The sequence below is a fragment of the Cololabis saira genome, chromosome 7 (assembly GCF_033807715.1).
Source record: "Cololabis saira isolate AMF1-May2022 chromosome 7, fColSai1.1, whole genome shotgun sequence".
In the NCBI taxonomy this organism is placed as follows: Eukaryota; Metazoa; Chordata; class Actinopteri; order Beloniformes; family Belonidae; genus Cololabis; species Cololabis saira.
The window spans coordinates 16943390-17147912 of NC_084593.1; the positions used below are offsets into that span (position 1 = coordinate 16943390).

A 204523-nucleotide genomic window follows, 5' to 3' on the forward strand; every position below is an offset into this window, starting at 1 on the left:
CACACACACACACACATACCTACATATATACACATAGCCACATAGACATATACACACTTACGTACACGTATACATATTCATACATTCATGCATGCACACATACACACACACACACACACACACACACACACACACACACACACACACACACACACACACACACACACACACACACATATAGCCACTCAGTCACACACGTATACATACACATACACACACATACACAGCCACACAAACATATACACACACACACACACATACACACACACACATAGCCACAAAGACATGTACACACACATGCACGCATACTCACACACACACACACACACACGCATGATCATATACATACACGCACACACACACATAGACATACATACTGGCTTGTTCACCTGCATGCTCGCTCTGTAGTTTTTGGGGTTAGTTAGCGGTAGCTTAGCTCAGACTGTGATTTGGGTTGATTGCTGCTTGTGTTTTGGTCGTCTCCGTATTGGTTTAGTTAGTTTTGTGTTTTGTCTGTGGTTTTTGTTGCAGATTTCCAGTGCTTGATGTGTGCCTCCATGTGTTCCTGCTTCCTGGATTGGCAGTGGATGTCTGTATGTTTGGCGCAATTTATGCCATTTTTTCGGCTGTTAATGCGGCCCGAACCGTAACATGCACCCAGGTGTGTTATACATCAAAATGTGCGTCTTGATCCTGCGACGACGCGCATTACTTTTCTCAGTAAAAAGCGTTACCGTGGCGACGATAGACGCCAAAAAGCGCACCCCCTTCATCTGATTGGTCCAAATGTGATTTTTTGCCATAACTTTTGAAATGTTTGACATAAAGAGTCATGGTGGTGTCATCAGACTCGGTTTTGAGTCCTTGACCTTTATTGGTGAAAATTACATGCGCGAGGGCCCATTCATCGCTGCTTGCAGCTTTAATGTTTTAATTATGTCTTGCCGCTTTTAATGTTGATGTAAAGCACTTTGAATTACCTTGTGTTGAATTGTGCTATACTAATAAACTTGCCTTACCTTGCCTTACTGTATGACACTATATTTAAAAAAAAAAACTCACCTGAGTGTTGTTTCTCTCTCTCTGTCTCTTATCTGGGGATCAATCTGTAAGTGTCAGAAAGAGACAGACACGGTTGCGGGTGTATAAATAGTTACACCTGGATGCAGTTCAGAATGTCCCTGGAGCCGCTGGTTGCCTGTCAGTCTCACGGCGATGACAAGACTTGATACCAAACAAAGCGTTCATTCATTCAGTCACTTCTACATCCGCTTCATCCTGTTCAGGGTCGCGGGGGAGCTGGAGTACAGCAAGCCGTTTTAACATTTAATGGCTAAGTTTGACTATCTGGAATTAACATTGCAGATATCTACAACTGCATTTCGACTATAGTCGTAATTACATTGTGACTAGTCAGAATTGTCATTCAAGATATCTATAACGTCATTTTGACTAGTCAAAACTCTAATTCAAGATATCTGTAATTACATTTTGACTAGGCAGAATTGAAGTTAAAGATATCTCCAATTTGAGATGTCTCTAATTAAAATCCATTACAAGATATCTATAACTTGATTACAGATATCTACAGTTAAATTATGACTATCCGTAATTCCAGTTTGAGATATCTACAACGTCATTTTGACTAGTCATAATTCCAGTTCAAGATATCTACAACTTTGTTCTGACTAGTCAAAACTTAATTTAAGATATCTAAAAAGGACGATTTAGATATCTTGAATTGAGGAGAATTAAATATATCTTGAACTGGAATTATGACTAGTCAGAATTAAATTGTAGATATCTGAAACTGGAATTACAGCTAGTCGTAATTCAGTTGCAGATATGCGTAATTCACATTGCGGATATCTGCAACTGAATTGTAGATATCTCTAATTAGAAACCCTATACACATGACTGGCAAAAGTGACGTCATTTGTCCAGAATGTATGGCAAGCCGTTTTAACATTTAACAGCTGGACTGGATATGTGTTGCAGATATCCGCAATTCAATTCTTCCTAGTCAAAAAGAGCATTTCAGATATCTACAATTACATTCTTCCTTTCCACAATTGTCATTTCAGATATCCACAACGTCATTCTGCTGAGGACAAATTACGTCACTTTTGCCATTCATGTGTACGGGGTTTCTAATTACAGATATCTACAGTTCAGTTGCAGATATCCGCAATGTGAATTATGGATATCTGTAACTGAATTACGACTAGCTGTAATTCTAGTTTCAGATATCTACAATTTAATTCTGACTAGTCATAATTCCAGTTCAAGATATCTTTAATTCTCCTCAATTCAAGATATTTACATCGTCCTTTTTAGATATCTTAAATTAAGTTTTGACTTGTCAGAACGAAGTTGTAGATATCTTGAACTGGAATTATGACTAGTCAAAATTACGTTGTAGATATCTCAAACTGGAATTACGGATAGTCTTAATTTAATATCTGTAATCAAGTTATAGATATCTTGTAGATATAGATATAGATATCTTGAGATATCTTTAACTTCGATACTGCCTGGTCAAAATTTAATTACAGATATCTTGAATTAGAGTTTTGACTAGTAAAAATGACGTTATACTGTAGATATCTTGAATGACAATTCTGACTAGCAATGTAATTACGACTAGTCAAAATGCAGTTGTAGATATTTGCAATGTTAATTCAAACTTAGCCATTAAATGTTAAAACCACTTGCCATAAACCCCACACAGATGAATGCAAAAGTGACGTCATTTGTCCTGGGCAGAATGACGTTGTGGATATCTGAAATGACAATTGTGGATAGGAAGAATATAATTGTTGATATCTGAAATGCTCTTTTTGACTAGGAATAATTGAATTGCGGATATCTGCAACACATATCCAGTCTAGCTTTTAAATATTAAAACGGCTTGCCATAGCTGGAGCCCATCCCATCACCAGGACAAGCAGGGACAAACAAACACAAATTCAAGTCTTTGTGATAATTATAACGTTATTTTTTGCTGTGCAGACATGACATAAACCTCAAACTTTGTAAATCTAAGGTTTGTCTTTAAGTAAGGTCCACTTCACACTTTACAAAATAACCTGTCTTCATTGAAATGGAAGGAAACTCAAGCAGCTTCTTTAATTCAGACACAAACACACGGAGGACAAGATCCACTCTAACATCCAGCTGCTCTTGTTTACTCCTTCTTGCTTTTCCTTGTAATGGGAATGTATTTATATAGCCTCTATTGGCCCCTAAAAACAACCAAAATAAATCATTCATTAGCATTGAAGCTTGACGTTAAGCTGGAGCTGGTGTGATCCGAGTGAACGCTCCACCTGATCATCCACCTCTGTGATCCCTCAGCACTTCCAGCCCACTAGGAAACAGGCGAAGGGGAGCAACGTTGTTGGATTGGATTCCATCCAGCAGTATCTTATATATTCATCCTATATGTCACAGATGGCAGGTTTTCTGCGTGGCTGATATAGGAAATCCACTGAGGAATATTGATCTCTTCAAGATCCGCTCACTCTGCCTGATCTCCCCAGAATCTGGACGTCCACAGAGACCTGGCGTGGAGAAGAGCTGAATACGGGATGCTTTAACTCAAAATTGAATTTGACGGTCACATAGGTTATCATTGTCATTCTTTGTTGTTGCATCATAATAATCAGAGGTGTATAATCCAGGTGCCACACTGATACAAATATTGTGCTTGATCTACTTAAAAAAATAGGTCAATTTTTTGCATGAGATTATTATGTAGATCAAGAAAGATAGTCTTTGTATAATCTACTTAATTTTTTGCATGTAAATAATACATTTTCCAAGTACAGTCAACTTAATTGTGTTAAGTTTACTTTATTTATCAAAATGAAGTTGACTTTACTTGCAAAAATTGCAAATGAATTTTGTACATAGTAAAAATGAAGTAGTTTATACAAAGACTAGTCTTTCTTGATCTACATAAGCAAGATATTTTTTACTGTGGTGTTCTACTTAAACAAATAAAGCATGTTTCATCTTAAACATTGGTCAATCTGCCCAATAGATTAAAATTGTTAAAGGAAAAGTAAATACAACAAGATCATTGCTTGTTGTTTGTGTGTAAATGAAAAGATTGCCTGGGATTACATAAATAATGCTGCTTGTTAAGGAAAAAATTAACAATGTCTTGTTTTTTGAACAAATGCAGATTAAATTCAAAACTAGATGTATTCATGTAAAGCAACAAACTTAATTTTTAATTGTTAATATCACAGATTTAAGTATGTTATATTTACAAAATCCTGTCCAGTTGTTCCAACCATCACTAAACCAGCTCCTCTGCAGGTAGATGGTAGGTCCTTATTGAAAACACCTGTTCTAAATGTACAGGCTGATCCAGAAACATGGCAGGGTTTTTACTTTATGGCATCTAGATTAAACACCTCTGCAGAAAACAATCAATTCCCATGTTGCAAACAGTAGAAATTGCTGTAGCATTGTCTTCACATGCTTCTTCAGAGGGTTGGAACAACTGCTGGACAGGATTTTTACTTAATGGCACCTGGATTATACACCTCTGATAATAATTGTTACTAACTATTAAACTGGTTTTTGGCAGCAGATCTGGGCGGGACAGGGCAGGATGAAAAGAAGTACGTCACTTAAAACGGTTCAAACTCAACAGAAAAACAGAGGAAAGTCATTGCTGACAGTTTGGGGTTTTTGCTGGCAGATCTCCAGGGAAGATTAAGTTCAAAACTACAGCAGTAATGATCAGTTTGCCTGTAAGATGTCTACGGAATGAAGAACAATAGCCCTTCAAATATGGAGTAAGACAGCTTTCAAAAAGATGTGTCCATGTTATAACTATTCGTAATGATAAACATTTGTATGTAAATAAAAAAGTTGTACCCAAAATTCCTAACCCTAATAATGAGACTCGTGTGTGACAGCAGAATTTTGGGTACAACTTTTTTATTTACATACACATGCTTATCATTACAAATACGAATAGTTATAGCATGGACACATCTTTTTGAAAGCTATCTCACTCCATATTCAAATTACTACCAAAGATAAACATCAACACATGATCTATTTGGGATTTCTTTGGCATGATATCTAATGCACAGTTTGAGGATGAACAAATCTAGGCCTATACAGCCTTAATCAATACCCTGCATTTCTGGCATTATTACTGTATTGTGTGGTCTAGTTCAGTTCTGGTTACAGGTTCACCTGCTATCTAAACGGTGCACAGAAGTAACTCATGAAAATAATCTACTTTCTCATTCTTCTCCTACTGATTTCCTGAAATGTTTGCATGTGATTCTGCCGTCAAACTGCATGAGCAGGTTGGAGAGATAAGTGCAGCAGCAGCCCCCTCTCCCCCTCCTCCCCTCTCCTCCCTTCTGTCAGACAGTTTTAATCTCCGCTGATGCAGTCACGTCCAGAGATGTCGTCTGCCATGCAAAACCGCCGTGCAGAGCGAACCTGCAGCCCGAGACCTGCAGCTCTGCGCGGCCCCGCTTCATTACTGCGCGCCGTGGGTGAGCCAGAGCGCACGGTGCGTAATCCCTGCTGGAATCACCGTCATTACTGACACGGATGCCTCCCTCACACACACATGCACACACGGGGTTTAGTTTTAGTCTAGTTTAGTTTATTTGCACATAAAAAATATACAACAGTTTTTAAAAGTACAGACGAACAGTAGTTTAGTTTAGTTTAGTTTATTTGCACATAAAACCGAACAGTAAAACAATGGTCAAATGAAGCATTGTGCAGGACAGGAGAGGTGGTAGCCAAAAAGGCTCATGAAAATGCCCCCCCTTTATAAAACAAACATAAACAACAATAACAACAGCAGTAACAGCAGCAGTTGTAGCAGCTGACTTCAAAGCAAAAACACAATATAGAAATACATAATATAAAACAGAAAAAGACAATTTAACATGAAAAAGAAAAACAATACTGAATTATTGAAAGATAGGAAAAATGAAGAAGATGTAGGATAATTGCATGAAAAAAAGTACAATTTAACAACTCCAGAAGTGAGTCTGATCTTAACTAAAGTATGTAGAAAAAAAGGAAATGGTTCCTCCTGTAGTGAAACAAATAATATCTACAGAAATATGTAAAACATAGGACAACTAAGGAAAACAAGCTAAATTGCTATAGAAAACAAAAACAGGAATCTAATGAGGGTGTGCAGAGAAGAACTGGAAATGAATGGTTAAGCGTTGCTAACTTGGGCTAGTAAAAATGTTGTGATTTGTTTTTTGAAAGTATTTGTACTCGAGTATTCTCTAATATGGTGTGGTAAGGTGTTCCAATAAAGAGGAACCTCTGAATCTAATTGAAAATTGGGAAAAAGTAGTCCTGAAAAAGGTGGGATGGAGATTGTTTGCAGACCTAGTATTGAAGTGATGAATTTGGGAATTGAATTGAAATAAAGAATGAAAACAGGTTGGAAGCTTGTGAATGGATTGATAGACAAAAATACAAATCTGAAAAACATTTACAGCAAAAATAGGGAGAATACTTAGGGATTGGAACAATGGGGTGGATCTAGTAAGTCTATTGGAAAATGTAATCATTTTGATAAAACGTTTTTGCAGGATAAAGATACAGTTGAGGTTGCTCATGAAGGTACTTGCCCAAATGACATTGCAGTATGAAATATAAGGATAAATCATAGTATAATATAAATGAATACAGATTTTTCTTGATTATAGATGCCGTATACGTCTGATTACTCCAATATTCTTTGCAATCTTGTTCGAGATGAGTGCAATATGATTTTTCCAAGTGAGATTGGGGGTTGTGGGATTGTAGTAGCTGCATCTTGTAGACTTCAGCTAAAGGTTTATATTTCTCTGCGGGAGATATTATGCTGCAGGTTTATCCCCGGTAGTGAGTGAAAGGCATGGACTTGGTCTTATTTGTTGTTGTTGATGTCTTATATTATAAGGCAGTATGTCACACTGCGGTGAGGTTTAATGCTGTTTGCTTAGTTCAATGCAATGCTGTGATCTGCTCAGCAGCTCAAAAAATAATTTAAATTCTGGCGTCCCTAGACAATTTAATGTGCAGTTAACTCCCTAAATATGCACATTTGCACATAGCATATACATGCTTCCCTAATCACACCTATCAGATATTCATATCTCTCAATTTTATGAGATATGACAATAAGTTAATATGTTATTTATGTACTCAGGAGCTTATAAGGTAAACCATTGTCCACAAGCAATAAATAAGTAAGAAAATAAATAAAATTATCCTTCAATTCTTTTAATTAAGTCACATATAACCAACAGAGGGCGTTAAAGATAATGAACCTCCTGAGACCCCAACAAAATTGAGCGATGCATTTTTGAATCCTACTTATTTGGGATTATTAGAACCTAAGAAGTGTAAAAAATAAGTATTATCAATATACCTGTTGTAGTTTTCCTAAAAAGTGATGTCCTCATATGAGGACGTTAGGAATTCATTTTACGAAAGTGGACAAAATATACACAATGACAAAACCACGGTGTGGCAACAAAGAACACTTTATTTATCAAACTAACTAGCTGCATCTTGTAGACGACAGCTAAAGGTTTATATTTCTCTGCGGGAGATATTATCCTGCAGGTTTATCCCCGGTAGTGAGTGAAAGGCATGGACTTGGTCTTATATGTTGTTGTTGATGTCATATATTATAAAGAGTATGTCACACTCCCGTGAGGTTTAATGCTGTTTGCTTAGTTCAATGTAATGCTGTGATCTGCATTTGAAAATTAAAATTCTGGCATCCTTAGACAATTTAATGTGCAGGTAACTCCCTAAATATGCACATTTGCTTCCCTAATCACACCTATCAGATATTCATATCTCTCAATTTTATGAGATATGACAATAAGTTCGTTATTTATGTACTCAGGAGCTTATAAGGTAAACCATTGTACACAAGCCATAAATAAGTAAGAACATAAATAAAATAAGCTCAATTCCTTTAATTAAGTCACAAATAACCAACAGAGGGCGTTAAAGATAAATGAATTGAATGAGAATATATTTTTGTATTTTACTAATAATAGGTTCAGTTTTAATAATATGTATATTTTTTGCTTGATCACAATAGTCACAATATATGTAATGGCAGCGGTATCAGTGCACATCAAGCTCGAATAAAACGTACTGAAGTTTATTTTACCGAGTTTCACATGGTTAAGGGGGACGGGGGATATGAAGAATTACAGAAAAAAATAAATAAGAGAAAGCTCTGAAGTGCCCTGTAACGTGTGACAGCACTGCATTCTTCCCGGTTTATGAGGTATCATGGCAGGTAATGGAGCGGAAAGGTCAGGGGGAATGTGTTTTCATCTGCACTAAACCAATAGGTCACATTTCCACTTTCCACGCCACAACTCTGTGACTGCAGCTGGGGCCCTTTTGGTTAAAACAATCCCTTCACCTGGGCCACTCATACATCATATCATCAATTTCCCATCTTATTGGCGGTGTCACGCGGGCGGCTGGGGCATATTACAGAATAGATTTACGGTGAGAGTTTGTCGGCAGCCTCAGATATGATATAAAAGGGGTGTAATGTAAGCCATACATTATGAATCCAATTTGTTTGAGTGAGTTCAGGTGCAAAGCAGGTCTGCAGAGAGGCCGCTAGATGGCAGTAAACTCGTGTAAATGGATTCTATTACCACACCGAAAGAAGGTTCACCTTTTTTTTTTTTTTTAGCTGATTAGCTAAATATTATAAGAGTTTGTAAGACCTAAAAAAAAACAGGTTTTGCAAGTGTAAAAATGAGTGGGTTGGTGGATTTGTCCCCTTTATGCCAGTGCTGAAAGGCCAGCAGCAATGAAGGTGATGCAAAACATTTGATTTGATTTGATTTGATTTTGTTTTGAAATTTTTTTTTGAACATGGCTTGATAAAAAAGCATACAAAAAAGTGAAAAAACAGAGTATAAACATGCTCGAAACGGAGTAGGAATAAAGTAACCACTTATCGAGTCCTACCCCTGAATCTTACATACATTCTTACATATAATAAGACGAGTTTCAATAACTGTTCAATACAGTGATATAATAATTATTCTTCAATTCTAAAATAATCAAATTTTTTGACATAGTGGAATTCCAAACAGCACAATTCATGTATAAAGCTAGAAACAACTTCTGGTGGTCTTTTACATGTACAAAATAAAGATAAAATCAAATCAAAGCATTGATCCATCCATCCATTTTCTCTACCCGTTTTATCCTTTGCAGGGTCTCGGGGGTCTGCTGGAGCCAATCCCAGCTCATTAGGTGAGAGGCCCCAGTCTATCGCAGGGTCACATATACAGACAGACATACACATCAACATATATCTCTCAATAAAGTTCAGTTATTTAGTTATGCTTTACAAAAACGTACAGAGAGTATTTGTGTATATATCTCTCTGTTAATATATATTGATTTATAGTTATATGTAGATATGTCGATATATAGATTTATAGTAATTTTTATGTATATAATTGGAGGTAAATATATGAACCAGTGTATATATAGCATATCTACTCTTATATAGTTATTCAAGTATATTGTTATAACATTGCTGTTTATTGTTCTCTATTATAAGTAATGATAATGTAATACTATGCATTATAATTACTTCTATTAGTACATACATACATAGTAGCACAACTAAATGATGGGCGTTTGTTTTGTTTTCTTTTGTTTACCTTTATTTGTTTGATTTTTACTATATTTATATATACATATAATTGAGTATTATATCACAGTATTGAACAGCTATTAAAGTAGGTATGGGTGTTATATAAGTAAGTTTATTGAAACTCGTCTTATTATATGTAAGAATGTATGTAAGATTCAGGGGTAGGACTTGATAAGTGTTTACCTCATTCCTACTCCGTTTCAAGCATGTTGGTGGATCCGTGAGGTCTGCCCAAGTGCTATACATTTATATATATTTGTATTCTGTTTTTTTACTTTTTTGTACACTTTTTGCATGTTCGAAATAAAATCAAAAATCAAAAATCAAATCAAAAAAGTCCTTTGGTTTTACTGGAAATATTATTTCATGTCTGCTGCGACAATTAAAGGCTTATTGGAAAAGCAACATCGCTCACATTTCTTTGCAAAAGCCTTCAAAGTCTTTTGGCAATAGCTCACTAAAGAAACATGTTATTATTGAAGATCTACGAGGTCTATATTATTCAAGTTACATCTATTAGAGCAAACAAAAAAGGTCAAAAGCTATCATTTGCGATCAAGTATTATATAACAGACCATGGTAGGTCATTTCCACATTCAGGAGATTGTTTTTGGTACCGTCAGTGATATTCAAGTATGTACACTTCAACTGTAATTCAAGCATTCGAGAACACTTGCATGATATAACACAGCGTGAGTGCTGCAGAGCATCCAGAGGGCCGTTGAAACTAATTAACTAACTCTTGTTTCAGGACATGTGTTTCCCTCAAAGACACATTGTGTTAAAAGCACACGCAGCAAAAATGGCAATGAGTCATGAAATGCTGAGTCTACAAAGGCACAGCGAGGTGATGCAGTTATGAGTCGTCATGTTGATGTATGCTATGGGATGTGTGAGCGTCATGGGAGAACGGTTCTGCCCCAGATGGGAGATAACTGTAAAAATGGAAAATCCAGGCGTCTATGTGCATCTCTACACAGATAAACATCAGCGCTGTGCAGCGCTGCAGTCAGACCTTTAAGAGAACGTTTCACGGTGGTGGGTTTATCCTGCTGAGGTCACTGCCACCAGCCTCTCTGGCAGCAGAAAACACAAGCTCGTGTTTTGTCATTTTTTTAATGCTGAAATCATACGGAAGAGTATCAGGGTCATGCAGGAGAAAAAATATTTGAGAGGGGAAGATTTTTTTTTATTGTGCACTTCGAGAAAAAAGTCGAAATGTCGAGATTAATGTTGAAATACAATTTTGAGAAAAAAGGTGAAATTTCGACTTTTTTCTCAACATTTCAACATTATACCCGACATTTTGACTTTTTTCTCGACATTTCAACTGTTTTTTCCACATCTGACTTTTTTCTCGACATTTCAACATTTTACTCGACATTTCGACTTTTTACTCGACATTTCGACTTTTCTCTCGACATTTCGACTTTTTACTCGACATTTCAACTTTTTTTCTCAACATTTCGACTTTTTTCTCGACATTTCGACTTTTTTCTCAACATTTCAACTTTTTTCTCGAAGTGCATAATGAAAAAAAAATCTTCCTCCTCTAAAATATTATTTTATTTTTCTCCTGCCTGGCCCTAATACTCCACTACTTTTTTATTATTTATTTATTACGGATCCCCATTAGTCCTCAGTACAGTGAAGACTATTCTTTCTGGGGTCCAACATTTGCACACATAAAACAATAAAATTAAAGCATAACTAAATCTAAGCAAAAATGATCTGCGACGTAATGGAATTCAACCCCTTAAATTGTTGAAACCAGCCAGAACCAAACAACAAAAAGTATTCCATTTTACACACTCAGAATTTCGGAATAGGCCATGGAGGAGGACTTTCGGTCGGCCTCGAGGAAATTCTGGAGGACCGTTCGGCGCCTCAGAAGGGGGAAGCAGTACTCTGCCGGCACCATTTATGGGGCTGGTGGGGAGCTGTTGACCTCGACTGGGGACATTGTCGGACGGTGGAAGGAATACTTTGAGGATCTCCTTAACCCGACTGACATGCCTTCCACTGAGGAAGCAGAGGGTTGGGGCTCGGAGGCGTGCTCATCCATCACCCAAGCCGAGGTCACCGAGGTGGTTCGTAAGCTCCTCGGTGGCCGGGCACCGGGGGTGGATGAGATTCGCCCTGAGTACCTCAAGTCTCTGGATGTCGTAGGGCTGTCTTGGCTGACACGCCTGTGCGACATTGCATGGAGGAAGGGGACAGTACCGCTGGGGTGGCAAACCGGGGTGGTGGTCCCTCTGTTTAAAAAGGGGGACCGGAGAGTGTGTTCCAACTACAGGGGGATCACACTTCTCAGCCTCCCGGGGAAAGTCTACGCCAGGGTACTGGAGAGGAGATTACGGCCGATAGTCGAACCTCGGATTCAGGAGGAACAATGCGGTTTTCGTCCCGGTCGTGGAACACTGGACCAGCTCTATACCCTCCGCAGGGTGCTCGAGGGTTCATGGGAATTTGCCCAACCAGTCTACATGTGCTTTGTGGATCTGGAGAAGGCATTTGACCGTGTCCCTCGTGCCATTCTGTGGGGGGTGCTGAGTGAGTATGGAGTCCGGGGCCCTCTACTAAGGGCTGTCCGGTCTCTGTATGATCGAAGCAGGAGTCTGGTTCGCATTGCCGGCAGTAAGTCAGACTTGTTCCCGGTGCATGTTGGACTCCGGCAGGGCTGCCCTTTGTCACCGGTCCTGTTCATAATTTTTATGGACAGGATTTCTAGGCGCAGCCAGGGGCCGGAGGGGATCCGGTTTGGGAACCTCAGGATTTCATCTCTGCTTTTTGCAGATGATGTTGTCCTGTTGGCTTCATCAGACCGGGACCTCCAGCATGTGCTGGGGCGGTTTGCGGCCGAGTGCGACGCGGCAGGGATGAGAATCAGCACCTCCAAGACCGAGGCCATGGTTCTCGACCGGAAAAGGGTGGCATGCCTTCTCCGGGTGGGTGGAGAAGTCCTGCCTCAGGTGGAGGAGTTCAAGTATCTCGGGATCTTGTTCACGAGTGAGGGAACAATGGAGCGTGAGATTGACAGGCGGATCGGTGCAGCGTCCGCAGTAATGCGGTCGATGTACTGGACCGTCGTGGTGAAGAGGGAGCTGAGTCGAAAGGCGAAGCTCTCGATTTACCGGTCAATCTACGCCCCTACCCTCACCTATGGTCATGAACTTTGGGTAGTGACCGAAAGGACAAGATCGCGGATACAAGCGGCCGAGATGAGTTTCCTCCGCAGGGTGGCTGGACGCTCCCTTAGAGATAGGGTGAGGAGTTCGGTCACCCGGGAGGAGCTCGGAGTCGAGCCGCTACTCCTCCACATTGAGAGGAGTCAGCTGAGGTGGCTTGGGCATCTGTACCGGATGCCTCCTGGACGCCTCCCTAGGGAGGTGTTCCAGGCATGTCCCACCGGGAGGAGACCCCGGGGAAGACCCAGGACACGCTGGAGAGACTATGTCTCTCGGCTGGCCTGGGAACGCCTCGGACTCCCCCCGGAAGAGCTGGAGGAAGTGTCTGGGGTGAGGGAAGTCTGGGCATCCCTGCTGAGGCTGCTGCCCCCGCGACCCGGTAACGGATAAAGCGGGAGAAGATGAGTGAGTGAGTGAGAATTTCAGAATAAACCAACTAACTAAAACTGACTTCCTTGCTAAGTACTGCTTTTCTTCATTTATTTTTGAATCTAGCTTCATTGTTTATCATAGTTAAATGTGGTGGAAGTTTATTCCACTATGTTACTGCTCTAAACATCGTAGCCTATTTAGTGCTTTGGTTCCTGGTAGAGGAAGAGGAAAGTGAAACCAGAAGCAGATCTGGTTGCAGAGCCATGTTGAGTATTGATGGGTTTTAGATGTGATGACAAATTGATAGGTTTACCAATATTCCAGATGTTGAAACATAATGTTACCAGGCTCCAGGCCAGCCTTTGGTCAACTTTTATCCAGGACAATGCAGGGTTCAGTTTCATTGAACGAATGGCTGGAATTACAAGCTCCCAACTGCATGCCTCAAGTAACCTACAAAGATCTGATTAGATACGAAACATAACTTCATTTGTTTCATCCTTTGAAATATTTACATGAAAGATCAGATCAGCATCAAAGAAATTATTTCAGGATTTTCCAGAACAGAGAAACACATTAAATGGGATGGAAAGCCAACAATGAGACAAATACAGTTCCTGCCCCGGGCCGTTGTAAGATTTGGGCCATGAAAAACAGTGGAATCCTTCATATTTGAAGTACTTGCTGGAAACGTTGCCACCGATTCACATCTTCAACCCAGCAGGACAAAAGATTATCTCAGATTCAAAGTGGGACTTCAACATTAGTCACCAAATCAACAAACACAACCTGAAACATGGTCTTTTCATGGCTCTCGTTACAAGCACTGAATAATTTCCACAAAAAGTGTTTTTGCAGAACATTACAATGTCACACCGAGGTTGACTTTTGACCTTTTCAGCTTCAAATGTCATGGCTTCATCATTTTTCATTTGCATGAAATTTTGTTAAAAAATTAGCACAATCCTTTCCAGCCCTGCGGCCGATGAAACGTTATGTTTGGTCACCGCCATCCTGACATTTGAGCTCAGGCCACCGAATTCGAATGACTTCATGTCTGAGTCTGAGCGAACATCTGGGAACAGAAGGCTCCCCCTTGAGGAATCCCGGAGGCTCGGTTTCCTCAAGAACGGACAGCTGTACGGCCCGCGGACACGCAATGTCTCACCACAAATGCTGTCACTGACGAGGCATTAAAATGATCATCGTTAGTAAAAGCACACTTTCATGTTTGTTAAAAAAGAGACAGCCTTGGCTCAGATATTTTGATTTGATTTGATTGTATTTTTATTTGTCTCAAACATGCACAAGCATAAAACAAACGGTATATGTAATAATATTTAAAAAAAGAGCACATTACGATGAAGTGCAAGTTCGAGAAGGAGCTGAAGGAAGCAAAGCTTATCAAGTTCAGCCCCCCCTTACATTGTCATATAGTAATACAATTATATATGAAATACAATTATAATTATATATATATATATATATATATATATATATATATATATATATATATATATATATATATATACACATACATACATACATACATACATACATACATACATACATACATACATACATACATACATACATACATACATACATACATACATACATATATATATATATATATATATATATAAAAACACATACATACACACACCTATACATATACAATACATTTACACACACACATATATTCACACATTCATACATACATACACGCAAACATTGAAATACAGACACACAAGCTGCGTCTGAAATTGCATACTTCCATCCTAATGAGTATGCAAGATTTTTTAGTGCGTCCGAAACATTAGAACATACTCAATAGTATGCGCTATCCATACTCATTCTGGAGAAATGTATTAGTGTGGATTGATGGACACTAGCCGAGCAGAAACTTCCCACAATGCAATGCAGCGGTGATACGTATGTCATAAGTATAATATTAAGTATAATAATATTATTATATAATATTATAATATTCGTATATAATAATATTAATGTCATGTTGTTTCGGCCAGAATAAATGGGAAAAAGCGGAGCGGAGCGCTGCTACTGCTGCTACTGCTGCTACTGCTGCTACTGCTGCTACTGCTGCTACTGCTGCTACTGCTGCTACTGCTGCTACTGCTGCTACTGCTGCTACTGCTGCTGCGACACGTCACCTCCTCCCAACGACAGGAAGTTACGTGTGCGCTCTTAATAGTACGTCCAAATGAATGCACACTACTGACATTTACTCAAAAGTGTGCCGAACTTAAGTATACTTTTTAGTATATACTGTTTAGTATGGCATTTCGGACGCACCGATTTTCATACAAAATTCAATTCCCGTAAGAATATTCATGATCCAATGCAATCTAAAAAAATCAGAACATTTAACTTTAATATGAATGCATATAAATAAAACCCACATTACAAACATGCTAAGTAAATAAAATCCTGTCTAAAAAAATAAAATAAAATTAGCTGTCCAGTCCTTTGAAGCTGGTGTTTATACTTATTTTTATAGATGAAACTTGTAATGCAGGATGAAGTTAACTGTGTAAGGTCAGTCGAGTTAAAACTCCTTTGTATTTCATGTCTTGTTCAATATGCTGAGATATTTTTATAAGCGAAACGTAAAGATGACTTTCAATGAAGTATAAGAATAAAACAAGAGACCTTCACAGCTATTTCAAACAAACCGTAGCACCACGTTTCTCCCAGTGCAGGAGTCTGCAGGTCTGCATTCGGCTTTGGTGTCCTAATTGTCTTTATTGGCTGCACCTGTGGGTGTGGATATAAAGACCTGCCTCCTCAGGAGACCGGAAAAACACAGTTGCTGTTTTGATAGCACAGAAGTGGGGGGGGGTTATGGCTGCCTGCTAAAACTTTTAACTCGACTGAACTTATTTCAACAAAACCTTCACCTTTACTTGACTTGCTCCTATCTGAAAGGACGTTGGCGTTCTCTGTTTCGCCAGATGTCCCCGGCAGTCACATCGACGTAATCGCAAAATAAACTGGTTTTGTTTTCCTTGGATTGCCACTTTATATTTATTGGCTTGGAACAATAATTTCCCAACCACGCTGAATGGGTTCAGGTTCTCAGCTGATACTGAACGTCAAAGGCAAAAAGCAGGATGGCTGCTGTCTTAATGGCATCATGCAGAGTTGCACATCAGTGCACAATATTATGATGAATATACCAACTTTTAAAATTAAAATCACAAGCCACGCCTCCACTTTCACAGTTATTGTAAGGTGGGAAGGACGCAAGCGCCGCTGAAATATTGAGCGTTTTTAAATTAGGCCCCTGGAGTCTGTCTGTATTGAAGAGGCAGGGAGTTTGACCTGAAACATAACTGCGGATATGGAAAACTCCTGCACTGAATACCATCAGAAACTCCGAAAGAGGGGCTGTGATCCTTTTCTTTTTTAATTCTTCTTCTTTTAATCACTCCCTCTGGAACACATAGAAACATTTCAGACCTTAAATGACCACATACGGAGGGAAAAGTTGAAAAGATTTACCCTCCTCTCTATGAAATTCCAGAAAGAGTGGACATGCAAAGTTCATTATTGCCCTAAAGGCAAGATTTCAATAATTCAAATAATAATGAATAATTTACCTCGTTTGTAAAAAGCCTAAATGTGTTGCAACAATTTAATTAGTCTAGCCATCAGTCACAAAATGAAAGTGTAGAAATTCACAGCTAGAATAACAAGTAGAGGAAAAGTGAGGATGGAGAAGACAAAGCCTAAAAATAAATACTTTTACACACTCTAAACAAGTTGTTTCAGGCAGGTAATCTCTGCAGGCCTACCTGCTCCGGTCTAACCCTCTGAATGCTTCATTCCAATTACTCCATTTGTTTTTTGACCTTTTATAAGGAACAGGAAGTGTGTGTTCTTAGATGCCTTTTGGATGCCTCACATACCAAGCTCGCCGTTCCTCTCAAGATGTCAGTCCCACCTCCACCTGTCGGCTTTGATTCTAATGGCATTTTTCCACTAGTACCTACTCAGCCCGACTCGCCCCGGTTTGGTTCTTCTCCACCAGGGGTCTAACGTGCCGAGTTGATACTTTTTCTGTATCTATTCTGCCGAGGTTCTAAGCGGCTGAGTCGGGAATCGGGATGTGATGTCATCACACTACAGGCCACCGATTGGTCGGGGGGTTGGAGTCAGACGTCTGAGTCAGGATGTGACATCAGAGAAAGAGCGACTATGACGGCTTCTTGTTCATTTTATTCAACAGGCAATGGCAGCGCAAAAGTCTGTTTGGTGATCCAACTCTGAGGTGCAGATGTTCATAAACCTGGTGCTGAGGAGAGAATTAAAAAGGGATCTAGACGGGCGATAAGGAACGACCAGATCTACCAGGAGCTCAGTCTCTTCATAGCTGCTTGTGGCTCTAGCTGACTTTTCAGCAGCCGAGACAAACAATTTTTTTTTTAAAAGTGTCGCCGCTTGAAGCTTCTTTCTCTCTCATTTTTTAACTTGATATCGAACATGAGCCACAGATCCAGCAGCACATTTATCATCTCCTCCAGGTTCTACATCTTCAGTGTTGTTGTCTACGTTTAGATCACACAATCAAATACGTCACAGCAGCTTCTCTCCAACCTTCTACTTCTGATCTGCGTGTCTAAAAACAAACGAGGGCGAGTCGAGTCGTGCTGAGTAGGTACTAGTGTAAAAGCGCAATTAGAACCTCGGCCGAGTAGTTACAGAAAAAGTATCTACTCGGCACGCCTCCACCCGCCTCCACCCCTAGTGGAAAAGTGCAAAACCGGGAGTCGCGCTGAGTAGGTACTAGTGGAAAAGCACCATGAGGGAGGTGGGTTCTACATCCCTGTATTACCATGCAAACCTGATGAATGATGCCTAAACGCCACAGCCATACATGTTTTACAGTTAGTGTCTGACTGACATAATGTTGAAGAGCCTTTTTTTACGTCTACAATTACCCAAACAACGTTTCCCCGCTTCCCCATCACATGGGATTGCTCTGGTGCCCGATGAGCGAGCGGATCTCAGCTCTGGCTGCACACAGACGCCGTCGGCAGCAGATGTTCTGCAGGAAGACTGGGAGATGACACGTTTAGGCAGACAGGTGAGAGGTCACACCTTCCTCTTCCACAGCAAAATTACACTCAAGAGGCTTGTGAGAAAAAATAATGATGAAATCTGCAACCTGGATATTTCAGGAAGTATAATTAGGTAATGGGGGAGAAAAAGAGTTCCAGTGAAAAGGCACTTCAGCCGGCCGGCTCAGGGGACTACATGTATTTATGTGGATGCAGCTAGATATCTGGCAGCCAGCCTTATCACTCCCCACAAGCCCGCAGATGGTATGTCAAACTTTGTACCGAAGAAGCAAGGTTATATACACACAGTCTGGTGCCAGCGGTGAGCAATCATGTCATTTTTTTTTGCGCTGATAGCATCGGCCATTCATCAAATAAGTCTCCCTAACCTTTGCAGAATGCACACAAACCTGGATTAATTCGTTCAAACTCCTCCATCTACAGAATACGCCTTCAGCAGGCAAGATGTGGCGGCAGTGGAGCAAATCATTTTTCATCTCACATAGCACAGGCATTTGTGTCTGTAGCAGGCAATTTGCAAAGTGCGGCTGGGATAATGAGCTGAGAATGGATGTAAGCTCCGGGGCAGATGTGAAGGCAGCCAGGTACAGATGCAGCAGGGATTACAATGACGTCATTTATTTAATGATAATGAATAGCTGGACATATAAGCCCATTACTGTTGAGTAATATTTATCTTTTGTCTGGGTATCTAATATGTGTGTGCAATATCTGGCTGGGGGGGGAACTGGAGCATACAGGACTGTCTCAGAAAATTAGAATATTGTGATAAAGTTCTTTATTTTCTGTAATGCAATTAAAAAAACAAAAATGTCATAAATTCTGGATTCATTACAAATCAACTGAAATATTGCAAGCCTTTTATTATTTTAATATTGCTGATTAGGGTTTACAGTTTAAGATTAAGATTCCCAGAATATTCAAATTTTTTGAGTTAGGATATTTGAGTTTTCTTAAGCTGTAAGCCATGATCAGCAATATTAAAATAATAAAAGGCTTGCAATATTTCAGTTGATTTGTAATGAATCCAGAATGTATGACATTTTTGTTTTTGTAATAGCATTACAGAAAATCATAACATTCTAATTTTCTGAGACAGTCCTGTAGATGGTGTAAGAAGAACTGGACCAACCCTCTTTGCTGTTTCTCAGGGAGAAAACCCCACCCAACTGCACTTAGTCCAAAAAGTGGGGAAGCCTTCCGATAGATTGGAGCATACCTTACTTACCACTAGGGGTGTAACAATATATCGTGCCACGAAATTTCGCGATACAAAAACGTCACGATACGTGCCGTGGAGGTGACAAATTGTAGCGCGATATTGGGTTATTAATATGAATATATTGTGTTTACTAGTAACATCCTATTGGTGCAGCGGGATCACGTGACGGCCGCGCCTCGACCCACGGACCAAAATCTGACTACGCTCAGAAGAAACTAGGACCGTTTTGCGGTCCCGATCACAGGACTCTTGGGGGGTTTTGAGGGTTTTTGCATGAATCAATCTGTTTTATGATGTAAAGATTGTGTCGTCGCCAAAGGAGGGAGGATGAAACGATAACGGGGTTCACCTTACGGCCTCAGGCTGGAGCATGTGAAGCTCTTAGCTCTGGCACAAGATAAATAACATCATGTTGCATTTTGAGTTTGGGACCTTTCATAGTTTATTTATAGTTTGTTTTCCTCACCTGGATCGTTAGTGCCAAGCCATGTCACCAGTCCACTTACTGTGTTTGTGTGTGTGTGTGGGCGTGTGTATGAGTGTGAGTGAGGGTGTGTGTACGCGTGGGGGGTGGGGGGTGGCGTCGTATGGGATGTTTTAAATTGTATTTTTGATTGTTATTTTATTTTGTATGTAAAGCACCATGTGTTGCATTTATATTGCATGATTTGGTGCTATATAAATAAATAAAGTTTAAAGTTTAAAGTATTTACTTTTATTTATTTATTTAATTTTAATTGTTAAATTTCTGGAAAAGAAAAAAGTCAAGTCATACATGAGTGAAACTATTCAGTTTGTGGGTAAATATTTTTACTTGTATGAAACTGAAGATGCATAATGCAAACCTGACATTTACTTTTAGTTCAGTTTGTGGAAAATGGTTGGCTTGGCTTTTCTCTTTAAAACTTAAACAGTTATAAAGCATTACAAACTGTAACAATAGGGCAAACGCACAGAATTGTTTTGTATTTTGTGTCTTTCAAATAAAAGATCATATTTTCCAGTCATATGTTCCTCATTCAATGTTGTTAAAAAAATACTGCTATAATATCGTATCGTAACGTGACCTTAATATCGTGTATTGTATCGTGAGATTAGTGTAAAGTTACACCCCTACTTACCAAGATAACAATAAGCTGGTTGTTTTAGATTGGCTTTGCTTTTGTTAACCTACAATGCTAACTAATGTTATGTTAGGTTTTTCCATCCATCGATCCTCATTTCAACCAAAATGAGAACTACAGGAGCTGAAATAAGGGCTGGGTTCCGTGGTGGCTCAGTCACCTCCCGGTCCCGGTCCGGACCAAACAGCAGAACGTAGTCAGCTATATATATATATATATTTGGATAGTGTCGGCTCAATCGGAGGATAACAGGTGGGAAAGCTTGGCTAAAATGCCTGAAGAAGTTGCTTGCGTTCTTTTTCTTCCACTGGAATGAGTGGACTGACTCCCCTCATCATGTAAATTGATCCAATATGATATTTTACAGTTAGAAATGAAAATATTTCTCTAAAGAACTGAAGATCTGCTATAATGACCCATGCAACCGTGACAAAGTTTACAGAGTTCAGTAATACAATCAAAAGGTATGGATCTTCCAGACTTGTGACAATTGCTCCTTTACAGTAAATCCATAAAAACAAATGCAATAATGTGATAAAAGCCATAAAATAGGCTGATAACATTCAGACCAAGTGGAATTACCTCACTGTAGTGTTGGCATTTGTATAACTGGGTGAGAGGTCAATCAGGTTTCTGAGAACTAAAGGTTTGTATGTGGCAGACTGATGAAACCATTAATGCAACACTCGTTTCAAAATGATGAAGCAACGATGAGAATCGTCATGTACTACATTTATGCTTCAATTACTGCAAAACTCAGTCTGCGATACTCCAATAATTTCATATGTTTTCAAAATTTTAAAGATGAGAATTTCATGTCAGTATTTCATTTTTTATTTTTGGCTCACAAGTCAATTTCACTGAAAGTGCCGAGTAGCTACGCCGCTCTTCATCTGCATGAAGGACCTCTGTACCGGCTCACGGAGAAAAGTGGCAAAATTATCTGTAGCCACAAAGCTGAGACCATATCAGGGTGGTCTGTTCATGCAATTAAAATCATAACGAGCAATATTATATTTAAAACAAGAGTAATTATGCTCTCTGAGCTCTTAAATCACAGTTCAGATATCATGTTCACAGAAAATGGCCAGCAAAAAAGCAGCTGTCGCTCAAAAAATCACATCTCTAATTGTGGATAAATGTTGGTTTGATATAGATTTACCTGGTGAGGTTCCTACAACTTCACCGCCAACGGCTGTGGTGAGATGTTATCTACGTTGATAATCCACAGCAGTGGACTGCAATAGTTCTGATTTTTTTTATAACTCTTCATTTCATCATAGAACAATTAACTGTCTCGTTTGGCAATTCATTATTTATAAGGTATTTTTTAAATCTTTTAATTACATTATATTAAACTACGGTACGTTAAATTAATAACTGTCTGCTCACACATTTCTTACTTATTAGTCATGCTGTTTTTCCTCTGACTCTGACATGTCCAGTCAGATATGAACCACATATTATCACCATTACAACACAACATATTATATCTACGTGAGACTGGATTGACAAAAATCACCATTTTTAAAGGTTAAGAACCAGTACTTACAAAAGTGAAAGAAAATGAGCAAATGTTCAGTAGTTGTAGCATTTAAAGTCACAGTAAAGTTGCTGTAAAATGAACTGAAGCATGTATTTTTTTTTTTATTTTAGTTTGTTTATTCATTCACAGAGTTGGCAGCTGGATCAATCTCCAGGATGCTGGACACCAGATTGCCCACATTTGTCAACCAATTGAAATAATACTTCGCTAATCTACAACTGCAGTATTCATTATATGATAAATTCAGCCATTGATTTAAATGAAAGAAAGTAAAGAAACTGCTGTATTTCCACTGAAATGAGTGGACTATGAAGGCAGGTCGGTTGACAGGAAGCATGTGGCAAAAGTGAAAGAAATGACTTCTAAGAGGCGTCTTGTTTCTGAACAGTATCTTTTATCCAGTTTATGATTTTTACTCAGTTATTCAGCTTCAAAAACCCAAGGTATGAGTTCAACATACCTGAACTCCAGGTATACTGTATGCTCCCCTCATCATGTAAATTGATCCAATATGATATTTTACAGTTAGAAACGAAAATATTTGTCTAAAGAACTGAAGATCTGCTGTAATGACCCATGCAACCATGACAACGTTTACAGAGTACAGTAATACAATCAAAAGGTATGGATCTTCCAGACTTGTGACAATCACTCCTTTATAATAAATCCATTAAAAAGAAATGCAATAATGTGATAAAAGCCATATAATAAGCTGATAAAACTCAGACCAGGTGGAATTACCTCACTGTAGTGTTGGTATATGTATAACTGGGTGAGAGGTCAATCAGGTTTCTGAGAACTAAAGGTTTGTATGTGGGCAGACTGATGAAACCATTAATGCAACAGTCGTTTCAAAATTATGACGCAACGATGAGAATCGTCATGTACTACATTTATGCTTCAATTACTGCAAAAGTCAGTCTCTGATATTCCAACAATTTCACATGTTTTCAAAATTTTAAGGATGAGAATTTCATGTCATTAGTGATGTGATATTGAACTTAAGACAAGGAGGAAAAACAAAAAGACATCAAAACATCCCAGTTGCAAGGTAGGGAAAGGTAGTTGCAAACGGTAAAGTCTCTAGTGATTAAATATGTTTCCTTAAATCCCAAATCAGGAAAAGGAGAGATGGTATGGAATTTTCTATCCTGTTCATTTTTCCGTAAAATCGTCATCTTTCTTGTATTGGTGAGATCACCGTGGCTATTTCCTGCCTTTGTCGTCTTTGACCTCTCAAAGTGCTTTAGCACTACAAGCCGCATTCATCCAACCACACAGACAGCCCTCTCTTTGTTCATACTATGAAGATTTGTTTCTGTACTTCTTTCAATTATGCATGCAATCACACACTGAAAAATAAGATCAAAGAAAATAGGCGTAATCTAGTCAAACTTAATTTATTTTAAGCAAAAGTATCTTTACTAATGGGGTAAGAAACTTTTTTTTTTATTAGAACTATTAAAAGTATCAAAACAGTATCCTATAGTCATAGTGGACCTCATCAGTCCTGGCTGACTGTAAAGTTCTGTTGCTGGTCTATAAAGCTCTGAATGGTCCAGGACCAGAACACGTCAATGACCTTCTGACCCATATGAACCTTCTGACCCATCAGCTCACCTGGATCTGGTTTTTTATCAGTTCCCAGAGTCAGAACCAGACATGGAGAAGCTTGATTCAGCTTCTATGCTCCACATGTCTGGAACAAAACACCCAGAAATCCTCAGATCAGCTGAAACACTCAGTTTATTTAAATCCAGGTTGAAGACTCACCTACTTTCAGCTGCCTTTGAATAAAGCTCCAAACCTGCACTGGTACTTTTAAGCTTCAGTTTGAAAATATTTTAACTCCTGGTTTTATCTATTGTTCTATTTTATATTTCTTTCTTTTTGTTTTCATTGTTTAAATCATGATTTTGCATTTATATGATGTTTGATATGATGTTTTAATGTCTTTGTAAACGACTTTGAATCATCTTGTTGATTGATTGTGCTGTACGAACAAACTTGCCTTGCCTCATTTTCTTGAAACAATGCATTTTTGAAATAATTTCGTCATAAATCAGTTTTTGTAGTGCAAACTGATGAACGCATGCAGAACAATGTGGGGTTCAGCGTCTTGTTTTTAAACACGTGGACTGCAAGCCCACAAATTGACCCTCTGACTTCCTGATAGTCAGGTCACTGCTCTCCTTTCTGAGCCAAAGCCACAGAAACTGTGCTGATAAATTAAAAAAAAGACTGCAAACTCCAGCTTGCACTGTAAAACAAGTATTCTTTAAGGCTCTGAAATCCTGACGAAGCAAAGATCCTGCCATTAACTTTCCTGTTTGCTAAGAGAAAATATGCAATTACGTCTCTTGTTTTGAAAGTGGTAAATCCTCTTGCATCACTCAGAGAAACCTAAAGACAGGTTTGTGCAGCTTAACTGCTATATGAACCTGTCAGTCCACATTACATGAATCTGCTCACTGCATTTGAATCTCAACCCTTTACAAGGTGAGTGACCATATTTGGTCACTTCGGTAGAACTACAGCCCACGGTTACTACAAGGTCAACACAGGTCCTTTAATCTCCAATAACCCTCTAGAGTTGAAATGTTGAAATATCAAGTATTTTATTGGTTGCTCTATAGAGAGTTAACAGAAAGCATTGCTTCAAAACCTGAGACACAAGTTCAGCCGAGGAAAAACTCAAAAACAGGCCCCTCTTAATCCACTGGGCTGGGAAGGAGATGCAGTTCTTCAAACAATTCGATTTTGCTCAGGGCAGTTGTACAACTTTAACTGGTTAGCAACCAAATGTAAAGTGGAGTTAAACTATAGAACAGAATGGATTCAGAATTAAAACAATTTCCAAACATTAACCAGTTTAAAAACAAATATAAAAACATGATTTTTACAAGTTACAAAGAGAAAGGGGTTTAGCGGCCTTTATAAACACTATTGGGTGAACGGGTACATTTGTTTATATTTATGTACAGAAATGGGCATCTAATTATATGTGTATGTATGCATGTGTATATATATACCGTATGTGTATGTAGTATGGGTGTGAATACGTGTGTAAGTAGGGTTAATATAGAGATAGTAAGGTGTAAATAAGTATATTTATATAAATATTTATATGGGCATGTGTGTACAAATATATAGAAATACCCAACTATGTGTATGTATGTATAGGTAAGTGTGTGAGTATAACTATAGTATAGTTAGTTATTATAAATACGTGTTAATAAATGATTAGTGAATGGGGGTAGGATTAAATAAGTTTACACTTCTTCCTACTCCTTTTTGCACATGTAATTAAGATATTAGGTTTTAAAGTATGACATTCTTTGTTTTGTTGTTTTTTTTGTTTGCTTTGTTTTGTTTTCTTATCTTGTCTTTAATTGTTGTCTGCTACATGTACAAAATAAAAAATCAAATCAAATCAAATGTAAAACAGACATGCCTTTTTTCTTTACTTCAACTTTTATCGCGGCTTCTTTTGCTTTAGTTTGGCCAGTAGCTCATACGGTGTCTTAATCCTCTCGCAAATGGATAAGAATCAAACAAAAATGCATGTTTTCTTTCTGAAGTCAACACAGAAAACTGATCATTTTACTTTTTTTGATTTCTGAAACAAGAACAAGAACAATCTATACCTGTCCACTGACTGCGACCACTCCCTTTCCCCCTCCCTTCAGGGGCACAGTCAGCTATGTAACCTAGGGCAGGCCCAGAGTGAATAAAAGCAAAGGAAGCAGCAGAGACAAGTTAGGTTTGAGATTTTACACGTCTCGACTGCTCTCCTTGCGCACGTTACTTAATTGTGTGTGTCTCTTTTGTCTCCAGAAAGTTTGATGATACAAATGTTAAGTGTGTGTGTGAACCTAACAACTGTGTCATCAGCACAAAAGTGGCATTAAAAATGTTACACATTTTGACTAAGATTGTCCAAAATGAATGATAGCGGTCATAAAACTGATCCCTCAATAACACTCTCAGTTACATAAAAGCACCGGCAGGAAGGGCCACTTTGCCATCGGCTCGTTTCAAAGAAAACCCCAGAAAAACAAATCTGTGGAAACATGATATCCACTTGTGCAGTAGCACTCCTATTATCTAAAAAAAATAAAATAAAAATGCATTGCATCCAGAAAAGCTGGTCTGCACTTTGCTTGATTTAAACTCATTTTGATGCCAACAAACCAAACTCAGTATGATCTCAAATGCAACATTTATGCTCTTAAATGTTCAACATCTCATCGCTATTTAGGGCTAAAAGATTGATTGTTATTGTTATCCCAACACAAATCCCCAGGAATACAAAATGGAGAATGTAATCTCCATCACATCTCATATTTGGCAACTGGTGAAAAAACAAACACAAAGTAAATTTTCTTTCTTTGAGAATCTAAATATGGGACATGTTACCAGCACTTTAATGTTTATCATGAGTGATGGTTATGTCACTAACATGCATGCAACACTGCAAGATAAGTTGGATACAGTCTATCATGAAGAACTGAGCTTAAGCACAAGGGGGCTGTGGAATCTAGGAATTCCCCAAGTTAAATGTGGCAGGAATTTGTTCTGTTGTGTTGGGGAAATCCAAATGACCCGTTTGCCTGGCTGACAGTACAGTACTTTCTTCCTCAACCATCTTTGCTCTCCACTCCAATCCCTCTCTTAGTATGTGTCACATCAGCGGCCAGTCACCAGTTAAGGTGATGCATCACCTGCCTGCACAGTCAAGCATCTTAGCCTATAAGATAAGGTAAAGGTTTAGATACATCCAAGTCTTTTTAAAGGATGAATTGGTTGTTGTTATTGAAAAAGTAAAATCATTTATGTTTGATTTTGATTTTTTTTTTATTTGAAGAATGTATTTCGAACATGCATGATAAAAAAGTGTACAAAAAAGTGAAAAAACAGAATATATATATATATATATATATATGCAAGAACATATATATATATATATATATATATATATATATATATATATATATATATATATATATATATATATATATATGTGTGTACAGCACTTCAAATAATAATAGTTCACGGATCCACCAACATGCTCGAAACGGAGTAGGAATGAAGTAACCACTTATCAAGTCCTACAGCTGAATCTTACATACATTCTTACATATAACAAGAAGAGTTTCAATAACTGTTCAATACAGTGATATAATACTCAAATATATGTATATATAAATATAGTCAAAATCAAAGAAAATCAAGGCAAACAAAAGAAAACAAACAACAAACGCCCATCATTAAGTTGTGCTACTATGTATGTATGTAATAATAGAAGTAATTATAATGCATAGTATTACATTATCATTACGTTACTATAATACTACAATATTATAGAGAACAATAGACAGTATTGATATGACAATGTACTTGAATAACTATATAAGAGTAGATATGCTATATATACACTGGTTCATATATTTACCTCCAATAATATACATAAAAATTACTATAAATCTATATATCGACATATGTACATATAACTATAAATCAGTATATATTAATAGAGATATAGATACACAAATACTGTACGTATAATACAACTCAATATATCCATATACATACCTACATATAATCAATACCACAAGAAAACTCTAAAAATGAAGTAATGATTTTGAGTAACTGAAGCAAAACAAGAAATATCATCAGGCAAAAATTGCATCCTTGTCAGGCCAAACAGAGCAACAGCGTTACTCATGACACCCCCTTTTTCCTGAATCCTGTGCTTGTAAATCTATATGAAAAACACAAAATGCTTTGACAGTTTGGTATAAGGAGGTGCAGTTCTAAAGTCGTTGCAAATTAGCAATGCTGTTTGTAATAGCCTATACTAGAAGCCTATACAATTTCCCTACACATTTAAACAAAAAATATTTCTCCTGACAAATAGCCTGCTATTACAGTAGTCAGTTTTCCAACGCTGGCTAGCACAGTGCATGGTCAATATGCACAGGGCAAAGTATGCTTTGAAAAAACACTGGAAGGAGAAATGTTGCAACTGGAAGAGTTCATGGTGGGTCCATTTGGACTGAATGGGTTTTAAGTGGCATCGCATGAGTGCTCAGGCTGAAATGGAAATGTGCTAATCAAAGCACGCAATGCAACGGCAAATATAACCTTCCAAACTCGTAGATCAGAGATTCAAGTCTTAAGTCCTGTGGTCTTAATTCACATTAGGTCTGTCTGGTTTGGGTTTAGGAAATTGAATAAAATAAATGTAATTCCCAATTCTCTTCAGTATTATAATTACACTAGGCATATTGTGTTAACATTTTGTCTTTTGTTTTTGTTTTTTGGCATAGATGGTATAAAACCATGACTTTGACTGGACAGATGGTCTATTATGTCATCCACAGTTTCTCAGACGAGTGGTTTTGAAACCTTTTTCCTGGTACTGCACGGTGCCATGTTGTGAATGGGTGGAATAATCAGGCCAGAAAAACAATCAAAGTTAGCCCTGGCTACCAATTCCTTCAGCTAATTCATGGAGACAACAACCCCTTTTCGAACCAGGCTATAAATATGTTTACTTCTGCCGTAAACTTGAACATTTTAACATTGGAGTCCGTGGAAATTGACTGGATTTTGAAGCCAGCCTCCTGTCGTCACTTGAGGAACTAAAGTGTTGTGTTTCTACCCTTTTAATGGAGTATGGCAGCGTCTTCATTCCTGGTCCTCAAGAGCCTCAGTGCTGCATGTTTTAGATGTTTCTCTGCATCAACACACCTGATTCAAATTAGTGGTGATCAGCAACTTGTCATCAAGGCCTACAGAACTCGTTTGTGGCAGGTGTGTTGAAGCAGGGAGACATCTAAAACATGCAGGACAGTGGCTCTCTGGGACCTGGAATGAACACCACTGGAGTATGGGATGTGGAAGTTAGATTTTAGTTGGTTAGTTGTCTAATTGACTATGGGTAAAAACCTCTCCTTGAACAGGTTTGAGCCACGCCTGTTGATCAGTTGCACAGGGATGTGAACGTGGACACATGCAGCCTTCAGCTCCACAGACAAACACTGGAAGAGCCTGAGCACTAATCTGTTCCATACAAGTGTCAACAATCTTACTTCCTTATTGACGCAAACCTGGAAATGGATGATTTGCTTTCTTGGACAAACTATTACTGAAATAATACACACATGGTTGGATAAACACTTTCTAACATATCAGAATATGCCATGATTAGAGTTCCCACTGTAATTGAACAGGATAAATGATTCATTATGAAAGTGCCATGAACTGTAACTGTTCTGCAGTAGTGGGTAAACTACTTAATTTCATATATATATATATATATATATATATATATATATATATATATATATATATATATATATATGCAGGACTGTCTCAGAAAATTAGAATATTGTGATAAAGTCCTTTATTTTCTGTAATGCAAAAATGTCATACATTCTGGATTCATTACAAATCAACTGAAATATTGCAAGCCTTTTATTATTTTAATATTGCTGATCATGGCTTACAGCTTAAGAAAACTCAAATATCCTATTTCAATTTTTTTTTTTTCAAAAATTAGAATATTCTGGGAATCTTAATCTTAAATTGTAAGCCATAATCAGCAATATTAAAATAATAAAAGGCTTGCAATATTTCAGTTGATTTGTAATGAATCCAGAATGTAAGACATTTTTGTTTTTTTAATTGCATTAGCCTACATAAAATAAAGAACTTTATCACTATATTCAAATTTTCTGAGACAGTCCTGTATACAGTATACACATATGTAGCCTATATGTGTATGTGTTTATATATACATATGTATATGTGTATATATATATGTCTATATATTTCTCATAATATATATTTTCACTTTATTCAGAAACAGTCAAACAAACCAAAACATAGACGCCATATTTCTATATCGGGAGAACTGAAGCTGTTGCCAGGCAGGAAGTAACCGGGCCGGGCGCTAGGACCCGGGGCTCCCCCGCTCAGGAAGAGGGGCGTAGGCTGCGCTGGCGGCGGCGGAGCATCAAAGCGCCGCGACGCCGAGCTGCTCGCGTACAGCCGCCCAGCCACCCGCGAGGTCCTATCACCCGCCGACCGATGCCAGTCCAGGGCTGAGAGGGATATAAAAAACACTCTCAAACCAAAAGCACCTCGTCCTCCTGGTACCGTCTTGTTTCAGCGGCGTGAGGCGGAAACACAGCGCAACGAGCATGTCGGTCTTAGCGCTGCAAGAATATGAATTTGAGAGACAGTTTAACGAGGAAGAAGCCATCCGGTGGATGCAGGAGAACTGGTAAGGCTGCAACTGTTTAATCCTCTCTTAAGATAAACCCGAGTTTCCCAGCGCGCATTCGTTTCTTTGTGTTTAAATGTGCACCGGAGGCTGTTACTGCGCACATGGGATTAAAGCTCGCTATATCCTGTTATATCAGGGAATCTGCCATCATCTGCTAATGACTGGATAAAACAATCACACGGGCCTTTTTGCGCCGCGTGAGAATAATGTGTGAGAATAATGTGTTTCTGCAGTCTAGACACGTTGCTGCTGCCGCCTCATCCTTCACGCAGGGGTTCGTCCTTGTTGTTTGTGATTTATTCTTATTTATACCTCGCTGATGGTGTAAAGGTCATCCATCCTCCAGAGGCTTCATCCACCCCGTCACTGGGCCAGTAGTCTGAATATTGACCATATGCTGACACATGCTCAATCATTGCATGCTTTCTTTAAAAAAATAAATAAAAAGACATTACCTCATCCTGATCAGTTGAAGTAGACTATGCATTTTGAAAAGTAGAGGTGTAAGTAAGTCATTTTACAGGAGATTGCATGTTATTTTAGGCAAGGCAAGTTTATTTGTATAGCACAATTCAACACAAGGTAATTCAAAGTGCTTTACATCAACATTAAAAGCGGCATTAAACAGTAAATAACAAATAAAATAAAATAAAATGATAAGAAAAGTATAAAACAGTATAAGAAAAGTATAAACATGACTTCAAATTCACAATAAACATTTCAGGTTTAGGCAAGGCAAGTTTATTTGTATAGCACAATTCAACACAAGGTAATTCAAAGTGCTTTACATCAACATTAAAAGCGGCATTAAACAGTAAATAACAAATAAAATGATAAGAAAAGAGGTAAAATAATCAAAAGCACAAGTTGCTGAAAAGTGAGGGCAGTAGAGTACAGCAGGTACATCTCATTCTTACAATGGCAAGAATTACATTTCTATACGGTCAAAACGTACAAAGACCGGGTCAAATAAAGTATTACAAAAGTAATCGGTAACAATTTGTATGGTGAATTAAACCAATTTGACAATTCTATGCCACAATGCCTGTTTCCAGGTCTTATTTCACACAACTGACGAGAATTATGTTTCTATACGGTCAAAACGTACAAAGAACGGGTCAAATACAGTATTAGAAAGTAATCTGTGCCGATTCGTGCGGTGAATCAAACCAATTTGACAATTCTACGTTACAATGCCTGCATTCAGGGCTTATCCGTAACTTTGCATGGTTTTCAAAAAGTATTTAATTTAAGAGTATGCTTAAATAACAAATAAAATGACGAGAAAAGAGGTAAAATAATACAAAGCACAAGTTGTTAAAAAGTAAGGGCAGTACAGTACAGCAGGTAAGTATTTAATTTATGGGTCAAAGACGTATAAGGCCTCATTTGGGGCGACCGTAATTTATCTCAAAATTAATAGATTTCCATAACAAAATGTATATTTTAATAAGTATCAGTAATTAAATTAACTTTTCAAGAAAGATAGACACATGTTTCCTTTCATTTTTTAAAAAACGTTTTTTTCTTTTTTTTTTTCTTCCTCATTTTTTTTATCCTGTTTTTTTTCCCCATTTTTACCACCCCGTGCTCCTACCTAAGTGACAGTCCTGGGCATTGCCATCCTCTACCAACCAGAAAAAACCATTAAAAACCATTTTTAAATACATTCTATCCATAATGGCAGTGTCACCCTCTTACTTACTCTAAAATTCATAAAACTGATTTAAAATGTGTACAAGGTGTATCCACTTATGCATGCTATACCAATAATTCATATTTGAACCAAAACTGATAGACATTCAATTTTGAATTTGATACAGAATTGCTATTTGTTGGTTACCCCACATGACAGGTGGTCACCCCACATGATGCTTTCAAGTTTAATCAAATATAACAGGCTAACAGTTAGCTATATGATCTAAGCTAGCTACTTCTCACCACATATCACTAACAAATGTACCTTCAAAATATAGATTTGCAAATAAAACTAATTATTTACAGTTTTAGGGTGGTTACCCCACATGATATCAAAATGTGACGTATACACTGCAGCAGTTAGAAAGAGGATTTATTTGTAAAGGAGAGAAAGACTACTGACCTGCAGGTTGTCTCTCTGGGACCCTCATAGAGTAACTGGCTGATGCAACATCCTCTTTGAGATGATTGTCAATATTAAAGTCCCTCAATTGTATTTTTTTCATGGTCACCCCAGATGATAATTCAGACAATGAACATATTCGGACAAGATTAGTTTGTGTATTATGATTGAAATGTGTGTACAAATGTTCCATAACTTTGTCAATAAATCTAAAACAAGTTTGAAAGTATGCCCAATAGGGCAAGCATTATTTTTAAATGGTTTTAATGTGATTTAAAACCAGTTGTCCAAACAGAAGTCAAGGCCGGACGGTCACCCCACATGATGTTTTCACACTTCAGATGGCAGAAAATGACCAATAACCAACATGTTTAAATAGAATAAGAGTGGGCACATGTCGAAGGAACGTATTAGACATACATGTTATATTTTTTATTCATTTTTATGTTTATTATTAGGTAAAAAGTTCCATCGGACAGAAAAAGTAAGCGTCACGTCTTTGACCCTTATGAGTACGCTTCAGTAAACAGTAATGTTTTTAGGCCTGATTTAAAGGAGCTGACAGTTGGAGCAGACCTCAGGTCTACAGGAAGTTTGTTCCACCGGTGAGGAGCAGAATAACTGAACGCTGCCTCACCTTGCTGGTTCTGGTTCTTGGGAACCACAACAAACCAGATCCAGATGAACCTCAGGGGTCTGGGAGCTTCATAGGAACTAACAGATCAGTAGGCTTCAGCTGATATACATTTTGAAAAGGTGTAAGTAAGTAATTTTACAGGAGATTGCATGTTATTTTAAAGATACTATTCATTTTTATCTAAATATTTTGCCACAGAAAATGACATGTTGGTTGATCAATCAATATATGCAAGTTTCTATGGTAAAATATCAAGATAATAAGGAATTAAAGGAATATTTCAAGTTATCATAAATCACCAGAGAATAAAGGGTCACTCCAGAGATTATCAACACAAACTGGTGTAAAACAAAACATGATTAAGCAAATATATTAAAGTTGTGACAGCATATAGTTTATAATGTCAGACTGTTTCATGCCTTGTTACTATAAAAAGGAGAATCCCCTCTCACATAAGCCCAAATGTATATCTAAAGCACATGTAAGACAGCTTAATTTGACTAAACTACATTCAAACAATACAGATATACACTCAATGGTCCCTAATGTTATCAATATGCAAAACTAGAGTAAAACAAGGAACAATGAATACATAGAAAGTTATTTATTATCATTTAGTAAACAACTCAGTGGACTAAATACCGTGACACCTGATTGAAATGACAGTTGGATGTTGACTTAAGATGGGAATGCAATTTTAAAGCGTTAGTGTTTGCCCAGGGCGGCGTCTGTCAGGCTCTGGACAACCTGGAATGTTGTCAGCTGACATTTCACTGTTAATACTGCGTTATGTAAATATTGCTTTGTAATTTTGTGCAGCGGGGCATTCCTTTTTTCGCAGGCCATGTGCTGGTCCATCCAAGCATGGCCTCACCGGAGGGTCAATGTTGTCAAGGTCCATTTCAGGTTGATCAAGAAACGGCGGTAGGCAAAATGAAATGAGTCATGCGTATAAAGTTGGCACGAGCTTCATTATGCATGCAGTGGATCTGGGTTTGTAAAAAAAAAAGCAGCAAACAGTGAGTAAAAAAACTGTTCATCTGACCTTTTCGTCACATTAATCTGGTGGAGAAAGCAGCCATATTTCTCATAAAACAATTTCCCCCTAAATGTAATTTATGGAGTCACTGACTCTTTTTAGTTTCATTCTCAGTCATTGAAATGAATGTGTGAGTGTGAGTGAGTGAGAGAGAGAGGCAGACAGCGTGGTTGCAGTGTGTAGGAGCTGTCCATACCCTGGTACTGACAACTAACCAATAACATGCATCTTCTGATGTCTGCTGACAGAGCATTAGCCAATCAGGTTGCAGCTGATCTGTGCCGATCCGTGCTGCTCCTGTAGTGTGTGTGTCACACAGGGCCGGCGCACATGGCCGTCGGAGGCAGTTACCACCGGGAGACGGGCTCTGATAGCTTGTTTATTACATTTATCGTGCACAGAGGAGAAGTAACAGTGGCATGTTTTTATCCCTCAGGGCTAAAGTCCGTGAGGGAAGTTTAAATGTACACGTAATATGAAATGCATTTAATAATAATTTAGTCCAACACTTAAAAAAACACTGGAATGTATTTCATTGCAGAAAGTGTCGCTTGGTAACAAATTATTAGTTAAAAATCTTAAACAGAAGCTAAAGATCAAGGCACTCGAGACGAGCTGGATAAAAAGATAAAAAAGCCTTTATTAGAACGAGGGCTGCCAACATGTTTCAGCCTATCAGGGCAAAAGCAATACAGAGGAAAGGAACCCATATAAATAACCACAGGTGTGGTAATGAGCACAGGTGAAAACAATCACTCATCAAGGCGAAAACACAGGTGATATGGTGGTATGGGGAGTTATACTCATCACAACCAATAAAAATTTGGAATAAAACATCCATATAGTACACAAAGAAAGCGCCGTACATATGAGCAAAACATGTCTACAACCTGTGTAAAGACAGGTCTGAAAAAGAAAAAAACACTACACAATATGAAACCAAAATCAAAAGGAAAGAACATGACAAGCCGACAAAGGACGGCATATAATTAAAATAGGCTACCGTAGCCATGACCACAAGGTGAAGGCTGCATAGCAAGCAAGACTATACCGATGACAGGGAAGCCGTAGGCTACATTATACAGTCAGATGTACCAATAGACATATAAACCTAAACGACCTATACACCAAGATTCATAGGAAACAAATGAAATCAATATCTTCGTTAAGGCCAGGCTCAAAGGCTGTAAAAATCTTACGTATTATCCTGGATTATTGTATCCACAACCTGGTTGGTTGTTGACTTCTTTTGTTGTTTGGCTAAAATGTTGGTCAAGATGGTCAATTCTGGTGAAAAAGGAAGGCAAGAAATAAAGGAAAAGGATAGTAAAGATAGATCTTGCATTGAATTTACCCCAGAAAGATTTGTTACCGTATTTTCCGTATTATAAGGCGCACGAAATATACGGTTAGATACCGTCCTATAGTGGCTGGGGTTGAGTTACCCATCTACCTGATGGAGCTGCACTACAGGAAATGCTACAGGAAATAAAAAAAAAACAAGAAGACAAGTACTATGAGTCAAAACTTTTAGAGATGCACCGATCGATTGGCAACTGATCGGTATCGGCCGAAATGCCCCTATCGGTTTTGATCGGCGTTCTCAAAATAATAGTTCAAAGCAGGCCGATCTGACGTTTACAACAAAACCCGCCGCCGGCACGTGTGTTCCCACATCTCAGACCTAAGGGGCGGGTGACCGGGGTCGCCGGCATGGGAGCTTTACAATGTCTGAATAGGACAACAAATATTCAGTTTGCAAGATGTGTGCAGAGGAAATACCGCGATGATGAATGTTACAAAAGAATTTCAACACAACAAAGCTGATAAGACATTTGAAAGTTTCTCACACGAAGGAGTATATTATTGAGTTTCCAAAGTTGCTGCCGCTAAGGCAGAGACAAAAGGAGCAATGCCGCTAACTCAGCTGAAACAGAGACCTATAAACAACAGCAAGAAAAATAAAGAACTACATCGTAAGGTAATGGATTCATAAGCCTTGATCATCAGCCGTTTGTCGTCAGGTTTAGCCACGTCGTTAGCTGCTTGGATCCGCGGTGCGCGCTGCTGCGTCGTAAATATTTCACTGATGAATGTCCGCCAGCGTTTTACTAAACTATATACATCCAAAGCCTCGCGCAGGACGACAGTCGTGTCAGTCGCTTCACGGGTGACATTTGGATTCTAGTGTGAAGAGTTTTCTCACACGCGGCGGATGCTATCGCTAAAGCTTTCACAAAGCTTAATAATACATAATTCATTTTTATTTTAAGATTCATTCCTCTTTCCACAGAAAAGCTAAGGTTTATAGTTAACAACTTTTATCATCTCTAAGGCCACGTCTACACATAGCTGTAGTATTTACAAAAATATAAATATTTATATAAATATATATAAATTTAAAATAAAGATATTTCCCCCTCTACGTTTTGAAAAATACCATCATTTACACGAACCCGCATAAATACGCTGTTAAGGTGCTATGAGCAGCCAAACCTACAGGGGGCAGTGTAACGAGAAGCATAAAGTCATGCTAGCTAATCAGAATCCTGGAAAAAAACAAGTGACACAAGTAGCTTCCAGTTTCTTCCAAGATGAACGAAAGTCTTTCGTTTGGAGTGACAGAGAAGTGGAGTTACTTTTAAGTGTGACGTTAGAATATAAAACAGGTAAAATACAAGAAAATATTGACGTGGCCAAACAAATTGTAAACACAGGTCGCACTCATGACGCTGGTGATGTTTCTGTTGCATAATGTGACGTTCTGAAGCCTAAATGTCCGTTTCCCTCTGTTTACAAGCAAACGTGAAGACAGAGTTTTTGCAAATCTCCACTTTGGCCGGAGTTTTCAGAAATTATCGTTTTTGGTGACTTTGAGCTTCGTTTTCGTGTAAACGAACGGCCAAAATGCATGAAAACACCACTGTTTTTGCTACGGGGAAAAAGGGCCTAAGAGAGTGAAATATCTACTGCTGTCTGTGTTGGTACACATGTTGTGTTGTACATAATTATTACCACAAGAAAGCTTAAACTAGTAAGCTACTGTACATTTATTCATTGTAAGCTGAGTCTAAGTCGTCTCTAAGAGTCTCTAGACTGAGGGTGAAATATTGCATATCAGGCTGAAATAAAACAGTGGTCAATTCATGATTCATACTTTCTCATCTCCCACTTTTTATACCTAATAATACAGTGTCAGTGATCTGTACATGAGATAACAATATTGACAAATTTATTTCACGCTGTGATCCGTGATCGGCAGATACTTCTTTTGGAGATCGGTGAACGGCCCTCAAAATCCTGATCGGTGCATCTCTAGTCAAGAAGGTCAATTCTGGTGGAAAAGGAAGGCAATAAATAAGGGAAAAGGATAGTAAAGATAGATCTTTCATTGAATTTACCCCAGAAAGATCTGTTAATTAATAATCTGATGCCCTGGGAAAAGAAAAAAAGGAAAAAGAAGAAAACTGCTTAGCAACAGCAGTGAACCTGGCCTGCAGATCTTCCCCCATCTCAGTCGGTCTGAGCATTCAGAGGATGTGAAGGATCAAACCTGAGTCATAGACATTACCGGGGAACACGCAGAACCCAAACAATCCACTGCAAATACCCAGGATGCCCCCGCTGGTCCTGTGTCTGTCCCTGGATGGAGCCAGGATGTTTTTGTGACACAAAAAGGCCAGTAGATTGAACGATGATGACCGTTAACAGCAATTTCTACAAATACGAAGCTGATTATGAGAAGAGGAGGATGATCCCTGATCAGGTAAAGCACATTTGATTAAGTTTGGATTTTACTACATGTAGTTGAAACCAATAGAAACTTAATGGTGTCTTTGTAGTACATGTTTTAATGACAATATGTTATTTAACACGTAGTAAGACACAGCAAATGACTGCTGATTTGAGTGGATTATTTATTTAATCAATAGAAATCATTAATACTTTGCCAGTAAAGTAGTGCACTATATAGAGTTGAAATAATGTAAGTTGTTGCTAAACTTTTTAATCTTATATCATAAGGACATACATTTCAGAATCAAAACAACATACTGATACCAAAGTGATCCCTTCCAATCATGTCTGAAGACAGTTGGGAGGGTGTTTTTTTGAATTTCAGCTCTCTATTAACATTTCCCTTGTTTCTCCTTATGTACAGGACATTTTGGGGCAGCGGGCTTTTAACAGACGGGATGAAAACACCAAGCATAACGGCAGGAATGAGGTTAAAAAACCATCCATCAGTTGAAATATCCGTCACGCACATAAATGAGTTATTTCAGCAAAAAATGTACTTTTTGTATACATTTCAGTAATTACTGCTTCCAGTGGGGCTGTGTGGACGTTTGTAGTTTGTATTAGGGGACCTAATCTCTGTGAAGAAATCTGTAAATTACATTTTTTTTTAAATTTCTGTGACTTCCTGCTTTGTTTGCTGACTGACTGTAATCTGGCCCTGGCTTCCTTAAAGCTCTGCTGTTGCTGTGCTGGGAACTTTGATGGTTTTTAATACTCTGCCTAATAAAAACCAAAGAATATGCCACAAAAAAATGTTGTTGTTTTTTTTGGTCTTTTTAAAAGTGGTTATAAATCCAGTGTTATTAAGAACAATGAGTGTGTTTACATGGGAAGTTGAATTCCTCTTTAATTCAGAATTAAAATTAAATCCGATTTTTAAAATGAGTAAAAATGACCGAATGAAAATGGCCATTCCGAATTAAACTTAATTCCGAAGTAAGTGGCTGGTTTATTCTGATTTAAAATCCGAATAAAATAATTCTGCGATCATATACACTCATTCCTCTTTAAATTAATTCCGGTCTTTCTGCGCTGCTCGTTCCCTCGCCCGTCTGTCGCCATGACGCTTATATTCCGCGCTGGGCTTGTTTTCCAAACAAAGTTTCAAGATGGCAGCACGCAGTAAACGGTGGTCAAGAGCAGAGACCATTTATTTAATAAATAGCTTGGAGGACCTGGAAATAATTAAAAGAACAGATGGTAGGAAACATAAAAATTGTGAGCTTTTCAAAGTTGTAGCGGCTAAGCAGCTAAGTTTGTTTTTCTTCCGGTAGACGTAACTTCCATCCGCCCCCCTATCCAATCAGAACCTTCCCAACCCCCAGACCTGAAGAGGAATTGGATAAAGCCAATCAAACGTGTTTTCCAAACCTCAATTCGGAATAACTATTTCCATTTAACTCGAAGGAAAATAGTTTAATTCTGAATTATTTAATTCGGAATAATTAATTCCGAATTTAAAAACTTCATTTAACCGTGGCCGATATCATACTCTCTTCCTACTGAGGCACAGCTATATGTTAATCTTCAAATTAACATTGGAGGGGGCTGTTTAAAAAATATCTCGTACAGTAGGTTATAGGGTAATAGGTGGAAATGTGTTTCCATGTCATGCAATATTTGAACACCAATCTTAGGTAATTGCATCTAGTGTTTGCAAGACAGTGATGGTAGTTTATTTAATTTCATACAGAGATCATAACCTTATTGGCGACTTGCCTGTCTTCACCAGACAGTAGCTCCAGCAGGCCACTTAACTCTAAAGGCGAGTCTTTAAGAACAGCATGACTTGCACAATACTGCTGGTGATATTTACTGTAGCATTATTTAGGTAGACTGTAACTCACAGTGGGGCATTTGGTGCTATCAGTATGACAATTAATTCATTATCAGACATGTATTAATCAATTATTATCAGTGCAAATGACATGCCGGTTCTTGGGCTTGGACGATGTTCACCAGTGAATTTGAGACATGTTTGCATTGCGACTTTACGAACCTTCGGTGTCACTGTCCCTCATTACTATGCAGGCTGCCTGCAATCTGTGTTTTCGGTTCATGAAAAGTCTCCGGTGTAGATCGGATTGTCCCTGGTCTTTGCTTCGCTTGTTATCAGTCTGCAGGGCTGCGCCAACAGGATTTCGTCCCAACTACAGAGTCCCTGCATGTCAGTGAGAATGAACAATAAGAGCTTTGTCGTGGGGTGAATCTTTTATTTCCACTATTTAGGATTCAGCTGCTCTGCTCATCGCAGCGTTGCACTTGATCTGAAATTGAAAGTAATGTGGAATTATGAATGGTGAAAGTTGTTTGTGCACGTTTCCTTTGTTTTCATTTGCATTATTTACCTGGACACGCTTGATCACAGCTCACTGACAAGGCTTGAGGGAGTCGGGTTACTGGGACCTGATAAGTCCAGGAGATAAATCTCTTTCCTCCTTGTATCATGTTACTTGTTCACTCCAAGAGTAGCTTCTCCTGCTCTTGAATACAGAAGTCCAATAGATATCATGGAGGCTTAATTAAACACATCTTTTTAAGTTTTTCCTTTTTTTTTTTTTTAATATATAAATATGTTTTGAAAATTATAAATTCATATTCACACATTTTCAGATCCCAGTATTAAAGTCAAGTAACTAGCAAAGGATGCATAATTTACAGCAGTGCAAAAGATGTGGGAGTGGAGGTTTAATACGTTCTTTGCTTATTAGCAAAATGAGTAAAAACACATATCAGTGCCCTTATTTGTTTCATATATTTGGGAATATACAGCTTGTGATAAAAGTGACATATTTGGTGGCTATTAAAATGTGAGAATTTTAAAACTAAATCAAATGAAAGGCGACAAAAATAACACTTAAAAGTGTTGAATTTGATTTTTCAGAAGAAGTCAGTACCTCATGCTCCACATTGCTCGCGTTGTACGTGTTTCCTCTTGATGGCTATAAAGTTAAATGTACAAAGTCTTGTTCTGGAGGCTGCTGCCATTTTAATAAGAGCAGCGCGCGGTGACGCTGATCAGCCCTGACCGCGTTAACCCAGAATCCACTTCAGGCTCGATGATGGCCTGTCTGTTCTCCTTCTCGTGACTGATGAGATGGAGATGTGGTCTCAGGAATTTATTTCTGCCTAAAGTGTCGCTGCGCTCGGGTGTCACTTTCATATTTCATCGGCCTGTCAAGAAAATGCTCAGAGTCAAATCAAGAAAATAGCAGTTCCTTCTACAGAGCCTTCAGTTATGTTGCTTGTCAGTGAAGAGAGATGAACGATGTCATTGAGGTTATTGGTTTGGAGCGTGCTACACCTGATTATAAGTCACATTTACCGCACTCACTACACTCCTCTTCTCTGGGTTATGAGCCAAAGATTTACTGAGATGCAGTCAAAATTGGGGTTAAGGTCAATATTCCGGTTACTGAAACATTGGGAATAATCTGTTTCCATGCGTGAGCAAACAGGGTTATCCCGGTATACATGGTGATTAATCATTTGAGATATCTGGATCAAACCAGCGACGCACGGAGAACGTCATGACGCAATTCCTGTCATTTCCGCTTCTTCTTCCTGTATCCAAATCCACAACAACAATAACAGCAGCACGGCGGATAATCGGACCCGCTGGTACCGTTTTGTTTCTCGGCCCTGTAGTTCGCCTTTTTCAGCGTCTTCCAGCAGAGCTTGATCTGGTCTGGCGTTCGTACAAATCCTGCTTCGCGCAGCTTTTCGCACACCTTTTTGTAAATCTGGCTATCCCGGTACTTTCTAGCGTCTACAAATGCAGAAATGTTCATATTTTTCATTACATTTATGAAGTGATTAGTCTCCTCATGGTCTTGCGTTTCTCCATGTTTATAAGAACTTCCTGGACCCAAAAGACCAAGATTTCTTACGAAAAGAACATGCGCAGAAAACAAATTCCTGTTCCTTTTGATGGGTTAGGCGTTAGGCGTTTACATGACCAAATATTCGGGTTAGAAAAGGAATAACCCAGGGGTCATATTCAGGTTTTTAAAAACCGGAATATGAGCAAATTCTGGTTATTCAAAGGGGTTATTGGTGTTTACATGGCTGTGCACAACTGAGTTATTGCTAATATTCCGGTTAGAAAAGGGTTATTGACTGCATGTAAACGTAGTCTATGTGTATGAAAGGAAAAAACATGTGGGTAATACCCTCTTATGGCTTCCATGGGATTTCTCAGGTTAACTTGTAGCCAGGTGCTGCTTATCATTAGCCTTCCATGAACGGGTCATCAGCATAAAAGCAGGTGTTTTTGGTTGTTTCCTGGTATGGAGCATTTGGGTTTGTGCTAACACAATGAATGCCAAGACCGAAGTACATTTTGCATGGAAGGGTTGCTAGGAAAAAGGGCATATTTACTGGAAAAGGTTTGCAAAACAGTAGACCGTCAACAAGATTTCAGACTTCTAGGACGATTTCCTGCTGACGGATGAGACCAAAGTGGCGTTATTTGGCCTTAAAGCCCAGACTGGCAAAATGAAAACACGACATTTCACTGGAAACGCCTCATATTAGTTATGAAACATGAGCTCTTTGATAATAAAGGATTGTTTTGACATCACCGAACTTACTTAGGCAGGTTGCAGTCATTGAGTTGATCTCATCTGTTCAACATGTAAGGCCTTGTCTGCATTAACTCATGCAACAGGACCGTGATTCAGCAAATCTACATAAGAATGATGTAGAGGGGGATAAAAGAAATAAAAGGACCAAGGTTTGAAGTCCAGACTTTAAGCCAGGTGAGATGCTGTGGCCCAACCTCGCGGAGCCTCAATGACCTGAAGCTATATCGTATAGAAAATACGATTTTCTATACGACGATGTTAGAGAACATGATAAAGTCATGCAGGACATTACTGCTATCAGTTCAGTTTCAGTTTATTTTCGGTCATGACATCACAAAAAAAGAATAAAAATAAGACAAACATCAAAATAGCTTTTACAAAATTAAAAATAAAATAAAAATGACAACAAGGAAACAAATACACTGTTCAAAGAAAACATCATAAAAAAAAAAATGTTTCCAATATACAAATAACATCCAGACTGAAAAAGGTGTAGGCTGAAGCAAAGCTTATTCATTGCCTACCCTCAAAAGGATTATTTAAAGTAATGAAATAAAAGCAAAAAGTAAGTGATACGTATGACTGGAAGTAAAACAAATTGCCTCCATGGGGATAACAAAGATTCCTTGAACCTCGAGAAATAAGAAAGTGGCTGAGAAATCAGTGGCTCTACAAGCTTTAGAATAATGGGGTCTTTGCAATTAATTTATTTATCAAGGATCCCCATTAGTTTGTGCCATAGCAGCCAGCTAGTCTCCCTGGGGTCCGCAACACATACACACATTTGCAATGTAAAGATTGTTTTCAAATGTTATCACACAATATACACACAAGGATTACCAGTAGCTACCAACTTCTGCATGAGTTCATAAGCTTCTTTTAGTTGTAGTTTTTTTTTTGTTGTTGTTGCTTTTTTGCTTCTTAGACTGAGCTCTTCTTTTCCCTGCTTGGATAAAATGTTATTTGAGGTGGTTTACTAAGCGGACAACTGCCTAAACAGACGTTTTATATAAGCATGACAGTTTAAAGTCCCATTATAACATGACTACAGTGACAGAGACTGATGGACACATCACTAACTGGACGATATGTGGACGCTTCCTTGGATAACAGGTTATTCCGTAACACCCAGGTATTATTTACAGCACCTCTTGGGGGAAGCTCTGTGGTGTTCTGCTCATCCCACACTTTGGCACAGTGGCTCTTATTTGGCTGCACTGCTTAAAATACAGGCAAATGCTCCCAGGGAAGTGAACTGAAGGAGCGTGTGTGCGTGTGTTCATTTGCATACTGATGGTGCATGCCGCTGCACGTCCATATGTGATACTGTAAATGCATACATTTGTTCCACTCCTGCACACCCACTCGCTGTCACTGGCATGCAAAGTTATCCCCCGACTCCAAACACAGGATTACGTAACAGGTGAAATCTCCCGGGCCAGCTAATGCAGATCCAAGTTCCTCAGCAGGTTAGCCAACAGCTCTTTATAAACGCTGTCACTGGGGGAGGGGAGCGTCGACAGGAATGTCTTCTCCTGCAGCTCGCTGTAAACACACTGACCATGAGAAAAGCGAGCATAAAGTATGCTTTTGTGTTGATATACATCCCTAAAGTACTTTATTCTGACGTCTATACTTGCTAGTTATTGTGGTGTCTCTAGTTTGCTGCCTTTTTCTCATCTCTTGTCTGACAGACTTGTTTAATATTCTAATCAATATTCATTATGCTGTAACAACACAGGACTGCACTAAAATTTTGGTTTAACTTCTTTATGCTCCGTAATCTGTCAAATATGATCACCTTTTTGATCACTTTATAACAATAACCCTGAATAGAAAAAACATGCCCTCCACAAAGCGACTCTTGCCTGTGATCATTGATCATAGCCTCCTAGGAAACACCTTTTCTAAAATACTACTATACTGTACTACATATTTGCCAAAGTTAGGAATATCTCATTTGTGACTATTTTAAGAACAGAGCGCACGATTCATGTTGCGGCTCTGAATTTTTCTGTAATAAACAGAAATGTGCAGTTTTAGTTTGTTCAAATATTTTCCCAGGTATGCTGCTTCTGTTTACTTTTCCAGCGAAGAGTTTCCCACATTGCAGCAAGCGAGACATCTCTGCTGATTCTGTTACTCCTCCATGCTGATGCCTTCCCAAAAGAGCTCTGACGCTGTAGTTTTTCATTTCTGCTTCACTTTGACAAATGGCTGATACAAGCGTGTTGCAGAGGTTAACAATCTGGGGTTTTCCCCACCAAGCATCGCGGGTTTCCTGCTCGGAGGTTTCACAATTGGACTTGCATATATACAATATCACAACACATCTACTGAGGACTAGAGAGAAAGAGAAGTCGTTAAATACTACTGTGACACACGTTGGTACATAGTCACGGGAAGAAATGTTTGTTTTTATTTCCTAAAATTCATTAAAACACACAAACATCTTTAAGGCCCATTTTCCACGTAGCACGTATGTTTTATATTCTAAAGTCACACTTAAAAGTAACTCCACTTCTCTGTCACTCCAAACGAAAGACTCTCGTTCATCTTGGAAGTAACTGGAAGTTATTTGTCATTTGTTGATGTTTTTTTCCAGGATTCTGATTGGCTAGGATGACTTTATGCTTCTCGTTACACTGCCCCCTGTAGGTTTGGCTGCTCATAGCACCTTAACAGCGTATTTATGCGGGTTTGTGTAAATTATGGTATTTTTCAAAACGTAGAGGGGGAAATATACGTTTTTGTAAATACCCGGGTATGTGTAAACGTGGCCTAAGAATGGCTCTGCAACTTGATACAAACAACCGACTGCATTTTGAGCACATCATGCAGTAACTTTCACTTTCCAACGACACCAGCAAGCAGATGCAGGGTCATGAATCAAACATCATGGAGTTCACAAGAAGGTCTTCATGTGTAACGATGCTCTTCATGCCCAATAGTTGGAAAAATGGCAAACAGAGCCACAGCAATGTTTCAGCTCGAGTGTTTATGCGTTTTATAAGCACTGGTTTGGACTTAAAACCACCGCTACATGACCACAAGCGTGGATGTAGAATTTCTCAGTTGTGAAAATGAGTAAGTTCATTTTCAATGCAATGCAGTTTCAAACAACAGGAGTAGCATACTAAAGGTTTTGTCAAAGTACTCTGTTGCACTAAAACTGGCCCAACCTGAAATGTTCTAAGATAATCCCATTCAGCCCGTTGTGGCTGTCAGACACCGAGACAGCACTCTCGTAAAAGTGAAAATATGCCTTGCTTATGTTATTTCCTTTAGTTGAAGGGAAAGTTCTGGAAAGGACTGCTGATAAAATGATATTTATGGTGTGTGTACTGTGTGTGCATGTGTGACGGTGGGGAGGACGGTGCAGCATCTTTGTCGATGCAGGTGACGGTGGTTTCTAAAGGAAATATTTGACCTGTGTTGTTCAGCTGCACAAACACTGTCCCATGTAGGCACAAGTCCAAATCAGAAGCTCTCATCCCATTGTCTGCTTTTATCTTCAATTCGTTTATGCATTTCATCAGCCTCTTCTGTTTTGGTCTTCATGAAAGGATCACTTTGTCTTGTTATCAGATATAACCCTTCACTCTTCCGTTTCTGATATTTGTAGTTACTTAATAGGAGTAAAAGAAAGTGTGAGTCTAATCATCTTAGCCTCTCTGCCAGGGGAAAATGAAACACTGGTGATAGAAATCTCTTCCCAGAATAAATCTCTAGCTAAACATCTACCCAGGTTTATCTCGTGAAGCAGATCTTTAAACAATTTTTCTTTAAACAATCTTTTTTTTCCGGTTCACTTTTGATAAAAATTAGGAGGCAAAGTACATCCTTGGCTTTTTACTTGTTTAAAAGTATAAATTTGACATTTTCTAGGCCTGGGTGGTGAATCAATTTCGGTCGATACATTTTGTGTTACAGTTTATAGTTAATGGTAATGTTTAAAAATGAAAATCGATTTTTAATTCAAGCAGCGTACTTATGGTACTGGACCGCCACTGCTTCTGCAAGCTTTCTTAGTTTCGTAACGCCCTCCCATAACAGTTCTTCAGATGCAGACAAATACACTTAGCCTGGTCTGCTGTTAAAATAATAATTAAAAAAACAAAGTTTTTAAAACTGTTCCCTCAGTGGGCTGGAAGTGGTTTGTGTTTGCGATGCCAGAGTGCTAACTGCTGGTGCGGTCTACTGTAAAGTTTGTCTATAGTGGTGCTTTTCCACCAGTACCTACTCGGCTCTACTCATCTCAGCTCGGCTCGACTTAACTCGGCTTGGTTTCTTTTCCATAACAATCCAGCACCTGGATCAGAAGTACGAGGTTGGAGCGAAGCTGCTGTGATGTATTTGATTGTGATCTAAACGAAGAAGACAACAACACTAAAGATGTAGAACCTGGAGGAGATGATAGATGTGCTGCTGGGTCTGTGACTTGCGTTCAATATCAAGTTAAAAAATGAGAGTGAGAGAAGCTTCAAGCGGAGACGCTTTTTTTTTGTTTGTTTGTTTGTCTCGGCGCTGCTGAAAAGTCAGCTGGAGCCGTGAGCAGCTATGAAGTGACAGAGCTCCTGGTAGATCTGGTCGTTCCTTATCGCCGTCTAGATCCCTTTTTAATTCTCAGCACCAGGTTTATGAACATCTGCACCTCAGAGTTGGATCACCAAACAGACTTCTGCTGCCGTTGCCTGTTGAATAAAATGAACAAGAAGCGGTCAGAGTCGCTCTTTCGCTGATTTCGACATCCTGACCCAGGCGTCTGACTCCAAACCCCCGACCAATCGATGGCCTGTAGTGTGATGACATCACAGCCGACTCAGCTGCTTAGAACCTCGGCAGAGTAGTTACAGAAAAAGTATTTACTCGACACGGTAGACCCCTAGTGGGAAAGTGCAAAGTCGAGTCTGGCTGAGTAGGTACTAGGGCTGGGCGATATATCGAGATCTTAATATATATCGATATATTTTCAAACGCGATATGGTACCAGACAATATCGATTTAAATTTTTTTTTTTTTTTTTTTATGATTTTGATAGAGCTTATTTTGTGTTAAATTGACTTGAATGTTTTATTTGAGATTTGCACAAATGTTTTGTTATTTGCACAACTGCCAACCTCAGTGGAAAAGTCTGCCTGTTACTGTCTACATTGTATTAAGTGCACAGTGTATTTTAATTTAATTGTTATGCAGGAAAGGGATATTTGTTTTATTTTATTCAAGAAGCATTTTTGCAGGCAGTTTATTTTTATTTCATTTGTTTTATACATTTTGATATTGTGCAGACCTCTGTTAATAAAGGTACCTGTGTGACATTTGGCACGAGGTTTTGTATTAAAACTGACTGTTTTTTTAAGGGTTTGCCTCAGAAAAAAATGAAGCTAACAGAGATGCTATGCTATAATGCTTTGGGGGAAACCCCAATTATATCACAGAAAAAATGTTGATATATATCGAGTATCGCCATTCAGCTAGAAAATATCGAGATGTGACTTTTGGTCCATATCGCCCAGCCCTAGTAGGTACTAGTGGAAAAGCGCCATAGCTGTCTGCAGACACTGGTAGCTGTAGCTGCATGACTTCTCCCGGCATATTAAACAGTCACACAGCTGAGCAGGAGGAGTGTGTGTTGTGCTAACTGCTAATTTTAATGTTTGTCTGTAATACCGTGGCAACTAATTGTAACAACTTGGCTAATTTATTAGACAGCTTAAAAAATACAGGTGTGCATTATACGAACTGTGGTGAGAGCACTGAGCCTGAAACGACGCAGGCAGCACTAGCATCATACTTCCTCACTGCATCCGTTTTATAGGAAGACCTGGTGGAAACACAGCTCTGAAAATATAGAACACACACAACTTTATTCATTCCAGTAATTAAAGTTATCATTAATTGTCTATTTTTATACGGTTGCTGCATGCAATTGCAGTGTGCAAATTCATATTCTTCATATCTTGAGAGAGGGTGTGAACACTGCCAACGACTGTCGAGGCACAGGAAACTGTGAGCTCACACTGGTCAGTCTGAGATGCTATTTTCAGGATAATGAACATTCAACATTGCCAATTAGGTCAGTCAGGCCTTCATCATGGGTTCATTCAGACGTCACAGAGCGTTTACCAGAAAAAACGCTGCATGCTGGTGTAATATTTGTCACCTGGCTTGTGACAAGGAGCTGAGAGAGGACAGAAGAGAGACGACCGCCTCGGTACACGACCTACAACTCTCAATATCCTGCAAAAAATATTTAATGAAAATGTGTGAAAATTCAGAGAAGTCAGCATTCTCAGCAACTTATTACATTTCATTTTTTTAAATCCATAGTAGGGAACATGGAGAGCAAGCTCTATTTCAGTGATCATCAACTGGCGGCGACTGGATTCCATAATTATGAGGATCAAAGAGAAAATATCATGTTGTCCACACTATTAAAGCAACTGAAAACAGCAACAACTGAGACTCTTAACTATCAGTAATCCCCACCATTTATGACTCTATACTACGAATGGGCGATATTTTACCGTTCACGATATACCGTCAAAAAAATTCCCCACGGTAAGAATTTGTCATCTCGCGGTAAAAACGATAAATTCCCGTTGATGTGTTTTTGTGTAAAGCCTGATTTACGGTTCTGCGTTAAATCGACGCGCAACGTACAGTGCGCGTTGCCGCGTAACCTACGCCGTAGGCTCTGCGTCGATTTAACGCAGAACCATAAATCAGCCTTAACAAACATGGCGGAAGGCGGATCTGAGACCCCGTCCACACGTAGCCGGGTATTTTTTTAAACCGAATATTTCCCCCCCTCCGTTTATAAAATGTATCCACATTACATCGTTTTAAAAAAAAAAACCCTTCCACACATAACCGAAGATCTGCGTTTTCGACCACATTCATAAGCATTCTAAACCTGTAGATCTGCGCCTGCCGGGGAAGCTGCGCCTCCGCGGCGCAGCTTCCCCGGCAGGCGCGTCTCCTTCTCGGTAACGAGCCCCCGTGTCCCGCCACGGAGCTGCCGCGTTATCGACGCAGCCCTACGGCGTAGGCTCTGCGTCGGTGTAACGCAGTAAACGGTAGTCAAGAGCAGAGACCATTTATTTAATAAATAGCTTGGAGAACAGATGCTGGATCATCTGTAGTTCTGTAGTAAACAAAGGTCGCACGTTAGACGTCAGAGCAGATTTGTTGTCCTTTTAGCGCATAATGTGACGTTCGAAAACGCAAAACTCCGGTTGTCTCTGTCTACACGCATCTACATAAACGGAGTTTTCAAAAATCTTCCCTTTGCCCGGAGTTTTTTTAAACATTCGTTTATTTGCATTTTCATGTGGATGACAGGTCCAAATGCAGGAAAATATCTTTGGTTTAGCAGATACCCGGCTACGTGTGGACGGGGTCTGAGAGCGAGGAGCTCGTTGTTAAACGAGGCTCCAGCTCCATTATCTGGAACTGGTTTGGATTTGGATATTTGGAGATTGATGTAGTTTGGTAGCATTTAATATTCTTTTAGAGCAGTGTTTTGGGGGCTCCAAAGACTGAATGTGGTGATAGATTTATAGTTAAAAAGATGGAGTTGAATTGGTATTTTTTTTATCGTCATTTTTATCGTTATCGGGATAAATGACAGAAATTATCGTGATAAATCTTTTAGTCCATACCGCCCATCCCTACTCTATACATTACGAAATGAGAACAGACTCGTTGCACTGTTTACCCTAACATTTATTGTTTCACACAGTTCTTAAAAACATAACTGTACCCTCATGCCCTTACTTAACATTTGGTTTTAATTTCAAAATCTCAACAACAAGCTTCAAACTAGTAGACTTATCAGGACAAAAAAAGGAGGAAAAACCAACTGGCATAACTTAAAATAGCATGGTAACAGGTCACAAATAATGTTCGCACATCAAATAAAAAGTAAAATCCCAAGGCTGAAAAGGGCGACTCACACAACGTAATGATTGAAGTTACATTTCCCCTCTGACACCAACTTCTTCACATCAGGCTGTCAGACTTATGCGCAAACAGTCCTCGAAAGAGTGGTTTGACAGTCGGTTCCTCTCGTGTGTTTTTATGAGTTCATCTTGGAGAATGCAGCCTTTCGGAAGGTTGGCATGATAAATGCGTACTTTTCAGTCCAGTCATCATTAAAGGATCTGTTTTCCACATCAACTTTTGGTTTCATTTGTTTTTCAAGTGCTCTATAAATAAAGTTGACTTAATTGAGTTGAGGCTAAATATCTCTATCACTCCTGGTGGATGACTGTGGTGTAGGTGATAGGAGACTGACTCATAAAGGCTAAAAATGCCTCCAGTTTTGTAATGAAATGGAAAAAAAATATAAACAATAAACATCAAATTATAATGTGCAAAAATGTGATTTTTATTTGAGGGTCCGGCCCCCAAGGTGACTGTCCGGTAAAATTCTGGCCCTCTGACAAATAAAGTTGGTGACCCCTGCCCTATTTCATTAAATCTGTACCGGAGAGGTGATATGGAAGTTCTGACAAAGTTATTTGGTGTGCTGGCTGGTATTTATCACTCTAACTGATCGTTCTAGCATAGGTTGTGTAAACAAAGGATGAAAAATCTCCCTCTGGACACCTTGGTATGGCATACAATCCATCAGTCATCTGGCAGGCTGTAAGGCGTAGTCATACAACCTGTCAGAGGACTGAAGCGTGTGCGGTATGCTGAACGACAGCCAGGTTAGTCTCAACAAAAGACAAAGTAGCAGTGAAATAGGAATTCTGGTGAATGGCTGTTATCGTTTTGCAGTAAGAACTTGTTGATCCAGGGTGTTGTTGGCAACGCTGCTGTCTCGGTTGTTTTGAGTAGTCTCTTTTGGATACTCCTGCGTGAGTCAGTGAAAGAAGCACACCTCGTACCAGTGGAAAAAGCTGTGAATGGCAGGGATCCATTTTAGGAGAGAGATTCTATCACATTTTAGGCAGGGGATTAGGTGTGTAGGAGTGTCGTAGTGTTTTAGATGGGATGTCGAAGCCAGAACCATCCGAGACTGACAGGTAATAGAGGGTATGCATTGACGTCACTTTCCCTTACTAGCACTGAGTGGCAAAAATGGCTGCAAATAGTGGAGAAGACGGGATAACAGCCAATTATGGGCTTAAATTAAAGGCAGTTGGACTTGACAGTGACCCGTACAGTTACCCCAAGAACCAGTGGTCCATGGACATTAATATTTGGCCACAAATCCAGTTTCCTGATATTTATATGTACTTAATTTCTACGCCGGGGAAATACACGAAGCAAAGCTTGAAGGCATACAAAAGTCTTGACGCTTGGTCCTACTTCAAGGCAGGATTTGTTAGCAGAATTAAAGTGATGAGGACACCAAACTTTATGATTTGACCGTTTAAAGTTAGCTACCCAAAAATCCAACATAACCTGATACAAAATGGGAGCCGCAAATCCATGTTTTGGTGCCTGGAATCCAGTTGTTTCTGTGAATTGCAGCGATCCATTTGTCTCTCTTAAGCTTATTTTTTGGCAGTATGTAAAACTATAACTCCGGTTTCTTGCTAAATTTATGAACAGTCGATCGCACAACAGCTCTTTCCCATTTTAGATGTTTTCGAGTTGCTCAAACTGAAAGTTTACGCTGCCACTCAGTCTTTCTGCCACTCAGTGGGCGAAACCCGCTGTGAAGTTGCATCTGTGAAGTCATACGCATTCCCTCTATACAGTGGATCTCTCTTTTTACACACCTGTCAGAGCCACTATGCCGAGAAAGAGTTGTATGCTATAGATTTCGTTTTAAATCCCATTTAACATTCCAGTATTAAGATGTTTATGTTTTTGTTAGACTTTAACAGATTAACAGTCTTTAGTTAATATCATTAACTCAGTTTTTCCACCGGCCCTTTCATGTCTCTGTTGATGTAATTTCTCCTAATCGTTGTTCTTTGACATCTATCCGTCTCATTATTAGCCTGGTCTTCTTCCTCCCAGATAGGTGTGGGTGTGTATTTATATGTCTGATCTCATCAGCATCAAAACTCCTGTGTGGATCCACGGTTCTATTGAGTTCATCACAGTTGGCTGTTCTCCCGTATAACTTATAAGCTCTTTTATGTTTTGTTTCTTAGATTTCTTTCTTTCTCTGTGCCAAGGTGTGCAAAGCGCTGTTACTAAAACAGCTTACTCCCTGGGGTTGTTAAGCTGAAGGTTGCTCCTTAAACCCTCTCTGTGTGTCTAGTTGAAGAGGTTAAGAGCTTAGGAGAGTTGAACTAAGGTCTTCTGGAGGAAAGGTTGGCATAGAAAGGGGGTGGTGGGGGGAATCCTTTGGGAGCACAGATTAGATTAGAACGACAGTGAACTAAAGGGTGCTGTAAATACATTTCAGAATAAAAGTTCAGTTAGTGGCTACGGGTTTAAGACCATTTTCACCCTCTACTCACTGTATAGTTAACTACACTGTGCGGCCACCACTATGTAGTACACTAATGGTGCTTTTACACTAGTACCTACTCAGCCCAACTCGACTTGCCACACCTCGTCTCGACTCACTCGACTCGTATTTGATTGTGTATCTAAACAAAGAAGACAACAACACTAAAGATGTAGAACCTGGAGGAGATGATATATGTGCTGCTGGGTCTGTGGGTTGTGTTCGATATCAAGTTAAAAAATTAGAGTGAGAGAAGCTTCAAGCGGCGACGCTTTTTGTTTTTTAGTTTGTCTCGGTGCTGCTGAAAAGTCCGTTGGGAGCCGCGAGCAGCTATGAAGAGACAAAGCTCCTGGTAGATCTGGTTGTTCTTTATCGCCCGTCTAGATCCCTTTTTAATTTTTTTTATCCCCGATTTTTTTTTTTCCCCTTATATCACCCAGTGCTCCTACCTAAGTGACAGTCCTGGGCATTGCTCTCCTCTACCAACCTCGGGAGGGCCCTGCACTGAGCTCAGGTCTCCTACATCCCTTTTTAATTTTCTCCTCAGCCACCAGGTTTATTTTGCGCTGCCATTGCTGGTGGAATAAAATTAACAAGAATTCGCCGTCAGAGTCGCTCTTTTGCTGATGTCACATCCTGACTCAGACGTCTGACTCCAACCCCCCGACCAATTGGTTGCCTGTAGTGTGATGACATCACAGCCCGACTCAGCCGCTTAGAACCTCGGCAGAATAGTTACAGAAAAAGTATCTACTCGGCACGTCAGACCCCTAGTGGGAAAGTGCAAAGGCAAGTCGAGTCGGGCTGAGTAGGTACTAGTGGAAAAGCGGTATAAGATGTAGTGAAAATAGTTATCTCCGATATAAATGTTACTCACAATGTGAGCACGACTGCATGAACATATTTGTATAACCAGTGTTCATGAGGGATGACACTATGCTGTCAAAGATGATGCTAGTCATGTCCGGTCTAGAAGTTAATTCTGGGCCTTAGCTGACTTCATGGTCCCCTGCAAGCTCCTCTCCAAAGTGACCAAAGTGACCTTGGGAACGTAGGAAAGAGTGAGTCGGAGATGATTTCGGACGCAGTCGTGATGAATCCCAGTTCATCCTTGTTCTGCTTTCAAGTCCCTTCCATATTGGAGAGAAAACATATGCATATCATACAGTTCCAAGTTGCTGATATTATATAACAAACAAAGCAAAAATAAGTTACAAAAAAATAATTAATTATTTTATTAAATCAGTTATTAGCATCAGTTAACAGATAGGTGATTTTTAGCTGAATTTATTAACATAGCTGAGTTTCTGGATTTTGTTGCACATTCATAAGAATGTTTATCTCTGCTGGGAGGGGGTGGGGGGGCTCCCACATTAAATAACCAAATAACCCTTACAATAGAAATTAGTAGCTTTACATATTATTTTATTTTAGTAGTTATATATTGCACAGGATGTTTAATAACAGCTCATGTGTCACTCTGGACATTTAATAACCTCTTCCTAAGAAGGGCTCTGCTACAAAGTAATCATTTAAGCAATTTTGGAAATATTGGGGAGGAGACATTTGTATTCCTGTGCAACATTTCATTTCATCGGGCACACAAGTATCAATGATAGGAAAAGTTAGCGTTTCCATGCTACAGCACTTGTGACATATTGTTAGTTGAAAATACATTTCATAGCCTCACTTTTAAATTCGAATAAAGAACAGCATTACTTTTTTTTATTGATTTAATGACAAAATTGCACTAAGGGTTACAATCTAAATTGGCTGTGTCATGCTTTGGCTGTGTCATGCTTTGTCCGTGCAGGGTCCCATTATATCCTGAAAGATACTCAGTTCAGACGCGAGTTAGAGCTCAGGGAACATAATCACCGTAACCTTTGGCCTTTGACCTTGGATGGTGGCACACTGAAGAGGAATACGGAGATTGTTCCTCCTCTGCAATCCCTCCAGCCACACTCCAGTATGTAGGCCACGGTATTGTGTGTTGCTCTGTTCTCCCTCCCTCCCCGCGGCTGAGGAACAGTGATGTCATTCTGCAGTCCAACCCTGTTGACATTCTGTGAAAGCAGCTCCCTCTGACTTTGACCGGACTGCTTTGTCCTTTGTTTCCACGGAGGTGGCTCAGTTCGTGGGTTTCCTAAAAGGACAGCGAGCTGGCATCCTTTATCCCCGGAACGCTCAAACACACAATGGTGTCTTTTATTTTACCAAACCTGCAGCAATAACATGTTTGTACATCTTTGACTGATTTCCCTTTGTAATTGTCTTTGTAGCTTCCTGTAAGACAAGGCAAGTTTATTTGTGTAGCACAATTCAACACAAGGTGATTCAAAGTGCTTTACATCTACATTAAAAGCGGCAAGACACAATTAAACAGTAAATAACAAATAAAATGATAAGAGGTCAAGTAATATAAAACGTACAAAGACCGGGTCAAATAAAGTATTACAAAAGTAATCTGTAACAATTCGTACGGTGACTTAAACCAATTTGACAATTCTATGCCACAATGCCTGTTTCCAGGTCTTATTTCACACAACTGATGAGAATTACATTTCTATACGGTCAAAACGTACTGGTGTTTGTAAGGACTCGTTCTGGATCAGCTGCAGCTGCCTGATAGATTCTTGCCTGTAAAGATACCATTACAATAATCTAACCTACTGAAAATGAATGAATGTATCATCACTATCATCCTTTAAATGTGAACGGTTGTGAGAAAAGGTCACGATTGATTTGTTTCTCTTTCTAGAATTGAGCTGGTTATTTCTGGATACATTTAAAAGGCAGGTGGAGAGTGAGTGATGCTGATAAGACACTTGTGGCACTTGTGTGTCCCCGCCAGACAGTCCTTCATCAGCTGGTATTAAATTACACAAACAAGGCTGATTATTGATGTTCAGCTTAGGATAAATGGCTTTGATTTCACTGCAGCGTTGTAAAGTTGGATGCGCTCCATAAGTGTGAAGTAAATTCAGTGATTTGTTTTTACGGTATTGTATGTCTTAAATGATATTTGCCTAACTAGGTTAAAACAATGGTGGCGTTAGATTATTAAACAGTGTTTCATTGATATTTTTTCATGCAGGGTCTTTAGGGCAGGTTTGAAATCAGGGCTCCATCCCCAGAGTCAGAGTCTAATCTTCAATTTACGCCAAGATTGTAAAATCCAGAGCACAGTCGTAGGAACAGCTAAGATACTGTGCAGGAACCTGGAGCTCCCAGGCCTCTGGTAGAGGAGCCGAGCTGGAACTGCCACCCACCCTACCAAGGAGACACGGGGGAAGTGTATGCATAGAAGTGTATGAATTGTGTGTGTGTGTGTGTGTGTGTGTGTGTGTGTGTGTGTATATATATATATATATATATATATATATATATATATATATATATATATCCCCAAACACATCCGTGACTGTACAGACCTCCCAATATTCAAATCCTATCTCAAAACTCACCTTTTACAGAACTGCTTTTAATGTGTGATTAATGTCATGTAGTGTCCTCATGTACTGTCCTGTGTCATGTAATTGTTCTATGTGTACTGCTTTTATGATTTTTTTTTTTTTTTTTTTATATTTATTTTTTCTCTATACTATTGTAATGTGTCTTTGAGTGTACTGCTGTGTCACTGTGCATGTCACTGCTGTGTCTTTGAGCATCGAGAAAAGCGCTGTACAAATAAAATGTTATATATATATATATATATATATATATATATATATATATATATATATATATATATATATATATATATATATATAATTTCTGGCGGTCGACGGCACCGTAGTTCGAGGAAAAGTATGGTGGACTGAAAGATGGAGAATGAAAAGGGACTTTTGAACGGCAAGTTCACTTTCAAAAAGCTGCAGATGGTTTGCTGGACAAGACTAAAGTTATTTGCATGTCGATTTGAAATGAATTACCATCGAAGTACGCTGAGTCTCAAATACCACAAAATACCACAAGCCAAACACACGGCCGATGCAGAGAGCACGCACAAAGTAGTATGAAGTATTCGCTAATTATAGCCAACTGCACTTTATAGGTTGAGTTGCTGCTGTTACATGTGCACTTTATTTGTTTGTTTAATTTTTTTGTATCACACTATTTTGATCCCACTTAGGAGAAGGGGATATTTTTTTAGCCTTTTATTTTCCTCCATATGAGGTTAGACAAAATTACATTTAAATGTAACTGACCAATACACTTCTTGTACAATGTTGGTGATGCATATGGTTCATTGTTTTACATTGAGCTACTTAAAAAAAAAAAAAAGGAATCTTAAATTGGTCTTTACAAGTGTAAAGTTGGGGACTACATTGTGTTTGTATTTATGAAGGAATGTTACATTCAGGTCAAAAGCTTTTTTTTTTGGAAAGTTGAATAAGCATTGGCATTGGCATACCTTAAGGTAATTTAGGACAGCAAAAAATGTGTGAATAAATGTGTGATTAATATGCGATTAAAAAAAAATAACCGTTTGACAACCTATATATATATATATATATATATATATATATATATATATATATATAATTAGCTATTTTATTCCCAGTCCAGTAGATGAGACACTATTTTGGGTAGAGCCGATTTAGGTTTTGGCAGCGTACTTCAGTCTTTTATTGGCCCAAGTCAACATCTATACCGTCAAGTCTGAATACCTGTGCTTTGTAATTTATTTATTTCAAAACAGGGACAGTGCACAATGAGACATTAATCTTGTACAAGAGAATATACATTGTGCCAGGTTGTAGCAGCTTGCTATTTTCCACCTGTAGTCCCTGGGCAGGTTTATGGAATACTACATAAAAATTAGTATAGAAAAAGAAAAAAATAAGTAAAAGAGCAGTACAAAGCAAAGAGAATCAGATAAAATAAATAAATGGAAACATGGAAGCAGATTCAACAGAGCATGGGATCTGTCAGATGTTGGCACGTAAGATAGCACTAGTTCTTTACTTTTACTTGTGGCAAAACGACGAGCTCTAAAAGCAATATAGTCCATGAGCCAGACCACCAATTGCAATCAAACAGGTGGGCAATTTCTAATATGTTTTTTTGAGTTGCTACACATCCCTAGTTGACAGTTTGACATGATAGCCCTTGCAGACTGGTAGCTTATTGGTGGTTATCATGCATTTAATATATGGACCCCTATAGCAAAAATACGAGAGCAGCGTATGGTCCTTGTTTGGTATTATGGGACTTGTTGACTGCTTGTTGACTACTCAGACTGCCTAAATCAATCTAATATGTTCCTCAGATATTGGAGAACTGAAATAATGGTATTTTAGGTTTCCCAGATGAAATCTGAGGCTGTTCCAGCCTTCTTTTTAGAAAAACTTCATAGGCGGAAATCAAAATGTACCTTTTCTGTTGTGTTTCTTTCCACAGCAGAGGAATTGAATAATATAAACATTAATTTGTGGACCATATTTGATACCCCCCAGGCCCCACCTTTCAGCAGGTACCATATTTATGCCTGTAGCCCTTATACTTTTTGAGATATACTCATTTTTGTGTATGCATGTTGTTTTAGGCAGAATCTCGCCTGGATTTCAGCTGAATAGGGTAAAAACTATATAATACAGATATCACTATGAAACCTTCCCAGTTTATTACCAACCTCAAAACGAAGAAAATATTGATTGCACGTTTTCTGAGATTTTATGTTTATGTATGCAAATTATGCATTACCTCATTTAATATGCACTAATTTGCATAATCTTACAAAACACAAAGGGCCCGATTTACTAAGATCCCAAATAAAGAGTACTAAATTGCGTGTGCACTGAAAAAGTTTGCGCGTGCTGTTGTGTGGTTTGCGGGTGATCAACTAAGATTTCGTGCGCAATTGATAACAGGTGCAAACCTCAGTATTTAAATGAGGTGTTGCGTGTCTTACGGTTTGCGGCGCAAACTTTGCGCCATGGAGAGTGGATGGAAAGCAGGATAGTCGCAAGCGCAAAATGAAATTTGACGCGGTGGAGTTAGAAATATTAGTGGAAGAGGCAAATAAACACATTCATGAACTACAGCAAATAAATTTAAACATTACCAAAAGAAACGCAATATGGGAGAAAATCTGCGATAGAATAAATGCAGTTATAAGACAAAAAGAACGGCAGATGAGGTTAAAACAGAGTCGGCGGCAGAACAGATCTAATTGGGGGGCACATAATAACCAGCGATGTAAATGCTTAATATAACGCAGAATTATGGTTCTGCGTTAAATCGACGGCTACGCCGTCGATTTAACGCAGAACCATATTTCAGGCGAAGCTGCAGTCTCTGCACTGATACTGACACAGCGGGTCGGAGCGGATTTGGTCATGATGTTTAACCTGTGTTTTGTGATTAATAGGTTTTGGTTTGATTAATTGGTTTTAATTAAATGTGAGTTACGAAGGATGATTTCACGTTCAATAAGATAAGTAATCAATAAAATACAAAGTTGGCACAAAGGCTTGGCCTGCTTGTGGGCGAGTGGAGGGGGGCACATTAAAAGAAGGTGACAAGATATAAGGCGAAGAACTAAAGAAAAAGTGGCCTTTAATAAAATTTGTGCAACCATTTTTAAAATAGCATGCAGCAGAATAAAGACTCTCTCTCTGCGTATTCTTTGATTTTGGATGTCGCCTCCTTGCCACAATAACAGCAGCAGCAGATTAGCACCTTCCTTTCGAACGTATTAAATACAGACGCAATCACAATACGCGCAATTACTTTCAGGCTTGGTAAATCTCATTGCGCGTGGTAAATGGACCAATTTGCATTTTCCCCTCCCAGTATTTAGGATTTCTGGCGGGTACGCCCCATATTGATTATTCATCAGGGCAAAAGTACTAAATGAATTGCGTGTGCTATTTTGCTCATTTGAGAGGTGCAATCCTCTTTGCACGCTGTTAGTAGATCAGCTCGTACATTGGTTTGCGGGTGCTGTCAAGTTTGCACACGTTTTTACACACGCAAACCTTTAGTAAATCAGGCCCAAAGTCTGAACATTGTTAGTTATCTGTGGCAATTATGTAGATCCTGAATGGGGTGTCGTATTGGTACAACTCCACCTGCATTTTGGAGCCGCAACAAGAAAGAGGCAGGACCAAAAGATGAAGTATTTATCCTTAGTAATAAGGTGCAGGCAGAGAAAGAAAAGTGAGGGCCGTAGTCAGTGGTCAGCCTGGAAGTCCAACAAAGGGGGTTGGGGGTTTTGCTGGCAGGCGGTAGAAAGGCTTGGGTCCAGAAAGCACAAGGGAGAGGTCCAGGGCAAGTCCGTGGGGAATGTGAGGCTCGATAGGGGTCATGAAGAAGACGGCGAGGGTGTCTTGAGAGGTCCAGTATTTCTGGAGAATTGAGAATCTCATTCACAATGAGATCACAATCACAATGAGAATGAGAATCTCTGCAGCATGGGCTGCATGCAAAATCACCCTTGTGTCAGCCTCTTCTTGATTTGTCTTTAGGTCTGCAACGTCTTCCCACTGATCTTTAGTGATGTGCAAGCAACTTTCTCCACTGGCGACATACAGCTCCTTGTTGTTCAGCTTCTGTCTCAGCTTTGGTGTTTTGAACTCAGCCACTAAGAACGTAATAAGATTTGCTTTGTTGGTCGAGCTGCTGAGGAACCTTCTCCATTGCTGGTACGGTGACCTGGTGCAATGTTACGGAACTGTGGTGCTGTGCTTCCTGTGGTGCCACCCCGTTTCTCTCTCTCTCAGCATTTTTGATAGAATCCTCCCGATAAACATCAAAGACAATATCAATTCTCTGACTACTGGCTCCCTCATGTAAGATCAGAGTAAGGACAGAGTCTGCAAGTTGAGAGAATGTCTTCTCATTGCCCTGAATCTTCTGTACCAAACTCATCCCATCGATGATGGTAGCAGATGGCACAGGGATGGTCTCTGCTGTCATGACTTGCTTCTCCAGCTCCCTGGCCAGAACAGCTTTGCTCGTCTTGTTCAGTGTTCCATCTCCATTGGCAAGTGACCATGGCAATGGCCCTAGAGCAGGGGTCCCCAATCCTGGTCCTCGAGGGCCGGTGTCCTGCATGTTTTAGATGTTTCTCTGCTTTAACACACCTGATTCTAATTAATCCTCGTTACCAGCTTGTCATCAAAGTCTGGATAGTTCTGTTGATGACACAGTCACTTGTATCATGGTGCAATGAAGCAGGGAAACATCTAAAACCTGCAGGGACACCGGCCCTCGAGGACCCCTGCCCTAGAGGGTGGGAAAGGACATCAACCATCTTAAGATGGCGGCTCTCTGCTGCCAGGACCATGAGGCCGAAGAGCTTTCTGTCAGCCTGCAAAACAACTTTTCTTGGATTGCTTGTAGATGTCTTCTTCCTGATGTCAGTAAAAGTCTTAAATTTATTCTTGCTCATCTTGTCTTAGAACTGGGCCTTTGGTTTTTGTTCTACAAATCGATCCCGCTTGAAGGTCTCGTATGCTTCTGTGCCAATTGTATGAGCATCAAGAAGGTCCCTTGCTACATCTGCAGGGGCGAGGGTACCTGTTGCTAAGCTGACATACTCACTTTGATTTGGGTCAAAAGGGTCCGTCCAGTCATCTTCGACCAGCTTCACAATGGACTGTACATCTGCTTCATCTCTGTGGATTCTGGGCCTCTGTAGGTCTGGGTGGCTGATATGAGACTGGCCATTTCCCACCATAGCTTGGAGCTGCTTGAGGAACATGCTGCGGTACTCGGATGTTAGGTAGTACCTCTCCACGGCAGCTCGTTTCAGGCTGAAGCCCTTTGTGCCACCTGCTGTCTGGGTATCCTTATTGACCGTTTCCTCGATGGTTTGATCAACAAGGATCCGGCCGAAAGGATTCTGGCTACCAAGTTGGACACTGAAGCCACCCTGCATGAACTGGTGGCGCACCTCTGGATGATCAATGGGCAGACGTGTCATTGTGGAGTAGTAATATGTAAGGAAACGTGAGTAATTCAGCCTGTCATAAGCAAAGCACCATGGGATCATAGCGTGGATTGAGGCTAGGTGCAGCATCCAATCCCCTTCTCTTGAAGCACGGAGCAAGCCTAGCAAGATCTCAACTATGTCGAGGTAAGACATCCAGAAAGCTGCCAATGGTTCACCATTCCTGAGGGAATCAAGATACTCTTGGAACAACTGTAGGATGTGATTGCAGGATGGATCATCCATGAGCTCTGTGAAGAATGCCTGTGACACTTCATCATGAAAAGTGGAGATGCTTCCAAGGGCTTCTTCCAGACATTGAATCTCTGCTCTGTGGTTGTCTTGGATCCATGGGAGGAACCCCTTCCAGGCTAGCCTCATGATCGCCTCATACATGACCTTGTGAAGTCCGACAGCACGGTTGTACTTGCGCCCTTCCATCACAGCAGTGATAGATCCTTCTGCAATCACTCTGGACTCCACACACAAGTCACGCACGCCAGCATCCTGAAACCTCTTCCCCAGGATTGATAACAGGTTGCAGATGGTATGGAAAGCTCCCATTCTCAGTATAATGTTCTGGAACTTCTCTTGCTTCCAAGTGATTTCTGCTGCCTTGGCGTAGAGTGCTTGGTCAAAGACACAAACAATTTCCTCCAATCCAAGGCTCTCCATGATGTTTAGTGTTTGGGTCAGGACTTCATTGACAGTCGACATCTCAGTTGCTGGGGCGTTGATTGTTGGCAGATAACTGACAGTGTCCTGCACCACATGCATGTTGTTGCGTGTGAGGATGTTGAACCCAGTCCAACTGCTTATGGTTTGGTCTTCTGTGTTGGACATCCGGGTGAGTAGCCAGATCCAGTTCTTGGTTAGCAGTATTAATGTTGAAGTATATTTCTAAAAAATCCTCACCCCAAATATATCCCTGTAGCCCCAGTCATTCTCATATGGGTTAGCTAACTAGCTAATCTGCTAGCTGAGAATGAAATCGGCTACAGCTAGCTAACCCATACGATCATGAATGCTGCACAGGGTTATATTCAGATGAGGATTCTTTTTAATATACTTGTATCAACACTGGGCTATCCTTTGAAGTAGGGTTGAATCATTCAATATGGAAAAAATATGAAATGAATCTTTCTCACCTGATCGAGTGACAGCATGTTGACAGCACAGTTGATTGACAGCAAGTGAATCTCGCTGTGTGCATGAGCATACTGGAAGCATACTTATAGGGCAATATGGATCTATTATTAGGATCTTCCTCCAAAATTACTCAACACTGAACCTCCATTTCAGCCATTGTGTAAATAAGTGTTGTATGCTCTGAACACTGCGGAAACTTCACACATTCCCTATAGTGAAATGGATAAAGTATAATTTGCATAGCCTACATAAACATAAAATCTCATAAAATGTGCAATCCATTTTTTTCTTTGTTTTGAGGTTGGTAATACACTGGGAAGGTTTCATAGTGATATCTGTATTATATAGTTTTTACCCTATTCAGCTGAAATCCAGGCGAGATTCTGCCTAAAACAACATGCATACACAAAAATGAGTATATCTCAAAAAGTATAAGGGCTACAGGCATAAATATGGTACCTGCCGAAAGGTGGGGCCTGGGGGGTATCAAATATGGTCCACAAATTAATGTTTATATTATTCAATTACTCTGCTGTGGAAAGAAACACAACAGAAAACTTAAATTTTGATTTCCGCCTATGAAGTTTTTCTGAAAAGAAGGGTGAAACAGCCTCAGATTTCATCTGGGAAACCTAAAATACCATTATTTCAGTTCTCCAATATCTGAGGAACATATTAGATTGATTTAGGCAGTCTGAGTAGTCAACAAGCAGTCAACAAGTCCCATAATACCAAACAAGGACCATACGCTGCTCTCGTATTTTCGCTATAGGGGTTCATATATTAAATGCATGATAACCACCAATAAGCTACCAGTCTGCAAGGGCTATCATGTCAAACTGTCAACTAGGGATGTGTAGCAACTCAAAAAAACATATTAGAAATTGCCCACCTGTTTGATTGCAATTGGTCAATTTTGGGCTCTTGGCTCATGGACTAATAGGTGCATGTGGAAAAACCAAGCAAGCTCAAATCATAACTCCAGGCATCGCTTGCAAAAAACTGTGTATGTTGCTTTTATTATCCCGAGACTGCGGAAAGAGCAGTGCTTTATAAAGACACTGGTTGATTAACTGCATTCACGCCACATCCAATTATCACCTTTATTCAACTTTTAACCCCTTGAATCCCCACATTTCCCGACATGTCAAAAATAAAAGCGTAACGTTATCTCCTTTTGTGTGTTTACAGGAAGAAGTCCTTTCTGTTCTCTGCTCTCTACGCCGCCTGTATTTTGGGGGGCCGCCATGTTATGAAACAAAGGGAGAAGTTTGAGTTGAGGAAACCACTGGTGCTGTGGTCACTCACACTCGCTGCATTCAGGTACGGCCATTTAAATATCAGAAAACACACCTGTGAGCATTGAATATGAGGATAGGCAGTACAACCAGTTGCCTGTTGTACATGAAATGATCAGTAAGAATAAGTTTCCTTTTCATACTTGCACTACAATGCTTTACCGTATCTGCATTATCTGTTTTAATCCAGTATATTTGGTGCCATACGTACTGGGAGCTACATGATGTACATCCTGATGACAAAAGGGCTTAAGCAGTCAGTTTGTGACCAGAGCTTTTACAACGGACCAGTCAGCAAGTTCTGGGCCTACGCTTTTGTTCTTAGTAAAGCACCTGAACTAGGTAAGTGAAGACGCTCATGGCTCATCTGATGTCGTCTGTGTCGGTGCAAAATAGTGGCGTTCAGAAGTTTAGTGCATATTCATTAGGGGTGTAACGATACACTAATCTCACGATACGATACGATACGATACACGATATTAAGGTCACGATAACGATACAATACGATATTATAGCAGTATTTTTTTAACAACCTTGAATGAGGAACAAATGACTGGAAAATATGGTCTTTTGGTCTTTTGAAAGACACAAAATACAAAACAATGCTGTGCGTTTACCCTATTGTTACAGTTTGTAATGCTTTATAACGAGTTTTAAAGAGAAAGCCAGGCCAACCATTTTCCACAAACTGAACTAAAAGTAAATGTCAGGTTTGCATTATGCATCTTCAGTTTCATACAAGTAAAAATATTTTGCCACAAACTGAATAGTTTCACTCATGTATGACTTGACTTTTTTCTTTTCCAGAAATTTACTAAAATTAAATAAATAAATAAACTATGAAAAGTCCCAAACTCAAAATGCATCATGACTGTTATTGATCTTCTGCCAGAGCTAAGAGCTTCACATGCTCCAGTCTGAGGTCGTAAGGTGAACCCCGTTATCGTTTCATCCTCCCACCTTTGGGGACGACACAATCTTTACATCATAAAACAGATTGATTCATGCTCACCTTAGAACAAAAAAGTTTGGAGCTCAAAACCCCCCAAGAGTCCCGTGATCGGGACGCAAAACGGTCCTAGTTTCTTCTGAGCGTAGTCAGAGTTTGGTTCGCGGGTCGAGGCGCGGTCGTCACGTGATCCCGCTGCACCAATAGAATGTTACTAGTAAACACAATATATTAATAACCCAATATCGCGCTACAGCGAAATTTCGTGGCACGATATATTGTTACACCCCTAATATTCATGGCCTGAAACATGATATGTTTTCCATTTAACGACAACACATCATTACAAAGGAATGGGAGATGGTGACAGGTCCACGTTTCTCATTCTAGCACAAGGCACACCCATAAGCAGTTCAGCAGGTTTTACAGCATATACAGAGATTTACCTGATTAGATTTGAACTGATTAGATTTGTTATGTGGAAGTTTATACGAGATTCAGAATCCAGATCTGAATGTGAATCAACACCAAAAGTTCATCATTTTTTTATTTAGATCGTTTAGGAAAGCAATGAACTGCAGTGAGTCCATTGCATGTAAACATTGTCAGCACAATTGTTGTTTTTAATACTTCTATACACTGCATGATGTCTAGTCACAGTGTATGACTTGTAACTGCTGAATCTTCAAAAACATCAAGAGTGAGAGGTGCAGACAGTAAACATTTAACAACAAGCACAACCAAAATGAACCACACTGATGTCGCAGCTTTTGTTTCCCAAAACAACCTCAGGAAAGAAGCGGTGAAAGAGGCGATTGTTGTCCCGGTCATAGTTGGAGAGAGGAGGCAGCTCCCCTTTGATGAATTAGTCTTTTAATGCTGCATTTTAAGAGACTTGTTGGTAGACAAAGTCATAGGATCTTTACATATTTCACATATCAGATTTAGTCTGCAACATCCCAAACCTGTGCTGTGTTTACCGGGCAGCGGAAATATCTGCACAGTATTTATAGTAATGCCATATTATTGGTTGTAGTCTGAAATTGTCTTTCAGCCAGTGTTTTAATAGTTTTATGCTTCTATTCCATCATTATCTCCTGGATACATGCGGTTCATGGTCCTTCATTGACCTGGTCTTTTTATTTTGGTTGTTCTCCAAAACACTCACTCCGCACCCAATGAATAAAACTTCTTGTTTCTTATTTTATTGAGGTGTTGCTTATTTGTCAGACCTTTTTAGTGTTTTCCTGCATCCTAAAAGCTCCTGGTTTTACAGGGTTCATCTAGTCAGGAGTCTGCAACCTTTATTATCAAAAGAGCCGTTTTGCCCCTATTTCTACAAAAAAAAAAATAGTTGGGAGCCGCAAAAAATAAAATACGATTTTAAAAGTTTTCATCTTTTATTTATTTTAGCTGTTACAACCACTAAATATAACAACAGAACTGCAGTGTGCATTTGTAGGCGTACTTTGAAATAAATTAAACTGTGAACTGTAGGCCTACTTAGTCTATATTTGTGTAAAGATAAAATAAAAACTACCCCAACTTTAATATAAATAGAAAATGTAGCTGCAGCTTTAAAAATAAATATAAAATAATAGATGAATAAAAGAATAAATGCTCTGATATTTTTATGAACGAATCTTTCATATATTCTCCGTCTGTGAACGGCTTCCAGAGCTGCCGCTAAACCAGCGGCGCTAGTTAAATGTGGGGAGCTAATCCTCTTCTTGGAAGATAGTTTGCTCTTCAGCTTTTCCTAGCAGTTCCGGTTTGGTTGGGTTTCATTCAACGTTACATTTTTTGTTGTTCGATATCTTCTCGAAGGTAAGCCAGCAACATTGGCGATGAAGGCAAATGATTATGGTTGATGAAGTTATGTGACGTATATTTTCGTTGACAAATTAGAAATAAAAAATAGTTCTTTTAAAATTAGATGGCATCAACTCAAACTCCAAGATAACTGCCCACCAAAATAAACTACTAATATGAATAAAAATTAATTTAGAAATATCATTTATTTATATTCGGGTTTTTTTTTTTCAAGGCCAAAGGGAGCCGCTATGATGAGGATGAAGAGCCGCAGGTTGCAGACCCCTGATCTATTGAATGTTTTCTGCGTATTTGACAGTTTAGTTTTAGTTTTAGTTTAGTTTATTTCGGTCATGACATCACAAAAAAAAAAGAATAAAAATGACAACAAGAAAACTAATACACTGTTCAAAGAAAACATTACAAAAAATGTCCAATATACAAATACCATCTAGACCGAAAAAGGTGTAGGCTGAAGCAAAGCTTATTATTTGCCTACCCTCAAAAAGATTAATGAAAGTAATAAAATGAAAGCAAGAAGTAAGAGAAAAGACTGACAGTAAAACAAATTGCCTCCATGGGGATAACAAAAATTCCTTTAGAAAAAAAAAATAAAAGTAAAGGTGCAGTCTACATGTTTCCTTCATCCTTAAAAAATCAAATCACTAATTAAATAAATAGCCAACTCAACATAGCAAGCATCACCACTAGGGCTGTTCGATTAATCGATTTTAAATCGTAATCGCGATTATGTAATTAGAACGATGTTAAAACGTGAAAATCGTAAAATTGATTTTTCACTTTTTTTTTTTTTTTTTTTTTTTTTTTTTTTTTTTACCTTGTCTGCACACATATTAATGATTGATACCATATTAATGATTGATGGAAATACCTCTCAATACCAGCGACAAGTGCCCCATCGGAGAGGCTCTTTAGTGTAGGAGGGGGCGTTGTAACATGCCACCGGGCATCCCTCAAGCCAGATGCGATAGACCGGCTCGTGTTCCTTGCAAAAAACTTGCAAATGTGAATAGCAAATGTAATGACTGACATTACACACCTCTACCTCCTTCATGGGTTGCATTATTATTTAGCATGCAAAGACCCAGTTTAGTTTAATTAGAAAATGTCTTGTTTTATTTAATTGGAAATATAACTTACTGTATGTTTGCAAGTGCTGATTTGCTGATTATTTTTTTTTTCAGAGATAAAACTTTATATTTTATTATATTTTTTAAAACTTTTTTTCAACTTATTTTACAGAGTTTTGCACTTTATTCATTCATTTTTGGTTTAATAAGAGCAAAGTTTGCACTTAAAGCCCAATGGGGCAAATGTTCAATAAAAAAACTGCATATTTGAAAACATTTCTTTGCCTTTTGTCAATTCACAAAATAATCGTAATCGTAATCGAAAATCGGATTTTGAGAGAAAAAAAATCGAGATTTTATTTTTGGGCAAAATCGAACAGCCCTAATCACCACTCATTAATTTGATATAAAGAAATCATCCTTCTTTTCAATGTTTTTTTTAAATAAGGTTAAGGTTCTATATAATTTCAATCCTATCTGATTTATTCCATACATCCATCGCTGCCACTGTAGCATCTCAGTTTGGTGTTGGTTCTGATTGTTGGTTCTGATTGTTGATTTCCTGTATATGCTCTCCCCTCTGAGTTTGTAATGGCTTTGTCTTAAATGTGACAGTGACCTGAGCGACAGTTATTTTTTTATCGGACCAACGTTAACCTTGTTCCCTTCTCTCTCGTTCCCGCCTGACCCCTCGCTGTCCTCCCTGCAGGCGACACCCTCTTCATCGTCCTGAGGAAACAGAAGCTCATCTTCCTGCACTGGTACCACCACATCACCGTGCTGCTCTACTCCTGGTACTCGTACAAGGACATGGTGGCCGGCGGCGGCTGGTTCATGACCATGAACTACTTGGTCCACGCCGTCATGTACTCTTACTACGCCCTGCGGGCCGCCGGCTTCAAGCTGTCGCGCAACTTTGCCATGTTCATCACGCTGACGCAGATCACCCAGATGCTGATGGGCTGCGTGGTCAACTACCTGGTGTACTCGTGGATGCAGCAGGGCCAGGAGTGTCCATCCCACATGCAGAACATTGTGTGGTCGTCCCTCATGTACCTCAGCTACTTTGTGCTCTTTGTCCAGTTCTTCTTCGAGGCCTACTTCGGCAAGTCCAAATCGTCGGCTCTGGCTGCCAGTAAGAAAAGCGGGTAGAAGAATATTAAAAAGCAATGAGACGAAGGGAAGACGATTGCAGAAAAAAATTTAAAATAAATCAATAAAAAGGAGTTGAAAATGCAGAGCAGGGACCAGTAAGGGATGAATGGGCTGGGATGCCAGGGATGTGGCACGGAGGCGTGAGGGGTATGGTTGGGGTGGGAGGGTCAGGAAATGGTTGGTTGTTTGTGCTTGAGCATTAAAACTAATGAGCAGATCTTTAAAAAACCAACAATAAAAAGCAAACTCACCGGAGGTTATGTCTCCTTTTGAGAGATGCGAGGAAAACAGCGCCACCATGATCAAAAGCCATCACGAGTTGTCCACCTAAAGTTTCCAACCCTATACCCTTTTTAATTCAAATTCAAAGCTTTTTAAAACCTGAAATATGACAAAATCGTTCAATTAAAATGATTACAGCCGCCATAAGCAACCTTATTTATTATTGAGAAAAAAAAGAATCAATAAAAATAGGTGTGTATAACGATGGATGGGCCATCTTGAGTTTTTGTTTGTGTGTCGTCCGTGTTTGTTTTTATCTTGAAAATGAGAAAGTTTGAGGCGCTGGTGAGTGTGAGGCCGAGCCGATGGGATGGATGGCACCGTGTCGTCTGTGTCTTACAATGCAAAGTTCGCCAATTTTCTCAGGTCTTAGGCTCTTTCTTTTTGAACATAATATGCATATCAAGACGAAATAAAATTCCAAAAAAACCACCGTGTTTAACATCTGCTCCAGTTTATGATGTGGCTGAGTTTCTTCTAGAATAGCTGATAGTCAGAAATAACTGACTTAATGAAGCTGATTGGACTGAGTGACTAAGAGGAAGACGTGCCGACTGACCCCGATTGGAACCGGATGCTGAACCGAGTCCCCGCTTCCCCCGTCGTCTTGACGTTGCAGAAGTTGTTGCCGACCACACTTGAGAAATTGCCTTCGATTTTTTCAAACATTTCTGTTTGTTTAAAGGGTCTCTACCAGTGCAGGAAAACCAGTCTGCTTGATTTTTGAAAGATTAAATGAAGGACAAAGATATTTATGTTTAGCAAAATGAAAATTTAAAAAACGGAAAAAAAAAAATCAAACATGCAAATTGTCAAAATCTGCTGTATTGACAAAATAGTATGTATCCTTAATAGTGTTTGTTGTGCTTTTGTCCATTTGCACTGTATCAATGTCAACAATGTCAGAAAACAGTTGTTGCTGAGAAACTTAATGTATGAACAAACTGTGCAAAAATATGACATGCACGTGGTTTTACTTTATTTCATTTAATTTTTTTTTTTTTTATCTTTTTGTCTGCGCCATCCTGGCATTGCACATACAGTACATAATCAGTTTATTGGTGCTAAAGGTGTTAAAAAAGGAGCCAAATTAGCAGTTTCTCTAGTGATATTTAGAAAGGCCGGAGGGTTTTCACTGCTACATATCCAACATATTTCTGGAAATAAGCAGACTGCGAGCTTGTATGCATGCAAAACCTGATCCCATGTAGCAGTAATGGAACAGCTCTGTTTGCATACCGGCCTTCTGCAGCTTACCTGGAACTCCACGTTTAGTACCATCTAAGTTACTAAAGTATTTGCATATTAGAAAATAATGACACATTTTCTGGGTGGAATACATGACGAATGATGAATACTGATGATAATTAGGCTAACAGACTTATACAAAATAAATAAAATCCTGACACTTTTACAACTTGAGTTCAAATGTGTTCACTTCCACCGCGCTGGCCTCCCTCTAGTGGAGCTTTGTGCAATAAAGTTTAACCGTTGAGACCAACTCCATTTGTGGAAACGCTGTTGAACGGACACAGCGTTCACTCGGAGTGTGAACAAATAACATTTATGTGTTTGTAAAGATCACATTTCCCTCTCCTTAACTGACTATTGTGGCACCCATCTTAACTAATTGTTGGACCGCATTCGCACATCTTGATGGGATACACCAGTGGTTCCCAAACTTTTTTTGCCAGGCCCCCCTTTTGTACATAACAGAATTTTCGAGCCCCCCCCCCCCCGACCCCAACACAGACACACACATCTTTTGCTTTCAAATGCGACTGCAATTTATTTCATATATTGAACATATGTGTGAAAAAACTGTCCATCTCTGTAAAAATAGATTTTCAACCTGACCAGTTCCCAAAGATTGAAGCAACAATACAAACAGGAGCCAAAATCTGAACATTTGCTCTACAAAAATTACACCTTTAATCCCCACATCTTTTCAGTGATGTTAGTGGGTTTGCTTCATGTGTGCAACACATTTCTTTTTTTTTTTTTTCCTTTTTACTGTACAATACAGTATGCATTACTTTCAACATATTTTTGAAAAACAGCAGCAACAGCTAAACAAATAAGCAAAATTTCAACAATTGCTCTGCAAAAATGTCAGTTTTAATCCCCACACCTTTTCAGTGAGTGGGGTGGGCTTGTTCATGTTACAGATCCTCTCAAACCGGGTTGCAGGTGAGAAACTGCCACATGCATCTTCCTTCCAGTAGCACGGGGTAGTTGTGGGACCTGAAGCAGCAGGTCCCCGGTTAGATTCCAGCTGGCCAGACCATTACTTCATGTCATTCCCCTTCTCTCTTCCCCCTATTTCCTGTCTCTCTCTCACTGCACATATGTATTGAAGGCAAAAAGTTAAAGAAATAAATAATCTTTAAAAAAAAATAAAAAATTTAAATTAATCTACCTTCCAACCTCGCCGCGCCCCCCAGTTTGCGAACCACTGGGATACACCAACATTTTGGGAATAAACTAATTTTCCATCACCCTTGGAGATAAGACAGTAGATGCCTGTACTATCTACCTATCTTAAAAGCTCACTGCTAATTAAATAAACTTCCCAATAACTCCAGTTTTCATAATTGCACAATCACCTTGTGTAGAAATAACTCTAAAGTGGCAACATGTCTGTAATTAAGTATATTATGGTGTTGCATCACAACCTGGAAACAGCATTCCCTGCAGCAGGACTGTTGCTCAGCAGGTACGTAGGAAATGAGTACATTTATCTGGCACTGAATAACAGATTTTATTCACAAATATATTATTGCATACAACCTCAGAAGATGAAGAAAAAGTAAAAATATCTATAATTCAGAGTCTCTACAGCAGTAACATCATGCACATACAGTCATCCATCAGTCAAACTTAATACTGTAGCAAGACATTGTATTTGTCTTTCTTTTTCTTCACAATCAAGATTACTTACTCACTCGCGACGGTTTTATTTCTGTTGTTTTGCACCTTTACAGAAGTCCAACACCTGAATTCATCCAGTGTCACTCAACTTAGATGCCAAATTGTTGCTGAAATTGGACAGAGATGTTCTGTGTGCAACTGAAAACCCACCATTTATATTTCTTTTGTCGTTGTCTAATTCCAACTTAACCATTCAAGCGGTTTGGATCTTTGCTCCAAATAAATGAATAGATAAAGTAGTTACATTGTGTAAAACAAAAGTATTACACATTAGGAAGTTGCAGAATATATTAGTGCTAGTTGGACATGACTCCTCACTTCTCTAAAATCAATCACCTGTTGATGCAATTGGCTAAGAAATTGTATAGAAATATACTTTATCTGTCTAAAACAGTGGGTATTTTTTACAAATAAAACTCAAATCATACATTTTTATACTCTGTCAGGAAGGAAAAACCCTCAATGCATCTTACTCTTACTAAGTGATCATTTTTGCTGATTATTAATACAAACCATCACATCATTAATTTAATCTTTGTTTTCCACTTTATATTCTGGATCTAATCCTAACTAGAACATGCATGGAAGGAGTTGAGGCCTTGAGGAAATGTATAATGACGGTACATTAAATACATGTAGGTTTGACGCTACAGGAATTTCACACAAAATACCTTTCTCTTTTTTGTGCTCAGACAGTTATGTTCCTCACTCGGGATTAATTACGCAATATTTCCTTGAACCATAACACGATCGTGTTAATGAAGTGTAAAGCAGAGTTTAATCTGATGTTACTGTCTCTTAACAGCTTTCCTCCATCTCTACGACGCTGACATGCCCTTTATAAACGGCCAAGAGGTGCATCGTCTGTGAACTTCATCCAAACTCAGTAATCCAAGCGTGAACTAATTGATCTAAAATTGACATCTTTGTCTCATCAAACCAACAAGTTGAGTCAATTATACAGTATGTCTTTGCTCCTGAAGATAATCCTGGATTCCTGCTGCTCTCTCATGTTAGAAACTTTGGAAAGTTTATTTTTCTAACACTCTGCCGCCATCTAGTGGAGCAGTTGCAACCCAACTTTAACGAAAAAAAAAATCTGAATCAGAATCATGTTTATTTGGCCAAGTCAGGTGAAACAAGACAAGGAATTTGACTCGGTTATTTTCGTTCACTGTACAGTAAATAGACAAATGACAGCTCTTATTAAAATATATACACAATTTAAAAAAAAAGTGAAAGGTGCAGCAGTTTGAGGTAGACATGGTTATTGAAAGGTGCATTGTTACAGCATATGATTGTGGTTATTATTATTATTATTATTATTATTATTATTATTGCACAGTGATTGATTACTCTGAGACTCTATGAGTGATGAGAGTTCATCAGAGCAACAGCTTGGGGGAAGAAACTGTCTCTGTGTCTGTATAAAAGTATATATTTAATCTTGATTAGTGTAAAAATAAACCCAAATGTGATTTACAAATAAAAATTTAGTCATTTTCTGTATTATGGGATACTTTAAAAACTTTAAGGATTTTCTGTTAGTGCTGCATTTTTGGCGGCATTCTCCAACATAAATCAAGTTGGGGCGGCTGCTACTTAGCGGGAGCAGCTTTCTTCTTCCTCTGAATCATTGTTCTCAGAGAGTAACAGCATCATCTGACCCCCAGGAGATGAAACTACTCAGGGATCGTCCCAGGTTGGGGACTTTGTTTTTAGATTCTGGCTCATGTGTCTATGTTCAATGCCGTTAGTGTGTCCTGCTCAAGAGCTGAGGGGAGCAAACAGTGACCTGAAGGATCAGAGCAAAGCCTTTGAGTGTGTCGTTAATTCCCTCTTTAGCTCTCATCAGCTTCAGGCCTGGACCGGGATCTGAGTGACAGGACACAACCAGACCCATCTGGCAGCGATGCACCAACTTACACTCTTACATTTAGCCCTTTATTGTTTTAACAAATATTTCATTTCCATTGAATTAAACTTTTTTCTGAATATTTGAATATTTATTTGAATAAGTTGAAGATTTTATTTCGAACATGCATGATAAAAAAGAGTGCAACAAAGTAAAAAAACAGAATACAAATATAGGTGGAATTACTATATATATATATATATATATATAGTAATTCCATTAGCTATCGACTATAACTGGAATTATGTATCAATTTATGTATTTATTTATAAAAATAAAACTTAAAAAAACATATGTAATATATATATATATATATATATATATATATATATATATATATATATATATATATATATATATATATATATATATTAATCATCAGCCACAGTTTTCTTTTGTGGTAAAAAATAATAATAATAAATTCCAGTTTTCATGATTAATATATATTAAATACGTTTTTTTAAGTTTTATTTTCATAAATAAATACATAAATTGATCCCTCATTCCAGTTATAGTCGATGAATAATGGAATTACTACACCTGCATAGCAGAGAGCAATGTGAATAGACATGTAGGGACTTGTGTACATTTGTAAAACCAGTGCTTTGCTTGTTTATAAAAAAGTAAAATGGATGGAAATTAGGGGTGTAACGATACACTAATCTCACGATACGGTACGATACACGATATTGAGGTCACGATAACGATACGATACGATATTATAGCAGTATTTTTTTAACAACCTTGAATGAGGAACATATGACTGGAAAAAATGGTCTTGTATTTGAAAGACACAAAATACAAAACAATACTGTGCGTTTGCCCTATTGTTACAGTTTGTAATGCTTTATAACTGTTTAAGTTTTAAAGAGAAAGCCAGGCCAACCATTTTCCACAAACTGAACTAAAAGTAAATGTCAGGTTTGCATTATGCATCTTCAGTTTCATACAAGTACAAATATTTTGCCACAAACTGAATAGTTTCTCTCATGTATGATTTGACTCTTTTCTTTTTTCGGATGCGCGTTACTAGTCAACACAATAGATTAATATTAATATTCCAATATCGCGATACACTTTTTCACCTCCACGACACGTATTGTGACGTTTTTGTATCACGAAATTTTGTGGCACGATATATTGTTACACCCCTAATGGAAATGTAAAAAGTGCTTTTTCCTCTCTTTAGGCGATAATTTTTTTGGATCTTTTGCATCTTTTCTGCATTGTCTCTGAATCAGAACACAACAAACTGAACAGAAAGCTTCCTATTTCATGAATCTGAAAGTACACAAGCACTTTCGGTTGTACTATCTATAGTTGTACTTATAAACTTTTAGGTTTCAGAAAATAGGAGCTAAAACAAATTCACCATATTTTTAATCAAATTCTTCAAGAAGAAAATAAATAAATAAACTTAGAATAAATAAATATAAAATGTTTAAGAGGCAAATGCTTTGAACTGAAAGCTGCAGATGCACTGGAAGATCCAGGATTGTGACGGTGTCATCAGTAAATGAAATGACAGTGAACCCTGAATATCACAAGTTGCTCTGGAAGGATCCAGAGTTCACAGAGGAAAAACAATTATATCCCAGAGCTGTAATGGTATAACATTCCTCTAAGCTCATAATTAGCACATAATAAAAACAGTAAGTTACAATTTTTGCTGCGCAAATGTTGACACACCAGTGATAAAGGCTCACGTAGTATTTGATTATTTGATTTATCTGATATTCAGCGTATTGTATTTGGTTTGTAAGTCAGGAATATCCAAAAAGGGGGTGGAAACAAAAATCCAGTTCAACTTTTTTGTAAGGAACAGCTGAAACCACAAGTATAAAGTAAAAGAGGAAAATACATTTAAGTCCTAATGTCTCAGGTAAATTTGTACGGAACAACAGAACCAGATATTCAGAAAGGAGCCATTGTTGTGTATCTTCGTGCTTTTTTTGACCAGAGTATATTATTGATAAATGAATGAAAACGAAAACCTACTTTATAAATAAGTCAGTCTTTCATTCTTGACTCTAGACTCCACTTGATTGTCTCAATTATTGCTCATAAACATACAATCAAGAAGGCCATTCATTTTTTAAATGTTTTTATTTCATATACATAAATGACAAATGTATTTGTGCTTTGTTTATCCTCTCCACCGAAACATATGGTAGAAATTCAAACCTGAAGAAGCTTACATACAGAACTGTGACATTTTTACACCATTAAGCGCAAATGTAGAGGACCTTTTCTCTTCATGGTGCAAAAACGTATTTACAAAACTCAGTCAAATTATTTTTCATCAGAAGTGCATTCATTCCTGTTTGATTTTGAATTTTTTACAATACTATAGAGCAGGGGTCTTCAACGTTTTTAACCCCTTGGATGAGAGAAAAACAGAGCAGGGACCCTCGCTTGGAATTCTTATTTTTTCCCTTTTTTTTTTTTGAATGTGTCAAGTTTTAAACCTGGCTTATAATAACTTTTGAATGTGTTTTATTCTGCTTATATCACCTTATTAGCCAATTCCTGACTAGGTTATTAGCCTACATGTGTTTATGGTTGATGAAACTTTGGCCTCGTCAGACGTGGAAGGAGTAACGTTAGGCCGAGCTGTAACGTTACAATCTCCAGCTTTAGGCTTCGTTATTGTCACTAATTTATCCATCAGGTCTAATTAGTGTTACATCGGAAATAGCCAAGTCGTGTAGACTAAATAGTTATTGTCAAAAGTAGACTATATTTTGGGGGGCACGGTGGCGCAGCCGGTAGTGCAGCCGTCTCACAACAAGAAGGTCCTGGGTTTGATTCCCACCGGGGACGCTGTGGGCGCTGAAGTTAGTTCCCCCATGACTTCAGTGCCCACACCCTGGGTGGGGTTGGTGAAAGTGCCTTTCTGTGTGGAGTTTGTATGTTCTCCCCGTGTTCCCTTGGGTAGCAATGTGAGCTACCCCCACAAAAACATGCAACAGTCCTGGGCTACACATGCCCCCTCTGGCCAACCGGGGCGCCAGATGGGGTGGGGAGGATCCAGCCGGAATAACGTGATCCTTCCACGCGCTACGTCCGGCCGGAGAAACCCCACCCTGTCTGGTGAAAAGATGCGGCCTGCTCACTCCTCAGGTAAGGAGGAGACCTGAGCTCAGTGCAGGGCCCTCCCTGGGTTGGTAGAGGGAGCAATGCCCAGGACTGTCACTTAGGAAGGAGCACTGGGTGATGAAAAATGGGATAAAAATTAAAAAAAAAAAAAAAAAACTAGACTATTATCACCTTTTAATGGAGTTTTCTCAATCATATATATATACATATAGCCTATATATATATTTTTTCTTTTTTTTAACTCACAAATTATTTTGTTTAAAATTCCCTTTATTAGGGCCCGACCACTTACAGTGCGAAGGGCCCTAATAATGTAGGAATTCTTTCTTTCTTTCTTCCGACGAAATTAGGGCCTTTTTGCCCCCCTAAACGTGCCCCAAAAGTCACCAAATTTTACACACAAGCCAGGCCTGGCGAAAAATTTGATATTTAATGGTTTCCATTAATGGGCGTGGCCTAATGGCTCAACAGCGCCCCCTAGAAAACTTTGTGCCTCAAGCCCCACAATGCGGTTTGACGTACATGCACGAAAATCGGTACACACCTGTATCATGTCGCAACTTAAAGAAAAGTCTCTTGGCTCCATGGCCGAAACCGAACAGGAAGTCAGCCATTTTGAACATTTTGAATTAATCGCGTAATTTTTGCTCAATTTATGCCATTCCTTCGGCAGTTAATACGGCCCGAACCGCAACGTACACCCAGGTGTGTTATACATCAAAACGTCTCCATCCTGCGACGACCCACATTACTTTTGTCTTTCAAAAGCGTTACCGTGGCGACGATAGACGCCGAAAAGCGCACCCCCCTCATCTGATTGGTCCATATTTGATAGTTCCTACTTTCTGCCATAACTTTTGAATGGTTTGACATAAAGAGCCGTGGGTGGTGTCATTGGACTCGGTTTTGAGTCCTTGAACGTAATTGATGCAAATTAGCCCCGCCCCTTCTTCTGCTTTGTCGATATCTGATAGTTCCTCCTTTCTGCCATAACTTTTACATGGTTTGATATAGAGAGTCGTGGGTAGTGTCATCTGATAAATGTCCAGGCCTGAAGAATCTACATGCAAGTCATACAAGCGCTTCCACTGCAGCCTGAACGTGCACAAGGGTGCGAGGGCCCGTTCATCGCTGCTTGCAGCTTTAATTTCTTTTGAAGTTGAAGGAACCCCTGCAGTACCTCCCGGTTGAAGACCCCTTCTCTAAATCTCAAGTGTCAAATATATGTTCTTTAAAATGTCAACAAACACAAACAAAAGAAAATATGTTTGTTTACCGGGTGTCAGAGAGTCTGTGCAGCTGTGTTGGTCTTTCCACTGACCTAGGACGGAGTCTGGGACGGCGACGCCGCCTCCAAAGATCTACTGTTTCCATTATTTGAGCTTGATAGTGATGGATCTGACTGATGGACGGCAGGCCCAGTGGTCTCCATGGCAACGGCTGACACCACGGAGCGCTCACACCCTCCGCTGGGTTTGGACGACGTCCCCGACTCTTCAGACAAAGTGCTGCTGGCTGTTTTTTTCAACAGGTGGTTTGAAAAATAAGGAGATTTTTTACATTCAAATGAATCTCAGTTGTGGTTCAGATAAAATTAATGATTTACTTTTCAGCTACCTGTTTCTGAAGAAGGAGAACAACAGACGGCTCTTCTTGGATGGCCCGTTGGTGACGTGTCTTTCACTTCTTCACCATTTTCTGCCACTGTGTAAAACTGCAGATTCACATTGTAATTCATTAAGAGGTTTACACGTTTCCATAAACATGCTGAGTACTTTTAATTGTCTAATTTGTAGATTAAAGGTGGTTTTGAGCCCAGAGCACAGGCCAGTTCCCTTTTGTTTGCTTTGTTTCTATGAGCCGTTCATTTATTTTATTTTATTTTATTTTGTAAAAGACAACAATTAAAGAGAAGATGAGAAAACAAAACAAAGCAAACAAAAAAAACAACAAAACAAAGAATTTCATACTTTAACACTTAATATCTTAATTACATGTGCAAAAAGGAGTAGGAAGAAGTGTAAACTTATTTAATCCTACCCCCATTCACTAATCATTTATTAACACGTATTTATAATAACTAACTATACTATAATTATACTCACACACTTACCTATACATACATACACATAGTTGAATATTTCTATATATTTGTACACACATGCCCATATAAATATTCATATAAATATACTTATTTACACCATACTATCTCTATATTAACACCATATATATATATATATATATATATATATATATATATATATATATATATATATATATATATATATATATATACATACATAGCTGCCCATTTCTGAACATAAATATAAACAAATCTACTCGTTCATCCAATAGTGTTATTTCAGGCCCCTAAAGGCGCTAAACCCCTTCCTCTTTGTACCTTGTGAAAATGATGTTTTTTGTACTTGTACTTGTGTACTGCGTTCTTACCCGAGGATCGCTGGTAGAGGTGGTTTCTGACACGTTCTCATCCGTCACGCTGATGTCACTCACGTTATCCACTGAAGGATGCTTGTGGGAAAGTCTTCTAGTTCTGGAAAACAAAGAAAAACCACACAAGTAATGGTTAATTATGTATTTTCCCTTCCCCTTGTCTCCATATAGTGTATAATAATGGTTAATACCAAGTTTGGTAAGACCCAAGAGCCACGTATATATATATATATATATATATATATATATATATATATATATATATATATATTTATATGCATTTTAATCTTCCAACAGAAGGGTTTTTGTGTGTGTGTGTGTGTGTGTGTGTGTGTGTGTGTGTGTGTGTGTGTGTGTGTGTGTGTGTGTGTGTGTGTGTGTGTGTGTGTGATTGTGGTTCCTTCACCAGCCCTCTTAACAGTTTACCATATTTTATTGATCCCTCAAGAAAAGGTTAAAAAAAAAGTGAAAAAGAATAAAACAATTCTGACTAAGACTAAGACTAAGAACCGAAAGTGGTACGTGAAAAAGTAGGAAAGAAAAGTGGAGACGGTGATGAGTGCAGTTTGGTGAGTGTGTGACGTGTTGTAGTGTGTGTAAATGAATGTATAATGTGTATGAATTCATTCACACACACACTCTTTTTGTAGACTTGTAAGCTATATATTCATATTTTCCATGACAACTTGTAATGTGTAATTTATCTTTGGATTAGAAACTAGAAATGAGCACAAACGTTAGTTTTTAGTATCTTTTAATCCTTTTTATCATTTAAATTTAATGTATTGAAAAAAAAAAACAGATGCTCTGGCAGTTTGTTGCTCTGGAGCATTCAGGAGTTTAAGTGTGGTAACACACTGCCAAAAGGGAAAGACACACGTCTTTGAAAAACGGTTTTGGCTGCAGATGGAACTGGAAAGGGTGATTAAAAACCACAAAAGTTCAACTTTCTACAGTGAGAGAAATGATTCACATATGGAAGGTATTTAGGACAGTTGATAATCTTCCCAGGAGTGGATGTCCCCGCGGATTTATCCCACCCTGAAGCCAAACATGCAACGCTCAGAGATAAAAAAGAAAGAAAGAAGAAATCCAGAAGTCTTATCTATAGTACGGGCCTCACTGAGCATGTTAAATGTTATAGTCCATGAAGGCACAATTGGAAGGAGACTGAACAAGCGTTTGCTGCCAGGAGAAAGCCTCTTCTGTCTAAAAGACACATAGAAACATAAATGAGGTTTGCAGAACTGCATCTGTGCACACCACAATAAGTGGTTTGGTCTGAACGCTCAGCCCAGTTTTGTTAAATCCAAGTGCAGCATTTTAGTAAAAACGCCTCATACTTCCTATCGAGCTCTGCGGAGGGGAGAGGAGGAGGTGGGGAACGTCTATCGGGGCTGAAAACCTTCCAGTCATTCAGTCCTTTCTGTATCAGAGTATTTTTGAGTCGCATGTGAGGCCGTCTGCTCGACAGCTAAAGCTTTGCCAACGTTAGATCACGCGGCAGCATATTTATCCAAAGCAAGCATGATCTAATCTTTATCAGAATGCATCAAAAATAAAAGAATCAAAGTTTTGGAAAGAAGCAGTCAAGGTCGAGACATCCAGCGTTAACAATATTGTTACGAGAGCTGAACATTAACAGAAACCTCAATGAACTGATCAAGTCATACAGGACACTGTACAACTGGGTTTAACGGAAGAGTATCAGGGCCATGCAGGAGAAAAAATATTTGAGAGGGGAAGATTTTTTTTTATTGTGCACTTCGAGAAAAAAGTAAATAAAGTCGGAATTTCGCCTTTTTTCTCAACATTTCAACTTTATTCACGAAATTTTTACTTTTTTCCCAACATTTCGACTTTTTTCATTTTCACATTAATCTTGACATTTCGACTTTTTTCTCGACATTTCGACTTTTTTCCCAATATTTCGACTTTTTTCTCGAAGTGCATAATGAAAAAAAAAATCTTCCTCCTCTAAAATATTATTGTTATACCGCCTGGCCCTAATACTCTTCCGTAGGGTTTAGATTCAGGCTTCAGAAAAAAAAAAATCAATAATCAGTAATAATAGATGAGGTACTTAAGATTCCCAAATTAATTTTCTTTTTGGCTTTGATTTTGTGACACAGTGAAAAAAGTTATTTGCTCTTGTTCTCCTGAGATTGTATTCCCCTAACATTCTCCAACTGCAGCCAGATCATTTTTATTGTTTGTTTGTTTTATTTAGGATCCCATTAGCACTAGCAACAGCGTTAGCTATTCTTCCTGGGGTCCAACATTCACACAACACACAAATTAACATTTACAGTTTTTCTTGATTGCCTAAGCATGATTTTCAAAACAGGGCCCGTGGTTTCAAAACACTACACACAATTAGCACAACAACACACCAAATTAGCAAAACACTACAGATCCTTTGCAAAATTAAACACGCTTGTAAAAACTATACACTTCTTTTTAAAAACCACACTTTGTTACCATATGAAACAAACACGTTTCACATTACTATACTCTGTTTGCACGAGTTACACTCTGCTGTGATAAACCTAAAACACTTTTAGCACTTCTACGTCCCTATGATTAGAGTAGGCTACTATCAACAAAGTACAAATATACAGTTTTTCTTGATCGTTTTGGCCCATTTTTCCATTCACAGTTTACTTTTTCAAAGCAGCTCACACAAAGCCCTTAACAGAAGCTGAAATAACCAAAACACTTTATGATGTTTGCAGAATGACACCACTTTCTCAAAACTTGTCACACATCCATCAAAACCAAACTTTTCCATCAAAACCTAGAATTTTTTCTCAATTGAACATGTGTGTTTTCTCATTTATTTACTGTAACGATGGATAACAAAATTGAAACCACAGCTATCAATATCAACTTTTGTTCAACACCCTCATAGTATTGACTATTTTACAACTGACAACATACTACAATTTGGGTTTTGTATTGAGCACTCTAACTTAGTTATATAACTTAGAAATATACTGTCACAGAGTATTTACAGTAAAATCAGAAAATGTGTATACAGTAAAATATTGTAGATCTGTTTTTGTATTGCTGAAGTTCCTGTCAACACCACTGATTTACATTTGTTCTACTGTGTACAAAATGTCAAGATTCTGACAGAAAAATATTTATTGCAGTACTTGTCACATGCACGTACTGTAAGCAATCAAAATGACAGGGTTCAATATGCAGTACAACAAAGGTCAATTCTCAAAGAAAATACTGTAAATGAAACACAATCAAATGAAACCCTGTAAATATGAAAAAATAAACATACAGGAAAATTACGCATTGTCGACACGGGCCTGACGATCAGGCCACATGTCCTCGTCCACGTCCTCCTCCATCCATGCTTGGTGTCAACTTCAAGCTATTGACCTCTTTGATAGGTTGAGGACTACTTGCTTTGTTTTGCAAAGAGAGTTCACACAGGTGCTGATCATTTTTAGAATTGAGAGAGCAGTTCCAATTGGCTGCTACAAAGTGTCTGCAATGTGTTGCCATGGTAAATCAGTTATGTTTTGTGTCTCTTTGTGAGAAGTGTGTTAACTGTTTTGAAAAGTGTATTACAGTAAAAGTCAAAGAAAATTGTGTGAAAGCAATGAGAAATAGTTAACCGATTCGCCAGAGAGGACTCTTGCTGTGCAAAGAAGGTGTGAACATTAAATAAAGCTGACCCATGATGTGCAAAATGTGTCAAAGCAATCGAGAAAAACTGTAGTCTTTCTCTGACTCTTGTGCTTGGAGACCAATGAGCTCACCTGCTGCTTTCTATAGTGTAGATACACCTGATTGGTGTGTCTACATTTAAGCAAACAAGTGTTTGCACACCTGATGACTGTGTTGAACCAACTGGTTGGACGGTGTGCTAATTTGACAGTCAGTGCTTTGGTATTGCAAAGAAGTGACTTTATGATAGATTTTTGTGTCTAATGTACGTTTAGTGTGTTTAGTGTTTTGAAAATCACTGTGTGTAGAGTTTTGCAACAAGTGTGAGGTTGACAATGTGCTTATAGTTGTGCAAATATGGGCTGATGTTTTGCTTCTTGAGTGTAAGGTTTTGCTAATAGTGTACTACTTTTAATTTTAGTGTGTAAGAAATCGAAAAAAACTGTAATACACAACATACATACATTATACATGACAAACAAAACAATAATAGACACAACTCCCTTAGCCACAATCAACACAGAGGATAAAACTAAATCACCATCATTCTCAGACATAAATACATAGAAATGAAATCAAATAAAACACCTTCATAAACAATACCTGCCTGAAATGACCTTATCTTCTTTGTCCACTTTTCACCTTTATTGTGATAGGGTTTACACTACCTGTAATTCTATTCAACCTTCATTATGTTCCTTCTAAATGTCAAATCATCATTCATTACATTTTAAAAGATATTGTTTCAACTGAAACTTAAACCAATCTTTGCTCCCTGCATGAGAAATATGAACTGGTGTAGAGTTAAAATTCTCTAAAGTTCTCTGTATCAAACCTGTTCTCACCCTCGGTAGTAGGAACCTCCTTTCTGATGAGATTCTACTGTAACCATGGTGATAAAATGATAATATAATCTGTCCTACAGTTGTTTTATTGTGTTTTTACACACATACAAAGACAAAATAAAGTATTAAAAGAGAACTCTATAAACTTTTCCACACAAGCGTAGTGCGGGTTGCAGGTGAGACGAACCCACTAGACCCAGAGACCGCACAAGTGCACTTCCAGTCAAGTGCAGAAGGCAATTTGAGGCAGAGCTATTGGCGACCATGTAGCGTTTCCACGGGGGTCATACCTCACCGGCTCCATTCTGTCGCTGAGAAATGACCTATTTTTATGTGTAATTGCTGTAGAACAAGCTAAACCAACCATGTAATTGAAAGCGTGCCACTTCACCGTTAAAAACCAAAAGGTGCGATCGGCAGGATGGAGCAGGGGGAAAACGGAGAGAGCTGTGCTCCGTGAGTGGAAAGAGTGGAGAATGCCAACAGCCTCGTCTGTGAGCCGGTGAATCAACCACAAAACAAATCAGCTACTTACAGACATCCCAGGTGGAGATGAGGCTTGGCAGTATATGCTTTACTCCCTCAGCTAAGCAGCATGGTTTGTTCTACATGTGATCAGCTCCCCAGACGCCCTGCTGTCCTGCAGAGATGCCGACATTACACGGCTCACGCCACCCTGACTCTGATAGACACCTTTAATCGCTGCCGGCTCTTCTGTTGCTTCAGCACGCCGTCCTGGCTGCTGCCTGACGCTCGCAGCAGTCAGAGACCAAGCACAACTCTGTGCTTGTGTTATACGTCATTACAGCAGCACAAACAGCAGCGTACACGGTGAAGTATGTCAGAGTACACAACTGAGCTTTTAGCAGATTTTTTTAAGCGTTAGGGTGGAAAAGCCCCGGAAAACCTCCCAAAGGCTAAAACACCATCCACACATTTTACCATTTCAATAAAACCCAAACTAAATTAATTTGTGCATATTCCTTAACAATATCTCTCAGGAATAAGCACTTTACAGGCTCTCTTGAGGAACCTGATGTTTAAGTTTATGTCTCGACTTCAGAGGTGTCAAAAGTATTCACATTCATTACTCAGGTAGAAGTATAGATACTAGAGTTTAAAAATACTCCTGTAGAAGTTGAAGTATCAACTCAAGTTTTTTACTCAAGTAAAAGTATAAAAGTACTGGTTTCATAACTACTTAAAGTATAAAAGTAAAAGTAATGTAAGGGGGGGAAAAGCCATTAAGGAAAAAAGCCATTGAAAATGAATGTATCTTAGTATAATGCAAATATATTAAAGAACCATATATGTGTACTATTGAGCATTAACATGTGTTTCAGAGAGCAGGAGATATGATGACTAGTCCATAAGTATTGTAATGGTGCAGAAAGTCAAACTTCAGAGGCATGTTATCATTTATCCTAACCTTTATTGGAATGTACATCCAAGTTTAGTTGCAGGAATCTGAGGGAACAGATGTAAGAACAAAACTGGACAAGAACATCTGAAACAACCACAACCAAATTCACTCTATCCGGATGGAGCAATTTAACTGGATAGTTTTTTTTTAAAGGCCGAAATGAAATAGAGTAACGAGGCTGTTTTTAAAATGTAAGGAGTAAAAAGTACAGATAATTGCATGAAAATGTAAGGAGTAAAAGTAAAAAGTTGTCTGAAAAATAATTACTCCAGTGAAGTATAGATAACCAAAATTTCTACTTAAGTAAGGTAACAAAGTATTTGTACTTTGTTACTTGACACCTCTGCTCGACTTGATGAGTCACAAAACTGTATTATAATGAAGCCTCTATAATTAAGACTCTCATGAATAAGAGTATGTTTGTATGTGTTTATGTATTTTTTTTTTTTTTTTTTTTATGTGGTATGTCTTGCTATTGGGTCTAGAGCCTGTAATAAAGTTTATATGATATTCCCAAATTTCCCTAAATTTATAGTATTGAACAAAAAAAAAATATAATTGCTCCTTTAATTTGATTCTTTTTTATTATTCCACTCAAATGAGTCATCATCTTTTGCTCCGTTTCCTTTCCCTCCTTTTTGAGCATTGAGCCTCATTTACTGTTTACTCATGGATTTGACCTTTTTCACATTGCTCCAAGCACTTTTCCCTGCAGATTTTTTTTTCCATTTTGTTTTCCTCGGTCTCAGTATTTGTCAACCCCTGCTACCCCTGGTACCCCCCCCCCCACACACACACCACCACCACCTCCCTCTCACCTGAAGCAGTAGGTGACACAGGCCGTGATGGACAGCAGGGAGATGAGCACCACCATGCAGCCTCCGATCACCACGTTCTTCCTCTTCTCCTTCTCCGCCCGCTGGAGCTCCAGCCACTCCAGGTCGCTGAACTGGCAGCGCTCGCCCATGTAGCCCGACACGCAACTGCAGCGGACGGAAGGAACAACAACACTTATTTCATAATGAAGAAAGAACAGAAAGAAAACAAGCTTTTTTTAGCCAAGTTTAAAGTTCAACCTAAGATTTTGTGGAATGCCTCTGCTTTTTTTTATTTATTTTTAATTTAATATTATCTTTATCTAGTGGAAATTTATTTGGTTTGCTTTTATTATGTTATGTTTAGTACTGTATTATTTTAAAATGTTGGCGGACCCCAGGAAGAATAGCTGCAGTCATGCTGTAGCTAATGGGGATCCTAATTAGACAATTAGGATGAAATAGTTTGTTTCACTGCTTAATATTTATTTCTGCAAACACATGAGAAGTGGTGTGGAAAAAAATCGATATTGCAATATATTGTTGTGCTCTCTGTCGCAATAAATAATTGATAAACGGATGGCAAATATCGATATTTAATTACAACACACATCATGGATTTACGCGGTTTTCACCGCACTATTGTTCATGCACTTTAATTTGTCCAGCTGTACAGTGTTTAAATTTACAAGACTAGGGACAGTGAGGCTCGATACAAATGCACTTTCTTTGTACATTGTATGAAGTTTTGGCATTGAATAAATGCATAACTACAGACGTTTTCCTTTTTATGGGTATTTTTTCTTTTTCAGTCACATATATCGTGATATATCATTGATGAAATATCTTACAATATATTGAATATCGTAGATATCGTGTATCGTGATATTATCGTTATCGTGGGCCACATATCGCCACAGTATTGAATCGTGAGTTCCCCGTATCGCCCCGCCCATACACATGAGGTGACAACATGCTGTTATTTCAATATTAAAAAGGCAGAAGTGCATGTAAAAGTGATGCAGAAAGCAACCTCCTTTCAGCAGTGTCACTATATCACTGTAAATAAATAAAGAGAAGCTGTCCCTTCACCTGAAGACCAGTGGAAAAACTCCACACCATGCTTTTCTGGAGACAGACTCCATGTGACACTGAGAGAGTCACCAAAGCCTAAAATGAGCCAGAGCCCCCAGGATTTCTGGTCTCCTCCACATCTGCTACCTGGAGGAGCTTCTTAACTACCTCAAAGACTTCCCCCAGGGATGTGGGAGAGGTTTCCCACAGGCCTCCCAGCTCTGCCATCTCCACAGATGACACGCTGGATGAGTTTAGTTGTTCTTCAAAGGGCTGGTGCTGCAGCGCGACCGTAGAGTCAGCACTTCTCATCCCTGCCTGAGCCCGGCCCTTCCTGACTCATCATGACTTAGAAGAACTTTATAGTGAGACTATACGTTCTATTTTATCTTCATGAATGTGGAAAACGTGTCATTTCCACGTGGGTGCTACAACTTGCACAAAGCATAAAAACTGAAAAGATTCACGTCTGCTGTGATAATAGACGGCAGGTTTTTACAGACTTTTTAAAATCAAAATACAGATGCGAATAAACATGTAGATATGTAAATTTATTAATAAATGTAGATATATAGACTTATATAATGGATATAGATATGTTATATGTAGGCATGTATATGTATATATTGAGTCGTATTATACGTACAGTATTTGTGTATCTATATCTCTATTAATATATACTGATTTATAGTTATATGTAGATATGTCGATATATAGATTTATAGTAATTTTTATGTATATAATTGCAGGTAAATATACAGTATGAACCAGTATATATATAGCATATCTACCCTTATATAGTTAATCAAGTATATTGATATACCATTGCTGTCTATTGTTCTCTATTACATTGTAGTATTATAGTACAGTAATGATAATGTAATACTATGCATTATGATTACATCTATTAATACATACATAGTAGCACAACTTAATGATGGGCGTTTGTTTTGTTTTCTTTTGTTTGCCTTGATTTACTTTGATTTTGACTATATTTATATATACATATAAGCGAGTATTATATCACTGTATTGAACAGTTATTGAAACTCGTCTTGTTATATGTAAGAATGTTAGATGTAAGAATGTATGTCAGATTCAGGGGTAGGACTTGATAAGTGGTTACTTCATTCCTACTCCGTTTCGAGCATGTTGGTGGATCCGTGAACTATTATTATATTAAGTGCTGTACACATATATATATATATATATATTTATATATATACATATATATATATATATATATATATATATATATATATATATATATATATATATATATATATATATATATATATATTTGTATTCTGTTTTTTCACTTTTTTGTACCCTTTTTTATCATGCATGTTCGAAATAAAATCTTCAAATCAAATCAAATCAAATAAAAATGCAACACAGGAAATGATCACAAGACATACATGCGTTAATGATCCTTAACTATATCATTTGAATATGATATTTAAATGATACCTGAAGTAGATGTCATAGACAGTTTCTTTCATGCGGCCAAAGCTTTGATGGTGAAACAATAGTGACACCTGCTGGCTGTCAGCGGACACAAGAGCATCACCGTCAAGGAGAGCGTCTTCTTGCATTTGTTTCTAAAAGTGTGTGTGTGTTATGAAAATGTATGTAAATTATCTATGTTTTATGTTTTATAATGTTTGTAACTATCGTTATACTCTAGTCTACGCTATACTTACAAGTGGAAAAATACAGTGACAAGTTGAGTGTTGGAAGAAACTTTTGACCGATGGAATTAAACTGGAAGAGTGTTGGAAGAGGCACTTTTGCCCTATTGAATGTAACTACAAGACTGCGATTGATTGTCTTAGTAGTCTCATGATCAAATCAGATAAACCTTGGAGACAACTGAATGCTTTCAATATGATTGATTTGTAACTATGGATATATATATATATATATATATATATATATATGGCTTACGTCTGTATTAACTTCAGTAGCCAGGAGGAAGCTGACACTTATGTTAAGCTACCTGACTTCTCCTCGTACAAGTAAAAAGATTGTTGAATCTAACCTCTCTCTGTCTTGTGTCTAATTGTTGCTCCTGCATAGTTGGAGTGCAGCAACACATTTCTCCAACAGTGTGCATGATGCTTTCTAGAAATGTTATTTCTCCACATATATTAGTTAAATGGTAAATAGTAAATGGCTTTCACTTGTAAAGCGCTTTCCAGGTGTACTGTACTTCTACAGCCCCAAAGCGCTTTACACTGTAGACTTTCAGCAATAGAGGGAATGCGCATGACGTCACAGATGCGACTTCACAGCTGGTTTCGCCCACTGAGTGTCAGAAAGACTGAGTGGCAGAAAGACTGAGTGTCAGAAAGACTGAGTGGCAGCGTAAACTTTCAGTTTGAGCAACTGGAAAACATCTAAAATGGGAAAGAGCTGTTGTGCGATCGACTGTACTCATAGATTTAGCAAGAAATCGGAGTTAACGTTTCACAGACTGACGAAAAATAAGCTTAAGAGAAACAAACGGCTCGCTGCAATTTGCAGAAACAACTGGATTCCAGGCACTGACACGTGGATTTGCGGTTCCCATTTTGTATCAGGTAATTTGTGGGTAGCTAACTTTAAACGGTCAAATCATAAAGTTCGGTGTCCTCATCACTTTAATTTCTACAACAAATCCTGCCTTGAAGTAAGACCAAGTGTCAAGACTTTTGTATGCCTTCAAGCTTTGCTTCGTGTATTTCCCCGGGGTAGAAATTAAGTACATACAAATATCAGGAAACTGGATTTGTGGCCAAATATTAATGTCCATGGACCACTGGTTCTTGGGGTAACTGTACGGGTCACTGTCAAGTCCAACTGACGCTAATTTAAGCCGATAATCAGTTATCCCGTCTTCTCCACTAGTTGCAGCTGTTTTTGCTACTCAGTGCGAGTAAGGATGCGTGGTCCAGTGGGGAAGTGACGTCAATGCAGACCCTCTATACCAGCGGTCGGCAACCCAAAATGTTGAAAGAGCCATATTGGACCAAAAACATAAAAAACAAATGTCTGGAGCCACAAAAAATGAAGTCTTGTATAAGCCTTAGAATGAAGACAACACATGCATGTATTTATATTAGTTATAACTGGGGGAATATTTTTTTTTTCATTATGCACTTCGAGAAAAAAGTCGGAATGTTGAGAAAAAAGTCAAAATGTTGAGAAAAAGTTGAAATTTCGAGAAAAAAGTCAAAATGTCGAGATTAATGTTGAAGTACAATCTTGAGAAAAAAGTCGAAATGTCGAGAAAAAAGTCTAAATGTTGAGGAAAAAGTCAAAATGTCGAGAAAAAAGTTGAAATGTCGAGATTAAAAATAAAGGAAAAAGGAAGAAGAAGAGAAAAAAGAGAAAAGAGGAAAAAAGAAAAAGAAAAAAAGAAAAAAGGAAAAAAAAAGAAAAAAAAGAAAAAAAGGAAAAAAAAGGTCAAACATTTTTGAAAAAGCTCCAGGGAGCCACTAGGGCGGCGCTAAAGAGCCGCATGCGGCTCTAAAGCCGCGGGTTGCCGACCCCTGCTCTATACACTCACTCATTCACACACCGGTTGTTAAATAACGTCCTACGCTGGATCCCTGCGTGTTTTACCATGGCAGGGAATTTGTCAGCGAACTGTGAACGTCTGGGGGTCAAAGGAGGGTTGATTTACTTGCAGGCGTACGACTCCAGCTCGGGGAAGTAGAAGCAGACTCCCTGGTACAGACAGTAGGCCTCGTGGCTGGACGGACACCTCTGCACCGAGTTCCCGTCGTGGCGGCGGGTGGTGACTTCCACGGGGCTGCGGGCCGTCGCCCACGGCGACGTCGTCTCCGCTTCTTCAGGATAGTCTCATTTAGTCAGAAAATAAAAAACAAGCACCCGCCGCCACAAGTGACGGAGATAAACGAGACGCACCTTTACATCTGCTCCCGTTGCCGTGGTATCCGGCGTGACACTTGCACAGGTAGTTCCCCACCGTGTTCTGACATTCTGCACGTTTGTCACAGTCGTGCGTTCCCTGTTTACACTCATCAACGTCTGCAAGAGAAGAGAAAATCAATGGATAGAGGAAACGGAGAGGGACAGAGTCTTGCAGCCAACGGCAACAGGTAGGGACTCAAACACCTGCTCAGCTAGGTGAGCTATCGAGTGGCCAGAACATTTTTGTATCATTCAGTGAATACATGACTGTCTCAGAAAATTTTAATATTGTGATAAAATTCTTTATTCAATATTTTCTGTAATGCAATTAAAAAAACAAAAATGTCATACATTCTGGATTCCTTACAAATCAACTGAAATATTGCAAGCCTTTTATTATTTTAATATTGCTGATTATGGCTTACAATTTAAGATTAAGATTCCCAGAATATTCTAATTTTTTGAGATAGGATATTTGAGTTTTCTTAAGCTGTAAGCCATGATCAGCAATATTAAAATAATAAAAGACTTGCAATATTTCAGTTGATTTGTAATGAATCCAGAATGTATGACATTTTTGCATTACTGAAAATAAAGGACTTTATCACAATATTCAAATTTTCTGAGACAGTCCTGTATATCATCCACTAGATGTCTCAGGACTCCACTGTTGAACAATAATGTATGGCAAGCCGTTTTAATATTTAACAGCTAGACTGGATATGTGTTGCAGATATCCGCAATTCAATTCTTCCTAGTCAAAAAGAGCATTTCAGATATCTACAATTACATTCTTCCTATCCACAATTGTCATTTCAGATATCCACAACGTCATTCTGGCCAGGACAAATGACGTCACTTTTGCCAGTCATGTGTATAGGGTTTCTAATTAGATATCTACAATTCAGTTGCAGATATCCGCAATGTGAATTACGGATATCTGCAACTGAATTACGACTAGCTGTAATTCCAGTTTCAGATATCTACAATTTAATTCTGACTAGTCATAATTCCGTTTCAAGATATCTTTAATTCCCCTCCATTCAAGATATCTGCATTGTCCTTTTTAGATATCTTTTTAAAAATTAAGTTTTGACTAGTCAGAACAAAGTTGTAGATATCTTGAACTGGAATTATGACTAGTCAAAATGACGTTGTAGATATCTCAAACTGGAATTACGGATAGTCATAATTTAATTGTAGATATCTGTAATCAAGTTATAGATATCTTGTAATGGATTTTAATTAGAGATATCTCAAATTGGAGATATCTTTAACTTCTATTCTGCCTAGTCAAAATGTAATTACAGATATCTTGAATTAGAGTTTTGACTAGTAAAAATGATGTTATAGATATCTTGAATGACAATTCTGACTAGTCACAATGTAATTACGACTAGTCAAAATGCAGTTGTAGATATCTGCAATGTTAATTCCGGATAGTCAAACTTAGCCATTAAATGTTAAAACGGCTTAATAATGACAGAAAGTCTTCATACACAGGCCTGACTCTTAGAACTAGAAGCAAGCAGCGTGGGGGGACAACAAACATCAGAAGCTAACTACGATCTCCGACCTGCAGGATCTGTACCTACAGTACTTTGAAGAGCAAGCTAAAGACTCAGCTCTTTAAGGAGCATTTCTGCATCCAGTAAACTTCTCTGCTCCTCAGGATGAGTTAGAAGATCCAACACTGAGGAAGCTGCATGCACTTATGACAAGATGATCGGATGATGGTGTCTTTTTAGTAGCTTTCTTGTATAAAGTCTTGCATGGCAGCACTTGTGTCCAACTGGACTCAGCAGTCTGACCAGCACTGATCCAGCTGGACCCAGCTGGTGATTTTTTGCTTGTGTTGTTTTATCAGATGTAAGTCGCTTTGGATAAAAGCATCTGCTAAATGACAGTAGAAGTAGTAGTAGTAACTTTTTATTTTACTTTGGCTGAATCAGAATCATCTATTAGATGGGGGCAGATTAAATAAGATTCTTCTTCTTTCTGCTCCCTTTCATTCACAATTTAGGAACGTTTGTGTTGCTATTAAATTGTTTGTTGTTTTATTTTATCAATGAATGAAATAAAGAATAAATAAATAAATAAATAAATAAATAAATAAATAAATAAATAAATAAATAAATAAATAAATAAATAAATAAATAAAAATTAGATGATAAATAATGATGTGTAAAAAATCAGTGACAGATATTTTATTGCATCAGTTTTTTTAAATTCTCAACTCCCAATTGTACAAGTGTTTTTTGGAGGGATTAAGCTCACATCTAACAGTATTCCAGGTCTAAATCCATTTTAGTCCTGGAATACCAGGCTGCCTTTACAATCGCTTTAAATCTAATGCAGGAGGAGGTTACAGCCCGGCTCCGATGTGAAAGGTTAGAAAGGTTCCCCGTATCAAGCGTTAATCCGCGAGCTTACATCAGTGTGTTAATTCATCGATTTGGAGAAGTTTCTGACTCAGTAAGAGGTAAAACTCACCCAGACATGTCTGTCCGTCACCTGTAAAACCATCCAGACAAAAGCAGCTGGGTTGGCCGGCGTCCAAGAGACACTGTGCGTTCACGTGACAGCGATGGGAATAACACTCAGTCTGGTCTGACAGAGAAGGGCACATGCAGACACATTTAGCCGGGGAACAGACGGAAGTACGAATCACCTGCATTTAAAAGTGCACTATTACCTGAAATCATCTTGTCTGTGAAGAGCTTCGGCTCGGTGCCTCCATCTGAGTGGAAATCAGCCCTCTTCTTATCAGCTGCTGGCCGAGGCGTCGTCTCTTTCAATGTTTGGAGAGATGTTAAAGCGGAGTCTTCATCGCCTCCAGATTCTAAACAACAATAGTGATGACAAGCTTTTAGTTTTATAAAAGTTCATAAATATGCAATCAGAGCCAAAGTGTACGGAATAGTACGGAAGAGTATTAGGGCGAGGCAGGAGAAAAATAAAAATAATATTTTAGAGGAGGAAGATTTTTTTTTCATTATGCACTTCGAGAAAAAAGTCGAAATGTCGAGAAAAAAGTCGAAATGGCGAGAATAATGTTGAAATACAATTTCAAGAAAAAAATCAAAATTTCGTGAATAAAGTTGAAATGTTGAGAAAAAAGGCGAAATTTAAACTTTATTCACGAAATTTCGACTTTATTCTTGAAATTGTATTTCAACATTAATCTCGACATTTCGACTGTTTTCCCGAAATTGTATTTCAACATTATTCTCGAAATTCCGACTTTATTCACAAAATTTTGACTTTATACACGAAATTTTGACTTTATTCTTGAAATTGTATTTCAACATTAATGTCAACATTTCGACTTTTTTCTCGAAAATGTATTTCAACATTAATCTCGACATTTCGACTTTATTCTTGAAATTGTACTTCAACATTATTCTCGAAATTCCGACTTTATTCATGAAATTTCGACTTTATACACAAAATTTTGACTTTATTCTCGAAATTGTATTTCAACATTAATCTCGACATTTCGACTTTTTTCTCGACATTTACACTTTTTTCTCAAAGTGCACAATAAAAAAAAATCCCCCCCTCTCAAATCTTTTTCTCCCGCGTGGCCCTGAGAAGTGAGATACGTCACCTTCTGTTCTGTGGGAACTATCGGCAGGAGAGCAGCTCCTTCCATCGGGCGACCGGACGTAGTCAGGTCGACAGGAGCAGTGGACGGATCCCAGTCTGCTTTCACACACCTGAGCGCAGCCTCCGTTCATGTGCAGGCAGACGTCTGACCCTGAGGCGTTTTTAAACACAGCCTCCATTATTCTTAAAAACTGCTGACTGGACAACCCCATATCCAATGTGTGTGTCTTTAATTTAATTTGACTCATAGTCAAATTACTTTATCTACCGTACATTTGTTATTATATTATTGATGTGTTGTCAAGTTAAATGGCATGTTGTTATACGGTCATTTTGTACCAATGATACATTTGGGATGGGGAGAGGTTTGAGGGGGGGGGGGCTCCAAATAACATTTCACTTAGGGCCCCAATTTGGTCAGGGGCGGCCCTGGCCCTGTACTTAAAGCGGCACTATGTAACTTTTCCACCTTAATATCATATTTCCAGAGTCATTGTGATGGTACATCAACTTCCAACAGGTTTAATGACACCTCTGTCATGGTCTGAGGGGTCTGTATCGCCTTCACTGGCACTATGTAACTTTGAGGAGCATGGTAGGAACCCTTCCACACTAAAAAACTACAATTTTTTACGGCTTTGACTGCTTTGCGGCATACGTCACTTCCCCCTCCTTCCCGATTCGTAGTCGAGACGAAAATGGTCGGGGCGTGGAGCGCAGCTCCGCAGAAGCTGGTAACCCGTTGCTGTGTTGTGGCTGCAGCAGCTCTACACACAACAGATGTGGGGAAAAGATCGCTAATGGTTTAACTTTTCACCGCTTTCCTGCTTGGAGGCAGAACCACGGAGGCCGGCCAAGTATCTGATAACAAAGTAAAAGAGTAAAAGCGTCGTCGGCTCGGTTGGATCGCGGCTGTAACGACCCAACATAACGTTCCTCAGTAAACAAACAAACACGCACACAGACGGGGGTCGGATCATTCAAACGGGTTTTATTCCCCACTACTCCAGCTAAACGCAGTTGTTGGCCAGCTCTCTGCGGTGCGATTAATTTTGTTGAGGAAAAAATATTAACTATTTCATTTGTAGCTGCAGAGGAAAAAAATAATCTCACGAGGAAAAAAAAATATTGCTCACGCTTCGGAGCCTCTTCAGCATAATATAGCAGTCAAAAAAAAAGAAAAGAAAAGTAAGAGTAATACAAAACGTGTACTGTATGTTGTACTATTATAGCCTACTAATTTATTGAAACACATGGCGAGTCAAACATTTACCAAAGCAGCTGCCAAACACTCCTAAACAAGGTAGTAAGACGTGGGTTGTGCAGAACTGCGGCAGTAAATCCTTATAAAGAGTGGTGCTCCGACGAGGAACTCAATTCTTTAGTAGGGATTTCATATGGATCCAGACCATTAATAATAATTATTTTCTCCATATACCGCTCCCTGGCTTCCTTGTTTAAGGTATCCCGGTAAATTCCAGTTCCTTTCCAGCAGTTTAACATCTTTTTTTTTTGCGTTCCGTCTGTTCACTTGGTGAAACAGAAAAGCGTCCCGTCTTCTCTCAAAACAAATGCACGCGACGGGACAGGAGTTTTCCGGCAGTACGCGCTGGTGCTCATGGGAAACGTAGTGTTCTTTCTGGTAAAGCACTACCGCTTTTGTCCAAAAGATGCCGCCAAACTCAGAAAAGCTGAAAGTTACGTTGTGCTGCTTTAAAAGTATATCTGGATTTTTATAGCTATGTAGACAGCATTTTTTTTCAAAGGAACGTCTTGCATCTTTCAGCAAGACAATGCTAAACTGCATCCTGCCTCCATTACAAAAGCATCTCTGTAGTAGAGGGTCCTGGTGCTGAACCGGCCGGTGTTCTGTCGATTTCTGCTGCTTTGTCGAAAAATGCTACCGCCACATAAACCGATAGCGTCTGTCTATCGAAAAAATGCTACCTAATGTAGAGCTACAATTTTACTGTTTTTACTCCCTAAACCACTTCCTTTCCCCCCAAGTGGTGCTTGTGTCTTGCCAGGCCGTCATTGTAAATAAGAATGTTCTTAATGACCTGCCTGGTTAAATAAAGGCGAATGACTGAATGAATATCAAATAAAGCGGTAGAATTGGGTTTTTTTCTCTTTATGGTATTATGTTCACAAAGTGTAATGCAATTCATGGGTCGTGTATTTTGAAGGATCAAATACTCGACATCCCATATTATCCATTTTAAATCAATATTTCAAGTGTAGCATAATTTGATAGTCCAGTAATATCCTATCAAATAATGCTCTCGTCCCTTAGTGCATTCAGGTAAGACGACTAATTGTCAGGGTTTGACATTTCCCTGTTTTATTTTGAAGTCCATGTCTTTGTGTTTAAGTTCTTGTTTGACGTTCCTGTTTCCAATCTGCCTTGATTGTCTGCACCTGTGTCTCGTTAACCTTTCTGTATATCTACCGGTAGTCTTGTCTTTCCTTTGATCCCTGCTGGTCTGTACTGTTTCCTCCCTCCGTGTTCTCCTTGTCAGGTTTTCATCGTTTTTTTGATTCATGTTCATGTTCTGTTTTTTGGATCCTGCTCAGCAGCGTTTTTGGTTTTTGTTTAAGTTAATAAATCACAGTTTTTCAGAAGTCCTGCAACCTCCCTGACACTAATCAACTCACTGCCACTGCAGGATGAATGTCAGCAGCATACTTACACCCCCCAATTTATCAACTTTGTAATCACTATTTTTGGATTGATAATAAGTATAAAATAATAAGAAATAAAAGTAAAGGCACACGAACAAACAAATTGTCTAAATTTCTAATTTCAAAAAACATTTAAAACAGTAGATGAACAGAGTACGACGGAGTATTAGGGCCAAACTAAGACAAAAAAAAAAAGGAAATTATGAGAATAAAGTCATAATATGAGAATAAAGTCGTAATTTTGCGAGAATAAAGTCGTAATAGAATAAAGTCGTAATATTAAGAGAATAAAGTCGTAACATTACGAGAATAAAGTCGTAACATTACGAGAATAAAGTCGTAGCATTACGAGAAAAAAGTCGTAATATTACGAGAATAAAGTCGTAAAATAACGAGAATAAAGTCGTAATTTATGAGAATAAAATCGTAATATTATGAGAATAAAGTCATAATTTTGAGAGAATAAAGTCGTAATAGAATAAAGTCGTAATATTACGAGAATAAAGTCGTAACATTACGAGAATAAAGTCGTAATATTATGAGAATAAAGTTGTAATATTATGAGAATATAATTTATGAGAACTCTTAACAGGAGGAGCATCTTCCCCCTGTGTTAAAATGAGGAATATTGAGCATCTTGTGAAGTTCTATTTATATATTTATAATATATTTAATATTACGACTTTATTCTCGTAATGTAACGACTTTATTCTCAAAATATTACGACTTTATTCTCAAAATATTACGACTTTATGCTCAAAATATTACGACTTTATTCTGGAAATATTATGTCTTTATTCTCGTAATTTTTACGACTTTATTCTCATATTATTATGACTTTATTCTCGTAATTTCCTTTTTTTTGGTCTTAATTTGGCCCTAATACTCCGTCGTAACAGAGGGCAAAATCTAACATCACAATATTTTTCAGCGTGGACTGAAGGGATGCAAGAAATGATGGGCAATCAAACTTTGAAAATCGACTGTGCGCAGAACCGCAAAGTAGCAGCTCTGCACGGGTAGCATGGATGGACAGAACACCGGCCTGCAGTCCAGACTCTTTCACCCGCTGGAAACAGGTGGGGCATCGTGGACAAAGACGACCCAGAACTGCTGACCCGAACATATTCAGTTTTCCTTTGGTACCTGGTTTAGCGAGGGGGTGAACCACCACGATGGACGCCGGCTGCACCATGTTGCCATGGATACGCTGCAGCTTCTTCCCCGTCCGCTTGTGCACGCCCCTCAGCTGCTGATCGTCCCAGTCAGAGATCCAGAGACTGTCCTCAAAAACCGCCAGGTCATAAGGACGACCTGAGACGACCAGAAAAGAAGGCGAGAAGACTCGGTTTAATGCAGTGATTTGAGGCGAGCGCACCAGGGTGAACTTTGAAAGCGAGCCGATTGGTTGACAAGGGATTTGTGGCTGTATTAACGGCAGAAAATAGCTCCTAGCGGCCTATGCTTGCCATTCTAGATCATAGAATAGAATAGAATAGAAAGTCTTTATAATACGAGATTAAGCAGCAGCTCCATAAAAGTGCACACATGTAAAAACAAAATAATAAACAGGCAATATCAATATATATACACAGGGCTCCAGACTAACTTTTTTCACTAGGAGCACAGTAGCCCCTAACTGAAAATTTTTAGGGGCACAATCAGAAATTTTAGGAGCGCACATTGTTTATCGACACGCTAACCAAATGTTTACATTTCTACTACATTTCAGTGTATTAGTAATACGTATTTCATAATAGATTAATGAATTACCACAATGTGCTGTTTAAAATGCAGTGTTACATTTTATTGTGCACTTTTAAAGATGCTGCAACATAAAGTAAACTGACAGCACCATTGCTGTCATTATATATAAAAAAACATACATTCACATGATAAAAAAAGTGCTTGGTAACAAAGTGCTTAGTAACCTTTCAGCCATGAATGTAACTGTTAAACACAGTACTTAACAAATGTACAAATATTGGGGGTACTGGCCAATAACATTTCCCTACTTGTGTCTTTACTAAAACCCTGAACTTACACCAGTCGACCAAATTCACTGCCTTCACTCAAATAACTAAGGATCTTACCAAGAAATATTCTTATGTCTAACCTAAAAATGCCATTACACCTGACAACACACATCACTTAAAAGGTTAGGTGTTTTTCCCACATGTTAAAATTTAACTTTCATTTGTGTCAAGCTAATTTTAAGCAGTGTTCAAAATAAAATTATGAGACCTGCTGTATTGGAGCACATTTTCTTTTAGTTAAAACTGTAGCGGGGACAGATGTTTAGAGAAACCTATGTATGTACCGGGTGAAGGCTGATTTATGGTTCCGCGTTACAACAACGCAGAGCCTACGCCGTATGCTACGGCGTAGGCTCTGCGTCGATTTAAGGCGGAACCATAAATCAGGCTTTAGAGGGGGGACATATCGGAGAACAACCAGAAGAATATAGAGTGGATTAAAAATAAAAGTTAAGCACTGAGCTACATGTGTCTCCCGTCTGGGCCATTGCAGACTCATTGCTTTAGCATGATGTTACTAAAACCAAACATACCCGCCGCCTCTTTCTTCTAACTTTATGTGCGCGCAGCGGCGGCAGCGCGTTGTGTCGCATTAAATGTCGTCCGGGCGTAATACCTGCTTTGAGCTGGTGAAATTAAACGAAAAAAAAAAAATAAATAAATAAATAAATAGATCCCCCAACTCATTCCCTTTCACACTCATTGGCCTGCAAATATGGGGGTTCATTGAGGCACTCCTTCCACGTTTAACGTGTAAAAAAAAAAAAAAAAAAAAAAAAAAACTGGCAAATTTACTGGTCGCACGTGTGCGAGTGGACATGAAATTCAGTCGCACATACTCAAATTTTGGTCGCAAAATGCGAGCATTTGGTCGCAGTCTGGAGCCCTGATACACTATTTATTTCCATTTCATGCCACATCAAGATCATAAATTACCTCAAACGGCCAGTGGTGCTGTACTTAAGGTTACAGCATGATGGAGACAGGCTGCTTTGATTAGACAATTATGACTTTTAATGTCGAGAGGGCCACATAAATACTTATGGCGGCCAGATTTGGGCCGCAGGCCTCATGTTTGACACATTCAGAGATTTATAAACCAACAGCAGAATTTTAAAATCTATTTAGTGACAGACATGAGGCCAGTCAGTGTAAAGATCTAGAAACTGGAATTATAATGGTCAGCTGTCTTGGGCTTTAGTGAGGACTCAGGCAGCAGCATTCTGGACTAACTGCAGCTGTTTGATTTAATTTTACGTAGAGCTGTGAGAACAGCTTTACAGCAATCCAGGCTACTGAAGTTAAAGGAATGGACCCACTTTTCCTGCTGATAGAATAGAATAGAATAGAAAGCCTTTGTTGTCATTAATATAATGAGATTAAGCAGCAGTTCCATAAAAGTGCACGCATGTAAAAGGTTATGTAAAGACAAAATAAGAAACAGACAATATAAATATATATACACTATGAAAATGAATGAATGAAAGAATATTGCACATAAATAAGTGAATGAAAGAATATTGCACATGAATGGATGAAAGAATATTGCACATAAATGAATGAATGAAAGAATATTGCACATAAATGAGTGAATGAAAGAATATTGCACATGAATGCATGACAGAATATTGCACATGAATGGATGAAAGAATATTGCACATAAATGAGTGAAAGAATATTGCACATGAATGGATGAAAGAATATTGCACATAAATGAGTGAATGAAAGAATATTGCACATAAATGAGTGAATGAAAGAATATTGCACATGAATGGACGAAAGAATATTGCACATGAATGGATGAAAGAATATTGCACATAAATGAGTGAAAGAATATTAAACATGAATGGATGAAAGAATATTGCACATAAATGAGTGAAAGAATATTGCACATGAATGGATGAAAGAATATTGCACATGAATGAGTGAAAGAATATTGCACATGAATGGATGAAAGAATATTGCACATAAATGAGTGAAAGAATATTGCACAGTATGAGTTAGCTTATGAGTTCAGAATTGCTCTTGATTTTGATTTTGTGGTAATTCATCCTCATACTTTTCACATGAATTTTAAATGTTCATTCAATTTAATTGAAGTGAACCTCTCCATGTCTGTGCGTGTATTTTCACACAAACCTCACCGACTTGGTTCTGTGACACGAGCCGCCGGTCTGAGCCGTCCAGGGCGGCGCTCTCGATCAGGCCTCGGCTCTGATCGCACCAGAACAACCGATCGTCGGTGAAGTCGATGGTGAGGCCGGTGGGCGACAGCAGGCCGGTACTGGCGACGAAGACACGGTTCCTCCCGTCCAGAGAGACGCTCTCCACCGCAGGCCTGGATCCCACGTCCGTCCAGAACAACTTCCTCAAGAAGGGAAAACAGAGAAACAAACCTAGGGGGTTCATTTTGGTTGTGGTTGGTGTTGTTGTCATGGCATCATTTTGTTCAAAACTGTACTGAAGCCTGTAAATGCAATCCTACGGAAGCGTAGTGCTCCCACCCCAGAAAAAAAACAAAAACATCAGTATCACGTTATAACGTGAAAAGTTTATTGTTAAAACAATAAACTTTTCACGTTATAACGTGATAAATAGTATATTGTTCTAACAATAAATTATCACGTTATAACGTGATACGTTTGTATATTGTAATAATGTGAAATGTTTATTGTTCTAACAATAAACTTTTCACGTTATAACGTAATAATTTATTGTTCTAACAATAAACTTTTCACGTTATAACGTGATAAATAGTATTGTTCTAACAATAAACTATCACATTATAATGTGATAAGTTTGTATATTGTAATAACGTGAAAAATATCACGTTATAACAATAAACTTTTCACATTATAACGTGATAATTTATTGTTCTAACAATAAACTACTGATATTTTTTTTTTTTTTTTTTCTGGGGTGGCAGCACTACGCTTCCGTACAATCCTGCACAAGTTACTGCAAAATAAAAAAAATGAATGATAAAAAAAAAAAGAAAAAGCACCATATTTCTTGCAACAGTAATAAAAAAAATTTATATTCATAAAAAATGTCTGTCTGCATATATATTAATGGTTAATGGCAAACCTGAGGCATATCATATATATGTATTTTATTAATAATATATATATGTATATATATCTGCTCACTGTGCCAGAGGATGAACTGTGATCCCTCGAGGTTTCTCCACCGCTTCCTTGACGAGTGTTTGCTTGTTCAGTCCAGCCAGAGTGCTGCAGTCAACCGTTGACTGGCTGGAGTGCACAAGTACAAATATACAGATGTGTGAAACCGCTTTACTGGCATGCATAAACATAATAGTTACCTAAAACACCCTCAGAGCCCATTTTTATAAGTATAGTCTCGGTGGAGTACTATTGTCATTATTTGCAAAGGTTTCAGCAGTTTCCTGAGTCATTAGTGAATTGTTACTAATAAATCCCCTTCACCTGCCTCTTCCAGACATACGACAGCATCGTTCTACAGACTTAACAGCTACAGTAAATCCAGTCTGATGGGAAGTTGAGTTAAAATGAGGATGCTGCACCTTTCTAGTCTTATGTGAGTCTGTTATGTCACAGAACCCTGCAGAACTGAATGACATGTACACAGAGCTAAGTAATCCCCTCAAAGACGAGACGGGGTTCTGTTATGCCAGCTTTTGATTTCCTAGTCACTTCAAATGCCTACATATATCCTCCCATTTTAGGTCGTGTTAAACATTTTTCTTGGTCTGTTTAAATAAAGCACCAGTGAAGCCAAAAATTTTCAGGACTAGTCCTTTTAAAATGCACTTTTCCAGTAAACCTTCAACAACTTATTTTAAATAATTTATCCACAATCAATGCTTCACTATGTCAAAAATGAATTTTGCTTGCTGGCCTAACAGCAGCAAAAAAGATAATTGCAGTAAGATGGAAACCACCACACATGCTTAACATCTCCCATTGGTATCTGACTTTTCTTGATATTATCTATCTGGAAATATCTACAGCCCCAATCCATGATGCAAAACAACAAAATATTTTATTCTGGTATATGGCAGCAGATCAAATTAAAGCCAAACTTGAAAGATGTATTTAAAATTGATATAGACTACCTTGTTGCAGCTATCCTTGTCCTTTTTGTTTTTTTGTTCTTTTATTGTTGTATTATCTTTTTTTTCTGTTTTCCTTATTATTAATCATTAATTGTTTTCATCGAATGCTTAGGCCCGAGTGGTGGGTTTGGAAGGGGGTGAAAATATGTGTATAATGTTTGTCTGACATCATTGTGGATGCCACCGTTTATAATAAAAAAAAGAAATATAAATAAAAACATTTGATCACAAAGAAAGCACTTTTCTACATGAATCCCACACCTTTTATCTGTCCAGTACATCCTGCGGTGGATCCAGTCGACAGCCAGTCCTTCTGGAGAGTCCAGACCGTCGCTGACAACAACCACTGCTGACCCGCCGTTCATATCAACTCGCTCTATTGTCTTCTGTTTTGTACTGGCAAAGTAAACCTTTATAAAACATCAAATAAAAGGGTGAAAATAAAAGAAGTCCAAAGGCAGATATAAAACACACAAGTCATTGTGGAGAAGGATTAAACCAGGAATGACCACTAGAGGGCACTGCTGGTCTGTACCAGAACCTCCTCCTCTCTGCTGTGGGAGGTTTGAAGATTGCAATGGTTCATCTATAACGCATGTGTATACTTTATTCATTCAAATGTATCCACTTTAGTTATCCATCTTACTTAAAACAATATTTGATTCCATATAAATCCTCATATTCTCTCAGAAACACTCAGCAACCCTTCTTTTCCGTTCCTTTGATGTTTAAAGAAATTGGCAGACGTGCTTTTAAATTCAAAGCCCCATCAGATTGGAACAATTTACCCATCAATATAAGAGAACTCAATTCATTACATCTCTTACAAAACTCACTATTTTCCAATCTCAATAAACCATGTAGTTGCCTCTAGTGGTATTGCCTTCTCATTTGTGTCATTGTTTTTACATTTTTTTTTATACATAATGTATCTATTTTTTCATATATTGTATAATGATGATGATGATGACAATGACTATTATTAATATTGTTGTTCTTGTTGTTATTACTGTGTTGTGTTTACTTGTGATCTTCAGGTGTGGTGGGTCTTGGGGACTGGTGTGTGTTTGTGTGTGAGAGCCTTATATGTTAGTTATTATGTATGTTGTATGTGACTGTCTTGTACTGTGTTGTATGTTTTATGTTGGACCCCCTCGAAAACGAGATGATTACTCTCAAGGGGTTAATAAAATCTAAGTTAATTATAAAAATACTGAAGTAAAACAGCAGCAAAATATGAGAAGGCTTTTACTTGGTGCTGGACTGGGTCGTAGTCCAGAGCTAAGATTGCTCCTCTGGGTTCCTTCACCAAACTCTGATCCTCGGAGCCGTCAGGGTTGACTCTTCTCACGTCTACCAGGTTGGCAACGAGCAGATACGGCGGAGGCCCTGCACAATCAGAGTAGAGCACAACACAAAAGATTGTGGCCATTTATTTTCAACAAACTCATTGAGATTGAGACAGATAGTTAATTGTGAAGTTCTGCGTGGGTTCATCATAACCTTGTCTTTGTATGGTAAGATGATTAAAGTATGGATGGCTGACCAGGCCGGGTACATGTGCCACTAGGGTTGACACCTTTCAGAAATGGAAATAAGGCGCCAAAAAAAAAGGGACATCCCCAAAACTTGTAGAAATGTATTTATTTTATATGAAAAAACAAAATGCTTTGAATTAAAGTTTAAAGTGCTTTAATAGCAGTGAACTTGCATGACTGTACAGACAGCCAACCTACTAGCAACTGAAATAGCCTCCTATGCTACGTACGTCCACATCAGCCCAGATGTAGAATATGGATACAGGTGAAGGTCAGAACATTAGAATATGGTGTAAAAGTAATTTATTCCAATAATTCAACTTAAAAGGTGAAACTAATACATTACATGGTCTCATTACATGCAAAGCAAGATATGTTAAACCTTTATTTGTTATAATTTTGATGACTGAATTGTTTATTGATTTCATAAAATATTCTAATTTTTATTTTTTTTTTATTTGGGGTTTTCATGAACTGTGAGTCATAATCATCAAAATTATAACAAATAAAGGCTTGAAATATCTCACTTTGAATGTAGTGGGAAATAATATATTTGTTTCACCTTTAGTTGAATTTACTACGAATGAAGTTTTGCAAGATATTCAAATTTTCCGACCTTCACCTGTAGATTATGACATCAATAAATAAGAGCATAATATAAGTCCGTATTGGTTCAATACGGAACACAACTTTTGAATGAATGAATGAATGAATGAATGAATGAATGAATGAATTTATTTCGAACATGTATATAAAAAATGAAAATAAAAATAAACAGTAACATCTTCATATGCACATAGGTTCGAAAAAGGAGTAGGAAGAAGTTTACACTTTTTCCTAGTTCCTACCCCTTTATAATTCTATGAATTTACATTATCGCTATTATATCTACACAATATCCATATAAATGTAGTCCATATAAATACTACGTAAACATGCCTATTACTACATAATTATCCATATACTATATAAGTTATAGAAAATATAAATATTACATAAATATTATATCAATATATAGAAAATACAAATATCATATACATCTATATAAATATACACTATATAAACTACATAAATATCCCTATAAATATATATATGCTACATACATAATAAATATATTACATATATTACATAATTATAACTATCCCTCTCAACATATAATATATACTACATAAATATCTAAACATATCTTAAGCAAGTATAATATACCATTTTATTTGTTTATCACACTCCTCGTTAAACCTTTTTCTCTTCCATATACCTGTTCATAAATAATTTTTTGTATCTCTTTTTAAACAGATTTATGTTAGCACTTTGTTTCATTTCCTGCTCCAAACTGTTCCACAGAGTCACTCCACAGTTCCACATGCACACGCTGCACATTGTTGTTTGTACTTTATGTTTTCTAAAATGTTGTTCTCCCCTTAGATTATAGCCCCTTTCTCTCTCTGTGAACATTACTCTGACCCTGTTCCATTTTAATTCCTAATTACGTAAAGATTCTGTATTTCAAGGGACGGGTGGCGGCCCTATGTGCCACCGCCGTCTGCGTTTCCTCACCAGTGGCGCTGCAGCGCTTCCCGTCCGGGTGGAGTCGGTATCCGGGCCTGCAGCCGCACGTCCACCTGCTGGGGGTCACGGAGGTGCAGAGCTGGCTGCAGCCGCCCACGTCTGCCGACGAGCAACCTGCAACCCAAAAAACCTGGTTATATCACACACACCTTCAATCTTCCAGCTCAATTTTATTTACATTTTCTAAATTATTATTTCTACAATCCAATACAGCACAACTAATGTTCAAAGCAAAGAATAATTCATTACCGGGACATATACTGTGTGTGGTTTTACTGCTATTTCAACATTTAGAGTCATCACCAGAAAAATAACACCAGAAAAATTAATTATTTGACAATTTTCACCTGTTTCAAGTACATTTTCACTTGAAATAAGTAGGAAAATCCGCCAGTGGGACAAGATTTATCTTCTCATTACAAGCAAAAAAATCTTGTTCCACTGGCAGATTTTTCTACTTATTTCAAGTGAAAATCTACTTGAAACAGGTGAGAAATTGTTGTTTTTTCCAGTGATGAGTCTTGTTTTAAGTGTAATGAGATTTCTTTTTTACTAAAATGAGACATTTTACTTATCCTGTGAAGGACAGAGTCATATTGATAAGTTCAGAAAACTGTTTTTTATTTTTGTGTTTGTGTATTTGATGTAAGCCCAGTGGATATTTAAAGCTTACAGAAGGCTGCATTTCACTGCTGCTATGTCATTTTTGGTCAGTGCTATTGTTTGTAATATATTATATTATTTGTAATCAGCACAAATTATCTGTCCCCATATGATAAAATCCACCATCCCCCCCTGAATTATTTTTACAACTCGAGTACTGTACATATATACCAAAAATGAAATATATTTTTTTGTATAACACTTACGACTTACACCTGTACTTTGGGTTATTGTGTTGTGGAAATTGAAAGGACCAATAAACTAAACTAAACTAAACTAAAAAACTAAAGAAGAAAAATGAAAAATGAAATGAATATTCAAATGAGAATTGACCATTGCATATTTGAAAGAAAATCAGTATAAGATAGGACATAAAAAGGCATGAATTACCGGTACAGGCTCGTCCATCCTCCTGCAGAACTGACCCCTCAGGACAAACACAGACAGGACCATTTTCAGATATTAGGCATCCATTGCCACATTGTGTGATGTTGCCTTCACATGGTATGATTTCTGGAAAAATAAATACATGAATTAAGAAAAAAATGTACACAGTTGGAAACTATAATTTTTCATTTTAATCAATAACAGATGAGACACACTGAACTGAAGATAACAGAATCGGATTCTACGTGATGGAAATCAAAGTGATGAACGCTGTGTCATTAGGCGCAGTGTAAACAAAGCGAAAGTGATGCAGCATGTTCAAGACTGTTCCAGGCTATTTCAGGACCGAGCTGATGAGCCGGATGGCTCTCAATCTCCTTAGGCCTTGCTCCGCTAACACCCCTTTATAAAATCAAGGCCTAATCCCGTTGAAATAGTAGAAAGTGTGATGAGAAGCCGACACGCAAAGAGTGTCGTAATGCTTGCTCACAGGAGAACTGCATCACCTGTATATCCGAGCAGTGGCCAGGTTTACGTAGGCAGACTGGGAGAGTTACCTTCTGCTTATTGCTGCTGGAAAAAAACTCTACTTATTATATATAACTTATTATATTTTATAAATTAAATTTTCTAATGAAATGATCAGTATAAAACACTGTATGAAACAGCTGCCTTTTGTTTTTTAAGTTTAAGAGCATTTTTAAGAAAATACATACATTTTTATTCAATGAAAAACAGAATCCATGAGGCACCCGTTCATGAAAAGTCATGGAAAAAGAAAAGGTCCTTCGCAGGACTTAAAATGAACTAAACACAATGTCAGCAAAACCATAGTCTGTGATTTATTTAATTCATCAACAACAAGTGTGACCAGCTCCTAAAATGCAGAAGTGTTGGCAGTTTGCTGCTCTGGGGCTTTAAGGAGGGTGTTAACGCAACACAACCGAGGAACGACATCAGCAATGATTTTAAAGCATACTCTTAAATTAAATCGTTTTTGAAAACCGCGTGAAGTTATCGATAAGTCCTGAATTCAGGCATTGTAACGTTGAATTGTCAAATTGGTCTGATTCACGAATCGGCACATATTACTTTCTAATACTGTATTTGACCTGGTCTTTGTATGTTTTGACCGTATAGAAACGTAATTCTCGTCAGTTGTGTGAAATAAGACCTGGAAACAGGCATTGTGGCATAGAATTGTCAAATTGGTTTAATTCACCGTACAAATTGTTACAGATTACTTTTGTAATACTGTGTTTGACCCGGTCTTTGTACGTTTTGACCGTATTGAAACGTAATTCTTGCCATTTTAAGAATGAGATGTACCTGCTGTACTCTACTGCCCTTACTTTTTAACAATTTGTGGTTTTCATTATTTTACCTCTTTCTTATCATTTTATTTCATTTTATTTGTTATTTGTTTTAAATGTGTCTTGCCGCTTTTAATGTTGATGTAAAACACTTTGAATTACCTTGTGTTGAATTGTGCTATACCTGTACAGATAAACTTGCCTTGCCTTTGCCTAAAGACGCGAGTGCTGATTCCAGCCAATCTGGGAAGAGTTAAAGGCCAATCCCAAATAATCTGGAGTCTATGATTCTGCAGTGAAACATCTTATTCAAAAGGGAAACACACTGTGACCAGTCTTCTCAGGACCAGACGTCGCACCAAGTTCTTCCCAAGTCCAGACCGTGCAGTGCTCAGACAAATTGAAAAGAGCCTAATAGTTATATTTCAGACTCCAGAGGCCTCAGTTTCCATCCTAAAAGTTTTTATGATAAAAATTACAAAACGACTACACGAGTATGGCCTGTTTGAAAGGGTTGCCACAAGAAGGTTTCTCCTGAAAGATGGCAGCATATCTTGGGTTTAAAAAGTTGGATCTCAGCTGACAAGAAAACGTCCAGGACGATGCACTTTGGGCTGCAATATCAGCACACAAACAGCTCAGCAACTGGCAGGAATGAGAGTTTACAGGTGAAAATGTGGGCTTGTTTTGCAGCCAGAAGACCTGGGTGCTGTGCGGTTGTTGAGCCCACTATGAACTCCGTTTTATACCAAAGATTTTTTTAGAATCAAATCTGTCCGACAGCTACAGCCGCAACTTCAATGAAATTCATTCACCAGGACAAAGATAAAGAATAATTAAAGCTGCAAGCAGCAATGAACGCGCGTGCAATTTTCACCAATAAAGGTCAAGGACTCAAAACCGAGTCAGATGACACCACCCATGACTCTTTATGTCAAACCAATCAAAAGTTATGGCAGAAATAGGAACTATCAAATATCGACCAATCAGAAGAAGGGGCGGGGCTAATTTGCACCAATTATGTTCAAGGACTCAAAACCGAGTCCGATGACACCACCACCCATCTTTATGTCAAACCATTCAAAAGTTATGGCAGAAAGTAGGGACTATCAAATATGGACCAATCAGATGAAGGGGGGGCACGCTTTTTGGCGTCTATCGTCGCCACGGTAACGCTTTTGGCTGAGAAAAGTAATGCGTGTCGTCGCAGGATGGAATCGCACATTTTGATGTATAACACACCTGGGTGCACGTTACGGTTCAGGCTGAAGAAATGGCATAAATTGCGCCAAAATTACACGATTAATTCAAAATGGCCGACTTCCTGTTCGGTTTCGGCCATGGCGCCAAGAGACTTTTCTTTAAAATGCGACATGATACAGGTGTGTACCGATTTTCGTGCATGTACGTCAAACCGTATTGTGGGGCTTGAGGCACAAAGTGTCCATTAAATATCCAATTTTTCACCAGGCCTGGCTTGCGTTCAAAATGTGGTGACTTTTGGTGCACGTTTAGGGGGGCAAAAAGGCCCTCATTTTGTCGGAAGAAAAACGAAGATAAAAACGAGAAAAACTAAAACTCTTACAGATACAATAGGACAGTGCGAAGGCCCTAATAAAATGTAAAGTGTCAAGATTATTATTTCATCTGACTTTGTGTGTTGGTAATTTTAAGACCTGGTAACACCTTTTTTCTTTATGATAAAACAAAAAAAAATCTGAATTGGAGGCTGTGCGCTCTTTTTAACGTGGCTGCTGTTATCTCCATTGCCTGGCGTGTTACCCGGCGTGTGTTTGTTCTATACTGGACCTTGGCAAGGGGTTATCTGCTAAATAGCTTAGATGGACAAAGCTGCTGACTAGAAATGTTCCCTATTGCAAATGGCACCTCATCTTGTAATCTCATTGTGTCTGCGAACCTTTCCCTATTGTCTTTGCTTCGGAGCTGTGGGACTGAGAGGGATTAGGATTAGAGCTGGACTCACACAGCAGTCAGTCAATTTTACCAGTCGACATTAGAATAAACACCGGGATGGGTTTATTTGTAGTACTTCACGTCCCAAATTGAACGTACGTTTTTGTGCAGAGAGCATCCAACCTCAAACAAAGATGTTTGAAGGAACACAGATTGGATGTCGTCGCATAATTTGAGCAGCAGAACAGCTCCGACTCTGCTGAGACGCTCAGTGTTGAGACTCTCAGCGCATCCATCACTTTACTAAACACGCCTGTGCAGACTGGAGAGGTGTGTTTATGATAGCCTGCTGAGCAGATTCTCAAATCTGTTGCTAAAATTAGAGCAGATGATTGGTTGAGTCATTACAAATCTCCTTGTAAACCATCTGAGTATGTTGTGGAGTTCCTTGCATGACACTTCTATAGGCGCTGCTTCTAATTAAAAACTTTACTTTCCATTCTCCCATGACTGCAACATACAGTAATGAGCTTGCATGAGACAGATTTTTACTGAAAAAGATCTTGCTTTCTTTCCTGCTGGCAGACGACAGACGACGGGGGAAGCTTGGCTAAACGTCTAATCAAGCGGGAGAAACCAACTACCTTGGCCCCAAATTTGAAACTTGTAGCCAAGGCTAACGGGAGGGCAGCCAGCCCAGCGGCCTACGGCTCATCACCCCGGGCCTCCATAGAGCCGCCTTCTGGTTTAGAGGTTGATAAACTGCTCAGCAACTAAGTAAGGTCTGGCAGTGCCTGGTACAGATGTCGTTTCAGCAGTGACGTCTGAAACAAGGATGGATGGACAGATTTGAATGGATGAGAGCTCCTGCCAACATGGCACCAAAGTTGGGACTTTGACGCATTCGAAAAACCTGCTGACATCACAGAGGGATCGACCGGTTCTGTCCATGGTTGTTCCTGCTTCAATGATCCTAACACAACTCTTCCAGTTTAAGCCCTGTTTGGCATTTAGTCTTGTTATATAGTGTCAGTGGCCACGGTTACATGATGTTTTTTAATTCGGAATTAATTATTCCGAATTAAATTATTCCAAATTAAACTATTTTCCTTCGAGTTTACATGGAAATAGTAATTCTGAATTGAGGTTTACATGGAAAACACATTTTATCGGCTTTATCCAATTCCTCTAAAGGTCTGGGAGTTGGGAAGGTTCTGATTGGATAGGGGGTGGACCGGAAGTTACGTCTACCGGAAGAAAAACAAACTTAGCCGCTACAACTTTGAAAAGTTCAACATTTTGATGTTTCCTGCCATCTGTTCTTTTAATTATTTCCAGGTCCTCCAAGCTATTTCTTAAATAAATGGTCTCTGCTCTTGACCACCGTTTACTGCGTGCTGTCATCTTGAAACTCTGTTTGGAAAACAAGCCCAGCGCGGAATATAAGCGTCATGGAGACAGACGGGCGAGGGAACGAGTAGCACAGAAAGACCAGAATTAATTTAAAGCGGAAAGAGTGTAAACATGATCGTGGAATTATTCTTTTATTTAAAATCGGAATAAACCAGCCACTTACTTCGGAATTGAGTTTAATTCGGAATGGCCATTTTCATTCGGGAATTAGGTGTTTACATGGTAATTTTTACTCATTTTAAATGGGATTTAATTTTAATTCTGAATTAAAGAGGAATTAAACTTCCCATGTAAACGCACTGAGTGTCAGTGTTTTGACCCAAACGACCCGACACACAACTGGCAGCTTACACATGTCTAGTCTGTCTGGACGTCCGAGGTCCAGCCCTTTTAAAAGGTTCTCTGAGGTCAAAGTCGTGTCTGGTAGACAAATGCCAGCTTCAACAGCAACACAGATCTCATCTGCAATAAGAGCAGCAGTCACTTTGCTGACCAGGACACATATTTTTAGTAAACCCTACATCTACTTAAAGGGGACCTATTATGAAAAACACGTTTTTTGTTGCTTTAACATATATAAAGTGGTCTCCCCTCACCCTGCCAACACAGAGAAGGAGGAAAGCAACCAAATTCTGTAGTGTCTGTACAGCCGCCCGGAGGATCCTTCCAGTGTCATGTGACTTCTACGACCTGTTCAGATTTGCGCATTTTCGTTACGTAAGCAAAATGCAAACCACGCCTCTGTCTCCTCCGCTGCTGAAACCACACCCACAACTAACTCTGCCGGCCGGAGCATCCGCCATTGTTCAGAAGCGGTGGCTGTTTGAACAACGAGGGACAGTAAAAATTTGTTTTTGCATCAACACTTACCCTCATAAAAGGATCAGTGCCCACAGTACGGACCCGGCAACTGCACACGAGTCAGCGGTAAGTGACGTTAATTTTTTATGTTATTTATATTTGTTTACAAGTATGATCTTTGCATGGGCTAAGTATTTAGCTTAGCTCCGGTGTTACTCCGTGTTACAGAGCTCTATTAGTACCGAAATACATTTTTCTTCTGTTTATGGTTTCAGATCTTTCAAGCAATGCACCTGAAGCTGTTCAACGACACCTTCAGAACACGCACGGTCCTTCCTTGAGCCAGCAATAGTGCATACATGTTATTTATATACAACTTATGTTATTTTATTTTTTTTAACAATAAAGTTGCCATTTTTTGAACATTCAGTGTTGTGATTTCTTTACAGTTAACATGATTCATTTGTCTTGTATCATAAGACATTAAATGATGAGGAATCAGAGTAAATAACTGTGGTGTAACTGTTTAGAATTCAATTAAATCTTCCTGTGTGAATTAGTGTGAAGACGAGGTGACCCGGTTCCCTCTTCAGGGACCTAAAGGCTGATTTATGGTTCCGCGTTTCACCAACGCAGAGCCTACGGCGTAGGGTACGTGTCGATTTAACGCAGAACCGTAATTCAGGCTTCATGGAATTGATTTTGTCACTGAAGTTCGATCGCATGGGACACGTTTTGTGTACGCAGCCGCTGCTCTTCTGCCCGGAGAGGCTTTGTTCCCTCCCCTGCTACACATCATTCAAGCAGCCAATCAGCACATTGCCTCATTATCATAACCTCCCCACCCCTCAGAATCCCTCATAGAGAAGGAGGTTAGAAGCGGTAAAAATAAAGACATGGCCCACAGGTTGAATTTCTGATTTATGTAGAAAAAACAAGCTTTTGATTGTTTTTAAGACTTTAGTCATTCTAACTCACTTGGAGCCAGTTATAAGATGGTTTTTACCATTCGTTTTATCATTTTTAGATTTAATAAGCTGTTTCTTGTTAAACTTAACAGATCATCCCAAAACTAATGACAGAATTCTGTCATATTCAGATTCAAGCATTTTATCAATGATATTATCACACTTTTGCTTCCAATGACATCAGCAAACTGATTTTCTCTATGTCATGAGATATTCATGATCTCAGTGACATAAAGAAGAGGATTAAACATCTCTACATGATCAATATGAAGATATAAGTCTGTTGAACTGTACCTTGACATGTCCTCTTGTCTGGTAGGAGGGCATATCCTTTGGGGCAGGTACAGAAATAAGAGCCGGGGATGTTTTCACAACCGAGAGAGCAGCCATGGTTCCAGCGGGAGCATTCATTCACATCTATGCCAATAACAATAACAATATCAGAGGTGTATAAAGTACATGAAAAAAGTAACTAAGTAAAAGTAGAAATACCATAACTGAAAAAGACTTTGGTAAAAGTTAAAGTCACCCATAAGAAAATTACTTGAGTAAAAGTCTTAAAGTAGCTCACATTAAATGTACTTAAGTATCAAAAGTATCTTGTGAAAAGACATACTGTTACAACCAAAAACGTAATAACGGCCAATAATGTAATAACTGCCAATAATGTAATAATTTTGGCCATTTCAAATGTAATAAAGCCAATAGTGTAATAATGTGCCAATAATGTAATAAAAAAAAAGTTTTATTACATTATTGGCTCATTATTACACTATTGGTTGTAACAATCCCGACCCCCCCTCTATATCGGATGAACCTGCTTGTACAGCTGATGAACCTGGCTTTCTGTTTCAAACTGAAGCTAATTCTGATAAACAGTCTATGGCTAACCCTTTGGTTGACAATGACATTGAGGATGATGGATGCAACAGTGGTCTGAGTACAAGAATAAAGGAGTTGTTTAGCAAGGACAGCCGATGGATGAAAGCCTGGATAGTCCTTACTCATCTGACTTTCGGGCAGTACAAAATCAAAGACATATACTGGAAGAAGTAATGCCAGTTGTCTGTTATGATTCCTCCCTTGTCAACTATTTTAAGTTTTTTTTTCACATTTGTAAATGAGCGAAAGCTACTTTTCATTTGAGGAGGAACAGTTTTTATTTTTTTTGTTCATGTTTTTGCTGTATGTATATTATATATTGCAGTTCAGATTTTTTGATTGGAAATAAACAATAATAAAAACAAGAATAAGAAGAGAGAGACGCCTCAGGACGCTTGTAACATACTTCTGTTAACCAGTCAACAAATAGATCACTACTGAAACCAGCTGTTGGAGATCTAAAATGAATGCTCTGCAGGGTTCATATGTCTAACTTTGTTTTTCATGTTTGAAAATTAAAAACTACATCAACACATTGAGCTTACAGGCCCCGAGTGACGTTTCAAAGTTGTTGTTGTTGTTGTTTTTTTGTTTTTTTTACAGTAATGATAAAGCAGCTGTGTAGATGTTTGTGTAGACATATCTTGGATGAATAAATATGACGACTATATGTCATCCACTAACTGCCCAAAAACTGCAAAAAAAACCTTTATTTCCAAGAGCTGCTGTCATATTTATGTGTTATTACATTATCGGCACCAGTTATCACATTTTGAAAGTTTTTTTTAAATACCAGGCCAATAACGTAATAACCAGCCAATAATGTAATGCCTTATTACATTATCGGCAAAAAGTTATTACGTTATTGGCTCAAAAGTTTTATTACATTATTGGCACATTATTACACTATTGGCTTTATTACATTTGAAATGGCCAAAATTATTACGTTATTGGCAGTTATTACGTTATTGGCCGTTATTACGTTTTTGGTTGTAACACATACTCAAGTCTCAAAAGTAAAAGTACAAGTATTTTATAGTATGCAAAAAAAGAGGCAACACAACCAAAAATGATCATTCCCTTGTTTTTTTTATTTCACTTTCAGGTGAATGAAATGTGGTATAAAATACAACACCAAAAATAAACTGTCTTTCTTGCAAAATATAATTCCTTAATTAATTATTTTAATTTGTAACGAGTAACGAGGTGGCAAATGTCAAAGTAACGAAGTAAAAGTATATTTTTGAACTTTTAAATGTAGTTTTTAAAAGTAAAAGTCCTGATTAAAAAAAAAACGCAAGTAAAGTACAAATTCTCAAAAAAAACTACTTGAATAGTGTAACGAAGTACATCTACTTCGTTACTATACACCTCTGAACAACCTCTTTACATACTTTAATTATGTATTAATCTGTTTTCCAGTAGGATATTATTTCAGTCAGCATTGTAGATTTTTCTAAAGGTTTCTGTCTTGTAAACTGGCAGAACCAACACATTTTGTGTAATAACATAATTATTTCATTTGTTGACGTGATATTGGGAGGGTGCACTAACCTTCACAATACGTGCCTTGCTTGCTGAGAGCAAAGCCTTCGCTGCACTGGCAGAAACCCTGCTCCGCGACACGGGAGCAAACACTCACACAGTTCCCACTTTGTTCATCGCAGCCTGTTTTGAAAAGATTTACATCATTACAATATCATCAGTGAATGTTATCAACAATAAAACCAAACGCTTGTGAAACTGGTGGGGAGTTATTCAAAAAAGTTCAGGAAAATGTGTAAAATATAAATATAACAAAATGCAAATTTCATTAACATACTTTGTACACAGAGTAGAAAATACATCACGTGCATAAAGTGAGACATTTTTACAATTTCCATGTAGAAATGTTTCATTTTTATTTGTCTTGGGAATTGAAAAGAAAAGGAAATGTGCAACCTTAAAAAGAAAGGATGAATAAAATAAGTGAATAAAACAGGTACTTTTGAACTTGATGCCAGCTGCACATCTAAAAACAAATGGGAAAGAGTTATGACTGATTCAGTATAATATCCAGATGTGGCCCAGATGTTCAAGAAAGGTCTGGTCTGAAAACAGCCCGTCCAGCATTTGAATTAATTAATTAACTAATTTCCCTTTAGAGATTAATAAAGTATTTTTGGATTTAATTTGGATTGAATTTGGACTGAATTGAACTAAATTGCATAATGTTCACAGTATGTGGCTCAGCAATGTTTAGCTGAGAGATTTTTCTCTGAAAGAAATGTTGTCTGAATGGGAGCACATGTTGCTCGTAAAGGTTTATAAAACATACAGCATTTATGGTTCTGTTCCAGATGTGCAGACTGCCCTTTCCAGATGCAGTAATGCACCCCTTGTACCATCAAATATGCAGGCTTTTGAACTATTGAAGTATTAATAAGGACTCCAATCATCCAGCTCCTCTTTAGCCCAGATCTTACATCCAGGGTTCGTCAAGAGTTTTAGATTTAATTTCATCAGAGGACATTTTCCCACTTTGCCTCAGTCCATATTAGATCATGTCTGGCCTTGACAAGAAAAAAATGGTGTTTCTGCATCATGTTCGAAGACTGCTCAGTCTTTAAGTTGAATGTGTGATGGGCAAGGAGAACCATGTGCTTAGACAGAGGTTTCCAGTACAAAGTCATGTCTGCTTTTGATTCAAAGCCAAAACGGGCCTGAATATAACGGTGCAAAATGCAGATTTTTTTAAATTGCTTGACAATTTAAGGATGTTGTTTTTTGCCTATTGGTGGATTTCTGCCTGTCTTTACTTCTGATAGACTCTGTATGGAGGTAGATTTGTTTCTTAATTATTCAATCAAAAAAAAGATTGCTTGAATCAAAAAATATATTTTCAATAAAAAACAAATCACGTCAATAAAAAAAAATGATTTCAATCAAAGAAAAAGTGTTTGAATGCAAAAAAATATTTGAGAAAAATGTATATTTATAAAATTTAATAAAAAAAAAAAATGTTTTCTTTGATTGAAATCATTTTTTTTGATTGAAGTGAAATTTTCTTTTATTGAAAATATATTTTTTGATTGAATAATTAAGAAACAAATCTATAAAAATCTATAAACCTCCATAACTCTGGTTCTTTAAGTTATTTTTCTTATATTCAATCACGTCACTGATCTTTTACCAGTTAATATAATTTTAGCTAAATTTTACTCCAGGTGTTTCCTTGTAGCCGTGTATTTTTCTAGCCTTTTTAATGCCTGTATTCCAACAATTTTTGATACATGCTGCTGCCATCCAGTGCAAAAATGGACTAATATTTTTCAGGAAATAGTAAAACATCTCTTTTCTATGCTCTATTGTGAATAGCATTCACAATAGATTCAATCAAAATCCTTGTATTCTGTTGTATTTAATGGCATCCCAAGATTTTGGAAAATGGGGTTGGAAGTAAGTAAAATTCAGTCATAACCTGAAAATGGAGACAAAGGATCCGCCGTTGGCTGGTTGAGAGGATGTACCACCTTTATGTTAACAGGAGGTTTTGACATTTGTTTAGCGTTAACATCCACTGGCTCTCTGCCAGCGTACTTGTTTATTTGTTTTATCCCCCGAGAGGCAGCATCGGTGTAGTAGAGGTGCTCCAGGAAAACTGACATTCCAAGTGTCTGCGAGCTGTCCAAAACGATAATGGGCATAAAAATAAAATAGATTAGAGGGTATATAATCAAAAATCATGAAAGATGAGTTACTAATAAAAAATAAAACCCCTGCTCACTGAAGAGGCTGGTCCATGATGTGCAGGCCGTTCCCGCTGTAGCTACAGGAGGCAACGGCACTTTCCCCCTGCAGGCCGAACTGAACCCAGAACAGCCTCTTGTCCTTTCGGTCCACCGTCAGCGCTTTCACTTGATCTGCTAACTTAATTACAGTCATTTTCATCTGCCCTGTGACGTCAGCGCGTTGGATGCTTGAAGTCGTCCCACCAGAGAGCCAAAACAACAACCTGCAAAGTATTTGTTTCAAATTGAGTGTCAGCTTCAGAGTTTATTGACACATATTTTGTGTAAGGTAGTTTTGTGACTAGAAAATGGTGTACTTTGAACCAAATGCTTAATCTTGTTAAGACATTTTTTTTTTGTATGAGTCCTAACAATAATCATGAATCAGAATCTGTGAAACGTGTGTGATGGGAAATTTGGCCTTGGCCAGTTTGATTGAACCAAATCTTCTGTGATGAGCCTTGGCCTGAGTACTACGGAAGAGTATTAGGGCCAGGCAGGAGAAAAATAAAAATAATATTTTAGAGGAGGAAGATTTTTTTTTCATTATGCATAAAAGTCGAAATGTCGAGAGAAAAAAGTCGAAATGTCGAGATTAATGTTCAAGTACAATTTCGAGAAAAAAGTCGAAATATTGAGAAAAAAGTCGAAATGTTGAGAAAAAAGTCGAAATGCAGAGATTAATGTTGAAGTACAATTTCGAGAAAAAAGTTGAAATGTTGAGAAAAAAGTTGAAATGTTGAGAAAAAAGTCGAAATGTCGAGAGAAAAAAGCCAATGTCGAGATTAATGTTGAAGTACAATTTTGAGAAAAAAGTCGAAATTATTCAATATTTCATATTTCAACACTAATCTCAACATTTCGACTTTTTTCTCGAAATTGTATTTGAACATTAATCTCGACATTTTGCCTTTTTTCTCGACATTTCAACTTTTTTCTCGAAGTGCACAATAAAAAAAAATCTTCCCCTCTCAAATATTTTTTCTCCTGCATGGCCCTAAAACTCTTCCGTAAAGTACAGTGTGCAGACTGATACTTTGTTCCTAAAATATTCGCTCTGACATTACAATCAGATTTATCGGAATCGTAAGGACTAGTCATCATTTTGTGGTGTTTAAAATCCTTATGCATCCCTTGTTCTGTGTCATTTCCTGCATCGAGACGCACAATGTATGTTTTGACCTGTTTGTATGCAACTGCTGAATTAAATCTACTGAAATGTGGCTCATCTCTCAAGTCTTATTCTTGGTAACTTAGATGCACTCAGTTCCAGCGCAGATATTCACCTGGTAGTTTAAACATATTATAAAGAGGTTAGGGTTAGGGTTAATCCTAATCCTAAACCTAACCCTAGGTGTTAATACGTTTTTCCACAACATGCTCGATGAAAGGAGAATTATTTTCCATTTTGGAAAGGAACATTGTACACAATAGTGACGGAAACAAAACAACAAAAATGAAAATAGGATCTGTGAGGATCTGTTCATAAATCTTGTCAGTTAGGTTTTTGTAAAACCTTATTGATATAATGTTAATTGTTTTTTTGTTGTTTGTTTAAATTGCATGAGATTTTTAAAAGTGGTATCATGATGACACACGATGTGTGCAAAACAAAGAAAATTACCTGTTAATGGGGTCAATATTGATTGAACTTGGCTGCGTTATATGTCTCAAGAGCGTCCTCTCGTTTTTCCCATTTAGCTCCATTCTCTTAATTTCTCCCTTCTCTCCACTCGTCCAATAGACATTGTTCCAAATCCAGTCCACTGCAAGGCCTGAGATATGTTTGTCAAATGAATATAGTTTCTGGAAAACAGAAATGTATGCACAATTAATTTAATTACCAGAAGAAGGCCAAATGAATGCACATAAAAAATAACTAAACTTTTACATCCATCAGCTAATTAAAGCCTTAAAGTCAGGCAAAGTGAAACAAGTATTGATCTCTGTTGCCATGCAGTGGTGTTTTCAGGTCCTGGCATTCACATACTAACATAGCCGAGGCCCGAGGGCCAAGCACACCGTCTCCATGGCAACAGCATTCCCCGATAGTAAACGTTTCCTCCAGAGAGACAAAGTGCCCACTGGAAAAAAAACATAAACCCAGGAAAGGCTTGGGACACAGAGTCCAAAGCGTTCAAACTGTCAAGGTATCAATGGACACGGTTACATGATGTTTTTTAATTCAGAATTAATTATTCAGAGTTAAATAATTCAGAATTAAACTATTTTCCTTCGAGTTTACATGGAAATAGTAATTCCGAATTGAGGTTTACATGGGAAACACGTTTGATCGTCTTTATCCAAATCCTCTTAAGGTCTGGGGGTTGGGAAGGTTCTGATTGGATAGGGGGGCTGACGGAAGTTACGTCTACCGGAAGAAAAACAAATTTAGCCGCTACAACTTTGAAAAGCTCAAAATTTTTATGTTTCCCGCTATCTGTTCTTTTAATTATTTCCAGGTCCTCCAAGCAAATTTAAATAAATGGTCTCTGCTCTTGACCACCGTTTACTGCGTGCTGCCATCTTGAAACTTTGTTTGGAAAACAAGCCCAGCGCGGAATATAAGCGTCATGGCAACAGACGGGCAAGAGAACGAGCAGCGCAGAAAGACCGGAATTAATTTAAAGTGGAATGAGTGTATACATGATTGCGGAATTATTCTATTCGGATTTAAAATCAGAATAAACCAGTCACTTACTTCGGAATTAAGTTTTATTCGGAATGGCCATTTTCATTCGGAATTAGGTGTTTACATGGTCATTTTTACTCATTTTAAATCAGATTTAATTGTAATTCTGAATTAAAGAGGAATTAAACTTCCCATGTAAACGCACTGACTGTACCTGAACTTTAAATCTGATCCATGGAAGCCCCATCCTTCGGCTGACATAACTTAAAGGATCTACTGCAGACTTGCTTGCACCAGACGGTAAGAAACACCCTCAAAAACCCTGCATCTATACTGATGTTTAAAGATGCACAAAAAGTTAAAAACAAACAAAAGAAAAACAATCTCACAAGGAAGTGGATTCCACTACGTTCTGTCCAACTTTGGAGCAGTTACATAATCACCTGTCTGTGTGCTCCTTTCACAGCAGCTTTGTAGATGACTCCCCTCCGCCTGTCGGCCCAGTAAAGTCTCTCTTCCCTGAAGTGGAAGTCGAGCAGGATGGAGCTTCCCACACCAGCCACCAGTCTCCTGTGGTTCTTTCCATCGAGGCCCATCCGGTGAATGGATTTACCATGGCTGAATATCAGGAAAGGCTGCAAACCTTGACCAAACCAAACACACGTCTTTTAAGTTTATTTTTTGTAGGGTTTTAAACTTGTAAAAGCCCATGATGCTGCATGTAGACAATGGTAACTCGGTATTTTTCATTTGGTGGTTTAAGAAATCTACTATACTTTCGTCTAGTGGAGCAAAGCTCTAACTTGGTAGACATTGTGAGACTTTTAATGAGAAATTGTCACAGCAACATACAATATTTCCTGAAACGGCAAAACAATGTAATGTGCTGATGTAGAGGCAAAGGAAAATTTATTTATATAGCACATTTCACATGACGAGCATAGACTCAATGTGATCAAATACATAATTTTTTTAAATTTTTTTAATTTAACCTTTATTTTTCCAGGAATAATCCCATTGAGATTAAAATCTCTTTTTCAAGGGGGTCCTGGCCAAGAAAGCAGCACAATAGGTCCACATCAGTTACACATTGAACAACATCAACAAAAGAGACATAAAAAACAGCTAAAACAGTTTGGCAATCACATCACTACAGTATAAATCACTCAATGTTTGATAAAAGAACATGTGCATTCAGTAGTCAGATAGACCTTGATCCTAGCTTTAAAATCTAGCAAATTTGGGAGATGATCCAATTTAAGATGACTCTGTAATTTATACCAGGAAGAGGGTGCAAATGCTTTGAAGGCCCTTTCCCCAAAAACAGTCCGCGTACGACAACATAACAATAAACAAATTAAAGCTGCAAGCAGCGATGAGCGGGCCCTCGCACCCTTGTGCACGTTCAGGCTGCAGTGGAAGCTTGTATGACTTGATGTAGATTCTTCAGGCCTGGACATTTAGCGGATGACACCACCCACGACTATCAAACCATTCAAAAGTTATGGCAGAAAGTAGGAACTATCAGATATCAACCAATCAGATGAAGGGGCGGGGCTAATTTGCACCAGTTATGTTCAAGGACTCAAAACTGAGTCCGATGACACCACCCACGACTCTTTATGTCAAACCATTCAAAAGTTATGGCAGAAAGTAGGAACTATCAAATATGGACCAATCAGCGTTTTTTGGCGTCTATCGTCGCCACGGTAACGCTTTTGACTGAGAAAAGTCATGCGCATTGTCGCAGGATGACATTTTGATGTATAACACACCTGGGTGCACGTTACGTATTACCGTATTAACTGCCGAAGAAATGGCATAAATTGCGCCAAAATTAAACGATTAATTCAAAATGGCTGGCTTCCTGTTCGGTTTCGGCCATGGCGCCAAGAGACTTTTCTTTAAGTTGTGACATGATACAGGTGTGTACCGATTTTCGTGCATGTACGTCAAACCATATTGTGGTGCTTGTGGCACAAAGTTTTCTAGGGGGCGCTGTTGAGCCATTAGGCCACGCCCATTTATGCAAACCATAAAATATCACATTTTTCACTAGGCCTGGCTTGCGTGCAAAATTTGGTGACTTTTGGGGCACATTTAGAGGGGCAAAAAGGCCCTCATTTCGTCGGAAGCCGGAAAAGAAAAAAATTCCTACAGATACAATAGGGCCTTCGCACTGTCAGTGCTCGGGCCCTAATTACTTTAAAATCTAGTCTTTGTTTAACAGGGAGCCAGTGAACAGAGGATAAAACAGGAGTGATGTTTCCATACCTCTTGGTTTTGGTTAGAATTCTGGCTGCAGCATTTTGAATAAGCTGGAGTTTATGTAACACTTGCTTTGTCAGTCCTGCAAAAAGTGCATTGCAATAATCTAATCTACTGGAGATAAAGGCATGAACCAGCTTTGCAGAGTCTGTTCGTGACAGAAAACGTCTTACTTTAGATATATTTCTGAGATGATGGAAGGCAGTCCTGGAGACATTAGCTATGTGTTTCTGGAAGTTAAGATCAGCATCTAATTTCACCGTAAAGGACACTCACATTGACTCAGAGGGTAGATATTTAATTTTAGTCTTGCAAATTCAAAGCTTGAATTTATGTATTTCTAATGTATATGGTCCAAATGTTGATGACTCCTCGTTTTTTCACTCTTTTTTCACCTCACTTTCTGCTCACCTAGACAACACAGTCATCATCGGAGGAGACTTCAACATGGTTCTGGACCCTGGAGTGGACAGGCTCAGTAATGCAGGCGGACACAGGAGTTGGCAGTCAGCAAGTATTGTTAAGCAATACATGAATGATCTGGGTCTTTGCGATACATGGCGCTCTCTACACCCAACCCTTAGGAACTACACTTTTTTCTCAGCCGTTCATCACTCATATTCTAGGTTAGATTATTTTTTAGTCAGTAGCTCTCTGATGAGAGATATCTCAGAATCACAAATTCACCCAATCATTATTAGCGATCACGCACCTGTTTCTTTCACTCTGGGGAAGAGGGGGAGCGTATCATCCTCCAAAGTTTGGAGATTTAATACATCATTGCTCAAAGACCCTGACTTTATTAATTTTTTTAAGAAAGAATGGGATATATTTTTACAAAATAACGACCAGCCGGAAATATCAGCGAGCGTTCTATGGGAAGCAGGAAAAGCAGTAATGCGAGGCAAAATAATTTCCTTTTCTTCAAATAAGAAAAAAAAGACAACTTAAAAACAAAAGAATTAGAGTGTGAAATAAAGACGCTAGAGGAGGCCTTCCAGACCTCTGCAGACGAACGTATCCTTAACAGAATAAGGAAAACTAAAATAGAATTAAATAAAATAATTGACGCAAAAACGCAGTTTCTAGTACAAAGGCTTCGCCTGGAAAACTTTGCACATGCTAACAGATCGGGAAAATACTTAGCCAATCAATTAAAAATAAACAAAGAAAAAACAACCATAACATCCATTAAGGACCAGTCAGGGGGAGTTACACATGACCCCTGTTTAATAAATTCAGTCTTTAGAGACTTTTACTATAAATTATACTCGTCACAAATTGAACCATCTGATCAATCCATTAATGAGTTTCTTGGAGACATTAATCTGCCGAAGTTACATCAGGAACAGGTTATGAATTTAGACTCACCGCTCTCAATAGGAGAACTCCATGAAGCTCTTCAACATATGCCCAATAATAAAGCTCCGGGCCCAGATGGTTTCCCAGCTGAATTTTACAAGGAATTCTGGAGTATATTAGCACCAACATTTTATAAAATGATTCTAAATGCTAGGGAGAATAAAAGCTTACCCTTAAATATGAACTCTGCTAATATTAGTCTTTTATTAAAACCGGACAAGGATCCCTTGCTCCCATCGAGCTACCGCCCAATTTCATTGATAAATGTAGACCTTAAAATAATTAGCAAGGCCATTACTGAACGTCTGAAAAGAGTCACCCCTTCTATTATACATCCGGATCAAACAGGCTTCATTAAAGGTAGACATTCGTCTACTAATATTCGCAGATTATTAAATATTATAGACTATTCGAGTATCAATAAACAGGAGACTACTATTATATCCTTCGACGCGGAAAAAGCATTTGATAAGGTAAATTGGAAGTTTCTATTGGCAACTTTGCATAAATTTGGATTTGGCGAATCTTTCATTGACTGGATAAAAATATTATACAGCTCTCCCAAGGCACGTGTAAGGACAAATGATCAAATCTCTACAAGTTTTACCTTGCAAAGAGGCACTAGACAGGGTTGCCCTCTCTCTCCCTCATTATTTGCAATATTTATTGAACCTTTAGCAGCAGCTATTAGACAAAATCAAAATATTAAAGGTATACAATGTAAAATATTAGAGCACAAAATTAGTCTTTATGCGGATGACGTACTCCTCTTCCTCCAGAACTCACGATCTTCACTATCACAGACAATTGCACTTATAGAGGGATTTTCATCTCTGTCTGATTATTCTATTAATTGGTCTAAATCCACTGTTTTGTGTGTTAACTGCAATTTTAGGAATATAACCAATACTCAATTACAATCAGGGAACATTAGATATTTAGGCATAAACATCTCCCCTAGGCTGTCAGAGTTAATAAAATTAAATCATGTTCAGCTTATAAAGAAAATAGAAGATGATCTTTCCAGATGGAGCTCTCTCCCCATTTCGCTCATGGGTAGAATAGCCACCATTAAAATGATGGTTTTACCAAAAGTAAATTATTTTTTCTCAATGATACCATGCAAACCCCCTCTTTCCTGGTTTAAATCGTTGGACTCATATGTATCAAAATTTCTGTGGAAAAATAAAACTCCACGTATTAGTTTAAAGACATTGCAAAAATCCAAAGAATATGGAGGTTTAGAATTACCTAATTTTCAGTATTACTTCATAGCCAGTAAGTTACAGTATATTGTAAAATGGTCAAAAGATCATCCTTTAGATAGTCAATGGCTGGACTCAGAGCAAGTGTTTTGTAATGAACTAGAAATCTCAGAGTTACCATTTATTAGTCAAAGTATCAAACGTCATCAATGTTTCAAAAGCATTAATATTAGCACAACTTTATCAGCTTGGTGGGAATTTCTTAAAATAGCTAAAATTTCACTTTTTCCATGTGACCGTACACCCATATGGAACAACCCAGACATCGTGAAAAATGATAAAAAGATGGTTAACTTCGTTCAATGGAGAGATCAAGGAATACGGTACTTACAGCACGTAATTGTAGGAGGACAGTTTGTACCTTTCAATACACTTATTGTTCAATACGGAGTTAGCAGGAATAAATTTTTAGAGTATCAACAACTTAAGGCAATAATAAATAAAACATACAAAATTAGCCAATTAGATTTACAACTTCCCGCTAAGATAATAGATTTATTGAATCTAAGCACTTTAAAGTTGTTATCAAAACTCTACAGGTTAGTGTCTAAACTGGACGATTCAGTCTCTCTCCCGATCTCTAAGTGGGAGGCGGATCTCTCTCTTAATACCGACCAGTTTTCTTGGTCACAAATATGCTTAAATACGTTTACTATGACTAAAAACCCAAACCTACAACTTATACAGTACAAAGTTCTTCATAGAATACATTATACTGGACAAAGGATGTTCCAGATGGGCTTTGTCACCTCTAATATCTGTTCACAGTGCACAGAGAACACCCCAGATAATTATATGCATGCTTTATGGTTCTGTACACCGGTACAGAGGTTCTGGAAGGAGATTTGTGAGGATTTATCCACATGGATCAACCACAGAATCCCAGTGTGCCCCACGGTATGTATATTAGGTCACCTGGGAGACACTCAAATAGATCCTAATTGGACACACCGGGTTCTCACTGCCTTATGTATCGCAAAGAAAACCATTTTAGTAAATTGGAAACAAAAATCCAGTTTATGTATCAACCATTTTAGGAATCTTTTATCAGATCATATTAGTAGTGAGATAATGTCTGCCTCCACTGAACAACATTCGGCTGAATTGCACTCTCTGTGGTCCCCGTTTATTGGCTTCGTTACCCCGTGGGGGCGGGGGGGTGGTGATCTCGTAGCCCTTGGGGTTGGGGGTCGGCTTGGGGGGTCTGGGGCGCGGGCCTCTGGTGGCCCCTGGGGGGCGGTGGGGGGGGCCGCGGGGCCCTGTCCCTAGCCGGTGGGGGCCTTGGGGGCCTGTGGGGGGGGTTACCTCATGGCGGTGGGGGGGGGTGGCTGGGGAGGGCTCGGGCGGGGGGCTGTGGCTGGGGCGTCTCCGGGCCTCCCGGGGGGGGCGGGGCCGTGGACGTGGGGGTCCCACCCGGAGGGCCCGGCCCTGCCTGGGTGGGGGGTGGCTGTCTGCGCTGGGGGGGCATTGCTGCCTTGGTCCTCCGTCGCTGGGCGGGGGCCAAGTGCCCCTGCGGATGTGGGGACTCCGGGACCCTTGGGGTGTCCGCCGGGGTGGCCTCGGGGGGGGGTGGGGCCGGGTCCGGGGAGCGGGCCTCCCCTGACCGGGGGGTGCACGGGCGGGCGCGGCGGCGGGGTGGCGCCATTCCCAGGTATCTATGTCTTATGTTGTCAGTATGAATGGGAGGATGTTGGACCGTTTCCCCCTCCGTCTGGGGGCTCCGGCGGCGCCGGGGGCGCCCTTGGGGGTACGGTGGGGCCCTTGCCCGGCTCGGGGGGCCGGCCCCCGTCTACTGGACGGCCGGTGGGGGGACGCGGGTGTCTTATCAGGGCCGGCTTTGCTGGTCCTGCTTCCTGGCTTCGGCCTCCGCTCCCCCTCTTGCCCCCCCTACACGATTCATACGCACATAGGCGAAAGGCGGGGGGTCCGGGTCGTGGGGGGCACTGTCCCGCGGGGCCTGGCACTCCCCGCCTCACGGTTTTAACAGCAAAATAGACACTGCACATTCAACACTTAATAAATACATTTGACAAGGACACGTAGTTCGGGAGGGGGGGGGGTCTGTGTCAATCGATACTTGGCCCTCCCTCCTCCCTGTTTTTATGGCATTAATCACATGCACTCAACACAAGGGGCGGGAGGGGGTCCCACATCACCCGCGTTCCCTCACCGGCCTGGGCCTGGGACGGGTGGGTCGGGTTACCCGGGCCTGGCGGGGCCCGCCGTGCAGCCTGGGGTGCCTTCCGGCGGTGCTGGATCCCCCCGGGGAGGGGGAAACGGTGCGTGATCGTATGTCTGTGTCGGTGAGAATGCGGTATGGAAGGGTCCTGCCATGGAGGATTTGAGCCTCCATTGGCAGGACATCAAAAACTTAATAATTTATCAATATTATATTATACAAAGATGGTTATTATTATTATTATTATTAGTATTATTATTAGTATTATTATTATTATTATTATTATGTATAGTATATTATATTATTATTAGTATAGGTATCGGATAGGTGAATGGATGAATGAATGGGATGCCTGGGTCTGGCGCCTTCCGTTGTCGGGCCTGCGCGGGTGTCGCCTTTTTGGGGGGTTCCCTCTCTCCGGGCCCGTCTCCGGTCCCCCCCGCTGCCTCTACGGCGGGGCGCCCCTCTGGTGTTGGAGGGCCACTTTCGTGGGGGACGGGTGCGCCTGCCCGCGTCGGCGGCCGGGGCGGCTCTGTCTCTCCGGGCAGGCTGGCCCCCTGCCGGGTGGGGGTCGTTGGCCTGAAGGGTGAGGGCCTCCTGGCCGCGTGTCCGGCCCGGACCGGGTGGCCGGGGATTGCCTGGGTCGCGGTCCGCCGCCGCGGGGTCTCTGGCTGCTTCTTTCCGCGCCGTGGGGGCCCCGCCCGCGGGCCCCCTCGGCCGCCGCCGGGTGGGGGGGGGGGCCTCGCAGGCGGTGGGTTGCCTCCCTCCTACTTCTCCCCTCTGTGGGGTTGCCGGTGGCCTGGGTTCCGGGCTCTTCCTTGTCGGCCTCTGGTCTCACGGGTGGCGGGGTTGCTCCCCCCCCTCCCCCACTATAGATACACTTCAGGTGGAGCTTTGTTTGGTTTATTACACACACACACACACACACACACACACACACACACACACACACACACACACACACACACACACACATATAGTCATTTAGTCACATGCATACACACACACACACACACACACACACACACACACACACACACACACACATGCATGATCATATACATACACACACACACACATAGACATACACACTGGCTTGTTCACCTGCATGCTGGCTCTCTAGTTTTTGGGTTTAGGTAGCGGTAGCGATAGCTTAGCTCAGACTGCGATCAGATCTCAAGATTTAGGTCGATTGCTGTTCGTGTTTTGGATGGCTCCGTGCCGGTTTCGTGCTTTGTTTGTGGTTTTTTTGTTGCAGATTTCCAGTGCTTGACGTGTGTCTCCGTGTGTTCCTGCTTCCTGGATTGGCAGTGGATGTCGTCACCACCCCCCCCCCCAAAAAAAAAAAAAAAAAACACTGGGTTTGTATGTGTATATTTATGTATGTGTACGCATATGTGTGCGTATATATATGTATATATCACATATAGTAATAATGCACATATATACACTTTTGGTTTCTACCGTCATGGTATCAATCAATAATATGTGTGCAGACAAGGTAAGAAAAAAAAAATAAATAAAAAAAATAAAAAAAAAGATCAGCATCTAAAATAACACCTACGTTTTTGACAAGCTCACACGGTTTTACTGACAGAGGCGTTAAAAAAGGGAGAATATGTTGCCTCAGAGCACTTGGACCAACTAAAAGAATCTCTGTTTTATCCTCATTCAGCTGTAAAAAGTTTGTTGCCATCCAATGCTTGATATCTCCAATGCACTGAATGAGGTCATTGATTGGGCTCAAATGATTGGCAGTAACAGATACATATAATTGTGTGTCATCAGCATAAGAATGATATCGAATATTATGATGCCGAATGATGGTCCAAAGTGGTAACATATACAAATTGAAAAGTATAGGACCTAAAATTAACCCTTGTGGGACTCCATATTGAATTATCAGATTCATAGCTGCCAACCGAAACAGAGAAAGATCTACTACTTAGATCTTTCTTAGAGCATCAACTCTCAGCCACAATTGAGTCATCCAAGAAATCCACTATTAATGACATAAAAAAGGTCTTCATTTGTGCCAGTACAGACACAACTACCTGAGGCACTTCTACTCATTTAAATGCTTGGACTCAGTACTCAGTACTCAGTACAAACACGTACATAGACACAGCTTTCCAATGCATGTGAAAACTACTTTTTCTTATGCATGTTTTTCAGTTTAATTACATAAACTCCAGGGACAAGGGAGTAGCTATAGCAACATTTATCCTCTCCATGGCTGCTCTGCCTTGCTGTGCGTCAGCCTGCTATTATTGTTAAATTTCTCAGATTGTCTGATTGAAGGCGCCTATTCAGTGCTTTAATGGGGTGAGATTTGGGGCAGCCACAGCTGTTTCTGTATTAAGCATCGTCCCCTAGCAACAAATGTTGTCTCCTGCTCTGTCCTTCCACTCTGGTAATTATCTGCAGCACATCAAGCAAACACATTTTATTTTGTACTTTCCCATTTCTCTACTCTGCTAAACAGTTACAAGGACCTGGTAATATAAACAAATCAGTGTCTGTCCGTTCCAGCTCGTCTGCAGTTAGGTGCAGATCTCATTAACCTTTGACAAACTTAAGTCTTTTTCCAAATGACCACTGACAGAAAATCCCTCGGCTCTGCCAGGGTGAGAATAATGCTGTCATGTGCAAATGCAGACACTGTTTTCCACTGGGGAATGACAAAAACAACGAACAGCGCTTGACAAACAACATAATGAAGCGTCTGGCCTTATATTCTGGAAATGCCCACCGGTGCTGAGCTGAAGGATGAACGTGGATGAATCACCGACCCAGTTCACACGTCGGTCAACGCACCTCTTGATTCAGCTCATTTACTTGAACGAGCAGACAAGATGGCAACTTTTACTTCGTCAATATAAACCAAGGATCTATTCATGCTTTTACACATTAAGTGTATTTATTCATTTTTTTACTCATCTTAACCTTTTTTAGACCTCAGATAGCTAACGGCACTTTCAAACACACGTATTTTAAACGTTGAAAATCTGTTATGTGCAATTGTGTGTTTGTTTGTATGTCCTTAAGCTGCTGTCATGCCTTTTAAATTGCCCCTAGGGGACAAATAAAGTGATTTGAATTGAATGTAATTGGTTGTAGCTTAAAAGGATGACTTTCATAGTCTTCTGGAAATTAGTATGTGAAGATTTTGTGATTATCAAATACTGAGTGGCAAAATGGCTGCAACTAGTAGGGAAACTGTGGAAAAGACGGGATAACAGCTGATTATCGGCTTAAATAAAGGCAGTTGGACTTGACAGTGACCCGTACATTTACCCCAAGAACCAGTGGTCCATGGACATTAATATTTGGCCACGAATCGAGTTTCCTGATATTTATATGTACTTAATTTCTACGCCGGGGAAATACATGAAGCAAAGCTTGAAGGCATATAAAAGTCTTGACGCTTGGTCCGACTTCAAGGCAGGATTTGTTGGCGAAATTAAAGTGACGAGGACACCGAACTTTATGATTTGACCGTTTAACGTTAGCTACCCAAAAATCCAACATTACCTGATACAAAATGGGAACCGCAAATCCACGTTTCGGTGCCTGGAATCCAGTTGTTTCTGTGAATTGCAGCGATCCATTTGTCTCTCTTAAGCTTATTTTTTGACAGTCTGTGAAATGATAACTCTGATTTCTTGCTAAATCTATGAGTACAGTCGATCGCACAGCAGCTCTTTCCCATTTTAGATGTTTTCCAATTGCTCAAACTGAAAGTTTACGCTGCCACTTAGTCTTTCTGCCACTCAGTGGGCGTAACCCGCTGTGAAGCCGCATAGATGTGACGTCATGCACATTCCCTCTATTATTGTCAGGGGGCAGTTGGAGTAGGACCCAGATGCAGGAGACCAGAAGGCAGGAGTTCCAAAAAGTAGTGATTTATTCGTCCAAAACAAAACCAAAGCGCTGCCGAGCAGGATACAAAAACCAGAACTTGAACGTGACAAAGTAAAACTACTAAAACCTGACGTGGAAAACAAGGAGGGAGGAAACAGTCCAGACCAGCAGGGAGCAGGGAAAGACAAGACCAGATAAACACAAGGGTTAACGAGACATAGGTGCAGACAATCAGAGCAGATGGGAAACAGGGAAGTCAAACCAGAACTCAAACACAAAACACGGGCTTCAAAATAAAACAGGAAGTATCAAACCATGACAATTATTATGACGTCAGGCGTTGCAAGGAAATCTTTGGTGGTTGAATGTTTTCGATTACAGTTCATGATAACGGTTCCTGATTTGATTGTATTCTGCTGTGAAGTCATTCCACACTGGTTGGACAAGCCACGCCGCTCCTGGTCATTGTTAGAAAAACTAATTCATAGCAACGCTGCACGCAACACAGCATAAGCAGCATAACATCGCAACATGACCACTGATAAAAAGAAAGCAATACTATGTGTATGTCTGTGTAGCAGTGCGAGTGCTACGGGGGCCCGACCGACAGTATAGAGAGGACACGGAGTTAAGTGCAGAACCCTTTTATTGCCAAACACCGCCACACATGCACAAGCACAGCATCACACAGGTCAGCAGCAGCCAGCAGCAGCTTCTCAGTAGCCCCCTTTGCTGCTGTCCAGCCCCGCCTTATCAAGGCTGGCAGGGTGGAGAGGTTGATGGGCCACACCTGTGACCCATCAGCTTTGTGGCTGCAGCTCCTCCACCCTGCCACATACCCCCATCGTCAAACTCAGGCCGGGGTCCAACCGGCCGAGCCTACTCCCCCCCCGCCCCCCTCGGAGCGGGAGAGGAAGCCCGGAAACACCGTCTGCGCCCCCGGGCCTTCGTGGGTCGGGAGGCCGCCCTCGGCGTCGGGTCGACCACCGAGAAAGGCGCTTTCGGGACCGGGCCCATCGTGGCCTCGGGCCAGACGGTATCCGCGGCCGTGGCCGGGGTGCGTCCAGGACCACCCCCTCCCCGACGCAGCACTGTTTCAGCAGCTGGTCTGTCTCCGCCTCGGCGACCTCAGACTCCGCCTCCAACGCCCCCGGGACCGCATCCTCCGGGACCGCATCCCCCAGGACCGCATCCCCCGGGACCGCATCCCCCGGGGCCGCATCCCCCGGGGCTGCATCCCCCGGGACCGCATCCCCCGGGACCGCACCCTCCGGGACAGGCGTGGTGCTGGGGTGGGTTGCTCCGCAGGTCCCGCAGCCTCTGCCTCCCGGCCTGCCGGCTGCGGCGCCAGCAGCGCTTCATGCGCCGCGAGCTGCCGTTCACCCTGGCCCTGAAGCACGGCTGCCAGGTCTGCCATTGCTCGGGCCAGCGCCTCCAGGGCCCGCTCCGTGCCTCCCTTCTCCATCCCGTCCGGCCCCACGTTGGGAGCCAGTGTAGCAGTGCGAGTGCTACGGGGGCCCGACCGACAGGATAGAGAGGACAGGGAGTTTAGTGCAGAACCCTTTTATTGCCAAACACCGCCACACGTGCACAAGCACAGCATCACACAGGTCAGCAGCAGCCAGCAGCAGCTTCTCAGTAGCCCCCTTTGCTGCTGTCCAGCCCCGCCTTATCAAGGCTGGCAGGGTGGAGAGGTTGATGGGCCACACCTGTGACCCATCACCTGAGTGGCTGCAGCTCCTCCACCCTGCCACAGTCTGATTTTCCTGTCTGTGTTCCTAAAATCAGACATCAGACTTATTGTATTTACTTTGTTCATGCACGTAACATCCATGTTGGATTCTGAAATGTGGGCTTGGTGATGTTTCTTCGCCTTTTCCCATTTTAGTGAAATCAGGGGAATATCTGGCTTGGATATACCAACTTCCAAACACACGATAACTATGTTTGTACGTTTAAAAAAGGTCTAGGATTCTGAACCTTTTTTCATTAGCTCCATTCCCACAACCAGCTCTTCTACCCCTTTCTTGAGTGAATGGCATGCTGATGGAACAATGTAACATTTAGTTTTGCAACTGTCACAGTTCTGCAGCATCTTGGGAGGTGCTGGCAGAGACACGACGGGATCGAAATGAGAGGTGTGTGAATGAAATCAGTCCGTTATGGGGAACAGAGACGGCCCTGGAGGTGTGACAGCGGTTTATCCACCACACTGGTCAGACACGCAGAGACACTTTACAAACATGGTCACACGATTTGTTGCATCGTTTACTGGTCGAACCCTGTTAAACATCCTAGAGGAACCTCCATCGTCTTCCCCCTGCTGAAGCTGACTGGCGTCTCCCTATGCAGCGCCCCGAACACCAGCAGCACCAGGAAAATGTGGCCAGCACTACTGTGAGTGGCTACGTTTACATGCAGTCAAAATTGGGGTTAAGGTCAATATTCCGGTTACTGAAACATTCAGAATAATCTGTTTCCATGCGTGAGCAAACAGGGTTATCCCTGTATACATGGTAATTGTAGTCATTTGGGAAATCTGGATCAAACCAGCGACGTAAGGATGTCGTCATGACGCAATTCCCATCATGTCTGCTTCTTCTTCCTGTATCCAAATCCAAAATAACAACAATAACAGCAGCACGGCGGATAATCGGACCCGCTGGTACCGTTTTGTTTCTTGTCCCTGTAGTTCGCCTTTTTCAGCGTCTTCCAGCGGAGCTTGATCTGGTCTGACGTTCCTACAAATCCTGCTTCGCGCAACTTTTCACACACCTTTTTGTAAATCTGGCTATCCCGGTACTTTCTACCGTCTACAAATGCAGAAATGTTCATATCTTTCATTACATTTATGAAGTGATTAGTCTCCTCCTGGTCTTGCCTTTATCCATGTTTATAAGAACTTCCTGGACTCAAAAGACCAAGATTCCTTGCGAAAAGAACATGCGCAGAAAACAAATTCCTGTTCCTTTTGATGGGGAAATCCCGTTAGGCGATACATGACCAAATATTCGGGTAAGAAAAGGAGGAACCCAGGGATCATAATCGTCTTTCTGTTTGGTTAAAATAGACAATTTCTTTGGGAACTCCTGCCTCCTGCTCTCCTGCATCTGGGTCCTAATCCAACCGCAACGTGACACCTGTGTCCTGTGTTTAGTTCTTAGTTTGACTTCTCCTGTTTCCATCTGCCCTGATTGTTTGCACATGTGTCTCTTCAAGTCCTGTGAGTATATCTTATCATGTCTTTCCCTTCCTCCCTGCTGGGCTGTATTGTTTACTTCCTGACGGTTTCTCTGCCTGGTTGGTTTTTGAATTTTCTTGGTTTTTCAAGTGAATTACTTCTTTTTTGTTTTTTTGCTTTAGATTCCAAACTATGCAGCTCTTTTGTTTGAAAAAATACTTGGAGTTTGGAACTTCAGTCTTGCATTTGGGTCCAACATTCTGATATTGTGACAAAAATAGAGGAAATGGACCATCATCAGAATGTACAACACCACAATACATTGTGAATATACACACTTGGGGGAAAGGGTACCTTTTTTCAATTTGCTTTAGAGCATTTATTTCGATGTCTGAAATGACCACCTCAAAAATCCAGACATAAAGTCCAGCTCTATGAAGAGAGGTTAAAGACACGACTGAAAAGGAAACTTCTGTATGGTGTTTGTCAAATTTTGATGACAAAAGAAAATAAGAAGCATAATATGTCTCTTTTTAATATCCTCCATATTTGAGTTGTTAAGAAAACAAACCAACAATAAAAGATGTGCAGCGGAGCAAACCTCTGTTTGGTGGACAGTTATCAATGTCAAAGCTGTTCTTATTTTGGCAAAATATTCTCTTTTTACAACTCACCATGAAGCTAGTATTTGCTGTGGAAATGAAACTAGCCTTTTGGGTTTCACCATCTGTAAACAGGTGACGTTCCTGTGGCATCCCACTAGAAACTTGGGCTCTACCTGAGTTACAGTTCAAGCTTTTAGTTTTCCACAGCTTACTGTAACTTTAGTTTGCAACACATTGTAGTATCTTAAGTATGAGCTGCATGTTTTGCTTTATTGCACTTTTTTATGACTGAGCATGAGCCCAGAGTCGAGGTTCCTGTTGCCGTGGTAGCGTACATGGTAGTTTTATGAGTTTATTCGTGCAGTAAGTAACTTTTTAATATTGATATTATGAAGTCTCTTTAAGTTCTAACATAGAGTCAATGTGTTGTTGCTCTGTGTTCCACCTGTTGTTTCATTTTCATTCTCAGACAGTTCTCTTTCCAGTCACGTTATCTTTTTCTTTATTTAAAAAAAAACCCAACCTTTTTAAACTTGTTATATCTGTGACAAACAATGGGTCCACACTTACTATGACATCCAAAGATCCATAATATCTTAAACACAACCTGGACGATGCCACACTCACCCACACAGCTGCTGTTTCTCCCGGATCCTGGAAGGCGCCGATCCCAACACGTAGGACCAGATTCCAAAGCTCCAGAGTTTTTCACCAGAAAATAGAGCAGTGATGTTGTTATCATTGCAGCCAACATAATCCTTGGTTTCTGTCCCTCAGGCACTCGCTCACTTTGTCTCAAGCATTCCCGCTATTGTCACTGGCACACAAGGATTCTCCGACATGAGGCAAACTTTTCTTCTGGACGTTCGTCATCCTAATCGAAGGCTTTAAACCTTGTAACTCAGTGGAGCTTTACATACCAGGAACTGTCACCCAAAGGGATGCAAAAGCCCACTCCTGATTGAGGAGGGCAGTACTCTCAAAAGATTTGGGAAAAAAAAGAAAAGAAAAACTGTCTGGGATCTGACTCGCTCCTCACGTTGGGCCCTCGAGCTGCCAGGCTGTTTTGGAAGCAAAGATTGAAATTCCTGACACCCCAGTGGTAAATTTTGCACATGCTAGTCCGGCATCGGATCTTCTTCGAAACTGCAGCTGGTATCACAAGCAGAACGTGGAATACTCAAGAAACAAGGCAGGCCTGAATGGGGAAAAAAAAAAAAAAAAGATCTCAACAACATATTCCCCTCACTCCCCACCCACTGACCTGTGCCTGTGTCCTTTGTGAATGTTGATGGATGTTTTTTTTGTTTGGGACAGAGTTTTTGTCTCTAGGGGAGAGAGATGCTGTTCATAAATGACATGGTTACTGTACAAATGTAAGTTACAGGAGCATCTCACACACAGTAGACAGTCAGTCTCCCGTTGAAGTTCCCAAGGCTTTTGGTAGAATGAGTAATTCATAGAGAACGATGGAGAAGTGAAGCAGATTATCCCTAAATTGTTTGTCGTCTTGGTCAGGAGAACAAGTGACAGAGGCCAGGAACTACAACCTCTATTCATGCCCTCCGTGACTGGGATATTGTCCGGACCAGCGTCGCCAGGAACCTCGCAGAGGGGCAGGAGATTTACGCCGCTGAGAAAAGCCGCCTTGTCTCCGGACTGATGTGAACATTCTGAAGGCCGCTGACCTTTTCCGACATTTCACCCCCGAGCAGATAACAATACAAATATTAATGCCCATGATCTCCCTGCAGTCCTGCTGCGTGACCGTCATGCATGGGTTTGAATCACCGGCAGCGTGAACATTTAGGATGCAGCAAGTGTGCAGATGCTGCAGCTGTACGAACGAAGGATCTTGGGTAAGGGGTTTCTCCTGACCAAAAAAGCCTACCTATCTAAATGTTACCAGAGAGAACTCTGGATAATTTGAGAGGATATGGTGATTTTAAAATACCTAAAGTTCGAACCACTCGTAAAAGTTTTTGTGTGTCTGTATGTGGTGTGAGACTTTGGAACAGTCTGGATATCCAATACAAGCAAAATATCCACAGATTTAAATGGCTATATAAACATATGGTCCGGTCAAAGTATAAAGAGACTGGGTTGTGAAACTTTGTTAAATCAACTTCGGTGTTGAAATGCTGTTGTTCCTCATTAAGTTGGTATGTAATGTCCATTACCTTCTGGTACTGTTGTTCTTACCATTGCTGGTATGTATTATAAATGTAAGTTAACTGTCACCCGTGGTGACAATATACATTGTTCCTGGATTTGCACACATTGTGGTTAAGAAATGCATTTGCATTTCTTAACCACACTGTGTGTAAATTTAGGTGAGGTGAACTGTAAAATAATTTTATTATAATTTGATATAGGTATTTTGTTCATTGTTCTGGTTTTTCTCGTTTTTCTTTTTCCTACGAAATGAGGGCCTTTTTGCCCCCCTAAACGTGCCCCAAAAGTCACCAAATTTTGTACGCAAGCCAGGCCTGGTGAAAAATTTGATATTTAATGGTTTGCATTAATGGGCGTGGCCTGATGGCTCAACAGCGCCACCTAGAAAACTTCGTGCCTCAAGCCCCACAAATAGGTTTGACGTACATGTACGAAAATCGGTACACACCTGTATCATGTCGCAACTTAAGGAAAAGTCTCTTCGCGCCATGGCCGAAACCGAACAGGAAGTCGGCCATTTTAAATTAATCGTGTAATTTTGCCGCAATTTATTCCATTTTCATGTGTCGTACTTTAACAAACTCCTCCTAGCAGGATCGTCCGTTCGACATAAAACTCGCTCAGGAAACACAAAAGACGTTCTATGAAAAGTTATCAAAATCGTGAGTTTTCATGAAATGGACTCGGTTTTGACTCCTTCACCTCAACTGGTGCAAATTAGCCCTGCCCCTTCTTCTGATTGGTCGATATGTGATAGTTCCTATTTTCTGGAATAACTTTTGAATGGTTTGACATGAGTCTTGGGTGGTGTCATCGGACTTAGTTTTGAGTCCCTGACCTTTATTGCTGAAAATTGCACGCGCGAGTGCCCGTTCATCGCTGCTTGCAGCTTTAATTGTGTCTTGCCGCTTTTAATGTTGATGTAAAGCACTTTGAATTACCTTGTGTTGAATTGTGCTATACAAAAAAACTTTCCTTGCCTATGCCAAATCATTATGTTATATTGCATAAAATCTGACGAGCGGTTGGTTCCCTTATAAAAAAAAAGACTGAGTAGCCTATCATTTTGAGCTCTGCAAGTACAGCTCAGGCGACTCTGTTACTTAATTTGGATCTGAGAGTATTAGGACCAAACGTGCACCACTGTGGGCTGTGGTATCAATCACCAGCTTTACTTCGCGGTCATCTTGTGTGCAGGGTGTGAACTGAAGTCCAGAGGAGACGTGGTCCTTGAAGTTGCCAGCATAATGGCTGCGTGAGAAAGGAAAAGGGGTAAAGTCCCCTGGCACGCTGTTGTACAAGAGGATCTGGACTCTAAGAGGATGCTCTTCCAGTGTTAAGAGGCAGCCAACAATATGTTGTACGGACATTGCACCAGTTCTCATCCACAGCGACATTTTAACTTCAATATTGCGCTGCTGGTGCATCACACAGGGTCCAAATTCTCCAGACCCCGTCTGCATTCGAAAGTGCACAGCCACAAGACATGTCTTTGATTTATTATAACTCACCTACACACCAAGAATTATAGAAGTCCATCTGAGCTGAACAGAGATTACGGGACTCCGAGACTCCTAATGCTGCAGGCAGAGGAGATTTCAGGGAAGCAGTTTTCCAGGTACAGTCATCATTTTAAGTGGATTTAGTGAAATACCTTGTTAGACCTGCAGATAGCATGGCAACTGTGACCCATTTATTTTCTGGAGGAAAACACTACTAATCTAGTTAACTAATTTATGTTTTTGATGTTTTTTTTTAAACTGTTAGATTCATAAATAACAGTGAGTATCCCTTCATTAGCCAGAGGTTTGTCCGGCGCTGCTTAACATCTCTTGAATCAAGAGATGTTAAGGTCTTATGGTCCTAATAATGGGGTAAGTAAAATGTTCTTGTCTAGTTCTTTCTATGCTGGCAACTCTAGTTCTTGAAAATAGCAAAATAGTCTAGCCACTAGACAGAAATAAGCCTCATCTTCTTGATACAAAGATTAAAAAAAAAAATGTTTTGCATTGTTTGCACTTACATCCACACTTTTGTAACTTTGTGCATTTGTTTGCAAACTGCAGTTTGCCTCAGCACTGCTGCAGAATTGCTTTTTGTGGAAAAGGATAAACAGAATGGTTGCATGACTTTGAGTCCATGATGTGTTTAACTTCAGCTTTTTGCTGATGGAAGTTCAAGAGAATGTCCCCCAAAAAATCTAAATCTGGTCTAGTTGTGATGAATACATTTCCATTTTAAACCCATGTACATTTTGTAAAGATTTATAGTTTTGTATTTTCATTCCACTATCTACTCAAATGACAAAATGTTGTACACAACACAAAGATATTATTCAACTGTTGTTCAGTTTTATTAAAAACCGAAGGTACAGATCCAGTAACAGACAGTTATATACAAATAATCGATTTTAAAGTGGCAATATCACATATTTATCACGTAAGTCACATACTTCAGTCTATCAAAAACACTCAGTTACCTCCGTAACTACTAAGGCAACAGTCGGCTCGATCTTTAAAGCAACAATGATGCTGTAGACGTGTAGCATGATGGTTCTGCTCGCCACATTACTGAAACCTGACACCTTTGCAGCTTTGGCAGGGAAAAATGACATCACGTCATCCACAAATAACCATGTCTTAAAACAGCCACCGTTCAGTTCCTGTATGAAATTTAAGGCTCAAAAACAGGACAATGAATATAAAAACCGATGTTTGAAGGGTTCTTTTGATCCAAATCATGGAGTGTTTTCCCTTTGTTATAATAAATAAATATTATAAGAAATCCTGTTAATAATATTCAGGCCATTCATGTGAAAGAAGAGAGAATTAAAGGGGCCATATTATGCTTTTCTGTATTTTCTGACTAATTAGCAGTATCATAATGATGGATTATAACATGACATGTGACTGGCAGCACAATAAATGAGGTGATAGGTGTTTATAGTAAAGTCCCTCAGACTCTAGGTTGACTTTACGAGATCATTGGTTCTGTCTTATATACGTATATATAGCAATATTTCCTAGATTTTCCAGAAGTCTCTCTTTATTGTCGGTCTTTGTCAGTCTGAAACAGTTGTGCCTTTTTGGAGTTGTGCTGGTCGACAAGCTGCTCTTAGGCCACGTTTACACATAGCCGGGTATTTACAAAAATGGATATTTCCCCCTCTACGTTTTGAAAAATACCATCATTTACACGTACCTGCATAAATACGCGCTTAAGGTGCTATGAGCAGCCAAACCTACAGGGGGCAGTGTAACGAGAAGCATAAAGTCATGCTAGCCAATCAGAATCCTGGAAAAAAAACATCAACAAATGACACGAGTAACTTCCAGTTACTTCCAAGATGAACGAGAGTCTTTCGTTTGGAGTGACAGAGAAGTGGAGTTACTTTTAAGTGTGACTTTAGAATATAAAACAGGTAAAATACAAGAAAATATTGACGGTGGCCAAACAAATTGTAAACACAGGTCGCACACATGACGCTAGGGAAGTTTCTGTCACATAATGTGACGTTCTGAAGCCTAAATGTCCGTTTCCCTCTGGTTACAGGCAAACGTGAAGACGGAGTTTTGGGGAATTGATCGTTTTTGGTGACTTTGAGCTTCGTTTTCGTGTAAACGAACAGCCAAAATGTAAGAAAACACCACAGTTTTTGCCACGTGTAAACGGGGCCTCATTCTGAAACAGTTTGAACACTTTTTGGAGTGGTGCCGACGAGCTGCTCTAAAAGTACCAAGATGGACTAAAAAGTTGCATAACATGGCCACTTTAAAAGATCTTTGTAGCAGGCTGGGGTCAGATTTCATTTTTTTTTTCTTTTCAGTGTCCTGAAAGGCAGAGTTTATAGTGCTGTACTCGCTGTGGCTCCATGGTGTTGGATATCAGCAGAGATATTCAAACCGGGAGCCTTCGCTCTTGTAGGTCATCTGGGAGTCCATGCTCGACCGGGAACAGAGCAGCATTCGCTCCGAGTCATTCGTCGGTCGTCTTCCCCACAGTTCAGTCGGGTGTGAGTTCAACGTTCTTTGCTTCATTGAAATCGTCTCAAACTTGACGTAGCTGTCGTTTTCCAGCTCGTCCTCTTCGGAAGAGTTTCCTTTGCAATAGAGCGCCAGGATCTTGTAGATCAGGAAAGCGATGAGAGGCAAAACCAGAACACAGGCAACGCCAGTCAAGATGATCAGAAACTGGTTCTGGCCGCCGTCCTCTACGTTGTCCAGGGTGTAGAAGTCGATGCAGGGATCTTTTGCAGCTGAAGTGCCTTTTGCTACGAGGCAAACCGAGTACCTCATTCCGGGGGAGAGTCCATCCAGAAGCACTTTTCCACTGCCGGCATTTGTCTCAATTGTTCTTTTAGTGTCATCCTCATCGTACGGTGAGAATACAACCGTCAGCGGGGCGTCGTTTGGTAATCCGCCCGCAGCCCACAGCAGCACGGCGCTGTCAGTCATCTCCTCCACGATCCGAAGGTCCTTCACGGACTGGGATGGGTCACTTTTCCTGCTCTTCTCATCTGCTGCCAGTTTCTTCCCGTTGCCTCCCGTTGGCGGGTTCTTGTTGAGCTTCAGCGAAGAGCCCTTTTGCGACCCGTTGCCGGGAGGTATTTTGGGCTTTTTCGGGTTAGTGGGAGGTGTGGATGTCCTGGGCGGGGCTGTGGACAGGATCGGGGGAGGGTTGGAAACGTCTGTCGGGGGAGTGGACGTCACGACCTGAGCGGCCCCCGCGGTTCCCCCGCCGGGCTCCGGCGGGACGGTGGTGCTGGCGCTGCCGGCGATCGATACCGAGATGGTGGCCGCCGCCGTGCCGGCGAAGTTCTTAGCCTTGCAGCTGTAGTTTCCGGCGTCTTTGTACTCTATTCCGTGCAAGCTCATGATGGACCACCTGATCCCGTCTCCAGGTGACTCCTGAACTGAATGATGGAGCAAGAAAAGCAAAAGTCAACATGGTCTCATCGGGTGGAATAAAACTTCAATGATTTATCTCATTGGACCTAAAAGGCCCTGAAAATAAATATATATATATATATATATATATATATATATATATATATATATATATATATATATATATATATATATTTATATATTATATATTATATATATATATTTATATATTAGGGCTGTCAGTTTAGAGTGTTAATTAGATTAATTAATTACACCGGTAATTAACACTTCATGAAAATTAATGCAATTAATCATGAGTGACAAAATGCGCGAGCATCTTAAATTTGGCCCATTGAGGGACCCGTAGGCCACTACTTCCCTCCTGCTGCTGGTCAAACTAACAAAGCAGGTGACAGACCTGGACGACTCAGGGGAGCGACTCAGCAAATCTTTGCTAGGGCCTTTGAACGGTAAGTTTATGTATAAAAAGAAAGAAGACGGGACTATCAACAAGAACGCTGTGATTTGTTCATTTTGTAAAAAATAATTTTCCTATCACCGGAGCTGCTCCAGCCTGAATTATCATTTAAACGCTAAACATGTCCGGAAAAGTTCCACTGTAAACGTTATAGCTACTACTTGAATTGCTGTATTGAGTCAGTTTTAGATTTAATTTTGAACTGAGAGTCTGCTTAAATGCCTATTTGAGACTCAGCCGTATTTTATTTCTTATTTTTATTTATTTAACTGTATTTGTATTGCATTTTTGAATAATGCACCTGGCCTAATTGGTTTGCTGATGTGCTTAAGTTTTTTCTTTTGAATTTAATTTATGAAACACACTTCACCAATAAAAATGTGGATTTCAAATCTTCTCTTCTTAGTGTATTCAATTGATTGGTCATGCACTGCAATTTTACACCATGTCCTAGAATTCTTTATTTGGGGACTTTTAGCAGATATGAGATTAAAATGCGATTAATTAATTAATTATAAATCCTGTAGTTAATTAGATACATTTTTTTTAATCGCCTGACAGCACTAATATATATATATATGCCTCAGGTTTTTACCAACATGGTATTAACCATTAATATACAGGACAGTCTCAGAAAATTAGAATATTGTGATTTTCTGTAATGCAATTACAGAAACAAAAATGTCATACATTCTGGATTCATTACAAATCAACTGAAAAATATTGCAAGCCTTTTATTATTTTAATATTGCTGATCATGACTTACAGCTTAAGAAAACTCAAATATCCTATCTCAAAAAATTTGAATATTCTGGGAATCTTAATCTTAAACTGTAAGCCATAATCAGCAATATTAAAATAATAAAAGGCTTGCAATATTTCAGTTGATTTGAAATGAATCCAGAATGTATGACATTTTTGTTTTTTTAATTGCATTACAGTAAAATAAAGAACTTTATTACAATATTCAAATTTTCTGAGACAGTCCTGTATATGCAGACAAAAAAAAACAAAAAAACAAAAGTCCCTTATTTCATATACCTGTGTTGTCGACTGGTGATCCGTCTGACGTGGTCCAGTAGAGGTTTGGCGTCGGCGTCCCCGTGGCGTCGCATCGCAAGAGGACGTTACTGTTCAAAGTAGACGTGATCTTGGTCGCAGAGGTCATTACTGACGGCTTCACGCAGTTTTCCAGCTCGGCGCGCTGGAACAGCACCCCGGCCAGGTTGTCCGGGGCAGCGCAGGACAGGAACAGGTCCATGAAAACCAGCGCCGAGTCCGTCATCCTGCAGAGTTCTATCAGCTTGGAGATCTTGCAGTCACAGAACCAGGGGTTGTCCTGAAGGCCTGGGGAGGGAAGACGAGCGGCATCCTGATTACTGGTTGCAGTTACACATACAGTTGTTCAGAGGTTCAGTTCTCGAGAGTGGTTCCGTAAGAACAAACTCATATTGAACAGAAAGAAGTCCTGCAGCTGGTTTTCAGTACACGTCACCTCCAATCCCGTTCCATTCACCTGATTTTCATATTTATTTTTTCTGATGGATGTTTTGTTGATAAAGTTGACACATTCAAATATCTTGGACTTTGGATTGACCCGGAACTTTTTAACTTTTAAACTTCACATTGATTATACTGATAAAAAAGCATATGGCTGTCTCACTTCACTTTACCGTTCAATCAACTGTTTCACACTTCCTGTCAGAAAAAGGTTAATTTCTCAACTCATACTACCACTTGTTGATTATGCAGATATTGCTTATTAAAATACTCCAGATACCCATCTTAAACCTCTGACTGTATTATTTAATTCATTATGTAGATTTGTGTTACGTTGTCCTTTCAGAACACATCGTTATTTTATGTTTGATTCACTGAACTGGTTGCAACCCAAATCTAGACGGCAATTTCACTGGATTCAGTTCCTTTTTAAATGTGTTTATTTTCACTTTCCTCCATATTTAAAAGAACTCATGATTCCATATAACTAGTATTCCATACTCACTCAGACATATGAATTTTCCTTTTTTCTTGGTTCCTAGAATTTCAAAATAGGTTGATAAAAGATCATTTCATTTTAAAGCTCCATCAGATTGGAATGATCCTCCTTGTTTGCCTTGACTTTCTTTGATTTTGACTATATTTATATATACATATAATTGAGTATTATATCACTGTATTGAACAGTTATTGAAACTCGTATTGTTATATGTAAGAATGTATGTAAGATTCAGGGGTAGGACTCGATAAGTGGTTACTTCATTCCTAGTGCGTTTCGAGCATGTTGGTGGATCCATGAACTATTATTATATGAAGTGCTGTATATATATATATATATATATATATTTATATATTTGTATTCTGTTTTTTCACTTTTTTGTACGCTTTTTAACATGCATGTTCGAAATAAATCTTAAAAAAAAAAATAATAATAAAAAATAAATAACGTCTTTCCACTATTAATAAACTATCTCCTAGCTTCCATTTCACTTTGATTTCTGCAATGATTTTCAAAGCAATGTGTTATAAGAGAGTGAGGGAATCCTCCGTAGTAGATGTAAACACCTGATGTTCACAATAGGAACACGCGCGTGCACAGGTGCACGTTAAGCCCTTCAACCTGATTAATTTGTCTTTAGTGAAGCAAAGCACCTAAGCTGCCCCCGGCCTTCCTGCAACCTGCGCTGACACAGTTTCCATTAGCGTGTCTGCGCGGCAGAAACATCCTCAGATCTGGAGACGCCGTGACCATGAGGAAGGTTTTAATAGATGTAAAGTTCCAAAAATATTAAAAAGAAGCTAGTTTTTGAAAATGAAAGGATATGATGCCTATGATGGCAGGTTAAGCTTTATTCTTATTGTTACATATTACTTTTGTAATACTGTATTTGACCCGGTCTTTGTACGTTTTGACCGTATAGAAATGTAATTCTTGCCATTTTAAGAATGTGATGTACAGTACCTGCTAGACTCTACTGCCCTTACTTTTTAACAACTTGTGCTTTTTATTATTTTACCTCTTTTCTTATAATTTTATTTCATTTTATTTGTTATTTACTGTTTAATTGTGTCTGGCTGCTTTTAATGTTGATGTAAAGCATTTTGAATTACCTTGTGTTGAATTGTGCTGTACAAATAAACTTGCCTTGCCTTGTCTTCAAGTGCTCATACAACAATTTAAAGAAATCTAGACGCCGGATTTTTCATTTGGACACAACAAAACAAAGAGACGATTCTTTCAGTTCGGATGAGCTAGTTTTCTTTTTACCGCCTTTTCAGTCCAGATAAGTTAGCATTTCATCCCCTGCTTGCGGTCTCGCTCGACTCTTCGGGCTACAGATACAATCCAGATGCCGCTATTCGTGATCAATTCAAAATTATGCCTAAAAAGGTAAGACGTGTGGCATCTGCGGTGCCTCGCCCTCCGCTGCTCTGCTAGGAGTGTTGAGTGGATGCAGCCGCATTGTCCTGGATAAAAGTTGACCAAAGGCTGGCGTGGAGCCTGGTAACATTTTGTTTCAACATCTGGAATATTGGTAAACCTATCAATTTGTCATCACATCTAAAACCCATCAATACTCAACATGACTCTGCAACCAGATCTGCTTCTGTTCACTTTCCTCTTCCTCTACCAGGAACCAAAGCACTAAAGAGGCTACGATGTTTAGAGCAGTAACATACTGGAATAAGCTTCCACATCATTTAACTATGATAAACAATAAAGCTAGATTCAAAAATAAATTAAGAAAAGCAGTACTTAGCAAGGAAGTCAGTTTTAGTTAGTTGGTTTATTCTGAAATTCTGAGTGTGTAAAATTGAATATTTTTTGTTGTTTGGTTCCTGCTGGTTTCAACAATTTAAGGGTTGAATTCCATTACATCTCAGATCATTTTTGTTTAGATTTAGTTTTTTTTTTTAATTGTAAGGATTGTATTTTGTTTTATTTGTGCAATGTTGGACCCCAGGAAGAAAAGTCTTCACTACAGTGAGGTCTAATGCGGATCCCTAATAAATAAATAAATCTGATTTAGTTGCGTTGGAGTCTGACTTAAATGAAAATATAAGTTTCTAGGATTATAAAAACATGAATGCATCCCAGAGCAGATTTGGTTGGATTTATGGGTAGACCGGAGATAAACTACAGTCAAACCAGGTTTAATGACTCAGTCAGGCACGATACATATCTGTGAGTGGCTGTTTTTACGTTGTTTGGTAATCTGAGTCTTTGTGATACAGTAGCTCGTCTTCTGAAGTCATTCCCATCATGTTTTGTGTACTTCCACATTGTTGTACTATTAAGTCAAACTGCATACTGTAGTGTGTACTACACATACAACACAACAGGCAGTGTGTGTGCTGCATACTAGCGTGGTCATCATTGCTGGTGCGTAGTATAAAAACGATTAATGTCACACCGTGGTGACGTTGTCTTGTCTTGTTTTGTCTTGTCATTTCCTGTTTTATTTTGAAAAGTAATTATCTCGTTTCAGGTCACTTGCCCTTCCTCATGTGTCCTAAGTGTTTCCACCTCTCCCCTGTTTCCCTCCATGTGTTTAAATAGTCTGTGAGTGTCTTTGTCCTTTTTTTGTTTCTACATTTTTTTTGTTTCTACATTTTCTACCATAGCTTATATTCATAGCCCTTTGTTTTTTCCTCTTTAAGAGTGACTTGTGTTTGTAGCCAAATTATTTTATATAGGCAGGTTTTTCATATGGAGCGTTTTGTGTTTGTTTCTTTTTATTAGTTATTCTTCCCTCCTCCTTGAGTGTTTATTCTCTCTATAGTCAGAGTATAGTGTCTAGTTTTGTTTATTTGTTTGTCACTCGAGGTTTGTCCGAGGTCTCCGGTGAATTCAATAAAAGCCTTTTTGTTATCTAATATCTCTGCATCTGAGTCCTGCTTTGAGTCTCGGCCTGACAATGAATCTGCAGCACAACCGAGGCCAGACCGAGACTGCTGGACCAGCTTCTGCTTTTCCTTTTTTTTCATATTGCAAATTGTGCCACAGCTTGCATATCACACACTGAGCACTACAGTTTCATCAAGTGTCTCTGCTTCTGCAGTGCACGTTCTTGTCTGCACTTGTGCTTTTGTGGACTTGTGAAATGTTTCAGTCCAAACACACATCTGGCCAAATCATTGTCATAAAAACATCCCAGAATGCACTTTGCATTACCGAGGAGTAGAAGAGAGCTCACGGTACAACTTCAGAAACGTGTTATTGTTCTGGTGTAGTAGATGTAGTTTTAAGGTTTTGTGCAACACTGTAGGTCTTCTTACTTACTGATGGATGATTTATGAGCCTTGAGTGATTTCAGAGATAAGTTCCACCAGCAGAAGGAACAAAATGTACTCTTATACGTTTACTTGAATCAAACTTGCTTTTCATGAACTAAGTCCCACCTGGACATACTGAGCACTGAGAAACACCCAGTTACTCAATCTCCCAAAGAATATAAAGGATATATACAGGACTGTCTCAGAAAATTTGAATATTGTGATAAAGTTCTTTATTTTCTGTAATGCAATTAAAAAAACAAAAATGTCATACATTCTGGATTCATTACAAATCAACTGAAATATTGCAAGCCTTTTATTATTTTAATATTGCTGATTATGGTTTACGGTTTAAGATTAAAATTCCCAGAATATTAAAATTTTTCGAGAAATTTTTCTTAAGCTGTAAGCCATAATTAGCAATATTAAAATAATAAAAGGCTTGCAATATTTCAGTTGATTTGTAATGAATCCAGAATGTATGACATTTTTGTTTTTGTAAATGCATTACAGAAAATCATATATATATATATATATATATATATATATATACATATATATATATAAAGCAGTTTTGACTTTAAATCTACTGCTGTAGATTTATTTAAAATATTGTACAATTTCCTCTAAAATACTTGTTTTGGACTGCAACACTGGTCTTTGTTGTTTGGAATTATTCTAAACCAGATAAATCCACTAACAGTGGCAGTCTGAAACAGTTATTTATTAATTCCCAGGTCATTTTGCATTTGGATATATTCATTGTACACCTTTCTGATTTTAATTTGTACATCGCCACATTATCCTCCGTATATAGTTCTCACCCTGAAACTTTCTACGCAACTTTTTTCTTTTTCTTTCCTCCTTATCTCGTTTAATTGTTCCACATCAGGTGGCAAGTCTTACACTACTTAGACTAAGCTAATTTGACTGTCATCATCACTCAGCCAAAAGTTCCTGAGGTAATTAGAAATAACCCCGGAAAATGCTCCCGGCCCGTCCCTAATATCCTGTAAAAAACCGAGCCAGACACAACAGTTTTCTTCTTACCTAACACGACTTTCTGGGAACTATTAGAAGATGCCGGTTGTCCGTTGAACGGCGGCCAGATATCCATGAGGTCAGAAGGCAGAGTGGTTAACTTGTTACTAGAGAGATCCAAGTACGTTATGTTGAGCAGGTAAGGGATGGCCTCGGTGGGAACGCTGCTGAGCCGGTTGTTGTGCAGGTCCAGCGTCCTGAGCCGGGGCGTCTCCCTGAGAGACTCCCAGGGGAAAACGCTGATCAGGTTTCCGTCCAGTCTGAGTTCGTGCAGCACTTTCAGGTTGTAGAAACTGGCGGCGTCCACCGAGGAGATGGAATTGTAGGTAATCCAGAGGTAGCGTAGCTCCACCAGGTAGTAAAAAGCCTCGTTGGGGATTCTCCGCACGGCGGTTTTCTCTACTCGGAGTTTGATGGTGTCCACCGGGACGTTGACCGGGACGTCAGACATGTCGGGGTCGTTGCAGAGCACAGACCTGAAACAAATACGGATGAGTTAAAGTTGTTCTAAAGGGGCTCTGAGAGCATTTTGAAGGGAATCGAGGACTTGCCGGTCTGACATGAGTCTGGTCCAACTTTAGTTTAAAGGAGCTTGAGGCAAGAATAAGAAATGAGACTCATTAGCGCTACGACGGCCGTCGGGGGTACTGCAGCCAACAGCGAAGCCGGCTCGGGAGAACAGGGAGAACGTGCATGCAGCGTCATGTGACGTCACATCCGCAGGACAGCGCGGGAAATTCCGGTCACAATTGCAGCACATTTTGCAGCACACAGCCTGTTCAAGGCAATGGAGAGATACACTAGAGGATCATTCTTTTGGGTTTGGAACGCTTCATCTGACATTATTACTAGAAAACTTAAAATGTATACGCATTTTTTTTCATAAATTCTGCCTCCATCCTGCCTCATGCTCCTTTAAGTTTAGTTTAGTTTAGTTTATTGGTCCTTTTAATTTCAACAACACAAATAACCCAAAGTACAGGTGTAAATCGTCAGTGTTATACGAAAAAAGATATATAATTTTTGGTATATATATACCGTATTTTCGCGACCATTCGGCGCACCGTGTGGAAAGGCGCACCCTCATTTTTGTGTGTCATTTTTAGATTTAAAACATACATATGGCGCACCGACCCAAAAGGCGCAGTCTACAGAGCAGAGCTGCACACACGCGTGCCGCAAAACACGCCGGCCGGAAAACACACACACCCGCTGCAGAACGCACACACATGCAGAACGCACACATAAGCACACAAGCGCTTATTTAAAAAATAGAGCGGGAGCAAAACCTCTGTTTCTGCATTAAAGAGCTCCGCTAATTCAGCTGCGCCAGTCCGAATTTCCTCGGTGTCAGTCACTTTCTGCACAACAGTAAATAAACTTTTCATACCCCGTTGTGCGGATCCTCCACCGCGCAGAGCCCGTCTCTCCCCAGCGGGGTGGAGCAGCGCGCGTCACAGCGGCTTTAACCGGGAATGTGACCTGTTCGGACCGGCTGGGACCGAAGCCACCCACCTGTATGGGAGTAGGGGCTCCCGGGGAAAGACCAGCGGCATTTCGGCCGGATCTGCCCCGAGGATGGTGCGCCCTGGCCCGGCAAACCCGCGGCGGGAGCCTGGCGGCTCCTGAGCGCATCCTCTGCATCTTGGTTAGGCTACCAGAGATCAAACCGACAGATTTGCCTGAAAATCTCGCAGGGTGAAGTTGTTCCGACCTGGGACAGACCCCTGAATAAATAAAGGTAAGAAAATAAACGTTTCATACCCCGTTGTGCTGCGTTGTGCTGCGGATCCCGACCGCGGCGGTCCCGGGTCCCGCGTCCCGCGTCCCGGGTCCCGCGTCCCGGGTCCCGCGTCCCGCGTCCCGGGTCCCGCGTCCCGGGTCCCGCGTCCCGCGTCCCGGGTCCCGCGTCCCGGGTCCCGCTCCCTCGCTGGTCCCGGGTCCGCTCCCCGTCTGCTCCCCCGCGCTGGACCCGCTCACACACGCGCTGTCGGGGAGCCGGTACCGGGGTTTGTATCCGACAGGAGCTCCAGTCCGAATTTCCAGACCTGTCTCAGCCACCTGATCATCATCATCCCTTCATCCAGCCCCCCCCTTTCCATTCGTCCTTATAATGACTCCGGCTGGAAACGTCTTATGCAAAGTTTTTCTTTTAAAAATCACCATAGGTTTCTGTCCATCAGCTGCGCCAGTCAAGCGCTACATAAATGAGAATCTGTGTGTCGCGCCGCGAATACACACCCGCGCATGTCGGGGTCCGGTACCGGGTTTGTAACCGACAGATTTGGCTGCAAATTTCGGAGGGTGAAGCTGATCAGACCTGAGACAGACCCCAGAAATCTCTGCTCGCAAAGCGGCCGGGAACCAGGTCGATTGGACCGCTTGGGGAACCAGGAAGTCGGGTTGCAGCAGCGCCCATCACCGCGCTGCTCCAGCCGCTGCTTTAACCGGGGAAAGTCACCGGTTCCGACATGCAAAACACACGCGCGCTGCAGAACAAGTGTGCTTATTTAAATAGAGCGGGAGCAAAACTTAGTTTGATTGTATTTTATTTCACTTTACACATCAAGCAAATCCTTAAAAGTTTTCATCTTCTGTTTCGCATTAAACAGCTCAGTGGATGGTCTCATTCAGCTTCACCCGCCCCCTTCTCCCTTTACCGTTCTCATGGCCGGCCTTACATTACCGTAATTCAGGTAATAGACACGGCGCACCGTTTCTTAAGGCGCCCGGCACATTTAAAAAAAAAAAAAAAAAAAAAAGTTGCGCCTTATGGTCGCGAAAATACGGTATATATATATATATATATATATATATATATATATATATATATATATATATATATATATATATATATATATATATATATATACAATTTTATACAGTTTTAACTAAAAACCAAAAGAATGTTAGCTTTTATAAACTAGTGCAATGTCTTATCCCTTTGTTTTATATGTATTAATCATTTTGTATTTATAGGTGCTTTTGAATTGTAATAACGTGCTCCACATTTTCATTTCTGTATCTAAACTGTTCCACAGATTAACTCCTGTCACTGAGATCATCGTTGTTTAACGTTGGTTCTTGCCTTTATTTTCCTGAACATACAGTATATGTTCCCCTGAGTTCATATCGGCTAACTCTGCTTTGGAAGAGCTTCTGAATGCTGTCAGGAAGTGTTTTATTGTTGATTTTAAACATAAATTGCGCTGTTTTAATGTCCACTCAAGGGCACTTCACAGATGACGAGGTCAAAGATTATGACAGCCCTTAAAAGCTATGACTGATCTGTGAACTGATAGCCTTTGAAATACTTGAAATCCGTTTCAATCGCAGGCATATGTGCGATTTGTTTTTAGGATTACATTTGAGGAATGTAAAGATCTCAAACGTAATCCCAAAAACAATCGGGACGCTATCTGTGTATTCTCTCACGCACAGATAGGTTGAGCGTTGCTTTCCCTTTTCCACAGTTTCACAAAGGTTATTATCACGCATCGGCCTCTTCAGAGAATAGGGTTTAGCATTGGTTTTCCTCCAGGATAAGGAGATTGGCACCGGGCCACAAACATAACAACATTAAGTCAATACCGTCCAGGACACGCCGTACAAACTGCACCGTGCTGAAGCTGGATGATTATTATAAACTAATTATGTCCACCTTAAGGCTGATCATTCTGATAGCCTCCATACAGGTGATGCTTTTTCTCTTTTTTTTGGATCAGATTTCCACCGATTGCCCATCCAAACTGGGTCAGACATAAACTCAATGCAAAACAATCTCTATATTTTTCACCAGATTCCTGCTGCAGCACACTGAAGTGACTTTTCTTAGTTCATTTCTCCACCAGCTCATGTGTGAGCTATATGATTTACAAAATGTTGCCAAAAGAAAGTTGCATGAGCACATGTATCCTTTGTATTGTTTCCTTTATCTTGTTTTTATGAAAAGGCACATTTTTTATCCTTTGGCTTGGTTTGAATATTTAAGTGTTTTTTTTTTTTATCTACTGATGTTAACTTATCCTGCTTCTTTTAGCCAAAGCACTTGTCACTTTATCTTGTCCTGTGTTGTTGAGTGTATGGTTGTCTTATTTTAAGTTAAAATGTCAAATTCTTTGTCAAAAAATCTCATTACACCTTAAACAAGAGTCATTACCAGAAAAATTACTTATTTGACAATTTTCACCTGTTTCAAGTACATTTTCACTTGAAATAAGTAGAAAAATCTTTTTTCTTTTTATTTTATTTATTTATGATTTATCTTCTCATTACAAGCAAAAAAATCTTGTTCCACTGGCAGATTTTTCTACTTATTTTAAGTGAAAATCTACCTGAAACAGGTGAAAATTGTTGTTTTTTCCAGTGATGAGTCTTGTTTTAAGTGTAATGAAATTTTTTTTTTACTAAAAATGAGACATTTTAATTCGAAATAAGACAAATATTCTTGTTAAGATTTTGAGTTTTTGCAGTGTATGTATAATACGAGATGAATCACTCACTGTAAACCAAATTTACCCAAGGGTTACAATAAATAAATCTTATCTAAATCTAATCTAACATTACCTGGATCCGGCTCCCTCTGTGCGTCCGTGGGAGACGCAGGTGCACTGGGACGGACAGAACGGCAGGGCCAACCCGAGGCAGCACAGGAACACATGCAGGCGGAGGAGTCGACGCATCATATCACCCGACGCACCCAGAGAGCTCACATTGAGGAGGCGTCAGGGAAAAATGAGACATCCGGATTCGTTAACAGGCCGAGTCCGAATCCTTTGCAGAAAACTATTAAAAAGGTGAGAAAAGAGCTTTGAAAGTGCATAAGACTCCAGCGTTGCAGCGTTGGATCCGACCTCGGTACAGGTGACCTGTCAGATTGTCCGTGTTGGGGCGGGAGGGTTGGGGGGGGATTACCAGGGATTTCCCGGGTCTGACGGGGTCACGGCGGCTCAGCAGCGGGAGACACCGGCCTGTGCTGCTTTATCGGGCGTCTCACCCCAGCGGATGAGGCACTTCCAGCTGCTCTTTTTCACTTCATTAGTTATTTTTGGGGAGGGTTTGTTGAGCCGCATTTTGTAATAAAAGTCCAAAATGTAATAACTTTGTCATTTTATTTTGTAATAAAGCCGCATTTTGTAATAAACTACCGCATTTTGTAATAAACTGCCGCATTTTGTAATAAACTGCCCCAACACAGTTTGTAATAAACTACCATATTTTGTAAAAATGGCCACATTTTGTAAAAACGGCCACATTTTGTAATAAACTGCCACATTTTGTAATAAACTACTGCATTTTGTAATAAACTGCCGCATTTTGTAATAAACTACCGCATTTTGTAATAAACTACCCCACGCAGTTTGTAATAACTACCGCATTTTGTAATAAACGGCCACATTTTGTAATAAACTGCCACATTTTGTAATAAACTACCGCATTTTGTAATAAAGTACCACATTTTGTAATAAACTGCCGCATTTTGTAATAAACTACCATATTTTGTAAAAATGGCCACATTTTGTAAAAACGGCCACATTTTGTAATAAACTGCCACATTTTGTAATAAACTGCCGCATTTTGTAATAAACTACTGCATTTTGTAATAAACTACCCCACGCAGTTTGTAATAACTACCGCATTTTGTAATAAACGGCCACATTTTGTAATAAACTGCCACATTTTGTAATAAACTACCGCATTTTGTAATAAAGTACCACATTTTGTAATAAACTGCCGCATTTTGTAATAAACTGACATATTTTGTAATAAACTAGCGCATTTTGTAATAAACCACCCCAACGCATTTTGTAATAAACTACCGCATTTTGTAATAACCTACCCCAACATATTTTGTAATAAACTGCCGCATTTTGTAATAAACTACCGCATTTTGTAATAAACTGCCACATTTTGTAATAAACTACCCCAACGCATTTTGTAATAAACTACCGCATTTCGTAATAAACTGCCGCATTTTGTAATAAACTGCCACATTTTGTAATAAACTGCCGCATTTTGTAATAAACTGCCACATTTTGTAATAAACTACCCCAACGCATTTTGTAATAAATTACCGCATTTTGTAATAAACTGCCACATTTTGTAATAAACTACCCCAACGCATTTTGTAATACATTTTGCCGCATTATGTAATAAGTTATTACATTTTGAGAAGATTACTACAAAATACACTTGCAACTTTTTTATTCTCTAGAAAATGTAACATGGTGCATTATGTAATAACAATTCTAAAGCATAGTTTATTTGTTTGTTATTGGCCTACAGTATATAACTCCAAACTTCAAATAGGCAACTAAAGTTATATTTGGAGAATTATACATAGATTTATTGGGCAGGGAAATTGCACAAAAAACAACAAAAGTAATTCTTGTATAAATTCATTGTTAAACAAACAACCATAATAGGTATTATTACATAATGCACCATGTTATTTCCTATTGTAGAAAATAAAAAAGTTGCAAGTGCATTTTATAATAATCTTCTCAAAATGCAATAACAAAATTTATTCCAAAATGGGGCAGTTTATTACAAAATGCAGCGTCATTACAAAGTGAAATGACAAAGTTATTACATTTTGGACGTTTATTACAAAATGTTGCTCAACAGGGTTTCTCTCACGTGAGCCAGGCCAGCTACACTTCTATTCATCTTTTTCACTGGCAATTCTCACATATTTGTTTGTGTTTTAGAATGGTTCTTGTAATAAAATCTTTATTTATTAGAGACTCTGTTTACTTTGTCTGTCTGAGACGGGACATGTTACGTTGCTTTGTCTAGGTTGTGTGGTTCACCGTTGAAGCTTTCCTCTGAAATAAGAGGACTTCATTTAAATCTGATGCACGTTTTTCTCTCTCAAGCAATTCTCAAATGCAAATCTATTATTGAGTGATGCATGAGGAAGTTCTGTTTAGCATTAGGGAGCAAAATCTTTAAAATAATTTATAGAGGAGAGCCTATAAAATTATTAGATCAGAGCTTTCATTTGTCCTGCAGAATCTTTGAGTGGCGTATGTGGGTTTTTTTTTGTTTTTCTCTTCCCTGATGATACCAGTATGTGCTATTATAACTTGAACATTTTCTGCTTAAAATGAATTTTGATGTACTTACATTTTAACAAGCAGTATCAGATAACGTTTACTACAAATTCAGATACTTCAAACTTTCCAAAGATTTTACCAAACCCTCATCTTGCTGCCCTAACCTGACTTTTTATATCTGTAATTTATATAATATTTTAAATTATTTTATGACATAACAGAGATTAAAATGGCATTTGAGTAAATGTTTTGCCTTTCTAGAAACTGCTACTCCTGCTTTTATTTGGAATAACTTGGGAACGGGAGCCACCTAGTGGCCGAATCCAGCTACTACGTGTAGCAGATTGGTCATCTTTTTAGATGGTAATCCATAAAAAAATGTATGCAGATATTGAACCCTGAATGATTTCTTAGAGTAAAAAAAAGAAAAGAAAAACACAAGACAACAGGAGCATTTATTAACAAGTACACAAGTGAATTTTATTTATGCAAGCAAATTTGATCATACGGGTCAAATAAGCCACTTCAAGCTGTTGGCACATGAATGTACAAAACAGATTTGATTTAAAGCTTGCTACTAAGCATCGGTAGTGAAAGTACAAAAGACTAATATACGAGCAGAAAGCTGAAAGCGTTTTTTTTTTAGTTTTTTTTTTACATTTGTTGTTTTTTCATTACAGCATAATTAATGTTGGTACAAGTATCAGCTTTAAGACATGATTGAAAGCTCATCACAAACTAAATGGACACAACTGAAAGACTACAGTCTCTAATATCAGTAGCATAACGCAGGAAGCCTTGGGGTTTGAAAAACGGCACATATAAACAAAGGGTTGATTCAGCAAGACATTCAAAAGAGTAAAAAAAAAAAAAAAGAAATTAAAAAAAAAATACAAAGAAACTTTTGAGTCAATAAGACTATAGTGATACATGTCCATGCCACGGAAAACACCTAAATTCACAGTCTTTACTAACAGTACAGTTATCCAACTTTGAGTTGATCACCAATGCGCTTACGTCTAGAGAGAGAGAGCACAGAAATGGCCAAATAAGTGCGAGAAGCTAGCGTTGAAAAATACAAGATTGAAGAAAAGAAATGACCAGGCAATGAAGTGACAGGCCAACCCGCCGCCCTGTGGCATGAGGATGCGTAGGCAATACAGTCATTAACAAAAAAATCAAATAAAAACGTAAAAAAAATACTGCGACACACACTTATCACATCCCATAACTCCACCGCCGAGCGCCAAGAACACCAGAAACGTTTCACCACCAGGCTTTTCTTTTCATTTCAGACTGACAGAAGCAGATTGGAACCTTTTTTTTATTCTTTTTTTTTTATTTCTGGTCCTCAAACATCATATAGGTATGCTTTAATATATCAGTATATACAGTGCAGAGTTCTGCATAAACAGGAGCTTACTATTTATAAAGTTTCACTTTTGAGAAATTAAAAAGGAATTATAAAAGCATGTTGCCTTTTGTGGCTTATGGTTCAAAGACAATCGGATCATCCAAAGTCCTAAAATACCCTCAAGTGGCAAGATTATCATAAAATAACTCCCAGTTTATCTCTAAGCCCATCTCTGAAAGTCTATGTGGTTCCTGTTTGACAGGCTTGGCACGTCGAGCAAATATTGGTTTCACACTGATTTGGTATCTATCGCCGCGTCGTCCTGCTATTGTAGAACTTCAACTAGAAAAAACAGATTCGATTTACTCTTTTTTGTGAAAGTGGTCTCAATCCCTGGGAATACTGCTATGGCAAAAGGTTTTACAATTCTTCACAGCTGTGATTTTTCAAATATTTTCATCGCTAACCACTCATTCACATACAGTACATTGCTTTTGAACACTTCCAGACACACTGCATGAGAAATGTGCTTGAGAAACCCTTTACACCCCTGTTGACCCTCTCGAAAAACTAAAAAGATCTAAAAAAAAGAAAAGGAAGCATGATAGTAAAATGACAGTACACTGCAAAAACTCAAAGTCTTAACAAGAATATTTGTCTTATTTCTAGTTAAAATGTCTAATTTTTAGTCAAAGAAAAAATTTCATTACACTTAAAACAAGACTCCTGACTGGAAAAAACAACAATTTTCACCTGTTTCAAGTAGATTTTCACTTAAAATAAGTAGAAAAATCTGCCAGTGGAACAAGATTTTTTGGCTTGTAATGAAAAGATAAATCTTGTCCCACTGGCAGATTTTTCTACTTATTTCAAGTGAAAATTTACTTGAAACAGGTGAAAATTGTTGTTTTTTCCAGTGATGAGTCTTGTTTTAAATGTAATGAGATTTTTTTGACTAAAAATTAGACATTTTAACTAGAAATAAGACAAATATTCCTGGTAAGATTTTGAGTTTTCGCAGTGTATCAAATTAAAAAGAAAGAACATTGTACACTCATGATAGGAAATAAAAAAAAGAAGCTCTAATACTACCGCTACCTCTGATTCTACAAACTACACTAAAACTACTTACTATCAGCACTAAACGACTGTTTTTCTAGAATAATACAACTGCCGTAATGGTAATCGCAACGCCATCTGTGAGAGAGGTAAAGGGGCTTTTGTTTTTTTTTTTTCATTTGTAATGCTGCTTGTGTCTGAGGAGCTTTTGTGTGATGCTCCCCAGACCACGTTGTCGTATGACGCACCAGTGACATCAGCAGTGGCGGCGAGGGCCCCGGGCCCCGTCACCCCCCCGGGAGGGGATGGTAGAGAGAGACAGAGAAGAAAGCAGGAGGAGAGACGGAGGGAGAGAGGCCGGAGCTGCAGGGCCGGGCCTCGCGCCAGCCGGGCTCTATGTGTAGGCGTTGAGCCGCTCCTTGGAGCGGGTGGAGTGGATGTCGTGCAGCTCCTGCTCCTCCTTCGACTTGATGTCCTCGTACTTCTGCATCCGGCAGGCGTCCTTCACGTAGGCCCAGTTGGCCGACAGCACCATCAAGTAGTGGATCTGCGGGGGGGGAGATTACTATTATACCACGGTCTGTGTGAATACTCAGTTCTGATTGGCTGGCAGGTGGAGGTTAAAAGTGATAACCTAGAGATAAAGTGATAAAGTGATAACCTACACCAGGGCTCGCCAACCCGCGGCTCTAGAGCCGCATGCGGCTCTTTAGCGCCGCCCTAGTGACTCCTGGAGCTTTTTCAAAAATGTTTGACCTTTTTTTTCCTTTTTTCTTCTTTTTTTCTCTTTTTTTTCCTTTTTTTCTCTTTTTTTTCCTTTTTTTCTTTTCTTTTTTCTCTTTTTTTTCCTTTTTTAGATCTTTTTTTTCCTTTTTTTCTCTTTTTTTCCTTTTTTTTCTTCCTTTTTCCTTTCCTTTTTAATCTCAAGATTCTCAAGATTGCACTTCAACATTAATCGACTTTTTTCCTCGACGTTTCAACTTTTTTCTCGACACTTTGACTTTTTTCTCGAGATTTCGACTTTTTTCTCGACATTTCGACTTTTTTCTCGACATTTCGACTTTTTTCTCAAGATTGGAATTCAACAGTAATCTTGACATTTCAACTTTTTTCTCGAAATTTTGACTTTTTTCTCCACATTTCGACTTTTTTCCTCGAAATTTTGACTTTTTTCTCAACATTTCGACTTTTTTCTCGACGTTTCGACTTTTTTCTCGACATTTCGACTTTTTTCTCGACGTTTCGACTTTTTTCTCGACATTTCGACTTTTTTCTCAAGATTGGAATTCAACAGTAATCTTGACATTTCGACTTTTTTCTCGAAATTTTGACTTTTTTCTCGTCATTTCGACTTTTTTCTCGACATTTCGACTTTTTTCTCGACATTTCGACTTTTTTCTCGAAGTGCATAATGAAAAAAAAAATCTTCCCCCACTTATAACTAATATAGATACATGCAGCATGTGTTGCCTTCATTCTAAGGCTTATACAAAACTTTTCATTTTTTGCTGCTGCAGACATATTTGTTTTTTTGTGTTTTTGGTCCAATGGCATGTTTTCAACATTTTGGGTTGCCGACCCCTGGTCTACACCTAGAAAACAAGTTCGGTCAAACTGCCTGATAATTTTAATATCACTGCTCTGGATCAACTGCCAGGTGGTAACCACGGCAACGGAGATTCAGAGAAGAAGAGCCGGCTACCGCAGGACGGCGACATGAGTGATTTTGTAATTTTTTTTAATTTATTTGGTGAATTTAACAATTTGATGACGGGATGCAGAAGAGAGAAAAGAAAATAGCCGAGCGGAGCTGAGCGGACTAGAATATCTCCCGTTGCTAAGTCGTATCTCAGGTCCGTCCTAGTTACTGGAGAATCAACACTGTGTCCGTTGCATAAGGAGCTTATGGGACGGTAGTGATTGTTCCAGGTATTAGTCAGACCCTCAGGTGTTACCAAGGAAACTGAGTTATGGAGGTACGTTTTATTTATTAAGGCAACTACAAACGCATGGAGTGCTGCTGGGTGTAAAAAAGAGTAAAAAGACGTCTTTGCTATCTGCCTTGAGGAAGGCCCACATGGCCGAAACATGTTGGCATTTTAACTTTTTCTAGGCATTTTAACTTTTTGTAAGCCATGATTTAATAAAGGCCTTTTATATTTTTCTAACTTCTTGAGTGCCTCGGCTTTTTCTTGTTTTTGTACGTTTTATTTATGTTTATATGTGCGTCATGCATAATTGATTTGCATGATTAATTAGCATGATTTGCGTAGCCTTCCACAGCTGTGTTCATTCTGTTTATTGTCTATTGTTGTTTATTTTGTCCATTATGTATTTAAATAGTTTGACGGTGGTGGTACAAGGAGAGTGGAAGGATAAAGCCATCTGTAAATGAAGAACCGTGGTGTCGTGTATTTCCTGGTGGGAGTGATAACACTACAGGCCACCGATTGGTCGGGAGGTTGGAGTCAGACGTCTGAGTCAGGATGTGACATCAGAGAAAGAGCGACTCTGACGGCTTCTTGTTCATTTTATTCAACAGGCAATGGCAGCAGAAGTCTGTTTGATCCAACTCTGAGGTGCAGATGTTCATAAACCTGGTGCTGAGGAGAAAATTAAAAAGGGATCTAGACGGGCGATAATGAACGACCAGATCTACCAGGAGCTCTGTCACTTCATAGCTGCTCATCTAACAACGCACTTTTCAGCAGCGCTGAGACAAACTAAAAAACATTAAAAAGCGTTGCCGCTTGAAGCTTCTTTCACTCTTATTTTTTAACTTGATATCGAACACAAGCCACAGACCCAGCAGCACATTTATCATCTCCTCCAGGTTCTACATCTTTAGTGTTGTTGTCTTCTTCATTCAGATCACAATCAAATACGTCACAGCAGTTTCCTCCAACCTCCTACTTCTCATCTGGGTTTTGAAAATAAACGAGGGCAAAGCGAGACGAGTCGAGCTGAGTAGGTATTAGTGTAAAAGCGCCATTATTGACACCAATGCAGCACCTGAGTGGCTTGATGCCCTTTTAAATAAGATATCTTATGAATTATATCAAAAACCTTTGATAACAAGTTTGTTTGAGGCCATCTAAGGTTGAGGAAATTTAATTCAGCGATCCGTTCAGACTTGCAGAGATACTGCAGGATACTGACATCACACCCAGATGAGAGTTGTGTTTCCATTGTGTTTCTATTTCCACAATATATTTATCCTCTGTGTCACGTCTCAGAAAAGGTGATGGATTACAACTGAGAAACTAACTTTTGATTGAAAATGTAGCTTTTTTTTTGACAAAAACAAATAAATGTCATATTGTTCGAAGCCGCCCAAGTCTGGAAATGTCATTCTGTGCGTCACTGAGACGTGCAGTTTTCTGCTACATCACAACCGGGTTAGACGAGAAATATGCAGCCTCTCATTTTTATTGTTGTTTTTTTTAATCTTCATTAAACTCCACATCAACACAAGAAGAGAGCAGTAGTCCACATCCTCAAAACCAAGCAATGAGCAAACGTGTGCAGACGCGGGACGGAAATGGAGCTGGAGCCTTTATTCCTGACCGAAGCATCTCACACTGAACATTTCACTGAGACCTCAGGAAACTGTTAAATTCTGATAAAGCAGCATAATATGTCTGCTTCAAATGAAACAGGAGCTCTCCAGTTGGCCACCAGGAGGCAGCACAGTGCTGACTATAGTTTTTGACTTGCGTTACCATGGCAGCTGAGATTAAAATGAATGGATTGTGCTTTGATGACTGAGGTAGCTTCAGTTCTTGTAAGGAATGACATCTTTGAGATCTTTGCACTGCTCTTTCTCTCAGAAATGCAGACAGGTTGGTGACGGCAAGTCAAACACTGAAAACTTTAGATTGACCATGTTTTTTGCTGATCTTTTTCCTCTTTACTGTTTGTTCTTGACTCTGCTGCACTGTAAAAGATTCCCAGCACTTCTTTCACTTCAGCATTTTACTGTGAGCTGGTTCAGAGCATCGCTCTTCGTCGTCGTCGTCATCGTTGTTGTTGCCACAATTTGCACCTCTGGTCATCTCTGACCAGCAACCACCTTCTCTTTCTCAGAAAATGGCTCCTAACAAATCACCGAGTGATGCTCGCAACAATCTCAGAGCCTTTTCTTCTCCCCTGTTTCCATGACAACGGCATGACATGCCCGCCGCCTCCGAAAGAGGGGAGGGAGACAAACTCCTGTCTTTCTCACTGCGCCAAAATGCCTCCTCTCCCGTCTACAGCTTTTTTTTCCCTCTCACATGCAAACACAAGCAAGCAGCCACAGAAAACACTATTTCCCCAAACTACGCGTATTTCTCCTCCATTATGTACCATTTACCCGAGCAAAGAACGCTTTTCCTACAGGAAATGAGACGCTGATCCGCCAGCACAGATGCTCTCTGTGGCATCTTGCATCCAAAGTGCTACAGCTGGAAGGTTTTGAGCTGTATTATGTTGAGTTTCTGCTTTTATCGGTGGCTCACCATGGCAATAACAGCAGCTCCTGCTCCGGCGAGGGCACAGATGAACAGGTGAAACGTCATGTCCAACTGTATGGAAAGCAAAAACACACAACACATTAGTCAGCGGCGCTTTTGCTGCTGGCCATCATTTCCAGTCACAATCCTACGTGGAAACAGATGGTAAACATTTGATGATGCACACTTTTATGTCTCAGTTCTGGAGAAGACACTTGAACTGTTTGATATGTGGAAAGCCCTTTAAAGATAAAGATAAGAAGAGTTTCACTTTGTCAGCAGATACAGTACCTGCAGTTAATGAAGTCTGCTCTGTGCTGACGTTCAAAAGCGTTTCAACTATTGTTGCAACTAAGTTCCGTATTTATATGTCAAACTAGGCCTGTGTTGAAAAAATCGATTTTACGATTCTAAATCGATTCTCATATTAATCACTAAAAATCGATTCGTATGTCTAAAGATACATTTTTTTCATCATTACAACTTTTGGTATTTTTTTTGTTTATACCCAATAAAGGAATGTTTTGTTGGACATGAGAATAAATGGTGCCTTGTTTTTGCCTTTAAATATGTTTAAAGGTATTAAAACAAGTTTTCAGTTATAATTGCATAAATGGTCTATATTTCATTACTTCATATACTGTCTTGGGGTTACACTTGTATATTAAAAACCTTAAAAAGACCCAAAATGGAAAAAATAAAAACGGAATGTGGGAAAAATTAAAAACGATTTCATACGACTCCGTTTGCTGCCCTGGATCTGTTTGGTAATTCTGCCCCACGATGTTTCTGAAAGCAGTTCTATCAGCATTCTGGGAGCTGATTGGTCCTTACAGCATCATTAGCTGCTAATACTTGCTGTTGAATCTCAATATAATACTAGTATTAATATGTTGCATAACTACTACAGTCATATAATTCATGCAACAGCTCAAAAAACAGTTTTAATAACACTAACCCAAATCAATATCAGAATGGAATCGAATCAAATCAAATCTTGATAATTGATTCTGAATCTTAAGAGTGGGAATCAAATCGATTCTTGACATTTGAATCGATCCCCAGCCCTAATTCAAACATGTGAGGAGGTCACTTGAACAGAAGTTATAGTTGCATTAATTACTGCTTTACTTCAAATAGTGAAAAAGAGAAAGAAAAAATCTGAAAAGTGGGCGGCATCATTAGTTTTTCTCAGCTCTGAGCAGATCAAAGCCATCACAAGCATCAGTTGTTGTTTTTGCAGTCACTGTATATGAAATCTGATGACACTCTTGTGTTCCTCTGCAGTAAATAACCACAGCAGGTTCATCGTAATATAATAAGAAGACAAGCAAACAGATAACTTGCAGAAATGGGGATTGGATTTAGTCTTCTGCTTGCAGACTGGAGCAGATTTGGTTATATTATAATTATCTCAGTGTGTGTCACTACTGTATATGTGATGTGTTGAATTACCACATTTTTCAAAAACTGGAGTGACTGACATGCTGAAGCGGTTGTTGCCATACCTCATTAGATTCACACATTTTGTAGAATTTCTCCGATCCAGCGCACACAGTCTTCGCCTCAGCAATTGGCACGATACCTGAAGTAAATTAGCACATGAATGGATCAGGAATAAACGCCAAGTTAGAAGGAACAGACAGAAAACAGCAGGAAAGTGTAAAAAAGTCAGAATAAATTAATCTGTATCGAAATACTAGCTTGGCCCTGTATCATAGTTACATTTCCATTTACCAGATTACCAGACTACTGCAGACGCAGCCAAACGTAGGGCCTTAATGTCCGGGTGGCAGCGAGAACGACTGATGACACATGGCAGCATCAGTTTAGTTTAGTTTAGTTTATTGGTCCTTTCAGTTTCCACACACAAATAACCCAAAGTACAGGTGTAAATCGTCAGTGTTATACAAAAAATATATAATTGTTGGTATATATATACAATTTTATCTAAAACCAAAGACCAAAGGTGTAGACTGAAGCCTAAGCTTATGACGCCCCTTTTCACAAAAAAATGTTAGCTTTTATAAACTAGTGCAATGTCATTAATAAATAGCATTCCATACAGTATTTATATAAGCAACAATACAATAATACAATAGTACATACACATACCTACACATATACATACATACACATACACACACAAACATACACATGTCCATAGGTACATGCCTATGGGCCCGATTTACTAAAGGTTTGCGTGTGTTAAAACCTGTGCAAACTTGACAGCACCCGCAAACCAAAGTGCCAGCTGATCTACTAACAGCGTGCAAAGACGACTGCGTCTCTGAAATGCGCAAAATTGCACACGCAATTCAGTTAGTACTTTTGCCCTGATGAATAATCAATATGGGGCGTACCCGCGCAGAAATCCTAAATACTGGGAGGGGAAGATGCAAATTGCTCCATTTACCACGCGCAATGAGATTTACCAAGCCTGAAAGTAGTTGCGCGTATTGTGATTGCGTCTGTATTTAATACGTTCGAAAGGAAGGTGCTAATCTGCTGCTGCTGTTATTGTGGCAAGGAGGCGACATCCAAAATCAAAGAATACGCAGAGAGAGAGTCTTTATTCTGCTGCATGCTATTTTAAAAACGGTTGCACAAGTTTTATTAAAGGCCCATTTTTCTTTAGTTCTCCGCCTTATATCTTGCCACCTTCTCTTATTGTGCCCCCCTCCACTCGCCCACAAGCAGGCCAAGCCTTTGTGCCAAAACTTTGTATTTTATTGATTACTTATCTTATTGAACGTGAAATCATCCTTCGTAAATTACATTTAATTAAAACCCGTGCTTATTAATCACAAAACACAGGTTAAACATCATGACCAAATCCGCTCCGACCCGCTGTGTCAGGATCAGCGCAGAGACTGCAGCTTCGCCTGAATTATGATTCCGCGTTAAATCGACGGCGTAGCCGACGGCGTAGGGTCGCGGTGCGGTGTGCGTCGCCGCGTAACCTACGCCGTCGGTTCTGGTGTGACGCGGAACCATAAATCAGCCTTTAGTGTGCGCTCTGTGCTGTTCTGAACACTTCTCTTCTCTTCTTGCCATATGATGGTCCCGTCTGTCACACATTTACTGTCAGTGTTTGCTATATAATATATAATATTGGCAATATACTGTGGACATCTGAATAAAAACTTAACTCATAAATAGATTGAATCAAAGCGCTCTCCAGCTCTGTGTCTGATGTCTTTTTCTCCTCAGATCATGCCGAGCACCGCGGGGTCACGCAAACCCGACCAATTAAATATTAAAATCAAATTCGGTCCTGTGGCCCGTTTTTCTATTTCGTATTTTTGATCTGTGCCTAAAATTGAAATATGAAAAACCAGACGTTTTTCCGTTTGTTGTGTTACCAACTGCATTTATTCTATCGCAGGTTTTCTCCAATATTGCGTTTCTTTTGGTAATGTTTAAATGTATTTGCTGTAGTTTAATGTGTTTATTTGCCTCTTCCACTAATATCTCTAACTACAACTCGTTCAATTTCATTTTGCGCTTGTGACTTGTGACTGTGCATTCCATCCAGACTCCATGGGGCAGATTTTGCGCTCGCAAACCTTAAGACACGCAACACCTCATTTAAATACTGCTGTTTGCACCTGTTATCAATTGCACACGCAATCTTAGTTGATCACCTGCAAACCACACAACAACAGCACGCGCAAACTTTTTCAGTGCACACGCAATTTAGTACTCTTTATTGAGGATCTTAGTAAATCGGGCCCTATGTGTATTATACCTTTGTTTTATATATATTAATCATTTTGTATTTATAGGTGCTTTTGAATTGTAATAATGTGCTACACATTTTCATTTCTGTATCTAAACTGTTTAGATAGATTAACTCGTGTCACTGAGATCATCGTTGTTTAACGTTGGTTCTTGTCTTTGTTTTCCTGAACATATTCCTGAACACAGCGGCTGCTGAAGGCTTGTGGTCAGAAAGAGACGGCCCTGATTTGAAAACGACCAGGCAAGTTTGAAACTGCTGAGTTTCATTTGTTGGGATTTTAAATAGAAAAGACCCCGTTCAAAGTGCCAAGCCATGTTGTTAAGTAGTTCTAATTTCTAAGAAGATATATGTAGATATATATAGATATAGAGCAGATGGAGTTAATATAGAGATAGTATGGTGTATATTTATATGAATATTTATATGGGCATGTGTGTACAAATATATAGAAATACTCAACTATGTGTATGTATGTATAGGTAAGTGTGTGAGTATAATTATAGTATAGTTAGTTATTATAAATACTTGTTAATAAATGATTAGTGAATGGGGGTAGGATTAAATAAGTTTACACTTCTTCCTACTCCTTTTTGCATATAATTAAGATATTAAGGGCCCGATTTACTAAGATCTTAAATAAAGAGTACTAAATTGCGTGTGCACTGAAAAAGTTTGCGCGTGCTGTTTGCGTGTGGTTTGCAGGTGATCAACTAAGATTGCGTGCGCAATTGATAACAGGTGCAAACAGCAGTATTTAAATGGGGTGTTGCGTGTCTTAAGGTTTGCGAGCGCAGATCTGCGCCATGGAGAGTGGATGGAAAGCACAGTCACAAGTCACAAGCGCAAAATGAAATTTGACGAGTTGGAGTTAGAGATATTAGTGGAAGAGGCAAATAAACACATTAATGAACTACAGCAAAGAAATTTAAACATTACCAAAAGAAACGCAATATCGGAGAAAACCTGCGATAGAATAAATGCAGTTGGTAACACAAAAAACGGAAAAACGTCTGGTTTTTCATATTTCAATTTTAGGCACAGATCAAAAATACGAAATAGAAAAACGGGCCACAGGACCGAATTTGATTTTAATATTGAATTGGTCGGGTTTACGTGACCCGGCGGTGCTCGGCATGATCTGAGGAGAAAAAGACAGTCAGACACAGAGCTGGAGAGCGCTTTGATTCATCTATTTATGAGTTAAGTTTTTATTCAGATGTCCACAGTATATTGCAAATATTATATATTATATAGCAAACACTGACAGTAAATGTGTGACAGACGGGACCATCATATGGCCGAAAGAAGAGAAGTGTTCAGAACAGCGCACAGAGCGCACACTAAAGGCTGATTTATGGTTCCGCGTCACAGCAACGCAGAACCGATGGCGTAGGGTACGCGGCGACGCACACCGCACCGCGACCCTACGCCGTCGGCTACGCCGTCGATTTAACGCGGAATCATAATTCAGGCGAAGCTGAAGTCTCTGCGCTGATCCTGACACAGCGGGTCGGAGCGGATTTGGTCATGATGTTTAACCTGTGTTTTGTGATTAATAAGCACGGGTTTTAATTAAATGTAATTTACGAAGGATGATTTCACGTTCAATAAGATAAGTAATAAATAAAATACAAAGTTTGGCACAAAGGCTTGGCCTGCTTGTGGGCGAGTGGAGGGGGGCACAATAAGAGAAGGTGGCAAGATATAAGGCGGAGAACTAAAGAAAAAGTGGCCTTTAATAAAACTTGTGCAACCATTTTTAAAACAGCATGCAGCAGAATAAAGACTCTGTCTCTGCGTATTCTTTGATTTTGGATGTCGCCTCCTTGCCACAATAACAGCAGCAGCAGATTAGCACCTTCCTTTCGAACGTATTAAATACAGACGCAATCACAATACGCGCAATTACTTTCAGGCTTGGTAAATCTCATTGCGCGTGGTAAATGGAGCAATTTGCATCTTCCCCTCCCAGTATTTAGGATTTCTGCCGGGTACGCCCAATATTGATTATTCATCAGGGCAAAAGTACTAACTGAATTGCGTGTGCAATTTTGCGCATTTCAGAGACGCAGTCGTCTTTGCACGCTGTTAGTAGATCAGCTCGCACTTTGGTTTGCGGGTGCTGTCAAGTTTGCACAGGTTTTAACACACGCAAACCTTTAGTAAATCGGGCCCTAAGTGTTAAAGGTTGAAATTCTTTGTTTTGTTTTCTTATCTTCTCTTTTAATAACTAAAAGCCATTATGCTTTAAGGTCGAATGACACTTTGCACCTGGCTGTTCCTCGTGTTCGGACTAACTTGGGGAAAAAAGCTTTTAGTTTCTCTGCACCCTCTGCTTGGAATACTCTCCAACTTGAACTGAAAATGCCTGAACTTGTTTCATTTGAAGCCTTTCGCTCACATCTAAAAAACCGACAACGACAATCCTTTCGGCAGTGCCTGTGTTTTTAAACTACATGTGCCCGTGTTCTTAAATTTTAAATTATTTCTGAAGTTGTTGGTTTTTTACATATTATTGAAGTCACCACTATTGCACTTTATTTGCTAAACAGTTTGCACTCTCATTTTAATGTTTATTACGTGATTGCTCTTATTTGTGTGTGGACGTGTGCTGCTGCCTTCCTTGGCCAGGTCACCCTTGGAAAAGAGGTCTTGACCTCAATGGGTCTTTTTTATCTGGTTAAATAAAGGTGAAATAAAAATGTACAACAAAAATCAAATCAAATCAAAGAATGTGTCTCTTAATCTCAATTTGTCTACTTGGTTAAATGTGAATCTCATCCCCATCAGTGACTCACGGCTTCCACTCGCCATTCAAGACGTTTTTACTGCAGCAGTGAGATAATCGTCATCCATCTAGAAACCATGTTTCCATTTCCAGAGCTGCTGGAAGCCAGACATTCTTCCCAGATGTGGGAGTGACCTCGGAGGCCTCATACGTGGAAACGGAGAGCATCCGTTCTTACCGTACTGCCGTGGGTCCAGGCAGAGCGTGGTTCCGTCCAGCACCGTCGCGTTCTGGCAAATATTCCAGATGTTGAAATAGAGGAACACGGGGATGGAGGTGAAGGCCGTGACTCCGAGCCAAGCCAGCATGAAGATGTAAGTCAGCATGATGAACTGAGGGAGGAGAAGGCGACAGAGATCAGACTCACACTGCATTACAAAAAGCTTAACAGTTTGGCTTCAAGTCACTGTGGAAGGACGAACACGTCTTGGGACGGGTTACAAGACGCTCCCGGCCACATTCATCCGTCTTTTTCCTCTTTCTGTCAACTAACTGTCCTCAAAGTGACTGAGCCCATCTTTCAATCCCTTTGTCAGCTTTAGGTTTCTGCAAAAGCTGCTCTTGATCGAGCTGCTGTGATATCCTCTTTTCTATTTTTCCAAGAAGCTGAATTAAGGTATTTTGATTATACTTTGGCAGAACATTTAAGCTGCAACATAAAGTACTCAAAATGTATAGTTAGGATAATCTATGTATACACGTGCAAATTAAGTAATAGATGTTTGCAGATGCAGCACGCTGTGTTGTGTTTGTCTTGTTTGTTGCATTATTTTGTCATACATTAAAAGTTAACATAATCGTTTTTAAACAAATATCAGAATCAGGTTTATTTGGCCAGGTCAGGTCAGACAAGACATGGAATTTGATTTGGTTGTTATCGCTCACTTTACAGTAAATAGGTAAATAGGTAATAGACAAATGACAGCTCTTATTAACATATATCAAATTTTTAAAAAGTGAAAGGTGCAACAGAATGAGGTAGACATGATTATTGGAAGGTGCATTGTCACAGCATATGATTGTGTTATTATAATTACTGTTAGCGTACGTTCTGCACGTGCGCAAGGTGTAATACAACCCCATAACTGCAGGCGGCGCTAACCTGTGATGTCGCGCAAAAAGAAAAGGAAAGGAGAATACTTCATTTGTATTATGTGTTTTGTTTTAATGTAAAGCGTCTTTGAGTGCCCTGAAAAGCGCTATATAAATAAAATGTATTATTATTATTAACAACTGGAAATGTGTGAAATGTGTGCTCCAGCCTTTAGAGATACATGTAAATGTCTTCAAGGTAGATTTTTAGTAAATAATGTAAAGCTTTCATTTTTTAACAGCATATCTAATGTATGGTATGTATATTTCAGCCTATGTAATGTGTAATAATGTAATGTACAGAAGAGTATTAGGGCCAGGCAGGAGAAAAATGAAAATAATATTTTAGAGGTGGAAGATTTTTTTTTCATTATGCACTTAGAGAAACAAGTCAAAATGTTGAAAAAAAAAGTCTAAATTTCGTGAATAAAGTTGAAAAGTTGAGAAAAAAGGCGAAATTTCGACTTTTTTCTCAACATTTTGTCTTTTTTCTCGACATTTCGACTTTTTTCTCGAAATGCATAATGAAAAAAAAAAACGTCCTCCTCTAAAATATTATTTTTATTTTTTCCTGCCTGGCCCTGATACTCTTCCATAGTAATGTGTATAAACACTGACAAGAATAAATAAATATGTAAACCCTTTACGAATTAACTGGTTTTCTGCATTGATTTGCTACTTAATGTGATGCCATCTTCATTTAAGTCTCAATATTAAACAAAGAGTCTGTTTCGGCTGATCACGCTCGAATAGTTCCACTTTCTTGTCTTTACTGAACACAGTCAATAAACATTCACAGCGCTGATGGATATAGCAAGTGAAGTGTTCAGTGACTTCAAGCTGCTTTCTGTCGGCAGCTGAGGGTCACAAGGTTTGCACAAGGTTGAGAAAGACTTGTTTCAACTAAGACACATTTGTAAGATGTCAGGTGTTAATGGCTTTCTTAAGGTCATTCCGCAGCATCTCTGCGGTCTGACAGAGCCACTCCTGAGGTGCATTTTTCTTTTCTGAGGCCGATCTACCGTGGATTTTCCTCCACGGTTGCGATTATGGTCCTGCTGCTTCACTCAAGTTTCTATCAAGCCGCCGCTGGCAGAGAGTCGTCCCGCCTCTAAACTGTAGGACACTTGTTAGACTTCATGTTGGCAAGTAGTTCAGGCCTTCACTGGTGGCACGTTTTGATGTTGGTGAGCTGTTTCATGTTGAATCTTACAGAATAGCTCCAGATCTGTGTCATCAGAACACAAAAAGTGCTGCAGCGCAAGATGCTCTTTGGAAAACTTCAGGCACGTGTATTAGTAATATTGGAATCCAGATTTGTTGATAGAAACACCGAGGTAGCACAATAGTAACTAGGGCTGTCAATTAAGCGTGCTAATAAGATTAATTAATTACACTGCTAATTAACGCATTATGAAAATTAACGCAATTAATTATGAGTGGCAAAATGCGTGAGTATTTTAAATTTGGCCCATTGAGGGACCCGTAGGCCACTGGGCAGCTCACTTCCCTCCTGCTGCTGGTCAAACTAACAAAGCAGTGACAGACCTGGACGACTCAGGGGAGCGACTCAGCAAATCTTTGCTGGGGCCTTTGAACGGCAAGTTTATGTAACAAAAGAAAGAAGACGGGACTATCAACAAGAACGCGGTAATTTGTACATTTTGTAAAAAAGAATTTTCCTATCAGCGGAGCTGCTCCAGCCTGAATTATCATTTAAACGCTAAACATGTCCGGAAAAGTTCCACTGTAAACGTTACAGCTACTAGTTGAATCGCTTTATTGAGTCAGTTTTAGTTTTAATTTTAAATTGAGAGTCTGCTTAAATGCCTATTTGAGACTCAGCCTTATTTTATTTCTGATTTTTATTTATTTAACTGTATTTGTATTGCATTTTTGAATAATGCACCTGGCCTAATTGGTTTGCTGATGGGCTTGAGCTTTTTTCTTTTGAATTTAATTTATGAAACACACTTCACCAATAAAAAATGTGGATTTCAAATCTTCTCTTCTTAGTGTATTCAATTGATTAGTCATGCACTGCAATTTTGCAATGTTCTAAAATTCAAATTCTTTATTTGGGAACCTTTAGCAGATATGAGATTAAAATGCGATTAATTTGATTAATTAATTATAAATCCGGTAATTAATTAGATACATTTTTTTAATAGCCTGACAGCACTAATAGTAACACTAATAAAAATGTAATTCTGAAATAAATGACTTTATTTGATATATCTCAAATGTATAACAAAATAAATCTATTTAAGATGAGGGACATGTATGATAATGCACAACAGATTAAGTAAATAAAAAACAAAATCCAGTCTGATTTGAAAACACATGTACGTGTCCAGGTTCGTCTACAACAGCTGCAGATACCATTACAACTGGACCACACGTGTCCGGACCTGCTCTCAGGCTCCATGAGCATCTCATCATCAATGAAGTCACTCGTTTGTGGAACAATGAAGAGTATGTATTTTTTAGAATGTGAGAATGGAAACACGGAGCGTAAAGATATAAAAGCTGATGTGAAGTCCTTCAGTCTGTCTGCGCCGGTGAGACTGGGGTTTATTTCACCGTGTGCTTGAATAAACTCTGCTGCGCTGAACTTTAATTCTCTCCAGTGCCTTTCTGGACTCCTGCGCATCGATTTTTCACTGTGACTCTTTGTTGACTTCAGTAGTATTTGTTAGGGACTTTCAGAGTGTTGAGAAAGTCCGTAGTCTCGGTACGGGTCCGGACTGGGACCAAGACATTTTTCAACACAGCATTTTTCTTCTTCTTTTTCCTTTTTTGCCTTCAGAGCAATCGTTTCCTTGACGGCGTTTTCTGCACGGACATCCGGCCTCTTTCATGCCTTGTGTTTGGTAGAAACATGAGCAGAGGTGGTTTGTACATTTAGATGAATCTTTGCTGGGAACCCACCCCTTTTAAAGAATAACCACAATGGTAAACTCTCTCTATTTATAGAAACTTTGTTGAACGGTGGACTGATGGAACTTCAGAGATCTTCTTTTGCAAGGCATGGATCACGCTGGAAGGTGGGCAAAATTCTGACTGCATTTAGTTTGGTTTTTTGTAATTAGTTAGTTTTTCCTCTAGTGCTGTGAATGTTTATTATAATAATAATAATCAATTTTATTTATAACGTACTTTATATTTGAAACAAATCTCAAAGTGCTACAATAAAAACAAGTTTAAAAAAAGCAGCAAAAATAAGATGGACTAAAATTGCAAGAAAAAAGGAAAGTCAGAACATGGTCACCTATGCACAGCAAGGAGATTAAAATACATAGGGGTAAATCCACAAAGAACAGATTGCGCCCGCAAATAGCGCTGTGAATTGCGCAGCATTAGCGCCCGCAATTTTCCCTGCTTTAAGGTCCTATTCACAAAAGACTTTGCACTAATGATATACCGGGGCAAACACGCCCATAAAGTTTTGCGGCTGAGTGCAATTTGCACTTGTCTGAGTAAGTGAGCAGAGCTGTTTCCAGTGTTCTCCATATTTCTGCACACACATTGGTCCATAATGAAAACTGCAGAAATAAAAAATAAAGCGAGTGAAAATAAAACGCTGTGAGGCGCAAGGGCGCAATTTCCACTGGGAACAGGGGGAACATGCCCCCCCACTTTTCAAACTCATGCTTTTGTCTCTCTCCCCCCGTTTTTTTTTTTTTTTACAGTTTAAGAACTAACGGTAGGCTCAGCCTGTAAATCCTCAAGACACTGTGCGAAGAGCCCCGCTCCTCCCTCCTCCCTCAGTGCTGTTCAAGGCTGATTTATGGTTCAGCGTTAAATCGACGCAGAGCATACGGCGTTGGTTACGCGGCGACGCGCACCGTACAGTGCGCGTCGCCGCATCTTTCAGGCACCTTTTGTGCGCAAGCAAGCTTTATAGATGAGGTCCCAGATAAGGATCTGACGGTAATTCATGTTCTGTGTTTTGCTACACACACCTACAGGTCAGCTGTTAAACACACACATTCTAGATTTATATGTTTATATGGTGGAATTGTTTGTAATAAGGCAGCCCCTACTGTATGGATGAATCCTGAGCTCCGTCCTGTTATTTTTATTTTTAAATCCGAGATAAGTCCGCAACCCCACTTGATCTGACTGTTTACAGTCATGTCTGACTATAGATTTCACCCTTAATATCATTCAGTATCACACAGGCTTGAATGATATTGAAGAGAGAAAGAGACAGACGGGGAGTGAGGAGTTTGCGCGCAGTTTAATACACGCTTCTGAAACACGGTATATTGCAATGAGGCTTATTTGCATAGAAAGGGGGCAATTTTGCGCAAATGTATGAATATTACCTAATTTGCATGCATGCAAATGGCACCGGCGCAGACTGCCACTATTTGCTTGGCAGCGCAGTTTGTGGAGCAATTCGCCCTTTGTGGGTGCTTTGTGAATTCGACGCTCTCTTTTTGTCTCATTTGCACCGGTTTAGCGGCCGCAAAAGCCGCGCAATCCTTTTGTGGATTTGGCCCATAGTTCCTACTGAGGTTAGGCAAATGCCTTGGTGAACAAAAAAGTCCGGTTTAAAGGTGTTATCAGTTTAAGGATGTTGTTTTTGTACATTATTGCAATTTTAAAGAAGATAAAATCACATTTTATGTCAAATGAATCCAGAAAACTATTGACTTCTAAAGGTTTTGCATACTTTTTTCTTGCCACCATAGATTCCAGAAGCTGGTGGGTAAACAATTGTTAACGTCATTCAATGACTAGAATCATACTGATCCATCATGCTTAATGTTAATATCATCTTACATTACTGTATGTAAAAATAATCCCAAATAAAAAAGTAATAGCAGACTTGAAACCTTCACCAACTCTGTTCTTTGAGAGAAACTCTCTTGGAAATAAGCCGACACCTCAATGGCGTCACGGCGTGATTCCCGTGTGATTCCACAAACTGCATGTGAAAGTGACCTTGGATAATCAAAAATAACCTGACCCAGTTTTAAGCAGTTCCACTGGAGAAGAAAGTGTTGGCTTTACCCAGGCGCTGACGCAGCGTCCACAGGTGGTGATCTTGAAGTCTCCGTACAGGTCTTTGATGGCTCCGCTGGTGAAGAATCCCTCCACCATCAACAGGATGCCGTAGACAAAGAAAGCTGAAGCAATGCCGTAGATCACATACTTGATAATGTCAATCCTGCAGGATACATATACTACCAGTTAAATAGTCCAGGAAGATATATGTCTCGCTCTTGATACGTTGTAACGTCTTTCAGTGAACGAGATGTTCAACACATGAAGAGAAAATTAGGCTATGGGACATTTTAGTTTTGTTCTTGTTTGTTTATTTCTGTCATTTCCAAATTAAGAATTCAAATACAAAAGAAATGAAAGAAAAGAAAACAACAAATAAACATGAAGTTAATGCTAACATTGCATTAGACCAGAATACAGAAACAAAACAAGACCGAAAAGGTGTAGGCTGAAGCTTAGTTTATTATGCTTTTATAATCAATTTCTGTCAGCTCCTACATACACCGATACAGAGCAGTAAATCAATTAAAAGAAAAACATTTCATATACTTTTTGTATAGAGGGAATGCGCATGACGTCACAGATGCGACTTCACAGCGGGTTTCACCCACTGAGTGGCAGAAAGACTGAGTGGCAGAAAGACTGAGTGGCAGTGTAAACCTTAAGTTTGAGCAACTGGAAAACATCTAAAATGGGAAAGAGCTGTTGTGCGATCGACTGTACTCAGATTTAGCAAGAAATCGGAGTTATCGTTTTACAGACTGCTGAAAAATAAGCTTAAAGGGGACCTATTATGGCATCTAATACCTATTTTAAACAGGCCTTGAATGTCTTAAAAACAAGCTTTTGATTGTTATTTCTAAATAAATTAGAAATTCAGCCTCTGAGCCATGTCTTTATCATCCCATTCTCTAACCTCATTATCTATGTGGGATTCTGAGTGGGCGGGGCTATGGTAATGAGGCACTGTGCTGATTGGCTGCCTGAATGACGTGATACACGGCTACGAAAAACTGGCAGAAGCTCCGGCTGGCGGAGTTAGTTGTGGGCGTGGTTTCACGCATCGGAGGCCAACCGATGTAAATCGCATTTTGGTTACGTAACGACAGGAGCAGAATCTGAACGGCTCGTAGATCCACATCACACTGGACGGCTCATCCGGGCGGCTGTACAGACACTGCAGAATTTGGTTGCTTTCCTCCTTCTCTGAGTTGGCAGGCTGAGGGGAGACCACTTTATATATGTTAAAGCAAGAAAAAACCTGTGTTTCATAATAGGTCCCCTTTAAGAGAGACAAATGGATCGCATTTTGCAGAAACAACTGGATTCCAGACACCGAAACGTTGATTTGCGGTTCCCATTTTGTATCAGATAATGTTGGATTTTTGGTATGTCCTTTTCGAGCCTTGTGGCCCATAAAGCCAGTGTTTATTTCCGGCTTCTATAGCGCAAACCACCCCCAGGATAGGACGCTAGTCTATCGCTGGATACTTCCCCTAGCAAAGCTAGGTACCCATTCATACACCTGGGTGAAGTGAGGAAAGCCGAGAGTAAAGCATCTCCCAAGGATGCACAAAGTGACGCCAGTGCCAGGGTTCAAACCCACGACCTTCGGATCCTGAGCCCGAAGACTAGGCCACTCCGCTCCTGGATCTTTGGGTAGCTAACGTTAAACGGTCAAATCATAATGTTCGGTGTCCTCATCACTTTAATTGCGTCAACAAATCCTGCCTTGATGTAGGACCAAGCGTCAAGACTTTTCTTTAAAAATTAAGTACATATAAATATCAGGAAACTTGATTCATGGCCAAATATTAATGTCCATGGACCACTGGTTCTTGGGGTAACTGTACAGGTCACTGTCAAGTCCAACTGACGCTAATTTAAGCCGATAATCGGCTATTATCCCGTCTTCTCCACTAGTTGCAGACATTTTTGCCACTCAGTGCGAGTAAGGGGGCTGGTCCAGTGGGGAAGTGACGTCAATGCAGACCCTCTATATTGAAAACATTCAATATACTGCATAGACCTTTTATCTATTTAAGTTTTGACACTTACATAAACACTCATACAATACGATCATACTTAATGAGCATCTTGTTCGTCAATATTTTTTGGTAACCCTTCCTTTTACAGTCCGGTAATTACAACATAATTACCAGGTAATTAGAAGTATTTACCAAGTAATAACCAGGTAATTAAATGGTAATTAACAGGTAATTACCTGTTAATTATAAGATATTTTTCTGACTACTACCAGGCATTTACTCAATAATTACCTGGTAGATACCCTGCAATTGCATCTGGTATTTACTAGATATTTACTGAAATATCTTATAAATACTGGGTAATTACCTGGTAAGTACTTGGTAATTACCAATTAATTACCATTTAATGACCTGGTTATTACTTGGTAAATACTTCTTAATACCAGGTAATTACCTGGTAATTATGTTGTAATTACCGTAGTGTAAAAGGAAGGGTTACCACTGAAACACGCATCAGGCATTAAACAGATCTGAAGTGTTCCCACTCACATGGTGAAGACGTCCAGAGCGTCCATGGGGCTCCTCACCACCTCGAAGTAGTTCTGCAGGATGGTGACGGTGCCGGACAGGGCCTCGTGTCCACAGCCACAGAACAGCGCCACGCCAGCGTAGAGCAAGATGGTGGCTATGAGGGACGGGTACGGGATCCCGCCCAGGCATTTGATGCAGCACTCAAGGCATCCTGGACACAGAGAGAGATGGATGGGTTAGAGTTAACAATAGGGGGAACAAAAGATGACTTAATAGGGGATCTATTATGAAAAACAGGTTTTCTCTTGCTTTAACATATATAAAGTGGTCTCCCCTCAGCCTGCCAACTCAGAGAAGGAGGAAAGCAACCAAATTCTGCAGTGTCTGTACAGCCGCCCAGATGAGCCGTCCAGTCTGATGTGGATCTACGAGCCGTTCAGATTCTGCTCCCGTCGTTACGTAACCAAAATGCAATTTACATAGGTTGGCCTCCGATGAGTGAAACCACGCCCACAACTAACTCCGCCGGCCTGAGCTTCCGCGATGTTTTCGTAGCGGTGTATCGCGTCATTCAGGCAGCCAATCAGCACAGAGCCTCATTATCATAGCCCCGCCCACTCAGAATCCTGCATAGATAATGAGGTTAGCGAATGGGAAGATAAAGACACGGCTCAGAGGGCTGAATTTCTAATTTATTTAGCAAAAACAATCAAAAGCTTGTTTTTAAGACATTCAAGGCCTGTTTAAATTAGGTATTAGATGCCATAATAGATCCCCTTTAAGTGTGAAACGGGACTCTCACAACTTTGGAGAATTTTAATTATTCAGCAAAGCCCCCCTGGCAAAGCCAGGGGGGCCTGATGTACACTGTACTTCCATTTACTTCCCGAGCAAGTGTCAGAACGCAGTATGAGGCACCGACGCATGCATGTGGAGGCAAAACCCGACTTGACAGGGGGTATAAGTGGTGTTCTTCATGATATACCAGACTACCGAACTTCACTACTCCGATGAGATACTGTACGTCACGGAGATTTCAACTTCGTACGGTACGTGATTGGCACAAAGCTTTCTCGGTAGTTTATCCTGACCTTTTTATTCAGCATGAAAATGCCTCCCTGAGCTCTACATAGGGGCCCTGACCTTTTAATCCTTTTTACTCTGAGCCTCGTAGCGCCGGGGGAACTTAAGGTGATGAATGACTGCTCCGCTCCGACTCCGGTCTCGGGTGGCCCAGGTTTCTCCCGGAGCAGCACAGTCCGTATATAACCATATATACGTCATCACGTCTGGTTGAGCTGCTGATATTTATGAGTCAAAACCTTTTTTCTTTATGTGTGCGGTTGCGTGTTCATGTGTGCATTTTGGACTGCACACACATTTACAGCCAATTGCATGATGATGATAATGATGGTCCCCCATAATCAAATTCACCTGCGTTTTCATGGCCTTCTTTGCTCTGCAGCGAGACTCAGTCGGTTTTCAATGTGTTTACATGGGTTTAATTCCTTGTTAATTCAGAATTGAAATTAAATCCGATTTAAAATGAGTAAAAATTACCATATAAACACCTAAATCCGAATGAAAATTGCCATTCCGAATTAAACTTATCCGATTTTAAATCTGAATAGAATAATTCCGTGATCATGTTTACACTCATTCCACTTAATTCCGGTCTTTCTGCGCTGCTCGTTCCCTCGCCCGTTTGTCGCCATGACGCTTATATTCCGCGCTGGGCTTGTTTTCCAAACAAACGGTGCTTCCGAAATGCCATACTAAAAAGTATATACTAAAAAGTATACTTAAATTCGGCACACTTTTGAGTAAATATCAGTAGTGTGCATTAATTCGGACGTACTATTAAGAGCGCACACGGCACTTCCTGCCGTAGGGAGGGGGGGGAGTTGTTACCATGGTAACCTGTCACGGTAGCGGTAGCAGCACCGCTCCGCTCTTTCCCGTTTATTCTGGCTGAAACAAGATGACACTATATAATATTATTAAATACGAATATTATAATATTCATATTATATAATAATATTATTATACTTAATATTATACTTATGACATACGTATCACTTAGCAACCAAACGCCGCTGCATTGCATTGTGGGAAGTTTCTGCTCGGCTAGTGTCCATCAATCCACACACAATTTCTCCAGAATGAGTATGGATAGCGCATACTATTGAGTACGTTCTAATGTTTCGGACGCACTATAAAATCTCGCACACTCATTTTGCATACTCATTAGGGTGGAAGTATGCGATTTCGGACGCAGAGCATGTTTCAAGATGGCAGCACGCAGTAGACGGTGGTCAAGAGCAGAGACCATTTATTTAATAAATGGCTTGGAGGACCTGGAAATAATTAAAAGAACAGATGGCAGGAAACATCAAAATTGTGAGCTTTTCAAAGTTGTAGCGGCTAAGTTTGTTTTTCTTCCAGTAGACGTAACTTCCGGTCCCCCCCCTATCCAATCAGAACCTTCCCAACCCCCAGACCTTAAGAGGAATTGGATAAAGCCGATCAAACGTGTTTTCCATGTAAACCTCAATTCGGAATTACTATTTCCATGTAAACTCGAAGGAAAATAGTTTAATTCGGAATAATTCATTCAAAATTAAAAAACATCATGTAACCGTGGCTATTGTCAGTTTGAGCACTGATTTCATCTGAATTTTGAACTGCACACTCATTTACAGCCAATTACATGATGGTGATGATGATGATCCCCCATAATCAAATTCACCTGCGTTTCCATTATTCTCTTTGCTCTGCAGCGAAACTCAGTCGGTTTTCATTGTCAATTTGAGCACTGATTCAAAAAGGGAAAAAAAAGAAGATAACAGGCTGTTTTTTAGTACCATTCTTTCACGGTTATCTCATTGTCTTGTGTTGCAAAGCAGGAGTCGGAGCGGTATCTCTCCTTGTCAACTCTCTGCTTCTGACTCTGGTCCAGACCTGAGTGGAATAGCAAGTAGCTGCTTGGCCTGCCGGGCTGCACCGAGCTCTCAGACTCAGACGCTTGCTGCAGCACCGACTCCCGCCAAGGCTCCATCATCTGCATTCTCGCTGATGTAATCCAGAGCTACGCTGTAGACTGTCGCCTCTTGCCTCCCCAGCTTTTTTTTTTTTTTAACCATTTTACCCAGAGAGGAACTTGATGGGAATTGACACTTCTTTCTCAATAAGCTCTGCAGCTTTTATAATGGGTATTAAGAGGCTTCAGAAGCGATAGACCCAGTTAGGATATGGCCTTCATTTAGCCGAGATACGGTTTTGATTTGGTCACTTGTGTGCAGTTGGACTTTAGAAAATAAAGCAAAGTGGACACTGTGATGTCAAATACAGCTGATTCAGCATTTCTGACAGCCTCGCTGACGCTCTGAAGAGGAGACATTAACCCTTGTGCTGTCTTTGGGTCAAGGAAGGAGGAAGAGAAGAAGGAAAGGAGGATGGGAGAAAAGGATGGGAGGAAAGAAGGAAGGAAGGGAGAAGGAAGGGAGAAAACAAGGAAGGAAGGGAGAAAAGAGGAAGGGAAGAAGGAAGGAAGGAAGGAAGGAAGGAAGGAAGGAAGGAAGGAAGGAAGGAAGGAAGGAAGGAAGGAAGGAAGGAAGGAAGGAAGGAAGGAAGGAAGGAAGGAAGGAAGGGAGAAGGAAGGGAGAAAACAATGAAGGAAGGGAGAAAAGAGGAAGGGAAGAAGGAAGGAGAAAGCAGGAGGAAAGAAGGAAGGAAGGGAAAAAAGAAGGAAGGAAGGAAGGAAAGAGGCAGGGAAGAAGGAAGGAAGAGAGAAAAGAAGGATGGAAGGAAGGGAGAAAATAAGGAAGGAAGGAAGGAAGGAAGGAAGGAAGGAAGGAAGGAAGGAAGGAAGGAAGGAAGGAAGGAAGGAAGGAAGGAAGGAAGGAAGGAAGGAAGGAAGGAAGAAGGAAGGGAGAAAACAAGGAAGGAAGGGAGAAAAGAGGAAGGGAGGAAGGAAGGAAAGAGGAAGGAAGGAAGGAAGGAAGGAAGGAAGGAAGGAAGGAAGGAAGGAAGGAAGGAAGGAAGGAAGGAAGGAAGGAAAGAGGAATGGAAGAAGGAAGGAGAGAGCAGGAGGAAAGAAGGAAAGAAGGAAGAAAGAAAGGAAGGAAGGAAGGAAGGAAGGAAGGAAGGAAGGAAGGAAGGAAGGAAGGAAGGAAGGAAGGAAGGAAGGAAGGAAGGAAGGAAGGAAGGAAGGGAGAAAAGAGGAATGGAGAAGGAAGGAGAGAGCAGGAGGAAAGAAGGAAGGAAGGGAAGGAAGGAAGGAAGGAAGGAAGGAAGGAAGGAAGGAAGGAAGGAAGGAAGGAAGGAAGGAAGGAAGGAAGGAAGGAAGGAAGGAAGGAAGGAAGGAAGGAAGGAAGGAAGGGAGGGAGAAAAGAGGAATGGAGAAGGAAGGAGAGAGCAGGAGGAAAGAAGGACAGGAGAATTAGGTCATTTTGACCCAAAGACAGTACAAGGGTTAAGGCCCCGTTTACACGTAGCAAAAACAGTGGTGTTTTAATGCGTTTTGGCCATTCGTTTACGCGAAAACGAAGCTCAAAGTCACCGAAAACAATAATTACTGAAAACTCCGGCCAAAGTGGAGATTTGCAAAAATTCCGTCTTCACGTTTGCTTGTAAACTGAGAGAAACTGACATTTAGACGTCACATTATGCGACAGAAACGTCACCAGCGTCATGTGTGCGACCTGTGTTTACAATTTGTTTGGTCACCATCAATATTTTCTTGTATTTTAACTGTTTTATATTCTAACGTCACACTTAAAAGTAACTCCACTTTCTGTTAAGTGCACTTAAATCTTTGCATCATTACTTTTGTTCAACTTGTCTTTATTCCTTAAAACATTTTGACAACTACTTCCTAGCCGCTGGTTAATTTTGTATAAAAAGAAAATACCGGCCATAATGCCTGTCATATGAAGTAATACACAAAAAAATGCTTCTTTATTCATTTGAGTTGTTTGTTTTATATTGAAATAATAATAAAAAAACAACAAACGCCTCCAATTTACTATTTAAACATTTCTAAATAATATTTCTCATTTTTATTTAGTCAGAAACCTTTTAGTTATACAGAGGTCTCATAAATGAAAGTATCAAATATAATACATTTAACATTATTGGACAGCTAAACATTCTGACTGTGTAAAACACACTTAAAAATAATATATCAAACTTGTGTTTAATTACAAAGGTTTCGAAGTTCAGTCATAAAACAAAAGAATATGGCATCACCTTGTAATTTTAATTTGTAAAAGCTGGATGTTCTAATTATGCAAATGGTTCTGCAGTTAAAATGGAGTGCTTGGAGATGTTAATGAGCTTTTAAAACCTGGCTGGTTCACGTAAAAACATGAGCCCACCGAATGAAAGCTGTCAGGTGAAACAAAATTACTTAACGTTTCAACAGGATTGGTGGTATTTGATGGCTGTTTCTTAAACTTGGAACAAGTGCAAATAAACCGGAAAGGTTGTGAATGGAGCCATAAAGGTATAAAATATGTCAGTATATCAGAGCAGAACATTCAAAACAATATGCCTTGACAATAGGAAATGCCCAAAAAATGAAAAAGAAATTAGGGCAGAAACAGGACTTGGTGTAAGAAGTCTGCTGAAGAAAAGCCGATTGACAAGCAAAAAAAGCTAACTTTAAATCAAAACAGCTCAATAGAAGCAAATAAGTTTGCAGTGGATAAAAAAGAAGCAGTCATGGCTTGCAGATGATTAGATGAAAGCAATATATGACAAAGCTGTATTGGGCAGAGAGATGATCCAGGGATTTTCATTAGGTGCAGGTCGACTAAGGCCACGTTTCCACATAGCTGGGTATTTACAAAAACGGATATTTCCCCCTCTACGTTTTGAAAAATACCTGCATAAATACGAACCCGCATAAATACGCTGTTAAGGTGCTATGAGCAGCCAAACCTACAGGGGGCAGTGTAACGAGAAGCATAAAGTCATGCCAGCCAATCAGAATCCTGGAAGAAAACATCAACCAATGACACGTGGCCAAACAAATTGTAAACACAGTTCGCACACATGACGCTGGTGACGTTTCTGTCGCATAATGTGACGTTCTGAAGCCTAAATGTCCATTTCCCTCTGTTTACAAGCAAACGTGAAGACGGAGTTTTTGCAAATCTCCACTTTGGCCGGAGTTTTCAGGAATGATGGTTTTTGGTGATTTTGAGCTTCGTTTTCATGTAAGCGAACAGCCAAAACGCATGAAAACACCACCGTTTTTGCTACGTGTAAACGGGGCCTTAATGTCTCCTCTTCAGAGTGTCAGTGAGGCTGTCAGAAATGCTGAATCAGCTGTATTCGACATCACAGTGTCCCCTTTGCTTTATTTTCTAGTTGAAAATAAGAAGGTTCACTGATGATCTATCGGATGAGAGTTATTTTATTTTATATATTTATATTTGCTTGACTTTCTTGCATTGAAAGGGCTCCGGTGGAAGGTCAGTGCCGGATCTGGGATGCAGATGCAGTGTCGTTAGCAGGTGTAGAACTCCACTGTAGCTTGTCATCCAGCAAAACGTTGCTTTGACCCGTCAAATACAAACACGCTCACATTACTGGTACTTTGCCTCACGCATGTCCTGTTCTTACCGTCATCGTGAGGACACTTAATCAAATATTGCCAGATCTATGATCTTGTGTAATTAGGGCCCGAGCACTTGCAGTGCGAAGGCCCTATTGTAATTGCAGGAATTATTCTTCTTCTTCTTATTGTTCTGACAAAAGGAAGGCCTTTTTGCCCCCCTAAACGTGCCCAAAAAGTCACCAAATTTTGCATGCAAGTCAGGCCTGGCGAAAAATTTGATATTTAAGGGTTTGCATTAATGGGCGTGGTAAAATGGCTCAACAGCGCCCCCTTGAAAACTTTGTGCCTCAAGCCCCACAATGCGGTTTGTCGTACATGCACGAAAATCGGTACACACCTGTATCATGGGACAACTTAAAGAAAAGTCTCTGGGCGTCATGTCGAGAAACCGAACAGGAAGTCGGCCATTTTGAATTAATCGTGTCACTTTGGCGCAATTTATGCCATTCCTTCGGCAGTTAATACGGCCCAAACCATAACGTGCCCCCAAGTGTGTTATACATCAAAATGTGCGTCTTCATCCTGCGACAACACGCATTACTTTTCTCTTTCAAAAGCGTTACCGTGGCGACGCTAGACGCCAAAAAGCGTGCCCACCCTTCATCTGGTTGGTTCAGACCGAAAAAACTTTGCGCCTCAAGCCCCAGAATACGGTGTGACGTACATGAACGAAAATCGGTACACTCCTGTATCATGTCTTAACTAAAAGAAAAGTCTCTTGGCGCCATGGCCGAAACCGTACAGGAAGTCGGCCATTTTGAACATTCTGAATTAATCACGTAATTTTGGAGCAATATATGCCATTCCTTCGAGAATTAATACGGCCCGAACCGTATCGTGAACCCAGATGTGTTATACATCAAAATGTGCGTCTCCATCCTGCGACTACACGCATTACTTTTCTCTTTCAAAAGTGTTACCGTGGCGACGCTAGACGCCAAAAAGCACGCCCCCCCTTCATCTGATTGGTCCATATTTGATAGTTCCCCAAAAGGCACCAAAATTGGCACGCAAGCCAGGCCTGGCGATAAATTTGATATTTCATGGTTTGCATTAATGGGCGTGGGAAAATGGCTCAACAGCGCCCCCCGGAAAACTTTGTGCCTCAAGCCCTACAATACGGTTTGACGTACATGCACGAAAATCGCTACACACCTGTATCATGGCACAACTTAAAGAAAAGTCTCTTGGAGCCATGGCCGAAACCGAACAGGAAGTCGGCCATTTTGAAATCTGATTGGTCCATATTTGATAGTTCTCCAAAAGTCACCAAATTTGGCATGCAAGACAGACTTGGCGATAAATTAGATATTTCATGGTTTGCATTAATGGGCGTGGCCTAACGGCTCAACAGCGCCCCCTAGAATACTTTTCTCTGCCATAACTTTTGAATGGTTTGACATAGGAAGTTGTGGGTGGTGTCATGGGACTCTGTATGGAGTCTTTGAGCTTCGTTGGCCTTAATTAGCCCCGCCCCTTCTTCTGATTGGTTGTCCCGATTTTCTGCTATAACTTTTGAATGGTTTGACATAGAGAGTCGTGGGTGGTGTCATCAGATTCTGTATGGAGTCCTTGAGCTTCGTTGGCCTTAATTAGCCCCGCCCCTTCTTCTGATTGGTTGTCCCTTTTTTCTGCTATAACTTTTGAATGGTTTGACATAGGAAGTCGTGGGTGGTGTCATTTCTGATATGCTTATGGGGGGCGGTGGCCGTGAGTGCGAGGGCCCGTTCATCGCTGCTTGCAGCTTTAATTTTATGTTTGATGTTCCTACTGAAGTCATGGATCTTTTATCCAATCTGAGTATTAACTTTTCTCACTATTATCATCAAAACACCTTCAATGTTGCAGTTTCTTTTTCTTTTGTTTAAGTATCCTCCAAGTTTGGAAGTATTTCTGCCACCCCCTCTTCACTCAGTCTCATTATCTTGAGTTGCCTTATCGCTGAGGAGTCAGGTGGTGAAGGGATTTATTGATTCAGAGGTGTTTACTGACAAGATGAGCGTTAGCGATAGAGGCCGTTCACACTTACCCTCCGTGATCGAGGTCACAATCAGCAGAGGTACTCGTGAAAAACCACAAACGTTTAAAAGAGATCAGGAATTTGCATATTTGAATGTAAAAGCACAACGATGGGGATATTCTCAGTTAGTTTTATATGTATTGCTTCACACTGACTACGTTTACCTGCAGTCAATAGCCCTTTTAAAACCGGAATATTAGCAATAACCCGGTTTGGCACGGCCATGTAAACACCAATAACCCCTTTGAATAACCGGAATTTGCTCATATTCCGGTTTTTAAAAACCCCAAAATGACCCCTGGGTTCCTCCTTTTCTAACCTGAATATTTGGTCATGTATCGCCTAACGGGATTTCCCCATCAAAAGGAGCAGGAATTTGTTTTCTGTGCATGTTCTTTTCGCAAGGAATCTTGGTCTTTTGAGTTCAGGAAGTTCTTATAAACATGGAGAAACACAAGACCAGGAGGAGACTCATCACTTCATAAATGGAATGAAAGATATGAACATTTCTGCATTTGTAGACGGTAGAAAGTACCGGGATAGCCAGATTTACAAGAAGGTGAGCGAAAAGTTGCGCGAAGCAGCATTTGTAGGAACGCCGGATCAGATCAAGCTCCGCTGGAAGACGCTGAAAAAGACGAACTACAGGGCCGAGAAACAAAACGGTACCAGCGGGTCCGATTATCCGCCGTGCTGCTGTTATTGTTGTTCTTTTGGATTTGGATACAGGAAGAAGAAGCGGAAATGACGGGAATTGCGTAATGACGTTCTCCGTGCGTCGCTGGTTTGATCCAGATATCCCAAATGATTAATTACCATGTATACAGGTCTGGTTCTGGAACATGCTTTTGATTGTGTTGTCATTTTACTTGTTTGTTTCTCTTGTTTGCATATTTCCATGATCGTAATAAATAAAAATGAAATGAAAATGAAATGAAATGTATACAGGGATAACCCTGTTTGCTCACGCATGGAAACAGATTATTCCCAATGTTTCAGTAACTGGAATATTGACCTTAACCCCAATTTTGACTGAATGTAAACGTAGTCACTGCTCTTCTGTTGCCCGATATTAAAAAACGTCCAGACGTGAGAGCAACTATTTCTCTCCTCACGTTGTCTTTCCCTCCGTCTCCTGTGAGGGACGCCGGGGAGATCTGGTGCTTTAGCTGCTGGAGCTGGTACCGAACATGACGGCAGACGAGTGGCTCTGTAAATGATTCATGCCACGACCTCAATCAGGGTTTATTACCTCTGCATTTTTTATATGTTATATGTGTTTTTCTTTCTTAATAATCATACTTTTCCCTCTGACATACATGTACAGTACAGCTGAATCAATTATCATCAGGACTTCTTCTTCAAGTAGAGCTGTACTCGTTTTTCCCAGCGTTTAAGTGGGGGTAGAATAATGCCTTTTACAGGACTTGCCTGGGAGGAGGCGTTGTTTCCATGGAAGCGGTCGAATGAAGTCGCAAGACTTGATGAGAGCATTAGTGAGTGGAAGTAACGTGAGTGATGTTTTATTGATTGCGTGCTCTTAATTTTGTAGCAGGGAAATTCCTGTGGCTCGATGAAGAAAGGCCTCTTTGAAATGCAGGGAGATTAAACGACCATATTAAACGCCTGTTAAAATCACTTCTGCGTTCTCAAAGTCCTTGGGATTGATGACGCGAGGGCAACAAGTCATTGTTTAGCTGTTGTTATTTTCTGGTGCCAGTAGAACGTCTCCTTTCTTCTCAGCGGGTCTTCTTTGAGCACAACAGGCCGTAACGTCAAGCTGCTGAATAACGGCGAGCGGCTCAGACTCGGAGAGCTACTGTGTGCTTGATCCATAATTTAGGAGCGGCAAAGTACAGTACACACGTTCATTATTCATGCTTTTTGCTTAGCTTAACATTACCTGCGATAAAAAAATAAAAGAAATACCAGATTCCATGCTTTTGGGTATTTGAATTGATCTTGACAGTTTACTGCTGCTGTCTTTTAAGTTTTCCAATGATTGTCCTTTATAGACCTTGTTGTGCACAAAAACACATTTTTGACCAGAATTGTAGATTTTTGCATTGATTACATGCAAATGTTGAAATTATGTTGTTTTTTTTGTCTTTTTGAAAAAGACACATACATATACACAATACTAAGTTATACGACGGAGTATTAGGGCCAAACTAAGACAAAAAAAGGGGAAATTACGAGAATAAAGTCATAATATTAGGAGAATAAAGTCGTAACATTACGAGAATAAAGTCGTAACATTATGAGAATAAAATTGTAATATTACGAGAATAAAGTCGTAACATTACGAGAATAAAATCGTAATATTACGAGAATAAAGTCGTAATTTATGAGAATAAAGTCGTAATATTATGAGAATAAAGTCGTTATATTACGAGAGTAAAGTCGTAATATTATGAGAATAAAGTCGTAATATTATGAGAATAAAGTCGTAATTTTACGAGAATAAAGTCGTAATTTATGAGAATAAAGTCGTAATTTATGAGAATAAAGTCGTAATATTATGAGAATATAATTTAGGAGAACTCTAACAGGAAGAGCATCTTCTCTCTGTGTTAAAATGAGGAATATTGAGCATCTTGTGAAGTTCTATTTATATATTTATAATATATTTCATATTACGACTTTATTCTCGTAATATTATGACTTTATTCTCGTAATATTACGACTTTATTCTCAAAATATTACGACTTTATTCTCGTAATATTACGACTTTATTCTCAAAATATTACAACTTTATTCTCGTAATATTATGACTTTATTCTCATATTATTATGACTTTATTTTTTTATTTTTTGTCTTAGTTTGGCCCTAATACTCCGTGGTAAAGTTATGATTGAATAGATTACAAAAAAATCTGGCGGGGCGAGGATTAAGCTTATTCAATTTTAAACAAAGAGCGACATGATTTCAGAGGTTTGTGGGACTGAAATTTCTTATCCTCATACAAAAAAGCCTCTGTTGAAAAACGAAAGGGGGGGTAAAGCCGGCATGACCCCAAACAGTGGTCCAATCAACAGAAGGCGTCTCACTAATACAAAGAGAAAGGATGAGCCCCCCCTTCCTCTCTCCCCCCCAAGGCCTCCCACCTCCTACTTCTCCTCCATCTGTCAGTGTCATATCCGACAGGCAAAAGGAAACACAAACACTCACATTCTCACTGACCCAGTCAACTTTCACAGGCTGAGGGAGGCTACAATTAAATATTGCTCCATGTTAAGTGATGTCTATCAAAGGGAAGATGGCTCAGGAGGACAGTCGGGGTTAATTAATCAAGGATTTGTTGCTTTTTTTAATCACAATTTAAGCATTTTTTTCCCCAGTGCTCTTTTTCATTAGTTGCCTCATTGATAGGTGTAATTTTAAACATATTTTAATGGCTATCTCATTGTTAGTGTCTTTTTTCACCTCGCAAGATTCAATTAGATGAGCGATGGGCTGAATTTAAATTGAGTGAATCTAAAAAAAACACATTCATCTGCAAAAATTGTTCCACAATAACATTTTCCTTTAGATACTGAAGCCTGCACTGCAAAATCTAAAAATCTTAACAAGAATATTTGTCTTATTTCTAGTTAGAATGTCTCATTTTTAGTCAAAAAAATCTCATTACACTTAAAACAAGACTCATCACTGGAAAAAAACAACAATGTTCACCTGTTTCAAGTAGATTTTCACTTAAAATAAGTAGAAAAATCTGCCATTGGAACAATATTTTTTTAGCTAGTAATGAGAAGATAAATCTTGTCCCACTGGCAGATTTTTCTACTTATTTCAAGTGAAAATTTACTTGAAACAGGTGAAAATTGTCAAATAACAAGTTATTTTTCTGGTGACTCTTGTTTTAAGTGTAATAAGATTTTTTGACTAAAAATGAGACATTTTAACTAAAAATAAGACAAATATTCCTGGTAAGATTTTGAGTTTTTGCAGTGTGTATCAAGCTGTTAACATGATTTATTTTGGTTCAGTTCTGGCTGTGATGTCTACAATGATCCGGAATATCCCACTAAATAAAAAACACATGCTGAAGCGAAAACTTTGCCTTCCAGTAATTACTTGCAGCCTAAACCGAGTCTCTAATCCAATGTGACATTGACTCGTGACGTATGAGTAGCCTGCCACTGTAAGCACATTTGGAGCGTCACATCCACACATCCTAAAGCTTTATTGCATGGTGTTGTGGCAGCAAGTGACATCGGAAATGATTAGGGTTAGGGTCAAAGGTCAGGGGGTTTTTCATCAAGAGCACTTGGCGTAAAATGAACAAGACATGACTTAATCCTACGTCTATATGATTTGGGGAAAATGGACCATACAAAGTAAATCTAAAAGACAGCATTTAGGTCCCTTGGAGAACATTAAAAGTTATTCATGACGTCAAGTTACAATTATATACATTTCAAAAATTGTCTGTTATAGGCCTGGAGGTCATTAATTCTGACAAAACTGTAATTCTCAATGTGAATAAAATGAGACATAAATGTTATAAAAAGTAAATTTAGCTTAGTGTTGTCAAAAGGCATGCGTCAATTTAGCAGGAGTCCATGATTGGTTTTTACAGCTTTAACTGTTGGTGCCCGTCTCCCTGCTTTGGGTTACGTTGTCCGCTGTGGCTTTGAAAAACTATTTATCGGCAAACAGTGGAATCCAATTCGTGGTGTGATGAGTCGGTGGATCCTGCCATGTCCATCACTGTCTTAGACACATATGGCACTTTTCCACTAGTCCCTACTCAGCGCGACTCGCCACGCCCTGGTTTTCCGCTTCTCCACTAGGGGTCTAACGTGCCGAGTTGATACTTTTTCTGTATCTATCCTGCCGAGGTTCTAAGCAGCTGAGTCGGGCTGTGATGTCATCACACTACAGGCCACCGATTGGTCGGGGGGTTGGAGTCAGACGTCTGAGTCAGGAGGTGGAAATCAGCGAAAGAGCGACTCTGACGGAGGCTTCTTGTTCACTTTATTCCACCAGCAACGGCAGCAGAAGTCTGTTTCATGATCCAACTCTGAGGTTCAGATGTTCATAAACCTGGTGCTGAGGAGAGAATTAAAAATGGATCTAGACGGGCGATAAGGAACGACCAGATCCACCAGGAGCTCTGTCTCTTAATAACTGCTCACGGCTCCAGCTGACATTTCAGCAGCACCGAGACAAACAAAATTTTTTAAAAAAGCGTAGTCGCTTGAAGCTTCTCTCACTCTCATTTTTTAACTTGGTATCGAACACAAGCCACAGACCCAGCAGCACATTTATCATCTCCTCCCGGTTCTACATCTTTAGTGGTGTTGTCTTCTTCGTTTAGGTACACAATCAAATACGTCACAGCAGCTTCGCTCCAACCTCCTACTTCTCATCTGGGTATTGAAAATAAACGAGGGCAAGGTGAGTGGAGTCACGCTGAGTAGGTACTAGTGGAAAAGCGCGAAAGAACCGAGGAGGAATCGGCCTTGTCAGTTTTTACTCCGGACCTCTGCTTATGAAAATCTGCCTGACATTGATGTGAGTATTCATTATATATCATTGACCCATTTCATCATTCTTTCTTTGCTGTACTCTTTCATTTATTGGTGGTTGGCAACCAGTGAAAAAGTGCACTACCATCATCTAGAGGTTTGGAGCGGTAGTTTGGTCAGTCAATGAATCGTACCTGTTCCGTCACTAGGGATTTTTAGGTTAGATCCTGCTATTATCCCTGGATGAAGAAAGCGTGTTTAATGTGGGTAATGTAAACGCAAGGTGTGTTATTGCCCCCCCGGTGCCAAAGCCAGGTTGAGGGGAGGGAGGACGGCTCGGAAGGCATACGTGACATGACAGCCTGGGGCCGGATTCACAAAACATTCTTAAGAAAAAAATCTTCTTAAGTGGCATTTTTAAGTTCAGTCTTAAGAAGAAAAAAGAGAAGAAGTCATATTCTCCAAAAAAGTTTTAAGTATTTTCTCAACTTTCTTCTTAAGTTTCTTCTTAAGAAAAAACGTAAGAATAAATGGTATTCTTGAAATAAAAGTTCTCAAATTTGTTCTTGACTTTTTTCTTAACTTTAAGACAACCTGGACCTGTCTTAACATTTCTTCTGTGAAAAGGTAAGCCTCTTATATCACCTTTTTCAACACATTTTAGACAAGTTGAGACTAGTAGTTCATAGTTTGAGGATATACTTTGTAATTAATTACACAAAGAGCCTGTTAACTGTTTGTTAGCATGTTAGTTAGCATGGTAGTTAATTATTATTAATTTCTAGCATATTAATCTCATCCACCATAGGCTTGAAAGGTTCCTGCATCTCTTTTTCTCCTTCTCCATGTTTAGTGAGTGACTGACGGTTAAGACGCAAACTACCTGTATGTTGTTTGTTGGCACGTGCAGTGCATATTTTATATACATATACATATTTTAAGAAGTTCTTAAGTAGGAAAAATAAGAAATTCGTAAGAAATGACAGTTCTTAAGACGGTCTTAAGAAAATATTGAGGAAGAACTTTCTTATGAACTTCTTCATTTTAGATTTTAAGACTTTTAAGACATTTATGATCGTTCTTAAGAACATATTGGTGAATCCGGCCACAGGTCTGTCTGGTTGGCCGGGCTTCTCCAACATCACAAGAGTCTGCTGCTGCAGGAGATGGAGCGGGTGACAGGGCCGTGCTAATTAACGGGTGACAGGGCCGTGCTAATTAACAAAGGACTTTGCGTAGCAATTTCACCCAAATCGTGTTACACAAATATGATCGTCAGTCTCCCTCTGCCACTCCTGCTGTTGTGTTCGTTGAATGCAAATGACTTCTTTCTGGGGCTTCTCAGTTTATTAATGATCCGGGTTTCGTCTCTTGCAAAGCCAGTTGCAGATTACGATTCTGTAATATGCTGATTTATGACATCCACGCCTCTGAGGATGAGGAGCTCGCAGACATCCTCAACAAATCCCAACATGGACCTGACACCCTGTGTAGATTAGTGTAAAAAGGACAGGTGACGAGCCAGATCTGAGTGTTAAACGTGAGGTATCCGCCAGTGTAAAAGGGGCTAATGTACACAGAGACACAACAGCCCAATAAAAACCGAAGAGGTTGATCCTGTGACATTTCCACCCTCCTAGGTTTTACCCTGGACCCCAAGTAGGGAAGCGCGGCTAATGTTGGATTCTGAAGTTCAGATGAGGTTTCTCTGACTTACCAAGTTGGAATTCCAACTTTAGTGAGGATTCCAGTTGAAACCTCCCACTTGGACCACAGACTTCGATTTCCAGGTACAAATAAAACACACTACTAAGTTCTCTCATACTGACTATGTTTACATTCAGTCAAAATTGGGGTTAAGGTCAATATTCTGGTTACTGAAACTTTGGGAATGATCTGTTTCCATGCGTGAGCAAACAGGGTTATTCCTGTTAACATGGTAATTAATCATTTGGGAAATCTGGATCAAACCAGCGAAGCACAGAGAACGTCCTGACGCAATTCCCGTCATTTCCGCTTTTTCTTCCTGTATCCAAATTCAAAACAACAACAATAACAGCAGCACGGCGGATAATCGGACCCGCTACCGTTTTGTTTCTCGGCCCTGTAGTTTGCCTTTTTCAGCGTCTTCCAGCGGAGCTTGATCTGGTCTGGCGTTCCTACAAATCCTGCTTCGCGCAACTTTTGGCTCACCTTTTTGTAAGTCTGGCTATCCCGGTACTTTCTACCGTCTACAAATGCAGAAATGTTCATATCTTTCATTACATTTATGAAGTGATTAGTCTTCTCCTGGTCTTGTGTTTCTCCATATTTATAAGAACTTCCTGGACTCAAAAGATTCCTTGAAAAGAAAATGCGCAGAAAACAAATTCCGGTTCCTTTTGACGGGGAAATCCCGTTAGGCTATACATGACCAAATATTCGGGCTAGAAAAGGAGGAACCCAGGGGTCATATTCAGGTTTTTAAAAACCAGAATATGAGCAAATTCCGGTTATTCAAAGGGGTAATTGGTGTTTACATGGCCGTGCAAAACCGAGTTATTGCTAATATTCCGGTTAGAAAAGGGTTATTGATGCATGGAAACGTAGTCAATGATGCTTCTAAATGTTTCTAATTCAACAGAAATATTCCTGGAAAAAGTGTCAAAATAATGCTGATTCCAAATACTCGCTCCCGAAATATGATCTTTGTCATGTTTTTAAATGCATCTGAAGTTAAAATTGAAGGCTTTGTTTTTTGACCAAACCCTCATGAAGATAATGGCCACGGTTACATGATGTTTTTTAATTCAGAATTAATTATTCCAAATTAAATAATTCTGAATTAAGCTATTTTCCTTCGGGTTTACATGGAAATAGTAATTCCGAATTGAGGTTTACATGGAAAACACGTTTGATCAGCTTTATCCAATTCCTCTTAAGGTCTGGGGGTTGGGAAGGTTCTGATTGGATAGGGGGGCGGACCGGAAGTTACGTCTACCGGAAGAAAAACAAACTTAGCCGCTACAACTTTGAAAAGCTCACAATTTGTATGTTTCCTGCCATCTGTTCTTTTAATTATTTCCAGGTCCTCCAAGCTATTTATTAAATAAATGCTCTCTGCTCTTGACCACCGTTTACTGCGTGCTGCCATCTTGAAACTTTGTTTGGAAAACAAGCCCAGCGCGGGATATAAGCGTCATGGAGACAGACGGGCGAGGGAACGAGCAGCGCAGAAAGACCGGAATTAATTTAAAGTGGAATGAGTGTAAACATGATCACGGAATTATTCTATTCGGATTTAAAATCGGAATAAACCAGCCACTTACTTCGGAATTAAGTTTAATTCGGAATGGCCATTTTCATTCGGAATTAGGTGTTTACATGGTCATTTTTACTCATTTTAAATCAGATTTAATTTTAATTCTGAATTAAAGAAGAATTAAACTTCCCATGTAAAGGCACTCAATGAAGAGGATTAAGGCCCCGTTTACACGTAGCAAAAACGGTGGTATTTTCATGCGTTTTGGCCGTTCGTTTACACGAAAACAAAGCTCAAAGTCACCAAAAACGATTATTTCTGAAAACTCCGTCCAAAGTGGAGATTTGCAAAAACTCCGTCTTCACGTTTGCTTGTAAACAGAGGGAAACGGACATTTAGGCTTCAGAACGTCACATTATGCCACAGAAACTTTACCAGCATCATGTGTGCGACCTGTGTTTACAATTTGTTTGGCCACCGTCAATATTTTCTTGTATTTTACTTGTTTTATATTCTAAAGTCACACTTAAAAGTAACTCCACTTCTCTGTCACTCCAAACGAAAGACTCTCGTTCATCTTGGAAGTAACTGGAAGTTACTCGTGTCATTTGTTGATGTTTTTTTCCAGGATTCTGATTGGCTAGTATGACTTTATCTCCTCTTTACACTGCCCCCTGTAGGTTTGGCTGCTCATAGCACCTTAACAGCGTTTTTATGCGGGTTCGTGTAAATGATGGGGGAAATATCCGTTTTTGTAAATACCCGGCGTGTGAAAACGTGGCCTAAATAAAGGAGAGGTGAATAATGACCTAATTTTATGTTTGTTGCAAACTGACTCTGCTCGCACCACAAGGTATCCAATCAGGCATATAGCAATTATTAGTGTTTGTTAGTGGAGGAGTTTTGCATTGGTGGGTGGGGTGTGAGTGGCCTGTACAGAGAGAGAGATGGAGAGATGTGGGGGATGGTCCGTCTGTGTCAGGATGAGGGTAATGGGCGTATAGTCGTCTCATTGCTTTCCTTGCTCCTTTCAGAGCATCCCCCCCTTCCCCTGTAGCAAGCATGTCATTTTTTTTTCAGCACTCCAGCTCCTCTGCGCATGTTTAATCAACCAGTATGGTTGCCATGTCAACCACAGCGCAAAAATCTGAGAATAGGCCGGGTACTTCAGAGCTGTGACCCACTTACTGTATGTCAACAAATTCAGTGGGACAATAGTGAATGAGACAAATCACACACATAAACCCTCTGGGTAAAGGCCACGTTACGGGCCAGGACCAAAGGCTCCAGCACCGGTTTCCTTTTATTTATCCATTTATTTCTGCTGAAATATGGGCTTTCTTTTGTCTCTCTGTTGTAGTTTCTGTCTCTCCAGGTCGACTGTGTAAGTAGTTTCCTTTTTCAAGGGTGAAATGAGCTTAAATGTCCCGTTCACCAACACGAAAGAATGCAGGGATTTAAATCTCCCAAACAGGGGTCACAATACAATCCTTTTTCTCTGAATTAAATGTGAAAGCGGTCTGCAGATTTCTTCAATGTTCAGTTTCATTCATTTCAAAATAAACCTCACTCAAAAAATAAAATAAATAATGTTAATATATATATATAAAATAACTGCTGAAGTTATTGTATGTTTATATAAGTAGAAGTTGCTATTCAAATGTTAGGTTTTTTTATTTTATTTTGTTGCTTTTTTATACATAGAATAATACAGAATTAGAATAATATTAAAATACAGTTTTAGCCTTATTTTCTGATGTGTATATACTGTTAATGAGCATTTGACAATCATTAGGAATGGCCTTTTGGTTAATAATTGTATTATAAATACTTGTTAAGCCTTTTGCAAAGAACTATACTAGAGAGCCTGTCCTCCAAGCACGACAAAAAAATACTTGTGATGTTTTCCACTGAAAGGCCCAACAAATGTCAAGGAGGAACAATTGGTGGAACTCCGTTGCTTCTTCAGGGCCAGCACAGGTTAGGATGCAGAACAATGAGATACGGAGGAGGGGGCTGTCGCCGCAGAAGAGCTGGGTCTGTAGCACCGTCAGAAGTCGCTGAGCTCTGTCTGCAGCGTAGCCTCAGCCTTCAGTTGGAGTCTGGACTCAATCAACTCTTTGAAAGTTAGAAGCTTCTGAACGTAAAGGGCACCTATTATGGCATCTAATACCTATGTAAACAGGCTTTGAATGACTTAAAAACAAGCTTTTGATTGTTTTTTTCTAAATAAATTAGAAATTCAGCCTCTGAGCCATGTCTTTATCATCCCATTCTCTAACCTCATTATCTATGTGGGATTCTGAGTGGGCGGGGCTATGATAATGATGCACTGTGCTGATTGGCTGCCTGAATGACACCTGGTTGCTTTCCTCCTCTGAGTTGGCAGGCTGAGGGGAGACCACTTTATATATGTTAAAGCAAGAGAAAACATGTTTTTCATAATAGGTCCCCTTTAAATGAGAAATGCAGCAAAGATAAAAACAGAACTTTTGGATATAAAAGATTGTATTCATGGATGTAACACAGATCAGTTGTATCTTCCATAACAATGACTACGTTTCCATGCATCAATAACCCTTTTCTAACCGTAATATTAGCAATAACCCGGTTTTGCACGGCCATGTAAACACCAATAACCCCTTTGAATAACTGGAATTTGCTCATATTCTAGTTTTTAAAATGAATATGACCCCTGGGTTCCTCCTTTTCTAACCCGAATATTTGGTCATGTATAGCCTAATGGGGTATCCCCATCAAAAGGAACATGAATTTGTTTTCTGCGCATGTTCTTTTCGCAATGAATCTTGGTCTTTTGAGTCCAGGAAGTTCTTATACTCACTATAAATGTAATGAAAGATATGAACATTTCTGCATTTGTAGACGCTAGAAAGTACCGGGATAGCCAGATTTACAAAAAGGGGAGCGAAAAGTTGCGCGAAGCAGGATTTGTACGAACGCCAGACCAGATCAAGTTCTGCTTGACGCTGAAAAAGGTGACTACTGGGCTGTTCATTATCCGTCGTGCTGCTGTTATTGTTGTTGTGGATTTGGATACAGGAAGAAGAAGCAGAAATGACAGGAATTGCATCATGACGTTCTCCGTGCATCGCTGGTTTGATCCAGATATCCCAAATGACTACAATTACCATGTATACAGGGATAACCCTGTTTGCTCACGCATGGAAAAAGATTATTCCCAATGTTTCAGTAACCGGAATATTGACCGTAACCCCAATTTTGACTGAATGTAAACGTAGTCAACCACTTGAACACTGAAAATCTTTCTAGTAAAGCACGAGTCCAACCACTGTATCTGCTGCAGATTCATATAGCGGCGCTCAGCCTCAGCTTCAAAGCAAAGTTGACAATTATTGTTCAAAGTGAGTGAAATTCAGTCAAAGTTAAAGATACAACCAAATTCAAAACAATGACTTACGGTTGTGTAATTATGTTTGTTGAATTCGCTCCACTTTGTTTGACAGAAACTCACTATTTGCAGACTGATAAAAATATCAATGAGATGCTCAACATGTAACTGGTTGCCAAGTTAGAAGCTGATCAAACCTGTCAAACAGAAGGACAAGCTGTGGCTCGCAGAGACGCTTCTTGGCTCACGAGATGCTAACAGGTGCATCTTTCTCCCTTTTTCCATTGAGCTACAACGAGCACACTGAGTGTGAATTATATCCAGTATGTGTGTGTGTGTGTGTGTGCGTGTGTGTGTGTGTGTGTATTACGGAAGAGTATTAGAGCCAGGCAGGAGAAAAATAAAAATAATATTTTAGAGGAGGAAGATTTTTTTTTCTTTATGCACTTCGAGAAAAAAGTTGAAATGTCGAGAAAAAAGTCGAAATGTTGAGAAAAAAGTCAAAATTTCGTGAATAAAGTTGAAATGTTGAGAAAAAAGATGAAAATCTGAGATTATTGTTGAAGTACAATTTCAAGAAAAAAGTAAAATGTTGAAAAAAAGTCCAAATTTCGTGAATAAAGTTGAAATGTTGAGAGAAAAAAGAGACATTTCGACTTTTTTCTCGAAGTGCACAATAAAAAAAAATCTTCCCCTCTCAAATACTTTTTCTCCTGCATGGCCCTGATACTCTTGCGTAGTATATGAAAATATATGTATGTAAATATATCGTTTTTTTTTATGTTTCTTTTCCTTTTTCTTGTTGATTCAAACCCATCTAGGGCTCACTTTCAGAGCTTCCCTGCAAAACTAATCATTTCAGCCCACGGCCTCATCAGTGGAAACTTGCTCATCCAACTGTAGGATGTTGGCTTTTGCTCTTGGCCACTTTCAAACGTACAGTACACTCCTACATTTGGCGAGCAGCTGAAGTGAACGGGGCCCACCTGGTGCATCTGACTCATAATCTGAGATTTGCAGCCTCACAAGAGGCAGACAGAAGGGTGTTAGCGTGCTGCGAGTGCACTCGCTGACACCTGCACCCCTTTAAGGTCGGACGCACCTACTGATTTACAGTTTGTCTTTAGCCTGGATGATGTCTGTATCAGGGCGTTTCAAATAAATGACCAAGACAATGTTTTTCAATGGTGTAAAACAGTGATTGTGTTTTTAAGAGATCTTCCCAGCTCCTGATTGGATCTTTTTGTGGAAGTGCCTCACTTTCACTGTTCGGTTTCAACAAGCGAACAGTGATTCTTACAAGCAATTACAGAATTTTACAGGCCGAGAGGCATTAAATCAGAGCGACACGGCAGCAAAACCTGAAAGGATGCTTGACTGTTCACCCTGCCTCTTCAGAGACGTCATAGTTTCATGTGTCGACTTCAACAACCAGGAACTGTCAAATCAATCCAGTGATGAAAGATGCGGCAGGGCCTGCCGACTCAGATTCTTATGACATCACTGAGGTCGCGCATTAAAACCAAATCTAGAGCGATTTCATTTTATTGGAGCCTGGAGATAAAATGGGAGGGCACAACATGGTTTTTAGTTGAATTGTAATATGATTTAGGCAACCTTAAAGCCTTTTTCCCCGCAAATTAACATAATATTCTGAGTTGTTAACCCTTTAAATCCTTACACGTGAAATAATACACAGAAAATCCTATTTATTTTCAGTTTTGTGTCATTGTGTATACAATAGGTACGGAAGAGTATTAGGGCCAGGCAGGAGAAAAATAAAAAGAATATTTTAGATAATATTTTTTTTCATTATGCACTTCAAGAAAAAAGTCGAAATGTCAAGAAAAAAGTTGAAATGTCGAGAAAAACGTTGAAATGTCGAGAAAAAGTCGAAATGTCGAGATTAATGTTGAAGTACAATTTCGAGAAAAAAATCGAAATGTCGAGAAAAAAGTCGAAATGTTGAAAAGAAGTCGAAATTTTGTGATTAATGTTGAAGTACAATTTCGAGAAAAAAGTCAAAATCTCAAGAATAAAGTTGAAATGTTGAAAGAAAAGACAAAAAGACAAAATTTCGACTTTATTCTTGAAATTGTATTTCAACATTAATCTCGACATTTCGACTTTTGTGCACAATAAAAAAAAATCTTCCCCTCACAAATATTTTTTCTCCTGCATGGCCCTGATACTCTTCTGTACATTAGGTAATTATATGTATTGATCTTTCTTTTACTTTTATTGATTTATTTTGTAAATGGGTGATTCGGAGGTCTCAGGAATTCAGAAATATGACACAGTCAGCATTGCAGGGCCAGGGAAATGTTTGAGACATGTTTAATTTAAAACGCCACACTGATACGGAAAACAATGTCTTTACATGTGTTTTTCATAACTGGTTTAGAGGGGGGGGGGGGGGCGACTATATCACAGCTTTTTGTTGCCCTTTTGTTGGAGGTACAGTAAAAGCGGCGCAAGGTAAAGTGGGGAGGATGGTAAAACCTAGGTCTGTGATGTCACAGAACCACGAACATCTCCACCACTCACCGAGTCACAGCCTCGTATTGTGTCTGGGTTTTTTTGATTCAGCAGTCACATCAGACGGCGAACTATGTACTTGAGCACAGACAAAAATGATGTCTCCTTTAAAACAAACAGGTCTAATAATAGACGGTGGGGAATGTAAACTTTGAATCAAAGCAGTTTTGAGTGAGAACAGACGACCACAACTAACGGTAGCACAGGGGACAGTGGAGGGGAGCTAACTCCAAATAAATTACTATTTCAAGCTTCTGAAAAGACTCAAAAATGTAATTCCACTCAAGTGATAGTGTGGATAGCGTCTCCACAGACAAAACAAGGGAAGTTTAACTTTGCAAGTATGCAAAACCTGCATAAAAAGGGCTGTTTGTGCAGGTATCTGTCTGGTCGCTGCTACCTTTGCCATAAGTCCATACAAGTCAACTACCAGAACACACTTCTATTCATGGGCAAAAAAGGAGGACGGTTCAAGGCCCCTGCTTCCACAGAACTGGATTGGTGCTCATATATTTGACAAAACAGGTAACTGTAAGAAGCAGAGACCATTATTTAAGAAGAACTACATGTTTGGGTCTTGTCAGAGGCTTAAAATAGCAATTTCTTCTGAGTCAGGTCCAAAAACCTAACTGACTGGATGTGTAGTCTCCTCTCTTCGCTGGTTTTTACGCCGTGGACTGATTCCCCTCCCTGTTCTTGATTTGTGGCACACAAGAAAGATTATCCCACTTCTTTCTGTCATCGTCTGAGCCGCTCCAAACCTCACGGTCTCCATGTGAGTGTGACAACCACCCACCAGTTGTGTTTTTAGAAGTAGGTGATGAAGCATAAACAAAACCTCACTGGAAGAGATCCAATTTGATGATATGTTTTGATACATGGGCAGTGATTCATGAAGGCGTGTCGTAAAAATGAGAAATAGGCTTGACATTGTAATTTCATTCACATTTTTATTTTGAAAGCAACTATTAAGTGTCAAAGATGCGTTCATTGGCCCAATCACATTGCCCTGGGACTTCATACTTAACTCAGGAAGTGTTAAATTTAAGAAAAGTAAAGAATAAAATCAAGTGTCAAGTCTATTTTTGCAATCACCAGTGTTGTGCTAGTTACTGAAAAATAGTAACTAGTTACCATTACTAGTTAACTCATTCAAAAGTAACTCAGTTAGTAACTCACTTACTTAGACCAAAAAGTAATTGAAAAGTAACTTTTTAGTTACTTAAAAAAAAAACATTTTAAATGCTCCCATTAATGCCCCTCTAGCCTTCATTTCAGCAGGTACTGTATGGAG

At 39.4% G+C, this 204523-nt stretch overlaps 4 protein-coding genes across 4 annotated transcripts in view; 1 reads left to right on the top strand and 3 right to left on the bottom strand.

Moving 5' to 3' along the window:
- Window positions 1–30315: 30315 nt before the first annotated feature.
- Window positions 30316–69591, top strand: elovl6 (ELOVL fatty acid elongase 6). The gene is made up of 4 exons (XM_061724879.1): window positions 30316–30559; window positions 64425–64556; window positions 64722–64873; window positions 69093–69591. Exons 1-4 carry the CDS (start codon window positions 30477–30479, stop codon window positions 69533–69535), a joined length of 810 nt encoding a protein of 269 aa, XP_061580863.1. The 5' UTR covers window positions 30316–30476; the 3' UTR covers window positions 69536–69591.
- A 9361-nt stretch (window positions 69592–78952) lies between these two features.
- On the bottom strand, window positions 78953–137736 carry egf (epidermal growth factor). The gene is made up of 23 exons (XM_061726013.1): window positions 137608–137736; window positions 122700–122899; window positions 121249–121430; window positions 119621–119848; window positions 119315–119517; window positions 117409–117522; window positions 115267–115389; window positions 108567–108689; window positions 107502–107627; window positions 105659–105795; window positions 104668–104816; window positions 103457–103561; window positions 102452–102675; window positions 99418–99585; window positions 95591–95740; window positions 94676–94822; window positions 94474–94590; window positions 91975–92097; window positions 91730–91895; window positions 86993–87157; window positions 80217–80319; window positions 79383–79479; window positions 78953–79280 (listed from the first exon to the last, which is right to left on the bottom strand). Exons 1-23 carry the CDS (start codon window positions 137732–137734, stop codon window positions 79087–79089), a joined length of 3471 nt encoding a protein of 1156 aa, XP_061581997.1. The 5' UTR covers window positions 137735–137736; the 3' UTR covers window positions 78953–79086.
- A 4674-nt stretch (window positions 137737–142410) lies between these two features.
- Window positions 142411–155699, bottom strand: lrit3a (info leucine-rich repeat, immunoglobulin-like and transmembrane domains 3a). The gene is made up of 4 exons (XM_061724880.1): window positions 155404–155699; window positions 150847–151313; window positions 145561–145866; window positions 142411–144067 (listed from the first exon to the last, which is right to left on the bottom strand). Exons 1-4 carry the CDS (start codon window positions 155520–155522, stop codon window positions 143040–143042), a joined length of 1920 nt encoding a protein of 639 aa, XP_061580864.1. The 5' UTR covers window positions 155523–155699; the 3' UTR covers window positions 142411–143039.
- Window positions 155700–160192: 4493 nt separating this feature from the next.
- Window positions 160193–204523, bottom strand: part of gpm6aa (glycoprotein M6Aa) — a 46870-nt gene continuing 2539 nt past the window's right edge. The window contains exons 2-7 of the mRNA XM_061726179.1: window positions 179980–180172; window positions 177449–177605; window positions 171513–171666; window positions 166310–166386; window positions 164808–164873; window positions 160193–160855 (exon numbers count right to left, since the gene is read on the bottom strand). Of these exons, the coding sequence (XP_061582163.1) occupies window positions 160703–160855; window positions 164808–164873; window positions 166310–166386; window positions 171513–171666; window positions 177449–177605; window positions 179980–180172 (800 nt within the window). The 3' untranslated portion in view covers window positions 160193–160702. The remainder of the gene's footprint in view (window positions 160856–164807; window positions 164874–166309; window positions 166387–171512; window positions 171667–177448; window positions 177606–179979; window positions 180173–204523) is intronic.

Coding starts and splice junctions, on each gene's coding strand:
- egf (XM_061726013.1), bottom strand. CDS start 137,734: ATGTTGGCTGCAATGATAACAACATCACTGCTCTATTTTCTGGTGAAA. Junction 99,586..102,451: donor CGTGTCACAGAACCAAGTCG/GTGAGGTTTGTG, acceptor TGGTCGTCTCAG/GTCGTCCTTATGACCTGGCG. Junction 87,158..91,729: donor CTGGAGTCGTACGCCTGCAA/GTAAATCAACCC, acceptor CGTCCGCTGCAG/TTGCGTGTCGGGCTACATGG.
- elovl6 (XM_061724879.1), top strand. CDS start 30,477: ATGTCGGTCTTAGCGCTGCAAGAATATGAATTTGAGAGACAGTTTAAC. Junction 30,560..64,424: donor CGGTGGATGCAGGAGAACTG/GTAAGGCTGCAA, acceptor GTGTGTTTACAG/GAAGAAGTCCTTTCTGTTCT. Junction 64,874..69,092: donor TAGTAAAGCACCTGAACTAG/GTAAGTGAAGAC, acceptor TCCTCCCTGCAG/GCGACACCCTCTTCATCGTC.
- lrit3a (XM_061724880.1), bottom strand. CDS start 155,522: ATGATGCGTCGACTCCTCCGCCTGCATGTGTTCCTGTGCTGCCTCGGG. Junction 145,867..150,846: donor TTCCCAGAAAGTCGTGTTAG/GTAAGAAGAAAA, acceptor TTCCCTCCCCAG/GCCTTCAGGACAACCCCTGG. Junction 144,068..145,560: donor ATCACCAGTCGACAACACAG/GTATATGAAATA, acceptor TCCATCATTCAG/TTCAGGAGTCACCTGGAGAC.